This window comes from Urocampus carinirostris, chromosome 10, assembly GCF_059441175.1.
Source record: "Urocampus carinirostris isolate Australia breed hairy pipefish chromosome 10, RoL_Ucar_1.0, whole genome shotgun sequence".
NCBI lineage: Eukaryota > Metazoa > Chordata > Actinopteri > Syngnathiformes > Syngnathidae > Urocampus > Urocampus carinirostris.
Window position 1 is genome coordinate 3632750 of NC_142358.1, and position 288358 is coordinate 3921107.

The 288358-nt window shown below is 39.9% G+C and overlaps 3 protein-coding genes and 1 long non-coding RNA gene across 7 annotated transcripts in view; 3 read left to right on the plus strand and 1 right to left on the minus strand.

The window, feature by feature from the left end:
• The window catches only part of rwdd2b (RWD domain containing 2B), a 12472-nt gene extending 3191 nt beyond the window's left edge, over positions 1–9281 (plus strand). For 2 of the 4 annotated variants that reach the window (XM_088346395.1, XM_088346394.1), the window contains exons 3-6: positions 1–101; positions 4922–4989; positions 5224–5583; positions 8806–9281. The exon at positions 1–101 is cut by the window's left edge and continues 152 nt beyond it. In XM_088346395.1, the coding sequence (XP_088202521.1) occupies positions 1–101; positions 4922–4989; positions 5224–5583; positions 8806–9031 (755 nt within the window). In that variant the 3' untranslated portion in view covers positions 9032–9281. Of the gene's footprint in view, positions 102–4921; positions 4990–5223; positions 5584–8146; positions 8269–8805 lie in introns of all 4 variants that reach the window. The other 2 variants (XM_088346396.1, XM_088346397.1) reach the window with 2 other exon arrangements.
• A 2005-nt stretch (positions 9282–11286) lies between these two features.
• Positions 11287–16325, plus strand: LOC148357515 (uncharacterized). The gene is made up of 3 exons (XR_015851511.1): positions 11287–12877; positions 16120–16198; positions 16266–16325. It is a non-coding gene; the product is annotated as an uncharacterized LOC148357515 (long non-coding RNA).
• A 32519-nt stretch (positions 16326–48844) lies between these two features.
• Positions 48845–226221, minus strand: LOC148357516 (cell adhesion molecule 2-like). The gene is made up of 10 exons (XM_088345296.1): positions 225996–226221; positions 110269–110295; positions 83886–84035; positions 77648–77800; positions 77436–77573; positions 62100–62258; positions 61829–61919; positions 61193–61371; positions 54284–54406; positions 48845–53633 (listed from the first exon to the last, which is right to left on the minus strand). The coding sequence occupies exons 1-10, from the start codon at positions 226048–226050 to the stop codon at positions 53515–53517; spliced, it is 1194 nt and encodes a 397-aa protein (XP_088201422.1). The 5' UTR covers positions 226051–226221; the 3' UTR covers positions 48845–53514.
• A 40412-nt stretch (positions 226222–266633) lies between these two features.
• The window catches only part of LOC148357517 (1,4-alpha-glucan-branching enzyme-like), a 153100-nt gene continuing 131375 nt past the window's right edge, over positions 266634–288358 (plus strand). Inside the window, exons 1-2 of the mRNA XM_088345647.1 lie at positions 266634–266848; positions 288290–288358. The exon at positions 288290–288358 is cut by the window's right edge and continues 98 nt beyond it. Of these exons, the coding sequence (XP_088201773.1) occupies positions 266742–266848; positions 288290–288358 (176 nt within the window). The 5' untranslated portion in view covers positions 266634–266741. The remainder of the gene's footprint in view (positions 266849–288289) is intronic.

A 288358-nucleotide genomic window follows, 5' to 3' on the forward strand; every position in this document is an offset into this window, starting at 1 on the left:
CCGCCGGTAGATCACCTCCGGCACCACTACCGGGATTACCTCCGTCCTCCAGACCGCATTTCGTCATTAAACAAACGCTGCACTGTGACACGGGAGACTCAGTAAGGGTGAACGCAGTAAAAAGTTTTGCGGTTTGTCTTTGATAAAAAAATAGTATTTTGTTGTAAGATAAGTGCTATACAAAAACATTTTAAATGAATATTACATATATATATATATATATATATATATATATATATATATATATATATGGATCAGTGAATGAGCGAGTGAGTTGTCCGTCCCCGTGTGCCCTGCGATTGGCTGGCAACCAGTTCAGGGTGTCCCCTGCCCACTGCTTGCTGGGATGGGCTCCAGCACCCCCGCGACCCTACTGAGGATAAGCGGTGCAGCTAATGAGATATTTTACAGTGAATAGTCAAGTCAAGTCATTTTTATTTGTATAGCCCTTAATCACAATAAGTCTCTAAGGGCTTCACAGATTAGTACACTATGTTGCACAGACTATTTTTCAGCCGACAAGAAGAGTAGGTTATTATTCATATGCAATGGAGTAAAAGTGAGTTTTAAGTTTAGATTTAAACATTTCCACTGAGGTTGCAGATCGGATCTCAGGGGGAAGAGCATTCCACAGCACCGGTGCCCGGATGGAGAACGCTCTCGAACCAGCAGAACACTTCTTTGCTCTCGGGATCACCAGAAGACCGGCACTCTCAGATTGTAGGCTTCGGACCGGGACATAGGGGCAGATCAGATCTGAAAGATAAGAGGGAGCAAGTCCATGTATGATTTTGTACAATACGAAGAGAACCTTGAAGTCACATCTTTGGCTAACTGGGAGCCAGTGCAAGTTAGCCAAAATCGGTGTTATGTGATTGTACTTTTTTGTCCTAGTTAAAAGCCTCGCTGCGGCATTTTGTACTAGCTGAAGAGACTTGATTCTGGACTTCGGGAGACCGGAGAGTAGTGCATTACAGTAATCGAGACGGGAGGTAACAAATGCATGAATTATAGTTTCCGCATCAGACTGAGACAGTATTGAACGGATTTTGGCAATGTTACGAAGATGGAAGAAAGCGGTTCTAGTAATTTTCTTTACATGCATCTCAAAGGTTAGATCAGGGTCAAATATGACACCTAAATTTTTAACTGAGTCACTCTGTGTGATGTGACATTTGTCAATGTTCACAGCAGTTTTTGAGAATAAGTCACGGCATTTAGATGTAACAATGACTTACATTTCTGTCTTTTCAGAGTTAAGACGCAAGAAATTGAGTGACATGCACTCTTTTATCTCAGTGAGGCAGGCCTCCAAATTTCCACAGTTTAGTGTGGAAGATTCCTCCAACGGAAGATAGAGTTGAGTGTCGTCTGCGTAGCAGTGGAAGCTGATATTGTACTTGCGAATAATGTCACCTAATGGAAGCATGTAAATGTTGAAAAGAAGGGGGCCAAGTACTGAACCCTGCGGAACACCGCAGGTAACATTAAAGGGCTCAGATGTCATTTCACCATATTTAACACAGTGCGTCCTATCTGAGAGGTAGGATCTGAACCACGAGAGGACGGTTCCTGAGAGACCAATCCATTTTTCCAACCGTTCTAGTAGGATATTGTGGTGCACTGTGTCAAAAGCAGCACTAAGATCCAGCAGCAGCAAAAGTGATGAAGCGCCAGAATCCATTGACATTAGGAGATCATTTGTTACCTTGATCAGAACTGTCTCAGTAGAGTGGTTAGCCCTGAATCCTGATTGCATGGATTCAAAAAGGTTATTCTCGGATATGAAAGCATTCAGCTGCTGTGCCACTACTTTTTCGAGTACTTTAGAGAGGAAAGGTAGGTTTGACACAGGTCTGTAATTACTTAATATTTCTGGATCAAGGTTGGGTCGTTTCAGTGTGGGTTTAATAACGGCGGACTTAAAAGCTGCTGGAACTACACCTGAGGAGAGTGATATGTTTATAATATTTAGAACTGAAGGTCCAAGGACGCCAAAAAGACTTTTAATAAGTGAACCTGGGAGCGGGTCGAACTGGCAAGTTGTCGGTTTGGCCGCATTTACCACCTGTTTGAGATCATCAAGTGACAGTTCACTAAAACCGGTCATTTTCCCAGGGCAGCCACCCTGTCGTGCATCTGTAAATTTCAGTCCTTTAATATGTGTGGTATTAATAATTTCTTTAGCAATTTCTTCCTGTATGCATTGAATCTTCTTAGTAAAGAAGACCATTAAGTCCTGAGCAGAGTGTGTCGAACTATCTGCGATAGTCTGTTGCCTTGTAAGCGATGCTACAGTGTCAAAAAGGGCTTTGGGGTTGTTCTTTTGAGACGCAATCACCTTCGAAAGGTAGGCCGATTTTGCAGAGGCAAGGGCCGCTTTATACTTTAACAAGCTGTCACACCAGGTTTGATGGAAAACCTCAAGCTTGGTAGCGCGCCATTTTCTTTCCAATTTCCTGCATTCTTGTTTAAGGGTTCTAGTTTCATCAGTAAACCAAGGCGTGCGTCTTTTAGGACGTGATTTTAGTTTTATGGGCGCTATTGAATCCAGCACACTAGTCAGGGTGGTATTGAACTCATTCATGAGTGAGTCAATCGAGCCATTGTATGTAGGAAAGGACGCAACTGCTCCAGGAAGGAGTTCAAAGAGCTCAGAAACTGTGCCAGTGCTTATATTGCGTCCGCTAAATACTTCAGCTTTTTTAACACTACACTTAGCTAGCACCTCAAATGTAACTAAATAATGATCCGAGATAACGGTAGTACACGGTAATACCATAATGTTTGAGGTTAAAACTCCTCGAGTCAGAATCAAGTCTAGCGTGTTCCCATTTTTATGGGTTGGCAAATCAACCAGTTGATTAAAGCCAAATGCATCAATTAGAGACCTAAACGCAATAGAAAGTGAATTGAGTGGGGAGTTCATATGAATGTTAAAGTCTCCCATAATTATAATTTTGTCTGCATAGGTTACTAGTTCAGACAAAAGTTCAGCAAATTCGTCTAAGAAAGTTGTGTATGGCCCAGGTGCACGATAGATAGTTATTACATAAATTGACAATAGAAAGGACCGCATCACAAGAGCCTCAAACGCCTTGTAATTATTAGAGGTACGTGGATTAAATTTGAGCGATTTTTCAGAAATTATCGCAACACCACCACCCCTTTTCAACGTGCGTGCTATATGGCTACTCTCGTAGTCTGGGGGAGAAGCATAATTTAGCGCTAAGTACTCATCCGGGCGTAACCAAGTTTCACACAGACCCATACAATTAAGTTTATAATCACGAATAATGTTATCAACAAGTAAAGCTTTTGGAGCAAGCGATCTAATATTTAACAGACCAAATTTCAGCTTTGCTGAATCATTTGACTTAGCTGAACTCTTTGTAGTCTTTGTCGAAATCTTCAAAAGCTGCCGCTCTTGTGGCTTTTCGTGTGGGTTGTCCGGCGAGGGATGAATGGTGGAATTAGTTACATCCTCGCGTCCTTCCTCGCGTCCATCTTGCTTCTTAGACTTCGCACGCTTCACACATCTACCTGCACGGCAACCACGCTTCTGTTTTCTGTCCTTACGGCGACGTTGTCGTCGTTTATTAAGCGGAATAGCCGTCCACAAGGATGCCGGGTCTCTTTGAAGTTCGCTCGGTATATCATAGGCGGTATAAAAAGTGCCCGAATAGTCGAAATTTAGACGCCCACCCAACCGAATAAGTTCGTCCCTACTGTAAGTATTTTTGGCCACACATGTGTCCAAAAGTGAAAGCAAAAAAGACAAGAGAACGGCAATAAATAGAAGATTAGCTGGAGCTGGAGAGCAACGGGCCGCAAGCATGTATCCATGCGCCGCCATTATTTGTCGATAGATAGATCGATAGAATACAATTTTCATTTAACTTTGGACTTTAAAGCCCCCAGTGTGTATTATTTAGCAATCCCCAATGGTGTTAAAATACTCAATTCAACACAATAAACCAGTGTTGATTCAAATAACAAGCAAAAACACATGTACTGTTTCATAAACATGATTTTTAAAACAACTTAAAATACCATTTTTTATGCAACACAACTTGAAAAAGATGACATGTTTGGCGGCCACCTTAGGACTACAGAAGCCCGAATGACCATTCTGTAAAGTTAGCTTGTTCCAGTGGAGCTTTTAGCACTAAACGGCCACTTAACGCACATAGCTGAGCCCTGTATGTGATGGCTGCCTAGTCCTGTGATTTAAGACATCTTCTACTTTTTTCCTCTACTGTTTCCTTCTCTATTCACTCATGTTTACCAATAGGCTGCAGGTTATGACTCGCCCCAAGCCGCTTTTGTTATTATTAGCTGCTCCTGCTTCATCCTTCGGTATCACTCAGCTTCCACACCTGTTCATACAAGCGAATGTTGCAGAGTTCTGTTTTTCAGGCATCTGGCACTACCCCAAGCCTCTACCCACTCTTTCCTTCTCTAGCCATTCACATTAGTCACTTGGCTGCAGGCTACCTCTTGCTGCTAGCCACTGTTATTGTTAGCTGCTCATTGTAAATAAAGATTGCTTTGTTCTTTAGTGTCACTTGCCTTTTTAACAGCTTATTAGACAGGCTCTAAGCAAATCCAGCAACTGGATCTATTCAGCCACACACTGTCATGCTAAGAGCAAATGACTGTATTACATTAAACTTAAATTTCTTTGGCCACTGTTTACAAAAAGTAAATCATAAAAGATTTTGCATGTAGATATTGAACAGAATCAACAGCTAAAAAGAGAAATACAACTAATAGATCCATTTTTCAAAACCGTATAGTATATTGAAAAATGGAGTGATGAGTACAAAGATGTATTAAAGTTGACAAAAAGAGGAGAAGTGTGAGTTTCGGAGCTTGCATGAATTTTAGACTGCATTTATTTTTCAATTCATATTTTCAGGTTGATTTCATCTTCTCCTTTACATACCCACCTGAGTACCCGAGTTTGGTCCCAGAGTTGACAGTTCGGTGAGATGTTTTGATAATTTATAATTATTATTAGATAAAGTAAGAAAGAGCAGCATCAGGATGTTATTCATTAAAAACCAAAACATACAATTTAAACATGTATTTGTTGTTATAATTGTATGATAATTCACTATGACATAGTTGATCATGACATCTGTTTCTGAATGTACAAAAAAACCTGTGATACAACATCAATCTGTTTTAAGGTTTAAATCATGGGTTTGTTTTAATCAGCTGTTCCCGGCTGAGCCGTGCCCAGCAGACGCAACTCCACGCCAGACTCAATGCTTACCTGGCAGACACCTACGCTGGAGAAGTATGCATTCTTTCTGCGCTTGAATGGATCAAAGACAACTTGCCTACCTTTGTTGGCAAAAACTCCTCCGAACCACCATCTCAGAAGGACAATGGTTTGCCACTGGAATCGTTCAGTCGCCTGTGGATCTACAGCCACCACATCTACAACAGTACCAAGAGAAAGAACATCCTGGAGTGGGCCAAAGAGCTTCGACTGTCCGGTTTTAGCATGCCCGGCAAGCCTGGGATCGTTTGCGTGGAAGGGGCACAGGCAGCTTGTGGAGAGTTCTGGTCCAGGTAGCTTTTTTGTACATTTCCTGAAACTGTACATGATTCTTTAACTTGTTTTGGGTTTTATGGGATTTGTAAGTAAATTATTGAAATTGTAAATTATTCAAACGTACTCAAAATGACCAAAAAAGCTGAAAAGCCTCGGAATTAAGTCTGTGAGAGCGTTCTCCATCCGGGCACCGGTGCTGTGGAATGCTCTTCCCCCTGAGATTCGATCTGCAACCTCAGTGGAAATGTTTAAATCTAAACTTAAAACTCACTTCTACTCCATTGCATACGAATAACCTACTCCTCTTGTCGGTTGAAAATAGTTTGTGTAATATAGTGTAACAATCTGTGAAGCCCTTTGAGACTCTTCGTGATTTAGGGCTATACAAATAAAAATGACTTGACTTGACTTTTGCAGCATTTGGTGGACATATTTAAAATGCAGGTCGTATTTTTGACATGATGCATCGAATTTTTTTTAGCGCTGCTTCAATCTGTTGGTGGGTTTGGTCCAGCCTACAGATCTTATAATTAACATCCATGCATTAGTCAATTGAGAAAACAAAGTAATTCAGAGAAAGGAGCCAATCTCTTTTCCTTGGGCCTTTTTCATTCCAGAACCACAAAAACACGGACACCCAAACTCGAATTATGCATGCGGGAGGAGCAGCATCTCTTACTTACACTGTAGTCTGTTTCTCTTTTCCCACTAGCATTTATATTCAGATATATAGGCATCCAGGCCATTTTCCTTGGGTCTTGTTAATTCCAGAAAAACAAACAAAAAAACAACAGAAACTAATGTGCTGGGACACCAACCTCTCAAAGCACTTCATGACCACAGGCGTAAGTGCGAAAGGCCTGTAGTCATTGCGGCTTTCCACTGGTGACTTTTTGGGGATAGGAATGATGGTGGAGGTTTTGAAGCAGGGTAGGACGGTAGCCTGTGACAGGGACTGGTTGAAGATGGTGGTGAAGACCCCAACCAGCGGATTGGCACAGTCCCTGAATACCCTCCATGGTACTCCATCTGGGCCAGCTGCCTTCCTCGAGTTAACAGTTTTCAGCACACTCCTTACTTCATACTCCTGAAGTGTCAGTGTGTTGCTGCTGGTTGTTGGTGGGTGTGGTGTGACTGTTTGTGGCCTTCCAGCTTCAAAGCGGGCAAAGAACTGATTAAGGTCCGCAGCTAGTGAAGCATCAGCCCCAACATTTGCATTCTTGTTGCCTCTGAAGTTTGTGATGTGTTGTAGACCCTGCCACATCCTCTTCGAGTCATTTCAAGTGAAGAGGTGCTCGATCCTCCTTATGTAGGCTGCCTTTGCATCCTTAATGCCTCTCTTCCGGTCAGCCCTGGCCATAAAGCTGTAAAGAGCCTTGTCTTCAGACCTGAAGGCGGTGTTGCGGTGTTTGAGGAGGGTGCGCACCCCGCTGGACATCCAGGGTATGTTCAACAAACGTCCCCGTCCAGCCTCGCTGTTATTATCGGAAAGCAGTTTTCTTAATATCTCGACCATCACATTTAAGCAACGTCGCAAAACTGATAACATGTGTAATCCACAAAAAGCCATTGTCAGAAAACGGGAAGAGGCCAAACAAGATGATCGTTTCATTTGGTTTTAGCAATTTCTTAACCCTTTAACAATCCTGTAAAATACGCCTAACATTACAATCCAAGACGCACCCATAGTAAATTGAATGCTGGTCAACCGTTTGGAGAATCTTGACTTTTTTGGTTTGACACCTGTGCTCTAAACGCTTCCTATAGTCTCCAATGAGGGTCTGGATTCTGGTTGAAGGTATTTTTGACCATTCTTCTTTACAAAACATCTCCACTTCAGTCAGGTTTGATGGTTTCCAAGCATGGACACCCTGCTTTAAACCACACCACAGATTTTCAATAATATTTAGGTCTGGGGACTGAGATTGCCATTCCAGACCATTTACCAAGAATCTGCTAAAACTGACTGGAATCCATGCGACCTTCAACTTTAACAAGATTGCCAGTACCTGCACTGGCCACATAGCCCCACAGCATGATGGAACCACCAACAAATTTTACTGTGGGTAGCAAGTGTTTGTCTTGGAATGCTGTGTTCTTCTTCTGCAATGCATACCACCCCTTGTTATGTCCAAATAACTCAATTTTAGTTTCATTAGTCCACAGCACCTTATTCCAAAATGAAGCTGGCTTGTCCAAATGTGCTTTAGTACACCTCAAGCGACTGTTTGTGGCATGTGCGCAGAAAAGGCTTCTGCCGCATTACTCTCCCATACAGCATCTCCTTGTGCAAAGTGTGCTGTATAGTTGACTGATGCGCAGTGACACCATCTGCAGGAAGATCACATTGTAGGTCTTTGGAGCTGGTCTGTGGGTTAAGTTTGACTATTTTCACCATAATTCGCCTCTGCTTAACTTTGATTTATCCTAGCCTGCCACTCTGGGCCTTAACTAGAACTGTGCCTGAGACTCCCATTTACTCACTATGTTTCTCACAGTGAAAACTGACAGCTGAAATCTCTAAACTAGCTTTTTGTGTCCTTCCCCTTAACAATAATGTTGAACAATATTTGTTTTCAGGTCATTTGACAGTTGTTCTGAGGCTCCCATGTTGCCACTCTTTAGAGAAGATGCAAAGAGAAGCACAACTTGCAATAGGCTGCCTTAAATACCCTTTCTCGTGATTGGATTCACCTGTGTATGTAGGTCAAGTGTCAATGAGCTTACCAAACAAATTTTGTGTTCCAATAATTAGTGCTAAAGGTATTCAAATCAATAAAACAACAAGGGTGCCCAAATTCATGCACCTGCCTACTTTTGTTTAAGTAATTATTGCACACTTTCTGTAAATCCTATGTACTTTGTTTCACTTCTCAGATATCACTGTGTTTGTCTGCTATATGATACATTTAACTGAAATTGCTGATCCGAACAACCAATGATTTGTAAAGGAAATTTTCGAAATTTATCAGGGGTGCCCATACCTTTGCATATGACTGTATGTGGCATGACATATTTCAGTGATTGGTGAGGAACCTTAAGGGGTTTTAAACTATAGGGGCAACCAAACTGACAAGTAGAAATTGCTAGTCCAGGATCAGGCCAACTCTACTTTCGGGGTTTCATTCGCTAAAATTGTTATCTAGTCTTTGAGTACTGTGCTCACCAACACTAAACACCCATACCATCTACTAGTTTAATTGAGGTTGAACTGAACACTTAATGTTGGTGTCACGCAGAGTAAAGGCCCTGACCTGGAAGCGGATCACAGTCCGACACAGAGACGACGTCCAGCTCAAAGAATCGCAAAGTGTCGACTCCCTACGCAAGTTTTCCGGTTTCGAGGAAGCGGCTTTTGATCCCAGAGGCAACCACATGGACCTGGGCCTGCTCTACCAGTTTTTGCGGGAGAAAGACTGCTCTCACGTCTTCCAGATGTTCTTCGGGGTGGAAGGGAAGTGGTAGTCCTTCATTTGAAAATGATGATTCAAACTAAAGATGATTCAAACAAAAACTAAATAGTGTATTATAAATACTACTTACACGTGACATGTGTGGATATGATTAAAAAACATAATGAATCGATTTACATGTAAAGGTAAAATGAAACTTTATTTACTAAGGTGTGATGTGACTTTGCTGGTTTAGTGAGTAAATGGTGGAAGTAGAAGGGGGTGGAGATGGCGAAGTCAAATTAAAACCTGTTTTAAAACTTCCCCTTGTTGTTCCCTTAAAAGATTTCCTTACCTTAATCGCCTCCTTATTGTATAAGTAGTTCTAATCGTTGATTGGTTGCGGCCATATCAATGATCAGTGTGCCATCTTCGTATTTTTTTATATTTTCAAGCCTCCTTTTTGTCGTTATCATATTTTTGCTTCTTCGTTTAGCATCACTACAATCCTAGCGGCCACTGTTATTTTTGATGCTCTGTTGTGTAAGGTTAGCATACCTACTAAGACTGTACCCTTTAATGCTAACGAAGATTTACATAATTACTACATTTTCCATATTAAGAAATTCAAATCAATCATTTAAATTACAAAGGAATTATGAAAGAATTGTGAAAACTGGGCAGAAAATACAATATTGATAATTTACGAATTTGTTAAAAAAAAAGATAGCCCTGTAAAACTGCTTTCTTGACAGACACAATTTCATTTTTTGTGTAGAGCTGTTAAATGCTGCTTTTTTTCCAGATCGACACTTAAATTTTAAGTAGTCCCTGATACCCCTTACTGATACCACTACTAAATTTAATTTCATGTCCTTAACAAATAAATGATATTCTTAAAGCACATTTAGATCCTTGGCAAGCCGAATGAATAAATACAGTACCAAAAAATAGCCAGTCTTTATGAGATTTTGAACTGCAGAGAAAAGCATCATGGGAGGTTGTTCAGCATTTTCATGATGCCGTGATGAAAACAAATAGCAGCTCACTAATTAAAATGATGTTGACCAATAGCAGACAGGGATCTTGGAGACCTAAGCTGTCATACCCCATATTTGCCAAATAGGTCAAAATTTAGCTTGATAACCAGGAAAATATGTTGCTGGATAGCAAGCAAAAAAAATGTAAAAAGCTAGCTAGATAGCTATCAAGCTACATGTTTAGCTTTTTAACAAGCTATCTGCAAAGCTACAAGGGTAACAATATAAAAGGGAGCTGGATAGCTAGTTAAAAGAGTAAACAGCCATCTAAATAGCCTGATAGAAAGCTTAGAATCAACCTAGATAGCTAACTAGAAATGAATCCAACATTTAGCTTGGTAACTAGTAAAAATGTAAAATATTAGATATCATGCAAAAAATGTACAAAGCTTGCCAGATAGGTCTCTAGCTAATAAGGTAGGACGATAGCTAGCGAAAAAAAACTTTTTTGCTTATTCGCTTGATTGAAACTAGACATTGGAATATAATCTATTGTATTTCCTGTTAAATGAATAAATAAAACTGAATACATATATTTGTTTTGTAAACAAATAGATTCTCATTTTACCCCTAATTATTTTCTTAAAAATAATTATCAGTGCATAGATTATTTATTAAAAATAGGGTTAAATAGACTCAGTCAACTAATAGTCAAGTCATGTTTATTTGTATAGTCCTAAATCATTAAGAATGTCAAAGGGCTGCACAGACCACAGATTATTGCAGACCACAGACTATTATTACGCCATCCCCTGATCTAAAACCTACATGAGGGCAAGGAAAAACAAAAAAACCTCAGCATAAAGAAAATGAAGAAACCTTGAGAAGGGATTGCACATGAGATGACCAGGCAGCAATGGATGTTGCAATAACAAATAATACACAGATATTATCAACATAAAATATAGGTTATTCAAATGCTATGAAATAGAAGTGTGTTTTAAGCTTAGATTTAAACATTTCCACTGAGGTTGCAGATTCATACCTGTCAACCTCCACGGCTCAATGCCCTTACAAACTCGTCGTATTTTCCCTTACAAAATACAAAATAATCTTACACCATATTTTTTTTTTTTCAAACGTGTTTATTTATGTAGTTTGACATGTTAAATTGTACACGTGTTTTGTTACATCATATATATATATATATATATATATATATATATATATATATAAACACCAAAGTGCGTTGTTTTCCCAAGGACATGGTTTGTGACATGACGGACAGAGTTCTGAGTATTGTGGCAGCAAATCCAACTGTGGAACGCATTGTACTGCACACCGGAGCAAATTACATTGTGAAGCGGCAATCATAGACCCTCAAACAAGACTTCAATAATCTGCTAAACACAGTTAGCTCTGTGAAAGCAGAAGTGTTCATCAGCGGGCCTCTACCACCAGTCAGAAGAGGAGCTGAAAGATTTAGCAGGTTGCTGGCACTGAGCACATGGCTGTCTACAGCATGTGAAGTTCATTCAGTGCATTTTATTGACAATTTTAGCTTTTTTTGGGGACCGGAGACATCTTTTTAAGGCAGATGGGCTTAATTTGAACAAAGCAGGAGTTAATCTTTTCTCCTCAAATCTACATTTCTCCCTGCGTCACACTGCTCCCTCTGCCAAGGACACAAGACAAGAGAAGCCAAAACAAAGGGAAGGAACTTCAAAGCATGAAGACCCAACACCTCCTGGAGGCAAAGCGCCTCTCTAAACAGCTCCCATTGGTCATGAGGGTCCCCCCCCTCCAACACCCGAAACCCCGCCCACATCACCACTTTCTCTGGACGTCACATCGCAGTTCTCCCACCAGCTGGAGTTCACTGACCACATGAACCAGCTTGTCACGGCCGGCCTGCAACTTACTCCCCGCCCATCCCTCATCTCTTCTCCCAAAATCCCAGCCTGCCCCTCTCGACCGTTTCCACTTCAACGCCAACCTCCCCCGGTCCCTCTGCCCCCCAACCCCCCGGGGCAGCTTGACATCTGCAACTGATGTGTTTCGGGTCCAGGCTTCAAAGTGAATATTCCTGACTTTTCCAATCTGCCGGAAGCTTCATCGATTCATGTTTTGATCAGTAAAAGGAAAAGAACGTCCCGTCTTTCAAGAAACATATCAACATCAAATTTAGTATTCATTCCATGCCAGCCACAGCCTGCAACAACAACTAGTCCCACTAAAAGTAATCTGAAGCTTGCTGTGCTCAATGTCAGATCTTTAACAAACAAATCATTTATTTTCATTAATAATTTTATTTCAGCTCATAATCTTGATTTTATGTTTTTAACTGAGACATGGCTAGATAGTGGGACGGGTAAAGCAGTTCTGATTGAATCCACCCCAGTTAACTTTACATTCATATCAGAAATACGGGAAAGCAAAAGAGGTGGAGGGGTCTGTGCATTATTTAGAGATGATATAGTTACCCATAGGCTGCAGCTTGGGGTGTTTTCATCTTTTGAGTATGCATCTTTCAAAATGGAGCTCCTTCCATACTCTATGTGATCATATACAGCCCCAACAGTGTCAAAGTTTTATTGATGATTTTACTGAGATGCTTTCAGTTGTGTGCACAGAGTTTGACTGTATCATCATTACAGGTGATCTGAATGTACATGTGGATAATGTGTGTGACAGAAATGCAAAAGAACTCTGTGCTGTCCTTGAAACCTTTGGTTTGATCCAGCATGTGAATGAGCCCACACACAATAGAGGGCACATTCTGGACCTGCTCATGAATAAGGGGGTACATATTTCAAGTGTCAATGTGGTTGATGTAGCCTTATCTGATCATTTCTGTGTCTTCTTTGAACTGTCAGTAACTCCCAAACCAACAGCTGGACCTGCAGCGGTTCGGAGCAGACACATTAATGACAGCACAGGTATGCTGTTTATGGAAATGATTAGGTTTGAAAACGCCTCCTGTTCTAATGTTGATAATCTATTGAACTCATACTCTTATTGTATTCTAAATGTTCTGGATACCATTGCTCCTGTTAAGGTCAAAATTTTTGAAAATAGGCAGAAGACACCATGGAGAAATGATGACTCGGTCAGGGCACAGAAGATGGAGTGTCGGAAAGCCGAACGGAGATGGTGCAAGTCTAAGCTTCAGATTCATTATGAGATTTACAAAGAACAGTTGTGTGTGTTCAACCAGATTTTACGTAGAGCAAGAGAGAGGTATTTTTCAGAAATGATTGCAAAGTGCAGTCACAACTCCCGTGTCCTCTTTGCGACAGTTAACAGGTTAACAAACCCTCTTGTTCCATTGCCATCAGAACTAGTTTCCACATCTAAGTGCAATGAGTTTGCAATATTCTTTAATGACAAGATTCAGTCAAGTCAAGTCATTTTTATTTGTATAGCCCTTAATCACAAAGAGTCTCAAAGGGCTTCACAGGTTATTACACAAAAGCAGTTTAGGTTATTCATATGCTATAGAGTAGAAGTGAGTTTTAAGCTTAGATTTAAACATTTCCACTGAGGTTGCAGATCGGATCTCAGGGGGAAGAGCATTCCACAGCACCGGTGCCCGGATGGAGAACGCTCTCGAACCTGCGGAACACTTCTTGGCTCTTGGGATCACCAGATGACCGGCGCTCTCAGAACGAAGGCTTCGGGCCGGAACATAAGGGGAAATCAGATATGAGAAAGATATGAGGGGGAAAATCCATGTATGAATTCTAGTATGATATTATGGTCCACTGTGTCAAAAGCAGCACTAAGGTCCAGCAGCAGCAAAAGTGATGAAGCGCCAGAGTCCATTGCCCGTAGGAGATCATTGGTTACCTTAATCAGAGCTGCCTCAGTAGAGTGGTTAGCCCTGAATCCTGATTGCATTGATTCAAAAAGATTGTTCTCGGATATGAAATCATTCAGCTGCTGTGCCACTACTTTTTCAAGTACTTTATAAAGAAACGGTAGGTTTGACACAGGTCTATAATTACATAAGCTTTCTGGATCAAGGTTGGGTCGTTTCAGTGTGGGTTTAATAACGGCGGACTTAAAAGCCGCTGGAACTCCACCTGGGGAGAGTGATGTTTATAATAATTAGAACTGAAGGTGCAAGGACGCCAAAAAGACCTTTAATAAGTGAACCTGGAAGCGGGTCGAACTGGCAAGTCGTCGGTTTGGCCGTATTCACCATCTGTTTAAGATTATGGAGTGACAGTTCACTAAAACAGGACAAATTCCCTGGACAGCCACCATGGCTTGCATCTATAGATTTCAGCGCTTTAGTATGTGTTGTATTAATACTGTCTTTAGCAATTTCTTCCTGTATGCATTGAATCTTCTTAGTAAAGAAGACCATTAAGTCATGGGCTGAATGGGTGGAACTATCTGGGATAGTCTGTTGCCTTGTAAGCTATGCTACAGTGTCGAAAAGGACTTTGGGATTGTTCTTTTGTGACGCAATCACCTTCGAAAGGTAGGCTGATTTTGCAGAGGCAAGGGCCGCTTTATACTTCAACAGACTGTCACACCAGGTTTGGTGGAAAACCTCAAGCTTGGTAGTGCGCCATTTTCTTTCAGATTTCCTGCATTCTTGTTTAAGGGATCTAGTTTCATCATTAAACCAAGGCGTGCGTTTTTTAGGTCGTGATTTAAGCCATATGGGCGCTACTAAATCCAGGACACTAGCCAGGGTAGCATTAACCTCATTCATGAGTGAGTCGATAGAGCCTTTGTATGAAGGAAAGGACGCAACTGCTCCTGGAAGACGATCGGAGAGCTCAGAAAGTGTGCCAGTGCTTATATTGCTTCTACTAAATTCTTTAGCTTTTTTAGTACTACATTTAGCTAGTACCTCGAATGTAAACAAATAATGATCCGAGATAACTGTAGTACACGGTAACACCGTCATGTTTGAGGTTGAAACTCCTCGAGGCAGAACCAAATCTAGCGTGTTTCCATCATTATGAGTTGGCAAATCAACGAGTTTGTTAGAACCAAATGTATCAATTAGAGACCGAAACGCAACAGCGAGTGAATTGAGTGGGGAGTTCATATGAATGTTAAAGTCCCCCATGATTATAATTTTGTCTGCATAGGTTACTAGTTCAGACAAAAGTTCGGCGAATTCGTCCAAGAAAGCTGTGTATGGCACTGGTGCGCGATAAATAGTTACTACATAAATTGACAATAGAGAGGACCGCATAACAAGAGCCTCGAACGCCTCGTAATTATTAGAGGTACGAGGAGTAAATTTGAGCGTTTTTTTTTTTTTTTTTTTTCAGAAATTATCGCGACACCGCCACCCTTCTTCAACGTGCGTGCTACATGGCTACTCACGTAGTCTTGAGGGGAAGCGTGATTTAGCGGTAAAAACTCGTCCGGGCGTAACCAAGTTTCACAGAGACCGATACATTAAGTTTATAATCGCGAATAATATTATCAACAAGTAAAGCTTTAGGAGCGAGCTATCTAACATTTAAAAGACCAAATTTTAGCTTTGCTGAATCATTTAACTTAGCTGTAGTCTTTGTAGAGATCGTCACAAGATGGTGCCGTTCGGGTTCTATCTGCACTCTTCACTTTTACCTTTTTTTAATTCATTGATTTTATTATTGTTTTATCTGTGGCTTTAATGCATTTTAAAAACCACATTTAAAATTTTCAATGTCTTTTATTGTGTGTTTTTAACCTGTCTGCCATTTCTGTAAAGCACTTTGAATTGCCTTGTGTATGAATTATTATTCAGGGCATTAAACATTCAATAAATCCCACAACGCAGTTACCACTGCAGCCCTCCACACACCCAGAGCTGACACATTTCACACCTGTCACTGAAAAAACAGTTCAAGAGACTGTCTACAGTCTGAGTTCAGCCACATGTTGCCTCGATGAGTTGCCCACTAAATTTCTAAAATCTGTGCCGAGCAGTTTGTTACCACAACTCACTCATTTAGTGAACATTTCACTCCGATCTGGAACATTTTCAAGGGCCTTGAAAACTGCTGTCATTAGGCCTCTCTTAAAAAAGAGTAGTCTGGATGCCACAGTACTGAATAACTATCGGCCCATATCAAACCTGCTGTTTTTAGGAAAAGTCCTTGAGAAAGTTGTTTACCAACAGCTCAGTGATTTTCTTCTAATAAGCAACTGCTTTGATGATTTCCAGTCAGGCTTCAGGCCCCATCACAGCACTGAGACCGCTCTGATCAAGGTGACAAACGACATCCGTCTGAACACTGATGCAGGTAAAGTCTCAGTCTTAGTCCTGCTGGATCTGCATTTGACACAGTCGATCATGTGATCTTGTTGCAGAGGTTAGAGGACTGGATAGGCATCTCTGGTCCTGCCCTGAAATGGTTCCAGACTTACCTCGAGGACAGGAAGTATTTTGTTCCGATGGAAGACTATGTGTCGGACATATTGGCAGTGACCTGTGGGATCCCCCAGGGGTCCATCCTCTTCAATTTTTACATGCTGCCCCTGGGCCAGTTAATATCCAGTAATAACGTGTCGTACCATAACTATGCAGATGACACTCAGATTTACATCTCGCTGACAGCAAGAGAACATGGGCCCGTGAACTCACACTGTCACTGCCTCCAACAGATCACTGTGTGGATGCAAAACAACTCTCCAATAAACTCAGACAAGACTGAAGTCATTGTCTTTGGCCCACAAAAACCCAGAGAAAGTGTCATCAGTCATCTGGAATCACTTAGTTCAAAAGCTAAAAATCAAGTTAGAAATCTCGGGGTAATAATGGACTCAGACCTAAACAGCCACATTAAATCCATAACATCATCAGCCTTTTACCATCTCAAAAACATTGCCAGAATCAAAGGTTTACTGTCTAAACCAGACTTAGAGAAACGTATCCATGCATTTATCTCTAGCAGGTTAGACTACTGTAACGGCCTTCTGACTGGACTTTCTAAACAAGCTGTAAGACAGCTGCAGAACATCCAGAACGCTGCTGCTCGGGACCTGACTAGAACCAGGAAGTACGACCATATTAGTCCTGTGCTCAAGTCTCTGCACTGGCTTCCTGTCGCTCAGAGAATAGACTTTAAAACAGCTCTTCCAGATGTATAAGTCTCTTCATGGTCTAGCACCAAAGTACATCTGTGACATGTTCGTCCCATATGAACCATCTCGGACCCTGAGAACCTCAGGGACAGGCCTTCTGCTGGTGCTCAGAGTCAGGACTAAACAGGGTGAAGCTACGTTTTAGTTCCATGCAGCTAAACTCTGGAATAGTCTTCCTGATGATGTCAGACAGGCGTCTACTCTGACAATGTCAAGTTAGACAAAGTCCAGGCTGAAAACAGCTCTGTTCAACTGTGCATACAACTGAAAGGGTTCTATCTGCACTCTTCACTTTTACCTTTTTTTAATTCATTGATTTTATTATGTTTTATCTGTGGTTTTAATGCATTTTAAAAAACACATTTAAATTTTCAATGTCTTTTATTGTGTGTTTTTAACTTGTCTGCCATTTCTGTAAAACACTTTGAATTGCCTTGTGTATGAATTATTTATACAAATAAACTTGCCCTGCTTTGCCTATATATACCATTTTGTTGCGAGCTACTGAGTTGCTCGACATGAATCAGGTTTATTATGAAAAAAGTTCAAAAATTAAATAACTTGGACGTTCACTGTAGAAGGAAAAAATACATGCAAATATATTTAAGTACAATAAAACATTTTCTTATTCAAATTATTAATTCATTTTCTGCATTAAATTATTGTTGGTAATATACTGATTAAAGGGATAACCTTGTGTCTTTTTTCATTTTCTCCTTTTATACTTCCTTTTTTTCTCAACTTCTTTATACAACATAATAATTCGTAATATAATGCATCAATGTAAGTGAGCCGTTTTAGAGAGCCGGCTCTCTTTAATAAGTTGAGCCAAAAAAGCCGGTTCTCTAAAAAGAGATGGACTTCCTTTCACTACACAACTACGACATGAAATCCGAGGCGGCAGACGCATGCGCACAGTAGCATCAGACCGCTCGCTTCGTTTGCAACAGAAAAAAAGACAAGATACTGAGATAGAGGCTACCGCGGCGAACTGGTTTGACTTGATTGATTTGCTGTTTCGTGATAGTCGGTGTATACCGGATGGTACCCATAATTGACAAATTTGCGTTTTTTCCGTACAGATTTTCTTGTACGTCGTACACATGTTAAAATGCATAATAAACGTACAGGCTGACATGTATGCAGATTGAATCTCAAGGGGGAGAGCATTCCACAGCATCGGGGCCCGAATGGAGAACGCTCTCGAACCTGCGGATCTCTTCTTGGCTCTTGGGATTACTAGTAGACCAACATTTTCAGAGCAAAGGCTCCGGACCGGGACATAGGGGGAAATTAAATCAAAAAGATATGAGGGAGCAAGTCCATGCAATAAAATAAATCATTCAACTACTTTACCACGATGACCCAGCACTGTTTAGCTCTTTCAGAACAGGTTTGTGGGTGTCGTACGCCGTATCCCAGAGGTCTACTATAACCCTTCGCGTTTAAATGTTCTTAGGGTTTTCTTCAGAAAGTTGTCAAGATACTTTCTATTTTGACACTTTTAATAAGCTCCGCTGGAAGCAGCCGGAGCCACAAATGGCTCAATCGTGACTATCGATTTGATCTGAAGAATTACAGATAACAAAATCTCATTTTCCTTTAACAGGAAAAGGTAGATCAATCAGGGAACACACTCCAATTAAAAGTTGTGATTACTTAACATGGGTCTTTTCTTTACTTGGTCGCCAGATAAAATCTGAGATTAATTAGGAAACAGCCAAGAGATTAGAGGTTTTGATTATGTCAAAACAATTGGGTGGACTTTAAAAACCAATCATGGGTTTAGTCTGCTAATTAAGGTTTTATATCATGATATTGAATAAATTGGTGTGTTGATACTGTGCAAGCCCCCACTCATCTAAACATGGCATTCCCCTCTTTTATATCTAATTAATATATTTTATATGAAACCAACTTATTAATTACTTTTCATAACCACCAGGCTGTGATGCTATTTTCAATTGTAAACACAAATATACAAATGTATTGATGTTTGCTCAAGTTTACTCTTCGGTGTTTGTGTCACTCAAATGAAAATAAAGCTGTGGTTGGCCTGAGGTACTATAATGTCATCTTTGTGTGACGGCAACATTAATGATGGCCACCTCTATAATTAAACATTTGTAAAAAAATAAAATAAAAATGTTGCTATATTTTCACTTTTATACACTGGCATACAACCTAATTCTTATAATTCATTCTTTTCTCATGCATATGCTTACTGTTCTGCTTTTGTCCGAACTAAAAAAAATCAAGCGCTGATTGGTCTGAGCCACTTTAATGTCATCATTGCGTGACGGCAAAAATCAAAATGGCTACCCTAAAATGTTTTTTTAAGTTTTCTATTCAATGTTGTTCACCAGCATACACATTTTTGGTAAAACATTTTTTCGTTTGCTCAAGTATACTCATCTGTATTCTTTCATTTCAAATTTGAAAAAAACCTCCGATTGGCCAGAACCAATGAGAGATAATTTTGCAGGACTTTCAAAATGAAAAAACATTAACCCTAAGATTAACCTGTAAGATTTGTCTCCATTGTTCTTTTCTATGTTGAACATTAGTATGCAATTGCATTCTTATTTTTTTTATCGTTTGCTCGACTGTAATCTTTAGTAGCCTACTTGTTTAATTCAAATAAAACTATGATCGGTTTTAGACACTCTGAGGTCATATTTGTGCGACTCAAACTGCAGAATGGCCGCCCAATAACGATCAGCATTTGTAAGAAATGTATTTTTTTGAATGTTGTATACAAACGTATTCTTATTTGCTAATGATTTTCTAATCGCTTGCTCAAGTATGATCTTTTGTACCTGTTAAATTCAAATTCATTATCTGTTATCGGCCAGATCTAATCTTCATTTACTCTATCGTGCAACGGCATGTCTGCTAAATGGCCACCCAAAACAAATAAAACAGGTTGGTTTAAAAAAATGGACTTTTGTTGCTGTCCAAGTCATATTCCACTAATGTCATAATGAGCAGATTGTTTTTTGATGCAAATGTTATATGTTTGTTATGTTCACATTTAATATCGTATCAATCGTTTTAACTCCTAGTTTTAAAAGTACAGCATTGATTGATATATTTTATTGTTTTTCGGTGAGTGTCACAAAATGTTCTATTTATGTATTTTTTTATGTATTATGTATTTTTTTTTTTACAATAACTAGTTTTGGGGTTTAAAAAAAGATTCTGGTGACATTATATGGCTTCAAGACCGAATTAGGGTTTTAAATAATCCGAATGAACGCTTCAAAATAGATATTTAGAAAAGCAGCAGAAATTTAGATTTCTCAACCTCGCCACCAGATAGCAGTGTTGCACAAGCTCAATGCTCTCAATGAGGTTCATTGATCCGCTGCGTGCCCCTACTTGTTTTGGGCCTCATTAACAGCCCAGGTCGATACTGCAGCTTTGTGGGTCACCCATCAACAAATATGCTGTCTTGTTGTTGTTGTGACCTGGTTTGAAACCCCTGACCATTGATCCCGACCATTGTGCAATCAGATTTGGGACAAAATGAAATAAGCAAAACTTATTGAAGCCGCGTTTGCTTATTTAGATTTGATCAGCACAAAATGATTGTCATTATGAATAATCCCTTTATTACTAGATTACAAATACTGGTTGGGTGTCATCATCAACAAAGAACACAAAAGTGGAATAAGAAAGCTTGATGCGTTTGAGAAAATGGTCGGAACACTTTTTTTTGCCACTTTTTACCACAGAGGAGGATCTCTTGACGCGCAAGTCCCAAAAGTAAGTAAACCTCACTTTATCTATCTTTAAAGAGCATATTATTTTATTAAATGTTTATTTCTGAGTACTAAACAGTATAGGTTACTTATGCAAACCTTAAACATACTTTTATAAACCATAAACATACATTCCATACGAAATATAGCACTGAAGCAACTTACGAACAAATTCAACTTACGAACGATCGTCCGGAACCTTTTGTGCAAACATTTGTAAAACTCCACCTCGGGCTAACAAAAAAGAGCCTCTTTTGTTGTTATTGGCAATATTCCAAGCTACAACAACTTCTAGTGGTGAATTTGTTTGTTTAAGGTTTCAGATATGTTTAAACCTAATGTCAGGACTTTAAAATTGAGTTTACATTGTTTCAGACAATTACTATTCTTTTAAAAAGTCAGAACTACTTATTTTGTTTTTTAGATGATATGCAGCAGACAGTTTAGCTTTTCCAATTTTTTTATCATAATTTGAAAAAAAGTCTGCAAAGCAATTGAATGGGTGTTTTATTGGCCCGTGAAGTCTCATCTCATTAGCTGTACCGCTTATCCTCATTAGGGTCGCGGGGGGGTTGAAGCCCATCCCAGCCATCTCCGGGCAGTGGGCAGGGGACACCCTGAATTGGTTGCCAGCCAATCGCAGGGCACACGGGGACAGACAACTCACTCGCTCATTCACACCTAGGGAAAATTTGGACCGGCCAATTCACCTGAAATGCATGTTTTTGGAATGTGGGAGGAAACCGGAGTGCCCGGAGGAAACCCACGCAAGCACGGGGAGAACATACAAACTGGAAAAGTCTGGAGCTGGATTTGAACCAATGCAGGAGGTTCCCACGACATGAAGTGTGCCGCATATGCGCTAACGACTGGGCCGCCGTGCTGCCCGGCCCATGAAGTCATTTTCTCAAATATAAATGAGATGTTTTTGTGTGTGATTTCACTTTCAGTTTTAAGTTTTGGTTAGACAACAGTTGTTGTTGGGATGTGTTGGGATCCACCCGGCCACTATCCTCCAGAGGGCGCCAATAGTCAGACGAACTGGAGGACTCCACACCTGCAACTGATTTTAATTTAGGAACCTAGTATATAAAGACTGTGCTGACATCAAAAGCCATCTGATATTAATTTGACCTTGAGTTTATCCTGCCTGAGTATATCTGTTGTCGATCTATTCTGGACTTCCTAAACTTTGCCAGCCGTGACTGTTTTCCGTACTATGTTTGTTGTTACTCATTTTTTGTAATTCCCTCTGCCCACAAATTAAGTGTTGTCGTTCAGCCTGTGTGTCTGCGCTTGAGTCCTCCTCATCAAACAATAAGATGGGGTTATGACCTTAAGGGTTAGGATTTAAATTGGAGGTTGAGTTCTGGTTTGGATTTTTTACATCAGAGTTTGAAAAGAGAATTTTTTAAAAAGTAGCCTAGCAGTGGTTTAGTAGAAAATGCAGACTGTAGAATATGATGTTTGATGGTTGTGATCTACTTTTTATTTTTCGAACATATGAAATGAACTCCCGAAGCTATAATGATAAAAAAAATAAAATGAAGCAGGAGCATGCATGTAATAGCTTAAAAAGTTGAAAAGTGTCAGCGGTTGGCCAGATAGCGACAGAACCTCGGGGATTACTGTGGCCAGACAACTGATTAGATTCTCGCCAGAAGAGAGGAAACGTTTAATCCCGTCGCGTTTAGTATTCATGGCATAAGAGTTCACCTTGAGGGGTCATCTGGAGGAAGGGAAGGTCTGGAATCCCAAAGAACTGTCAGGGCCTGTTTTTTTAAATGGGTTTGGAAAAGATTGATGTTTTTTTTTTAAATTACATCTTCACTTGGTAGGACTTCAATGAGAATATTTACATGCAGGCAATAATCCAATTGGAAACAGAATACTGTAATACATCGCTACTTAGTGGCCTCAGTGCATTACTGGTTGAAAAGTATTCCGCAATACATTATCCTTGATCGCATATTGTTGCAAGCGGGGACTGTCAGAATGCATTCTTCTCAGGTCTGGTGGCTCTTTTGAGGCCGTCCTGTCCACCAAAAAGTGAACTGCACTTGTGCCGCCACAATCTGTTATACCTGTATAGGACCTTTTGTAAAAAACTTTTAATAGTATTCTATAATATCGCCATGTTTATATGTTTATTATATTTCGTAAGGCTGTTATTTTCTTTATTTAAAGCGGACATAAAATATGCTTTAATTTTGAAGGCTATACTTTTATTTTCAAGGTGTCTCGCCGAGAGCGTGCATTTCTGGTTTTATATTGGTAATTAAAAAAGGTCCGAGAACCAAACAAACACGGTTTAGCAAACCTTACAAAAGAAAAGTGAGTCTGTTAAGAAAGGACAAAAAAGTGTCATGAAATGAGAACCGTGCTGATAAGAGCACAAGGTATATGTTTACTGTTTGTCATTTGTTTGATCAAAGTTAATACATTCATTGAGTGTTGTCTATCTATCTATCTATCTATCTATCTATCTATCTATCTATCTATCTATCTATCTATCTATCTATCTATCTATCTATCTATCTATCTATCTATCTACCTTGATCATATCCCTCAAGAGGGGTGACCGACAGGAAGACAACACATATAATAACAAAGAAAATAAAAGGGAAAAAAATAGCAAAAAACATACTCAAACATTTTTGGACCTTTGCCAACCCAATTCCCCAAACACCGAAACAAGTTAGGCACCTCGGCACCTAAGTTGGTCATGCTTTCGTCCCTCCAGATGTCGGGTCAGGGTGACATAACAAACTCACTGGTTTACCCCTGCCGCATCATACGGGTGCCCAGCCCATCCTTAAGAACGCGTCCACAATCCCACTATCCTTTCACAACACCTCTCCACTCCTTTTTATCACCAACAAGAGCTCTAGCTTCCATTATATTTAGACCTCTTTCCTGCAGTGCACTCATAACACCATTCATCCACGTCAATCGCGGCCTTCGTCTTGGTTTCCTTCCATTGACTTCTGCCCTGTAGATCCTCTTCAACATTCGCTCCTCATCCATCCTCCATGTGTCCAAACAAACCGAGTACTCTCTTATCAACACGCTTGCTTGGTTCCATGACTACTCCAGTTCTGTCTCTCACAATTTCATTTCTCAATCTATCCAATCTTGTCACTCCTAACATAGTCCTCAAACACTTCATCTCAAAAACATTCAATTTCCTTCTTAAATCTGCGTTCAGGCTCCAAGTCTCTGCACCATACAACACAGTCGGCACAATCACACTCTCATACAGTCCCCTCTTAACATCCATACTCATACTCTTGTTGTTCATCACTCTCCTCAGAGCACCCAAAACCTTGCTTCCTTGATTCACTCTGTGAAATACCTCGCACTCCATTCCACCAACTGCAGCCACATCACAACCCAAGTACCTAAAGCTTTCAACTTCTTCCAGCACCTGTCCATGCAACCTGATTTCTAACGTCATGCCCACTCCATCACGTGAACACTTCATCACCTTACTCTTCCCAACATTGACACATAACTTACGCCTATCACATACTCTTCCAAACTCTGTTTCCAACCTTCTCAATGTTTCCTCAGAATCAGCCACAAGCGCTGTATCATCTGCAAACAACAACTGACTTACCTGCCACACTGTTCTACTGTTGTCCATCATCTCTACACCTCTGCCAAATACTCTTGCATTCACTTCTCTCACCACACCATCCATGTACACATTAAACAGCCATGGTGACATCACACACCCCTGTCTCACACCAGTCAACACAGGGAACCACTCACTTGTCTCACTCCCTACTCTTACACATGCTCTGCTGTTCATATAAAACTCTTCAATGCTTCCAACAACTTTCCACCCACTCCATACATCACCATCACTTGCCACAACACCTCTCTATCAACTCTGTCATACGCCTTTTCCAAGTCCATGAAAGCCAAATAAACATCCATACCTTTTGCAAAATATTTCTCACACACCTGTCGTACTGCCAACACCTGATCCACACATCCTCTTCCTTTTCTGAAACCCCTCTGCTCTTCCATCACCACCTCATTTATTCTTTCTCTCACTCTCTTAATCAAGACTCTTCCATACAGCTTACCCGGCACAGACAACTAACTGATACCTCTCGAATTGCTACATTCATACTTATCACCTTTACCCTTATACAATGGCACCACACATGCACTACACCAATCAACACGAACCACACCACTTAAAAAGCATACATTCAACAAGCGTACTAACCAGTCAATCATTGCTGTGCCACATTTTTTCAGACATTCAGCAGTACAACCATCCAACCCAGGTGCCTTCCTCCCTTTAATTTCTTGGACTGCCTCTTGCACCTCCCATGTTTCCACAAGCTTCACATTTAAATCACCCAACACGGGCATTCTCTCCATACCATCGATCGCCTCGACTCTCACTTCTCTCCCATCCTCCACATTTAGCAACTCCTCAAAATACTCTGCTCATCTCGTCCTGACTGCACTACCGCTAACCAGCATCTACCATCCTTATCTTTCACTTTCTCTTCCTTTCCAGACTCACTGTTTCTTACTCTTTTCACTTCTTTCCAGAACACTTTTCTCCTTTCCTCAAAGTTCAATCGTATCTTTCGACACCATTCATCATTTGCTTTCCTTTTCGCTGCTTCCACTGCCGCTTTTACCAACCTTTTCTTCACTTTATATCTTTCAAACATTTTCACCTCTTCGCTCACACTCTTCTTATAACGAGCCCTCCACGATCCATCTATTCTCAGTTTTCCTTCCACATAAAAATGATCAGACATACCACTCATTTTACCTCTGTAAACATGCACATCCAACAATGTACTTAACATCCCTTTCTTAACCACTACATAATCCATCAGTGCTCTGTCCACCATCTTGCCACTATCCACTCTGACAAAGGTATACTTATTCACGTCCCTCTTTTCAAACAATGTATTTCCAATCACCAACTCATTTTTCACACATAACTCAAATTTAATTTCTTCCCACTCTCATTTCTTCCTGGTACTCCATATCTACCAATCACATTTTCAACCGTTTCATCACCCACTCTAGAATTCAGGTCACCTAGTATTACCACTTTCCACCCTTCTTTCGCACTTGCCACACATTCGGACAAGTCCTTCCAGAACTCCTCTCTCTCCTCAGCGCTTCTTTCTGAACCACGTCCATATGCACTTATAAACATCCATACTTCTACACCCCACTTCAACCTCACCCACATCAATCTGGAAGATATCTCTTTCCACTCCACCAGTTTTTCCTTTGCTTTCTCACTTACAAGCACAGCCACTCCTTCTCTAGCATATCCACCCGTAACTCCAGACCTTCTACCATACATACCTCCAAGCTGTAATTCACCCTTTCCTTTCATCTTTGTTTCACTCAAGGCTAACACATCAACCTTCTTTTTAGTCATCATCCTTCCGATCTCCTATTTCTTCCACTCAGTCGCTTTACTTTCACATCCTCTCACATTTAGTAACCCTATAACTAGGGTTTGCGAGACCTTTCGGTCTCTCGCCCCCCCTTTCTTTGCCTTGCTGTCTCTTAGGGAGTAGAGACAATGAGGAGAGGATACCCAGTCCCCTCGCTCCCTCCACTTTAGTCGACTTTTATGACACACAGCGGACCATGGTGGGAGAATTCTCTTACCTCTCACAAGGAGAGGGCCCCTCACCACAGGGAAAATTGAGTGTTGTAACGTGTAAATTGTTACCATCATGAGTGCTAATTAGTGCTTATTAGGGACTTTCCGTTTCCGTCTAAAAAGGGAACAGTTAAAATGTTTATTTCTGCTAAATATAGTCATAATTAACTCCACGGGAGGTTTTTGTTCAGTCAGAATGCTCTTTTATTCATGTTTGTCTAAAACTTGTAACATTGTCAATAAGAAAGTTCCGCAGCTGTTATTTTGCGACATAGTAAAGGTAAAGGAAAAGATTGTTTAAATAAAACAATGTGAAGCATCAGTCTGAAGCTCGACCATCATTCAGCCGGGGACACTACAATCCCTGATCGCACAATGTTGATAGTGGGGCCCACCAGAGCACATTTTTGCAGGGCCTTGCGGCTCTTTTTTTTTGTTGCACTTTCAACCAAAAAGTGAACTGCACTTGTGTAGCAAAAAAACACTATCCCCGATCGCTTATTGTGGTGAGTAAGGAGTCGCCAAAGCTCATTTTAGTCAGACCTGGCTGCCCTTTTTTGCCGCACTGCCTACCAACAGTAACTGCACTTGTGTGGTGTCAATCCATTATCCCGATGCTTATATTGCTGCAAGCGAGGACCAGCAGAGCGCACTCGTTTTTGGAGACCTTATTTATTTTTTTATTTATTTTTTTGCCGCTCGGTCCACAAAAGGTTATCTGCATTCGTCCGACCATCTTCGATTATCCTCAATCCCTTATTGGTGCCAGCGGGTCCAGCAAAAGGCACTTTTTGGGGAGACATGCTGTTCTGACTGCATAAATAAACGCACGGTTGTCGCTGCGATTCGTCACCCCTGGTCAACTATGCTGAATTTCATCAAGGGTTATTTGTTCAAATCAGGGTCCCAAGGCAAGGTTAGCAAGTCGGTAGCATGCCAAGACTACGCCAAAACTTGAAGTCTGCAAACTTTGACTGCTCATTCTCCGAGTTTGCCAATGTTATTTACATTATCTTAGCTTAGCGCCGACCAAGAGCCCCGCTATAAAATCCTGGCGTCGAAATAGTGAAAGCGTACTAATTCAATTATATGCTTCAGTGCTCCAATACACCTTCAAAAGTACACTATTGTCTTCTGAAAACAAAGAAAAATAGCAGGAAATCTTGTAATAATGAAGTTGGGGAAAAAAAGGATTGTGTCTGAGAGGGGAGGACGCTTTCCCCCCTGTTGTTATTTGCTAAGCTATTTACCGTACCGTTTCGTTGAACAAAAACATCCTATTATCTATGCATCTTCAAAGGCGCCCCAAATGACTGTAATAGGGATATTTTTGGAAAACAACACGAAACAAACAATGGCAAGTTTGTGAGATAGTGCATGCGTTTTTTTGTTGTTTTATAATTACATTGTTCTCCCATGATACGGCATTCCCGCTTAAAATATTTTCACTTCATGGTGTGGAATAAGATGTTTTCTGCCCTCGTTATGGCATTTTCCCCACTATACATCAACAGCAAATTATTTTCTGTGACCAAAAATGTGAAACGTGTCATGATGCGTCTCTAAGATGCCTGTCTGTTATTGGTCAACATTATATATTGGTTTGCGTCACAGCATCATGAAAATACCGTTATGATATTGGCTGAACTAGCTCTCACAATGTTTTTCTCTATGATTTTTCAGTTCAGAATCTCTTGTACTTTGTCAAGACTTTGCATATCAGTAATACATTATAATATACAATAGTTAGTTTTACCCTTTTGTTAATTATTTGTTGCTTTTGTACTGTGTATAAATAGAAAAGCCAAGAATGAAGAAATTACAATTAAACAAACCAGGAGATGATAGCCATGGAAAATGAGCTGTCGATTATTAAGTTGCATAGCTGGAACCAATCATCAATGGGGATAATTATTTAGAATAACAATGCGATCAAAGCGAGGATATCTTTTAAGGCTATGATAGTCCTGGAAGCTCTAACCTCATTTTTAATCTGCCATCATCCCCTTCCTACACCCACCTGCTATTCCACTGTACCAACTAAAGTCAAAAGTTAAATACATTTTACTTTTCCATTTTGGTTAATTTTCTATCTACGATATACGGCGCTTTCATTTTGCAATTCCCGCCTCACAAGGGATGCCTTATTACACTTGTTCTTTTTTGAAGACTCTACTCTTTTTGGAAATCCAAATTCAACCAAATTTAATTTTTTTCGAGTACCTGAAAAAGTAATTTGAAACCTTATCGTTTTCTTCCAACCTCAACCATGCCTGTAATTTCAAATCCTGTTCCATGTTTATTATTGCTTGATGCCCTAATTTTAACCCTCAATTCGTACCAATAATTCATGATCAACTTTTTCTTTGCTCATCATCATAAAATTAAAATTAGAAACCTTGTCGTGACTTTAGTGTCGACATTTCCCCCCTTTTAAAAACACTTCCCAATCATGTCCGACACATTTAATTACAGCTAGCTACAAGCAAAATTATTAAACATGCTCACATTAATTAATTGATAACTGCAAATTAACAGTAATTACTGCTATAGTATTGAGTGGAGCTAATTATGCTAATGATTAGCTTATAGCCTTCCTTGTCTAATAGGATCCAGCACAAGACTTAAAGCGATTGTGATCAGTTTAATTTAAAAAAGACTTTTTAGATTGAAGAAAAAACCAAGAATGAAGCAATCAGCCAAATTATAATAAAAATAATGAAATACATTGTGAAGGAGCGCAGCGCAGTGGTTAGCGCATGTGTGGCACAGTTCTGAGGTCATGAGATTGAATCTTCCTGTGTGGAGTTTTCATGTTCTCCCCGTGCTTGCGTTGGTTTCCTTCGGGCACTCCCGTTTCCTCCCACACTCCAAAGATATGCGTGTCAGGTTAATTGGACAATCTAAATTGTCCCTAGGTGTGAATGATCGAGTGAGTTGTCTGTCTCTGTGTGCCTTGCAACTGGCTGGCAACCAGTTCAGGGTGTCCCCTGCCCACTGCCCGAAGATAGCTGGGATGGGCTACAGCACCCCCGTGACCCTACTGAAAATAAGCGGTGCAGATAATGGATGGATGGACATTTTGAACGTGTGACCTTGCAGTGCTGAACTGCAAGTTATGTTTAAAGTCGTAATATCACCAACGACCATTCGATGGTAGGCTCAAATTCATTATGCTTACACTGGGTTTAAAACTGCTATACCACAAGGCAGAGGCCTATTTTTTTTTTCCCTGATATGAAATTGTGTTGGGCAAAAACTATACAATAGGCCCCTAGGTTTTAATGTTGATATTTAGTTTATTTATTAAAATAAGTTTATATAAAGTATTTTCTATGTAGCAAATGATTTATTTATTTAAGAGGGAAAAATACTTAAAAACTAAGTGAAATAAGAAAAAAATATCTAGTAAAATGTTCTGCCATATGCACAAAATAATTTATTTGGTCTAAACGAGACACGATATAAATAACTAATGTTTTTAGTTTTTTTAAATCGACCAAGAGAAGTCAGGCATCTTAGAGATGTATGAGGCATATATCTTGCACAGTAATAGGATTGTCTGTTGGTTATAGCCTTGCATCATGGGAAGGGTGGCGATTTGTGTGCCTTCTTCAGAGTTTATGAGAACTGTAAGCTTTGTTTCCATAGTTATCATGCTTTTGCTTCTCCCCTTAGCATCACTGCGACTGTTGGGACCCATTGCGAAAAAAAAAAAAAAGATACAATATTTAATCACCGACTCGGAAAGTTTTTGTGAAGCACTCGAGATTGTGAATCAAATGAAGATCGACAAAAGACATTGTGGGAAGTAGTTCACCCAGGAGCATATCGGCATTTTCATGATGCAATAGCGCAAATCACTAGCAGACCAGCATTTTAGATGATATTGACCAATCCCCGACAGGCATTTTGGAGATATAACATGTCATGCACGAATACAGCATTGTTGAAATTTTGCAGTTTTGGGGCCATCCATCCATCCATCCATTATTTTCCGCTTATCCGGGGTCGGGTCGCGGGGGCAGCAGCCTTAAAAGGGAAGCCCCGACGTCCCTATCCCTAGCCACCTCCTCCAGCTCATCTGACGGGATCCCGAGGCGTTCCCAAGCCAGCCGAGAGACATAGTCTCTCCAGCGTGTCCTGGGTCGCCCCCGGGGCCTTCTGCCGGTGGGACATGCCCGGAACACCTCCCAAGGGAGGCGTCCAGGAGGCATCATATGCCCGAGCCACCTCAACTGGCTCCTCTCAATGCGGAGGAGCAGTGGCTCTACAGAGAGTCCCTCCCGGATGACTGAGCTTCTCACCTTATTTATAAGGGAAAACCCAGACACCCTGCGGAGGAAACTCATTTTGGCCACTTGTACCCGGGATCGTGTTCTTATGGTCATGACCCAAAGTTCATGACCATAGGTGAGGGTAGGAACGTAGATTAACCGGTAGATCGAGAGCTTTGCCTTTCGGCTCAGCTCCCTCTTCACCACGACTGACCAGTACAGGGTTCCGAATGACGGCAGACGTTGCACCGACCCGTCTGTAGATCACAGTTTTGGGGCACACAAAATAATTTGTTGTTGATGTCGTATGATGGGGAAAATGCTGTAACTACGGGCCCTTGTTCCAAACAATCGAGTGAAAATGTCATAGGGCGGGAACACTGTATCCCCGGATTCCTTGGGCCGCGTAAAAGATGGTTGTCGTCGATGTCATGTCGTGGAGAAAATTTATATCGAGGGGCCGAAAAAGCAAGCACCGTAACGTGAAAATATCGTCCGGTGGAGAAGTGGTTACCTGGGGTGTTCGGTGTATACTGCATATAAATACTAGTTCCCTAACAATAATGCATTGCTGCTGTCTCAATGGGTTTGCGATCTGGGGATAGATGTACAGTATGTAACTAAAATCTGAGTTTTTCCTTTCTTTTTATTCCCAAGTGTTTTTTTCCCTTCCTATGTGGCAGCATTGACCCCCAGTTGAGGTTTGCTTAAAAGTATCTTCATTAAAAACTTACTAATCCATTTAAAATCCAATTAGTTCTTAATTTAGCTTGTTGCCTGTGCTATCTGTACTCCCTTTCAATTCTACAAAAATGTTTTCATGCCACGTTTTGCGCTTTGTAAAGGAAACCGTTGATAGAAACACCATGAAAGAAAAGCACGAAATGACATACAGTGGAACCTCATTTTTCGAACGCCTCTCAGTTCGGACAAATCGGTGTTCGACCAAAAATTTCGAGAAATTCTTGCTTCGCTGTTCGGTCAAAAAAATCGGAGTTCGAACGCCGGTACGCTAGGGTGCGATGCTGAGCGGCGTACGGGTGTTTTAGCCCCTAGTTATGCCTCCGAAGAAAGCCGGTGCAAGCAGGACAGGTGAAAAAAGACAAGTTGTTCGTCCAACTATTGCCTTTAAGAAAGACATAATAGCTAAATATGAAAGAGGTGTACGAATTTCCGATCTTTAGTGAATACAGCATGGCTAAATCTACTATCAGTACGATAGTAAAGAAAAGGAGGCTGTGAAATCGAGTGATGCGGCTAAGGAAGTTAGCGCTATAAGCAAGCAACTGCCGCAAGTTTTGGAAGAGGTTGAAAAACTTTTGATGATTTTTCTCTCCCCACCGTCTACCACAAAGGTAAGAAATCCTATTCATAATCCTTTTATATTTATTTTTACACGTTCATGTTAGCGTAATCTTTCGTACGGAAGATTACGCTGACGCGAACGTAGGATTAGCCTGGGTTAGCTTCATGTTTACGTTCATGGTAAACATTCAGGGTGTTGGAACGGATTAAAACGATTTTACATTACTTTTAATGGGAAAAAACGATTTGGGTGATTGAACAAATTGGTTTTCGAACAGGGTTCTGGAACGGATTCTGTTCGAGAACCGAGGTTCCCCTGTATTAAAAAAAATACAACTCTGTTGTTCGTCTTTCAACGGGAATTAATCTCAATCAAACAGATGCTTTGATATGCCCAAGCTGTCATTCCATTGGAGGAATATCAGTCTCATGCTCGCTGATATTCCAACTTTAATTAAGTCTCCGGTGAATTCCGAGCTGAGGAGCCGTCCAAACAGATGGCACCTTATTTATTGCATACCTTATGCCACAGGTACTAGCCTACACCTTCTTTTTTGGGCTCATATGACTTCCCTAGGCAGGATTTCCCTTTATGTATTCTCCGGGGCGGGTGAGCGCACTTTCCGCATGTTTCCATAAAAGGGGGGGAGGTTTGTTTTAATTAGATCCCAAAATACAATACGGAATAAATCAAACAGTGGACGCTTTGTCCCCGGGTAGACTATTTAAAGAAGCGCTGCTGAGGATGAATAACTTTTGAATACGCCGAGTTGAAAAAAAAAAAAAGGGGGGGGGGGGGGGGCAATATCCATCCTCATGGTGGCAAAATTTGCTATATATTCCCCGCCCCCCGGAAAAAAAATCGAATAACCTCGGCAGCCCGAGAGGGCCAAAATATAATAGATAAAAACAACCTTGTGAGATGGCTATTAACTTTTAAATTAGGGTGTTATGAAATAGAGTAGACCCCAGGAAACAACATGGATCCGATCCCAAAGTGTAATTGCCGTAAAGAAACTTATGCTAACTAATGCGTTCTAAACCCACTGGTCTCAATTGACATGGATTTCTAAAATAAGATGCTATTACTAGGTGGTTACTATGCTATTACCAGGTTCTAACTATTAGAGGTTAAAATAGGCTCAGTCACCCACTAAAGATCATGCTAGTTAGAAATAAAATTTCCTGAAAAATCACAATGACCCATGATTAATTTCAGAACCAGTCCGAGCACTACTCATGTGATCTCATGTGTGGCTACTTGGTGCGGGAGACTCCTGGTATACGTTAAGTACTGCTTATGTGTGATATGTCTTCAAATGATTCTATATCATTCTAAATAATTATACAAAGAAAGGAAACATGACATTTAATTTACCTATGGTGTGACGTGACATAAGCTGGTCAAGTGGAGTAGCTGGTGGAGGCAAAGGGGGAAAGAGAGGGCAGATTTTGATCAACACAGATTTTAAAACTGATGCTTGTGAGGATTGTCATGCCGTTGAAGATTTCCTTTTTTTAATCGCCGTCGTATTTTAACAATTATGTAGATTGTCAATTATTTACGCCTATATTCTCTAGCGAGGCTAGGGGTGTGCTTTCATTGTATCAGCTACGTTTCTATGGTTATAATGTTTTTGCTTCTCCCTTTATCATCACTGCAAGCCTTGGGCCAATAGCACATAAATACAGTATATAAACTAGAATATAATACAAAAAAATAGAGTAACTTGCAAAGTCCTAATGAGATTCTGTAAAAAGAGAGAAAAAGGCGTTGTGGGAAAGAGTTCAGCCAATAGCATGCCGTCATTTTTATGATGCTGTGACGCAAACCAATAACAGACCACCTTCTTTTTTGACGTCAAACAATTGCACACAGGCATCATTGAGAAGTAATTAGTCAAATGCATGAACAAATCAAAATTTTTATTGTTGTTAAGTGGGAACATACCATAAGAGGAACCAAAATAACATCTTATTCCACACTGTGAATTTGGAACATCCTAGTAAACTAGTTGTTTTTGTACATAAACTTATATTGATTCATTTTCTGTGGTGAATTTCTGTGTCATTTTCAAAGACTAGAAACAATTCTAAACTTGTGCCACTCATATTGCAAAGCAATACACCTTTGTAATTATCGGAATCACTCTGAGAAATTTGGCAAGGCAAACAGTTCAACTCCTTTCTCACACGCTCCATTTCCAACACCGGAATTGAATAGGTACACAAAATAGGATTTTCATTTTCTACCTGCAGCTCAAGATTGTCTACGCTCAGTGATTTAAATATTGCACCAACAATGGAAAAGAGAGGGGAAAAAAACAAAAAGTACGCCTAGTCTGCATTGTTGCGTTGATCAACTTCATGTTGTGGAGTTGTCTACCTGAGCGTAGCTAATCTGCAATTAAAAACACATTCCGCCATCTTTTTTTCTGATCCTTTTTTGACTTTCTCTCGCCGGCGAATTACACAAGCCAATTGATGTGCTCGGCTGGTGAAAACAAGCGCAATTACTGTTATTGGAAAGAACCTCGTCCTGTGTAACGCGCCGCGCCACTCAGAGATTTTCTCATTGCTAATCTACTCGAGAACACCAGAAGAAAATGCTGCAGTGTCTCCAAAAACAAATCTGTCATGCAGGGACTTTTTGATTGGACAATTCCAGACGCAGTTTAATAGTAATAACAATGATGTTTGGAATCTGTTTAATCATTGAGGTTTGTTGAGTTATACTGTTGAATGAATTGTTTAAAATTGATTATTATTATTTTTTTTGCCTCATTCGCAGAAAAGTTTCCTTTTTTTCTTGTATTATGCCATAGTTTGAGGTAATTGGTATTGCAAAAATATCTTTAACAATACACAGAAATATATTTTATGCCTGTAACAGATTTTTTCTGTATTTAGGAATCCTATTTCTAAAGATTTTGCCTGTTTTATTCTAAAAATCTGCAAAAGACTGCACACATTTGTTTTGATTAAATACCAATACCATAGCAGCCCATGGTAGCCTAGTTGGAACAGATCTTTGACGTGTATAGCCGTTTATGGCAGTGAATGAAAAATACAAAAATACAAAATTTACTTATATATATATATATTTTTTTTTATATTATACTCTATTTATAAAGTGATGGACGTTGTGAAATAAAAATCTTTAAAGATATACAAAAATATCTTTTGTAGCTGATGGCAAATTATTTTTCTTACTTTTGATTTTTTTTGTTTACTAGTAAAAAACAATCATCAAATGTTTTAACCATCATTCAATTACGACAAAATGGACCATTTTTTGTTTTTTCTGAGAAGTCTATAATACCATTAAGATATATATATATATATATATATACGTTATATATACCGTAAATTACGGACTATAGAGCGCACCTGATTATTAGCCGCACCCACCACATTTCGGGAGGATAACCAATTTTGTACATACACAAGCCGCACCTGTATATTAGCTGCATGCGCCCACATTGAAAAAATGCAACACAAACACAAAATTTTGGGGTTTGAACAATTTTATTGACACTAGTAACATCAAATAAACATTGTGAGGTTTGAACAATTTTTCTCAACAATCTTAACAGCATTTAAGCATGTTCACAATTTCGTTATTCACCATTTCGTTATATCTGACAATTTAACAATTTTTTTAACAGCAGTTAAACCCGACACAGTCCATAAATCACAGCCGGCAAAGTGAACGGAAAATGATACCGGTACTTAACGTTTGATGCAGACCTGCAGAGTCCAGGTGCCCATTGAAAGTAATCCAAGGAAAAAAGTGTATATTTCCAAAGGTAAGGGTGGGAAAAATATATATCCACTATTGTCGGCCGCGTCCACAAACACGTCTCACCTTTACTCCATTTCCCGTCAGCCCGCGTTTGCCCCGCCCCTTCTTTCTCATTTGCTCGTGCAGAATAAGTTTCTAAAATAAATACAAAATATCCAGTTGCAAATACATATTATACATCGTTACACATATTTACAAAGAAAGACGATACACTGAGAGAGTTTTCAAAGCTTTAATAATAATATTATAACTTTCATCCCAAACCGTGCCTGTGAAGGGTAGCAAAACGCTACTAGGAACACGCTCGCAAAATAGTAAACAGGTCTGTTAAGAAATCATACCGTAAGAAATCATAAAGTCGTTTTGCCCAGTAGGGGAAAGAGACTTTGTCATATAGATGTCATGCCACGCCCCCTTAATCAATAACACGCTAACATCACGCTCGCTAAGTAAAATTTACGTGCAGTAGCTCTGTTTCCTTTTTTATCGGACTGCTCAAATGCATTTAGCTTGAAAGCTGCGTCATGTGCCTTTCTTTTTGCAATTTGCATGATGAGAGTATGATGTTGCAGTCTGCCTCGGCGTATATATTCCACCAGTCTAAATCTTACCCTAAGTACTCGAGCGCCGCTGGCGGCTGTTAGAGAAATTACATAAATTGGCCGCATCACTGAATAAGCCACAGGGTTGAACATTTGGGAAAAAAGTAGCGGTTTATAGTCCGTAATTTACGGTATATATAGCCGTCTTTGGCTGTGACTGAATACAAAAAAATCAAAATAATATGCCAAGTGGATATATGTATTTTTTATTGTTATGTCATGGGTGGAGGGCACTTCTCCCTCGGTCTTGAAAGTATTGCGACACATCCCATTTTCACGTGAATGCGCAAAACCGAGTGACTAGGGCAAATAGCGAGTTAAAGTGCGAAGAATGGGACGCAGCCTTAGTCTCGCTTCAAAATAAAGCAGCCGTAATATGAAATACTTATATCGAATTATGATTTTATTTGTTTAAATTGGGAAAAAAATGGTAGTTCTACTTCGTCCCTACCGATCGCCAGAAGCGGTGCTTCAAAGCACTGAATGTTCGAGAAATGCATCCCAAATTAGTTATTCTTGACATCTGTGGCCGAGGAATGGGTATACATTCCAGTCCTCCCAACAGAAACATAATCTTCTCGCGTAACACAAGGATGGAGGGTATTACAGGACTTTTGATTTTTACAAAGAAAATTGGTATCCACTTTTATAAGGGGAGAAAAGCGATAGTCCAACAAATAAAACGGTATTGATCCCAAGAGCCAAGAAGAGATCCGCGGGTTCAAGAGCGTTCTCCATTCGAGCCCCGGTGCTGTGGAGTGTTCTTCCCCCTCAGTTTTGGTCTGCAACCTCAGTGGAACTGTTTAAATCTAGGCTTAAAACACACTTCTTTCTATAGCATATGAATAATCTATATTTTATGTTGACAATATCTGTGTATTTGTTCTTGCAACATTCTTTGCAGCCTGGTCATCCTGGAAGGGGCATTACCTTATGTGCGGTCCCTTCTCAAGGTTTCTTCATTTTCCTCATGTTGAGGTTTTTCCTTGCATGTAGGTTTTAGATCAGGGGATGGTGTAATAATAGTCCATGGTTTGCAATGATCTGTGGTCTGTGCCGCCCTTTGAGACTCTTTGTGATTAAGTACTATACAAATAAACATGACTTGACTTGACTACTGTTTGTGAGTATGTGTGAAAAAAGTCATCAAAAACTCTAATTAAATTGACTGGACAGCATAAACTGGCCCCAAACAATACTTCCAAAAATCTATATGACATGTCTTACCGCCAGTGGCAGTTCTACACTCTGGGTGAAACTTAAGATACACCATCAGTGTTGACACCTGGGTTCACTGTGTGTTTCGGGTCTCACAACAGACACCCTCGCCCAGGGGACCCAGGTGGGGTTGATCAAGTCCCGTCTTGTGTCTTAAGAGCCTGTAACCACGTGTCGCCTGGCTTGATCCACAGCCATCGGAACGCCTTTGCTGCTGTGTCGGGGATGTTCCTGATGACTCTCCTGTTGAGCAGTCACTTCAATCCTAGCATGCTGAATATCCTAATGAAGGGACTGAACGGCAAATCCTCTGCACCCGACCTCTATGGAATTGCACCAGGTCTTCCATCCCCTGCTTTGGCGTTTGTTTGCCAGTTCTTCATACTTTGCTCTTTCTTTTAAACGCCTCCTTCATCCTGTCTTCTCAGGGAACAGTGAATTCTAGCAGGACCACTTGCCTTGTTGTTTCTGAAACGAGGACTATATCAGGCCTTAGTGTAGTCACTGCGATGTTCTCTGGGAACTTGAGCTGTTTCCCTAGGTCGACTTTCAATTGCCAGTCCTGTGCTGTTGCCAGAAGGCCACCTTCTCCACCATGGTGCTGCTATTGTTTCTTTGCAGCTCTGACTAAGGCGATGGACTTCCCTGCTGGCTGCTGGTGTTTGCTAGTGGAAATCCCTGTGCTGACTGTCACTTGCATCACTTGGTCATAACGCCAGCGGTAGCGTCCCTCTCCCAATGCTCGAGGGCAGCAACTCAGGATGTGCTCCAGTAATCCAACCCTTTGGCAGAGCGGCACAGTGGGTTCTCTGCTAGGCCCCAGCGGTGAAAGTTTAATGGGCTTGGTAAGACTTCATACACCAACTGGATGAGGATCAGTAAATGTCTTGAAAAGTGTTCCACATAAAGCTTTGAAACAAAAAGAAAAATATTAATGTGTAAAAAAACTATTTTTTCTTGAGGATACATACCTATTACATCCTCTGCATTCTGTTTTTTTTTTGTAGCATCTGACATGAAGCATATCAATTTAGCAAATGATAATTTAAGTGTCATTTTCTAGGCCGCCGTATTCTGCTGCCGTCCTAATTTCGAGCTTAACGGAGCGCTTGAGCTTTTTAATAAAGCGTTAGCAGTGCTGGTCTTGTTTGTTTTTTTGGCGACGAAGGGAGGCGAGATCGGGCAGATGGTTGGCGAGAGAATGTGTTGATAATGTTTCTCAGCTGGGAAGCAAAACATTAGCTCAAGGTCAATGCCGCCGCCTAATGACTGCAAATAGGGCCGCGCTCGATCGGCGCTGGCGACGCGTGACGCCGTTCAGGCGGCATTGAGAGAAGAAATACAGCGCCGTGAAAAAGTATTTGTCCCCATTCTGATTTCTGTTTTTTTGCTCACCAAGGTTCAGATCATCAAACCAATTTTAATATCACACAGAGACAACCCATAGAAATCTAAAATGCACTTTTGAAATGTTGATTCAATTTATTAAGACACAAAAAGAATCCACTCTGGCCCTATATGAAAAAGTAATTGCCCCCTGAACCTAGTAGCAAGTTAGGCCACTTTGGCAGTGATAACAGAAATCAAACGTTTACATTATATGGTAATGAGTCTTTCACAATGCTGTGGAGGAATTTTGACCAACTCTTCTTCTTCAATATTGTTTTAAATCTGACATATTAGAGGGTGGGCAGCACGGCGGCGCAGTGGTTAGCGCATGTGCGGCACAGTTCTAAGGTCTTGGGAACCTCCTGAGTGGGTTAAAATCCAGCTACCGGACGTACTGTGCGGAGTTTGTATGTTCTCCCCGTGCTTGCGTGGGTTTCCTCCGGCACTCCGGTTTCCTCCCAGATTCCAAAGACATGCATTTCAGGTGGATTGGCCGGTCCAAATTGTCCCCAGGCGTGAATGAGCGAACGAGTTGTCTGTCCCTGTGTGCCCTGCGATTGGCTGGCAACCGGTTCACGGTGTCCCCTGCCCACTGCCCGATGATTGCTGGGATGGGCTCCAGCACCCCCGCAACCCTACTGAGGATAAGCAGTGCAACTGATGAGATGAGATGAGATGAGATATTAGAGGGTTTTCTAGCATAAACTGCCTGTTTAATGTCACACTACAGCATCTTTATTGGATTTAGATCCAGATTTTGACTTGGCCACTCCAGAACCTTTATTTTGTTTTATTGTTTTAAACCATTTGAAGGTAGATTTGCTATGCGCATGAACTGAATGCAGCACATACTCCTTCAGGATCTTCTGGTAAACACCAGATTTCGTTATTCTGTCAACCACAGCAAGTTGTCCTGGTCCGGAGGCAGCAAAGCAGCACCATCACACTGCCACCACTATGCTTTACTGTTCGCATAATATTCGTTTTGTGAAAGTGCTGAATTTTTTACGCGAGATATAAGGAGCTGCACACTTTCACAAAAGTTTGATTTTTGATGTACAATACACAAGTTTTATTTGCAACAAAAATCTGGCTTGTTATAACCAGGAAAATCCAGTTAACGAACAGTCCCCAGAGGCTACCACTCGACAACACTCGAGTCAGCTCATTGCTCGTGACCTCCTCACTGCCAACTTTAGCTCAACAAGTTTGCACATTAAAACTACAATATGCAAAAAAATGTGCTGTAAATATTTGTGTCTGCGTTCAATTAAAATTACAATAACGTTATTTTTTAGTTTACAGTAAGTGCTTACGTATCATCAACAGTCGCAATCTGATATTTCTCAACCTCCCTAAAAGGCCCCCTTAAGTGATAATGAACCTTACAAACATGAGTAAACATGTGCCCCGGATTAGAGCCCAAACGGGGAGGACGAGAACAGTCTAAAAAGAAAGAAAAATCCCGTATAAAATTGTTATACGGAGTACACAATTTGAAATGTTAAAAAAAAGTATAAAATACGGGGCAAACGTAAGTTTACAGGTACACGATCTCTGTGACTCCGCCTCACACCTGCTCCTACACCCTTTTCCTCTGCAGAACACACACATTTGTTATGGCACTCATTCTAAACTCATTTTATTTCGTTAATATCATCATATTTATCTTATTACTATTTTTTTATGTTAAAAATTATTTTAATGTCTTTTAGTGACCAGGAGGCTTTGTTTTATAGCTTTTGATGCTTTTGGAGGCCTGGAATGGGACAATTCGTTTTTTAATTATTTCATATCGGGAATGTTCGCTCGTTACACAAGCAATTCGAACTTTGAGCACAATCATGAAATGATTTAAGCTTGTAAGAAGAGGAACCGAACTGAAAAAAGGAATCCAACTCTGTTCTGGCTACTGTTAATTTATTGCTCTTTTTGTACTGTTTTCCCCACTACATGGCACACCAGATTATAAGGCACACCTCCAAAAACTAGTCTTTGTTATATTGTTTTCATAGCTCAAGCACATGGAATTAAAACTACTGTGAGGGCTAGGGTGGCACAAACAAATGAATAATGCTGTGTTTGCACATTCATTAAACTGTCAGGATCCATTAATGATCACAATTGCATATCATCGGATGCAATGGGAAATCCACCCATATTGCGGCATAAACTAGGCTACATGCTATTCACTAGACCACTAGGGATATATATGACACATGAAATGGCATTATGTTCCATCTCACCATCACACTGTTATTTGTTACCAGCAGTGTTGGGTAGGGTTACTTTAACTGGATTACTTTCAATTACTTTTGGATTACTCCAATTCCAAATATGCTAATAAAAGACAAAATAAACTAAATATGAATACAATTATGACTCAGAACACGTGGTAAGCTTTCTCTCCTGGCTTTGATCTCTTTGATCTCCGACAAAACTAACATAAAATGCGACAGAAACGAAATGTAAATAAATCCAAACAGCTTGCCAACATCATTTTTGCCGTTCCATGTATTCCGTTACTCCCCAAGCCTGCACAAAATTTAGTAATTTTATTCATATTTAGTTTCTTTTTGTTGATGTTATCGTTGGGCAGGCCCCTGAAAATATTGTCAGACATTTAACCCATCTGTGGTAAAGCAGACTAGCAAAGTCTTTAAGAAGGGCATCAAACTCTGATCTGAATGACAACAAAGGCATTGTGGGAAGTAATGCGGTTGTTCTGAAATGAATGAAAATAACCGTATTGTGGGAAGTAATCAGGTTGTCCTGAAAGATATAAATAAATGCATGGCCCCACTTTTTCAATCTGTTTACAACTTACAATGCTTAGTTTGGGCTGAGAAAAAGTCAAACAACATTCTCTCTAACAAATCTGATAGTGTGACTAAAAGTAGTGTAATCATGAAATAAGACCTTTTTGTGGGTTGTAAGTATCCCTAGTGGTCTAGTGGATAGGATTCGTTGCTCTCCCTCCCCAATTCGGATTCGTGTCTCATTGGATATTGGATTCATTGTTATTATCTTTGGTTGAACTCCAACAATGCCTTTCTCTCTGTTCAGTTCAGAATCTCGTGTGTTTCATAAGTAATTCGGTGAAGTAATGTACTTGGGGATTTTTTTGCTGGCAGCGATGGTTTAAGAGAGAAGCAAAAATATGATAATCATGAAAACAAATTCTACAGTTATGAAGAAATCCAAAGAAGGCACACGCACCATTACCCGGGTTAAAGAATATGGCCATAACCGATCAACAATTGACATTGAAAAGGAAGAAGGCAGTTAAAGCAAATAAAATCTTCTACGAAGATAGAAGCTTTAAAATCAGTATCCTTTCCTCTCTCATCCACAAACTAACTCCATTGTACAAGCTTGAAGTGCATCACACCAAAGGTAAAGAAAATGGGATTTTTTTCTTTACATGTATATGTATTTAAAATGTAATTTAACCATATACTGTACACATTTTCACATAGGTAGTACTTAGCGAAAATGATTTTGTTATTTTAATGTTTATGTGTGGGGCACTGGTCATTTGTAACACATTTGCTAATTAGCATAGTATTTATTCTCTGCTATACACAATTTTCACCTAACAACCCAAACATTACAACGGATTTATGTCGTATCCAGTGTTTTTCTGGCCTTCACATTCTAATTGGCCTTTGTTTTCTCTGTTTTGTTGCTTTTATCTATTCTTCCCAGTCTGATGTCTCAGTGTGCGCAGCGCAGTCGCTAGCGCTTCTTTTTAATTACTTGGTTTTCCCCAGGTAGGATCAATAAAGCGCAATCATTTCACCTCCAATTAAAGCCCGGCAAACTTGACCGCCGTGTCAAATCGCAAAGTGCTTCATATCAGCTTTTACGGTGTTGGCTCCGGAGGGTAGGGGATAGGAAGTGCTTGGTTGGGGGAGCGCTTGGTAATCTGCAAACACACACAATTCTGAGATGAGTTAAACCCCTAAAAAGTGTAAATTGCCTTGTGTTGGAATTTGCCATTTTTCACAATTTTTCTTCCTGTTTTTTGTTTGAAGGTGTGTCATAATTCATCAATAGAGGTTGTTGTAGCCTGAGCCGGAGTGCGTGCATTCAAAGAAGCCAACTGAGAAAAACCGGAAGATACTTTAGGACAAAATTGCAAAGGTACTTTCATATTTTCTTGCATAAGTAAGGATATAACAAATAGCAACAAAAGAACGTGTGAGCTGGATACACCCAAAGCAACTAAAAAGAAACAGTAGCTGGAGTTGGTCAAAGCTGGTGAAAGTAACTAACTTAAGCAGCTTTTTACCAGGGGTGGGAAAATAAACGGATTTATTAATATATCAATTTTATTTTCGACGGTTTTGAAAATCCCCGCAATCGAATTTTGTGACATTATAATCGGTAAGTAAAAATGCAGGTAATCAATCCGTTTAATCGCAAATATTTTTCATTTTCGCAAATATTTTTCACGTTCGCGATTAACGTCTTTTTTTTTCTTTCCACCCCCCTTTGTGATCACCCATGACTGACTCTAACCCTATTACGCAAACAAATTGTATCACACGATACATTGCGACTAAAATGCTGCTATTTAATACGGTTGAAAAACCAGCGTTCAGAGACACACTGTACAAGTTTGATAAGCTGTACAAACCGACCAGGCAAAACAATTTTAAGTTCAAGTTCATATTTAAGAAAATAAATATGTGTCCGCTGCTGTTGGCTGCATTCACTTTAAATGTGTTGAAAACTTCTAACTTGAAGAGACGTAAAGAGATATTTATCTTCTCTGCTGCTATACCTAATTTGTGTGTGTGTGTGAGTTTGTGTTGAAATTAGAGTATTTTTTTTTTCTCACCTGTGCACCTCCCTTTTGCACTCAATTACCGTAAATTCCGGACTATCAGCCGCTACTTTTTTCCCAAACTTTCAACCCTGCGGCTTATTCAGTGATGTGGCCAATTTATGTAATCTTTCTAACGGCCGCCAGCGGCGCTCAATTACAAAAGGTAAGATTTAGACCGGTGGAATATATGCGCCATGGAAGACTGCAACTTCTTGGCTTGTGCATAAATTAAATTAGCGTAAACATACCCTCATCATGCAAAATGCAAAAAGAAAGGCACATAAAAAAATCCACCATCTCCAACGGGTTCCGAAAAACCGGTCTGCTGCGTGACGGAGAGGAGGGCACAGAATCAGGAGAGTTCCAGCGACAGTGACGGCGCGAGTGAGGCTGCGGGAGCGTGGGACGACGTCTAATATGACAAAGTTTCTTTCCGACACTGAGGAAGACGACTTTGATGGCTTCAGTTCTAAGGAGGAAGATGAGGACGGTATACCGTGATTTTTACAAGCACGGTATGTTTTTTTAACAGACCCATTTACTGTGTTGCGAGCGTGTTGCTAGCGTGTTGCTACCATTAACTGCCCTGTCACAGGCACCGTTTGGGATGAAAGTTATATTATTATTATTAAAGCTTTGAAAACTCTCTCGGTGTAGCGTCTTTCTTTGTAAATATGTGTAACCATGTATAATATGTATTTGCAACTGTATATTTTTGTAATGTATTTATTTGTATTTATTTTAAACACTTATTCTGATATGTTTTGCACGGGCGAATAAAAAAGAAGGGGCGTAACAAACGTGGGGTGACGGGAAGTGGGGTAAAGGTGAAACCTGTTTGTGGACGTGGCGGACAATAGTGGATATATATTTTTCCCACCCTCACCTTTAGAAATATACACTTTTTTCCTTGGATTACTTTCAACGGGACCCGGACTCTGCAGGTCTGCATCAAACCTTAAGTACCGGTATCATTTTCCTTTCATTTTGCCGACTGTGTACTTTAATGAAGGACATTCAGTTTCAATCGCGGGACTTAATTTTGGGTTAATTTTGTGCTTGTGTTACATTTTTTAATGTGGGCGCATGCGGCTTTTATACATGTGCGGCTTGTGTAAGTACAAAATCGGTTTTCATCTTAAAATGTGGTGGGTGCGGCTTATAATCAGGTGCGCTCTATAGTTCGCAATTTACGGTACTCAAAGGTTAAGTCAAAGACCCTACAAGCTGTTACCTCACCCTTGCAATGTTCCTCCAAATATTTTAACCTAACAGGCTGATATCATGCACTGTGGTATTTGTTTTACTAAGGGGAACAAGATAATACGTTAATTATGATTTCTTGATAAATTCTTGACTTGATTACTTGACCATTGGATTGCGCTTCTATAGTTAGGTGTTCAGTAATAATATGTTGATATCATAATAGCATATAATGCAGAGGCGATTTTATTTTTGACAACTTATTGAATTTTTGTGTGACGATTAATTATCTATAGAAATGTCTAATTCCGACAGCCTTAGAAAGCAAATGTTGGAAAATGCAGGTAAAATGTGTAAAATTAAACTACAAGCATCAATTTTATCGAATTGCAATACTTGTCTAATCACAATTATCAAGAAATGGCTTGAAATCGAATCAGCACCTTCGTATCGTGATATAATGGAATCGTGACCTAAGCATATCATCCCACCCTTACTTTTTACCAATATTGGATTTAATCGAAAATCTCTAATATTATCTCTGATATTGCCATTTTTATACAAGTACAGTAGTACATTCCAGATTCTGTTCCCCGTTTTTATATCCAGCCGTAAAAAGTAATGAGCTTCCTTGAATGAAGCCTTTCTCGCACTGTCAGTGGTTTGAAACCACACTCCAATTGTACCGCACTTTCTGTTGACATTGGCATACAGTTTTATAAGGGTCTGTACTAGTTACTGGCCCATGTTGTACTTCCGCATGGTGGCCCATACAGCAGCTTGCCATACTCTGTCGTGATAGAGGTTTCTCTGGTGTTGTTGAAACTTCTCACATAGGATCCATGGATTTAAAATCTATCTTGTGGTGATCCTTCCCTCCCCAAAACATGCCTGTTCTTCGGCTAGGATGTTATTTCAGTCTATACAGTAGGACCTTTAGCATAAGGTTACTTTTGCATGGCTGATGAGACATATGGTTTTGTAGTTGGTGCATAGTTGAAGGTTACCTTTTTTTTGGTAGCATAGTTACTTGCGATTTTGTACATGCAGATGGCCACTGTCCTATTTGCCAGATCTTTCTGCAAATCTTTGTCAAAATGTCTATAGTTTGCTCACCATTTTGTGTGAGTTCTGATGGGATGTTGTCGATTCCTGGAGATTTTCCGTTCTTCAGTGAGTTAATTGCTGCCTAACTCTTCTGTGAGGATAGGGAAGTCGTCATTTTCCCTTGGGACGAAATATAATAAATTATATATACATATAAAATAAATCCATTATCTACACCGCTTATCCTCAGTAGGGTCGCGGGGGTGCTGTAGCCCATTCCAGCTATCTTAAGGCAGTGGGCAGGGAACACCCTGTACTGGTTGCCAGCCAGTAGCAGGGCACACAGGGACAGACAATTTGCTCGCTCATTTACACGAAGAGACAATTTAGACCGGCTAATTAACCTAACATGCATGTTTTTGGAATGTGGAACGAAACCCACGCAAGCACGGGAGAACATGCAAACTCCACACAGGTGGTTCGATCGCATTACCTCAGAACTGTGCCGCACACGCGCTAACCACTGCGCCGCCGTCCTGCCTATATATATATATATATATATATATATATATATATATGTTTTATATAATTATTTTTTTGTCCGTAACTTCAACATATTCTACACTCTGATGCCACCTTCTGGCTGAACTCAGCATTGCAGCCTGTGTCAAGCTCCCTTTGATATACGTGCAAGTATGTGAAATTCTTAGAAGCGCTCGAATAAACTATTCCTTTGTTATTTTTTTCGGGGTTTGGGTTGACATTTGGACTGTATTCGAAACAGTCCTTTTTTTACTTTTACCATTTTCATCCTGTATTAAAAGACAACCGCAACCCGGAGCGTGACATCGCTCTCCTCCTTTCTCTCCCCCTGCTTCCTATTCTCTAGCGAAATGCACTCAGTGGCCGGAACAATGATGGTAAAAGTAAGATAAAAGCAGATAGGCGTGATGGAAACGAAATAATAAAGCTCTTTGAACTTTAAGTTGGGCATTGTTAACACATACTTAATAGAATCCCACATGCAATTAAGTCAATCTGTGTCAGCCGGTGTCAAGGGGCGGGACCAGCTGGGTGTAATGGCGACCATGCAGGACATGACAGAACCCCCCCTTCAAGGGACAGCTCCTGAGGTCCCAAAAGAAAATAAATACCTCGCACCCCAGAATGGGGGGTCGGACAAGTGATCAGCAGGGGGGGGGTCAGACAGGCGACCGGCAGGGGGGTCGGACAGGCGATCGGCAGGGGGGTCGGACAGGTGATCGGCAGGGGGGTCAGACAGGCGATCGGCAGGGGAGTCAGACAGGCGATCGGCAGGGGAGTCAGACAGGCAAGCAGGGGGTCGGACAGGCAAGCAGGAGAGTCAGACCGATAGACGGGAATAGAAGGTCGCCCGACAGGCGCGGCGTTGAGGCAGACAGGCGCGGCGTTGAGGCAGACAGGCGCGGTGTTGAGGCAGACAGGCGCCTCGGACAGCTCGGCGCCAAATCTTCCCAGGAACCCCATTCGAGGCACAGCAATGGCCACGACGGGCAGGGCCGTGTTTCGAGTGGGCAGGGAAGGTGACGTCGCGGCCAGAGAAGGAACCGCGGAAGGAGGGGGCTGTTGCCGATAGGAGCTCATTCAGCAGACGAGTCGGACCGGTGGGTAGAAGAATCCGACAGGCGGATGGTTGAATCAGGCAAGCAGGCGGAAACCACAGACATATCGGGCGTTGCAGGAGAGTCGAAGGGGTGAGTCGAAGATTTGGAAAGGCAGGCAGACAAGTCGAAGTGGGGAGCAGAAGAATCAGACGTGCGGACGGGTGAATCAGGCGGCAGACAGATCTCGAGACTGGTGGGAAGGCAGGCGGATGGGCGGACGTCGAGACAGGCGGAAGGACGGACCTCGAGATCGGTGGGAAGTCAGGCGGACGGACGGACAGGCTGGCGTTGATGTCGACGGGGACCTCGACAGCTCGGCGCCAAGTCTTTCCGGAAACCCCACTCGAGGCACAGCATATGCCACGACGGGCGGGCCGTGGTTCGAGTGGACAGGAAAGGCGACCTCACTGGGCGATTGCCAAACGGCGTCCTCCAGCTTTCCCCAAATTGGGTTGGGATCGTTCGCTGAGTTCACATGAGTGGCCATACCATTCTGTCACGGAACGGACCGAGAGGCAGGAAGGGTGAACTCATTTTTGGGTAGACGATCAGTCACTTTTATTTAGGAAATAAAAGTTGTCCAACACGCAGGGACCAAAGACAAAACAAAAACAGGCTTACAGGCAATCACTCAGAACAAACGGGCACGAACAGGTCTTCAAGAAAGAAAGGCAGTAACTCAGAACAAACGGGCATGAACGGGTTTTTCCTCGAGTCAAACAAAACAATGGTATGCCAACGGGCAGTCCCAAAACGAGCCCTTAAGAATCTCACACGCAATTAAGTCAATCTGTGTCAGCCGGTGTCAAGGGGCGGGACCAGCTGGGTGTCATGGCGACCATGCAGGACATGACAGAACAGGCTTTCTGTTGAATCACTGAAGGGGATTCTATTTGTGCAAAACAATTTCAAAGACACTTATTGCAAAGTCTTTCATACTTATTTGTTTCGTCACCGAATCATGTATAATGTATAGCTACTATATAGCATTATCTCAAGCTACACAATGCTAATGCTAATAGCAACCCTTTCCAAAAGAATGATGTCAGCAACACATTCAGTTTAAATTCATCTTTAATACACACTTTTTTCCTTTTTTTTTGCTCGTGTCTGTTTTACAGTGGCATAGTTGAAAAATGAATATTCAATATTAAGCTAAGGAAAAAAAAATCTTACATTCCCCCTCTCACACACACACACACACACACACACACACACACACACACACACACACACACACACACACACACACACACACACACACACACACACACACACACACACACACGTTTACCTTAGCCCCATAAAAAGCAAATTACTTACAGCAAATTGCAAATGTCTTTTTTTTTTTTGTGTAGTTTTTCTTACAAAAAGAGTTCTTTATGTCGACGAAAGGTGAGCGCCGGTGGTGAATTTCTTGTACAGTGATAGCTGACGTCAGTTTTGCAGCAAACTCAAAGGCCATAACGGTGATCCTTTTGTCCATAATGTCACAGAATTGGAGAAAAAAATTGATACTGTAATCCCTCGTTTAATGTGGTTAATAAGGACAATATCCCTCAACGATATACAAGATGTCGTGAAGTAGCCCACCCTTTTATAACATGTGCTTTGATGACCCCCACCTTTCACATTAATAACTGGGAATAGTGGATTACGGCTGCAGGGGTACTGTTCTTTTTAGGTGAAACGCCTTAAGAAAATACCAATAGATGACCGAAGATTAAAAATTGTGGCCAAAACAGTGCAGTCCATTTTAGGCGGCCTACAATGACACGCTTCAACGGCCTGAACTGAAAAAAAGGACTCTGACAGCCCCTGCTTTTAGCATTTGTCAACGGGGGATAATATAATGTGGCCAGAACCTTGTTTTCTGCCCACCCCTGCCCGCTGCAATAGTGAACAGGGGATATCAAATGTTAGCCACATGATTGCAGTTCATTTTAGGCGGAATTTTTTTTAAATAATGAGCCGCCACACAACGCAAATTTTTCTTATCAGTATAGTTCATTTTAGGTGGAAATGGTGTCAACAAAAGTGCACTCTGTTGGTCGCAGCAATGTGTATTCAGGTATAAAGGATCATAGATGCACAAGTGCCGTTCATGTTAGGCACAAATAATGGCAAAACAGAGGCGCTGGGTCTGACAAAAATGCACTCTAGCCGGCTCTTGTTCGCAGCAATATGCATTCAGGGATAATGGATTACAGACGCACAAGTGCAGTTCATTTTTTTGGCATAAATAACAGTGAAAAAAAGATCTGCCAGTCCCGACGAAAGCGCGCTCTGCAGGTCCCCTCTTGCAGTAATATGCGATTGGGAATACAGTTTCAGCCACACAAGTGCAGTTTGCTTTTTGGTGGACAGAACGGCAAAATAGAGCCGCCAGGCCTGACAAAAGCGCGCTATACCGGTCCTTGCAGTAATATACAATCAGGGATAACGGATAGTGGCTGCACAAAGTACTTAGTAGCGAGGGATTACAGTATTGTAGGACAAGTATTCGAGTAATAACATCTAGAATATCCGTATTATATAGTAAAAGTCTCATCACGATGATAAATACACACATAATCTCTTTTTTACTCCCTTCATACAATCCCTGTTTTTGAAAACTATAAAGGAGTGGGAGGAGCACACGGAAAAGGACAACATATTCACACATTTATTATAATTAGGGATGCACGATAACTGCCGGGTCTCATTAGAATGTATCTAGATTTTCTGTGGAAGAAGTAGCACAACTTGGTTGTTTCTCCTCTCTACTTTGTTGTAATTCGTGAGAGGCACTGGTGAGCTAGCCTTGGTGGAGAGATTCTAAGCATATATGTTCCTCGACATACAATATTTAATTTTTTTTATAGACGTAGTAGCATAGACTCAGTTGTATCTCTACAATATCTCTTCCAAATTTGAGCGAGGCACCGGAGATTGTAAGAGATTCTAAGTATTTATTTTATTCATTACATAATGTTTAGATTTTCAAGAGAAGTAGTGGCACAAACTAGGTCGCGCGAGGGACTGGAGAGCTTGGCCTGTCAAAAAGATACTAAGAATTTATGTTCGTCATTATATAATATTTATACATATATATTTTTTTTTATAGAGGTAGTAAAACAGCGTGATCGTGTCTCTACCTCTGCTTTTTGGTGCGAGTCACTGGTGAGCCTGGCTTTATTTCTGTATAAAAGTATTAGAATTGTAAACCGACCTAAAGACACACATCGAAACAATTGGTTTTTATTTTATTTTTTCTAAATAAATCATGCATCAAAAAAACAAAAAAAGTTATCGCTTATTGGCTTTGGTCCCCAGAAGCAGGATTTTATCTGGTAACGGCATTGGTATATATGTATATATAAAAAGAATCATATCGTGCATCCCTAGTATTTAACAGTTTCAAATTATTACACATACTTGATATAAGTTCAAAAACGGTGACATTTTCCTGATATTTCAAATCCATTTCCATTTTGAAAAGTTTTCTAAAAAAAGTTCAATTGTTTTATTACATTTGATGTTATAAAATGTCCCTATTTTGCCTTATAAGCTTGTTCTTCCTTATATTCTGTGTGCATCTCTTCCTCCTTCATAAAAGAAAACAGTTGTCCACAACACATTGGAAAATGCTATGCAAATCATGTTAGAATTATTCAAATTTCTTTACTAAAATTCAGTAATTACATGATATTTACATACTTTATGGACCACAAAATCATCCGTCGCTATCCAATGAAAAGCTCGTATCACCAAATAATCCACTAAACTAAATAATACCTAGGTTTTTTATGGGTTACTATATTACTTACTTTTCACACCAAATACTAACCATCATCGCGACCAACATTAAACTACTTTAGCGTACATTTATAGCTAGCAAAAGCGGTAAACGAGTTGTCACTGATAAGTTAGATAGAATCACTACATTATTAAATATTCAGTAGCTAAAATGCAAACATATTGAAATCAACTATTAAATAGAGGAAAGAGATTCATTCTGGCAGCACTAGTGGGCGCTTGGGAATCAGTCAATTACCACAGTGGTACCTCAATAGCCGAACGATTTGAATAATTTTCGCTTCGCTTCAAAGATAAATGTGTGGCTGAGTGAGTTGGCTACTCGTCTAGCATATTTTCATCAGTCCGACAAGTATTGGAATTATTCCTGATTCAGTGCGACTTATTGCCTACTTATTGAAAGTTAAAAAAAAATAAAAGAAAACTGACAAATTGACGAAGGAAATTTTGGCGAAATAGAATATATGGTTTATGAGTGTTTGCCACCGAAAACCGCTTCTTAAAGGTATAGCAAATCCTTTAAAGTAGTTTGCCATTGTGATCTTAACGATGTTTAATATTTATTTCCTACACTTTTAAATATGATAATTGATTAGTAATACGTTTTATTAATATTTTTGTTAGGATCCAGTATATCTTCATCCTCATAGGGCGCCAAGGTGGATACACTTGAGGAGGCCACTCCTGCTCTTCATCACCTGCATTTAACTTTAATCAGGAACCCGTTTTTCACAGACAGTTCAGGCAGCAAAATATAACTGCTTGTTGTTGACACAGAGGTTCCTGATCTTCTGCCTAAGTATACCCGTCAAGCGTCCACTAGAGGGCGCCACCAGGCAGACAAACTGGAAGACCCCACACTTGTTTTTCATCACCTGCGCATGACTATAATCAGAACCCGGTATTTTTAGGACTGTGCCAACAGCAAAAGCTGGGGGATCGTTGCTTGCCATTGATGTTCCTAAACTCCTGCCCGAATATACCTGTTGTCGATCTGTTCTGGACTTCCTGAACTCTGCCAGCCATAAGTGTTTCCTGAACTGTGTTTTTTCTTTCTCATTTTCTCCAAGCATCCCATGTTTACGCTTAGGTCTGCCTCACCAAAACATTAACAATTTTGGCTGTTATGGATGTTAGGTACACATTTCACTCATTTGCTCACTATATCGAAATATGTAAGCACGTATAACAATAAATACCATTACTTTGCACAGAAAAAATGTTTTGATATTCAAACAGTTCGTTGTTTGAACACCGATTACGAACACAGTATGCTCGAGTACCATTATCAAGGTACCACTGTACCTAGAGGGCGCTTGGGAATCTGTGAATAAATGTTCCACGTGCTTTTCATTGCAGAGCGTCGGTCCACGTTCAACAAACGGGCCCGAGAATCCACAATATTCTACACCAATATTCACGTTATAGCAAAGTATTTAACAGCGATATGCACACCTTGAGCATAGTTAGCCCCGGAAGCTAATAGGCACCAACCTGCCCGTTTTTTGCCTTGGAGGGGGCACGGTGGGAGGGCTAGACTCTTCTCTCGCTGATCCTGACACGAATCCTGAGGCAAGAACCAGTTGGCGTTAGGGTTCCTGGTTATTCAGCCTTTGCAAATTTGTGCTTTTTTAAATGCCAGCCTTGGGAAAGCAGAATACTGGGGAGGTGGGGGGATGATAACGCCTTTTATCGAAGATTGTGCTTCTAAATTTTTCCTTCCAGGGTCAACTTTGGGATCTTTATATGCGGGGGTTAAAAAAAATATTGTAAAATTTTGCCCTCTCCAACCATGAATGCAAAAAAACAAAAGAAGATCATTGTAAACGGATCAGGGAAAAGCAGGAAGTAACATGGAGGCAGCTTCAAATTACATGTCTGTATTTGAAAAAGTAAAAAAAAAAAGGGAATAAAAGGGAAGTAATAGCCTAAATGAAGTACTCCTTCTTCTCGTCGGCGTGCAGGTGGTTCCCTTCAGCATTAATGATAGCCGTGTCGGCGTCGGGGGCGTCCTCAGACCCTTTGGCCTCGTGCGTTAGGTACGTTCCTGGGCGCAGAACAAGAAAGTGCGTCATATTTACTGGCACGTGCAACCAAATATCGGATTTTGATTTCTTTACTCGACAGGGATCGACAGTGTGTTAAATTTCCTTTTTTTTTTTTTTTTTTTTTACAGGTTTTTGATCTCTTCATTTAACAGGAATAAATAGCGTGACCAATTTACCTGCAAATGTGACCACATTTTCAAATTTTGTTATCTTCATTTTACAGGGATGCACAGTGCTACATATTTGGTCACACCTGAGATTTTGGATTTCTTTATTCGAGCAATTTACTTGCACGTGCGACCAAATTTCGTATTTTGATTTCTTATTTAACAGGGATAGACAGTTTGACCAATTTACCCTTATATGCAACCAAATGCTGAATTTTGATGTATTCATTGAACAGGGATCCACAGTACAACCAAATTGGTTGCGCATACAACCGCATTTTGCGTTTTTTTCTTTGGCTGGGATCAACAGTGCACCAATTTTTCAAATTTTGAGGTCTATGAAATCTAATCGCATTCAGATTTCGGATGAATATTTATTTAACAGGGAACCACAGTGCAAACAATTAACATATTTTTTAGTCTAAAAATAGTTGTTGAAATTTATTACTGATAGCGATAGACATAGTTAGCACTGGTCTTACCTTTATGTCTTGCCAGGTATCGGCCCAGGACGATGATCAGACACAAGGTGATGAAGACCACCACTGCCACAACGCCGCCGATCAGGGCATGGTCAGGGCTGCGCTGACCAATGGCGTTGGGGTCTGAGCACAGAACCGGAGAAAGGTAATATCACACAACATGAGCTAGTACAATCACAACATAGTGACCCAGACGATTGATAAAGGCCGAACTCTCCGGTGCCTCGTGCATACTATGAAGAGGTTGAGGGGATACACGACTAAGTTGTGTTACTACTTGCAGAGCAAATCAAAATATTATTCGAATAAGAAACATACCATAATCCCTTGCTACATCATGCGTTGCCCTTCGCGGCCACAGTGCATCATGGGTAGAAAAATATTCCGGGATACATAATCCCTGATCACATATTATTGTGATTGGACGTTTTTGCTTGGCCTGGTGGCTGTTTTTTGCCGTTCTGTTCACCAAAGCAGGAATTGCACTTTTGAAGTTACTAACAATTATTCTCCATAGCAAATTGCTGCAAGTGGGGACCGGCAGAGCGAACCTTGTTCGGGAAGCATGCTGTTTTGGCCCGTCTAAAATAATTTGCACAATTATGGCTGTGATCCATTATCTCTGGTCAACTATTGCTGAGCAAATTTATGTCAGCCATTTGGGCTCTTTTTTTCTGTACTTTCTGGTGAAAATGAACTGCAACCGGGTGGCCACGGGCCATTATCCCTAATTGCATATCACTGCAAGTGGGGACCAGCAAAAGGCACTTTTGTCTAGAGGCATGCGGTTCGGGCCTGCCTAAAATGAAATGCATAGTTGACCCAGAGGTGAGTACTATTACACCGTGACATATCCTTGAGTACGTTTTGAGAAATTTTGTACCTCTAGGAGTATTATTAAATTTCTATACTTTTACTTTGACTTGGGAAAAAATGTGAAGAAAAAAAACAGTACTATAACTCTGCTACATGAGGCAACATTGAAGTCGTTACTTTGTTACTTAATAAATTCCCTCCACGTAAATATGCGTCTGTCTGTCTCCACTAAGGTGCATTTAGTTTGTTGCAGAACTCCGCTAGGCTCTACCATGTTTAACCAATCAGACGTAGCAGCCTCGTCACGTGACCATATTCAACTTCAGTGGGGGAAAAGTTGTTTACGGATGAAACAGATCGAAAATATCGCTTAGCAATACCAACTATGAAAACATAGAAGAGGAGGAGCACCCCTGGCCTCACATCAAAAGAATGTTCCCTTTAAAAGGGGTGTGAAACACTAGCAACAGTATGCAATGTCTCCTTTGTTCGATTTCATGGGCTAGCTTGTTGCTGAGTCTGTTAAGATAAGTGCTACTTGGTGCTACATGTGCTTAATTTATTTATTCGATGCATATTTTTATTGTATCTTTTGCTAAAGCACTTGAATTTATGTTGATTATTTCAATGTACTGTACTTTTAAATTAAATTGATTTTTTTGTTGATTGGACGGACTTTAAAAAATTGATCTGATTGGTTGTTTAAAAAGAAAATCAATGAAGACGACATTGCTACAGTTTCTCAGTAATTTTTTCTCAAGTAAGTATTTGGATGACTACTTTTACTTCTATTTGATTAATATTATTCTGAAGTAAAAGTACTTTTACTTGAGTAAATCTTTTGGCTACTCTACATACCTTTGAGTTGGCCGTGGTCTATTATCTCCAGTCAACAATTGCTGAGAGCAGGGTCTGGAAGAGGGCTTTTTCTAATTTGCGCTACTCAAGCGTGCCATTGTGGTCGCCTAAAATATACTGTACTGTTATGGCTGCAATGCATTATCCTGAGTCGACTATTGTTGATAGAGGGCTCCGAGAGCAAATTTGGTTCATGCATGGCAGCCCTTCTTTTCGTTGTTTCCGCTGAAAATTTAAATGCACCTGTGCAGCAGCAATCTATTATCCCTGGTCGACTATTGCTGTGAGCAGGTGCTGGTGTTTCTTTAAATATTTGGGCAGTTAATTCACAGATTTTTGCATATTGCTGGTTCTGGTCCCCATTAACAGCGATAAACGAAGGATTAAATTATGTGCTGATTGAATATTATAGCATGGCTTCAAGTGACTATCAGCTTCTTTTCTATTGAACTGATAACTGTGATGTCAGATTTGGTCGTTATCGCTTGAATGACTCTAGCCTGATAATTATCATGCATTCCTAATAGTAACGCAATAATAAACAACACAATTGCTTACTATCCGTAACATACTCCCACCATGTTTTTCGTCCGGCTACTACTCGATAAAAGCAGGCGACAAATAACACGATTTTCTAGCTCACAGCGTGCTTTGTTAGTTCATCCATCATCGGGCGCACGCTCCCTGTCACCTCGGCCCAGCCGACACGGAATGTGATTGCCTGATGCAGGAATGTCGCTCTGATTTTTTTTTTCGGGGGGACGCAATGTAGCGAAAAGCTCTCCGTGGGGAAGGCGCTCAAGACGAGGAAAATCAAACAGCAATTACTCGCGTGCGTGCTTTGTGTTGATTCTCTTACCTGACTGAGGGCAGGTGAAGCCGAAAAAACAAAATAACAAAAAAATAGTGTGTTGGTGGGTCGTTGTTTGTAAAGTATCAGACTATGACTGATAAAGAAATCAGACTATGACTGATAAAGGAGCTGATGGATTTAATCAGGATATAGTGCCTTTCTTAAAGCGGAAGTTAACTCAATATTTGAGATTTCAATCATTAAAAAGTGAGGAGTGTAGTGATTATCTGAATAATGGGTAATATACAGTAGATTCCCGGGATATGGAGACCCCGTCTTTTGACGTGTTCACTTATCTGAATATGAATCTGAAAATAAATCGTGGAATTGGAAAAATTACATTTAAATTATTATCTGGTATATTACTAATATATTTCCTAATGTAATTTATCTGGACTTTTTGCAGATTACATAACACTTAATTAGAATAATGCTTTCTTTGGCTTGTTTTATTTTCTTATTGGCTAATATTAGTTTCATAAATCGGATAAAATATTTAAATGATAATTTATTTATATTTAAATACCCAGGGGGAAAAAAATATTTGCGCTAGTCGGGGTATCGTATTTTCCGGACTATTAGTTACATTTTTTTTTCCATAGTTTGTCCAGGGTTGCGACCCATATTCCAGTGAGACTTGTATGTTAAATTATTAACACATTATTATATCATTGAGTGTCACATTTCTATTACCGGTACTGTAAATCACTTCAAATGTGATTGTCCACACTAAACCACTTTTATTTGAAATTGCCTTCCAAGATGACTTGTGTGTTTTTGTTGTTTTCAAATAAATGTCCCCCCAACATGTAACTTATACTCCGTGTGTGCCTTATAGGTGTTCTTTTTAATTATGCATGTTTTGTCTGGTGCGACATATATTCTACAGCAGGGGTGGCGAACAAGTTTGATACAAAGAGCGGAAATTTTTAACTGTGAGAGTCAAAGAGCCACACCACGCACTGACCTGCCATGACAGACAGATACACACAAACACACACGATTAAAAACATTATTTCCCATAACACACTCCTCTCCTTACAATACAACAAGTATTGTTCTTGTGTTGATTTCAAGGAAAGTGTCCATGCTCAATACACACAAAAAAAAAAACTAAACATGAAACAAGAGCCATAGTATATAGAAAATATGATGAGGCAAAGAGCCTCATTCTTATTGGCCAAGAGCCGCGTGTTCGCCACCCCTGTTATAGAGAGACTTATAGTCCAGAATATACGGGTGTTGACTGTATATGCTTTGATCTTATTTTTTTTAATGGATGGGTGATTGATTAGTATCTGTATCGGTGCTGATCCATATTTGACACGGGCCAATATCCCTATCGCGTCCCTCTTGTGGCTGTTTTAGAATCAGGAACTAAAAATTAAAAATGTTTAACAGACAACAAATGATTCTAGCCGCTAGGCAGTTTAATCGGCTTTAAATAGACGAACAGTTTTGAGTTTGTGACCCCTGACCTATCCATTAGTAGTTTACATATAAAACTTCTTCCACAACTATGTTTTTCTCAAATAAAAGGCTGATTGTTCGGGTTCTGTTAATTTTATTATATTTGTTCAATTTTATTTTTTTCAAAAAATGGTCATCTGCCTAAACTTTAACAAATCTCTATCTTTACGGCCTTAATTTTAGCCCCACCTCAATAACAATCAGTTATATTTGTATTCGCATCCAAACGTCAGTTCCACGTGACACCTGTAGAGGGAGCCTGCATGCAAAAAGTCATAAAACGTGGTTGTAGCCATTGCTCAAGTGTACTTAAGCGCGCCGCATCTGCCGCTGTCTCGCCAACATCTCCGAATAATTACGACACGGCGCGTTGCCTCGCTGGGCCTAATAAAGCATATTAGGGCGCGTAATGGCCGCCGCTGATGAATCAGGCCGCCGCCGCGACATTTATCGCCTCTTGGGTGCCCAAAACGAGTCCGCCGGGCTGAGGCCATCCAAGGAGACAATACATGGAGGAATTGTCGATTTCTGGTGTCATCAACTGTAAAACTTTTTCTACGGAATCTTAAACAACAGGACTAGGAAAGTCAAACTAGCGGGGAATACCTTATACTTGGGGTTACTAACCTTTTTGAGGCTTAGAGCTACTTTTTCTTTCTAATTGGCGCATACGGCTACTAGTTTGATATGTATTTCCAAAATGACAACTTATCATGTCATTACTATGAGGTTATGTTGTTATAATGTTATTACCAGGTTGTAATTATTGAAGGATGAAATAGGCTCAGCATCCTGCTGGTTGAAAAAATAAAACTTCCTATAAGATTAAAATATCCCATAATAAATTTTAAAAAACAGTCCACGGACTACTCAGGTGGCAGCACGCTGGAGACCACCTCATTATACAGTCACGAAGCCTGTGCTAAAAACGTCTTTTATTTGGTTTTTGTACAGTAGGCCGCTTGGTTTACTGCTTCCCCAGCTCACAATGTTTTTCCGTTACGATTTGGAATACGATGTTCTTTTTGCCCCAAGTTACAGCATTTTCCCCACTATACAACATCAACAACACATTATTTTCAGTGCAAAATGTAAACTTTGCGGTGTCTGTGCCTATGGCGAGTTATGCCTCTAAGATGCCTATGTCTGCTATTGGTCGACATCATATAAGATGCTGGTCTCCTTTTGGTTTACGGCACAGCATCTCGAAGATGCAGATATGCTATTGGCTGAACTTTTTCCCACAATGCCTTTCTCTCTCATCATGCAGTTCAATTTCTCTTGTAACATACTTAAATTTATTTAGCTATAGCAGGGGTGGGGAACAAGTTTGACACAAAGGGCCAAAATTTTTAACTGAGAGTCAAAGAGCCACACCACGCACTGACCCCTACGACAGACAGACACAAACAAACACACACAATTAAAAACATTATTTCCCATAACACACTCCTCGCCTTCTAATACAACAAGTATTGTTCTTGTGTTGATTTCAAAGAAAGTGTCCACCCTCAGTACACAAAAAAAAATAAACATGAAACAAGGCAAAGAGCCACAGTATATAGGAAATAAGATGAGGCAAAGAGCCGCATTCTTATTGGCCAAGAGCCGCATGCGGCTCTAGAGCTACGTGTTCGCCACCCCTGAGCTATAGGTTCCAAAACTTATAAGGATGCTAAAGGGAGAAGCAAAACATGATAACCGTGCAAACAAAGCTTAATACATATGAAGAAGGCACATAAATTACTGCTTTAACTTGATGAAATTAGAGTAATTAATCGATGATTGGGATGATAATTAAAGCTGATGTACGGAATTTTAAACTTTTAAACTGTTTCTTTCTGCCGCCATCTCTTGGCTTAATTGATGATTTCAGCCTCAGTCAGCTCATTCATCATGGGCACGCAAATACTTGTCTTAGACGCACTCAAGTAAACTTCTTTTTTTCATCCTTTTAGAGGTTTGAAACAGGCCTTTTATTACTTCTGCCATTTTCATGCTACTCTAACAAAAAACTGCAATGACAAGAATAAAGACACTCTCCAAACCCCCTTTCCTCCTGCTTAATGTACGTCACAAACAGCGTTGGTAAAGGTAAGATAAAAGATGATAGGCACTGTGGGAAAATTATATAAATGCGCATTAAACTCAGTAGGGCAGTGTTAACACATACTTGATAGAGTAAAAATGCTACTCTCAACTTTATAGGCACACTTCAAATGAAAGAAGCAATTAAAGCAACGCTGAGTTCAGAATCTCGTGTGCAATACAATACTATATTTTTTGTACAGTATTTTCTATAGGGCCAAGATTTGCAGTGACGCTAAAGCGAGAACAAAAAAAAAATCATGGAAATGAAACCTTTTTTATTATCAAGAAATACTAGAAAGCCACATGCATTGTTAGCTAAGGAATATGGCCAATCGATGATTCTGACAATTATCAGGAAGCGACTACTAAAACAAAATCATCTAAAAATCCTCGTTTTCAAATCAAATCAAATTTTAATCCGGCGTCTTCTTCCTTGTCTGCATCCACCTACTAACTCCACTGTACCGACTTAAGTCATGTCACACCAAAGTAAATAACATTTAATTTTTCCACTACATGTACAGTTGTTATTTGATCACATGTAATACATATAAGTAGTAATTAGATACTATTTTGCTATTTAAATGTTTTTATCTGGGATACTAAGGGTTCGCCATACGACAATCTCACCTTGCGAGCCCCAATTTAGAATCTATTAATATAGTATCCCGGAGTCTACTGTACAATCAATTAATTCATGTGTTAGATTTTCCATATAGGAAGAGCTAAAGAAAAAAAATTCCTTGGTTGTCAATGACATAAAATCAAGTTGAGTATGAAATGTAGCAAAAAAAAAAACTGATCAGAGCGATAACTCTCACCGTAAACAAAGAGTATATACTCTGCGCTGCTGGTCCCCAAGTGGTTGCTAGCCTCGCATCGGTACGTGCCGTTATCGGTTTTGTTGAGAGTAGTAATGGTGAGCTCTCGGCCCTCCACAATCATGCGCTCCACATCGGGAAGGTCTCCGCCGTCTTTCGTCCACAGGACCGGTTCTGGACTGGAAAAGGGCAACAAGATCCAAACCAGATGTTAGGCAAGTATTTTTATTTGTAAGTATGTCACACTTTTTTTTTCTTTGCATTTTTGCTGGACCTGAAATGTAAACTTACATTCTCCTAACCTTAATACCTGTTGTCACGTTACAATGGTCTTTAACTGTACGAATATCAGGTACATGGCCAAGGGGCTCGGTGAGGTTAATTGTTATTAAAGTTTTTACTTTGTTATATGAGAGCTTCATTATTTAGTTTATAATACGTTTCTTAATGGTAGAAGTTTTTAATCGAAACATAATGGAAGACTGCGGTGTCAGAGGTGTACTCTTATTTGTTTCATTGAATTGAATATATATATATATATATATATATATATATATATATATATATATATATATATATATAAAATGTGTGTGTGTATGTGTGTGAACGTAAGCTCCCACGCTGTACAGTACTCACATTGGGTTTCCTCTAGAAACGCACTCCAGTTTGAAGTATTGTCCCTCCTGTGGGATGATCTGCGAATGCTCGATCAGCAGACGGGGAGCGTCTGTAAATACGCACAAGAAAAAGCACCATTACCTCTCCTGGCGACGGCCATCGTGAAATCCACGCCTGCTCGTCCCTTACCTGCATGCTAATCCTTACTAATCCCAGCGGAATTGCGAAACTAAACCCGAAAATGTATGTAATATCAATTTGAGCTAATCTGTGTTTGTGTGGGACTCACAGTGGACCTCCAGAACTTCGGTGGTCATGTAGGGATTGGGCAGGGACACATGCTCAACCATACAAGTGTAGGCCACGCCGTCGTCGTCTCGGTCCACTTGGAAGTGAAGGATGCTCCTCACCGTGAACGATTTGCCCAAGGCGCTCACCTCCGGCGTGCCTGCAGGGGGCGACAGAACTGTTGGTAGCAAATTGCTGGTAGGTGATGGACCCCCTAGAGCAGGGGTCGGCAACCGACTGCTGGCACGCGAGGGGTTAACCAGTGGCACGCGAGCGCACGGCAAAATGATAATTATTATCTTTTAAAAATGTGCATTTTTACCTGAAATTTTGACATTTTCAGTTGCGCGCTGTGTTATTCAGAGGCTTTACATTAGCGCCCCTACTATGCTTCGTGTGTCAGTGTGTGTTTGTGCGACGCCTCGCAGAGGAGAGATCTGTGTTTTAACCCAGCCAACGAAACACACGCGCAATAAACGAAAGAATCATGACGGCTCCTCGAGCGAAAACATTTCGTTTTTTCCAGCCAGCGTGGACAGACTAATGAGGCTTTGTGCAAAAAATGACCGTGCTGTTTGTGCATTATGCCTCGAGAGCGTTGCACCTCGCACAGCAAGTGTTAAACGCCATTACGAGACGAAACATGAACATGAATTCAAGGACGAGTCTGGAAAGGCGGAGACATCAAAACGCGCTGTGTCCAGATACGGCAAACAAACACCACCACTGAAGCAATCTATCACATTGCTCACTGCATAGCAAAGCACGGTAAACCATTTATATCTGAGACCAAATCAGCTGTTATTTCTGTTGCACACTTTTTCAAGTAGCCTTCTGCCTTGCTGCTGTTATTTCAAGTTTTGATATTTTCTGTAATAAGATTTCATTGATGAACTGTATGGTAGCTGTCCATGGCACTTGTTTTTTGATTGTGGTTCATTGTTAATGAAGAATGGTTGATTCTGGTTAATTCTTGTGGCAAAAAGTTGAAGTCATGGATGGCAACAGGCCTTTCCACTTGTTATTCACATTCATTTTTTGGTTGATTGATTAAATTGGTCAGTTATACCAGTCTTTTTCAACCAGTGTGCCGCTGGAATTTGCCCAATTTCATCTTTCCACAAAATCAGGCCATTATGCAGCATTATTGCAATCTTCAGATGAGGAACTGTAATAGTCATCCATATCAGTAGGTGGCAGTAGATTTTGATATACTGATTATCTGCTCTTGAGGTAGCACAGTACATTTGATAACTTAATTTGTTTAAGATTGCACTGTAAAAAAACATAAAGCACATCATTCTTTTTTATTTTAAGTATTTTCTTCTTTTTATGTACTAATTATCTGCTTATGAGGTAGTACGGTGAGATATTTGACTTAACTTCCCTTTCAAACATTTTCAACGGACGGTGTGCCTCGGAACATTTTTATAAACAAAAGTGTACCTTGGTTCAAAAAGGGTTGAAAAATACTGAGTTATACAATTAAAATGTATATCCATGTTGAATATTTGGACTGGTGTAAAATGACAGCTCGGTTGGATATTAAAAACAAATTATGCGAGTGATGAATCTTGGTGTGGCACACTGACATTTTAAAGTGGCACTCCACACCGAAAAGGTTGCTGACCCCTGCCCTAGAGAATAGCAATAGGAGGATAAAATTGGAGAATTATTTATCTGAAATTCTGATGAAAGAGATGGCCAGGGAAGAGTCTTGTTTATTTGCAGAAAGCTAGTACCGTATTTAGTCAAGCGCGCACAAAATTTTGAATGAAATTCAGAATAAAATGTTCACTTTTTCTTAGCTCAAACTAAGCACTGTAGGTCACAAATGTTTTGAACTATAACAATGGGGTTCAAACCCAAATCACTGTGCTGAGAGTCACTAGACCACTAGGGTTATAGATAACATCAAGAAAAGTTATTATATTGTATCTCATCACCACAGTATTTTTATTTACGGTATCACATACGTCGGGCTGTGATTAAAATCGTTTATCAAACCTGAATCACACTTTAAAAGACGTTAAATAAGTACAATGTACATTTTATTTTGGTTATTGTGTTCATAGTTTACATTGTTAATGAATCATTCTACCCACATATTCAACCACTTGATACCATGAGTAAAATTGTGTGATGATGAGATAAAAGCTTAAGCCTTTACTTATGTCATCTATAACCCTAGTGGTCTAGTTGTTAAAAATCTGTCGCTTTCACCGCCCCGATCCGGGTTAGATTTTTATTGAATTGGATGTTGTGCAAATCTGTTCAATGATATTTTTTTGACTAATCATTGTTCAAGTATGGCTGTGTGCTACTGTAAAACCTAGTGTACAACAGGCACCAAAAATGAATTATTTTGGGGTACAAAGAAAAGTGCACGTTATACGGTAATACGGTTATACGGTAAACACAAAATCTGATTGTATAACAGTTTCAACACAATAAAATTCGAATCTAAGCACATCACAATTAGCTTCATTGGTTACACAATCATTCCATGATGTAAAATAATCATGCAGGTGTTTTCTTTGAAAGTTCATAACAAGGTTGGCTGTTTTTTCTCCAAAATATTAACGTTACCAGGTATCTTTATCAATAATGGTACATGCCCTTTTTGGGGGGTATCAGTACATTGGAACTGTCGTCTGCTCTCCAAACAACTGAGAATCATACTTTCTGAGATGTTGGTCATAATGGAATTATTGTAAAATTATTCAACCTGGTTTAATATCTGAGTAGCTTTGCTAAATCAAGCCTTTGGGAAATATTATTGATTATACTTTCATAATAATGATTACTAATAGCTGGAATATTTAGGGGAACATATCTGAGGCCTTAAAGGTGCTTTGTTGAAAATATCATTGCCGAGGTTACGGAATCAAGTTTACTAGCATAGTATGTGGCATCGGCGACAAGTTAAAATATCAGGTATTGGCCAGGAAAAATGTGTTATTAGACATCCCAAATCAAAACAGTAACATGTTGACCTGGAAGCAGTGGAATCTCTTTTTACATATCATTGCTCTATCATTTAAATATATGATCCTTTTTATTATCAATTACATTAATTTGCTATGTGTGCCAAGATTTGAGATGAACCTGGGGTTCGGAACAGGTTGAGTAATTGACCCTTTGCACGTAACGTCACACAGCACTGGCAGGCGTCAAGTATTGCAGGATTTTCAGGCAACATTTTTTTACAAGGTATGTTTGATGTATTTTCGAGCAATTTTATGCGTCAAAGACAGTCAATATACTGTAATTGGCCAGTATAACAACGGCAACAATATAACTAGCTAAGTTAATGTTTTACTCTGGAAATTAACTGCTTTTAGTGAGATTAACCAGCAAACAAAAACAATTATCTTCCAAATATCACATGTAGTGAAAACGGTTATGTGTTCTACGATGAAGCTTATTACCCGAGATGAACTGTCAAACTATCAAAAGTTAAAACGGGAAACAAAGTTCAGAAGATAAGGTGTAATTTCTTTAAAATACATATTTTAAACATACTCAAAAGTGAATTATATTCAATTTGCAAATGCCCCATGCTTTACTGTTCTATTACATTCCCCAAAAATGTAGATTCAAAGTAGTTTTAGCAACTTAGGCACGAGGGGGACATGTTACGCCGGGGATGAATATTTTGTAGTGTACCAGCTACAAATAACTTGTAAGATTCGGGATTCTTATTCACCTTTAGATCAGCACTGGTGTATGGGGATACTCAATTTACAATACAGTGGTACAGATTGTGTGAAATGAAGTCAGGACAATTTGGGGTTGGATGTGAATCTATGTCAGGAGGAAGAAGGAATAGGTAGATTCTCAGTTTCTCTAAATAGCGCTTTTTGTGCTTTCTGACAGCTGCACTATATTCGTTTGACTAGTCATTGCCAATGGCGTTGAAAAGTATAGCTTTTGTTGTTGTTTTCTTACTGTTTAGTGGCCTCGTCCACTGTTTACTGCCGTTCGTCGTGGTGTTGTCATTGTGTGTGCAACTGGCCATAGATTTTTTTCTCCCACTTTTTGGCAATTTGACTTTGCAATCCCCACCTTAGAACAATTCATGCTGTATCCCGGGATTCTATGTGTAAATAAAGTGAAAATGGAAATAGTAAATGGTAATAAAAAAACAAATCAAGGATCATATGATCACAAGCACTCGCTCTGCAGGAAACGCCAACACTTGTCACTGTTGTTTGCTTCCCGCACAGAAGCAGGAGAGCAAATATTAATGGAAGCTGCGTTGTTTGCAATTACCGAATTCTCGCATTTGTGCAAACAAACCCATCCACTTCAAGCTCACACCTGCAGCTTGGCAATAAAAAAAAGTCAGAGCATGAAATAAATGCGACATGCTGTTGCTATTACACCTGGCGTGAGAAAAAAAACAAAAAAACACCCACTCATTCACTCCCCCTCCAGCAATGAATTTGAGTGACAGCACGACATAGCGCTGCTAGTGCAAAAGATGTGCTTTAAAAGCACGCCTACAAAAGATTCACATCCTAGAGCGTTGATTGACGTGCTACCCCCTCCTCTCTCGCCTCTTTGACACTTTGACATGGAAATGAAGTTTTTAAGTCGAGCCCTCCATTGCCTCACTTTGTTCTGTTTAAGGTGACGAGGACGTGTTTGCCCCTGCCGACATGTGACACCTGGAAAAGTTAATTCAATACAGATTGGGTCAGACTTTATTTTTATGTACTGCAGTGGTGTTAAATTCATTTTAGTTCTAGGGCCACATTGTAGAAAAACATTCTTGAAAGAGTAAATTAATGACTTAAAAGTGTACCTTAGCTGGAGGGCCTAGGGGGTCGATTCAGAGGCTCACATTTACTGTATTTTCCAGATGAGGTGCACCTCAACACCCCATATTGGAGAGAAATTTGAAAGTTCACCTTATAACTTCCCTCCCACAGTTACTTAATATTGTTGAGGCTCATTTTGACCTTCATTTTTTTTCTCGTAAATATTCGTTTCAAAATAAGGTGCAAGCAGAATTCTTTAGTAAAAATGTTGAAAAAACTGCACACAAAAAGCTCACAGATGTATTTCCATCCAGCGCAGTGAATGGGTGTGAGAGAGAAGGGATTGTGCTATGGATACAAAAATCCAGTCATCCCTAATGTTTCATCATAAAATTGCTGTGTGCTTGTGTGTTTACAGTTGGTTCTGTGGGTTTTTATCATAAAGTGTCTCAACACCTAATATACATTATTTAATGAGCTGCCATAAAAAAGAATTCTTTAGCGACGTACAGCCAAAACGGGGTCTGTTGGTGTCCAAGTTCAGCTTTGGGCTCATCAGAATTGGAAAGGTCCAGAGGAAATTTGCTCAAGTAGGATATATCTCCGAGCCATATGTATTCATGAAAAGAGCCATATTTGGCTCGCAAGCCATGGGTTCCCAACACTTGCACTAGACCATTATCACTTTATATTTACTCACGGTTCCAGAAACCAATTTTAGAGAATGGAGAAAACACAAAGTGTCCTTAGGGATAAATAAATACAAAATCCAATTCATCGTCAGATACACCAGAGTCTTTTTCCTCGTCATGTTTTCTCGTTGTTTGTTCATAACTTTGTTTCTTTCCGTTTTCTCCATTCTCTAAACTTTGTTTTGCGCACCGTCAGTAAAAGTAGTGTGATAATGAGATACATTTGAATGCCTTTTCATAGGTCCACCAGTGGTACCACCAAAAAGAGGCACTCTTGTCCCTGCAACCCGGATTCGATTCCCATTGCTTCTAATGTGTTGCTATTGCTTTGTCTGCAAAATTTTACGTTAGTTATACACAAATAGATATGGTAGCTCTTACTGTGATTTTAATACCATGTGCCTTATTGTTCAGTGCGGCTTATACATGAAAATAAATATGACATAATACTATTTTTGGGGGGGGTGCCCCTCATAGTGTGGAAAATACGGTGAATTAGGATTCAGGAATGTCAGATTTGACGATTATTCAAGATTTTTTTCCTCAATATTTTTTTCCTTCACTAAGATTTTATTCCTTGTTGTGTTTATCAACTGTGCGTTTGTTAAATATATTTTTTAATTATTTTCCACTGCAGTTTATTTAACTCCGGTAAACTCTTGCAAACTGGAAAGTGGCAAAATGGCATACAAACACTAATGTAAAATGATTTACATTGTGATTTGAAAAATAATTGTATTATTTTTTTACGAAAACATTTACCCGATATAGGAACTTCATTTTTAGACAATTTATATATTATAAGAAGAAGTTAAAGTTTGTTGAAACTTCTGCAAAGACACCAAAGTGTTTTTTTCCTTTGATTTTGTATTTTTTGTATCACCTTAAACGGTGCGCCCATGACATTCATTTTAAGTCAAAAAACATTGAGTGTGTTTCCTCAATGTTTCCGTTGATAAATTGTAGTCAGCATATACAGTACTTTGCAAGTTGAGCTTGACTTTGGCGATATCAAGTGGACGTATTTAAAACTGCAAGTCATTGTTTGACGGGATGCAGCTCATTCTTTTGTGCTTCTCTCAGCATTGTCTCGCTGGCCACATGAAAATGTGGCTGACCATGAATTTGGAACACATGATCTAGTGGGGCAAGGAATGAGTTAGAGAGTTCATATTTCATATACATTAGACCCTCGGTTACGGCGTCCCTGCCTTAGGATGTTTTCATACCACTATACAGTGTTTCCCCCATTATTCAATATCAACAACAATTGATTTTGTGTACCCCAAAGTGTATAAAACTTTGCATTGTTTGTCAGAATGTAGAGTTTCTTCGCTAAGATGCCTATCTGCTATTGGTCTATGCATTATAATATGCCCTTTGTCTACATCATGAAGATGCTTTAATGCTATAGAGTGCTTCGAGGTCCTAAGATTACCCACAATGCATTGCTGGCGGCCATTTTGGAAGTCCACAAAGCTTTTCACTTCATTGTTATTGTTCAGTGAACCAGTTAGATTCTACATTGTAATGCCGAATACGTGCGTTATTGTTGGCTGTTGTAGCCGAGGGGAAAAGGGTGGGAAGGGCTTCTTTAGACTTCCGAAGTGTGTTTACAATCAGGGGATTGAAGCTCAGGAGAAAAGTGAACGGCGAAGACGAATGTGGCTGGCAGCTATCAACCGGTCGAATTTGCCAAAGCTTGACTGTGTTCGTGTTTGTTCTGACCACTTTCTGACAGGTAAATTGAATTATTTATGATGTAGAAATACATTTTAAAAAGGTTATGGGACATGTGTACTTCATGTACATCTGTCGACACCATTCAAGTATGGCTAGGTTAAATACCGTAGGTGTTGCTTCTTGAGTAACATTTCTGAAAAAATATTCTTAAAAGATCTAGATGTTGAACAAGTATATACCAAGAATACATAGTAAATGTGCATTTCATCCACTTTGATGAGATATTTCTTCTCTCTCAGTGGATAACATTATTAAATAACTACTTCACCATACACATGTATCAAACAAACATGAAGTATGCGCTGTTTGCAATTGTATTTATTTTCAATCTTTGTTTAGATGAAAGGCTCATAATTAACACCTTTAATTTACAATGGCTGAGGCGGGCGGGATGGCGTTTTGAGTTTCAGTGTAGTATCATCCAATGTTCGCAGGTTTTCGCCACATCACAAACCTTGACAAACACAGTAACAAATCTGTCGTAGGCTTCCATACTTTTGTAATTTTGAAAATCCTTCAGTTCACAAAAGGGACTTGGGTGGAAAATAAGATAGTTAACAAGTTCGATGTAAGTCACACACGGCAACAAATCGGGATCAGACTTCCAGTCATTGTTTTTAATTTTGTAGGGATCCAATTTTCCAATAAAATGCAACTTCGCAGCGTACCGCTCGCGTGCTTGCTTGTCTAAACTCTCCACGTAGTTTTCCATAGTGTTGATGGACAAAATACGTACACAAACGAAGCTAGTTGAGTAAATAAATAGACAAACTGAGTAAATATTTGCTCCTCTCGCTATCACCGCTTGTAATCGACAGACTTCCAAGATGCCGGCACGAAGCCGTGTTACTATTTTTAGCACAAAGCGCGGAGCCCTCTATTGGCCGAACTACATCCTACATTGCCTCACCCTTTTTGTTCGTATTAAAATTTCGTAACAATTTATTTGGTACAATATTAGAAGTATGATCGGGTCTAAAAAAAAATCCAGCCGGACCCGACCCGACAAAAGAGTGTAAAAAACTCGAGTGTGAAAAAGCCCAAGAGATTTAACTTGATTTGAGCGAACAAACTCCACAAAAACCCAAATTTTCACTTTTTATTTGTGGGAAGGAAAGCTGATTTTGGCCAACTATAACGAAATGGCCGGCACCTAGGTTCACATCATTCACACTTCCTTGACGACCTCATAAGGGTGATTTTTGCCATCTCCGACAACATACAGCCCAGCGTCGAAGTGTGCAGCATTATCGCTACATTGCAAAAGTGATTTTTTCCGTCTCTGACAACGGGCAGCTCGGTGCCAGGTGCGCACTTCGGCTCCAAAGTGCACATCATGCACGCTACCCTGACTACCTCCGACAACGAACATTCCGGTGCCACAGTGAACACTTCGGCTTTAGATATCAAAAACGTGAAATTTGCAGTTTCTGATAATAAGCGGCTTGACGGAGACGGAAAAAAAAATCACCCTACCTAAGTCTTCAGGGTAGAATGCATGCTATGCAGATCCTCTACCAAGAATAAGAAACATAAAACACATGAGGAGTAGATTATATACGAAAAAAAATCAGCTAGAGAGAGAGAGAGAGAGAGATAGAGAGAAGCCTGATATTCGGGTCCGGCCGGGCACAAGATCTATACAATTTCTCTCCGCAATCTCCACCTCAGATTGGATTAATGTTGAATCCATTGTACACCGTTGTCTGGGTCAGAAATATATTTTTATTGTCTGGCCACTAAGGGAACGAGACGTTAGCAAGGAGTTGAGATTTTATATTTAGGGATAAAACGTCATAAAGGAGGTACGCTCATTTTAGTTTCCTGGAGGTATTAAAATGACAAAGAAAATTGGAGGTTGGAGATGACACGGCATGAAAACAAGAAAAATCACATAAAAACAAGACAAAGACAAAATTGGTGGTTTCTATTTAAAGAAAAACAGAAATCTGGCCTTAAACTATTGCTGTGACTGGCTGGCAACCAGTTAGGGTGTCTTTTGCCCATTGCTTGAAGACAGCTGGTATGGGCTCCAACAGCCCCACGACCCTACTGAGTACGAGCGGTGCAGATAATGGATGGATGGATAAACCACTAAATAGGCTGCATTGTGCCTTAATGTAATGGCTGCTACCAATGAATAAATGTGGTGTGGAGGCTGCAGTGGGGTCGGGTGATGAGGACAGCAGAGAAAATCATCGGGACTTCTCTCCCCTCCATTCAGGACATTGGCCAGAAGCGCTGCCTATCCCGAGCCAAGAACATCATTAGGGACCCTTCTCACCCCCTCATGGACTGTTCACTCTGCTAGCCTCTGGGAAGAGGTACTACAGTGTGCGGTGCAGGACCACCAGGTTCTGCAACAGCTTTGTCCCCCTGGCCATTAGACTGTTAAATGGTCAATCACACACACATAGTAAGCCTACACAGCTGCTAATCTGTACATCTGTTTTTTTTTTTTTTTTTTTTTTGCACTACTGGCAGTTCTCTTATACCTAGCCACTCCTTTGCACATCTGTTCTACTCTGCACTATCGTACTCCAGTGTAATTGTTATTGTATAGTGACTTGTTTACCTGACTGCCCATTGCACATCTGGTTAGCTGCTCCTCTTGCACTCTTTGCACTACTGTATAATACTATACAGAACTATAATTATTTAGTATATTATTAGTACTTCAATTCTCCAATTTAATACATTATTTTATTTATATCTGTACATTCAAGGAAACTGTGCGGGTCAGATGTATCGACATTTCGTTCTGTATACACGTGTACAAGAATGACAATAAGATATATCTTAATCTGAATATGTGAGATGTAGTATGTCTTGGTCAGGTACAGCCTGGCAGTGCCCATCCCTCTCCTGACTGTTTTTTGGGGTTTGGTTTTGCCCCCTCCACTGGGTTCCAGTGATATTGAATATTTTGAACAGTGAAATCAAAGATCAGACTCATACAATCACTGGTTACATCAATCTTCCTCTAAACCTGTGAGACATGGACTCTCACAGAAAAACTGGAAAAGAAAATTCGACCCTTAGTGATGCGATGCTACAGAAGACTTCTAGGCTTCAGCTACTTAGCCCATGTGACAAACGAAACGGTGCGCAACACCATCAGAGGGCACATTGGACCCTACAAAGAATTCTTGTTCATTGTGCCAGATGAAAACTGCAGTGGTATGGTCCCGTTATAAGATCAATAGGACTGACCAAGATAATTCTACAGGGCACAAATCAAGGGGGCAGGAGGAGAGGAAGACTGTAAAAGAACTGGGCCCACAACATAATCTATTACCTGGGGTAGCGGGGGTTTGTAATGCATTAGCTAATTACCATGGATTTCTATAACCCGTCATACTACAATTTCATTTTATAATTTTCTCACCCCAGAACAGATTTATTTTGTATCCCAGGGATCTACTGTATATTTATATTGATCGGATCATGCAAACCTTCCTAATCAAGTGTCCCATTGTTTTTTTCGGAAACATTCCAATTTTTTCAAAAACAACTTTTGACAAAACGCTCAAAAACGAGCGATATATGTCCACCGACAGCCTCCATCAACCGTCCAACTTGACGGCAGTGCCAACAAAACTTTTTCAAGAGCAAAACTTAAATTAAGAGAAAGGGACGAACATCAAAATGTTGAAAGCAGGCGTCAAAATAGTCTTGACTTAATTTTGTTGTTCTTTTGCCTTTGTGATGAAGTGATAAAACCAGAAAAAAGCATGTGCTTATGTATGTACAATATGTGCTTTCCGTGTGATCACCACGCCATATGCTGCTCTGGAAAATTCCTTCATGTTTTTGCCTAATGTCACAACAGATTTCTTTTGTTTACCATCTGGGGACTTTTGACAATTTAAACTTGGAAATAGAAAAACTTTTTTTTTAAAAACAATCGACTCCATATTGCCTTTTGAAATAGTCGCATACAATGTTCCCTCTAAATTTCCACGGGTCTGAGCGTTCACACAAAGCCGGTGAGCAACACTTGAAACAACAGTGAGCAACCATAATCCCAAGTGTGGCAAGATAATTAATTATCAAACATGTCCAAAACTTGACATCAAGTTACATTGTGCTGAGTTTCCGGCAATGCAAAATTATTTTTCTCTTTTGAATGAATTGACTCATGTACTATTGCAAAGGTTGTACGGCCTACAAACGTCATTTGTTCTTACAATTCTTTCACAAGATATCCATTTCTTTTTATTTCCTGATATATTTTGTCGCATAGTATTAACATTTTTGGGGGCTTATTTAGTCGGTTGTAAGATACAGAACTGTACTTAATCACATGTTTTAGTGGAAGTACAATGTTGGCAACAAGATTCACTTGATATAATTGGAAATTATTTGAATGCAACACAAACTTTTTCTTCTTTTTTCCGTGTTTTTTTCTACTTTTTTAAAAATTCCTTAAAAAAATCTCATTGTGTTTATTTTTTCTGAGCTGTTACTTTTTTCTTTTTGTTCTCTATTTACTTTTTTCCTACATTTCTTTCTTTTCTTTTTTCTGTCTTTTTTCTAAATTTTTCCTTCTTTTTTCTGTTCCTTTTGTTTCTTTTTTTCTCAGCTTTTCACTACTTTTTCATCTTGGTATTTTTTTCGTTTTTGTTCTATTCCCCCCTTCCTTTAAGTCATTCTGTGCATAATTTTACATAATATTTGGTCATGTTGTGATTAAAGAAGCAAAAACAACCTGAAGAGCCGTGTAGGACCCGAAAGAGCCGGTTCCTTTTAGTAAGCCGAGCCGAAGAAGCCGGTTCTCGACAAACTCTACTAACTTTACTCAACTTTGTGCTATTTCGACTCGACTTCAAAATACCGCATTTAGGACACAACGTCAGGGGAACCCGTGTAGTTTTACCTTCATGCAATGTAACTTTGACTTAAGTCGCTTCTTTTAATTAGTAATTTTGAGCCCTCATTTTTGTGCGCTGGCTAGATTTTCTTGTGCGCTGAGAATGTGCAATTGCGCACGCGCGCAGTTTAGAGGGAACACTGGTCGCATATGTCCTTTTTAATGGTGAAGAAAATTTGAATCATGTTTTGTTAATTATTGCAATAATTTTTTAGAAGTCCATATAGTCACAATGGTGCCCTGAGCCACACCACCTGTGATGGGTAAGCTTTCTCTTGCCTTGTGCACATTGTTAGAATAGATATAATTAAAAAAAGAATACTCCAAAACAAATGCACTCGCTGAAGTTCAGAAGCCTGTAGATTCACAACACCCTGAGCCATGACATTGATCTTGGCTGAGCTCTCTGGTACCTTGTGCATATTATGAAGAGGTAGAGAGAAGACATGACCAAGTTCTGCAACTACTAAACTAAATAGCAACTATATATGTACTTAAAAACATGTACAATTAAAACAGCCTGAGCCATGAGAGAGATCATACCCGAGCTCCCGTGCGCCTCTCACATTACAAAGAGGTAGAGACACAATCAAGATGTGCGACAACTTCTATAGCAAATCAAAATATATTCTAATGAGGAACATAAAGACTTAAAATATTTTTCAAAGTGGCTGCTGATTGACTATTTTAGCGTGGTGTCAAGTTATTATCTTGTCCCTCTAGTGCCTAATGGGAAATACCATATTTGTCATGATTACTAACTCAGATCACCTGGAGCAATCATGTGGCGCCTGGGTGGGCTCCTTCTGATTGGCTGGCTCTTCTCTCTTAAGCGCGCTGCGTCCAGAGAGCAGTGTCAGACTGTACATTTTGTAACTCTGTGTGTTTCTCCTGATATCCCGTTCATTTAAGAACTCTGCTTACCCGTTTCTGCCCGCCTCCGATCCGACCTGTTTCCGTTCCACGCTTTGATCTCCTCTCCAGCCCAGGTAAACACGACCTGCCTGACTTCCACACTACGATTCCGGACTCGTTCCGAAGTTATCTCCCCGGCGCCGCTGCTGAAGTCTGACGGCCATCACGTCTCCAGCAAGCCCTGAACGCTTCCTTAATAAAAGACTTAAACGAATGCTCTGGGGTCCACTGGTCTGTTCTGGTTTCCTGATAATATTTGTGTGCTGTTTTTTTCCCTATAGGACCCAAGGCTTACAGTGATGCTAAAGGAAGAAGCGAAAATATGCTAACGATGGAAAATAATTTTGCGATCAGTACCAATGCAAAGAAGGCACAAATTTTTTTCCTCTTTCCTCTTGCTCGGGTGCATGGCCGTAAATAATTAACATTCAGGACTATTATTCAGAATAAAAGAGGCGATTAAAGTAAGGAAATCTAGGAGAATGACAACCCCAAATAGTAAAATTTTTTGAAATGTTTCAGTCTCTTCGCACCCTCTCTGCATCCATCTGCTTCTCCACTGGACCAACTCAAGCAATATCACACTAAACGTAAATACACTTTCATTTTTCCTTGCCATGCACTGTATATTACACATCAATAGTGTTTTTATCAGGGATGCTGGGGATTACGTGCTAATTAGCATAGGTTTCTATCCAGCACTATACGGCAACTTTGCGATCCCCTCTTCACAACAGATTCATTTTGTATCCCGGGGTTCTGCTCTATCTACATACCTAAGCCATATCCCCCTAGTGGTACGTGGCCAGAGTCATGAACACATTCAACAAAAATTAACTTCCTTCCTCTCTGCCCAACATGACATCGAACAATAAGCGCACAGCACAGCAAGGGGTGGTTTGCTGTGCCATGTAACCTTTCATCAGCAGAGAGGCCTGGGTGAATTCACTGGTTTTCCCCCTCTGCATCACATGCAACGAAATCAGACATTCTAAACTATCCTTCGCCATTCACATCTCTCCCTAGCAGACACTCTTGCATCCATAAAATTATTCGACCTCACATCTCCTTACTTCTTCATTCCTTCACCAATACGGTCATGTCACTCCACACTTAATATGCAGATATCTAATTTCAAAGACATTTAATCTATTACGCTCATTTACTCTCAAACCCCAAGACTTTGAGCCATACCGTCACTGATGGTACCACCACACCTTAATTCAATCCTCGCTTTGCATCCATTTGCAGATCTATACATTTTAACAATCAGGTCAGCACACCCATTCCCCTGCACCCTTTAGCGACCCCCTTCTTCACATCCTCCTCCAAACCACCACCCACCTGCTGCCACACACCAAACCCAAATACTTAAAACCATCTACCTCCTGCAACTTGACACCATTCGAAAACATCTCTAATTCACCTGCTTCACCACCTCTCGAACTTCTCATTACCTTAAGGCATGGTCACACAGCCTTTCACGGGCGTAACGCAGACGCGGTGGAAAATGTGCAAAATTGGCTAAACCCGCTGTTTACCTGTGGTATGCCCGCGAAACAGATGCCGGTGACTGTTCCGCGTCCTTATCGCGGATAACCGCGGCTGCATCGCGTTTGACCGTGCTTATACGCGTTACACACGCTATGCACGTGATAACACCGCGATACAGGCGCAGAACAAACGTGCTATGACTGTGCTCCACCCGCGATTACCTGCTAAAATTTCGCGTCCTACCCGCGTGTAACCATGTCTTGGCCGCGGCCATAGCGTCTGTACCGCGTCATTACCTCGTGTGTACCACGTGTGCCGCCCGCGGTTACCCGTGGTCTAAAGTTTTGAGCAGCGCAAAACTTTTTCGCGCGGCCAACGGCGTGTGAATTTCTTACCGTGTGTAAAGCACTACTGTATCTCGTCTGTATCGCGATCTCAAAGCGTCCAACAGCGTCTGCTTCACGGGCAGAAATTTCTGGCCGTGATTCAGCCTCGATACGCCCGTGAAAGGCTGTGTGACCATGCCTTTACTTTTGTCTGCATTTACCTTAAGCCTCCTTCTCTTATACACTCTTAAAAAAATTCATCTACCGAATAACTTAGTCCTGCTGCAGTGTCATCCGCCAAAGAAGTGCCATCTGCAAACATCAGCTGACTTACATGCAACTCACTCTCACACATTTGCTCTGCCTGCTCTTACATGCATCTCAAACAACACTCTTGTAACTAAAAATGTATCAGAGAGGTGTCATATGTGTGCACACACCCTAAAAACACTTAAAAATTGTGGTTGAATGACACAATTTTGTACAATATTTGTTATATTAACAACGAGACGAAGTTTTCTGGCCCACCTTGGACTTCTTTGTCGTTTCGGAACCAGCGGATGCGGGCAGCCGGCTTGCTGCCTGCCGTGGTGCAGGTCAGGGTTATGATTTCACCTTCCAGGGCGGGGCTGGTGATGCCCGTGATCTCGGGTCGCTCCGGCACTCCTGGACACAACCCAACGCACCAACATTAGGTATTATAAAAGCCCACCGGGTCTTTGTCACAGTTCTCAGCCAACCTAGGACAGTGAGAAATGCCTTGGTGGTCTTGACGGGCATTGTGAAGAGCGAGCATGTGTACTGGCCCTCATCGCTCAGGCTCACGTCGTTAATGCGAATGGTAAGCTCTTGCCATGATGCCCGCACCAGTTCAATACGGTTATCTCGTAGAGCTGCACAAAAGATAAAAACAAATTATATGAGAAACACAATTATGAGATTCAAATTTAGGATGCAAGATACCAATAACAGCCCAATATAATGTCAGTTATCGGCAGAATAGAAAAAAAGAGACCCTATAGTTAGTCAACCTGACGCCACTACTTATTTGAAAGATTTTAAGCATCTATGTTCATCACTATAATTTGATTTATAGAAGTGAAAGTTGGTCAAATCTCCTTTCTAACTCTTCGTAATGTAAGTGAGGTACTGGAGAGCTCGGCCATAATCGGTTGATATGACGTGTTTGAAAAAAATCTAGGTATTTATGTTCCTCATTAAAATACATTTTGATTTTCCATAGAAGTAGTTGAAAAGATTCTAAGCATTTATGTCCCTCATTATAATTTGGTTTATGGAGGTAGTAGCTCAACTTGGTCATGTTTCCTCTCTACCAATGTTGTCTCTATGGTGCAAGCGTGCTCAATTGCAATGGCAATTGGTGGTTCTGTAGGAGTCTCCGCTGTTGAACTGGTGGATGCACACACTTTGTACGTAACTTTCAGTAAGTTTCTGCCTTTGCACAGTGTGTAAAACGTGTTTCTTTCGGCTTGTCCATGGTTATAAAGCAACTTTTTTGCTTGTCTTGTCTGACTGTTGACAATTGCGTAAAAACATCTTGGGTTAAAGGTTGCTGAAAAATCTGGTGCTACATTCAAATAATTTGCAACTATATCAAGTCAATCTTTTTGTCAACACTACTTCCACTGAAGGAGTGTTTTTAAATGCAGTTCTGTATTGTGCAACCAACTAAATAAATCCACAGTTAGTATTGTGTAACAAAAGATACTTTTTTAAAAATGGAAATCTTATGTAAAAGTTATTGTAAAGTTATTGTTTTGGGCCGTGTAGCCAATTTATCATTGTGTGGATTTTTTTTTTACCATTGCCAGTAACCCAGCAAAATGAAACTTGATTTGATGTTAGGTTTTGAACATCTTCTATAATAATTTGGTTGCCACACTTGAGATTGATGTTGCTCACTGTTGTTCCAAGTGATGCTCACAGACTTTGTGTGATTGCTCAGAGACGTGGAAGCTAATAGGGCATATTGCTCTCTACTCCTTTTTAATCTGTGTTAGGCACTGGAAAGCTCTGCCACAATCTGTCAATTTGTTCGAAAATTTTTAAGCATTTATGTACCCTATTATCATTGGATTTATAGATGTGTAGCACATTTTGTTTACGTCTCCTCTCTACCTCTCCATAATGTGCGAAAGGCCATTATCATGCGGCACTTCTTGTTTAATAAGTTTTAAGCATGTTTGTTACTTATCATAATGCATTTTCATCTTCCATAGATTTTTTTATCTATCTACCCTTGTCATATCCCTCGACTGGGGTAACCGACAGCAAGACAAACACGTACACAAAAACAAAGAAAAGAAAAAAGTAGCAAAAAACTCACAAAAAAATAATACCCAAACAAGTTAAGCACCTCGTCACCCAAGTCGGTCATGCTTTCATCCCTCTAGATGAAACAGGACACAAGAAAGCGGCTATGTCACTCGGGTCAAGGTGACACAACACACTCTTCTGTTCAACAGCAGAGCCCGACAGCTTTCACTGGTTTTACCCCTTCTGCATCATAAAGGAGCCCTGCTCAGCTTTAAGAACATGTCTAAACATCCCTCTATCCTTTCACAACACCTGTCCACTAATTCCTATCGGAGCCTTTTCTAATACGGGTTTTAATTGATCTTTTTTATTTAGTTCTGATCTGTTTAACTTCTGACCTTTTACCATATCATACATTTTTTCACACTTTTTGTTTTGTTCTGCAGTTGTTTTTATTTCTATTTTTATATTTCAGTGTTTCCTCATTTGGGGGCATCACACTGTTAGGGAGTGGTTCAACGACTGAAAATTCTGAGACCATCTGCTGCCATCCCTATCCATAAGTGTGGATAAGCCTCCCTTCGGTCATTCTCCTCACAAGGTTAATCTGTGCCTTACCATAATCATATTTTATTTCCATTTCCATTACTATTTCTTTTGTTTTTATTGTATTTTAACCATTGCGTGTGTCTATGTATGATGTGTTTCGGGTTGTCGGGTGGGGAGGGCAACAGGGATTTTATTGTCTTGTTTTATACTGAATGCTTTTTTACAACACTTTGAGTGGCAATTTTGTTTGCCTTAAAAGAGCTTTACAAACTAATTTGACTTGATGTAATTATCTGTATTGACGTCTTAATGTACTCAGGAGCTTGTACAATCACAACAGCCTGAGCCACCTCTCTACCGCTTCATAAAGTGTGCTACAAATGAGTACAGCTAAGTAGTTGTTGACAAAGATGAAGATTATTGGTATTGTTGTCTAGAAGCGGAATTTCATTGCTTATTGGTAGAAAAAGACGGCTATTGTGCACCTGATACCAAAAGTTATGTGTCTTAAGTCTCCACCTCTATTTGATTCGTAAACAAAAAAACATTGTCATTTTTTCAATTTTCAAACGGATGGAAAAAGAAAATGGAAGTAATTGAAAGAAAAGCAGGACGATAGGCGAAACATTGGATAGGCCTATGTGCATTATATTTTTTTCCTTGCCAATTTATCGGGTTCAAAGTTGTATCGGCAAATTAAAAATCAAATCAATCATCCTTTTCCTCTGGCCCTCTCTGCTAATTTTTTCAAACCGAATGGTGCCCGCGCCCTAAAGGCCTATTACTCACTCAACGCCCATTCAAGATACCCCGCTATTAGCTTAGCGCTACATGCCACACGGAGATCGGTCACAATCAGAGGCGGACGTGACAAGGATTGTTTTAGCAAGCGCTTGAGGAAATCAATGCCATGAAAAAGGGGCTTGATTTCCCAACGGAAAGCTGACACTTGGACATCTGCCTGGGTGACCTTGAACCACGTTTTCAAGGATGAACTATAAAACCGACACGGCAATATCCGTCCTCGGGGGCGTAAGGGGTTTCTGTCCACAAGGTTTGTCTTGTTTTCCCCACGTTTTTTAGGGTAAATATTTATTTCCCCAAAATGTATTTTTGCATTCATTCCTGATAAGGTTTTCACACTGAGTGTGATAAAGACTGACCGAACATGCCAAGCCCTGCTTATTTCGCTAATGATAACGCATGTCTTTGATTTCACTATTTTATACTTCATTTTCATCACTGACTTTAAAACGCAATCTCATCATGTGTTACTTTAGTCACAAAGACAACGGGAAATTGATTTCCTGTTAAAAGCAGTCTATAACAGCCTAGTTTTAATGGATCTTTCATGCCTATACCTGCTATGTCAGCCCAGCTTAAATGCATCTTTGGCGTTTATAGAAGCCTGGAGCAGCCATGCTAAAACGGATCTTTGGCGTGTACTGTTTAGCTGTCAATAGCACCATAGCTTGGATGGATCTTTTACATCAGTAACAGTTTATGTCATCCTAGCCAAATGGATCTATGACGTCTGTAGCAGAAAAGGGAAACTTGCTAAAATGGATCTATGAGGTCTATACTCATCTATGGCAGCCTAGTTGGAATGGATCTTTTATGCCTATAGTGGCCTAACTTAAATTGACTTTGCTGTTTATAGTCTATAGCAGCCTAGACCTGAATTATCTTCTAAAAAGCCAAACTAGAATGGATCTGTGATGTCTAGCCTCGCTTAAACTGAACTTTGGCATTGATAGCCGTCTATAAAGCATCTTTGATGCCTAGGGCATCCTCACTAGAATGTATTTTTGCTATCTATGCTGTCCATAGCAGCCTAGTTTAAATTGATGTTTAATGTGTAGAGCAGTCTAGCTACAATGGATTTTTGGCATCTTAGCTGTCTATGGCAGTCAGCTTGAATGAATCTTTGACTTCTCAAGCAGCCTACCTTAAATGAAATTTTGACGTGTGTAGCAGCCTAGATGTTTTATGTCTAGAGCAGCCTAGCTAGAACGGATATTTTAAGTCTGAAGTGCTTAACTTAAATGGATATTTTACTTAAAGCAGTCTATGGAAACACAGCTTGAATTAATTTATGACATCTAAAGCCTTCTATCGCAGTCTAGTTAAAACAGACCTTTGACTTCTCTAGCTGCCTATGGCGGCCTAACATGAATGGATCTTCGATGTGTATAGCCGTCTATAGCAGCCTAACTTAAATGGATATATGACGTCTAGAGCGGCCTAGCTTAAATGGATCTTTGACATTTGTAGCATTATGTGTCAGCCTAGTTAGGCTGACGAGACGCAAAAGATAACTTAAATTACCTCTGAGTCTATAGAAACCTTGCCTAAATGGATTTTTGATATCCAGAGAAGCTTAGCTGAAACAAACTTGGACTTTGATAGCCATCTTTAGCATCTTTGACTTCTAGACCAGCTTAACTAAAACTGATCTTTGACATGTATAGCCGTTAATGGCAGCCTAGCTTAAATGTAACTTTGACGTGTATAGCCGTCTATTTCAGATAGCTGAAATAGTTCTTTGACCTCTATAGCAGCCTAACTTAAATGGATATTTGATGTCTATAGCAACCTAGCTCAAACCGATCTTGACATGTATTGCAGTCCATAGCAGCCTAGTTAAAGTGGAACATGGATGTCTATAACAGCAAATGAGTTAAGAATATATTTGTTCCCTTTTTTATCCCTTTTTTCTCCTAAATAATGCTAACCGCATGTTTTACATATTCCGGCGCCTGCTAGAAGAATTAAAAAGGAATAAAAAAGAGAGAGAGAGAGAGAGAGAGAGAAAGGCAGAGAGAGAGAGATGCATTTTTCATCCTTCCTCTTTTTTTTCTTTCATAGGGCCGAATCATCTATGGAGCTTTTTATCCTCATTTGTCAGAGCTGAATAAAAATGGAACAAATTATTCAAAGGCCAGAGATCAGATTTTGTCTTCGGCTCCAGCCAGACGTCGCTTATTAATACGCACAACTTTCGCCTTTTTTATTATTATTATTATTTTTAAGGTCATTTTAATATTCTCTTTTTTGCAAGTCTTTCATATCAAAAAACAAAAAAAAAGACACACCTTATCTGTAATACTTTGCTTCAGGCTGTTGGGAATTTTTTTAACATTTATGAAAACAAAGCAGATTGATGTTGTTTTTAAATTACTAGAGGCATTTTTGGTAGTGCTGTGTGAGTGAATAGAAAATGACTTGAATAACAGCGCTATAAGATCTACATGGAAAACAAGCTTTTTTTTCTACCCAGAAACTTAGTCTCGATTTTGTAATTTAAGCTAAAAATCAGCGTTGCCTATTTGTATTACTCCTAAAACTAGCATTGCCATTTCTTGGTAAAAAACGGGCTTCTTCTTGGGATTTTTTCCTTTGATGTTAAATCTGACTGTCTTTTTTTTCTACTCTGAAAGTTAGCTTTGCCATTTCTGCACCAAAACCGGGCCTCTGCTTCTATCCCGAAAATCTAGTAGTATTTCTTTTACCATTGATATTAGTGTCTTGTTCTTCTAAATTGAAAACTAACATTGTTAATTATGCGTAGAAACCTAGCCCTATCATGAAAAAGTCTCTTTTTTATTATAATTACAATAAGTGTCCTCGCCTACTTTTGAAACTAGCAATGTCATAGCTACTGGGAAAACTTGCTTCTACTTCTACCCCGGAAAGCAATTTAGTTTACTATGAGGCCAAAAATGAGCATCATCTTCTAGTTCTAATTTGAAAAGAAGCATTGTCAAACTAGCTTCTCCTTATACCCCAGAAATAATGACTTATAAAAAAAAAAAGATTTTATTTTATGCCTAAAATAAGTGTTGTCCTCATCCACTACGAAAACTAGCATCGTCATTTCCCCACTTAAAACTATATTTTTCTTCTACCCTGAATATTTGTGTCGTTTTTCTTTTATGATAAAAATAAGTGTTTTCTTCTTCTACTCTGAAAAACTAGCATTGTCCTAACTACTTAGAAAACTTGCTTCTTCTACTAAAAATTGGATAGGTCTCCAGGATTGGCCTCTTTTTTGTTAACCCAATGCAGCCTGCAACCCCTGCGTCACAAAGGTCAATAAAATGTTAGTTTTTCTTTATAATTTCCTTTTTCTTTTTTTTTGACGGTACCAACCTTTTTTATCCCCAAAGAAGAGTGTCTGCTGCGCGGGGTTTGACCACTGTAGCGAAGTGTTGTCGTTGAAGTCCACCCGGCAGGTCATGTTAGTAGCCGAGCCCTCCAATGCCGTCACATTCTCAGTCATAGGGAACTGACCTTGCCCACCTGGGGGGAGGAAACAGGGGGCGACATGCTTATGAGGTCACGCCCAGGAGAGGCAAACGAATCACTCGATACCTTGAACCTAATTTTCCAGCGATTGAATTCGTATGCTCTTTATTGCCACTTTGAGGGAAATTAATGTTGTGGGAGGTGAACATTGGAGAACGAAGCGCAAAAAATACAACACTGAAAAAAATGAAAGATCTTCTTCTCCTTCAACCAATTCACTGCTGTTAACAGTTATTCATTAAAAAAAGTGAATTACTATTATTGTTTTCTCTTTTATATATATTTCCCCTTCATTTTTAATCAAGATTGAAATTATTTAAAAAAATGGTATGAATATATTCATATATGTAGAAAATAAAAAATAATACTTAAAAAAGGCTGCTAAAAATAAAAAGTACTTAGATTTTAGTTATATTTTCAAAAGAAGTTTTCATATTCTACCTTATCTAATCCTAACTTGTTTATAGATCCCGTTTTGTGTGCGTGCGTGCAAAATGGCCTGCAGCGCCAAGCCATTATGCTTGTTTCATATATATATACATATTATATATATATATATATATATATATCTCATCTCATCTCATTATCTGCATCGCTTATCCTCATTAGGGTCGCGGGGGGGCTGGAGCCCATCCCAGCCATCTCCAGGCAGTGGGCAGGGGACACCCTGAACTGGTTGCCAGCCAATCACAGGGCACACAGGGACAGACAACTCATTCGCTCATTCACACCTAGGGACAATTTGGACCGGCCAATCCACCTGAAATGCATGTTTTTTTTGGAACGTGGGAGGAAACCAGAGTGCCCGGAGGAAACCCACGCAAGCACGGGGAGAACATACAAACTCCGCACAGGAAGTCTGGAGCTGGATTTGAACCCACGACAGGTTCCCATGACATGAACTGTGCCGCACAAGCGCTAACCACTGCGCCGCCGTGCTGCCCATATATATATATATATATTAATATTCATTTTAATATTTGATCAGATTTTCTTTTAAAAAATATACCTGGAAAACATTGAATACAAAAGCAATTGTATTAATTGAATAAAGAATTAAATGGTAAATGGTCCCAAATTTAACCCCAGCACCCCCAAAAATTATAGCATTTTAAAACTCTTTTCCTCAGCGATGGACAGGATATGCGTAAATATATACCAAAAAAATGCTAAATAAGACAAAATAAAAAGTAAAACAAAACAAAAATGTGAACAACTCAGCATTGGAAATACTCTAACCCTAACCTTTGAAATGGTTCAGTCCATTTGATTCCTAGCACCCCTCTCGTCCCCTTCCCCGATCCTCTTTTGCTCGCTTAGTGTCACTTGCGTCATAGCCGTGAAGTCCGTGGAGGTTCCAGTGTATTACAGTGAAAGTATGGTATAATACCACTGTAATTATATAGCGTTGGATAGAATCATTGTCTAATATGTTCCATGCTTCTTCTTCTTCTGTATGCGAATGTGTACTCTATCAGAAATCTATCTATCTATCTACCATGGTCATATCCCTCAAGAGGGGTCACCGACAGCAAGACGAACACATACAATAACAAAGAAAATAAAAGGGAAAAAAATAGCAAAAAATCACACACAAAATTTTTTGGACCATGGCCAACCCAATTGCCCAAACACCCAAACAAGTTAGGCACCTCGGCACCTAAGTTGGTCATGCTTTCGTCCCTCCAGATGAAACGGGACATCAGAAAGCGGCCATGTCACTCGGGTCAGGGTGACACAACACACAGGGCCCGACAGCTTTCACTGGTTTACCCCTGCTGCATCATACGGGTGCCCAGCCCATCCTTAGGAACGCGTCCACAATCCCACTATCCTTTCACAACACCTCTCCACTCCTCTTTATCACCGACAAGAGCTCTAGCTTCCATTATATTTAGACCTCTTTCCTGCAGTGCACTCATAACACCATCCATCCACGTCAACCGCGGCTTTCCTCTTGGTCTCCTTCCATTGACTTCTGCTCTGTAGATCCTGTTCAACATTCGCTCCTCATCCATCCTCTCCATGTGTCCAAACCAACCAAGTACTCTCTTATCAACACGCTTGCTCAGTTCCATGATTACTCCAGTTCTGTCTCTCACAATTCATTTCTCAATTTATCTAATCTTGTCACTCCTAACATAGTCCTCAAACACTTCATCTCAAAAACATTCAATTTCCTTCTTAAATCTGTGTTCAGGCTCCAAGTCTCTGCACCGTACACAGTCAGCACAATCACACTCTCATACAGTCCCCTCTTAACATCCATACTCATACTCTTGTTGTTCATCACTCTCCTCAGAGCACCCAAAACCTTGCTTCCTTGATTCACTCTGTGCAATACCTCGCACTCCATTCCACCAACTGCAGCCACATCACAACCCAAGTACCTAAAGCTTTCAACTTCTTCCAGCACTTGTCCCTGCAACCTGATTTTTAACGTCATGCCCACTCCATCACGTGAACACTTCATCACCTTACTCTTCCCAAAATTGACACATAACTTACGCCTATCACATACGCTTCCAAACTCCGTTACCAACCTTCTCAATGTTTCCTCAGAATCAGCCACAAGCACTGTGTCATCTGCAAACAATAACTGACTTACCTGCCACACTGTTCCACTGTTGTCCATCATCTCTACACCTCTGCCAAATACTCTTGCATTCACTTCTCTCACAACACCATCCATGTACACATTAAACAGCCATGGTGACATCACACACCCCTGACTCACACCAGTCAACACAGGGAACCACTCACTTGTCTTACTCCCACTTGTCTATCAGAAATAAATGAGTAAAAACTGGGCATGGTGTATGCAGTTTTTCTGCTGACCACAAAGTGTAGTGTGATGTTTACAAATAGGAAATGACACTCTTGAAGAGTGTTGAATGATCCTAAATCACTTTAAGTGAAAAAAAATAATAATAACCATCCAGTGACTCTGGGTGCTCAGCACCCCCAAAGATATGAACCTATAACAACTCATGTTTTATATTGTGGTGTTTTATCTTGTAAATGTTGTTGTCCCATCAATATGGTACTTTATAATTTTTTTGTACAAAATCATACATGGACTTTCCCCCTCATATCTTTTAGATCTAATTTCCCCCGATGTTCCGGCCCGAAGCCTTCGTTCTGAGAGTGCCTGTCTTCTGGTGATCCCAAGAGCCAAGAAGTGTTCCGCAGGTTTGAGAGCGTTCTCCACTCGGGCACCGGTGTTGTGGAATGCTCTTCCCTCTGAGATCCGATCTGCAACCTCAGTGGAAATGTTTAAATCTAAGCTTAAAACTCATTTCTACTCTAGAGCATATGAATAACCTATACTGCTTATGTGTAATAACCTGTGAAGCCCTTTGAGACGCTTTGTGATTAAGGGATATACAAATAAAAATGACTTGACTTGACTTGACTTGTGCATTTCACAATGAAAATAGATTCTATTCTATTCTGACAAGTGTCTGCGGTAGTTAGTGCTAATCATCCAAACTGTTGAAACATTTTCTTTTCTCCCCGGCGGTGACCTTGACCAGACCTCCTCCAGGTCCGGATGACGCTGGCCGGCCCAGGGAGCATCTGCCCGCCTCATTAGTTCGCAGAGTACCTGAGGGCCCCGCTATAAGAGCCCCTCAAAAGACACCTACCCCTCATAAAGATGGTCGGCCCTTCTTCGACCTCCATTGTCCTGACGGATGGCAATGGGCAGCTCAGGGACCGACTATTAATAGGAAGGGACGTTGTACAGGTATCCTCGCTCATTAAAACGTCCCACTCTGTCCTGGTTTCAATACATCAGTTTTAATAATTCTTCTGGCTGACAGGAAAGGGGAGGATCCTGGTTTAGTAGGCGGCATTATGCACCGCCGCAATGCAATAGTCGGAAGTTCAAATCGGAAAAACTATAATTGGGTAGTGGGCAAAGCGTGGCCCTTGGTTGGGCACTGACCACTCCATACCCTTGCACCTGACATGAGATGTTTAGCTGATAATTTAGATTGAGATGCCCAGTTCCCTAAGCTATGATCTGCGCTTATATTTCATTGAAAGCATATTTGAAAACTCAGATGTTTCAGTTGACTCATACTCCAGAATACAGTATAACCCCTGGATACAGCAACCCTGCCTTACGACATTTATACTTTAAAGTGTGGAATAATTTTTCAAATCCTTTTTACGGCATTTTGCTAATTATACAACAAAAAAATTATTTCTCATGCCAAAAAACATACTAAATTCTAACTTTGCAGTCTAAGTGCGTATAGAGAGTTAAGTCTCTGAGATTCCTGTCAGCCATTGGCCGATAACCTACAAGATGCCTGCTGGTTTCTAATGGTTTGTGTCATTACAATACATTAGCTCAGGAGGTAGACCGCTCGTCTTGGGATCAAGAGATCGCAGGTTCAATTCCAGGCTCAAAGTCCGCGAAGACACTGAATCCCTAATGCCCCTAATTAGCAGGTTGGATGATTCCCTATTGGTGTGTGAGAATGTGTGTGAATGGGTAAAGTGTGAAGCACATTGTACAGCGCTTTGGGAGTTCTTCATTGATTTCAAAAGCGGCATATAAATGCAGACCATTTTTCAATACAATATTTTTTGTATTGTATTAGCGATAGGGTCCTTAAGCTAGAAGTAATGCAAGCAAAAATGTAATAACCATGGAAAAACCTGCGATTATGAATAAATTCATTTTAAAATCCTTTTTTTTTTTTTTTTTTTTAAATTAATTTCGAATGATCTACTTTTGTTTCACATGATTTTGTGATTTATTTGAAGAATTATTCATATATTTTTGTACTTTTTCTACTTTATTTTTCTATGATTTTTTTTAATGATTTGCGAACATTTTTCCTTTGGTAGGTGTTTTTGCAATTAATTTAAGACTTTTCATTTTATTTTAATTATATATGATAGTTTTATCACTTTTATTTCTTTGATGGTCCGCTAATGAAAACGAAATATATATCTCATCTCATCTCATCTCATTAACTACACCGCTTACCCTCAGTAGGGTCGCGGGGGTGCTGGAGCCCATCCCAGCAATCATTATTATTTGTTTTTCATGTTTTTTTAAATATTATTTAATATTATTAACGATCTGCTTATGGGAATTTATGTTTTCTTCCCCCGGTGTGTCGGGAAATTCGTCAGTTTATTAGGCTAATGAAATTGAGATTTTGGGGAAAAAAACAAAACAATTTTCAAAAATGGTTAAAATGTTATTTTTTTAGGATATTTTTATTAATATAAATGTAAAATAATCACTATTAATTTAAGATTTTATTCATCAAAATAAATAATAAAAATATTTTTTCAACATGATCTGCTATCCTTCTACTTTGCTGTTAGGTAATTTCACGATTTATTAAAAGATTATTTTTTACTTTTATATTCTTTTAATGATTTTTTTAAAACGTATCTGCTCGTGGAACATTTTACTTAGAAAAAAATGCCCATCCTTACGTTGCTCCATTTTCCCATTTAGATTTTTCGATCCATAAAACAAGCAAGCTATAAACCAGGCTACAAAAATGGAACATACAGAATGATTTATCGAATGTTGACAAAAACTTGCGTCTTCTCTTTTTCCCTGCGTGAAACACGGACCCACGGGAAAACGCAAATTAATTACCGCTAATGCCGCGCCTCGACCAAATTGTAATTAATTGGCCGAGCGAGTCTAAACGGTGTGGCCTATTTGTTGGCAAAGAGCGAGAAGGCTCGACTCCTATTCCGTCTAAATATTCAGTTTAATTAAAATCTGCGGCGGGCCCCTGGTGGTGCTGATGAAGAAGCGATTTTTTCCGTTGTTTCCCCGGCGACTCCTGACAACAAGCGAGCGAATATTTTGCTCCCAACATCTTGATCTCCGACTGATTCACTGCAAACATTTCAAGGAAATCACGATAACGCGAGTCGAAGTGTGACGTTGAATATAAACGCTACCAGTTGCTTCAAGTTCTCACGAGGACCGACAGGATCAAAGTACGCTTTATGAAATATTTTGAGTTTTTGTCGGTTAGAATTTTCATCACCTTCGTAGATTACAGTAATCCCTCATCATATCGAGGGCCGACATTCTCGCACTCAGTGTTATCCCCGATTTTCTTCAATGAATCGGTTCACCTGTGGCATCCACCATATTTGGATGGATACAACTGTGAAATCCACCATATATGGATATTATGTACTTTGTGGGATTAAAAGCACTTTTACACGGAAACCAATTGAAGAACAGCCTTGTTTCCTGGCCTCTGATTGGAGTGATCCGAAATAATCGTTTTCAAAAGTAGTCACGATTGAATAACCTATTATACATGCTGTTTGCGAGTAATCAAATTACAATGATGAATCTTGTACGTGCTCACCAAAATTATGGATTTACGCTTCAAAAAAATTGATACAAATAGAACATCAATTAAATACAGATGGATATAACTGTGGTGTTACAGTACATATGGATGGACACAACATTAATATGCACAATATTTGATTAGATACAACTGGATTTACACTATATATGGATGGATACAACAGTGGCATCCATTATATCTGGATGGATACATCTGTGGACTTACACTAAATATGGATGGAGACTACTGTAATATGTCAGATCAAGTCAAGTCATGTTTATTTGTATAGCCCTTAATCACAAAGAGTCTCAAAGGGCTGCACAGACCACAGATTATTGCAAACCACCGACTATTACGACACCATCCCCTGATCTAAAACCTACATGAGGGCAAATAATGCACAGATATTGTCAATATAAAATATAGGTTATTCATATGCTATAGAATAGAAGTGTGTTTTAAGCTTAGATTTAAACATAATTTAAACATATCCACTATATATTAATTGATACAAATGTAGCATCCACTATACTGTACATGGATGTATACAACTGTGGGCTTACACATATTTTGGATGACTACAGTTGTTACATCTACTAGGTATGGATGGATACAACTTTAGAGATAACCTACATATGGATGAATACAACTGTGGCATCCATTATATATGAATTCATACAACTGAGGCCTTACTGGGCGGCCTTGGCTCAGGAGGCAAAGCGCTCATCTTGGGATCAAGAGATAGCAGGTTTAATTCCCGGTTCCCCGGTTATATGTCAAAGTGTCGCTAGGCAAGACACTGAATACGCAATGCCCCTGTTAGCAGGTAGTTGCCTTGCATGTTAGTTAGTGTGTAAAAGGAAAAAGTGTGAAGCACATTGTAAAGCGCTTTGGGAGGTCTTCATTGACTTGAAAAGCGCTATATAAATGCAGACCATTTACATTTACTCTACACATGAATGGTTACTACTGCAATATCCACTATTTATTCATAAGTACAACTGTGGCATCCACTATACTATAAATGAATCGATACAACTGTGTACTTACACTACATATGAATGAATACAAACTTCATATCCCCTAAATATGGATGGATAAAACTCTGGCCTTACTCGACATAGAAATAGATACTACTGTGATATCCAAGTCAAGTCAAGTCAAATTTATTTATATAGCCCTTAATCACAAAAATGTCTCAAAGGACTGCACAGGATTACAGTTACAAAATTACACAATTACCTGATCTTAAACCAGCATGCGGGCAAGGAAAACTCAAAAACCTCAGTGTGAGGAGAAAAGAGAAACCTTGAGAAAGGACCTCACATGTGGTAATCCCCCTTCCAGGATTGACCAGGGTGAATTACAATTAGCATTACTGTACACATAATAGTAAACATAAGGTAAGATGTTGAAAATGTCCGGAAAGTGCATGACATCAACGACGCCCCCAGCCTGCAAACCAGTCCAGAAAGTCTATGACGGCCACGACGCTGCCTCCCGTCTCTGCCAGCCGGTAAATGCAGGGGTTGACATGCTGCAGGTCAGACGCCGGTCCGCTGACCCATCCCAAATCATCCTTCTCCTTCGTATCAGCCAGGCAGGCGTCGGAAAAAGACAGGACAAAACAGAATATGAGGTAGGCATCAATCATATGCTTTGGAATAGAAGTGTGTCTTAAGCCTCGATTTAAAAACTTCCGTTGAGGTTGCAGATCCGAGCGCAGACTCCGTGCAGGAACATAGGGGGAAATCAAATCGGAGAGATAAGAGGGTGCAAGCCCATGCAAACATTTATATGTTAATAAGAGAACCTTAAAGTCACATCTTAAGTGGACTGGGAGCCAGTGCAAGTTGGCCAATACAGGAGTAATATGCTCAAACTTTTTGGTCTTAGTCAAAAGTCTAGCTGCCGCATTCTGAACCAGCTGCAAACTTTTAATGCTAGACATCGGGAGACCCGAGAGCAATATCCACTATATATTCGTAGATAACAACGGTGGCATCCACTATACGAAACCTGGATCAATAGAACTGTGGACTTATACTACATTTGGATGGATATGAATGTTGCAATAACTATGTGGACATTTTTCTCCTCTGGTGCAGAGAATAAAACTGACATTTTACGAGTCGCTCAGACTGTCCGTTGGACTGGGAATGGAACCCAGATGAGAGACTGACTAACGCCCCCAGTAGTCAGCAGAACTCTCTCCAAAATCCCGACAAAAACTGAGGGCCCCGGTCAGAGTTTTTTTCAGGGAGTAAGCTGTAGTTTAGTTTGTTTGCATCATATGTCTCTGTACTACAAGTCCCACAGTCCTTTGCAGCATGAAAATATCTTGAATGAGGGAAGTCAAGTCAAGTCATTTTTATTTGTATAGCCCTTAACCAAAGGGCTGCACAGACCAAGGGGGACAGAATGACCCCAGAGCATTCGTTTAAGTCTTTTAATTAAGGAAGCGTTCAGGGCTTGCAGGAGACGTGATGGCCGTCAGACGTCAGCAGCGGCGCCGGGGAGATAACTTCGGAACGAGTCGTCAACCGTAGTGCGGAAATCAGGCAGGTCGTGTTTACCGGGACTGAAGAATAGATCAAAACGTGGGACGGAAACAGGTCGGATCGGAGGCAGGCAAAATCAGGAAAGCAGAGTTCTAAACGAACGGGAAATCGGGAGAAACACACAAGAATGTACGCTTTGACACTTCTCTTTGGGCGCAGGGCGTTTAAGAGAGGAGTGCCAGCCAATCAGAAGGTGCCCACCCAGGCGCCACATGATTGCTCCAGGCGATTTGGGTTAGTAATCATGACAGAACCCCCCCCCTCAAGGGACGGCTCCAGAAGTCCCAAAAAAAACAAAAAAATGAATCCAAGGGCAGGTCAACAGGTATTCCAGGAAGTCACAGAGAACAGAAAAACAGAAAAAATGCAGGTACTCCAAGGGAAAAAGTCAGAAGCCAAAAGTTAATCCAAACAAGTACAAAAAGCATTCCAATACGTCACCGAAAACATCCAAGGCAAGTCACTTGATGTCCTTGGCAGTCTCAGAGTCCACAGACACGTCGCCAACAACCAAAAAAAAAGAATAAACAATCCAACGATCAATGACGAGAGACATGGCAACTGAAAAACAAAACAAAAACTGTGAGTCAGAAAAGTACAGTACCTAGAAATCCTCCGAATGGACAGAGGCCCCCTCATCAGCATCCGAAGGGGCGGCAGAGGATGGGTCCGGAGGTGAGCTTGTAGAAGGCCCTCGGGGATGACCACGGCGCGGCGCTGGTTGGTCCGGGTGTGATCGGTGGAACTCCTGCACAAGGGAACGGTCCAGGATCTGCTGGGTGGGAATCCATGACCTCTCCTCCGGGCCGTAGCCCTCCCAGTTGACCAGGTATTGAAGTCCTCGTCCTCTGCGTTGGGAGCGGAGCAGGCGACGAACCGTGTAGACCGGGTCCCCATCCAGTATGCGTGGGGCTAGAGGAGGAGGCGTCTCGGGTGCCAATGGGCTCTGGCGGACGGGCTTAATCCGGGAGACATGAAAGGTATGATGAACCCTCATGGAGCTCGGCAGGCGGAGGCGGACCGCTGAGGGGTTGATGATCCTCTCCACCCTGAATGGACCCAGGAATCGAGGCGCCAGCTTCTTGGATTCCACCCTCACCGGCAGGTCTGTGGAGGAGATCCAAACCCTTTGGCCCACCTGATAGTTCGGAGCGGGCATTCGTCGTCGGTTAGCCCCAGTCGAGTGGGACTTGCTCGCCCGAAGGAGTGCTGTCCTGGCTTGTGCCCAGATACACCGGCAGCGCCGGGCATTCGCTGTCGCAGACGGGCAAGAAGCCTCCCCCTCTTGGCTGGGGAACAGGGGAGGTTGGTAACCATACACGCACTGGAAGGGGGACATTCCCGTTGAGGAGCTGACCAGGGAGTTGTGAGCATACTCCACCCAAACCAAGTGCTTGGCCCGCGAGAGCAGTTCCCGAGACACCATGCAGCGCAGCGCTGTCTCCCAGTCCTGGTTCACTCGCTCAGACTGTCCGTTGGACTGGGAATGGAACCCAGATGAGAGACTGACTAACGCCCCCAGTAGTCAGCAGAACTCTCTCCAAAATCCCGACAAAAACTGAGGGCCCCGGTCAGAGACAATATTTTGTGGAATGCCATGGAGGCGAAACACGTTCTTTTGAACTGGCTGGGTGGTTTCTTTAGCGGAGCGGAGTTTGGGTAGAGCAACAAAATGTGCCATCTTACTGAACCGATCAACTATGGTCAGGACGATAGTCATACCTTCAGATCCGGGCAACCCTGTTACAAAGTCCATAGCTACAGTATATGCGACCATGGCCGATGAGGGACCGGTAGGGGATGTAGTAGACCGGCCGGACGCTGGTGAGAGGACCTATTCTGGGCGCAGACTTGACAAGCCAGGACATAGTCTTGTATGTCTCTTGCCATGGAAGGCCATCAAAAATGCAGAGACACAAAGCTTTGGGTTCGCGCTGCCCCCGGGTGGCAAGGCAGGTGGGAATCGTGCCCCCACTGAAGAACCTCTGAGCGTAATTGACCCTCGGACAGGAGCTGGGTCCGACTTGGTCTTGTAACGCTTTTATTACTCGCCTCTGCACGTCCCATGTAACGGTTGCAACCATGCGCGATGCTGGGAGAATGGTTGCCAGGCCTTGGGGTTGGTCGTCTGGTATCTGGAACTGCCTAGAGAGGGCGTCGGGTTCCACATTGCGGGAACCGGGTCTGTAGGACCGGGTGAAATTGAAACGGGCAAAAAAACAGAGACCAACGTGACTGTCGTGGGTTTTGGCGCTTGGCCGAACGGACGTATTCTAAATTCTTGTAAACGGCACCGTCACCCCCTCCAGCCAGTGCCGTCAGTCTTCAAGCGCTAGCTTAATGGCCAGCAACTCACGATCCCCCATATCGTAGTTGCGCTCGGCCGGGTATGACCACCGGGAAAAGAAGGCGCACGGGTGCCTCTTCTGGTCCTTCGAAGACCTCTGGGACAGGACGGCCCCAACTCCCACATCAGGCAGGTCTCCTTCCACCACGAGCTGCCGTGCGGGGTCTGGTCTCTGGAGAATAGGAGCTGTGGAAAATTAGGTTTTAAGTTTATGGAAGGCCTCATCAGCTGCAGGGGACCACCGGAAAGCGTCCTTGGGGCTAGTTAGGGCCGTGAGGGGAGCCGCCACCGAACTGTAATTACGGATGAACCTTCGGTAGAAATTGGCGAACCCAAGAAATTGCTGGAGCTTTTTACGATTCTCCGGAACGGGCCAAGAGGTGACGGCAGATAGTTTAGCCGGGTCCATCTGTAGCTTCCCTTCGGTTATATTGTAGCCCAAGAATGAAACGACTTTGGAGTGGAACTCACATACTTCGGCTTTAACAAACAGGGAGTTCTCCAGGAGGCGACGGAGGACGAGCTGAACGTGTTTCTGGTGTTCCTCTCGGGACTTGGAAAAGATCAGAATATCATCCAAATATCTCATCATCTGCACCGCTTATCCTCAGTAGGGTCGCGGCGATGCTGGAGCCCATCCCAGCAATCTTTGGGCAGTGGGCAGGGGACACCCTGGACTAGTTGCCAGCCAATCGCAGGACACACGGGGACAGACAACTCACTCGCTCAGTCACACCTAGGGACAATTTGGACCGGCCAATTCACCTGAAATGCATGTTTTTGGAATGTGGGAGGAAACCGGAGCACGGGGAGAACATACAAACTCCGCACAGTAAGGCCGGAAGCTGGATTTGAACCCACTCAGGAGGTTCCCACGACCTCAGAACTGTGCCGCACATACGCTAACCACTGCGCCACCGTGCTGCCCGTCATCCAAATATAAGAAGACAAAACGATTCAGCACATGTTATAAATAAGGGATTGGAAGACAGCGGGAGCGTTGGTTAACCCGAACGGCATTACCAGATATTCATAGTGGCCGGTGGGGGTGTTGAACGCCGTCTTCCATTCGTCTCCCTCCCGGATTTGGACCAAGTGATAGGCGTTACGGAGATCGAGTTTCGTGAATATCATGGCCCCCTGTAGTAACTCGAAGGCAGAAGCAAGCAATGGTAACGGGTAACGGTTCTTTACTGTAATATCGTTGAGTCCCCGGTAATCGATGCAGGGTCGGAGGGACCCGTCCTTCTTCCCAACAAAGAAGAACCCCGCTCCCGCTGGCAAGGAGGAGGATCGAATGATGCCAGCCGCCAGGGCATCCGATACATACTTGTCCGTAGCCTCCCTCTCGGGGGCCGACAGGGAATAGAGCAGACCCCGAAGGGGGGTGGACCCGGGCAGGAGATCAATAGCGCAATCATAAGGCCTATGGGGCGGCAGAGAATAGGGTTTTGCCTTGCTAAAAACCTCCCGTAAATGGTGGTAGCACTCCGGAACCCGGGACAGGTCGGGTGGTGCCTTCGGGGAAACGAAACTATCTGGTCGAGAGGCCGCGCGCAGGCAGGTTTGATGACAGTCCATACCCCACTCCAATATCGAGCCAGAAGGCCAAACAAGATGTGGGTTATGTTGGACCAACCAGGGCTGACCCAGAACTATAGGTTTACCCGGGGAGTGCAGCAGATGAAAACAAATTTTCTCTCTGTGGTTACCGGACAGCCTTAATTCGACGGGCAACGTTACTTGTGAAACGGTGCCCAGCAAGTGACCATCTAACGCTTGTGCCGAGATCGGACAAGGGGGGATTTTACAGGTATCCCGATCTTGCGGGCGAGGGACAGATCGAGGATGTTTACCTCGGCACCCGAGTCAATCAGGGCCGGAAATGTCTGAGCGGAATCGGAGAGGTAGAGAGCAGCCTGGATAACGAGTCTCACGTTCTTGGGAGCAGATACAAAGGCTGAGCTCAATCGGACGCCCCCTATGTCCGACGAGCGTTGGCTTTCACCGGGCAGGTGGCCACGCGATGTCCCTTGCCGCCGCAGTACAAGCATAATTGTTCGACATACCTTCGCTGGCGTTCCTCGGGGGAAAGGGAGACCCGGTCCACCTCCATTTTCTCTACGATGGGGGATGCCGGAACCCGGGGGTTCGGAACGTTACCCTCTTCTTGAGTCAGGCGGGTAACGACTCGGTTTGGACCTCCCCAGTTCCGTCGTCTCGCCTGAACCCGACAGTCGATCCGGGCAGTTAATTCTATCGCCTCATCCAGCGTAGCCGGGGAAGCGTGTGACACCAACTCATCTTTAAGATAGTCCGCCAAACTATGCAAATAGGCGTCGACCAGCGCCTCCTCATTCCAGTGACTTTGGGCCGCGAGAGTACGAAAGTCAATTGCATAGTCAGCTATTGTGCGTCTTCCCTGGCGAATGTTCAGAAGCGAACGGGAGGAATCGGCCGACGAAGAACTCGAAACAAATACCTTCGTCATCTCTTGGGCCAGAAGGTTGAATGAAGTAGGCAGGTCGTGTTTACCGGGACTGGAGAATAGATCAAAACATGGGACGGAAACAGGTCGGATCAGAGGCAGGCAAAATCAGGTAAGCAGAGTTCTTAACGAACGGGAAATCGGGAGAAACACACAGAGTTACAAGAATGTACGCTCTGACACATCTCTCTGGGCGCAGGGCGCTTAAAAGAGGAGTGCCAGCCAATCAAAAGGCGCCCACCCAGGCGCCACATGATTTCTCCAGGTGATCTGGGTTAGTAATCATGACATTTTTAAAAGTGCAATTTAATATTTTTAAACATAAGTACACAATTTTAGACAGTTTTAAATAATGTTTACCTTTTCTGCTTTAAAAAAAAAAAAACATTTTTTTTTTTGTTGTGACAAGAAAAATGACTTAAAACAAACAAAATCTTTTTATACCATATTTTTATACTATAATTACATTTTCCAGTAATATTTGAACAATCTCTTTAAAATATTCAATGAAAACATTTTTTTGTAGCGATATGCAGCATGTGAAGGTTGGGATTTCGTTTTCCTCAAAAGTTTAGAAGGAAAATATCAAGACGTGCAGAAAATCCTTGAAGGCCAAAGTGACCCGGGCGCTTCCCGTTCATCTTAATCAGCCCCGTTCATCAAAGACACGTCAAGGTGCTATTGATATCTTCTGCGGACTTTGAGGCGACCTTTTGATCCGCCGAGAGTTTTATGAGGGCACAGCGGGAAACGCCTCTTGGCCTTTTCATGATCTTCGGATGAAAAATGATGGGATTGGTCTGATTTAGGGATTGACAAACTGCAAAATGTCCCCAAGACCAGCTTTGGATGCCTCATCCATAGTCAAGAAATGTAAATACAGTAATCCCTCGCTAGAACGCAGTTTACCTTTCATCATGCACTTTGTTCTGATTGCAGTGTTTCCCTTACCAAAGTCTCTGGCAGACTGCCAGGGACTTAATTGGTCCAGCCACAGTGTCTCATTTACTTTTATTGTTAAAAAATATAATAATCTCTTCAAATATATATATATATATATATATATATATAAAAACTGGAATTTAATCAATATAACTTTATAATATCCAATTTAAAAATATCGCAAAGCCATGGTATCCTCCTTTGTTTGTCCTCAATCTACTTTTTGTTGATTGGTTAATAAGCCTGTGTTTGTTTGCTGAGCATAGGAGGGAGGGTTTGGGGTGAGGGGAATTCCGCCGCAGCAACAAAGTGAGCAGAGGAACGGTGCAAGACATAATCAAAATAAATAAAAAACATGAGCCAAAGCAGGAAAATTATCCTTATTTGGAATAATTTTAACTGTAATAATGGCTCAACATTGCAATTTCTATCACTGACAGTCACTCAAAGCTTAGCACTTTGTGTTCCTAAATGCCAATATTCAGGAGAGACTATGTTTTTGACTTAGTTATATACAGTTTATATTTTTGTGTGTTTTTCAGGGGTTTTGTGTTTCAGTCTACATTGGTAAGGAGTTCTTGTATTTAAAATGATTTTATGGCACTGAAGAGTTAATTTTTGTTGGTGTGTAGTTTGTTTTTCAGGGATTCTGTTTTGCATGAATCTAAAGTTGCCTAGTATAAAAAGTTTAAACTAGTTAAGTTCGCTGTCAACTGAAGAAGAGATGCACCACCCGTGCACGCCCCTGCATCCCCCCTAGACCAGGGGTCGGCAACTCATGGCACGCGTACCGAGGGGTTAACCAGTGACACGCGAGCGCACGGATAAATAACAATATTTTTTTTTTTCATGCACATTTTTAGGTGAAATTCAGACATTTTCAGGTGTGGGCTGTGTTTTTTAGAGGCTTTACGGTAACGCCCGCCTCCTCTACTTCCGAAGTGTATCTCTGCGCCGTGCCTCGCAAAGGAGGAAGGATCCGTGTTTTAACGCACCTACAGGAACACTGGTGCACGATAAATGAACGAATCACAACAGCTCACCCAGCGAATAAATATCGTTCTTTTCAGCCAGCGTGGACAGATGACCGAGGTTTCGTGCAAAAAATGACCACGCTGTTTGTGCATTATGCCTCGACAGCGTTGTACCTCGCACATCAAGTGTACACGTCATGAAAAGACGAACCATGAACATAAATTCAATGATGAGTCTGACATGGCAGAGACATTAAAACGCGTTGTGTCCAGATACGGCAAACAAACACAGACCCTGAAAACATTTGTCACTGCTACAAACGCCATCACTGAAGCAAGCCATGACATTGCTCACTGCATGGCAAAGCACGGAAAACCATTAACTGATGGCGAATATATTAAAGGTGTGTGTGTGTTTCAAGTTTTGATAGTTTCTAAAATAAGATTTTATTGATGAATGGTATGGTAGCTGTCCATATCCAGTGTTTGAAATAACGTCTGCCCGGACGCCCGGGGCATGCATCTTTTACGTCGGCCGATCAGAAGACATAGAATAACTTCGTGCTTCCAGACTTTCATGAGCGTTATAAGGCTGCACACTTGCATATAATTTTCCAAAGTTGTGAAGGATATGTCAGAGTGTGCAGTTTCCTTGTGCGTGAGAAGATAAGCAGGACATTGTGGTTCAGCCTTTAAGCATAATTATTCCTCAACAGCAAGCAAAACCAGAACACGGCTCCATTCAATACAACATGGCAATCAACAATAGCAGAACGAAATATGGTGCGTGCGTAATGACGTCACACAATGAAAAACGTCTTACCGCAATATCACGAGTAAGAGCACTATTAAACAGACAAATCTTAACAAAAGTAGACGCACAGAGAACACAAGAAAAATGGAGAAGTGGTTAGGAATCAAGCCAAAACCTCAGCCCCTGAATAAATATTCAAAGGAAACAAAATTTATGACGCTACAAAACGTACACATACATTAAAAGAATCGTGGAAAGAGGAGTTCACGTCGCTTGTAGCAAAGATTGCATTAATGAAGATGAGTAAACACAGATACATACTGATGGCAGATGGAAAACAGCGATGTCATATCCATGCAATGAATGTTATAAGTAGATTTATAATAAACTTAATTTTAATGTCACGAGACGTTGGTGGCGTGGAAGGGGACCGGACCAGAACGGAGGCAGGAGGCATGAAGGGAGAACTCAAATGCGTTGACGATCCATAGGTTTTATTTAATAAAATAAAAGTCGCCCAATACTCCGAGGCAAAACAGAACAATACAGAGTTCCTCCGGCACGAACTCAACAGGACAAGGCATAACAGACTAAAACAGGACAAGGCATAACAGACCGGGATTGTGAATAATGAGTATTAATGAACCCGCCACCGCAGAGCCCACAATGCAGCCTTAAATCAGACACACAATTAGTGGAAACTGCTTCAGCTGTTGCCCAGAGGGCGGGGCAGACTGGTCACCAAGGCGACCGTGACAGAGCCCCCCTCTTAAGGGACAGCTCCCGAGGTCCCAAAAAAGAAAAAATTACAACCTCACGCCCCGGAATGGTTCGACGCTCACGATTGGGGCAACCCCGCTCCCTCCTCCGAACACGCAGGAACGGGGAGAGACAGGTGCCATCTGCGTCGGGCGGATCGGAATCGGCGCTCGGCAGGGGGGGGTCCGGCGGGCAAGCTGGACAGGGGATAACAGACAGGCAGAACTGACGAGAACAGGACAGGGGATAACAGACAGGCAGAACTGACGAGAACAGGACAGGGGATAACAGACAGGCAGAACTGACGAGAACAGGACAGGCAAAATCAGAGCAGAATCAGAACGGGTAAACAGGACAGGCCTCTACAGAAGAGTCGCACTCAGGTCAGGCCTCTACAGAAGAGTCGCACTCAGGTCAGGCCTCTACAGAAGAGTCGCACTCAGGTCAGGCCGATGCAGAAGAGTCGCACTCAGGGGGTTATCAGATTCAGAAGAGTCGCACTCAGGGGGTTATCAGATTCAGAAGAGTCAGACTCAGGGGGTTATCAGATTCAGAAGAGTCAGACTCAGGGGGTTATCAGATTCAGAAGAGTCAGACTCAGGGGGGATCAGATTCAGAAGAGTCAGACTCAGGGGGGAACAGATTCAGAAGAGTCAGACTCAGGGGGGAACAGATTCAGAAGAGTCAGACTCAGGGGGGAACAGATTCAGAAGAGTCAGACTCAGGGGGGAACAGATTCAGAAGAGTCAGACTCAGGGGGGAACAGATTCAGAAGAGTCAGACTCAGGGGGGAACAGATTCAGAAGAGTCAGACTCAGGGGGGAACAGATTCAGAAGAGTCAGACTCAGGGGGAACAGATTCAGAAGAGTCAGACTCAGGGGGAACAGATTCAGAACAGACAAGACAGGACAGGAAAGACTGAACAAAATCAGTACAGGGAGACTCAAGGCAGGCATGGGAGTCGAGCAGGCAGGCATGAGAGTTGAACAGGCAGGCGTCAATTCTTCCCGGGACCCCATTCGAGGCACAGCAAGGACCACGACGGGCGGGGCCGTGGTTCGAACGGGCAGGGAAGGCCAACTCAATAGGCGCCTGCCGAACTGCGCTCTCCAGCTCTCCCCAAGTCGCGCTGGGATCGTTCGCCGAGTTCTATTTGAGGGCGGGTTCATTCTGTCACGAGACGTTGGTGGCGTGGAAGGGGACCGGACCAGAACGGAGGCAGGAGGCATGAAGGGAGAACTCAAATGCGTTGACGATCCATAGGTTTTATTTAATAAAATAAAAGTCGCCCAATACTCCGAGGCAAAACAGAACAATACAGAGTTCCTCCGGCACGAACTCAACAGGACAAGGCATAACAGACTAAAACAGGACAAGGCATAACAGACCGGGATTGTGAATAATGAGTATTAATGAACCCGCCACCGCAGAGCCCACAATGCAGCCTTAAATCAGACACACAATTAGTGGAAACTGCTTCAGCTGTTGCCCAGAGGGCGGGGCAGACTGGTCACCAAGGCGACCGTGACATTTAAAGTGTTGTTCTGTTATATATTCTGATTATCAATCCATAATACTTTGCAACAATGTTTTTTTTTTTTTTTGCGATTAGTGGTCTTATTGTGTTTCAAGTTGTGAAAAATGGGGCAGGCAACTTTTTGGCTGGGCAGGCAACTTTTCAGAGTTGTATGCCTGGGTGTCCGGTAACTTTTTGTCACCAGATTCAGACACTGCCATATCACTTGATTTTTATTGTAGTTCATTGTTGATGAAGAATAGTTTAAGTCATGGATGTCTACAGGCCTTTCCACATGTTGCTCACAGTAATTTTTTAGTTCGTTGATTAACAAGAATAGTGGAAGATAAATTGGTCAGTTATACAATTTCAATGTATATCCATGTTGTATATTCAGACTGGTATAAAATGACAGTTGTTGGATATAAAAAAAAAATGTTGTGCAAGTCATCAATCTTGGTGTGGCAAACTGATTTACATGAAAATTTGAATGTGGCACTCCACACCGAAAAGGTTGCTGACCCCCTGCTCTAGACCATAGGTGTCAAATTCACGGCCTGGGGCCCGCTTCCGGCCGGGCGTATAATTATGTATATATATATATATATATATATATATATATATATATATATATATATATATATATATATATATATATATATAAATATATGTATATATATATATATATATATATATATATATATATGTATATATATATATATATATATGTATATATATACATATCTCATCTCATCTCATCTCATTAGCTGCACCGCTTATCCTCAGTAGGGTCGCGGGGGTGCTGGAGCCCATCCCAGCAATCATCGGGCAGTGGGCAGGGGACACCCTGAACTGGTTGCCAACCAATCGCAGGGCACACAGGGACAGACAACTCGCTCGCTCATTCACACCTAGGGACAATTTGGACCCGCCAATTCACCTGAGATGCATGTTTTTGAAATGTGGGAGGAAACCGGAGTGCACGGAGGAAACCCACGCAAGCACGGGGAGAACATCCAAACTGCGCACAGGAAGTCTGGAGCTGGATTTGAACCCACGCAGGAGGTTTCCAAGACATGAACTGTGGCGCTAACCGCCGTGCTGCCCCGTATGTATGTATGTATATATATATATATATATATATATATATATATATATATCAGTATACGTATATGTGTTTAACATTTTAGACAATCATTAAAAATAATATATTTTAGATTTTAAAAAGATGACAAAGAAAAATACGACTTCAAACAATAAACACATATTTTTTTCTGAATGAATATACATTTGGAAAGCTCTGTGATATATTTATATATTGATATTTGTTTTAAAATAGATTAGTTTCTTTAAACTGTTTTTTAAACAGTTAAAGTGAGAATAATATATTTTTACCAATTTAATATTATTAGGTCCCTGTTTAAATCACTAAATTAGATTTTTAGTTTTATAATATTACTTTAGTTGTATTTTTATAGTCACACTTTTGCAGTATACTGCACTTCTATTTTGTAGTATTACTGTACTTTTATTTTTGTAGGATTCCTGCAGTAGTGTTTTTTTTAGTAATTATGTTGTATTTCTGGAACATCACTGTAGTTTTACTCTTGTAGTATTACTGTACCTTTTTGTAGTCATTCTGTAGTAATTTTGTTGTATTTCCATAGTAGATCTTTGTAGTATTTCTGTTGTATTTCTGTAACAATGCCATAGTTTTATTTTTGCAGTATCTCTGCAGTACTATTTTTGTTGTATTCCCATGTTAGAATCTTTGTAGTATATCTGTTGTATATTTGTTGTATGCTATTTCTGTATTAATATTTTTTTAGTATTGCTGATGTAATATTTCTGTAGTAGTATTTTTGTATTGTATTATTGTTGTAGTGGTATTTTTGTACTATTTCTGTTGAAGTATATTTTAAATAATTTTGTATTATTTTATTGGTATTTCAGTTGTTGTATTTTTGTAATATTTTGTAGTATTTCCTTTGTAGTATTTTTGTAGTCATATTTTTGTAGTATTTCTGATTAAATATTTCTGTAGTAGTATTTTTGTACTATAGTATTACTGTAGCAGCACGGCAGCGCAGCGGTTAACGGGTGTTCTGAGGTCATGAGATCGAACCTTCCTGTGTGGAGTTTGCATGTTCTCCCTTTGCTTGAGTGTGTTTCCTCCGGGCACTTCGTTTCCTCCCACATTCCAAAAACATGCGTTTCAGGTTAATTGATTAGTCCAAATTGTCCCTAGTTGTGAATGAGCGAGTGAGCTGTGAGTTGTCTCTGTGTGCCCTGCGACTGGCTACAACCAGTTCAGGGTGTCCCCTGCCCACTGCCTGAAGATAGCTGGGATGGGCTCCAGCACCCCTGCGACCCTACTGAGGATAAGCGGTGCAGATAATGGATGGATGGATATAGTATTACTGTAGTAAAATATTTATAGTATTTCTCATCTCATCTCATTAGCCGTACCGCTTATCCTCAGTAGGGTCGCGGGGGGGCTGGAGCCCATCCCAGCAATCATCGGGCAGTGGGCAGGGGACACCCTGAACTGGTTGCCAGCCAATCGCAGGGCACACAGGGACAGACAACTCATTCGCTCATTCACACCTAGGGACAATTTGGACCGGCCAATTCACCTGAAATGCATGTCTTTGAAATGTGGGAGGAAACCGGAGTGCCCGGAGGAAACCCACGCAAGCACGGGGAGAACATACAAACTCCGCACAGAAAGTCTGGAGCTGGATTTGAACCCACGACAGGTTCCAATGACATGAACTGTGCCGCACAAGCGCTAACCACTGCGCCGCCGTGCTGCCCTTTGTAGTATTTTAAAAGTATATTTTTCTTCTTAGCATAGAACAAAGCCCAACATTGGATCGTTCATTTTGTCGTATTATAATTTTTTTTTTTGTAGTACTTTATTTACTCTCATTACATTTTGACCATTTTTGTTTGAAGGCCCGGATAAAAAAATCCTCACGGGCCGCATGTGGTCCGCGGGCTGAAGTATGCCCACCCCTGGTCTAATATAACTGTACTGACAAAGGCGACAACGGCTTTGAGGAAATAAAACTCATATGAACGCTTTCAATCAAGCTCTCTTCTAATAAGCGCACGATGAAAGTCACGTCAAGTTGGAATGGCTTAACCTTGAGCAGCTTTTCATCAATTCTATCGGCGCTAGTCTGCAAATAAAGATATTCTTGCGCCTAAAATCAAATCTACTACTCCCCCACCGGCGATAACGACACCGAGAGTTTAACCGGCAAACACGGCCGCCCCAGGCAATTTTCAACGGCTAACAGCTTCCGTGTTTGAACACGGACGCCGTTATCATTCGCGGCGAGGTTCAGGAAAACCAGAAGACGGCTAATGCTACAAATTTGCAATTAAATGTAGCAAACGGGAGAGGGCGGGGGGCTCAAACACGACACGGGGGCGCTGAATTTGCACAGGGAGAACTACGTTAAATTATTCACTATTTTCAACCTTTAAGGCACTTAGTGTTGCAAAAAATGTAAAAATCATTAGATTTTGCCTGGATTTATGCTAGAGTAACCACTGGCTGTCTTAGCTATGGTGGCTATCTTCTCTTGGATGTTAATTCTAATTAGTTTGCCAGGTAATGTTCATACTAAAAAAAGCTAAACACTTGCCTTCTCATTTAGGACATGGCCCTAGCAGCCTAGCTGTTAAATTGATTTTATTTTTAATTAACCTTTAAGATACTATGTCAAAGATTTTGTGAACAAAATGGTGATATCAACGATCGGAAAAACAATAGTCAGCTTGGCTCAGAGGACTATTCCAATGTGTTCTGGATTTAGCACATATTTTCTCAAACACAAGCACTCGCCGCATTAGCTAATAACAATGCTAGCTTTGCTTTAGCAATTATATATTTGGCACCTAATAGTAGTCTTTTATATTGCTTACTACCCATCCTAGTATTGGGGATAGCCATTAATGCTAGTGGCTTTTTAATGAACCTTTAAGTCACACTGTTAGACTTTGGAAAAAATAATCTATTCGATTCTGTTATGGATTTAGCGACATTCCCAAATAATATTGCTATGATGGCAGGCTTTACTTTAGCAGTTAATGCTAATTAATTTGGCAGCTAATGCTTGTATAACAAACTTGCCGCTTGTCGGTAATGCCAATGTCTTTTCAATTAACTGTTTTTGTAACGGTTTTGAAGACAGTCGTCATCTCAGAAAATTGAAGGATAAATGTTAGTTTGGCTCAGATGCTTAGTCCAATCTGTTCTGGATTTAGCGCACATTTTCACTAATGCAACCAATATCCACATTAGCTGCAGTAGCTATCTTTAGCCGTTCATGCAAACTAATTTGGTAGCGATTGCTTATATAACAATCACTTACTACTAATCCTAACATTGAGTTTAGTGCATATTTGCTGGGACTTTTACACTTTGAGATTTTTCACGACAAGACAACAACATGTGTGCCTTATTTTCCCATCTATACTTTTGTTTGGTGCGTGTTTAACGTGTGAAAATGTGTGGTAATTATGGCCTAACGTGGCGTTAAAGCACATTCATCACGTGTGAAAATGACACTTTCATTAAGTGGAAAGCGTCGATAATAACGGGGCTCCAGACCGCCTCATAAAAAGCAGATAAGATTTCTTTTTTTCCAAAGGCAGCACAACATGCCGTGTCACCTTCACTCACCTTCCGTGCCAAACCAAAGAGGAATAATACGTATTACAGCTAAATTGTTGCAATAACCACATAAAGGTCATATCTCATCGCTCACGGTGACAGGAACGCTCTTAACGCGGGCAATAAAACCTCCTTGATTGGAAGGATTTAAGAAGTCTTTAGGAGGATAGCTAATTAGCACTAAATCTGGCTGGGATCCATTAGCGGCAGCTAATGGCTAAATGACCTGTCTAAAGTGAAGCACGCTTTCAAAGTTTGGAACGTGAAGGCGGCCGTCACGCTCTGGAACGGACCCAACGGGTTTTTTCTGATATCCTGCTGATTCGGTTGTGGGAAATCTATACACAATTATTCTAAAAGCCGAAGCGATGATTGCTTTGGCCACATTACAAATGGCCACCATCGTATCTAATTTGCTGCCAACTGGACGGACATAGTTATGAGGTTTTAGAATGGGCAACCTTTAAGGGATTTACGGTATTCGTGTTTTAATACGGGTGCACTTTCTTTTTGTTGCTTTAATCTATCCTGTTCACTTGACTGTTAATTTCATTTAATTACAATACAAGGTTCGGGAAACTTATTGACCCTAAGAGCCATAAAACTAAAAATATTTATATATTTTTATTTTGAGGGAGCCACTCCATATATTTTAAGACGTTCGACAAACTGCTATACCCGCTCTTCACACAAAAGCAAATTCTTCAGCACATTTTATTTCACCATGTGCCATTTGATGATTTGATCAAATATCTTAAATAATAATAATAATGCCAGAGCTCGTGTCCCACATCATCATAAATTTACCACTTAAAATGTGTCTCCCTCCCATAGTTACTTAAGATCGGTGAAGCTTATTTTAACCTCCGTTTTTTTCGTAAACAATGGCTTCAAAAAAAGGTGCAAGCAAAGTTCTTTTGTGAAAATGCCACAAAATGCAGCAAACCTTAAGGATATCATCGTATTTACCTGTGGTGCGGACGCCATTGAGCGAGAGAGAGCGCAGGGAGTGCTGTGTTCAGAGATACGAGCACCATTATTAATCACTCAATCAAATTACTCTGAGTGGTTTGCTGGCGTTTTGGGGTGTTTACAGTTTGTTTTGTAGGTTTTCCTCAAAAGGTATCTCAACAGAACATACATAGTTTAATGAGCTACCATTTAAAGTATTTTTTAGAGTTAAGAATGCACCCTATGGATACTGTACCTAGATGAACCAAGAGTTATGTGAGTGTTGTTCAGCTTGCTCATGTACCAAAATTGGGATCTGAACACCAGACCTACAAATACCAAAAAGAAATGTGCAACATATTAATTTGATCTCAGAGCCAGATATACTCATGAAAAGACCCATAGATAGCTCGCGAGCCATAGGTTCGTGATTTGCGCAGTTAATCCGTTCATAAACAACCGTATTAAGTGAATTTCTACAAAGTACAGATTTATAAGAGAACAGTAATAGTAATCCCTTGTTTATGTCAGTGATTCATGAACATTCATGAAGTAGCCCCCTACATTTTTAACATTTTTCCATCCCCCGCTTGCAGCAATAGTCGACTATACGATAATGGATCATGGGTGCTGTTCGTATTACACTTATTTGTTCTCTTGGCACCTGTTTTTGGCAACAGTCGACTGGGGATAATGTATAGAGGTCAAAACAGTGCAGTGCATTTTAGGTGAGACAAAAAGGGACACTCTAGTATTACTCTAGTTGTATTTATGTAGTATTTATGCTTTATTTTTGAACCACCACCCACCACATTCTATTAACAGAACAATGGTGACAAAATGGGCGTGGAGTTTAGTTGTAGTCTTTCGTCTGCGCGCTGGTCATTCTGGAGGGGTAAGAAAAGTCCTGGAACTTCTAGTGTTAATTCATGCTGCTCTGACTTGACTTTGGGCATTGATACATTAAAGTGGTGCCTCTACTTTAACTAATTAGGTTTTAACCCTACTTCAACACAACAATTGAAATCAGAAGGGATTTACCCCTAAGTTATTAAAACAAGAGTTGAACCGTCTCTATACACAAAACATTTAGGTTACAAAGTACCTGAACGGCAAAATATTGCCTGTGGTTACAAAGGCGTTTTAGGATACAAAGTTAAAAATACAGTACAGTATGTGCTGCAATTTGCCACTCCCAGTAAATCTGCCTCGCTTATTTCCGACAGATGGTCAAAAGCCAGCAAAAGCAGCAGTCATTGGATCAGATTTTCATTAAACGCAAGGCAAAAAACACTGCTTAGGACCAGTACACAATGGGGCCAGTTAAAAGGTAAATTATTATTTTTGTTATTTCCTTTACTCTTTTTTACAATATGTGCCTCTTGTTTTATGTTCTTTGTGCGGTAATCTAATTCAATTATGTATTTGTTATATTTTCCGATGCTCTTTTACGGTTTATTTAAAGAAAAATATCATACTTTTGCAAGGCTTGTAACGGATAGGCGCGTTTACATTGAAAAGGCGTCTCTACTAACAAATGTTTTAGGTTACAAAGCTACTCCCAAAACGAATTAAATTTGTGAGTAGAGGTACCACTGTAGCATGTTCTTTATTACACTCATGTGAAATGTCAAGGGAACACTGTAGTTGTATTTGAACGTGATTTTCCAGTGTTTTCGTATGAACAAGGGATTGCTATTTTACTAGTGTCGTTTCAAGGGGATTTAAGGGCGTCTTAATTGACTCAACTAATATTTAACCTGCACATGGGAGGGAAAAAACTAAACAAAAAATAGACAAGGCTTTGCTGGGGAAGCTGAGACACAAGCGCTTTATTGCTAGCGGTGCCCCTCATAAATCAGCTTGCAAGAAAATTGAGGTAATAACTCACCTTTGGGTTTGCTTTTTGTCCCTTCCACTGAGAGCATGAAGAAGGGGAGGAAACATCAGGTTAGATAGGAGAAAACAGCAATAATGAAATGCACATTCACAGTTAGTGCAGAGAGTGTTAGCCGGCTTTGTCGCTACGAACAATTCATTGTTTGCAAATACAGATTGAAAGGTTTTTATGGGTGGGTGTGAAATTGCACCTGCCTCAACCCTGTAATCAAAATCAAGATCCGAGTAAAGGCTTTAAACAATGAGCTACATAACTAAAAGCTTGAACTCAGATTTAGAGGTTTACACTTAAATATTAAAGTTAAAGCTTTGATTCAAAGTTGAATGTTTAATTGGTTAAGTTGAATCTGAAAGCCGTGAAAAATAATAGGAGTAAAAGCATATAAGCATAAGTTACAGTTTAAAGCTTTAAAAAGGGGTTAAAGCTTTAATTCAAAGTTGAACATTTAACTAATTAAGTTTTAACCCTACTTCAACACAACAATTGAAATCAGAAGGGATTTACCTCTAAATTATTAAAACAAGAGTTGAACCGTTAAATAATCTACACAGAGGTATTGCTTTAAAGCTTTAACTATGATTTGAACTGATTTACAGCTGTCAGGGGGCTTTAACTCCATGCTACAAGAGTTAAAGCTTTAATTAATTAACACTGAGTTTAAGCTTTGAATATTTAACTGCAAGTTAGTTATAAAGCTTTAAATTGAAATTCAAAGCTTTAGAACTGCATCAAAGCAGCACTAAAAACCAGGGGGATTTAACTCTAACTAAGTATTAAATCTTTAACTCTGATTTAAAGCCTTAAAGGTTTCTGGAACAGAAACGTTTTAATCACAGGGCTTTAACTCAGAGCAGTAGACGTGAATGTTAAAGCTTTAACTTAGTGTTAACGTTTAAAATCTTTAACTCTTTAGTACAGGAGTCCCCAATCTTTTTCCTGTGAGGGCCACATAACTTTTCCCTTCTCTGATGAGGGGCCGGGGTCAGTTTGTAACAAAAAAAGTGTGCTGTTTGCAGGAGTGCCTAAATGTAAAAATGTATTGTTTTCCAGAAAGCCACATTTAAAAAACCTTTTCTGGATTCTTCACATAATAAAAGTCAGAAAATAAATACCACTATTAATGAAATAAATAATAACCAAATAACCCTCTCTAGGCTCCTCACAGAAAAAAAGCCAGGAAATAAATAACACTATTTATGAAATAAACAATAACCAAATAACCCTCTCTGGGTTCATGTGTTTTATATATATATATATATATATATATATATATATATATATATATATTTTTTTTTTTTTTTGTTTTTGTTTTTGTTTTGTTTGTTTTGTTGTTTTGTTGTTTTTTTGTTTGTTTTTGTTTGTTCTTGTTGTTTTACCTGCAAAATGTCAGTCTTACACGACACCATTTACTTGTTGACATTAAGAGTGATTTATTGAACAAATCTCATTAAATTACGTGAGATCTCCTTTAACATATAAATACAATATGACATTGCCATCAATTGGTACTTTTCAAGAATCATTTAACAAAAACACCATAACTGTACCTTCCAAAACAACTCACTTTGTGTTTTATGGTAACCAAATATACATATTAACATCACAGTACACTCTTAACCCAGTCCCGCATAACGTAGCATACCTCACTCTGTTGCTTATGCTAACGGACGACTCACTCGTACTATTTTCACATATTATCCTCCTCACTGTAAATGTGTTACCAGTATAAACATCTCACCTGCAAAATAGATGGTAAATGACAGTCTCACACGTTACCATTTACTTGTTGACATTAAGAGTGATTTACTGAACAAGTCTCATTAAATCACGTGAGGTGCTGTGAGACTTGCCCCAAACACCCTTCTCTGACCTGTGAGACTATGCCATCTAGTGGTGATATACTGGTAATTCACTTTTTCTGCTTTACTAAGCATCACCAAAATCCCAAAATATAACATTTTAACTAGTCAACAACCCTTGTTGCGCCGTATAAAATAGTTACAAACTAATAGTTAATAATGAAAATAGTTCATAACTAAGGAACATTTTTTGCAAAAGTCCAACTTTATTATCAAATACAAATACACATATATGAAAAACAAAATCAAAATGCTTTCTGGTATTGTTCAGGGGGCCGGATCAAATGTGGAGGCAGGCCGTATCCGGCCCGCGAGCCGTAGTTTGGGGACCACTGCTTTAGTAGCTTGGGGTTAAAGCCCTGTAGTAGCTCTATATCAGTGTAGATTAAAATGAAAGCTTTACACTTTAACTCTGGGTTATTATTTTAACGCCCATAGTGAAAACTTTAACTTAGATTTATGCCGTGTTAAAGAAGGCTTCTAAACATAATCAGTTAAACATTAACTCTGAATTAAAAGCTTTATTACCTGCCAGAGGACTTAAACTCACAGCTTTTAAAGTTATTAAAAAGTTAGAGATGGAAATTGTTAACCCTGAGTTTGAGCCATAAATTTGTACTAATGAATCAAAGCTTAAAATCTTTAACCATTAGTTAAAATTTTAAAGCTTTAACTCTGATTCAAAGCTTTAAAACTGCTTCAGTAAAGCAATTAAATTATTACCACACAAGTCAAAATAGGAAAAACATCAATCCAGAGTTAAAGCTTTAACCCTGCTAATGGGCTCGGAGATTTTAACACGATTGGCTGATAACCAGTTCAGGGTGTCCCCTGCCCACTGCCCGATGATTGCTGGGATGGGCTCCAGCACCCCCGCGACCCTACTGAGGATAAAGCTGTGCAGCTAATGAGATGAGATGAATTAAAAACAAGAGGCATTATCCCTGAGTTTAAGCTCAAAGCTTTACAACAATGATATCAAGTTAAAGGTTTAGAGCTTTAACTGATTCAAAGCATTTAATGTGCTTCAAAACAGCAGTTTAAGTCACAGGGTTTTAACTTTGAGGTATCAACAATTGAGTTAAACCTTTGGATTTTCAACCTCAAGTTAATTATTTTCAGATATAAAAAAATTGTGAATATGCTTGATGGCTGTGTTTTGCTGCTGTTGGTGTCGGTGGATTTGTTCAGACCGAGGACAATCGACTTTGGCCTGGACGGATCTATTGACACTAACAAAGATGTTATATAATGAAATTGTGAATATGTTTGATTGCTAATAAGATTTTCGAGAAGGTTTGTTCAAACCTCACTTTGTGTTTGCTGTTAAAAACGTAATATTGGAATATAATATTGTGAATGTGCTTAATTGCTGTTGAGATTGTCATGATTGTTTTCTGTTTTTAGTGTCAATAAATTTGTTCAAACCAAAAAAAAAAAAAAAAAAAAAAAGTTAATCATTTTAATGTACCTTAACTCAAGAGGCAATGCTTTCCAACTTTAACCTCCTTTAACCTTCTACAACACCAGAATGGAAAAACAGTCAGCAACAACAACTCGAGGTCACTTCCCATCTCCAACAAGACTGAGGACACCAGCGCTAACGTCGCTAATGCTGCTCGCGTCATCGCTAGTGTCGTGGCCAAGGCAAACGTTCCCCACTTGTTATCTGCTCGGTGTCACACAAAATAACAACAACTTTTTATTTGACGCGATCAATGCGGAAACGACGACTTTCACTTTGCTGATATGCCAGAAGCGAGCACATCCATCATAACAACGCTGACACCGTTGCAGGGGGAGGCGGGACTTGATAACGATGTATTTGTGTGCGCCTTGCTTCCACAAATGCGGCGCTTTCACAAACGAGACCACAAAAGTCATTTGTTCTCATTAAAAACATTTTCAGGGAAAGTTCTTATGAAAAAAGCAGCATAAATGAATCTGCAGGGAGTAAAGCGAACTAAAAAGAGCACAGATACGAAAATAGAGTCTCTATTATGAGGATGGAGTAATGACATAGTCAACAAAAAGGAAACTAGTGATCTGACTTGTTTGCAGCGAGGAAATGAAGATTCTTACGCGAACAAAAATGCAACACAACAACCACTTTACATGAAGGTACTATCCATCCATTCACTATCCATGCCGCTTTTTCTCACTAGGGTCGCGGGGTGCTGGAGCCCATCCCAGCTAACCCCGGGCTGCAGGCAGGGGAAAACACCCTGAACCGGTTGCCAGCCAGTCGCAGGGCACACAGACAACTAACTCGCTCGTTCTAACCTGGGGACAATTTGGACCAGCCACGGCAGATGGGTGGTTAGCACCCAGCTCCACGGTGCGGAGGTTAAGGGTTCTAGTCCAGCTACTGCAGCTTCCCTGTTTGGAGCTTGCATGTTCTCCCTGTGCCTGCGTGGGTTTCCTCCAGGGACTCCGATTTCCTCCCCCATTCCAAAAACATGCATGTCAGGTTAATTGGACGGTCCAAATCGTCCCTAGGTGTGAATGAGCAATGAGTTGTCTGTCTGTGTGCCCTGCGACTGGTTGGCAACCAGTTCAGGGTGTCCCCTGCCCATTGCCGGAAGACAGCTGGGATGGGCTACAGCACCCCTGCGACCCTACTGAGGATAAGCAGTGCAGATAATGGATGGATGGATGGATAAAAATACACCTGCAAGATATGCATATTCAAACTTTTATATCGAGTTAACTCACATTCAAGCTGCTTTTACTCAACTTTGGTCAAGGTGTGTTCTTAATTTGGAAAAATATTCAGAACAAATATAAATTAGACCTAATATTAAATAAGCGGGGCAGCACGGCGGCGCAGTGGTTAGCGCATGTGCGGCACGGTTCATGTCTTGGGAACCTCCTGCGTGGGTTCAAATCCAGCTCCAGACTTCTTGTGCGGAGTTTGTATGTTCTCTCCGTGCTTGCGTGGGTTTCCTCCCACATTCCAAAAACATGCATTTCAGGTGAATTGGCCGGTTTAAATTGTCCCTAGGTGTGAATGAGCGAGTGAGTTGTCCGTCCCCGTGTGCCCTGCGATTGGCTGGCAACCAGTTCAGGGTGTCCCCTGCCCACTGCCCGATGATTGCTGGGATGGGCTCCAGCCCCCCCGCGACCCTACTGAGGATAAGCGGTGTAGCTAATGAGATGAGATGAGATTAAATAAGCGGGACAGCACGGCGCCGCAGTGGGTAGCACGTGTGCGGCACAGTTCTAAGGTCTTAATGTTCTTTAATATTAAAGATGAATATTAATTAAAAACTGACACCTAATATCAAATGAGCGCTCAAAACGTATTAACTTGGGTTAACTCGAGATAACTCATGTTCAAGTTGTTTTTGGCTTGGTTTTCAGCATAGATAAAAATGTAATTAATCAGGAAGATGAAGGGATAGGGAAAATAAGCGTCTGCTTCTTACTACCCCTTTTTCAACATATTATGTTGATATTGTTTTTGTTGTTTTTGCCCTGTTTTTATTTTCTAATGTTCGAAATAAAGTTTTCATAAGTTAATAAGATACGTTAAAGCTCTCAGGATGCATGCATTATGTTCCATAATATTTAGGATAAATAAACAAAAAAATACACCGCATACCAAATAAGCGCTTTCAAAGTATTAACTCACGTTAACTCAAGCTTTAGTTGTTTTTGACCTTACTTTGGCGTTAAATATGCTTTAAGTTAAATGGAGCTAAACATTTGTGCTGTTGCAATAAATAAAAATACATTTCATTGTCGCAGGTCTACAATTGAGCTACTTAAACAGCTATTAAAATAGTTACCCAAAATACGCCATTTTTAAATTTCAAATCGTGCCTTAGAATATATTTTTTTCACTTCCAAAAATCCGACTTTCCGCCTCTCTCAAATGCAGCATAGGGTATTTTTTGTTTGATATAGCGAAAATAATATTAACAAAATAAAATTACAATTTGTGCTTAACATGACACTTTTTTTTATTATAATGTGAATAGAAAAACATAATAGATGAGTGACAGTACACACGGTTCACTCTCTCCTAATATAAAATATGCAACTTTTTACGATTCTCATTATGCGTCTGGCGCACATCATCACATAATCCGTATCAGTACACTTTGCATTTTTCTGACTAGGTACTTAATCTTCTTATACAACCGCTCGTAAAATGCTAAATGAGTGAGAATGAATATTGAAAATACAAACGTAACTTGAGTCCCTTTCCACCAATTTAATTGAGTACACGGGCAAAAAGTAGCTTCTGTTAGCTCGTTAGCATAATACGATGGATGAAAATAGAGTTGCTTTTGATTAATATAACACAATTTAATACACATGCTGAATAATTTCAACATCAGTGGATGAGTGTAAAGGCTTGGTCAGTGTATGCTAAGTTAGCGGGTTCATTACAATTCTAGTATACCTGCTATTAGCAAGTGTAAAGCTTTTGATTAGAATGTATAAATCTATCAATAAATAAAAATGCTTAATGCAGATAGCACAATTAGTTTTTAATATACACATGATCTCTGTTCTCAAAAGTAGCACTGTGATTTTATGTTTTTGGCTACATTAGCATTAACTAGTAAAGTAACACAAAAAATATTTACATTCACTGTGGACATTGTAGAACTGAAAAATAAAGGAGATTAGGATTGTTTTAGGTAATTAGCATTAACTTGCTAGTTATCACAACGATTGTTCGTTTTTTTGTGTAAATACACTCATTCAAAAGATGACAAAAGCAACATTTGCTGTCACTAAAGACATTGTAAAACTGTACAATACCTTATGGTTACCGAGTGGTTCAGGCATCCCTGACTCGTTTTCCACTGTTTCCTTCACTAACCACGTATTTTAGCCACTTGGCTGTAGGCTATGGCTCGCCACTAACAGCTATTGTTCTTGTTAGCTGCTCCTGCTTTGTCTTTCAGTAACACTTGCCTTCCACAGCTGGTCATGGTAGCGAACATCACCAAGTCTAATAATTCAGGCATTCTGGACTTTTTTACCACTATTTCCATCTTCAGGCATTCATTTAAGTCACTTTGCTGCAGGCTATGTTTCATCGCTAGCCAGTATTGTTATTGTTGGTCACTCGGGTTCTGTCCTTCAGTGTCACCCACCTTCTACAGCTGCTCAGGCAAGTAATAGGTGCAGAGTCCCACAATTTGGGTATTTTGGACTTTTTTTTCCCACAGTTTTATTCTCTAGCCACTCATGTTAACAAGCTTGACTGCAGGCTATGGTTTCCTGTTAGCCGCTATTGGTATTCTTAGCTTCTTCTGCTTTGTCTTTCAGTGTCATTTGCCTTCCACAGATGGTCATGAAAGTCCCTTCAGTGTCACTCTCTTTCTACAGCTGCTTATGCAAGCAAACCTCACTGAGTTGCGTGAATTACACACCTAATGTTTTTTTTTTTTACCAATGTTTCCTTGTTTAGCCACCCATGTTAGTGAGTTCCATGATTTACTGTCGTAATGTCCATGCAATCTTTTAGGATCTTATTCTGCTAGCAGACAAACTAAGCCACTTAAACTTGCTCTGACCAACTCCAGCCATTGGCCCTTTTCAGCTGCTCCAAGTGTATGGAGTTTGGCCTTTTGGGGAAGTGGTATCTTTAGTGCTTCCATAGTCTGTATTCTTCAAACGTGCATGCTTTAGCTCTATTCTAAGCTACAACAACCTCTAGTGGTGAATCATTACACAGTCACTTTGAAAAAACTATTATGAGTCATCTCTTGTTGGCTAGCCATTGGATTGTATTCAAAATACTATTTTGTTTCCAAACTTACTGAAGAACATTTCAATGTCATTAGCATTAAATACATCTCCACTTTTTTTTTCTCCTTTGTTGTTCAGTTGTCATTGTCGACTGCGAGCTTTTCTTTTACAGCAACGTCCTTGCTTCACTAATAAAAGTTAGCTTTTTTTTTTTCAGTATGGCCCTTTTTAAAGGACAGGCCTATGAAAACACATTTATCGTATTGCATAAAATTGAGGTCGTGCGGCGGCCTGCTGTTATTTGTTCTGCCGGCGCAGGTATGAATCCTTCACGCTTGATTTATTGAAAATGTCTTATTAAGGTCCTTGTCAAAAAGGCCATTTTTGGAAAAAAAAAAAGACATTCTCTGAGACTGAACAAACCCCATAATTTTTAAGAGCGGCGGTAAAGTTCAAGGCAGTTGCGTGGTAACAGATATGGTCGGTTGTTGGTATTGTGGACAGCGGCTTCATCAAAGCATCAATCCCCTTGCAAAATGCAGACAGGCTTGTGATTAATGGCCGAGCTCCTTCGCTGGCCGACTCATGAATTAAACAAACTGTGTTTCTCACAACATGTTCAGATTCAAAATTCCATCACAACTTTTTCTCAATAATAGAATTTGGCTATGCTCGCTTATAGGACCAGCCATGGTAGGCGATTGACACTGAAGGATGAAGCAGGAGAAGCCAACACAAAAACAATAACAGCCAGCAATGAACCATAATGTGCAGTCAAGTGGCTAACATAAGTGGCGGGATAAGGAAACAGTGGAAAAAGTGGAGATGCCTAAATGACAGGACTCTACTCTAAGTGATTGACACTAAAGAATGAAAAAGAAGCAGCCATAACAATAACAATAGCATTGTAGGGGCAAGCCAGATTCAAGAACGAAACAGTGACAGGATAGTGGACGATGCCTATATCATTAGACTCAGCTGTGGAAGGCGAGTGACACTTGAGGACGGAGCAGGAGTTGCAAACCATTACAATAGCAGCTAGCAATAGCCTGGAGCCAAGTGGCTAAAATGAGTGGCTAGAGATGGAAATAGTGGGTAAAAAAAATCTCCAGAGGCCTTTTGGAAAGTCATTTAGCACCACAAGTGGCTAGCGCTTCATTGGAAAGGGGGCTCCGTTCCAACACCCTGAATTTTGGGCTCAAAATAAAATAATACATAACATGTATTATTTTAAATTGATATTACAAAAATGTACTTTCCTTAACTTTTACTCAAAATAACTAATGATAGTAGATAGTATTAATGATAATAAAAATATGTTTGTACAATTAAGATAATTCAAAAATCAAAATGATGCATCAATGTAACAGTTACTTATAGATTAATAAGTTCAATAATATTATAATTTGTTTTGGTCTTTTACCTAATGTTTTGCAGTGTTGAGGTAAGTTGAGGGCAAATCATTTTTCTAAGTATTCTAAAATGAGAAAAATGATACAGTGGAACCTCAGTTCGAACGCCTCTCAGTTCGAACAAATCGGTGTTCGACCAAAAATTTCGAGAAATTCTTGCTTCGCTGTTCAAAAATTTGGTCAAAAATTTGGAGTTCGAACGCTAGTAATGTGTGAGTGCGTACGCTAGAGTGCGATGCTGAGCGGCGTACGGGTGTAGACCGTGTAGAACGCCCCCACCCCTCGTGACCAACTGCTATCACGTGCGCACTTGCCTCTTTTTGCTTTCGCTTTTAATATCAGTGAACGGAGTGTTTTAGCCCCTAACTATGCCTCCGAAGAAGGTCGGTGCAAGCAGGACAGGTGAAAAAAGAAAAGTTGTTCGTACAACTATTGCCTTTAAGAAAGACATAATAGCTAAATATGAAAGAGGTGTGCGAGTTTCCGATCTTGCTAGGGAATACAGCATGTGCCTTCTGCTGACCACCACAAAGGTAAGAAATCCTCTTTATAATTCTTTTCTTTATCTTTTTTCTTTTTTTACACGTTTGTGTTAGCGTAATCTTTCGTACGGAAGATTACGATAACGCGAACGTACGATTAGCCTGGGTTAGCTCTATGATTACGTTGAACATTCAGGTAAACATTCAGGGTGTTGGAACGGAGCCCCCTTTCCAATGAAGCGCTAGCCACTTGTGGTGCTAAATGACTTGATTTTTTTTATTTTTACACGTTCATGTTAGCGTAATCTTTCGTACGGAAGATTACGATAACGCGATTGTACGATTAGCCTGGGTTAGCTTCATGTTTACGTTAAATATTCATGGTAAACATTCAGGGTGTTGGAACGGATTAAAACGATTTACATTATTTTTAATGGGAAAAATGATTTCGGTGATTGAACAAATCGGTTCTCGAACAGGGTTCTGGAATGGATTATGGTCGAGAACCGAGGTTCCACTGTACCTAAAATAAAAAAGCAATGATGTAATAATAAACCCCCCAAAATTATATTCATCTTTTGCATTTGTTTTGTCCAGGTAAAGTAAGGAAAATTAGATTTTTATTAAATTGTTAAAATAAGAAAAATAATACTTATAATAAGAACTTTTTTTGATAATGAAACCAGATGTTTATTTTGTATTTTTTTTCCTCACTTATTGTATTTTTTTAATGTCAAGCAAAATTTTGGAAAGTTGGATTGTTTTTTTTTTGTATGGTAAAATATGAAAAATAATACTAAAAATGAGAGCAGTTATGTAATAATAAAACTTGATATTTTTTTCTTTTTATAAGATAATTATTTTAGATTTTTCAATCCTTTCATTTTTTTAACTTGGCCTTTTTGCAATGTCAAGCTAAAATAACGAAATTGTTCTTAATAAGTAAAATAAAATAAAAAAAATACTTTAAATAACAACAATGATGTCATAATGAAACTTGATTATTTTCTATTTTTTTCAAATTTTCAGTTTTCCAGACAGACTTTTTGTACTATATATTTTTGTTTCTCTAACACAGCAAAACAAATTCAATATGTCCGCGTCTTTATTCACAGCCGACATATTTTTCCTATTCTCATGCAGGAGAAAATGAAGCAATTCAAAAAATAAACTTGCAAAAGCAGCGTAAATGGAAAGGCACTCAGGACTTGATTTGACCTAATGTGGTAAATCCCCTGATTTCCCCTAAGCAACTATTTGCATAAAATACTCCAGTTGTACCTGCTCAGCTGGGAAGCTAATATGCTCTTTGGTGGCAATTTTGCCAACGTACGTTTCCGGAGGACGAGAAATTGCTTTTCTCAGCTTGACACTTTGTATCCGTGCTTTGTAACCTGAGCTTAGAGTTATAGCGATGAAGAAAAAACATGATTACATGATTTCAAACAAGAGTTAGGTTATCCTTATTATTTTTTAAAGTGACAGTGTTTAATATGCTGAAAACACTAAAATCTGGAAACAAGTTTTAGGATAATAACCATAGCAAATGGCTAACATGAATGGCTAGAGAAGAAAACTGGAAATAATCACAGAATCACAGGACTTGGCGATGACACCCAGCTCAATCACGGCACTTAGGAATGAAGCGTGAGTAGCAAACAATGACAAAAGCAGCTAGTTGTGAGTCATGATCTGCAGGCAAGTGGTTGACATACGTGGCTAGACAAGCAGACTGTGGCAATAAAGTCGAAGATGACTTCATCACAGAATTTAGCGACGGCACTGAACTCAACAGCCAAGTTGTTAACATGAATGGCTTGAGACAGTGGAAAGAAAGAGTCCAAGGGGCCTGATTACGGGAACTCAGTTATAGATAGATAGATAGATAGATAGATACTTTATTCATCCCCGAAGGGAAATTCACTTTTCCAGCAGCATCCCTAAGCTGAGAACAATCGAAAATAACTGAGAACAATCGAAAATAACACGGGAGCTGCTGGAGTGGCTGCCATTCGTGACGGCGCCGGAGAAACGATTCAATTTGAATCATGTACAAACAAACAAACAATTGAATCATGTACAAGAAACGATTCAATCTGAATCATGTACAAACAAACAAACAATTGAATCATGTACAACAAACAAACAAAATATTTATGTTTCAATAAGTGGAGTGTTAATAAAATGGGGGGAAAATAATTTCTGATACTGATATAACCAGGTAAAACTAATTTTAAGTTACCTGACCTGTCCAAATGAATGTTGTGCCATCTCACCTTTCCCACTCTCTCTGCTCGCTCCTGAAACTTTATCAAATAGTCCAAAATTTTACCTCATCTTCTCCGCTCACCTCGTCGTCCTCTTCTCCTTCCACTTCGCACTACAGAGACTTTTTAGCTGAGCCGTCTCTTATGACACCATCCCCTGATCTAGACCAAACTGCAAATGGATGAGTTATGACACTAAAGGAGAAAACAAGAGCAGCTAATAACAAGAGTGACTAGTGGGCGACCCATTTCCTTTAGCCAAATGGTTAACCCAAGTAGCTAGAGGAAGAGACAGTGGAAAAGAAATTCCAAAATGCCTGAATCACAGGACTCAGTTCTGACACTGAAGGGCAAAACAAGGGCAGCTAGACAGTGTTAAGGTAACACTAATTGATGTAGACAATTACAGTATAGACACTTTTAGTGTACTACTGGCACTGTAAGATACTAAAATACACCCGTTAGTGTTAACTTAACACTCATCAGTGTAACCCAGCAAAACCCTGGTGTTAAATAACACAGACTGATGTGAACTACTACGAAGTACTAAGTGGACACATTTTAATGCAATAGTGTTTTGCTAGTGGTACACAAAAAAACAGGCACTGAAAACACAATAAGCGCTGCTAGACAGTGTCAAGGTTACGCTAATTGACGTAGACCAGTACAGTATAGACACTTTTACTGTACTTCAGTCACTGACAAATATGAAAACACACTTTCTAGTGATAAAATAACCCTCTTCTGTGTTACCCAGCATAATCACCACTATTAAATTAAACTAATTGATGTGAACAACCACATTATATTTAAAAGACCGACCAGCTTGCAATAACAAAAGTGGCTATCGGCGACCCATTCAGCCAAGTGGCTAACAAAAGTGGCTAGAGAAGGAAATTGTGAAAGAAAAAGTAGTCAATGCTTGAATGTTGGACTCATGGGTCCATCAATGAATTAGATTAAATTAATCCATACATGAACTGATCCAGATTAATCAAATTGTTTCCACTCTCGTCCTTTATTTTTGACTCTGTTGAATGGATGTTTTTTTTGCCGCTAAATAGGAAGTGCATTGATCTGCCGGGACCATTGTAACGCAGCCTCCGCGTTTTTTTCCTTCTTTCCGAACACAAAACACCAACGCTAAAGTTGCTAACGTCTCCCAAAATAGAAAACAGGGCTGATAAAACGATAGGAAAAATCCCGGGTGACCTCTCACTCTACACATGAATTGCCGCCTCTGCAAAGGCCTTAAACGCCGCGTCAGGTTTTTTTTTACGAGCGCCGCCAGTACAGGTAAGGACAAGCTAGCCGGTGGTTAGCGTCGTCATGGAGACCGTTCTCAAAATCCGATTCAACAGACAACAAACAGGAAGCGAGTGTGGAGACCTAAAGCATGCCTGGGGGGTGTTTAAGGTAAAAAAACAGGTTCTGAAAATATTAACACTCTATTCGTGTTAAATTAACACTGTTTGGTGTTACCCAACAAAATGGCCAGTGCTAAATTAACATTAATTGATGGAGTCAAGTATTGTATAGAAGCTTTTAATATTGTGTTAGTGTTTTTACACTTAAAAATACTAACAATTTGTAGTGTTTATTTAACACCCTTCAGTGTTAGGCAGCCAAATGGCAAGAGGTAAATTAACAGTAATTTCAGGATTTAAGATTGTAATTCATGTGTACAAGTACAGTATAGTCACATTTAGTTTTCTAGTGGTTTTCTAGTTGTTAACAAAAAGGATTAAAAAATACCAAAGCTCTTCATTTTTTGCAGCAAAACCGCTAGTGGTAAATTAACACAAGTTGATGAGGAAAAGTACAGTAACACTATTCAGTGTTACCCATCAAAATCACCAGTGTTGAATTAATACTTACTGATGTTGTCCATGTAGACACTTATTAGTGTAATAGTGTTTTGATTCTGGTAAATAAAAACAGTCATTGAAATACCAATATGTGTATACACACTTTCTAGTGTTATTCTATCACTCATTACCAGCTCAGTAGCCTAGATGGTAGTGTGCCCGCTTTGAGACTGGGAGGTCGCTGGTTCGCGCCTCGGCCGAGTCATACCTAATTGGTAAAATGGCGGCGCCCTCTGTTGGCTGCGGCTGCATCGGCTCGCTACAACGGGTCAGGTGTATCGACATTTCGTTCTGTGTACATTGTTACAAAGAATGACAATACAAAGGAAATTATTATTATTATTATTAGTGTTTTCCAGCAAAATGGCCAGCGTTATATTAATATTAATTGATGTGGACAAGTATTGTAAAAAGTACTTTTTAGTGTATTAATATTTTACTAGTGGTGAGAATAATAGGCACTGAAAAATAATACTTTCAGGAATAAAATAACACTGATTGATTTAGACAAGTTCTGTATACACTTTCTAACATCCTGACTAGTGGTAAACAAGAACAGGGATTGAAAAAAATGAACACTATCGAGTGTTATTTTTAACATTCGTTGGTGTTACCCAGCAAAAAAGCCAGTTTTAAATTAACACTAATTCTTATGGACAAATACAATATAAACTTTCTAGCATGCTACGGTTTTACTAGTGGTAAATTAAAACAGAACTTGAAAAATTGTTTTAGTCTTCTTTCAAAACTCTTCAGTGTTACCAGGCAAAAATCACCAGTGTTAAATAAATATTAACATTTGGACCAAGATGGTGTTGCTCCAATAATTGGTTGTATAAAATCTGTATTGTTGCATAGTAACACTCTAATATGCTAAATTACCACCCATGAGTGCTCAACAATGGTGTTTTTCCAATTCGCAATTTTAATAAATATACATTTTTACATGGAAATACTTTGAGTTAATTTACACTTAAAATGTTACTTTGATCGTGTTGCTCTAACACTTGATTTTATTAAATATGTACAGTATTGTTACATAAAAAGCTAACCCTCTTAAATGGTAAATTAACATCCATCCATAAGTGTGGATACATAACACTTTCCAGTGCCAATACTTGAGTGTTTTTTATTTCCTTTTCTTTCTTGTTTTCATAAAATTGTGTTTTTCCAACATTTTTTGTGTAAAATCTAAATAGTTACATGAAAAAACACTAACACTTTAAATAGTTGAATTATACCCATGGATGTGAATATGTATTAATATTTTCTAGTGTCTGTTTTTTACAAGTTCATTTAATGCTTTTAGTAGAGTTTTAATACAGCATTTAATTTCAAACCGATACAAATATTCACATCTTAAGTAGACCTTGAAACTAATACCACAAACTGATACCATGAGGAAATAATTTTTCTTTCCCTCTGCAAAAAAAATGAGTGATACTTTTGGATAAATATAAATACATTTCATTTAATTGTTAAATGGCTAGTAGAAATAAATCCGGTACTTGTATCATGATTACAGATACCTTTAATCATGGCTAATATCAGCACCTGTATCAATATTGGTGTCAGTACATGTTATCAGTATGCCTTGCTCGTAGACACTACACTCTGTAGTCCCCGTTTTATTTTCTCATTATGTTCGTGCAGACGAAATCAAACGGAAGGTCGGTGTTTGTCTTCAGGCAGAAAACAGACGCCCGAAAAGTCACAGCGAGGCCCCTGGGGGCCCCTGCAGAAGCCGTTTGCTCATCTGCGACTCGGGAACAGATGCCGTCGCTCTCATTATGTCGTCCTTGGCCACCTGGCCTGCACCTCGAATCTTATTCCGGCCATCACCAGACATCATCAAAGAGGCATTCTGAATGGGGGGCCTTTGAGGGGGGTTTTGAGAAGGGTCATTAACCAGCCGGCCAGTGACACCCGGCGGGTGACACGGCCATATCGGTGATGAGACTTCGCTTGTAAATAACAGATTGCATTCAAGGTGTAAGGTGCGGCCGTTCGCAGACGATACCAAGCTAAAAATCGGGGAAACGAGACAGGTCGTGCTCCAACATTCTGTTTGGATTAGGATAAATCCTAAAAACTGTTGCAAATTATTTGCTTTAACACTAAAAACATTGGAGGAAAAATTACCCAAATTGGGCACAAATATTATATAGGATTTGGCCGTATTCTTTTCATCATTTCAAAAAAAAAAAATCACAATTTATTTTCTTCTTACAGTTGTAAATTATGTCTTTCATTTATTTAAAATTGATATGTGTCATTTCAAGTGTCCTTAAAAAGTTTAAAATAAACATTCTCTCTGTTAGGGCCCGGTCACACAGCCGTTTGCGTCTGTATCGCGGGTAAAATTTTGGGATTTTTTTTGCCCGTGGTTGCCCGCGATGGAAAATGCGCGAAATTGGCCAACCCGCTGTTCATCGGTGGTATGCCCGCAAAACAGACGCCGGCGACTGTTCCGCTCCCTCATCACGTCATTTCCGCGTCATTTCCGCGTGTGAACCACGGGTATAAAAGCTGCCGAGCCGGTGTTATGCCGAGAAATGCATCCTTGCCGAGATTTGCATCCCCTCGCTACTACAACCACTTTTACCTCGTTTTATCTCACTTTTAGGGAATTTAATGGCGAACATACAGTATAACCAAAACCACTTCGTCTTGCATTTATTGGGAATGTAATACAACTTTAACCATTCCGTCTTTGTATTTGTTGTGAATGTAATCGAACGGTAATGCACGCAGTATACAAATCACTTTTGAGCAGGTAACATGTTTATTTTGCCTTTTTCTATTCAAGTTGCTCGTATTGAAACTGTTATGCACCCTACCATGAAGCTTATTTCTGCATAATAAGCTTTACGGTAGAGTGCATAACAGTTCTCAAAAGTGATTTATATACGGTGTGCATTACCGTTCGATTACATTCACAACAAAAACAAAGACGGAATGGTTTATGCTGTATTACATTCCCAACAAATGCAAGACGAAGTGGATTTGGTTATATGTTTGCAATTACATTCCCTAAAAGTGATATAAAAGTGAGATAAAACAAGGTAAAAGTGGTTGTAGTAGCGAGAGGATGCAAATCTCGGCAGGGATGCATTTCTCGGCATAACACCGGGCTGTAGAAATCATAACCACTCAAGACACAGTCCCGTGAAGATCAAGATTTCAAGCTATGGCACCGAAGAAGCCAATATGTTATTATTGTAATAGTTTTTCATTTTTATTTTATTATCTTGTTATGAAATGAAAAGAAATGTCAAGAAATAAAAATGGATTAAGACGAGGTCACTAAGGTGACGGGGATCCATGTTCACCCCTTGTTGTCTCGGGCACAACTGACGTGTGCTCAGCAAATTGCGCTGTATATACGCAGAGAAAAGCGTTTGACCGTCACACGCGTAACACGCTAATTTCACGTAATAACAGCACGATACAGGCGCAGAACATGCTATGACCGTGCTCCACCCACGATTACCCGCTGAAATTTCGCGTCCTACCCACGTGTAACCACGCCCTGGCCGCGGCCATAGCACGTCGTTCCGCATCATTTCCGCGTCATTGCCTTGTGTGTACCACTTGTGCCACCCGCGGTTAACACGTGGTCTAAAGTTTTGAGCAGCGCAAAACTTATTCGCGCGGCCAACGCGTGTGAATTTCCGACCGCATGTAAAGCACTGCTGTATCTCGTCTGTATGGCGATCTCAAAGCGTCCAACAGCGTCTGCTTCACAGGCAGAAATTTCTGGCCGTGATTCAGCCTCGATACAGACGCAAATGGATGTGTGACCGGGCCCTTAGGCAATGTATCTGTTAACAATCAGCCTTTATATTTTTTCCCACTCCGCTTATTTGCTTTTATCTTATTTTTACCCCCGGTGAAGGAAAGGTGGCAGGGGTGGGGGGTATAGGGTAGAGGATAGTGATTTCACGCGTATGCTTGCGATTTTCTTTTATTCCTGGATTAATTGGTGAAAGAAAAGGACAGTTTCATATACTGTCCAGATGTCAACCCAAACCCCCAAATATTTTCTTCTATTAAGTATGTGTTCACAATGCCCAACTGAGTTCAAGGAGACTTTATATGGTTTTTTTTTTACCACCGGGCGTACCTGCTTTTATTTACTTTTACCCTCGGATGGAGGAAAGGAGGTAAGGGGAGGGTCTTCAGAGAAGAGGAAAAGGATTTCACACATGTGCTTGTATTTTTTTTTATATATAGGATGAAAATAAGGAAAGTAAGAAAAGGACTGTGTCAAATACAGTCGAAATGCCAACCCTTCCCCCAAATAAAACATCCAAACAACTGACAACTTAACCAACAAACAGCCAAAAACCGCCAACCTAACCCAACTAACAAACCTACCTGTCTCACAACTCAACCAAACAACCAACTAACAAACCTACCAACCAACTGATAACTTAATCAACCAACCAACAAACAGCTCGTCAAACCAACTGAAAACCCCACCAACCGACAACCAAAAACCGACAACTCAACCAACTGAAGTAACATTTCACATACTTGCATGCACAACAAAGGGAGCCTCGATGATGATTTCAGCCAGAAGATGGCGTCAGCAAGTAAAAAGTTACAAGCACAACCTTTAAGTGAGTTAAAAGCTTGTAGGAAAAATGACCCGAATCGAGCACAAAAGGGATTCACTACTTGGATACATTTAAATTTTACTGATTTGAAAATTGTTGTTCTATAATGCCAAAATCTTAATTGCTTTTTAATTGTATTGGCTTTTTTAGAGATTTGGGGAAAATGACTCCAATTAGGCCCAAAAATGATTGACTACTTATTCGACTTTATTTGAAGTTGTTTCAGAAAAAATCGTTTTGTTGTTGGCATATAAAATGTGACAAAGAGGAATTTATTTATGTCAAGTCAAGTCAAGTCAGTTTATTTGTATAGCCCTTAATCACAAAGAGTCTCAAAGGGCTGCACAGACCAGAGATTATTGCAAACCACAGACTATTTTGATACCATCATCTGATCTAAAACCTACATGAGGGAAAATAATACACAGATATTGTCAACATAAAATATAGGTTATTCATGTGCCATAGAATAGAAGTGTGTTTTAAGCTTAGATTTAAACATTTCCACTGAGGTTGTAGATCGAATTTCAGGGGGAAGAGCATTCCACAGCACCGAGGCTCGAATGGAGAACACTCTTGAACTTGCGGATCTCTTCTTGGCTCTTGGGATCACTAGTAGACCAGCGTTTTCAGAGCGAAGGCTCCGGACCGGAACATAGGGGGAAATTAAATCTGAAAGATAAGAAAGAAGACAGAAGACCCACAGGTTACCGCAACTAGAGCTTCCGATGTTTTCAAGTTACGATGTGGAATGGGATATTTGTATTACTCCGAAAATGTATGTTTTTTTCATGTTTTTTCCGGTGCGGTGATTGTTTATACTAATTAGTATCACATGTCGGGTTTTTAGAAAACGGTTGAGCCCCAGGTTACCACGCCTTAGCTGTTTTTAAATTACGATGTGGAATAAGATGTTTTTAATACTCGTTCTTGGTCTTGGGATCACTAGTAGAGCAGCATTTTAAGAGCGAAGGCTACGGACTGGAACCTACGGGGAAATTAAATCTGAAAGATATGAAGTCCATGCATGATTTTGTATACTACCAACAGAACCTTAAAATCACATCTTAAGCTAACAGGGAGCCAATGCAGGTTAGCTAAAATTGAGGTAATGTGATCAAACTTTCTTGTCTTAGTTAAAAGCCTCACTGTAGCATTTTGTACCAGCTGAAGGCTCTTGATTTTGGACTTTGGGAGACCGAAGAGTAGTGCATTACAGTAATCGAGATGGGAGGTAACAAACGCATGAATTATAATCCTCGCATCCAACTGAGACAGCATACGGCGAATTTTAGCAATGTTGCGAAGATGGAAAAAAGCTGTTCTAGTAATATTCTTCACGTGTGCTTGAAAGAACAGATCGGGGTCAAATATGACACCTACCTTTTTGACTGAGTCACTCCGAGTGATATTACATTTGTCAATGTTCAGAGCCGTTTTGAGAACAAGTGACGGCATTTAGATGGACCAATAATTTGCATTTCGGTCTTTTCAGAGTTAAGGCAGAAGAAGTTGAGTGACATCCATTCTTTTATCTCAGTGAGGCAGGCCTCCAAATTTCCACAGTTGAGGGGCAGATTCCTCCATCGGAAGATATAGTTGAGTGTAATCTGCGTATGTAGTTTTTTTTAAATATCTAACAGGACAAACCTTGGAGAAAGAAGGACCCAAACTGGCCCCAAAAAAGGATTCACTGCTTAAATCGATTCATACTAGCTAAAGAAAATTCTTTTAATCCTTTCGGACAAAAATCACAATTTATTTTGTGTGTTACATACTTCGTTTGTTATTTAAGAGAGAGTAAAAACTTTGGAGAAAAATGACCTAGATCGGACACAAAAGGGATTAACTACCTGGATACATTTGAATCAAATTTCTTGACTTTCGGACAAATTTACAATTTTGTTGTTGTCAGTGTCTACAAAGTGACTAATACTTATCCACATGTATGTATTTCATTTAATAGACAGTAGAAACTATTGTGGAAAATGACCAATAATGGGGAAAAACGTAAACATTTCACTACTTTGATTAATTAAAATGAAATTGATCTGGCTTTATTTTTTTTTAGTTTTTTGAAACCAAATCACATTTTCACTTGTGATTTAAACAATGCAACAACTATTAATTACAAAGAAAACATACCACTAATATATACATGATTAATTTTTAATTATTTTGTAAATGTTGACCTGGGCAGCACGGCGGCGCAGTGGTTAGTGCGTGTGCGGCACAGTTCTAAGGTCTTGGGAACCTCCTGTGTAGGTTCAATTCCAGCTACCGGACTTACTGTGCAGAGTTTGTATGTTCTCCCAGTGCTTGCGTGGGTTTCCTCTGGGCACTCCGGTTTCCTCCCACATTCCAAAGACATGTATTTCAGGTGGATTGGCCGGTCCAAATTGTCCCTAGGTGTGAATGAGCGAACGGGTTGTCTGTCCCCTGCGATTGGCTGGCAACCAGTTCAGGGTGTCCCCTGCCCACTGCCCGATGATTGCTGGGATGGGCTCCAGCACCACAGCGACCCTACTGAGGATAAGCGGTGCAGCTAGTGAGATGAGATGAGATGTTAACCTCTGCGAAAGAAATGTATGTTGACTGGTTCTGAAATATCAATTTCATGTACAATTATTATATTTATATTTCATCCTCATATTCAATTTTAATGTTAAAACCATTTTTGCATTAAATCTATATTTTCATCCCAACATTAAATACAATATGGCGGCTTCCTGGACCTGAGGTATATCCGGCTTCCAACCACAATTCAAAGAATAACAGCACCCGTGTGGTCTCATTCCTTAATTCCGATTTCAAGCTCAGGGGAATTCCAAGTCGGCATTCGATTGTGCGTTTACGGCAGCAAGTGGCTAATGTCCAATTAGCATCCGCCAAATAGAGCGCAAATAAATCACGTTGCGTCACAAGCTGTCAGTGCTGGCGAGCAAATGGTGCTTGCTGAGCGTCTACTTCATTATTTCTTTTCTGCTGGGAACCAAAGTGCACTCCACGCACTATTTTTTTTCTGTGCTACGTACTTGCTAGGCTATTAATTCTGACACCGGCAGTTCGGCCTGACACAACAACTCTGACGCAAGCATGTGGGCCAGCGTCGGGGTGTTACGATGTGGGGAGAGAATAATCAAGGTCCCCACGCTGGGGAGACACCACAACACTGCTCCTGCTACATGTATAGAATAATAACACAAACGTTCCTGTGTTTTTCCTTAAAGTGACAGTGTGTTATAGTCAGTGTGGGGATTGACGCTTTATAAATAACACCGTTACAAATGACGCCGTTACGCAATGGCATTATTTTTTCAGTGACGGGGTAATCTAACTCTAATTTTTAGTTTTGTTTTTTTTTGCGTACGTTTTTGTGTGTTTACGCTTGATTTGTGTTTCTATGTAAGTTTTTGTGCGTGTTTATGTGAGTTCTTGTGGGTGTTCACATACATGTTGTGTGTTTATGTATGGTTTTGTGCATTTTTACGTAGTTTTTGTGTATGTCTATGTATGTTTTTTCTGCAAGTTTGTGTACAGGTCTTGTGTGTTTACGTACGTTTTGTGTGTGTTAACATACGTTTTTAAGTATGTTTACGTACATTTTTGTACACGTTTATGTATGTTTTTGTGCGTCTTTTTGTATGTTTGTCATGTTTACATACGTTTTTGTGTGTTTTTACGTACATGCCAATTGTTATTTTATGATATTGTTTACTGTTGAACGGCAGTACAGAGGATAAGTGCTTAGCGCGTCCAAGGCATAGTTCTGAGGTCATGGTTTCAAAGCCAGCTAACAGCCTTCCTTTGCGGGGTTTGCATGATCTCCCCGTGCTTCCGGGCGCTTTGGTTTCCACCCACATTCCAAAGACATGCATGCCAGGTTAATTGGCCGCCCTAAACTGTCCCTAGGTGTGAATGAGCAAGTGAGTTGTCTGTCTCTGTGTACCCTGCGACTGGCTGGCAACCAGTTCAGGATGTCCCTTGCCCACTGCCTGAAGATAGCTGGGATGGGCTCCAGCAACCCCACGACCCTACTGAGGATAGGCGGTGCAGATAATGGATGGATGGTTTACTTTTTATTTTTGTTGCACATCAAGAGTTGGATAAACCTGTTGTTGGTGAGCTGCAATAAATATTACAAGGTTCTATAACACAACTACCTTTCGGATATTCCCTGTTCAAATGACTTACAATCTGCTCAAAAAATTTCTAATTCTTTGAAATACAACAACTTTTTTTAAAGTAACGGAAATAGTTACTTTTCCTCGTAGCTAGTTACTTTCACTATATCAGTAACTTTTTAGCAGAAGTATAATGAATAACTTTTTTGAAGTGACGTCCCCAACAATGAAATTATTCAGCACCAGAGGTTGTTGAAGCTTAGCAAGGACATGAAGCATGTACATTGAAAAAATAGACACTACGGAAGCCCAAAATCGTAAGTAACAATCACCTGGGAAAAAAACCCCGCAGAAGAGCAAATTAATAGTGTTGTTTAGAGCTGGTAAAAGTGGCTAACCACTTCCAGATATTCTGGGTGGTTCAAGGATAACTTTTCATCTAGCAACACAGCGTAAAAGCTGGTCAATTTTTTTTCTTGTTTTTAAAGATGAGCCCCCACCTGAAACACGGGTATCTTTTAGTTCTGGGACCTCCCTGTGGTGGTTCGACACTCAATGAGGTCGAGCATAAGGGTCATTGAGCCTGGAGGCTACCTGGAGGCGGGGTTAGCGTCTGCTCAAGGGCGTCGTCAGCCCACCATGGCAGCTCATTAGACATCCACGTTACAACGACCATTTGCTAATAACGGGCTCGTGGCCAAGGGGCTTGGCAAGGATACTTGTTATTAGAGCAACCTGGATTAGTCAAACCTCACCTGGCTTCCGCGAGATCTTCCCAAGAGATTCCCCAGCCGTGAAAGGAGAACAAGGACAGCCAGATTTTTACTGTAGCCGTAATTAAAGTGAATTTTGAGAGAGGTGCCTGGTCCCTGGGCGCCCTGATTGGTGGACACTTGTGATGAAACAGCGCTAAGCCTGAGGCTAGCCGCAATGTACACGAACCTCCTCCGATATAAATACAATTTAGAGAATATACTATTATTTTTAAATATTGTGAGCGCGATGGTCTATCTTAACTATGTCCGATGTTTTTTGATGATTTTCTGCTAGGCTCGCTAAAATGGATCTTTGACATCTATAGACTTCTATGGCAGCCCATCAAGAATGATTCTTTGATTTCTTTAACAGTCCATGGCATCCTGCCTAAAATTGATTTATTATGTGGCAGGAGGAGGAGTACAGGAAATTGATTCAGGACTTTGTCCGATGGAGCGACGCAAACCACCTGCACCTAAACACCACCAAGACCAGAGAGATGGTGGTGGACTTCAGGAGAACCAGAACTCACCCGGTTCCTGTAACTACAAAACTCAATTCCAATGAAGTTGGGAAAGTGTGTTAATTGCAAATAAAAATTGATCCAAGTAAATTGCAAATTCTTTTCAACCCATATTTAAATGAATGCACAGCAAAGACAACATATTTATTGTCTTCACTCATAAACTTTATTGTTTTGGGAGAAAATCATCAACTCTGTAATTTGATGACAGCAACACGTGCCAAAATAGTTGGGACAGGTGTCAATAACTACTCAGAAAGTGGATGAATGGAAATCAACCAACTATTTGCAGGTGAACAGATGAATTAGCAACAGGTGAGAGTTGTTACTGGGTATAAAAAAGGGAGACCCGAACAAGCTAAGTCATTCACATGCAAGGATGGGGCGAGGTTCACCTCTTTGTGAACAACTGCGTGAGCAAATTGTTGAACAGTTTAAAAACAACATTCCTCAAAGTACAATTGCAAGGAATTTAGGGATATCATCATCTACAGTCCATAATATTGTGAAAAGGTTCAGGGAATCTGGAGAAATCACTGTGCGTAAACGGCATGGCCGTAAACCATTATTGAATGCCCGTGACCTCCGAGCCCTCAAGCGGTACTGCATTAAGAACCGACATCAATGTGTAAAGGACATCACCACATGGGCTCAGGAACACTTTGGAAAACCACTGTCAGTCAATACAGTTCGACGCTATATCCGTAAGTGTGGGTTAAAACTTTATGTTGCAAAGCGTAAGCCATTCATCAACAACATCCAGAAACGCCGCAGGGTTCTCTGGGCCCGAGCCCATCTAAAATGGACTGATACAAAGTGGAAAAGTGTTCTGTGGTCTGATGAGTCAGTTTTCCAAATTGTGTTTGGAAATTGTGGACGTCGTGTCCTCCGGTCCAAAGAAGAACAGAACCACCCAGACTGTTATGCACGCAAAGTGCAAAAGCCAGCATCTGTGATGGTATGGGGGTGCATGAGTGGCCAAGGAATGGGTAACCTGCACATCTGTGAAGGCACCATTAATGCAGAAAAGTACATTCAGGTTTTGGAACAAAGTATGTTGCCATCCAAACAGAATCTTTACCATGGGCGCCCTTGCTTCTTCCAGCAGGATAATGCCAAGCCACACACTGCACGTCTCACGACAGCGTGGCTTCGTAGTAAGAGGGTGCGGGTGCTTGACTGGCCTGCCTGCAGTCCTGACCTGGCTCCCATTGAAAATGTGTGGCGCATTATAAAGCGCAGAATAAGACAAAGGAGACCCCGGACTGTTGAACAGCTGAAGCTGTACATAAAGCAAGAATGGGAAAGGATTCCACTATCAACGATTCAACAACTAGTCTCCTCACTTCCTAAACGTTTATTGAGTGTTATTAAAAGGAAAGGTGATGTAACACAATGGTGAAGAAGCCCCTTTCCCAACTACTTTGGCACTTGTTGCAATTATAAAATTCTAAGTTTATCATTATTTGCTTATGGAAATAAAGTTTATGAGTTTGAACATGGATAATCTTGTCTTTGTGGTGTATTCATTTAAATATGGGTTAGAAAAGGTTTGCAAGTCATTCTATTCTAATTTTACTGACATTTTAAACTTTTTCCCAACTTCAATGGAATTGACTTTTGTATCAAGGGAGAATGTGTAGAATTTGTCCAGACCTACAAATACCTGGGTGTGCAGCTGGACAACAAACTGGACTGGACTGCCAACACAGAAGCTCTATGTAGGAAAGGGCAAAGCCGACTTTACTTCCTCAGAAGGCTGGCCTCCTTCAACATCTGCAAAAAGCTCCTGAAAATATTCTATGAGACAATAGTGGCAAGCACCCTCTTCTATGCGGCAGCGTGTTGGGGAGGCAGCGTCAAGAAGAAGGATGCCTCTCGTCTCAATAAACTGGCTAGGAAAGCGAGCTCTGTTGTGGGCAAAGAGCTGGACAGCCTAACAACAGTAGCTGAGAGACGAGCACTGAAAAAGCTGAGGTCAATCATGGACAATCCATCGCATCCACTACACAGCATTATCTCCAGACAGAAGAGCAGTTTCAGCGACAGACTGCTGTCACTGTCTTGTACTACGGACAGACTGAAAAGATCTTTTCTTCCTCATGCCATGAGGCTCTTTAACTCCACCCGGCAGAGTAAAGGCCCACATTAAACCACACCACCTACATTGGATATTACCGAATCTTACTGCAATATGTATTCTGTGTAGCACTATTTAGTTACTCTATATAACACGATAACACGCTACAGTGGGCATTTGCACGTCACACTGGGTATTTGTATATTGTATTCTTTTGGCTTTATTATTGTACTGTTCTCAGCTCAGGGATGCTGCTGGAAATGTGAATTTCCCTTAGGGGATGAATAAAGTATCTATCTATCTATCTATCTATCTATCTATCTATCTATCTATCTATCTATCTATCTATCTATCTATCTATCTATCTATCTATCTATCTATCTATCTATCTATCTATCTATCTATCTATCTATCTATCTATCTATCTATCTATCCATCCATCCATCCATCCATCCATCCATCCATCCATCCATCCATCCATCCATCCATCCATCCATCCATCCATCCATCCATCCATCCATCCATCCATCTATCTATCTATCTATCTATCTATCTATCTATCTATCTATCTATCTATCTATCTATCTATCTATCTATCTATCTATCTATCTATCTATCTATCTATCTATCTATCTATCTATCTATCTATCTATCTATCTATCTATCTATCTATCTATCTATCTATCTATCTATCTATAGCAGTCAAAGCAACCTAGCTAAAATGGATCTTTGATGTCTATACCTGTCTATAGTATCCCAGCTAAAAGGGATCTAAGATGTCTATAGCTGTCAAAGCAGCATAGCTGGAATGGATCTTTGACGTTTATAGCCACCCCTATCAACCTATCTGGAATGATATATTTTACTTATATAGCAGTCAAGGCACCCTGGCTAGAAATGATCGTTGACGTTCATCGCTGAAATGGATCTGTGCATCTATAGCAGTCAAGGCGACCTAGCTAGTATGGGCGTTTAGGGCAGCGTTGCTGGAATTGATCTTATGACATTTTTAGCCATTCTCTGGCAGACAAATTAAAATGGATCTTTGAAGTTGATAGCTGTCCATGGCAGCCTAGGTAAAATTGAACTTTAACATATATAGCTGTCTATTGATTCCCGGCTAAAACTGATCTATCAGCAGGCAAGGAAGCCTAGCAATATGTTTTTGATGGCCATATCAGTCTATGGCAGCCTAGCTAAAATTAATTTATGATATCTATAGTAGTGCAGCCTAGCTACAACCAATCTTTCACCTCCGTAGCCGTCTATGGATATTTGACGTATATTACAGCTAATAAAGCTTAAGTAGAATAGATATTTGACATATATAGCAGTCTATGGCAGACTTGCTAGAATGGATGTTTGACAACAATAGGAGTCAAGGGAGCCTAGCTGTAAATGATCTTTAATGTCCATGCCAGCGTATCTTGGATTTATATTTGACATCCATACCCGTCTAAGTCCGCCTAGCTAGAATAGATTTTGATATCTATAGCAGTCTATGGCAGCCTAGCCAGAATTGATATTCTATATCAAGCTATAATAGATTTATGACATCTTAGGAAGTTTATTGCCTAAATGAGTTAAAGTACATTTTTGTTTTTTTACCCGCAAAACAAGTTAAAAAAATAAAAAAATAAAAAAATTGCTACTTTTTAAAATTAAATCCCAAATATACATAACAAAAAGCTACCAATTATTGTTAGAATTGTTATTCTTGAATTACATTTATAACATCTAGAAAAAATAAATAAAATACAAGCATATTTCTAAAACACTTGAATTAGCTGTACTTAATCTTTTCTTAGTGATTTTTTTTTTAAGACTTTGAACGACTCACCTAGGATTTTTCCAGCACACAGACGGCAAAACCTTAGAGACTTATTTTTTTCACTTTATGTGGCTATGCAAATGTGACACAGTTCCGGAGGACGTCTTCATGAAAAATAAGATCACAGCCTCTTAGGGGAAAGTACGCCAGGCGGGCGGGGAAGGAGAAAAGAAATTCGATTGTGAGTGCTTGAAAGGCAGAATGCAAATAAAAGTGTGTTTGGCCATCTTGTGATTTATGGCCGCGTAGAGCGCTCCAGTGTATCGACTCTCCTTCGGTATTAGAGAAGGAGAAAAAGGGAAAAAAAAAGGGAATCCTCAACAAAGTGGCAGAAAAATAGAGGCCGACAGATGTGTGGCCTTCTGAGCTCCTTCTTCAGGGCCTGGAGGGGAATATATCTATTTTGTGAGACGATCGTCACCAAGGAGTAAAATTATATATTTATATAGAGTTGACCCCAGGATAAAACATGTATTCATTCTGAGGTGAAGAATCTAATTTGAAGGCACAGTCTGACATTTCCTGTGATAGTGAATAATACAATTCATCATTTTTAACCTTGACTGCCAACTCAGCTCACTGCACATTTCACACTCCGGAAAAAATCACTCAAAAAAATATGGTGAATAACTGCTTATTGATGTCAACTGAACAATTGACCGACCAACCAATTGACGACTCGGCATATCGACTAATTGATAACGAAACCAACCAACAACCTACACATTGACAAATCAACTAATAACTCCACCAACCAACCAACCGACAAACGGACAACTACAATGGACAACAAATCAACCAGCTGATAACTCAAGCAACCAAGCACTCAACTAAGCCACTGCTCAATTACTCAACCAACAACCCAACCAAGCGTTCACTGAACCAACAACTCAGCCCAACAAACCAACGACCCAACTGCCCAATCATTCAGACAACAACTCAGCTAAAACTTGACCAATTGTGCAACTATCCAACAACAACTTACCAAATCAACTAACCAACTGACCAACCTACCTATCTCACAACTCAACCAAACAACTAACTAATAAACCAATCAACCAACTGATAACTCAACAAACTAACCAACCAACCACCAAACCAACAATCTGATAACTCAACCCACCAACAAACAACTCAACAAACCAACCAAAACCTCAAACAACCAACAACCAACAAATCAACCAACTGACAAAACATCCAACCAATCGACAACTTAACCAACAAACAACCAAAAACCGCCAACCTAACTCAACCAACAAACCTACTTGTCTCACAACTCAACAAAACAACAAACTAACAAACCTACTAACCAACTGATAACTCAACCAACCAACCAACAAACAGTTTGACAAACCAACTGAAAACCCCACCAACCGACAACCAAAAACCGACAACTCAACCAACTGACATAACATCCAACCAACCGACAACTCAACCAACCAACCAACCAACCAACCAACAAACCAACCAACCAACCACCCAAACCTTTTTCATCCTAACACAACATATCCCCGCAAATGAACATAATCTTTGTAACTGTGGCTTTTTAAAATGCAAAATGAAAGACATAGTTTTCCTGATGACGGTGGATAAAGAAAGCCTGGTAAGTTCTGGAAAAGGTCATACAGAAATAATAAATAACGAGAAATGTCTTGATTGTCAAAGTCAACTACGGAAACTTCTATCCTTCCAAAGACATTCAAGTTTTTTTCATCCTCATTCTGCCACAACGGAAAAGAAGAAATGTCTCAATGACTAATTAGAGTGGCAACTTTTGACGCGCCCTCCAGATATTCCCGATTGAGGTCACTTTATACCTGGGGAAATACGCAAATCGGACTTATTCTACCTTTGCTACTCTTAAAATAGGAACTCAGAATGAGGAAAATCACAAACGCCCTTGACTGGAAACAGAGCAACCAAACTTCACTACCTCGTTCCGGAGATTAGAACCGATAATCCTCAAAACCTCATCTAGGAAAACGAGCGGAGGAGGAACGACATCTCTCAGAGGTGTGCTCCCTTTTTATAAAGTCTTTAACGGCTTGACGGACGCATAAAAACGTCATTAAGGACGCTTATTAGCGTTTAGTGGCGCTAGGAGGGAAGCGATGTCCCGTAAAAAAAAGAAAAATGAGAAAAGGAATTCATCTTTATAATCAACACTGACGTGGAGGCGATATATAAACAGCATGCTGGGAGGAATGAGTAAAGGAGATATTGAAATGCAGTCTCTTGGCAAGCCAAGAATGTGATGCCAGCTTCGTAAAATACATGGAACTAACTGACTAAATATAAATAGAGAGTATTGATAGAAGGGGGAGTAATAAGTAAAAAGATTTAATTTGGTCCCTTGGCAAGTTTAGCATGCAAAACTAATTCGATGTGAATAGTTATTAGAAGGGGGATAATGTGTAACCGCGTTGTACGTGTCCCACCAAAGATCCACATTCACGCTGGACTGGATGATGAGGTTTTTATTATTACAGTTCTGCAAATGGATGAGTCACAACATTAGCTTTTTCTGCTGGGTTTGATCTCTTTGATCTCTTTGTAGTACTCTGGTTAAACTGACAAAACCCCGCCTCCTGGTCACATGTTAGAAGCCAAAACCAAACCCCACCCCATACCAGCAGATGGCACTGTTGGACTCAGCATTGCAGGACATTTACCAAAAACTATACACATATTTTAGCAGGAATTTCAATAAAATAAAAGTTATTATTACACCCGTTACATACACCCCCCTGAAATTCTGCTAAATATGGGAGTGCTACACTAAAAAGAAAAAAAATCACATGCCAAAAAGGCAAATACTGATGAAAAAGAGGACACGAAAACTGGTACAGTATTACAAGGAACAAACTGAAGTGCATGTCAGTTCTAAAACTCTCCCAAAAAGGAGTGTGAAAAGAAAGGAGGCGAGCAAACTCCTAACTAAGCACAGACTCAAAGATGCCTGTTACATCTCTGAAATATCAAACATTGTTCCTGTAGTTGTAAGTGCTCACATAGGCACAATTCTTGTTTCTTACTCAAGCTTTGTTACTCAAACTGAAAGTGCATCTCTACTGAACTTAAACTAGGAACTTGCAGATATTGCGGACAGATGATTGTCACCTACCACATGGTCATTCATCTGACAAATAAGACGACTAGGAGGCCTGATGGACTGGCGGACCCTAAGACCATAACGGTTAGGTTGAGCACAAATAACCTGAGCCTGAAGGTCTGGGGCAGTCAAGTCTAAACAGTCAGTATCAGGGGAGTCTGCGTCCAGATGGTCAGTGTTCAATGGGGTCTGGTCTGGAAGACCCATACCCAAAGGGATCATGTTTTCAGAGCACTGTGATGGGCTTTCCGTATTGTCACTTGAAGTATGGTCAACATCTTGTTCGGGGATGTGCTGACTTCCTCGGCTGGATGTATCAACACTGCGAGAGTCTGACTGGGCATCAGATCTGCTGTCTAGTGAGTTATCCTCTACCTCTGGATGAACTTGCTCTTCACCTGCCTGTATCACCCAGTTTACTGTACGGACATCACTGTCTTCAACCGCGTCAGGTAAATCAGGGCATACATCACTTCCATGCATAGCAGCGTCAGACTCTGAGTGTTCAGATTCGCTGGCCAGATCATCCTCACAGGGCAAGAAGCTAACAGAGAGCAGCAAATTCCTGTGAACTACCTTCTCTTTGCCCGTCAGACAATCCTTGACTCTGTAGACATTGAGATCAGGCTTGACTGATATGACTTCATACGGGGTTGACTCCCACTTGTCTGCAACTTTGCGTTTCCCCGGGACACCTCTGTTGGCGATCAACACCCGGTCTCCCACGACAAGAGGTGATCCTTTGGCCCTACGGTTGTACAGCTTGGCATGACGAGTCTGTTCTCTGAGAGTATTCCTCTGTACAATCTGAGCAGCTTCATGTAGATCTTTCTTCAGATGGCGTACAAAGTCAGAGTAGCTGACAACAGCATCATTGGTATTAGCATGTTGAAACATGACATCGACAGGGAGACGAGGGATCCTACCAAACACTAGGTAAAACGGTGCAAACCCTGTTGTCTCATGCTCTGTGCAGTTATAGCAGAATGTGAGCTGCTGCAGCATTTGTGGCCACTTTGCTTTGGGCTGAGGGGGAAGGGTTCTGATCATATCTCCCAATGTTCGGTTGAATCGTTCTGCGATGCCATTTCCCATGGGGTGGTACGGAGTGGTATGGGATTTCTGCACCCCTGCCATCTCTAGAAGCTCTTTGATCAGTTTGCTCTCAAAATTAGCTCCCTGATCAGAGTGGATACGCCGTGGGAAACCATAGACAAGGAAGAAATCCTGCCACAGACGGCGAGCAACTTGTTTGGCGGTTTGATTTCTGCAAGGGAAGGCGTGCGCCATCTTGGAGAAATGATCAGTTACGACCAGGACATCTACAGACTTGTTCTCTTGCTCAGCAGTCCAAAAGTCTATACAGACCAACTCCATAGGCTCAGAGGTGACTATGTTCTTGAGTGGTGCACGGTTGTGTGGTTCCGGTGTTTTCCCTACTACACAGCGCTGACAGGATTTGACATAATTCACAACATCACGTTCCATGCCATTCCAGAAGAATCGTTGCCGCACCAGAGACAAAGTACGGTTCTGGCCTTGGTGACCTGCTGAGTCATGTAAACCTTGAAGGACTTTCTGTTTCAATGAATCAGGCACCACAAACTGGAAGATTTTCTTGGCCATGTGAGGATCTTTCCTTATTTTGTAGAGCATGCCATTCTGTATGGTGAGTCGGCTCCAATGCTTCAGTAGTTTCATCACACTAGGCGACTCGACAGCTCTCTCACGCCTGGTAGGTCTCTTGTGTCTATGCACAAAGTACATGGTCCTGCTTATTGTGTTGTCCTGTTCTTGTAAACCAACAAGCTGACTCTGTGGGAGTGCCGTTGACTGATCTCCCTTCTGCAGAAGATTGAAGTTGGCGTCTGTTCCCATCACTTGACCCACGCCACCAGTGGACTGAGCACTGAAGACAGCAGCAACCTCTTCTGATGTCACAGAACCATTGGAGCCTGATGGAATTGCCCTTTTTACTGACTCGTCTGATGTCCCAGCACTCTCGTCTACAACAGCGTGACAATTGTTGGATACTCTGAACACCTCTTGCACAGTACTGTTGTTCACCCTGTTGACTTGGTCCAAGAGCGAAGTATAGGGCTCGGTAACAAGGCGATGACCCACACATGACCGTACAAATGGCTCACGGCTCAGAGCGTCGGCTACGATGTTCTTTGGTCCGGGAATGTACTTCAGGTCAAAATTGTATGCAGCTAGCTTCGCTACCCACCGCTGTTCACACGCATCAAGTCTTGGTTTGGTCAAAATGTATGTAAGTGGGTTATTGTCGGTCCACGTGGTAAAGTGTCTTCCTTTCAACCAATGGCTGAATTTATCACATACCGCCCATTTCAAGGCAAGAAATTCGAGCCTGTGTGCAGGGTAGTTGAGCTGGGAGCGAGAGAGCGTCTTACTTGCAAAGGCGACTGGTCTGGCTACTTTTCCACCAGGTGGCAGCTGTGACAGGACTGCTCCAATCCCATCAAAGGATGCGTCGACAGCCAGAATAAACGGCGCATCAAAATCTGGGTGGGCCAGAGTGACACCTGTCACGAGGTCGTGCTTCAGTGTTTCAAAGGCGTTCTGGCATGCATCGGACCAATCTGCAGGCGTCAGCTTCACTTGACCTTTCTTGCGGGCTCTCTTGCGCTTATGCTTGTCACCAGATTCAGATGTGAGCCTGAACAGAGGTTTTGCCTTCGCCGAACATGCTTCAATGAAGCTTTGGAAATACATCACCATGCCTAGAAAAGATCTGATTTTACTAGGGCATGGCGTCTTGCCATCCGACTCCATTAGATCAGTGACTTGTACGTCATTTATCGCTCTCACTTTCTCGGGGTCAGTCCGAATTCCATCCTCACTGATGACATGCCCAAGAAATTTCACAGTCCGTCTGAGGAAAAAACACTTTTTGGGTGCGAGCTTGAGGTTGTGTTCCTTAAGGCGAGTAAACACCATCTGTAGGCGTTGGAGTGCAACTTCCTCTGTGGGGGCAAACACCATCAGATCGTCGAGGTAACATAATAGGCTCATGAAATTCTGATCACCAAATATTGACATCATCATCCTCATAAATGTTGCTGGGCTGTTGCAAAGTCCCTGAGGGAGCCGGTTGTACTCGTGAAGGCCGAATGGTGAGGAGAATGCCGTGTACTTTTTGTCGTCAGGGTGCAAGGGGACATTGTAGTAGCCTGACGTCAGATCCATTGTGGAGAAAAAGGCATTTCCCCCAAGTGCGGCCAAAGCATCAGCTTGATGCGGTAGTGGGTAGGCATCCTTTATGGTTCTCGCATTAAGCCTTCTGAAATCAGTACATACCCTTAGTTCTCCATTCCGCTTCCATATGAGAACAAGCGCAGATGCATAGTCGCTAGTCGACTTCTGAATAATTCCTTTCTCTTCCATCTCGTTCAGAGTCGTCCTCAGTTTTTCATACTGACTTGGTGGTATACGTCTGTAGGGTAGACGGAACGGCTTATCATCAACAAGGTGGATACGATGTACAAACTCTTTGGCCTCTCCACAGTCCATCTTATGGCGAGAAAAGATTGACTCGAATTGTTCGATGATATGAAGGAGCTTGTCTTTACACTGCAGCGAAACCTCACATGACTTCAGGTCAATGTCTTGCAGTCCCAGAGCTTCCAATGCACGCATCATGTCCTCTTCTGACCTGGGTCGGACCTCTTTGCTCTGTACACTCTGCACGTTGCACTTGACCTCCTCTGCATTGGGCAGGTCTTCCGCTGCGATACAAGGAGACACATCTGCAATTTTCCTGTTTCTTCTCAGCACCACAACTCTGTCCGTGGGATTAAAGACTTTAACAGGCACCCATCCATCTCCCCAGAGTGGAGTAACAACTCGTCCGACAAGGACTTGTCTGGGCGCAGCCTTAGATTGGGTTGGCTCAACGACCACTGTGCTGCCCGCTGATGCCCCGGCCAACTCAGGTAACTTGCCCCAAATAACGTACTCGGTCCGTGGATTCAGCGTCACGCAACTCTTGATCTTTACTGTCCCTACCTTGTCTGGAATGCAATCACCTCTCCATCTCTCTGTGTTGGAAAGCATTGACAGGAATTGACTGTGGTTATCGGACAGACCGTTGTCAGGAGTGGAAACTAATCTCCAATAGCCATCAGTACTTTTCAATTGAGTCAAAATATATTTGATGGCATTGCTGCCAAGGATCATCTGTTCTGTCTGGCCTGGCACCACCATTACTGGTATTATCATTTGGCACCCGTAAACTGTGACGTGAATGTCGTACATATCTCTGGGAGAAACTTGGTGTCCACCGCAGCCTACAATGACATAATCATCGGCCGTGTAACTCATCATATCAGGGAATTGCTGCAGGAGGTACTTAGCTGTGTCCTCACTTACTGTACAAGCCATCGACCCGCTGTCCAACAGCGCTCTGAAAGTGGGGCCTTCTTGCACAAGTACAGGTGTGTAAAACAGTTCGTCAGTCTCCGCTATTCTCTGAAAGATCAGCTTCTTCGATGGAGGTATCTTGTTGCTATACAACTCATAAATTGATTTATTGTCTTGCATGTCAGGCTTCACATTAGTGGTGGGAGGTATACTCAGTTGATCTGCACTGTTCTCCCCTAAGCGCAGATCAGTTAGTTTCCCTGAGGCAGCGGGACAACTTTCGTCACTGGACAATCACGTCGAGAATGCCCTGGGGCATGGCAGTGAAAGCAAAGGTTTTTGTCTCGGCAATGAGAGAGAGCACTGTGTTCGACTTCTTTGCAAATGATACATGGCTTGGCAGTGAAACCATTTATTCTGGCTCCAGGTCGCCTGGTTGGAGCTCCCCCTCTCTCTTGAAACTGGTTCGAGGTAACACGTATCAGAACTTTCTCCAACATACTAATAACGTCCGTTAGAGAGACATACTGTGGGCTCGAAGTCTGAGGTGGCTGGTGCACGAGGGTTGGACCATGGTTCACCTCAGCTTTGTGTACGGCAATTTCCGCTCTATTCGCAGGTTGTTGTAGGGAATCTGCTTTGTAGCTCTTCTCAGCGTGGTATTCATTCAGCACCTCTAGTACCTCACATGCTGACCACTTTTCGATGGTTTTTGATCTGTAAGTGAGTGCCAGTTCCTTGCATGGGCAGTTCCTAATAAATATGCGAGTAACCTCTATTTCAGGGTTGTCAAATGTTTTGCCCTGCTCTCTCAAGCACTCAGAGGCAAGGTCAGCTGCTCTGTTTAGTCTCAGCCAGTAGTCATAGGGGTCTTCCTGGTCTTTGGGCAAAGTTGAATAAAAGTCAGCTAAAGGGACAGCAGAGTACTTGGTACAGCTAAAGTATTTCCTGAGAAGACTATAAATCATGTCAGGGCGGGTATAGACGTCTATATTACTGTTTCTAATGCTAAACCTAACTACATCTTTAGCTTTTCCTCTCAAATGTATAAGGATTTCCTCTGCTTGCTCTTCAAGTTTCACATCACTCCTTTTTATAAATGTCCTCATTAGATCTTCCCACTCATGTATTGTTATTGAGTCTGAGCCATCCCCAATAAATGACGGCGGTTCCTTAACCTTTCTCTGCGTTACCACCTGACTCAATCTGTTTGCTTCATCTTGTGTGGCAGCAGCGTTAGGAGCTACTATATTATGTGACTGTATATTTGAGAATATGCTATCAGCCAATTTATGTCCTATCTCCTGAATAATATTTGTCATGTGATCAGCTAAACCCTCAGAAATTTCACTCGCGGAATTTGGCGTAGATGTGGGTCTGACCTGAGGTGAAGGTAGGCTAGCATGTTGGTCAGCTGCATTATGGGTGCTCACACTGGAACTTGCCTCTACTCTATGTGTAGCACCACCTGGGGTAGAACTATTATCAGAGGGGATGGGGGTAAACATGCCCCTGCCCCTGCCAAAGTGAATAGGTGTGTCAAATTGTGGAGCTAACACATTGCTCTGATTAAACATGTTTCAAAGATTAACAGAAAAAAATGTAAATAAGTCAAAATCACAAAATAAATCAGCAGCCTTCGTATCACTGTGACACTGCACTGTAATGAGCTAAACAATATCGCTCATGTAACTAAAATTTCAAATACTGTGAGCTCATGTGGCAGGTAGGACAGTCCTCGGTTCGGCGAGTTTGATAGAAGTCACGGGTCACGGCACCAATGTAACCGCGTTGTACGTGTCCCACCAAAGATCCACATTCACGCTGGACTGGATGATGAGGTTTTTATTATTACAGTTCTGCAAATGGATGAGTCACAACATTAGCTTTTTCTGCTGGGTTTGATCTCTTTGATCTCTTTGTAGTACTCTGGTTAAACTGACAAAACCCCGCCTCCTGGTCACATGTTAGAAGCCAAAACCAAACCCCACCCCATACCAGCAGATGGCACTGTTGGACTCAGCATTGCAGGACATTTACCAAAAACTATACACATATTTTAGCAGGAATTTCAATAAAATAAAAGTTATTATTACACCCGTTACAAATGAATACGGAAAACATTCAAATGTAATATATTTCAAGCCTAGCATGCTAAGCTAACTTGCTAAGAATACACAATATTGATTAAATGGTGAAGTAATGAATGCATGGGACATTAACATTTAGTCTCTTGGCAAGATTAGCATGCCAAGCTCACTTAATATGAATACACAGCATTGATTAAGTGGGAGGGAATTTATTAATAGCATATCTGCATCTTTATAATGTCGTGATGCATACCAAAAGCAGACCAGCATTTTGTAAAACATCGAACAATAGCAGACAGGCATCTTATAGACATGACTCGCCATATGCAGGAACACCCTTTTTAATTTTGTATTTTCTTGAAGTGCAGAATAATGTGTTGTTGATCTCGGCCGAGCAGTGGTTAGCGCGTGTGTGGCACAGTTTTGAGGTCATGAGATCAAACCTCCTGTGTGGAGTTTGCATGTTCTCCCCATGCTTGCGTGGGTTTCCTCAGGGCACTCCGGTTTCCTTCCACATTCCAAAAATATGCATGTCAGGTCAATTGGCTGTTCCAAATTGTCCTTAGGTGTGAATGAGCGAGCGAGTTGTTTGTCCCTGTGTGCCCTTTGATTGGCTGGCAACCAGTTCAGGGTGTCCCCTGCCCACTGCCCAGAGATAGTTGGGATGGGCTCCAGCACCCCCGCGACCCTACTGAGGATAAGCGATGCAGATAATGGATGGATGGATGATCTCATATGAGGTGGAAAATGGAGTAACGTGGGGGGTGAAAAAACATCGAAGTCCACATTTTAAACTAAAAGCATCATAAACTAGGGATGCTGTAACCTTGGGGTCTTATGTCTGCTAAAAACCTGACATATGATCTCATTAAGTTTGCACGACCACTGCACAGAAAAAATAAAATAAAAAACGTATGTTTCACGAGTATTAAAAACATCTTATTCCACATCGTAATTTAAAAACCGCTAAGGCGTTGTAACCTGGGGCTCAACCGTTTTCAAAAAAACCCGACATGTGATACTAATCAGTATAAACAATCACCGCACCGGAAAAAAACATGAAAAAAAACATACATTTTGTGAGTAATACAACTATCCTATTCCACATCGTAACTTGAAAACATCGGAAGCTCTAGTAGCGGTAACCTGTGGGTCTTCTGTCTTCTTTCATATCTTTCAGATTTAATTTCCCCCTATGTTCCGGTCCGGAGCCTTCGTTCTGAAAACGCTGGTCTACTAGTGATCCCAAGAGCCAAGAAGAGATCCGCAGGTTCAAGAATGTTCTCCATCCGGGCCCCGTTGCTGTGAAATGCTCTTCCCCCTGAGATACGAGCTGCAACCTCAGTGGAAATGGTTAAAACTAAGCTTAAAACACACTTCTACCCTATAGCATATGAATAACCTATACTTTATGTTGATAATATGTGTATCGTTTTAGATGCGGGGATGGTGTCATAATAGTCTGTAATAATAGTTTGCAATAGTCTTTCGTAACTTGAAAACATCGGAAGCTAGGGACCCAATACCTTGCATCTCTACTATATTATAAAAACATGAAGGCTAATTTCAATAAATTTACACTACCATTGCACGTAATTAAACTGTTAAAAAAAGCAATTACACATCATTAACAGTTCACAAGTAACACAAACATCCCTCTTATCTGTTATTTCCGATAAATTGCTCCTTGAACAACAACTTCCAAAAATATTCAAAAAAGACAAAGACGGCAATTCGATTAACGTCACAGTACCTCTGGGCAATAGTCCGAGCAATAAGCACCACTATGCACTGCGGGGAAAAACGACAACGAAAAATTAGCAAGAGCAGCGAATAAAGGCTTTTTAGCTAAGGATTACATCTTATCAATGGTGGTAAATAAACGAGATTCTGATTTTCTGTCCTCTCTTGGTAAAACCGACGTGATTCGACTCCATTAAATCCTGACATAAAGGATTCTTGTTATGCCCGTGAAACATGACGTTAGCCTCACCTTTAAGAAATGTGCCGATGGCGACGGAGAGGGAGAAACGAGTAAGAAACTCTAACACGCAGTGATGGGGATTGGGGAATTCTTTTTTAAAAATGGAGTAAAGAAAAAAAAATTATCATTGGAAGATATTTTGAAATATTATTTGCTTACTTTAGTAAAATGAAAACAAAATCTTCAATTTTTTGATGGATACATCAACATAAATTATAATAAATGCTCCCCGTGACCCGACTGAGGATAAGCGGTGCAGATAATGGATGGATGGATGTTTAAAATGAAATAATTTTTACATTAAGACCTTTTTAAATTTCATTTAATTTTATTTTAATGAATAATGATAAACCTTTTATAAAACTGAATAACATTTCACAATCACAATTTAGAATTTTAATATCTATTTTTATTTTTTATCTAATTTATATTTCTAAAATTGTTCTATAAAAATAAATCAACATAAGTTCTTGAATATCTATCCATTATCTGCACCGCCTATCCTCAGTAGGGTCGAGGGGTTAGACATTTTTTCCCCCTTTTTGCTTAGCAGTAATATAAATAAGAACCACAAAATGTTTTTGATATTATAAATAATAACATATTGTCATAACAATATTTATTAAAATGTACAAAAACAAAGTAACATTGCTTTGATTTATTTAGAAAAATAATACAAATAAATCCTCACTTTTCAGGGGTATTTATTTTTACATAAAGTATAATGATTGCAAATTATTATTATATTACTATAATTCTCATAATCAAATTAAGACAAAAAGAATAAATATAAAATAAAACATTTATTAACAATGATCACTAAATTTTACTAAAATGAAATTTCAGATTCTATTTTACCTGTAATCATTAAAAACATTTCAAAATAAAATCTCACTTTTTCAGTAATATATTCTTTTTTTCTAAACATTGTAATTATTATGAATGATTCAATTATTATTATTCTAATGGTAGAATTAAGCCCTCATCCTCAATCAGTTTTTTAAAAAAGATAAAGAAATTGTAACAACAATATAAATTAAAATTTCCTACATGAAATAACATCTTACGATTTTTTTGCCATGTATTTTTCATGCAAAAAAAAACAAAATTGGAATTGTCTCTACAATCGTATCAGTGTTCTTGTTTGCCCGTGTCGCTGCGTCCTAGATGCATTATTTTTGTTGGGGACGCATAGTGTCAAATCAACGTGCGTCCCCGGGACGCAACTTTTTTGACACGAAATTGTCCTTATTACCCGATTACTTTTTTTTAAAACAAAGATTTACCGCACTCCAAACTTTTCGTCAGGCAGATCCACCATTGTTGTTTTGGTCTCGTGGTTCGAGTTTTCGTCTGCATGCCGATCTCGGCAAACTAGATCTCGTTGTTTCGAGATTACATCATTGTTGTGGTGGTTGTCGTTGAGTGAAGGTTAAGTATGCAAACCTGTCAACCTGTAGGTTTTTGCCGTACAAAGTACGTTCATTATGCATTTTAAGATGTGTCGACGTACAAGAAAATCTGTACGGAAAAACGCAAATTTGTCAATCATGAGTACCATCCGGTATACACCGACTATCACGAAACGGCAAATCAATCAAGTCAAACGAGTTCGAGATGTGAGGTGAAAGTCCCTCTCTTTTTAGAGAACCGGCTTTTTCGGCTCAACTCATTAAAGAGAGCCAGCTCTCAAAGGGCTCACTTGCTTTGATGCTTTATATTACAAATTATTATGTTGTATAAAGAAGTTAAGAAAAAAAGGAAGTATAAAAGGAGAAAATAAAAAAAGACAGGTTTGTGGTTATCCCTTTAATCAGTACATTACCAACAATAATTTAATGCAGAAAATAAATTAATAATTTTAATAAGAAAATGTATTATTCTACTTAGTTATCTTTCCATGTATTTTTTCCTTCTACAGTGAACGTCCAAGCTACTTAATTTTTGAACTTTTTTTTATAACAAATCTCATTCATGTTGAGCAACTCAGTGTCTCACAACAAAATGTTCATTAACAATAAATATATATATAAGGAAACACATATAACATGTTAAACTACATAAATAAACACGTTTGAAAAGAAAAAAGATTTTTTTTTGTATTTTGTAAGGGAAAATATGACAGTTTGTAAGGGCATGGAGCCGGGGAGGTTGACAGGTATGAGTATTCCTCCGAAAAAACAGTTAGTATTTGGTGAAAATCAACACAAAATTGGTCATTTCTTCAGTGTCAGTAATAAGTCAGATTCAGATTCAGATTCAGTCAAAACATAATGCAGAAAGTGATAACAACGGCAATAATTCCGGCACGAAAAAAAAAGGCGGAGAAATTCTTTGGAAGATCGCGGAGGCAAGGAAAACACATGTGTTGAAGCGTTCGATTTGACGAAAGAAAATAAACAAAAGAATACTCCTAGCAAGAAAAGGGCTTTTCTGCCAAAACGGACTAAACTATATTCCTGGTGACGCTATGAGGAGGATGATAATGCTTGGACCTTGAGAAGGCATTACAACTGTGGCGGGACAGCAAACCACGAAGAAATATGAACTGAAAAATCTGAAGTGATAACTGCTTTGTATTACCAATTAACTGTGATGATTAAAAGTGCATGAATATATAGACTAAAATTTCAGCAATATTATTTTGTATAATGTACAATATTTTTGTGAACTGAAAAATCTGAAGTGATAACTGCTTTGTATTACAAATTAACTGTGATGATTAAAACTGAATGAAAACAAAGATTAATATAATTATTTCAGCAATATTATTTTGTATAATGTAAAATATTGTTGTGAACTGAAAAATCTTGAAGTTATAACTGATTTGTATTACCAATAAACTGTGATGATTAAAACTGAATAAATATATAGATTTATATTATATATTTCTCGCAGATTTACAATTTCAACCTCGATAACACTAAATTTTGGGGATCCATAGATCTCTGTTGGGACCCAAAGATTTTTGAGCATGCGAGTCCCCGGGACCCATCACTTTTCAGAGGTAAAATTAACACTGTCGTATGATTATTTTATGGACCATCATTAGGAGGTAGAGCGCTCATCTTGGGATCAAGAGGATGCAGGTTTTATTCCCGGCTCTCTGTGTTATATGCCGAAGTGTCCATCAACAAAACATTGAATCCTTGATGCACCCAATAAGCAGGTAGGCGCCTTGCATGGCTGACTCCCTATTGATGTGTGTGTGTCTGTGTGAATGGGTAAGTGTGCTTCGTGAGGTCTTCAGTGACATGAAAAGCCATTATTTTTTGGGTAATTGTAATTATTAATGTAAGACCACAAACAATTTTAAGTAAAAAAGGAATGTCTTAATAACATTTTACAACTGTATTTTAACATGTTTTTTTTAAATCCATCAATAAAATCAAATTTTCCCAAGTAATGTTTATTTCCTTTTTGGATAATTAAAACTATTGCTTGTCATCATACTATTATAATTCAAATTAAAACCAATAACCTTTCTTAAATACAAAATCAAATATTTTACTGGCAAAATAATCATCCTAAAAACAAAAATAATTTAATAAATATAATAACCTTATAAAACTTTATCTGAGAAATTATTTCGAGAATTTTTTTTCTCACTTTTCAGCAATTCCTTTTTTGGGGCTCTGAATTTGTTGTTGTTGTTATCTTTAGTTTTTTTTTCTACTGGAATTTAGAAAAAAATATCTTTTTATAAAAATAACAACAAATTAATGTATTTTAATAAAAAAAAAATCATCAGTTCATTTGTGTACATTACTAAGAGTATATTGATTGACTTGTGCGCATATGAAGTTTGCCATCATCTGGGATTGTCTGATGTCGCAAAGCACTATGGGACTTGCAGTAGAGACAAATGATCCATGAAACCTCCAGCTTACTCACTAAACAAGCCTTATGTATATTTGTGGAATTTTAGGACACTTCTGATTTATCTTTGGCCACCACGATAAAATTACTTTTTGTAGTGTAGCTGCAAGAGTTGTATGCATCCATTTATAGTGTAAGTCCATTCTTCTCACAAACCACATCTGAGAACACCCTTTGAACACGTTTGAGTAATCCTAGTAACTTGTGCTGATTTCTACTGGACAATTCCATTTTATTTTCTGCCCCCAATGTAATAAATTCCACAGCCCAGAGGTAAGATCTTGGGCCCGGGCCCGACCAGAACCCGGACTTCTCTCTCAACGTTTTTTTGCTCCCTTCGTGGAGGATTGATTTACTTTTACTCAAGTAATTATTTTTTATTTCCCTCCTCTGTGTTGGGGTTAAAGACACCCAACCCCCCCCTCCCCCATCCACCTCCCTCACGTCAGATGTCAATTCTGCTTTTTGCCAATAGCTTACAAGCTTTACAAATTATCTTTCTGCTTTTTGGCCAAATCTTTTACTATTTGCAGCTGGAATCTGCATAATTTGATTCTCTTTTCAGTGGTATTTTGTTCAGTTTCACTTTCGTTCGCTGCATGTCACTGAGTTGTGCACTTCCACACCAAACCGTTGATTTAGGCCCCAAGTTATCCCACAAACTGCGCAGTTCAGCTGAAACATGCAGCCGGAAAAAAGCTTCGTGTTTACTTTGGTGACAAGTTGAAGCATCGGGTTTATTTCGGGCTCGTTAATCAAATCAAGTTAATTCGTCGGGTTCGGGTTTATATACCCGCGACTCGGGTCGGGTCAGGCTGAATTCGTTCAAGCCTGATCTTACCTCTAGTCCACATATAGTAAATGCAACATTGTATCCATCCTTATATAGTGCAAGTCCATTCTTTTCGTAAGCATATGAGCACATATTTCATATGCATTTGAATAATCCCATAGCCTTCACAGCAAAACGCCACAGCGTGTAGATGATGCAAGAACATTTGTATGCGTTGTATGAGTGTAAATACATTCTGTCTCAAGAGTCACATACGAGCATACTTTTTAGACCCATCCGAGTAATATGATAAGATTGTGCTGATTTCACTCTGACATTTCAGTTTTATTTTCTGCCGCCACAGCTAAAATTCCACCGTCTATATATAGTGGTCGCAACAGTTGTATTCATCTAAATATAGTGTAATTCCATTCTTCTCGCAAGTCACATACAAACACACCTCTTAAACCTATTTGAGTAATACAATAGCCCCTACTGATTGTGTTCATTTCCATATTATTTTCTGCTCCCACGGTGATTATTCCACAGTCTATATGTAGTAGAGGCAACAGTTATATCCAACCATATTTAGCATAATGCCATTCACATAGGAGCACACTTTTTAAACCCATTCAAGGAATATGATTTTTCAGTTTTATTTTCTCCTACAGTGAAAAGTACATATATAGTGGATGCAACAGTTGTATCAATCCAGTTATAGTGTAAGTCTATTCTTCTCGCAAGTCTCATAGAAACACACTTTTTAACCTTCCCCTAAACACTTTTAAACCTATTTGAGTAGCATGATGGTTCCAGATAATCATGCTCACATCCATTGTTTTCTTCCCCCAAGGCTTGTATTCAACAGTCCATTAAGAGTGGATGCAAAAGTTTCATCCAACCATATATAGCATAAGGCCATGCTTCTGGAACACTGTATATCGCGAAAATTAAACTCACGCCAGAAAATCTGAGGACAGACACAACCGATTCGTCAAGATGCCAAATGAACAATTCGGTTGCGCCGACAAGCCGTGCAAGAAAGCCTGACGGTCCAGAAAATCCCGCTGAGCGCTAGAAACAAGCATCTGTCACAACAAATACATTTGATATTTAGAAGGAGAGGATTCGATTTCGGGGATTGTAATCTGCGCTGATTTTCTGGTAAGCATTAATGAGCAGGCTAATCACATGATTTTGATCATTTTTTACTGGAAGCCACAAAGATGTCCTCCTTATTAGCAAATTGCGATCCTATCGCCGAATGCTAAATTGCGTCCAGGAGTATGAAAAAAAAGATTGGCAGGTGTAGACGAATTAAATTGCATAATAAAAAATGTATGCTATACTTAATGTTTTTATGTACTTTAGATTGCTGCATTTTAAAAATATTGTTAAAATATTCTACTTCATAAATTAAATAAATAGAGCTATGAAATGAAATGATCTGCATTTATATAGCGCTTTTCAAGTCTGTAAAGCGCTTTACAGTGTGCTTCACATTTCCCAATAGCGGCCGTGCAGCCATGTAAGGCTGCTAACCTGCTTATTGGGGGTGTTAGGGGTTCAGTGTCTTACCCAAGGACACTTCGACATGTAACACGGAGGAGCCGGGATTCGAACTGCGATCTCTTGATCCCAAGACGAGCGCTCTACCTCCTGAGCCACAGGTGATTCAATTTTATTTTTGACCTTTTTTTAATACATTTGTAGAAGTATTTTTGGTAGTCTGTCAGAACATGGTGCACCAAATGCCACATCCCTTTTAAAATAAAACAAATAAACTAATTGAATTGATAGTAAAATAGATAATATCAATTCAATATTGATGATGAAATGAAATCAAATGAAATGAAAAATGAAATGAAAAATGAAATGAAATGAAATGCAATGAAATGATCTGCATTTATATAGCGCTTTTCAAGTCAATGACTCCTCAAAGCGCTTTACAATGTGCTCCACATTTCCCAATAGCGGCCTTGCAGCCATGTAAGGCGCTAACCTGCTTATTGGGGGTATTAGGGGTTCAGTGTCTTACCCAAGGACACTTCGACATGTAACACGGACGAGCCGGGATTTGAACTGGGATCCCTTGATCCCAAGACGAGCGCTCTACCTCCTGAGCTACTGCCGATAAATAAACATAAAGCAATACTTTAAATTAAATATTTAGATAAATAAGTAACATTGACAAATAACGTAGAAAAATGAATTAAATGATAAGGAAAGTAAAATGGGTAAACAGAAAAATATATAAGTACATTAATGAATAAATAATACAAACTGATTAATTTTACACAATAAATTTTAAAAATAGGCAAATAAATTAAAAATATACATAAATAAATATAGCTAAATACTTTAAATAAATACATGTAATAAATACACATTTTATATAAACGAATTACTGACAAGAACGGATCAATAATTGATAAACATTAAAAATAAATAAAATAAATAAATAATGTCAGTAAATGATTTAGAAAAGTACAATAAACAATAAATACAACCAAGGGAATAAACAAAATAATTAATAAATATTAATAATTTAAAAAAATATTAATGATAGTGAACAGATAACACACAAATAATTGAAATGTGTAAATAAATTGAATACCAATAAATTAAATTAAATAAATATATTCAGATAAATAAATCATACAATATAAATAAATATTGTAAAACAATTAGCTCAATGAGTAATAAACAAAAATTAATATAAGCAAAAATGTTATTCAGACAAACCCATAAGACAGCTTGGATGGGCTCCAGCACCCCCGCGACCCGACTGAGGATAGGCGGTGCAGATGATAGATGGATGAGCAATAAATTATCAGAAAATGTAAAAAAAAAAAATCTTATTTATATTACATACCATTATATACATAAATACATACATACGAAAAAGATCATATATACAATAAATCATATATTATCATTACCTATAATAATTTATTTAAAAATCATCTTATTTCTTGCATTTATTTTAAATGAAAAATGTATTGATTGTCATTGATAACAACGAAGTGAAGATTGTTTACAACAAGATTAGATGTGGCACTTAAAAGAGAATTATGAGATATAAACAAAAATGATATATCCCTTTAAACTTTTTGAATGAGTCACATACAGTTCCACCAAAGGGCCCGGTCACACAGCCGTTTGCGTCTGTATTGCGGCTGAATAACGACCAGAAATTTCTGCCCGTGAAGCAGACGCTGTTGCCCGCGTTGAGATTGCGATACAGACGAGCTACAGCCGTGCTTTACACGCGGCAAGAAATTCACACGCGGCTGGCCGCGCGAAAAAGTTTTGCGCTGCGCGAAAAAGTTTAGACCACGGGTAACCGCAGGCGACACACGTGGTACACACGCAGATATGACGCGGTACAGACGCGGAACGACGTGCTACGGCTGCGGCCAGGGCGCGGTTACACGCGGATAGGACGCGGTATTTTAGCGGGTAATCGCAGGTGGAGCACGATCATAGCACGTTTGTTCTGCGTCTTAATCGCGGCTGAATCACGTGAATTAGCGTGTATAACGCGTGTGACGGTCAAATGCCTTTCTCCGCGTATATTCAGCGAGATTTGCCGAGCACACGTCAGTTGTGTTCGAGACGTCAAGGGGTGAACATGCATCCCCGTCACCATAGTGACCTCGTCTTAATCCATTTTTATTTCTTGACATTTCTTTTCATTTCATAACAAGATAATAAAATAAAAATGAAAAACTATTACAATAATAACATATTGGCTTCTTCTTCGGTGCCATAGCTTGAAATCTTGATCCTTACGGGACTGTGTCTTGAGCGGTTATGATTTCTACAGCCCGACTCGGCAGCTTTTATACCCGTAGTCCACACGCGGAAAGGACGTGGAACTGACGCGATGAGGAAGCAGAACAGCCGCCGGCGTCTGTTTCGCGGGCATACCACGGACGAACAGCGGGTTGGCCAATTTTGCGCATTTTCCACCGCGGGCAACAGCGTCTGCTTCACGGGCAGAGATTTCTAGCCGTGATTCAGCCGCGATACAGACGCAAACGGCTGTGTGACCGGGCCCAAAAGTATCTCAAAAAAGTACAGTCCATCTTCAAATTCATTTCTCCAACTTTACCTTTCCAATGTGTTTCATGAATACAAATCCACTCATGGTGCCTCAGTCAACGAACCACATGCTGCTTCATCAAATCTATGATAACAATCTCACATACAGTTCCGTGAAAAGTATTTGCCTCCTTCCTGTGTTTTTTTTTTTTACATATTTATCAGTCACAAAGGCTTCAGATCATCAATTCTAATAATACACAGAAACAACCCAAGAAAATACAAATTTCACTTTTGAAATGTTAATTCCATTTATCAAGGCACTAAAAAAATCTGTCCCTGTGTGAAAAAGTAATTGCCCCCTAAACCTTCTAGTGAGTTGGGCCACGTTTGGCAGAAACATAACAGAAAGTTTACGATAACTGATAACGAATCTTTCACAACGCTCTGGGTGAATTTCGGACCACTCTTCTTTGCAAAGTTGTTTTAATTATGTTATATTGGTGGGTTTTCTAGCATGAATTGCCCATTTAAGGTGACACTACAGCATCTCAATTTTATTTAAATCCAGACCTTGACTTGCCACTCCAGGACCTTCGTGTTGTTTTTGTTTGAGCCATTCAGAGGTGGACTTGCTGGAGTGATTCTGATCATTGTCCTGTTGCATGATCCAAGAGCACTTGAGTTTAAGGATCGTCTGTAAATAACAGAATTTAATATTCCATCGACCACAGCAGGTTGTCCTGGTCCTGAGGTAGCAAAGCAGCCCCAGACCATTGTACTGCCACCACTATGCTTCACTGTTGGCGTCATGTTCTCTTGGGCCAGGTGTAACTGGCTTCATCTCTTCCAATAAGATACATTTTTGACTCATATGTGTTTTTCCAAAAGTCTTGAGGATAATCATGCTGCTTTTGGGCAAATGTGAGACAACTCTTTTTTTTGTGACAATCGTTTTTGCCAAGGAACTCTCCCATGGATGCCTTTCTTATAATGTAGTCATGAACACTAACCTCAACTGAAGCCAGTGAGGCCCGCATTTTCTCGGATCGGTTTCGAGGTTCCTTTGTAACCTCCTGGATGATCCATCATCACACTCAATGGAGTAATTTTAGCTGGTCGACCACTCCTGTTACAAGATTTCTCCATTTGTGGATAATGGCTCTGACAGTCGTTTGCTGGAGCCCTACAGCCTTAAAATTGACTTATAACCTTTTCCAGACTGATGGATTTCAATCACCTTTTTTCTAAATTGTGATCTTCAGATTTTGTAGCGTACTGCCCTTTTTTAACAGATTCAATTTAAGTGATTTCTTGATTCAACACAAGCGGTGGCACTAGATTTAGGGTGTGACCTACGGAATTGAACTCCCAAAACTGTCGTTTGTAATTTAACAAGGGGGGATTTTTTTTTCCACATAGGCCCAGAGAGGCCTACATACTTTTCGTGTCTTAATATATGGAATCAGTATTTCAAAACTGCATTTTGTATTTCTTTAGGTTGTGTCTGTGTGATATTGAAATCCGTTTGTGAGTAATAAATATGCAAAAAAACATTGAATTCGGGAAAGGGAAAAGTATTTGTTCACGGCACTGTAAGTGTTCTGTCTTCAAATTCATTCCACAAATTTCACTTTCAAATACTTGAACACAATTTCCTCCTTGTTACCACAGTCAGCAAGCGTCATGCTGCTTCACCCAAAATACCACTACCAAGGTGACATGCTTCCTTCACCGGACATGATAACGTCTGTCAGAAATGACTTTTCCGCTTGATTTCCTCTCGTAAAGTGACGAATTTTTTTTGTCAGTGAACCACATGCTGCTATACGCAAGCATAGAGCGAGTCACATCCGATCGCAAGTGTGAGCAATGATGCGCTCGTGGGGCAATTAAGTGCGGGGCCATCCATTCTGTTTCTCCGCACGGCCCCTGAATAACAATCGGGGGCCCATCAATTATTTATTTCAGATTCTCAACGGCTTCCTAAGATTGAAGCTGCCTTACGCAGGGACCGGAGTGTTGTCGAGGCGCTCCATCATCGTGCGTCTCTCGTTCCTTATCCGTTAGCTCAGGGGTGGGCAAACTACAGCCCATGAGCAGGCTTTGGAATCTGGCTCTCGAAACAAAACTAGTCAAAACGGTAGTAAATAAAATGTTACAGTAGAGTTAAAGCGCTCGTGATGGGACCAAAGAGGTCACAGGTTCGATTCCCGGCTTTCCCGAGTTAAGTGAAGCCTTGATAAGGAGGGAGGCGCCTTGCATGGCTGACTCCACCATTGGTGTGTGGGTGTCTGTTTGTGTGAGAACGGGTAGAGTGCATGGGTGAATGGGTTAAGTGCTACAGTATATATATATATATATATATATATATATATATATATATATATATATATATATATATATATATATATATATATATATATATATATATATATATATATATATATATATATATATACATATATATACATATATATATATATATATATATATATATATATATATATATATATATATATATACACTGGACTGTCTCAGAAAATTAGAATATTGTAATAAACCTATTTATTTTCTGTAATGCAATTAAAAAAACAAAAATGTCATACATTCTGGATTCATTACACATCAACTGAACTATTTCAAGCCTTTTGTTATTTTAATTTTGCTGAATTTGGCTTACAGCTTAAGAAAACTCAAAAATCCTATTTCAAAATATTAGAATATCATGAAAAAGTATACAAGTAGGCTATTCAACTAATCACCTGAATCATCTAATTAACTCGAAACACCTTGCGAGGGTTTCCTGAGCCTTAAAAACACTCAGCTTGGTTCAGTAAACTAAATCACTGCTGATCTGACTGCTGTCCAGAGGACCATCATTGATACCCTCCATCAGGAGGGTAAGACACAAAAAGAAATTTCTCAAAGAGCAGGCTGAGTGCAGTTTCAAAGCATATCCACAAAAAGTCTGTTGGAAGGGAAAAATGTGGCCGGAAACGCTGCACAACCAAGAGAGATGACCGCAGCCTTAACAAAATTGTGAAGAAGAGCCGCTTCTAGAATTTGAGGGAGCTTCAAAGACAGTGGGCTGAAGCTGGAGTCCAGGTATCAAAAGCCACAGTTCACAGACGTGTCCGGAAAATGGGCTACAATAGCCGTATTCCCATGGTCAAGCCACTTCTGAACTCAAGACAACGGAAGAAGCGTCTGACTTGGGCTATAGAGAAGAAGCACTGGACAGTTGCAGAGTGGTCCAAAGTCCTCTTTTCAGACGAAAGCAAGTTTTGCATTTCATTTGGAAGTCAAGGCGCCAGAGTCTGGAGAAAGGCTGGAGAGGAGCAAAATCCAAGTTGCTTGAAATCCAGTGTGAAGTTCCCACAGTCAGCAATGGTTTGGGGAGCCATGTCAACTGCTGGTGTTGGTCCACTGTGTTTCATCAAGTCCAGAGTAAATGCAACTGTGTACCAAGAGATTTTAGAGCACTACATGCTTCCATCTGCTGAAAAGCTCTATGGAGATGAGGATTTCATTTTCCAGCATGATCTGGCACCTGCCCACAGTGCCAAAACCACCAGTAACTGGTGCACTGACCATGGCATCACTGTCCTTGATTGGCCTGCTAATTCCCCTGACCCGAACCCCATCGAGAATTTGTGGGGTATAGTTAAGAAGAAGATGAAAGACACCAGACCTACAAATGCAAATGAGCTGAAGGCCGCTATCGAAGCATCCTGGGCATCAATAACACCTCAGCAATGCCACAGGCTGATTGCCTCCATGCCACGCCGGATTGATGCAGTAATCCGTGCAAAAGGATTCCCAACCAAGTACTGAGTGCATCAATGGACATTTTCAAATGTTTGATTTAGTTTTGCTGTTATAAAATTATTTTTTTTACTTGGTCTGAGGAAGTATTCTAATATTTTGAGGTAGAATTTTTGAGTTTTTTTCAGCTGTAAGCCAAAATCAGCAATATTCAAATAATAAAAGGCTTAAAATAGTTCAGTTGATGTGTAATGAATCCAGAATGTACATATATTTATATATACATATATATATATATATATATATATATATATATATATATATATATATATATATATATATATATATATATATATATATATATATATATATATATATATATATATATATATATATATATATATATATATATGCTGTCCTTTTACAATTTAATACAAACATGTTATTTGTGTGTCTACAAAAAAAATACAACGACAAAATGTTTACAAAACTGAACATCAAATTTTGTGCTTGGAAATAGTAACCTGGCCTATCATTTTGATTTCATTTTGGAAAAAGAAATACAATTCAAATACTGCAAAAATACCAATTTAAAGAGACTAATCTATTTCAAAAGAAATATAACATGTAGATGTCTACATGTATGCTTTTTTGATAAATGAAAAATATGGATAGGTGTCCAGGATGGGCCCCTTGGCCAAATTGTTGCCCCTGACTCCAAATAGTTGCCCACCCGTGCACAAACTCTTATTTATAGCTTACATTTGTGACATTTGACATGTCGTTTTGCTGACTTTAATCTTTTTGATTTATTTTATAGTATTTTTAGAATCTTTGTTTTTCTTTAATGAATATGTTACTGAGTTTAGAATGCAAAACAAGGCTAAAAGAGATGTAAGTTCATTAAGAAGCGTTCTACATAAATGTGTTGTGTTTATTTGGGATTTATTTTGAGCAGTGTAGTTAAATGATGCTACTTCCAGGTTTCTCGTGTCACTTCCTCCAGCCCAACATTAACAAAGACTCAGACATCAACTGACAAGACTTTCCTGTCTGCTGCTGATTTTTTTGAACAGGGGACAAAACCTCAGTGTGCTACCTTTGAAAAAAAGACCAAAACCGTCCATATTCTCCGGATCAAGAACAGTATTCAATTTACTTTGGGTACGTCTTGGATTAGGAGTTTATGTGTTATTAAGGAACGTTAAGGGGTTAAAGAGGGAAGTAATGGGTAAAGGGGACATAACGGCGTTATGTCATACAGCCAATCAAAACAATTTTTTTGTTGTTGTTGTCGCTCTTAGTGATCCACCACTGATGGAAGTTTTACCCTTCAAACATATGTTTGGTTCATTACTTCCTGAGTCAACAAAAACAAAAAACGATGTCGGTCAATAAAGCAAACGATCCCCGAAACACACGCCCAGATGACAACCCGCTTTATGGAGCGCAGATTAGTTTTGTTATATGTCCCTTTGCCACAAAGCAACGCCATTGACCGTCATCGCCGCTCATTTGCGCTAGACGTGTTGCGGCGCTAATGAGGACATTTGCCTGCGCTAAAAGACATCATAGACGAAGGCCCATCTGCTTAACGGCCTTTCGTCTCCCGTTAAAAGATCCGGCACGCCGGACAAAGAAATATATCCTTGCTCCTTTTATTGTCCTAATCCAATTATTCAACATCGGGTGACAATCGGCCATCTTCTTAATTGAACGCCCGACCGACAGAAGGTTTCGCCCACTATCGCCGCGGCGATGGATATTTCGGTGGTCGTAATTGGCCCCTGAAAAGATCGTAATGAAAATGAACATCCGACTATCGTGTAATGCAGCAGTATTTTTCTAGCAGTGTCCCGCAGGAATTTGTCCAGTTTTATCCTGCAAAAAAGCATGCCATTGTTCAGTATCTTTGCTTTCTTCTGGTGAGTAAACGTAACATTCATCCATGTCAATAGATGGCATATATATATATATATATATATATATATATATATATATATATATATATATATATATATATATAAATATATATATATATATATATATATATATATATATATATATAGAGAGAGAGAGAGAGAGAGAGAGAGAGAGAGAGAGAGAGAGAGAGAGAGAGAGAGAGAGAGAGAGAGAGAGAGAGAGAGAGAGAGAGAGAGAGAGATAGGGAGAGGGATTAGGCCGTTTATTATTGCAAGGCAAAAACTGATCAAATAAATCAAATTAAGTACACATTATTTTGCCCATTTCAATTGTTTTTATTAATATTTTTGGTCATTTATCTAGCGAATAATTATCTACTCGGGTGGTCTAGTATATTTAATAATGTGTATTCATATAGATGAAACTGTTTAGGGTTGCACTGCAAAATTTAATATAACAAATTGAATTAAGTAAAAACTGGGGACAGTATTTTGTCGATTTTAATAATTTTGTTTTTATTTTACCAAACTACAAAAAAACTGAACAGTTAAGACATAGTAAAGCGTTTTTAGTTCCACTGACAGATATTTTTTGATCACTTAAGCTATCATTTTCTATTCTATTTCCATTTTTTTCTGGAAGAAAAGAATAAAGATATAATAAAAGTATTTTTCTCATTATTTTTTGTCATTGCATCATCCTTTTGCTACTTTGGCCTTTGTCTTGGAAAGCAATGTTATGATTTAGAAAAAAAAGGTGTCCACGAATAACCTCGAAGTAACGTGCAAAAGTGCATCTGGAGTTGGAGAGATAACAGCTCCAAGATTTATCTCGACGACAGTTTCTGGACATCAGCGGCATACGGAAGAAAAAAAAACAAAACGGCAGGAATCGGAGAGGGTTATGAACTCGCCGTTTATTTACTTGGTGATAAGAAATTAATTACATGTTTGTACTGCCGATTTGGGAGGAAATGTCACTGAGCTAATTAGAGCTAATTACAAGAGGAGTGTCTTATACTATAATCTCTCGTTAATCGCGTAATGGAGACCTGAACCCGTCACCATATGTTAAAATCCGCAAAGTAACAAATCCTCACCCATTTTTACCATGTGCTTTGTTGGCCTCTGCTTGTAGCAATAGTCGACCGGGGATAATAGATCGCAACTAAAACAGTATGGCTCATTTTAGGTGGAAAGAATTGGGGGAAAAAAGAGTCACCACATGCAACAAAAACTTGCTCTCTTTGCTTCCTTTCTCAGTAATAGTCCAAAGGGGATAATGTAACATGGCCAAAATAGTGCAGTTCATTTTAGGAGGAAAGAACGGAAAGAAAGAACAGCCATGCATGAAACAAATTGGCTCTATCAGTCCATGCTCTAAGCCAGTGATTTTCAACCACTGTGCCGCGGCACAATAGTGTGCCGTGACATATCGTCAGGTGTGCCGTTAGAAATTATCCAATGTAACTTTTTAAAATTCAAAATTTTATAAAACATTTATGAATCCTTTTCTGCAAATATTATGTCATTATTGAGTGTCTGTGCTGTAAAAACTGGGGGGATTATAAATTATGTTGTAATTAAACATACTCTTCAGTGTCATTTTATAATATTTTTGGTTAGTGGTGTGGCGCGAAAATTTTCCAATGTAAAAAAATTTGCCCTGGCTCAAAAAAGGTTGAAAAACACTGCTGTAAGCAATAGTCAATGAGGGATAATACATCACAGACAAAATAGTGCAGTATATTGTAGGCAGGCCACACGTTTCAGCGTCCCCAATGCCCCCAACACACAAAACAACAACTAAAAACGGCTATAGCGGCTCCTGCTATAGGCAATATGCATCAAGGGGAAATTGATTGTGGCCACAACCATGCATTTCATTTTTAGTGGGCAATGCATTTTATTAGTGCCTCAATACAAAATCGTCTTCTGCGAGATGGAATTGGGCATGATGGATCACGGCCAGGGCAGCACGGCGGGACAGTGGTTGGTGCGTGTGTGGCACAGTTCTAAAGTCGCGAGATAAAACCTTCCTGTGTGGGGTTTGACTGTTTTCCCCGTGTTTGCTAGGTTTTCCTCCGGGCACTCCGGTTTCTTCCCACATTACAAAAACATGCATGTCAGGTTGATTGGCCGGTCTAAAGTGTCCCTTGGTGTGAATGAGTAAGTGAGTTGTCTGTCTCAGTGTGCCCTGCGACTGGCTGGCATTTGGTTCAGGGTGTGCCCTGCCCACTGTCCGAATGGGCCCCAGCACCCCCGCGACCCTACTGAGGATAAGCGGTGCAGATAATGGATGGATGGATCCCGGCCAAATTAAAGCAGTTCATTTTAGGCAGAAATGTAATAGTGGCAAAAAAGAGCTGCCAGAAACTACAAAAGTGCGCAAAGGCGTCCTTTGTTTGCAGCAAGATGGATCACGGGCGCCCTGGTGTAGTTGACTTTTCGGTGGACGGCATGGAAAAAAAGCTACCAGGCCCGCCAAAAGTGCAGCAATATGCGCTTTTCTATTTTATTGATATTTTTTATCCTGTGATACACTGACCAGCAAAGTGAGAAGGATGAAGTAGTAAGGGTTTACAGGATTTTTGTTCTACAATACAAAATAGAATCTGAAATCAACAGACACACATTAACTATTATTTGATTCCCAAATACATTAATTTTACTTTGTTCAATAAAAAATGCTTCAAGTCATTTCTTGTCAAATGTGTTTAAAGTAAAAAAAAAAACCACACATTTATTTGTTCTTCAACTTTTACACCGGTTCCGGGTTATCGAGTGGCGGGAGTTTTTGTGTTGCTCGAGATCGATTTTGATTCCTACTATAGCAGAATTCTGGACTGAGATTTTTTTATCTCGAATAGTCGAAAAGTTTCAGGTAAGTATTTCGGACGATTGGCGTAAGGTAAGTGCCGCGCACAATTTTTCTTTACAGTCACGCTGCTGCCGATCGCTGGTGAAGGGCAACCCCTCCCACGGCTGCTAAAACGCTGTTTGGCTTCCGACTGCTCACAAATGAGTATGGGTTGTTGTAAAGGTTGCTCCCGCTTCCGTAGGCAAGTAGCCCTTCTAGAGGGACGTGTCCGTGAGCTAGAGCAGTTTAAAATGTTGGAAAATGTTAGGTGCCGCGCACACCAATGCTAGCGTGGGTTGTAGCGAACCTGCTAGTCCGGTTAGCACTAGCCATAAACGGCATGCTAATCGCGGTGAGCCAATTCAGACACATAATAAGTTCAGCCCCCTAGCTAGTCCCACTCCACCCGGTCTACTGGCTCCCGCACCCTAGTTATAGGCAGGGTTGGGTAGGGTTACTTTAACTGGATTACTTTCAATTACTTTTGGATTACTCCAATACCAAATATGCAAATAAAAGACAAAAAAAAAACTAAATATGAATAAAATTATTAAATTTTGTGCAGGCTTGGGGAGTAACGGAACACATGGAACGGCAAAAATGATGTTGGCAAGTTGTTTGGATTTATTTTCATTTTGTTTCTGTCACATTTTATGTTAGTTTTGCCGGAGATCAAAACAGGAGAGAAAGCTTACCTTGTGTTGTGAGTTATAATTGTATCCGTATTTAGTTTCTTTTGTATTTTATTAGCATATTTGGTATTGGAGTAATCCAAAAGTAATTGAAAGTAATCAAGTTAAAGTAACCCTACCCAACCCTGGTTATAGGTGATTCCATCACCCGTAACATAAAGCTTAGCACCCCAGGCACGGTTATGTGTATTTCTGGGGCCAGCGCACCCGACATTGAGGCTAATTTGAGGGAGCTGGCATGCAAATCTAGACACCAGGATAGGGCTAGCTACACTGATATAGTCATCCACGTCGGCTCTAATGATACTAAAATGAGGCAATCTGAGATTACAAAGAAAAATATTGCTAGGACCTGTAATCTTGCCAGCAAGATGAGTCGGCATCGAGTAATTGTCTCTGGCCCTTTGTCTGTGCGAGGCAATGATAAGAGGTTTAGGAGACTAGTCTCGCTAAACCGGTGGCTGGCAAGTTTCTGTAGTCAGCAGGGATTTAGGTATGTGGATAACTGGCCTGCTTTCTGGGGCCGACCTGACCTGCTGAGGAGAGATGGCCTTCACCCTAACTGGGAAGGTGCTCTCACTCTTTCTAAAAATATAGATTACTGTTTAAGCCTTCCATGACAGGGTACACCAGTGCAGGCCAGGTCCCAGGTGATTAGTGAACCTGTAACCACGGGTTTGGAGTCTGTAATGCTAGAGCTAACTAGGGCTATGCTAGATTCATGCAATTAGCATTGTAGTTTAGAGTGTTCCATTGCCTGCACCACACACACCCTGATCTGTACTCTTCTATAGCATCTTCTTCTGTGCTTCTTACCTCTGATTCTCCCTTGTTAGGTGAAGAGGAAGAAGAAATAACATTATTTTCTACCACTAGTCATCCTGCTACTCCACCTGTCAACAATATTCCTGTGGTATGGAATTCGGGCCGCATCTGCCGTCATGCAAGGCACAAGACCCGGGACTGGCAGTATAATCCTGTGGAGGTTACCACTAAGGTTGCCATTAAGGTTCAAAACTCGGGAAAGGGTTCAGCTCAGTCCACAGTGCTGAAGCTTGGCCTTCTGAATATTAGATCACTAGCCTTCTTTATTTGTCAATGTCTTTAATGTCAACACCAATTTATGTAGTTTTTGTGTATCGGCCACCTGGACCATACTCAATTTTTTTGGATGAATTTTTGGAACTGTTAACAGACTTAGTAACTTATGCGGACAATGTTGTAATTATTGGTGATTTTAATGTTCACATAAACTCCCCATTAAATTCACTTGCAATTACTTTTAAGTCACTGATTGATACATTTGGTTTTCAATCAAATAGTTGATGTGCCCACTCATAAAGATAGGAAGACTCTAGATCTTGTTCTGACCCGTGGCGTAGTAGCCTCAAATGTTAGTGTTACCATATCCTAATGCCATCTCTGATCACTATCTTGTTAAGTGTGAGGTGCTGTTTAATGTTTACTGTAATAAGGAAAATTTAGGCTTCAGCAGTCGCAATATCTGCCCTACAACGGCATTAGCTTTTAAAGAACTATTACCTATGGTAACTGCAGCCTTCTCTTTGTACATTGGGTCTGTTGACTCACTTACAAACAACTTTAATACTGCTTTGGTTGATGTTCTTGATTCTGTGGCACCCCTAAGGCATAAATTTCGACCTAAGAAGCATACACCTTGGTTTACTGAAGAAACCAGGTTACTCAAACAAGGTTGCAGAAAACTTGAACGAAAATGGCGCACTACAAAGCTGGAGGTCTTCTGACTGGCCTGGTGTGACAGCTTGCTGAAATATAAAGTAGCTCTTGCCTCAGCTAAAGCATCGTTTTTCTGTAAGATTATTGTAAAACATAAGAATAATCCAAAATTTTTGTTTGACACAATGGCGAAATTTACCAGACAACAACTTTACCCAAATAGTTCTACTTATTCTGCTAATGACATTATGGATTTTTTCAATAAAAAGATTCAACTAATCAGGAATGAAATTATAAAAGAACGCTCTGTAACCTCCTCCTATCTCAAAGATGTGGAGGTGTAAGGTAAGGACCGTGTCGACGGTTGTTCAGAAACATTCTCCAGTTTCAAAGATTTGTCCCTTGATAGTCTAACACAGATGGTCAGTATGGCCAAACAAACTACTTGCCTGCTTGATCCGTTTCCAGCTTTACTGATGAAGGATCTGTTTGAGATCTTAGGACCATCAGTTTTAAATATTATTGATATATCGCTATCCTCGGGTATTGTTCCTGTAGCCTTCAAGTCTGCCGTCATTAAACCCACGCTTAAGCGACCTAACCTTGACCCAGAAAGCCTAGGTAATTATAGGCCAGTGTCAAATCTGCCATTTTTTTGCAAAATTACTTGAAAAGGTCGCTGCCCAGCAGTTAAATGACTTAATGTCAGAAAATAACCTCTTTGAAACTGTCCAGTCAGCATTTAGGGCAAATCACTCTAGTGAGAAAGCCCTGGCTAAAGTAACCAATGATCTCCTTTTAGCAATAGATTCCTCATCAATGTTACTGCTGCTGGATCTCAGTGCTACTTTTGATACTGTCGACCACAACATATTACTTGTTCATCTGGAATGCATTGGTATCTCAGGAACTGTACTCTCATGGTTTAGGTCCTACTTGTCAGACAGGATGCAATGTGTTAACTATGGCAATCTGACCTCTAAATAATCTAATGTCCCCTGTGGTGTTCCACAGGGCTCTGTACTTGGCCCCCTTCTTTTTAGTATTTATATGATCCCGCTTCGTGACATTATCTGCAAGTATAATATTATGAAATGAAATGAAATGGTATAATATTAGTTTCCATTGCTATGCAGATGACACTCAACTGTATGTGCCACTGGAAAAAACTGGACATTCAAGTTGTAGAAATCTGGAGGCTTGCCTTACTGAGATTCAAAGACGGATGTCACTTAATTTTTTGCGCCCTAACCCAGAAAAAAACTGAAATGTTGATTATTGGTCCAGCTCACTGTTGTGAGTTGTTTTCAAACACTACCCTGAACCTAGACAAATGTAATATCACCCATAGTGACTCGGTCAAAAATCTAGGTGTTATATATGTAATTCACTCTGGTGAAATGAAATGAAATGATCTGCATTTATATAGCGCTTTTCAAGTGAATGACTTCCCAAAGCGCTTTACATTGTGCTTCACATTTCCCAATAGCGGCCGTGATCTGTGCAGCCATGTAAGGTGCTAACCTGCTTATTGGGGGTAATTGGGGGTTCAAGGTCTTACCCAAGGACACTTCGACATGTAACACGGACAAGCCGGGATTCGAACTGGGATCCCTTAATCCTAAACGATCGCTCTACCTCCTGAGCTACTGCCGCCCCGAGCGAAGGAGTATCCCCCTGGTCATCCTGAAAGGGGGGATTACCACTTGTGAGGTCCTCTCTCAAGGTTTCTCTTTTCTCCTCACACTGAGGTTTTGAGTTGTTCCTTGCCCGCATGTTGGTTTGAGATTAGGTAATTGTGTCATTGTAATCCTGTGCAGTCCTTTGAGACATTTTTGTGATTAAGGGCTATGTAAATAAATTTGACTTGACTTGACTTGACTTGACTTACACATAAATTTATTTATTTACATATATATATTGCAACGTGAAAAAATGTCCAATTCTTAATTATTGTTTCTTTATTGTACATTAAAATCTTTCATATTTTCCTTCTAAAAAGGTTTTAAGGTCAACAGACACACACTCACTTGTTCCTGCGCCATTTACTCACAGGTATAAAACAAAACAAAAACAATACAAACAATAAAAGGGTGAGCCTCATCGCTTTTGGATACTTTGAGACCTTCAAACAAATTGGGGTGATGTCCCCTAACGGCCACATTTGTTGTCCTTATTTATTTTGCCTGTAGTCCTCGTACAGTAATCGATGGTGATGAACGAGCAAGCGGCCCTCTTTTATTCCGATACAAACTTTCCATTATCTCTCCCGATGTGTTCGCTCTATCAAAGTGACAGGGGTTAGACCGGCCGGCCCCCGCCTCCCCCTCCCTTATCCCTTCCCCTTTGAACGCCGCCAGAAAAAGAATTAGTGAAAATGCCGGGGAGGAACAAGTAACGCAGACGCGACAAAATCTATAAGCGCGTCAGTGTCATCCGTCAAAATTGGAAGGATGGCATTTCAAAATAATAAGAAAAAAAAAACAATTTAAAAAAAAATCTAGTGAAGGATACTTTTACTTTGAAGCAGATTTGTCAATTTACGGATACTTTTATTTTAAAGGAAACATTTACTTCACCACAAAAAAAATATCTTCTGAAGTATTATTTTCCTTTTTTTGCTGAATGAGTAAAACAATTATTTTGTGATTTTTTTTTTAATCATTGTTTAAATATATTTTATTATTTTACCAGATAAACATATTTAAAGATTAAAATCAAATCATATAACAATTACATGATGATGAAATTAAGTCTAACCTAATATATTTCATAAGTAACTTCAGGTTAATTAATTACTTTCAGATCATTTCACATTACTGTAACATAAATATTCCCCGGACACCCAAAATGACCAAATTACTTTACTTATAACCTCATATTTAAAATAAACTCAATTTCTTTTTTGGATGGTGATAAGAGCAACTGTACTTGGGTAGTTTGTTAGTTAAGCAATTGAAAATTATAATAAGAAAAATAAGAAGAACAAGAAGAGAAAAAGAACACTAAAAACAATAACAAAATAAAAATGACAACAAGGAAAGGAAGAAGAGCAAGAAGAAGAACATGAATAAGAACCGGAAAAAAAAGAAGAACACAAAGAAAAAGAAGAAACAAAAGAAAAACAAGAACAGAAAAAGAAAACGAGGAAAAACGGGAAGGGCACGAATAAGTTAACAAGAAGAGAAAAAAAATAACATGAATAAGAATAACAATAAAAAGAAAAAAGACAAAAAGAACAGGAAGAACAAGAAGAAAAAATAAGAGAGAGAATGGGAACAAGAAGAATACCAGGAAAATAAAAAGGATGAAAAGCAAGAAGAAGATGAACAATAACATGAAGAACAGGATGAAGGAGACAGAAGAGAAACAGAAGAACACAAAGAAAAAAAAGAATCAAAAGAAGAAGAAGAGGAAGAAGAACAAGAACAGGAAAAGAAAAACAGGAAAAACAGGAAGAAGTAGTTTTAAAAAGAGATAAAAAAAAGAAAAATAACAGGAATAAGAAGAATGATAACAAAAACAACAACAAGATGAACAATAACAAGAAGAAAAGAAGAGGAACAATAAGAAAAACGGAAAGAAGAAAAAGAACCAGAAGAAGATGAACAATAACAAGAACAGGAAGAAAAGGAAGAAGAAGAGAAAAATAGAGAAAAGAAAAAAAGGAACAGGAGGAGTAACTAGAAAAATAAAAAGAAGAAATACAACGAAAAGAACAGGAAGAAGAACAGAAGGAACAAGAACAGCAAAATAGAAAAAAGGAAGAAAAGAACATGAAGAAGAAAAACAAGAAAAACAATAACAAGAGGCAGAAGAACAGGAGGAGCAATAAAAGAAAAAGTGTAACAGGTAAAACGATTACAGGAAAAAAAGATCAGGAAGAAGAACAAGAAGAAGAAAAAAAAATAACACCAAAAAGAGAAAAATAAAAAGAACAAGAAGAGGAAGAAATAATCAGAATTACAAATATTCCTGCTCCAATTTCCTAGTTAGCGCTTCCTGCTTTTTAACCTTTTAACCTTACTGTCATCAGAATACACTAAAAACATAAAAGTCCTATAGTTTTAAAGAAACGGGGATCTAATTAAACGTCTCTCTCAAATTCGACACAGATCCATGGAAAAGGCTGCGAGTGATGCCGACGTGCATCCAGATGCTCGTCGTAGCAAAACAAAACAAAAAAAACCTCTTCCATGAGGTTGATTGAAAAACAGATCAAGAGGCAAAAAACCCGAGTAAAACGTCTCAAGAGGATGTTGACCTCATTCCAGAAAAGAGTTGACTAAATTAGAAATATTAAAGGGCCACCGTGTCGTAATTGACATCTAGATGTTGCTGTATCGTGTAGTACAGCCGAAAATGAGTGTTAAAAAACTACAAGGAAAAATACAAACTATGGCGACTAATGATGACTGGTTTTTGTCTCATTATTTTGCCCAGCTTTTCACAAGGGTGTTGGTCATTTGTGGGACCCGTAGCAGCGAGATGATGGACAATCATGTCAGCTCCTTCTAGTTTGGAGGGAAGCAACAATCGGCTTTTTGGCGCATCCTAGTGACACCCTGGCGCTTTTTCCAATATGATTGATAATGGAAAAGTATATAGTCTCTGTGGGAGGACAAAACAGGACACATTTTCAATGTTTTCCAATGGGAAAAAATATATATACATAATATATATATATATATATATATATATATATATATATATATATATATATATATATATATATATATATATATATACATATACAGTGGGACCTCGCTACTTCGCGGTTCGACGTTCGCGGCTTCAGAGCTTCGCGGTCTGTAATGGTTAAAAAAAAAAAAAAATTTTTTTTTGAAGGGGCGTCGCTGCTCCGCAGATTTTCACTTTTTGTGGGTTTTTTCGGCAGAACGTCAGCGGACGCGGGATAAGGCGGCCGGCTGGATGGGACGGGACAGGGGGAGGGGCCTCGGCGGGGGTCACTCCTGGGCCGCGCGACGGAGCGAGTTCGGCGGACGCGGCGTCACACGGCGCGACGCGAGAAAAGGCAGCGGGCGTGATCGGGCTACCCCCCTGTAACTGGGGGGAGCCCGCTCGTCTGACGACCCCAGTAGCGTGGCGCGACGACAGGCGGCCGTCCGCGCGCAGCGGGCGAAAGGCGGCGGGCGTGCGCGGGACCCCCATAACTGTGTCGGTGTCGTGCGTATCGCGCCCGAAAGTACCCGCGCCGCGGGTTAGGGGCTCGCTCGCGGGAGGGACCGAACGGCACCCACGGTGCGGCGCAAGTACAAAACCCTGTCGTGAATTTGTCTCCGATCGTCCCGGGCGGACGTAAAATCGTCCAGCTGTACGACTCTTAGCGGTGGATCACTCGGCTCGTGCGTCGATGAAGAACGAAGCGAGCTGCGAGAACTAATGTGATTTGCAGCTGCGATTGGCTGGCAACCAGTTCAGGGTGTCCCCTGCCCACTGCCTGGAGATGGCTGGGATGGGCTCCAGCCCCCCCGCGACCCTAATAAGGATAAGCGGTGCAGATAATGAGATGTGATGAGATTTTTTTTTTTTTTTTTGAAGGTGCGCCGCTACTTGGCGGATTTTCACTTATTGTGGGTGGTTTAGGTCCCCATTAAACGCGATAACCGAGGTCTTACTGTATATATATATATATATATATATATATATATATATATATATATATATATATATATATATACTGTATATATGGTTGCCTAGCCCTGTTGGACGTGAACTATTTGTTTTGTAAACCACATTAAAATTTCTCATTCTATAATTATTATAAAATGCAAGTTTATATGATAGTTCATGTATATATTTCTCGTTATTCAAATGAATATTATATTTATGAAGAGTATTACGTTTTTTACCAATAGGTAGTAATTCAGTTCATTTATAGTTTTTGTTTTGTAAAATTTAGTCTTAATCAAATATAAAATAAGTTCAAACATAAACTAGTTTACAAATTTAGTAATCATGGAAATTAAAGATTGAGACAAAACAAATGCAATTCAGTATAAATCATACAAATAAAATTATGGAGTTAAAATGAAAGAAAAAATGAAAAATGGGCTGGTAAAGAAAATCGTATTAAAAATGTGAAAATTGAAATAAACGATACATTCTTATACCGACTGCTTTAGGAAACAATTTCTCTTTAACCTATTTATGTATAGTATTATTGTATTGTTCAGCTGTTTCTTTTGTTTTGCAATAATATTTTGTTTTTCATGTATTCATATTTTCATTAATTCATCCATTTAACAAACAACTGGACCATTTCTATAACAAACAAAATAAAACGAGTTGCATAGTTTTTTTTTCATGGCGCGTCAAAATATAAAGTATCATTTATAGAATTTAAATAGAATTCAAAACATTTAATAATGACAAAACCTAATAAAGAGTGACAATTAGCTAAATTGTATCCAAGTTCATGTACTTAATAGGCAAACAGAGCACAATATTTTATAAGTGAAACCACACACAGACACACTCAAAGACACACACAAAGACAAACAGGCGTGTGTTGAGGTGTCCTTCCTTTCCCGGAGATGACCTCCTGCCGGCTCACGAAGCTTCAATAAAAGTCTCATAAAAGTTGAAATAAGACCTAAGAGTTGCCTTGACATTTGTGAGGCAGGCGAGGCCTTTGCCTCCCTTCGCTCGTTCCTTATCTCCGACCCTGTCAAAGCTTCCCAATAACGTTTCTCTTCCGCCAACGCTCCAAATGAAAGAGAATTCATTTTTTTAGAACGTAGGAAAATCCCGATATCCCTTGCTACTTCGATCCATTCTCCCTAATCGAGTACTGCTGCACGCCTGGGCCAGCATTTTTGTCTGGCCTGGTGGCGCTTCTGTCATAAAGCTAACTGCACTCATGGGGCCAAAATCCATGATATTGTTAAGCGTGAAGCCTGGATTTGTGCACTTTTATCAGGCTTGATGGTCCCATTTTTTGCCGTTACTGTATTTATGTTTAAAATGAACTGCACTAATGCGGCTGCTATCCATTGTCTTCAAACCCCTATTGCTTTTAGCGGGGACTGACTTTGAACATTTTTGTCAGGCCTGGAAGGTATTTTTCTGTCTACCAAAAAGTGAACTGTCCTTGTGCGGCAATGATCCATAATTCAGATTCAGATTCAGATCTACTTTATTGTCATTCTAGTACACGTGTATACAGAACGAAATGTCGATACATCTGACCCGCACAGTTTCCTTGAATGTACAGATATAAATAAAATGTTGTATTGAGTTGGAGTATTGAGTACTAATAATATACTAAATAATTATGGCTATGTATAGTATTTTACAGTAGCGCAAATAGTGCAAGAGGAGCAGCTAACCAGATGTGCAAAATGGGCAGTCAGGTAAACAAGTCAGGTAAACAGTAACAATAACACTGTAACAATAACACTGTAAGTACAATAGTAGATGTCATAGTTTTTTTGCCGTGATTGTACCCTCACCTAAAATAAAAGGCACAAATCTGGCTGCTATCCGTTATCTCTAATCCCCTACTGCTGCGAGCGGGGACAGACAGACGGCACTTTTGTATGAAGGCATGACGTTCTGGCCTGAAAATAAATACACGGTTGTGGTTGCGGTCCTCAATTGCTGTTGGAAAGCAGAAACCTGCTTCTGTTTGGGCGGCTCAAGGAATGCCTTTGTGGTCCACCTAAAATCAACTGTGCTGTTTTGGCCACAGTCAACTATTGCTGAGAGCGGTACAAAAAAGCAAATTTGTGTTACTTGCAGCAGCTCTTTTTTCTGTTCTTTCCACCTAAAATAAACAGCACCCATATGGCCGCAATCTATTATTCCTGGTACACTATTGCTGAGAGCAGAGGCCGGCACAACGGGTTATTTGTTTCGGTGCGGGCTACTGTAGTGTGAAATTGTAGCCTGCCTAAAATGGGCAGCACTGTTTTGTCATGCGTGTGGCTGTTTTTTTCTCCATTGTTTCCGCCTAAAATGAACAGCACATGTGCATAAGCGATCCATTATCCCCAGTTAACGAGTGCTCAGAGCAGGGACTTGGAGATCGCTACTTTTTCACCCTCTGAAACCTGCAATTGGGGCTCCCCTAAAACAAATTGCAGTTTTAGCCATGATTCATTGACCCCAGTCAACTATTGCTGAGAGCGGGGCAGAGAGAGCAAATGTTTAGAGCATGGTTGCTATTTTTCCTCCATTCTTTGCCCCTGAAATGAAAAGCACACATATGGACACAATCGATTATCTCCAGTTGACTATTCCTGTGACCAGGGGCCAGCAGAGTGTGTTGAAAATGGGGGTGGGAGCTACATCCCAAATATCCGCATATCGTGAGGAGTGCTAGTTCCTATTTGGTGTTCTAAACGAGGGATTACATTTTAAAAAATGGCGTCTTTTGAATGCTACGTCTCATTGACACCTCCTACCATATGCGCCGTTGCTTCGTTTTTTTCGCTGCTGGCCAATTAGAGCACGGAGGCGGCGTGGCGCAATCAGCGGCTCAGCAATTTCACGCACTTTCATGAGGAAACTCCAGCGAGGCCAGTTTCCGTCTGCTTTCAATATTGACACCACCAGAAATTACGCTCTTGTTCCGCTCACCTTGCAGACCCCCTCCCATCTCGCGTTATCAGCTCACTCTAGACCAGGAGTGTCAAACTTATTTTAGCTTGGGAGCCACATGTAAGAAAAAACACTCACGGGGCCGGACAACTAGATTAAAGAGAAAGAACCAAGGAGAGAAATGTAGAGAAAGAGATACAGAAAGAGAGAGAAAATAAAGAGAGAAAGTGATAGAAAGAAATTAAGAAAGAATAAGTAAGAAAGAAAGTAAGAAAGAGAGAAAGAGCGAGAGAAAGAAAAGGAGTAGGGAGAAAGAGAGGGGCAATAAGAGAAAGAGAAAGACAGAAAAAGGAGATAGTAAGATAGAGAGAGAGAAGAGAAAGAGATAAGAGACAGATAGAAAGAAAAAAGAGAGATAAAGACGGAAAAAGAGATGGGTTGTGAGAGGAAGAAAGAGAGAAGGGAAAGATAGATGAGAAAGAGAGAAAAAAGAAAGAGACACATTGAGAGAAAAATAGAGGGACAAAGAGAAAAAAAAGAAAGAAAGTAGAAGAAGTCCAGCTGCAGTTGCTTTGAGGGTGGCATCTGGCTTTGTCGACATCAAGAGCACACATTTAAAATTGTACCTCATTTTTCTCTTGCGCTTCTCTCAGTATTGTCTCGCGGGCGCTATCAAAAACCATGGTGGGCCTGATCTGACCTGTGCTCTAAACCGAACGCTTACAGACTTCTTTCTTACACAAAACAGCAGATCAATAATTATTTTATAAAATCTATTCCATGATTAATGCAATTTTAGCCCTAGTACAACAGCCTTACATACCGGTGCCAATACCGGCTATTTTTTTGCAGCCCTCTGTGAGCTGTTTTGCAAATAGGAACTGAAATTACTGTAATGGTATTGTCGAGAATTTAAGCAGTTTAAAGGAAAATATTACTTTTTTGGATGATTTTTGGATGTCGAATAATGATAGTAAGATAATAAGATAACAAGGAAAAGTAGAAGAACAATAAGAACCCAAAGAAGAACAGTAAGAAGAAGGGCACAAGAAAAGTAAAAAAAAAGAGGAAGAGGAATGACAAGAGTATGATGAGGAAAAAGAAGAATAACAACACCAACAAACAGAAGAATAATAAGAACAATTAGAGTAGGAAGAGGGCAGCACGGCGGGGCAGTGGTTAGCGCGTGTGCGGCACAGTTCTAAGGTCTTGGGAACCTCCCGTGTGGGTTCAAATCCAGCTACCGGGGTTACTGTGCAGAGTTTGTATGTTCTCCCCGTGCTTGCGTGGGTTTCCTCCGGGCACTCCGGTTTCCTTCCACATTCCAAAGACATGCATTTCAGGTGGATTGGCCAGTCCAAATTGTCCCTAGGTGTGAATGAGGGAGTTGTCTGTCCCTGTGTGCCCTGCGATTGGCTGGCAACCAGTTCAGGGTGTCCCCTGCCCACTGCCCGATGATTGCTGGGAAGGGCTCCAGCTCCCCCGCGACCCTACTGAGGATAAGCGGTGCAGCTAATGAGATGAGATGAGAGTAGGAAGAAAGAATAATCAAAATAATTAATTGCTGTTCCGATTTTCCAGTAGGCTATTTCTGCTTTTTTAATCTTGCAACATAAACCAGATCGTTTTGCATTAAGATGGTTAAAATGTTCATTTATATTACTTGGGATCATTTGATGGAAATTGAGTTGTTTTCAGATTACGTTACCTTTTTTTTAATATGATACATTTTATCGTAAAAACGTGTACGCCTTTATTACGCAATTACGTAACTGAGAGAAATGTAGATTTTATTCACCCTCCATAAATTATATTTTTATAGCTTGACATGTGTCCCTCTCATAAATAATTGTTGAAGTCTTATTTAATGCTAAGAAACAATACAAATAGTTCTTTAAAAAACATTTTAAAAAGCGGACATAAATCGGGTGCTGTTCCCAAAGGCCGATCAAACACCGAACACGGGTGGCCGCTGTTGGGAAGGGCAATAAAAAAAGGGGGAAGAGCATCTGCCACCAAAAACCTTGCCAAACAAACCACCTGCTGCGCCTGATCCTCACCGGGTAGCAATCTCGCCAAACGCTAATTAAAAACCGTGCTAGAAACCCCCCAAAAAATTAATTTACAAAGACAGTTCGCAAAATAATAATCTCACATCGTGGCCCAAAACTTAAAATAATCATTAAACAAATTGCGCGAAAGTAAAGTGTCATGGTTAAAGGCTTTGAAATGTGAATGACGGAAGAGGTTATCTAAAACAAAACTTGTTAGATTTACTCTGGGGACTATTTTTATTCTATTCTGGCAGTCTCTGAACTGGATAGGCCTCATTTTGTTGTTGTTGAAGCAACCAATAGCTGCATTAGCAAGTAGAATCCGTTTTGAGGCTAGCTTGTCTTTAGCGGCTAGATTCAATTGAGTCATCTATGCGTAAGAATTTTGCAGTTGATAATCAGTTTTACGGATCTTAGCTATGATACTAATCCGAGCATTGGGGATAGGGCTGATAGTTACTATTGCTAGTGTTTGCAATCCAAATTCAAGTAGCATCGGTTTGGTGGCTAGCTTAGCTTTATCCGCTAGAATCATTTTAAACATCAATGCCAAACTATTTAGCAATTGATAAGCAGTTTTAAGGATCTTAACTACGATATCCTAATCTTAGCATTGGGGATAAGGCTGCTAGCCGTTATTGCTGGAGTTAAACTATGTGGCTGGCTTATCTTAAGCCGCTAGTATCAAATTAGTAGTTAATGTTAAATAATCTAACAATTAATGTCAGTTTCACAGATCTTGATATACGCTAATGCTAACATTAGTGTTAAATCATCTACATCATATCTTTGAAATTTATTCTGTGGGCAATAATTGTGCGTTTGCAAAACAATATGTTATGGAGATGACAACGACGATAACAACAAAATAATAGGAACAAAAATAAAAACAAAACCTTGGGCTAAATACATCCCGAGCCGTCATTTTTGTCAGCTTTAATTTGAAACTTTTGGCGTTTTGACAGCCAATCAGGCAGAAAATAATTATCCGTGTGCGTGTTTGTCACGAGAATGTGCCGAGACACCTGCTGCAAACATTATTTGTCAAAACACTTTGTCGGGATTTATTTGCTAATAAGATTGCGATAAACAAAAAGAAAACAACGTATCTTCCTGGATTGGCAACAGACATTGAAATTGAATGAAAATAACAAAATACGCCTTCGAAATTATTATGGGGGGGAGGAATAGAATATCAGTTGGTAAATATCTGACATGCGCTATAATGGAAATTGATGACAGTGATTAAAAAAAACGTTTTTGCTAGCTTTAGTGCTGAAACAAGGATAGGCTGCGACAAAAAGAAGAATCGTTCAGTGACTAATTAAGCAAGAATCATTTTTAAGGATGATAAAGAATGTGTGCATTTGAGTACTGTCGTAGAACAGATGTTGCCCTATCCGGACATTGCTGTAAGTTAGATTTTGTATGATGTGCACTTTTTTCAGAGTACAGGACAATCGTAGTCCTTTTTTTCCGCCGCTACTGGCGTGTGGCACTGTGAGACGCCGACCAGCATCCACCCGGAAAAGAAAAAATCTGCTTCCTCTTCCTAGTTTGTGTGTAAACATTCTATATTGTATCTCTAGCGTGCTAAGAACTTTGACAATTTTATTGTTTCATATCTCGTGCATCCATTCTATATGGTTGTTATATAGTGTAAAAAAGAGGCGAGACGTTTCATTTGAAATGAAAGTGGAATAAGAAAGCTTGATGCGGTTGAAAAACTGGTTGGATTGCTTTTTTTCGGGCCGCTTTTTACCACGGTGTCACAATCACCCGGATCTGGAACACCTGTGCTCAGGATTTGGCACCAACAGCCAGGACAGCTGATTGGCGCACCCTGTCCATTTAAATCCTCAGCTTCCGGAAACAAGCTGTCTGATTGTACTATGCTACCTGTTGCCATCTGCTCAGAAAGCCCGTACCTCCGACTCTTTGCCTGCCTCCTGTTTTTCTACTTGATCCTCGTTGCCGACCCGTTTCCGAATTTGCCTACGACCTGCCCTGCCCGTCTGATTCCTGATCACAATTCCGAACACGACGATGCCCTTCTTCTCCAGCCCCGACCAACAACACGACGATTCCACCTGCCCGTGACCATTCCGCCAAGCCTTCGCCCGCCTGTCGAGATTCGTCAAACAACGGATCGAAGAATCACGTCTTGTCATTCCTTCCTTCCAATAAAAAACAAGAAACGAGTGCAAGTGATCTCAGTTTTCCTTCCGTCCTGCCTGACACACGGAGGAGGAAGTCGCCTAACCCCTGAAGCTCATCATCCAAAAATAAGTTAGACTTAACTTTATTTATCTTAATAGAGCATATTATTTTATGAATTTTTTTTTTTTTTTTTTTTAGAACAAAACAGTAGAGGTTTCTTAATGCAAGCCTTAAACGTACTTAAATAAACCTTAAACATACATTCCATTTGAAATATAGCACTGAAGCAACTTATGAACAAATCCAACTTACGAACGATCGTCCAGAACCTAAGATCTCGTTCGTAAGTAGGGTAATGTCTATATTGCATGCTTCTGTACTAATTATATAAAAATATATAGGTAGCTAATATTCTTATTAATACGGTAATTCTTTGCTAATACTGTCAGCGGGGGCCAGCAGACCACATTTTTGTCAGACCTGGTGTTTCTTTTTGCTGTTATTTCCACCTAAAATCAACTGCACTTGTCCAACTGCGATCCATTATCCCCACTCACATATTGCTATAAGTAGGGACTGTCAGAACGCACTTTTGGCAGGCCTGGCAGCTGTTTATTTGCCGTTAATGAGCTTGAGCCTTGCAGACGCAATCCATTAGCCACGATCCCATATTGCTGCAAGCACGAGGTGAGCCATTCTCACATGCCTAAATTAAAAAATTGTTGTGGCTGAGATCTAGTATTTCTGGTCGACTATTTCTTGAAGGAGTGGCAAAAGAACAACTAGAAAAAAAGAACAAAAGAACAGCAAAAACAAAAAAAAAAGAACAAGAAGAGGATGAACAAAAGGAGGAAGAAGAGTAACAAAACCAATGAAACTAACAATACAAAGAACAGGTAGAAGAAAGAGAAAAACAAGAGGAAGTGCAAAAACAAATAGAATAACAAGAACAATAAAAATACAAAAATGAACTGGAAAACAAGAAGAGCAACAACAATAGAAGAACAAGAAAAATAAAAATACAAAAATGAACTGGAAAACAAGAAGAAGAATAATAACAAAAATAAGCACTTTAATAATGAGATGAACAAAAATGAAAAGAACAACAAAAATTACACAACTAACAATACAAAGAGCAAGAAAAAGAACAACAAGAAGAAAAAGAACACAGATTAAAAAACGAGAAAAATAACAAAAGGAAGAACAGGGAAAAAACGAGAAGAACAAGAACAACACAAGTAACAATAAGAAAAGCAAGAAGAGCAACAAGAAGAAAAGGAAGAAAAACAAGAAGAAATGGGACAAGAACATCAAGGAAAAAAAACAGTAAGAGAAAGAACAAGAAAAATAAAAATAAAAGAAGAAGAGAAAGAAGATCAAGAATATGAAAAAGAAGAAGAAAAATCAAAACAACAAGAGCAAGAAAATAAAGAACAAGAATAAAAATAAAAGAACAAAAAAAGAAAACAAACTATAAGAATAAGAACCATAGGGACAAAAAACTAACAATAATAGAGCAAGAAGAAGAAGAAGAAAAACAAGAAGGACAAGATGAATAACAGAAAGAAGAACAAAAACAAAAGAAAAAGAACAATAACGAAGCAATCGGTTCGTTATACTTTTTCGGAAAAAGGACACTAAATCAAAAGACTCCTTATAGATTTTAAACAAGACCTTGTTGTTTATCTCGCTTAACGAACAGTGCTAGCATCATGGACAAACAGATGGGGCAAGGATAGGCGCGGACATCCCGGTGGCGCAAGCTAGCTCACGTGGTTTTGGCCCGACAACAAAGCGGGCCCTCCGCTGAGCCGTCATCTGACATTTTGGCCCCCGGGCTGTTGGGCCCCTGGCGCGGCGTGACATACGCCGCCGCGCATTTCATTTGCACGTCTCCGGGCAGGGAGCCAAACATGCTAACGCTAACAAAACGCCGCGCTGATGTGTCACTTTAGACTTCACACCTTGTTGACCGCGACATGAACATGCCAGGCCGCCACTAGGAGGTACAACTGCAGTTAAAAGATGCAGGGTAAATTGTGAGAAGTGCAGTAGACCACACAGTACAGTATCCCAAACATGTTTTCACACTAACGAGTTAGCCCTTTGTTACAACATTTTCCCCACCACACAACATCAATCATAAACTATTTTGCATTTCCAAAAAGTGTGAATTAAAACAATGGTGAGCGTGTTTATATCTACCCACAAAGCACAACTAAATAAAATTATGATGGCACCTTCTCAAGCACAGAATATGATTGCCCTGAATGGAGATATTCTCCCTACAGTATATACTTGCATCCGGGCCAGATGTACAACTATAAAATAAAATTCTTTAATCAGTGGGTCAGCTTAAATGCACATATTTAGTTTTGGGTCACCAGTAGCAAATGGTAGGCAGTGTGTGGGGAAGGGGGCGAGGTTTATGCAGGAACAACAAACTAACGGAAAACCAATGAGGCAAGCCAATAAATATTCTATTTCTCTGAGTATGAGGCGTTTTAGGGGGTCAACTTCTAATTAACTAGACACGGTAATTTGTAACAAGTGATTTATTGAGTAACCACTTCTTATTGGTATCAGTAATCTGAGGGGGTTAGGGCTAGAATTTAAATGATGTAGCTAATAACAGTAACTTTTTACTATTTTTCAGTAACGCGGCCAGGACTTCTCCCAACCCTTTATGTTTTCATGTTACGATGTGGAATACGATGTGAAATACAACAGGTTTTTTTTTTGCCCTTCATTTGACACAGAGTATTTTGGCTTATTGTTCAACTTAATATTGTTGTTTTATGTATCAAGCTTGTTTAATCACTAGACAGCGCTAAATAATACACAATTCTTTAATACACAATTAAAGAATGTAGATTTCATCAATTTTAGTAGTTTCTTACAAATACATCAGTCATATCATTAGATTTAAAAAAAAACAAGAAAAAGATGACTAAATGTAAACTAAATAAATGCAACTATACCTCTACCTATGTGCTGCTCAAGATACAAGAAACTCGATATACGATATGTCAAAAATCTATTGTTCTACTACATTTTAACAGCATACATTTTCTTACTCTACATTGAACTTTAACTCATTTAAACTTTGAACCTTTTAATCCTAAGCAAATTTGTTTATACCTTTATTGTCATTGTTACAAAATGGGTTAACATATTGTGACAACGAAATTGGGCATGACACTCCAGTTTCACACATTCACAGTGAGGTTAAAAGCCAAGAAGATATTCTATTCTATTCTATTCTCTAATGTCAGTACATTCTGCTCATGCTGAGGTTTTTGAATTTTTCCTTGCCCACATATAGGTTTTAGATCAGGGGAGGGTATATTAATAGTCTGTAGTTTGTACAGCCCTTGGAGACCTCTTGTGATTTAGGGTGTCACCAATAAACATGACTTGACTTAACCAAGTTTATTACGTCTCCTTTAGATAACGTCAATCTGATGAATAGAACTGTTGAACTACATTGAGATACGTATTATTGCGTCTTTTTGTGTCACTGAAGGTAAAAGGACACTTTTGATATCCAGTTCATTTATATGGTTTAAAAATTAAAACCCGAAAATTGAATTCTGAGTAAAACCCTTTCTCATGAAAACTATTTTGATTTTAATTACAGATACCATATGACTTACCGCTGGGATCATTAATCGATTACAATGCCAAAACCACTATCTAGTTACCTCGCGTAGTGGCGAATGCCGAAACTGTCATGCGCATTACTGGGCTACTTACTACATGCTACAGTACCCAACATTAAATTTAAAACAAATGAGTATCTCCTTGAAAATAATTAGCATTTGTTGGAACATTATGTGGATCTGCTAGGAAAAAAAAATATCCTCTATTGGAAAAAATTAGCATATATTGTTAAATAATAAACATCCACAGGAAAAGAGGAGAATCTCGCGGAAGATAATTAGAATCTCCTGGCTATGGTTGTAATTATAGATGGAAATAAATAAGCAGAACAAGTCAGATGATAAATGTAAATTAAATAAAATCTATAAGAATAATGTTAATATTGTAGTTTTAATCACATTATCATTAGAAATAAAGCATCCTTAAAATTGCGATTTTCTTTAATACCAAATAATTTTAGACCTAAATATATTTCATCTATTTGTCAAAAAAAGAATATGAAGTCATTTTCAATCAAGCTTATTTCTTTTAATATTTAGAATACAAAATCATACAATCATAAAAAAATACAACTACAACTAAACGATAGAACGTTTATATATTTTACCAGGTTGTTGTTTCCTATCTCTGTTTGTCACGAATAATTCAACAAGGATAATAATTCAAAAAGATCAATGAACAAACAAAACCATATTTCTTTTTTTAGAAATATAGACTATGTGATTTTCATTAATTTCAGCGGAACAATTATGTATTTTTGTACAGTATTTAGGTGCCGTTGGTCCTAAGGCTTTCGGGGATGATAAAGGGAGAAGCAAAAATATGATAAACTAAAATATGATAAAAAAGTGATTATCCAAAATACAAAGCAAGCACACGTTATCCCCGCTAAGATGTATTGCCCTAATCAAGCGATGATCAGGACAAATATTGAGAAAAGGATTAAAGCAAATAATTGTAAATTTAATTTCATATATGTTACACTTGTTTTCTTTTGATTCTTAAGACAGATTGTTCCATAAACAGATTTCCATTAGAAAAACATCACCTTCCTTTGTTTTTGTTTTTTCTCACATTTTTTGGAAAAATCATTTCATTTTAGGTTATACTCACTTCCTTTCTTTAAACCTTTTCACAAATATAGCTAATTTGAACAAAATGAATAACCGCCAGACCAATTAGGGCATAATTGCTCATCTAATGAATGTACCGCCCATCGCCAAATTCATAGTTTGTTAATTTTGAGAAACTCTTCACAAGGATATTTTGAAAAAAAAGAAATGATTTTCTCTTTCTGCAAAACATCCAATTCAATCAAGCACCCAAAAGAGAAAAAAAACACACGCAAGAGCATGAAATAGATGACGCAAGTGCCTTGACGAGCCATTTTCAGACGCCTGGAGACGACGTTTACTCGGGGCGTGTGCCATCTGCCGTCGCCGCCTTCCACATCCGTTTTTACCGCCACTGAAAATCAACTTTTGCAGAGAAAAAATTGCTCCTGTGGGGGCCAGAATAAGAAGCCTGTATAGGAGGCATGTTGTTCTCGCCTGCATAAAACAAAATGCACAGTTGCGGCTGCGATCCATTGTACCGACTAATGCTGAGAGTGTGGGCTAATAAAAAAAGAAGAAAAAGAAAAACAAGAACAAGAAGAACATGTAGAAGAACAATGAAGGAAGCAAAAAACAAGGACAAAACAAAAAGACCAAGAAAAAACAAAAAGAAGAACAAGAAAAAGAACAATAATAATACAATCATGAAAACAAATAAAAGAACAAGAAGAACAAGACGAAAAAAGAAAAACAAGAGAAAGAACAGGGAAAAAAACAAGAAGAAAAAGAAGTTAAAAAATAGATAAGAAGTACAAGAAGAAAAACAAGAAGAAGAATAACGAAAAGAAGAAATAGCAGAACATAAACAATGAGAAAAACAAGAAGAAGAATAACGAAAAGAAGAAATAGAAGAACATAAACAATGAGAAAAACAAGAAGAACAAGAAAAATAGGTATAACAATAAAACTAACACTAGGAAAAGGAAGAAGAAGAACACAAAAAAAGGGTGAACACCAAGAAGAACAGAGAGAACATAAGCAACAATAATACTAAAAAGAACAATAGAAATAACAATAATAAGAAAATGAAGAAGAACAAGAAGAACAAGAAAATAACAGTAAGAAGAAGTAGGGCAAATACAAGAAGAAAAATAAAAATGAAAAGAAGAACAGGAAGGCAAAAAGAACAAAAAGAAGAATATAACCAATAAGAAGAGCAAGAAGAACAAGGAGAACAGGCAGAAGAAGAATAAAAAGATAAAGAAGAAGAACAACAAGAAAAAAATAGAACAAACAAAAAAAGAAATTTAAATCTGTTGTTACAACCACCAAGAAACAACTTTTGGCATGAAAAAAGAGGGTAAATGATTCAATTTATTAAGAAACAACCTTTAAAAGTTACAGACTCTAATTTGCTTTCATGTGCCCTGAATGCTTTCCGTCAATGCCGAGCGTTTCCATGCTAAATAATGATACGTTTCATCGTATTATGGCGCATATTCAGCTGCAAAAAAAAAAAAGAATCTCTTTTCAAATAAGCGGCAAGGCAGAAAATGTTCCTTCTGCGATAAGCTCTTTGAAATTTCGCCGTGACGGATATTCCGATGTGAGACGGCGATCGGCCTGTAGCACAATCGGGAATCCGAGACTTTTTGGGAAATGGGTCACGACGTGAAACTGCTGAAAAACGAAAAAAAAAAACACGAAACGTTTTTACGCTAAGCTAAAATATGTTTATTTGGTTTCTCTGCTAAGTTCAGAGAAAAACTGTCCATAGTAGACCCCCGGGGTTACAAGCTCCCTAGATTATGATATTTTCACGTTACGATGTGGAATATGATATTTTGGGCCCTTCGTCACAGCTTACCAAAAGGTAAATAACATTTATTTTTATTTACACAGACATTAGTAACACAGGCTTGACTACATGTCCCTGCTACAACATTTTAAAACACTTCCTATTTCTAACTGAGCAAAACATGAATGTAAACACCCAGGATATTCTGGAACACAAACTACTTCTAACTGAACAGAACATAAAAATTGAGGGACGCAGGACATATATGCATGGATCGAACAACGACATTATTCTCCAACACCAACCAACTCTAATAAAACATGAAAAGTACAGCACAATAAAACTTCCAGAAAAACACAACCAGATTGCCATGATGACAACATCAAATATAATGCTGGAACGCTAACTGGCTGTAACTGAAGAAAACATGAATGGAAGACAACACAGAATATGTTGGACCACTAAATAGTTGTAACTAAACAAACATGAAAAGAAGACGACACAAGAAACTTTCCCTCATAGGTACACAACAACTACCATGATGACAACACCATGAAATTAATGCTGGGACGTTAACTAGCTTTATATGAACAAAATTGCTAGAAAATATGTATCAATTCTTGAATATGTGTATTTGTCTAAAGCCCATGAACTAGAATGTATTTATTTGTACTTCTAAAATCATAACTTATCATGTTATTACTATGTTAAGACCAGGTTTATTAAATCAATTATTCAGTCATCCAAAAAACTAAATAATAATTTCATGAGAAATTCACAATGACCTAGCACCGGTGAGCTATTTTCAAAACAGGCCCTTAGGGGGTACTTCGGTGACTGGGGGCACCATGTTGAAGACCCCTGCCATAAACAAATAATGTTGGAAAACTAACCGTCTCCAACTGAAAAAAAATTGAAAGGGAGACAACACTATTTTAGAACACTAACTGACAGCTAAATCAGGGGTCTCAAACTCAATCAAATTGGGGGCCGCTGAACATATGGTCTGGGCGAGGTTGGGCCATATGGGGTTTTCCACAAAAACAGCGCTCATAAAAGCATTCTGCTGTTCGTAAAGGGACAGTGTTTTATATTTGTCCACTAGATGTCACTGTCATGTTTAGTGCAACCAAAAATGAGTCCTAGGAAAACTACTAACTACAGAGACTGAATGTGAGCAAAAACACTCTTTTCTTCATATTTTTACCCAGAATTTATCAAAGAAAGACAAAAAGAAGGGAAAAATATATATATACAGTGAACCTTGGTTCTCGACCATAATCCGTTCCATTTCTTTGTACGAAAACCGATTTGTCCGATCACCGAAGTCGTTTTTTCCCGTTAAATGTAATGTGAAATTGTTTTAATCCGTTCCAACACCCTAAATGTTTACCACGAAAGTAAACATGAAGCTAACGCAGGCTAATCGTACGTTCGCGTTAGCGTAATCTTCAGAACAAAAGATTACGCTAACATGAACATGTAAAAATAAAAAAATCAGGTCATTTACGTGTCATTTAGCACCCGGGTCTCCACAACAAGTGGTGAGCAGTTAAAGGATAAAGAAAACAATTATGAGTAGGATTTCTTACCTTGGCGGTTGTCTGCAGAAGCCATGCTGTATTCCTGAAAGAAGGGAAACTCGCACACCTTCTTCATATTTTGCTATTATTTCTTTCTTAAATGCAATAGTTGTACGCACTACTCCTCTTTTTTGACCTGTAGCAACTTTGCTGCTTGCACCAACCTTCTTCCGAGGCATAATTAGGAGTTAAAACACTCCCTTCACCGCTTTTGAAAAACGAAAGCAGAGAAGGAGTGCGCGTTGCCGTGACAACAGTTCTTCACGAGGGGTGGGGGCAATCTACACTCGTACGCCGCTCAGCATCGCCCCTAGCGTACCGGCGATCGAACTCCGATTTTTTTGAACGAAAAGCGAGGCAAGAATTTCTCTACATTTTTGGTCGAGAACCGATTTGTTCGAACTGAGAGGCGTTCGAAAACCGAGGTTCCACTGTATTTTTAAGAAGGAATACAGACATCGGAACAAAAAACAAGTCAAAAAGGCAAAAAAGGAAAACGGAAAGAAAAAAGAAAAAAGGAAAGAAAGACTAAAAATTAATTTGAGAAAAAAAAGAAAAGAAAAGTGCAATTTACTCTCTGTTTTTCCCTTTCGATTTTTTATTTTGTTCCTTTTTTCTTTTTCTTTTTATTGAGTTTTACTTTTTGTCTTATTTCTTCTTTTTTTTTCATTTTTCTCTTATCTCTTCGTCACTTTTCTTGTTTCTTTTCAAAAGTAACGTGGTGCTTTCTGGTCACTTTGAGTCTCAGTATTCTGTCTTCTTCTGTTGTGCTTTTAGCACTCGTTTTCAGTGGCACGACAGAATACAGCAAATTCTAGTGGGAAAATAATACACACTTTCATTTCAAGACGAGGTCATTAAACTAGCTTCCTGGGGGCTACAATCGGTCCCTGGGCCGCGAGTTTGAGACCTCTGCTCTAAACGAACAAAACATGAAAGTAAGACAACCGAGGGAACAAGCTGATATGTGGATAGAAACAAATACAAAGTGTTCCAACACCACTAACATACCATGAAATTCATTCAATAATTCATTCATTATCTGCATCGCTTATCCTCAGTAGGGTCACGGGGGTGCTGGAGCCCATCCCAGCTATCTTTGGGCAGTGGGCACCCTGAACTGGTTGCCAGCCAGTCGCAGGGCACACAGGGAAAGACAATTGACTCGCTCATTCACAACGAGGGACAGTTTGGACCGACCAATTAACCTAAAAACATGTTTTGGGAATGTGGGAGGAAAGTGGAGTGCCCGGAGGAGACCCATTCAAGCACGGATAACATGAAATACAAAAAATGTGGGCAAAACTATACGTATTGTCCCATAATTCATAGTGTCCTTTTGCTTATTTGATTCAGTTTATTCTGGTGATGTTGCCATTTACGTTGAACTTAATTGGTACGAGTCGCCGCGTTCACAAACGAATCAGGAAACCGATCAATGACCTACTTTTATCTTCTTGCCATTTACTTTTTGAATGTCAGCCATGATAAAAAAAACAAACGATGGTGATGATGATAACCTCCCGGAGGCTTTCCAAACTAGCCCAAAAATTTAACTAATTGAGAGGATGACATTTCTCACTAAAGTTGTTCAACGTGAACAAACAACAACAACAATTTGATGAGGCAAAGAGCAGATCTGCTTTTTTAGTTCTTGCCTTTTTTAGAATTATAACTTTTGTGACAATTTTTACGAGTTGTCAACAGGGGTTGTACACCTTTTTCATGACCAAATTTAAGCACTTTTCAAGCACTCTCTTCCATTTTTTCAATCTTTCCAGTACCTTCAAAGGAAGAAACCAAGCGCCGAGCAAACGTTTTTGTTCTTGTTTTTTTTAACTTTGATGACTAAAATAAAGTCTCTATCTTGCTGTTAGCACATACTTTGTGCTACATTGAGCTGTTCCTATCGATGATCTAGGATCCTTTTGTGTCAATGGGCTCCTATAAACTGACATGAATTATGCCATTCTGCTTCAACAATAAATGAAATGAAATGAAATGATCTGCATTTTATATAGCGCTTTTCAAGTCAATGACTTCTCAAAGCGCTTTACAATGTGCTCCACATTTCCCAATAGCGGCCTTGCAGCCATGTAAGGCGCTAACCTGCTTATTGGGGGTATTAGGGGTTCAGTGTCTTACCCAAGGACACTTCGACATGTAACACAGACGAGCCGGGATTCGAACTGGGATCCCTTGATCCCAAGACGAGCGCTCTACCTCCTGGGCTACTGCCGCCCCTCAAGTTATAATTTCCCTCTTTCCGAGTGAATAATTTTTGTATGTTTTCTGGCACTATGTTTTTGTTGACCTTATATAACAGTTGTGAAGTGAAAACATTTATTAAATCATCCAATTTCAATAATTTGGACTGCATGAATAAAATATTGGTATGATCCTGATATGGTTCTTATTGCACGTTTTTGAAGGATAAAAAGGGGCTGTAGTGAACTTTTGTAATTATTGCCCCAAATCTTGATTTGCCTTACGATTACCAAAGAATATTACTTTGGTTTTATTTAAAATTTAAGATAATTTATTTATATCCATCCATACTTTTAGGTTAATTAGTTTGCGATTAATACAGGTTACCAAATCAATATAGTTATCATTTGAATAGAAAATGTGTCGTCTGCAAATATTACTATTTTCAATAGTTTTGAAACATTAAAAATATCGTTAATATATAAATTAAATAGCTTTGGTCCCAGGATAGAACTCTGTGGTACTCCACAACAGATGTCCAAATATTCAGATGAAAACTCCCATTTTTACATATCGCTTCCTCCCCGTCAAATAACTTTGAATCCATTGCAAAGCCACTCCCCTTATGCCATATCTTTCCAGTTTTTTTAATAGTATATTAATGTATTAATGCATTATTTATGTGATAACCAATAAGTTATGCTAACTGTTTTAACGCGACCCTCCTGTCTTTAGAATATGAACTTGTTTTTGGGTATATTATGTATTTTCTTTGGATTCACGTGTGTGAAAACTAAACAAAGAATAAAATGATGTCAAATTATTGTGAGAGCTACATTTCAGACTAAAGTAGTTGAATGTGAACAAACAACAATAACAATCTGATTAGGCAAAGAGCAAATTTGCTTCTTTGGTTCTTTTTATGACTGGTTACAATAAAAAAAAGTCCCAAAAGTTTGATATCTTATTTTTTAACAGGTCTGGAATGATTGTCGAAATAATGGATAAGAATTGTCTCTTTTCTTTTTCGAACTATGCAATGAACACAAAAATTGTAAATTGAAAAATACATACTTTGATTTATTTGCCGAAACTCGGTAAGTTTGATCGTTCCTGTTCGTGTCCTGCCAATTAGGCAATATTATCAGCAAAATGGAGGTTAGTGATGTTGTGTCCCCCAATATTTGAGTGTAGCTTCATGTTTCTCCAGAGCTTCGGACAGATCCTCTCTAGGAAGATTCAGATTCAGATTCAGATTCAGATATACTTTATTGTCATTCTTGTACACGTGTATACAGAACGAAATGTCGATACATCTGACCCGCACAGTTTCCTTGAATGTACAGATATAAATAAAATGTTGTATTGAGTTGGAGTATTGAAGTACTAATAATATACTAAATAATTATAGCTATGTATAATATTATACAGTAGTGCAAAGAGTGCAAGAGGAGCAGCTAACCAGATGTGCAAAATGGGCAGTCGGTAAACAAGTCACTATACAATAACAATAACACTGGAGTACGATAGTGCAGAGGAGAACAGATGTGCAAAGGGGTGGCTAGGTATAAGAGAACTGCTAGTGGTGCAAAAAACAAACAAACAGATGTACAGATTAGCAGCTGTGTAGGCTTACTGTGTGTGTGATTGACCATTTCACAGTCTAATGTCCAGGGGGACAAAGCTGTTGCAGAACCTGGTGGTCTTGCACCGCACACTGCAGTACCTCTTCCCAGAGGCTAGCAGAGTGAACAGTCCATGATGGGGGTGAGAGGGGTCCCTAATGATGTTCTTGGCTCGGAATAGGCAGCGCTTCTGGCCAATGTGCTGAATGGAGGGAGAGAAGTCCCGATGAGTTTCTCTGCTGTCTTCATCACCCTCCTCACACTACCCCAGTTGGAGGCACTGCAGTCTCCACACCACACAGAGATACAGCTAGTCAGGAGGCTCTCTATGGTGCCCCTGTAGAATGTGATAAGGGTGGGTGGGGGCAGGTGGGCTCTCCTCATCCTCCGCGGGAAGTACAGGCGCTGCTGTGCCCTCTTCACCAGTGATGCAGTGTTCACGGACCAGGTGAGTTTGTCTGTGATGTGCACCCCTAGGAACTTGGTGCTGCTGACAACCTCCACAGCCTTGTTGTTGATGAGAAGTGGGGCACGGTCAGGCTGGTTTTTCCTCAAGTCGATAATGATCTCTTTAGTTTTGTCAACATTCAGGACCAGGCTGTTGACTCTGCACCAGCCCACCAACTGCTACACCTCCTCTCTGTAGGCCAGGTCGTTGTTGTCCCTGATGAGGCCCACCACTGTTGTGTCGTCCGCAAACTTCACGATGTGGTTTGTGGCTGACCTAGGGACGCAGTCGTGTGTCATTAGGGTGAACAGCTGGGGGCTCAGGACACTGCCTTGGGGGGAGCCCGTGCTGAGGGTGATGACATCGGAGATGTTCTGTCCAAGCCGCACTGACTGGGGTCTGTCAGTGAGGAAGTCCAGCAGCCAGATGTTGAATAAAGTTGAACAGAGAATACAGCCTTGGTTTGAAACCATGCTCCAATGGCACCGTTGATCAGTACCGCATTGTTGGCATTGGCATACATTGTTCAATGGTCTGAACTAGTTTCTGGCCCATAGAGCGGCTTGCCATAATCTGTCAAATGCCTTCTTGAAATCAACAAAAATGTGATATAGGTTTCTCTGGTGTTGTTGAAACCTATCACATAGGATGCGCGGATTAAAAATCCTTCTTTCCTTCCTGAAACCTGCCTGTTCTTTGACAAGGATATTTTCAGCTTGTGGTTTAAGTCTGTTTAGTCAGACCTTTAGCATAATTTTACTTGCATGGCTGATGAGACTGATGGTTCTGTAGTTGGAGCATAGTTGAAGGTTTCCTTCCTTTGGTAGCATAATAACTAGTGATTTTGTCCGTGCAGATGGCCACTGTCCTGTTTTGCAAATCTTTGTCAAGATGTCTATAGTTTGTTCACCACCATTTGTAATAATTTCTGATGGTATGTTGTCAATTGCTGGAGACTTTCCGTTCTTCAGTGAGTTAATTTCTGCCTCGACGTCTTATGAGGATAGGGAAGTCGTCACTTTCCCATGGACCTCAGGGTTTCCCTGTGTCAGGTGGTTGTAGAGTTTGGAGCAATATTCTGTCCATCTATTTATGACTTGTTTTTCTTTAGATAGTGTGTTCCCTGCCTCATCCTGCATGCATTTGCCTGTTTTGTATTTGAGAGGTATTTTACAATATGAAAGGCTTTCTTTGAATTGTTCTTGTTGAGGCACTGTTCTAACTCCGAGCATATAGGTCTTTGATCAATTTCTCCTTTGCTTCTCTCAAGCTTTTTCAAATATTCTTGTTGGCTGCTCTGTTTCTTCTCTTCTTTAGGGCCCGGACACACAGCCGTTTGCGTCTGTATCGAGGCTGAATCACGGCCAGAAATTTCTGCCTGTGAAGCAGACGCTGTTGGACGCTTTGAGATCGCCATACAGACGAGATACAGCAGTGCTTTACACGCGGTCGGAAATTCACACGCGGTTGGCAGCGCGAAAAAAGTTTTGCGCTGCTCAAAACTTTAGGGCCCGGTCACACAGCCTTTCACGGGCGTATCGAGGCTGAATCACGGCCAGAAATTTCTGCCCGTGAACCAGACGCTGTTGGACGCTTTGAGATCGCCATACAGACAAGATACAGCAGTGCTTTACACGCGGTCGGAAATTCACGCGCGGTTGGCCGGGCGAAAAAGTTTTGCGCTGCTCCAAACTTTAGACCATGTGTTAACCGCCGGCGGCACACGTGGTACACACGAGGTAATGACGCGGAAATGACGCGGAACGACGTGCTATAGCCTCGGCCAGGGCGTGGTGACACGTGGGTAGGACGCGAAATTTCAGCGGGTAATCGTGGGTGGAGCACGGTCATAGCATGTTCTGCGCCTGTATCGCGGTGTTATTACGTGAAATTAGCGTGTTACGCGTGTGACGGTCAAACGCCTTTCTCCGCGTGTATACAGCGCAATTTGCCGAGCACACGTCAGTTGTGCTCGAGACGTCAAGGGGTGAACATGGATCCCCGTCACCGTAGTGACCTCGTCTTAATCCATTTTTATTTCTTGACATTTCTTTTCATTTCATAACAAGATAATAAAATAAAAATGAAACACTATTACAATAATAACATATTGGCTTCTTCGGTGCCATAGCTTGAAATCTTGATCTTCACGGGACTGTGTCTTGAGCGGTTATGATTTCTACAGCCCGGTGTTATGCCGAGAAATGCATCCCTGCCGAGATTTGCATCCCCTCGCTACTACAACCACTTTTACCTCGTTTTATCTCACTTTTATATCACTTTTAGGGAATGTAATGGCGAACATATAACCAAATCCACTTCGTCTTGCATTTGTTGGGAATGTAATACAACTTAAACCATTCCGTCTTTGTTTTTGCTGTGAACGTAATCGAACGGTAATACACACTGTATATAAATCACTTTTGAGAACTGTTATGCACTCTACCGTAAAGCTTATTATGCAGAAATAAGCTTTATGGTAGAGTGCATAACAGTTTCAATACGAGCGATTTGAATAGAAAAAGGCAAAATAAACATGTTACCTGCTCAAAAGTGATTTGTATACGGCGTGCATTACCGTTCGATTACATTCACAACAAATACAAAGACGGAATGGTTTAAGTTGTATTACATTCCCAACAAATGCAAGACGAAGTGGTTTTGGTTATATGTTCGCCATTAAATTCCCTAAAAGTGATATAAAAGTGAGATAAAACGAGGTAAAAGCGGTTGTAGTAGCGAGGGGATGCAAATCTCGGCAAGGATGCATTTCTCGGCATAACACCGGCTCGGCAGCTTTTATACCCGTGGTCCACACGCGGAAATGACGCAGAAATGACGCAATGAGGAAGCGGAACAGTCGCCGGCGTTTGTTTTGCGGGCATACCACCGATGAACAGCGGGTTGGCCAATTTTGCGCATTTTCCATCGCGGGCAACCACGGGCAAAAAAAAAATCGCAAAATTTTACCCGCGATACAGACGCAAACGGCTGTGTGACCGGGCCCTTAGTTCTCACCTCGTGTCACACTGTTGGAGAATTTTGTTCGTAACCCACAGCTTTATCTTCTTCTGGTGTTTTCCTCCAATGTATTTTGCTGCTTCATTCATTGCCTCTGAAAACTTGGTGGTCTGGGTTTTGACATCTTCGTCCATGGTAAGCACTCGACCACCAGTGGGTCTTCCAACTGCTCAAGGTCAAACTTGATCAGTGGGTTCCGTGACTTCTTGAACTTCTGGAGGCGAGTGCGAATGTTCATAATGACCAGTTTGAGATCGCTTCCTACATCGTCTCCTAGATAGCCTCATGTTTGCTGTCCTGAATCTACGTTTGAAACATTGTGGAATTATGATGTAGTCAACCTGACTGAGGTGGATTTTATCCTGGTGGGGCCATGTCCATTTTTTGGAGTTCTTTTGGTTGCCAAGAGTGTAGGCCAACACCAAGTTGTTGTAGTTAGCTAGTTCAAGAAGCCGTAGTTCTCTATCATGGTTTGGAGGTCAGAGCTTGTTCCACATGTTTTCTTCTAGTCTTATGAGCATTCACACCAATTTGGGCATTTGAATTGCCTAGCAGGAAGATGATATATTTTTTGGTGCTTTGTCTGTTATGTCTTGAACCTGGGCATAAAAGTCCTCAGTATCCTCGTCACTGTGTTTTTAGGTTGTGCTTGAGATTGGGCAACATGCTAATACAGAGGCCTTGATGTTTTTGTGTACCAATGATCCCACACCATACATGTGCTTGTCCACTAAAGTATAAAACATAGCCCTCATCAATTTTCACCTCTGCAAAGTTTTTCCATCTGGTCTCAAATAGACCCAAAATGTCCGAAGAGTATCTTTCCATCTCATAGATAAGTTATTTAAACTTCCCTTGTTGATTCAAGGTTGGGATGTTGTCATGATTACTGTTCTGGGGCACCTGCGGCTGCCCCGATGGCGCCAACAGCCCTGGTCGCTGATTGGCTCCTTGCCACTTTTTAAACTCTCCGGCTCCGTTACCGGCGTCCGATCGTTGCAAACCTTCAGCTCCCGCTAAGGTAACCCTTCCGAACCTGACTCCCTGTTTTTTGACTCCCGTACGTTTCCCGGCTCCGTTTGATCACGTCTCTGCTCCTGCGCCTCGGTAACCTGACTTGCTTTTCCCTCTTCGACACCACTATCGCTCACCAGAGAAGTGCCACTTCCGCGTCCCGAGCGACCTGATCCCCACAATCAACAATCACTGGATCGTGGGTGCCAGCTTACATCTCCTTTCTCAATAAAACCAAGAAACTAACACAATTGGGTTCCCGTCTCCGTTCCTGGTTCCTGACAGATGTTCCATGTGGCAGTGGTCAAGATGTTCCCACCACACAAACTAGGTTCCTCTAATAAAAATTAAAAACTCAATCGTATAATAATGTGTTAATAATTGTACATATAAGTTTCACTGGAGTATGAGTTGCACCCCTGGACAAAGTATGAAAAAAACTGCAACATATTAGTCCGGACAATATAGTACATATTGTCCCCAAGATTTTCCTCAAACTCCTAATTATAAAAACTCAACAAACAATAAAATGACGTAAAACTAAACCTCCAAAATAGAAGTTTCGAAAGAGTTTCCTAAAAAGTAAGCGTCCTTCATGTGTCGGTGTTATTTCAGAAATTGGGGAATGACTTCAAATGAGTCATCAGTCGACAAAAGTCCCGAGTGACAGTTGATTGGTTAAAAAAAAAATCAAAAGCAGAAACAAAACGGAAAAGAGAGTGAATCTTCTTTTTGAGTCGCTGATACAGAAGCGAGGAAGCGTGATCACCTGCCAAGAGATTAGGATAACAAATCCTGTCTGTCACTTTTGCTTCCATCTCCGTGCACAAGAGGAACAGTGCACGATGCCGTCAGATGTCGGTTACAAAAAACAGGAGGTGACGGACGGATTTATCCACTTGACGCTTGTTAACGCTTGCTAAATTCTCACATCCTTTTTGTTCTAGTCTAGAAGATTATAACCTCATTACCAGGAAAATCTCTTATTTTAAAGTGACAACTTGTATTAATTCAAACCATCAGAGGTCGTTGCAGCTTATAAAGAGGCCTACTTCCGAGTAAAGATGAATTTCAGCCAGTGAAAGGCCATGAAATGTCGCTGAGAACCAATAGCTGGAATAGATGGATAGATAGATAGATAGATAGATAGATAGATAGATAGATAGATAGATAGATAGATAGATAGATAGATAGATAGATAGATAGATAGATAGATAGATAGATAGATAGATAGATAGATAGATAGATAGATAGATAGATAGATAGATAGATAGATAGATAGATAGATAGATAGATAGATAGATAGATAGATAGATAGATAGATAGATAGATAGATAGATAGATAGATAGATAGATAGATAGATAGATAGATAGATAGATAGATAGATAGATAGATAGATAGATAGATAGATAGATAGATAGATAGATAGATAGATAGATAGATAGATAGATAGATAGATAGATAGATAGATAGATAGATAGATAGATAGATAGATAGATTGATAGATAGATACTTTATTCATCCCCGCAGGGAAATTCACATTTGCAGCAGCATCCCTGCGCTGAGAACAATACAATAATAAAGCAAAAAGAATACAATATATCTGCTGCTATATATCACTCAGAATAGTTCAGTGTGTAAGTGTTAAGTGGCCAGTAAAAGAGTGCAAAAGCAGATACGATTTTTTCAGGCATTGAGACATTATGTGAGTGGTTAGAGAAGGAAACAAGTCAAATAACAAGGAATAGGTGCCAGATGCGAGAATAACAGAACTCTGTAATGTTCATTTCCATTAGCTGCTGTGGAAGGCGGGTGACACTGAATTATGAAGCATGAGTATCTAACAGTATTAATTGCGGCAAGCCACAACCTGCAGCTAAGTAACTAACACGGATACCCGGAGAAGGGAAGACTTTAATAGGTTTCAAAAGTTTCAGTCACAGATGTCAGCAATGTTTGTTTGCACGAGCAGCTGTCGAAGGCAAGTGACACTAAAGGATAAAGCAGGAAAATTACAATAGCAACTAGCGGCGGGCAATAGCCTGCAGCCAAGTGCCTAACATTAGTTGCTAGAGAGGGAAAGAGTAGAGAAAAGTGGGAGATGCCTGATTTATATTGTTTGTTGGTTTATTTTTGTAATCTTTTCGATCATTTTTTTTCTTGATTCTGTCATCAAATCAGGATCAAAACATTGCAAAACTGTCCTTAAAATTAGCTATGTTTATTGTATAATTTTTATATCTATGTTAATTTTGGTGTGAAAATGTCTATATTACAAATTAAAAATGATCCATGCAAGTGAGACTGAAGGTCAAAGCAGACTTTATTTACATAGAGCAGCTAACAATAACAGCGAACCATAACCTACAGTCAAAAGGCTAACATAATTGGTTAGAAAAGGAAACAGTGGGTAAAAAAGTTACATTGAAGGACAAAGCAAAAGCAGCCAACAGTAACAATAGTGGCTAGCCAAAGCCTACAGTCAAGTGGCTATAATGAGTGTCTAGAGAAAGAAAAAGTAGGAATTAGACTGTTAAATGGTCAATCTAACATATAGTTAACCTAAATCTAAACGGCTGCTAATCTGACTTTTTGCACTACTGGCAGTTCTTTATAGCTTGCCACTCCTTGCACATTTGCTCTCTGCACTATTGTACTTACAGCGTTATTGTTACAGTGTTAATGTTACTGTTTACCTGACTTGTTAACCTGACTGCCCATTTTGCACATCTGGTTAGCTACTCCTCTTGCACTATCGGCACTATGGTAAAATACTATACGTAGCCATAATACAATACAACTTTTACTTATATCTGTACATTCAAGGAAACTGTGCGGGTCAGATGTATCGACATTTCGTTCTGTATACACGTGTACTAGAATGACAATAAAGTAGATCTGAATCTGAATCTGAATCTGAATCACAAAATCCAGTGATCTTCACCTGTTGGAGGTGGGTGACATTAAATCACAAAGCATGAAAGGCTAACAACCATCACAGCTTGTGGCGAGCCATAACATGCAGCCAAGTAGCTAACATGAGAGGCAAGGGGAGGAAACAGTTGGAAAAAAGCAAAAGATGCCTAAACCACGGAATTCAGCTATGTTTATCTGAAAAGGGCGAGTGAGGCTGAAGCAGGAGCAGCTAACAATCGCAATGCCGGCTAGTGGCAAGCCACAGCCTGCAGCCAAGTGGCTAAACTGAGGGGCAAGAGGGGGAAAAAGAAGCCTGAATAACGGAACTTAGCAACATTCAATTGCATGAGCAGCTGTGTAAGGCAAGTGACACTGAAGTATGAAGCAGGAGCAGCTAAGAATAACAAGCCAAGTGGCTAACATAAGTGGCTAGAGAAGTAAACAGTGGAAAAACGCAGAAAATGATGTGATTCAGTGACCATCACTTGCAGGACTCAACTGCTCAACTATTTTTTTTGATTGAACAATGTTTTGAATAGATTAATTCACAATCAAATCACCCAATCAATTATCTCGCTCAAATGTTGGCCCCAATTTGACATAAAACTTAAAAAAAATGTTTTAATGCAAAGTTACAATAACACCGCAATCATTAAATCTCTCTTTCTCTCTCTCGCTCTCTCTCTCGTTCTCTTTTATATATATATATATATATATATATATATATATATATATATATATATATATATATATATATATATACCGTATTTTCTGCACTATAAGGCGCACCGTGTTATAAGGCGCACCTTCAATGAATGATATATTTTAAAACTTTTTCCATACATTAGGCGCACCGCATTATAAGGCGCTATAAGTGCATGCTGGTTTAAGATCAGGTAATTGTGCAATTTTGTAATTGTAATCCTGTGCAGTCATTCGAGACAATTTTGTGATTAAGGGCTATATAAATAAATTCTCGACTTGACTTGGCAACAGTAGAGGCTGTAGTTACATTATGCAAGCATTAGATGGTGCCGCGCTAAAGGGAATGTCAAAAAAACAGTCAGATAGGTCAGTCAAACTTTATCAATAGATAACAAACAAGCTTTCCACAACTCCATTCACTCCCAAAATGAATAAACAGCTGTTTTATTATTTTCTTTGAGGTAAAGCATTTTCGTGACACATCTTTGACATCTTTGAACATCAGCAAGGCATAACATTTTAATTTTCCTCCATTTAGTCAACACGCAAAAAAAACGTGATACTGTTATGGTAAATTAAACGTTAGTGCAATCACAATATAGTGACACTTGTAATGTGCAAAAACAACAAGTGCAAAACAATAACAATGAAGCAATAACATAATAACTGTAAAATGTAAAACGTAAACACACAAAAGAAAAACACAAAGCTCACTCTCACTCCACCTCTGAATTCATTGATGTTAAGTTCCCGTGCCAGCGCTGCCTTCATTTGAATAGTGATTGTACTGACACTTCTACTTGCTGCTCTTTGTTCAACAACCCACTGTTGAAGTGTTTCCTCTAACTGTGGCCATCTCGCTTTATTGCCACGGAAACTTTGTTTAGTCTTCCTTACTTGGCACAGCTTATCCTCATGCTTCCTCCACTTCCGCACCATCGATTCATTAATGTTGAACTCTCTCGCTGCTGCTCTATTTCCGTGTTCTACTGCGTGACTGATCGCCTTGAGTTTAAACTCTGCGCTGTAAGCGTGTCTCTTAATAGGAGCCATTTCAGGTTCTTTATACAAACGCACAAATAAAAGAGAATCGTTGTTTAATACTTCCCAGTATGCACAGCGCACTTCTTCTTCTACGCGAAAAATTGAGTCGTGGCTGTTTCTCTTAGTTGCGAGACCATGCAATTCAATATTGATCCATATATAAGGCGCACCGGATTATAAGGCGCACCGGATTATAAGGCGCACAGTCAGCTTTTTAAAAAAAAATCTGATTTTATGTGCGCCTTATAGTGTGGAAAATACGGTATATATATATATATATATATATACAATATCTACTATGCTTCTGGAAATGCAGGAGAAAATACAGAGCCAATTAAGGGGATACATAGCATGAGCTTTTTGACACAGTGGATGTTTCCATGGTTACCAACAATTCGGCTTAATAATAACGACAACAATGAGCAGAAACAGAAAAGTTTCCGAAGTGACACATGTCACATCATTAGCGGGCAAGATCCGAGTACTTGCTAGTAGGGAGCTGCGAGCGCTAATAATTATCATTAGCACATTGGGCCAAAACAGAAAAAAAACTTTGAATATAACCCATGCTAGAATACTACTGGCCCTGTGATTGGCTGGCAACTAGTTCAGGGTGTCCCCTGCCCACTGCCCGATGATTGCTGGGATGGGCTCCAGCACCCCCGCGACCCTACTGAGGATAAGCGGTGTGGCTAATGAGATGAGATGAGAATACTACTGAAAAAAATCTAGACAACAGTTTCAGTATAATAATTCTAGATTATGATGCCAGACTGTTGCTATGCTACGCAATTCTTGCATTAAGATAGCCAATGTTGCTTGCTGTTTTTTTTTATGCCGTCTTTTGCACATTACTATACCAATGTTACTTCTTAAGTTGTGCTACTTTACAATATGCTACGACATAGACTCTTTGCTCTCAGGTGCCTCGCACACATTATGGAGAGCTACAGAGGAGACAAGACCCAATTATACTACTTCTAAAAAAACAAAACTTAATATACTGGCTGAAGCTTAAAAGCCTGTACACATGTGAATGAATATAGCCACGCACTCCAGTGCTTTTGCGCACATTATGGAGCGGTAAAGAGGAGACACGACCAAATTGTCCTACAACAAAACAAAACAAAATTCAGTGTACCTGCTGAAGTTCAGAAGCCCGGACAGAAAATTGGTGAGCTCACTTGTGCCTTGTGCACATCATTAAGAGGTATAGATGAGACAAGACCAAGTTGCAGTATTAAAGAACAAAACTCAACATACTTGACTTCAGAAACCTCAAAATCACAAAATCCTGAGCCATGCAACTGATAATGTTCAAGCTTTCCGGTGGCTCGCACACATTACAGAGAGCTAGAGAAGAAACACAACCAAGTGGTTCTTTAACTAAACTAAACTCAATAAACACGCTGAAGTTTAGAAGCCAGTACAATCACAACACCTTGAGCCATTTGACTGAATATGGCCAAGCTTGAAAAAAACAAAACAAAACTCAACATACTCTCTTGCAGCCATGCGAATGATTATAATCAAGCTCTTTGGTGCCTTGTGCACATTATGGAGAGCTACTTCTACTAAACAAAACAAAACAAAACTCAATGTACTCACTCAAGTTCAGCAGCCCAGTCACGATACTCGATAACAATGTGGGAGGAAAAGAAAAGCTAATAATTAGCATTAACACATTAAGGCGAAAATGAAAAAAAAAAAAAAAAACTCGGAATATAACAGATGCAAAAAAATACTAAAATAATATCGAAAACAATTAAAGTATAACAATGCAAGATTATTATGCTAGACTATTGCTATGATACGTGGTTCGTATATTATGTGAGCTAATGTTGCTTGCTATTTACATTCTTTTTCATATTATTATTTGTTTATGTCTTAAGTTGTGCTATTTTACAATATGCTACAAATTATATATATATACGGAGAGTTACAGAGGAGACAGGCCCTAGTTGTGCTACTACTAAACAATAGAAAACAAAACTCAATGGCAAGTTTACAAGCTTGTCCAATCACAACACTTAAAGACGAGCGACAGATTATGGCTGAGCTCTCTCGTGCCTCGCACACATTATGTAGAGCTAGAGAGAAGACAAGACAAGGTTGAACTACTAGTTAACAAAATAAAACTCAATGTACATGTTTATACATGCAAGTCAGAAGCCTGCACAATCACAAACCCCTGAGCCATGTGATCGGTTATGTTCAAGTGCTCTGGTGCTTCGTGCACTATGTGAGGAGGTTAAGAGGCAACATAAGCAAGTATTAAGCAAAACAAAACTCAATGTACACGCTTAAGATGAGGAGCCTGTAAATCACAAAAACCTGGGCCATGTGACTGATAATGTTAAAGCTCACCAGTGCCTCGTGCACAGTACAGAGATTTAAATAGAAAACATGACCAGGTTGTGCTAATACGTGTATAGAAAACCGCAATACATTCTAATGAGGAGCATAAATGCTTCAACGTTCAAGTTGACTTGAGATAGGGCGAGCTCTCCATCGCCTCACAAACATTAAGGAGAGCTACAGAGAAGACATGACCAAGTTTTTACTATACTAAAACTATAGAAAATAAACATATAATCTAACAAAAAACATAAATGTTTTGATTTTTTTCCAACAAATAGTGTCTACTGATTGAATAACATAGTGTAGCATCAAATTAATAATAATAGTATATCTCCGGTGCCTCACACACATTATGAAGCGGTAGAGAGGAGACACGACCAAGTTGTGCTACTACTTCTATAGAAACAAAATATAATTTAATGAGAAACATAAATGCCACAAATCTTCCTTTTACAGCCTAGCATCAAGTGACTATAAGACGTAGGAAACACAACCAAGTGGCGCTACCAGTTCTATAGGAAATCAAAATATATTCTAATGGGGAAGCGAAATGCGATGAATCTTTCTATTATAGCCTAGCGTCAAGTGATTAATTATAGTGTTTCTCCGGTGCCTCATGGATATTATGTAGAGGTAAAAAGATGACAAGACCAAATGGTTCTACTACTATTTACTATTTATGTACTATTTAAGAACATAAATGCTCCAATCTGTCAAACAAGTAGTGTTTACTGATTTTGAAGCGTCAAATGAAATATTTTAGTATCTCTGGATGGTAACTGTGATGTCATATTTAGCCATTATTTCTTTCCTCACTATCGTGTTATATGTTTTTTTTTTCATTTTAGGGTCCCCAAAGTCACTGCAAACTCCAAGTGAGGCTACCATGTGTCCATCGAGACCAAAAAGCACCCACTTTGTGCCAACCCGCTGCTTTTTTTGTTTTTTTACTAGCCAAGCGGAGATAATTACGCATTCAGCCGTGGAGTACGCCGACATCTGCTGTGCTGCAGGTGACCTTAACCACCAGAGCCACGGCGGCCCCCGCGTAATGACCACTCTCAACCTCAGGGGCCGCCATTATCACCCCATAAATACACAGTGCCACTGCGGGAAGCCGCCGGCTTTTTACAAATGGACGAGCCATTCTCGCCCAAGCTTTTGTGGCAGTGGCAGCGGGAGGAAAAGGGACTATGAAAAGCTAAATCATCAGGTGGCCCTTTTTTGATGTACTTTCCACCAAGAAGTGAACTGCACTCATGCTGACACGATCCATTATACCCGGTCGCATATTGTTGTGAGTGATGACTGCCAGTGAAAACCTTTGTTGGGGTTCACAGTTGTCCTTTTGCCATTATTTCCACATAAAATTAACTGCACTTGTTTAGACACAATCTGCTATCTCTAATCATATGTTTCTGCGAGCAGAGAATAACAGAGCACAATTTTATCAAGTCTTGTGCCTCTTTTTGCCGTTCAGTCCAGCAAAAAGTGAACTGCACTTGTGCTGACATGATCCAGCATCCCCAGTCACATATTGTTGCAAGCGAGAACTGTCGGTACACAATTTTGTTGGGCTTTAGAGTTTTCTTTCTGCCGTTATTTCTGCCTAAAATCAAGTGCACTCAAGAGAGAGAGGACTGGCAGAACGCACTTTTTTTATCTTGGCGGGTCTCTTTTTGCTGTTATTTTCTCTTAAAATGTTCTCCACTTGTGTGGCCATGATCCATTATCCCTAGACCCATAATGCTGCAAGTGGGGCCCGGCAGAGCGCATTTTTGTCTTCCCTCGTGGCTATTTTGTTCCATTATGTCCTCCCAAAAAATGAACTGCAACTTTGCTGCCATGATCCATTATCCCTGATTGCATATCACTGCGAGCGAGGACCGGCACAGTGCAATTTCGTCAGGCTTCATGGCTCTCTTTTTGACATTATTTTTGCCTGTAATCAACATCACTTGTGTGGCCATGATCCGTTATCCCTAATCTAAATGGCTGTGACTGGGGAGTGGCAGGAGGCATTATTGTCAGGAGGCACTACACCTAGAGCTGCTGAAAAGAGCCCATACCTGGAGTTAGCTAGAGTGGGTGTAAGTGGCTAACGGTAACGGCTAGCGGGAGAAGCTTCTAATGGGCCAGGTAAATATTGCTTTGTTCCTGCGCTCGGAAAATGCTGGTCTACTTGTGACTCTGAGAGCCAAGAAGTCTGCAGGCTTGAGAGGGTTCTCCATCCGGGCCCCGATGCTATGGAATGCCCTGCCTCCGGAGATAAGATCTGCAACCTCAATGGACATTTTTAAATCAAGGCTTAAGACACACTTCTATTCCAAAGCTTATGATTGATGACCACCTCATATTCTGTATTCTCCTGTCTTTTTCCGACTGCCTGCCTGATGGTGATACAAAGGAGAAGGACGATTTGAGATGAGTCAGCGGACCAGCGTTTGACCTGAAGCATGTGAACGCCTGTATGGACCAGCTGGCAGGGATGGGAAGCTGCGTCGTTGCCGTCATAGACTTTCTGGACTAGTTTACAGGCTGGGGGCGTCGCTGCTGTCATGCACTTTCCGGTCTGTTTTCAACATGTTACCTAGTGTTTACTATGTTTGTGTACTGTAATGCTAAATGTAATTCACCCTGGTCATCCTGGAAGGAGGATACCACTTGTGAGGTCCCTTCTCAAGGTTTCTCTTTTTCCTAACGCTGAGGTTTTGAGTTGTTCCTTGCCCGCATGTTGGGTTAAGATCAGGTAATTGTGTAATTGTAATCCTGTGCAGTCCTTTGAGACATTTTTGTGATTAAGGGCTATATAAATAAATTTGACTTGACTTTACTTGTTTACATGAGGCAGCTAACTATAATAGTAGCACCTAGCCATAGCCTGCAGCCAAGTGACTAGCAGGAGAGGCTAGAGAAGGGAACAGTCAAAAAAGCGCCAAATGCCTCAATTAAAAAAAAAAACATACGTTTACAGAAGGAGATGTAGAAAGTGAGTCATAGTTAGAAAAAGTAGGAACATCTAACAATAACAGCAGCCAGTAGCTTAGTGGCTAACATGAGTGGTTAGAGAAGAAAACAATTAAAAGTTGAAGATACTTGAATTATATTATTTATTTATTATATATTATTTTTGTAATATCAAATAATTATATATTATTTTTGTAATATTTTCTTATATTTTCAAGATTTTAAAAATATTGTTTCTGTCATTTAACAATATTTTATAAAAGCCAAATTGTATTTAAAAGCAGGGTGATAATTTTATATAATATTATGTTCTTGTGGAGACTGTATGGCAACCGGTTCAGGGTGTTCCCTGCCCACTGCAGAAGATAGCTGGGATGGGCTCCAGCACCCCCGCAACCAGTGTACCCTCTAAACTGCGCGTGTGCGCAATTGCGCACTGGTTGCACATTCTCAGCGCACAAGAAAATCTAGCCAGCGCACAAAAATGAGGGCTCAAAATTACTAATTAAGAAGCGACTTAAGTCAAAGTTACAGTGCATGAAGGTAAAAATACAAAAAAAAATAGAGTTTGTTGAGAACCGGCTTCTTCGGCTCGGCTTACTAAACGGAACCTTCTCTTTCGTGTCCTAAACGGCTCTTCAAGTTGTTTTTGCTTGTTTAATCCTAACATGACCAAATATTATGTAAAACTATGCACAAAATGACTTAAAAGAAGGGGGGAATAGAAAAAAAAGAAAAAAATACCAAAATAAAAAAGTAGTGAAAAGCTGAGAAAAAAAGAAACAAAAGGAAGAGAAAAAAAGGACAAATTTAGAAAAAAGCCAGAAAAAAAGAAAAGTAAGAAACGTAGGAAAAAAGTAAATAGAGAACAAAAAAAGGAACAGCTCAGAAAAAATAAACACAATGAGACATTTTTTAAAAGATTTTTTTAAAAAGTAGAAAAAAAACACAGAAAAAAGAACAAAAAGTTTGTTTTGCATTCAAATAATTTCCAATTATATCGAGTGAATCTTGTTGCCAACATTGTACTTCCACTATAAAATGTGAATAAGTACAGTTCTGTATCTGTACAACCGACTAAATAAGCCCCCAAAAATGTTAATATTATGCGACAAAATATATCAGGAAAAAAAAAGAAATGGATATCTTGTGAAAGGATTGTAAGAACAAATGACGTTTGTAGGCCATACAACCTTTGTAATAGTATATGAGTCAATTCATTCAAAAGAGAAAAATAATTTTGCATCGCTGGAAACTCAGCAAAATGTCAAGTTTTGGACATCTTTGATAATTAGTTATCTTGCCACACTTGGGATTATGTATGCTCACTGTTGTTTCAAGCGTTGCTCACCGACTTTGTGTGAACGCTCAGACCCGTGGAAAATTAGAGGGAACACTGTCCGCGACCCTACTGAGGATAAGCGGTCCAGATAATGGATGGATGGATAGATGTTCTTGTAGATATTCAATTTGGCACATTTTTGCCAGGTCTAGTGGCTCTTTTTTCCATTCTGGCCACTAAAAGAGTTACTGCTCCGGGCTGACATGAGCTGTGTTGTGAGCGGGGACTGATGAAGCACAATTTTGTTAGGCTTGGAGGCTTTTTTAGCTGTTATTTCCACCTAAAATGAACTGCACTTGTGTGGCCATGATGCGTTATCCCTAACCGCATATTACTGCAAGCAGGGGCCGGGAAAGGGCATACAGTATTTTGTCAAGCACGGTTGTCTTTTTTACCATTTGTCCACTTAAAAAGTGAACGACACACGTGATAATGCCATTCATCATTCCTGGTCGCATATTTGCTGCGAACATAGGGCGGCAAAAGGTACTTTTGTCAGGAGGCTTGCTGTTCAAGCCAGCCTAAAATTAAATGCACGGTTGTGGCCGTGAGCCGTTATCCCCAATCTGCTATTGCTGAAAGCAGGGGCCGGCAGAGCACAGTTTATGTCTGTTTCTAGCTTCTGAAAAGCACTATTGTGGCCTGCCTAAAATGGACCTTACTGTTTTAATTGAGATCCATTGTTCACAGTCGAGTATTGCTAAGAGCGGGGTCCAAGAAAGCAGATATTTTTAGGCTCTGTTTTTCTCTCTTCTTTCTGCCTAAAATGAACAGCACACATGTGGCTGTGACCCGTTATCTCCAGTTCTTTATTGCTGCAAGGTAGGACCGGTAGAGTGCACCATTATTGGTCTTTGTGCCTCTCTTCTTAACACAGGTCATGCTCGCCCAAGCCTTTGTGGCGACAGCTGCGGGAGAAAAATAAACTATAAAAAACGGAATCATCCGAAAGCATCTTCGACTATCTCTTTTTTTCTATTTTTTGCTGTTCATTTGCAGCGTCCAGGTGCCAAAATGTCTTCCAAGCAATTTCTCAAAGTCCTGACCTTAAAAAAGAATCCACGAAAGCTCAGTGTCGGTGTTGTCGAAGATTGAAAACGGGTCAAAGGGAGACCAATGACGGGTTAATGACAATTTTCCGCCACAGCTGCTCGTCGTCGCACGATGTTTCCGATAAAATGAGTAAATTTCAAGGTTGCTTTTCAAGAAAAATCCGTATTAGCCAAGGCATGTGGGCCATTTGGTATTAAAGCACTACAATTGGCGTATTTTCCCATCATGAGTACAACATAATCATCTGCACTGACTGCAATACATCATATGATTTCATCAAACACTCGAAAATGTTGCTAGTACCAGAAAGGTACCAAAATGCCGTGGTTGGAGAAACGTTTGCCTGATGTAGTTTCCCCATTTTTATATGTATTTTTTTATACCGACTTATGTGTTCAGCTGAGATAATGCCACGCTATAAAAATAAGTTATATATTTTTTGTGGCATGTGTGCCATTCAGTATTGGAGCATTTATAATTTTTAGAAATTAAATATTCCTACATCATGAACACACCCATTATCATATTCATGATGAATAAATAAATTAAACAAAAAAAAAAACATGGAGACAGAATTATGTTTTATTGTTCTTAAAAAAGTAGGAAATGCAAAAAATGAGAAAAAAAAATCACAATTGAAGTATACAGGAAATATGATAAATATAGAAAAACAATTACAAAAATGAATGCATTTATAAAAGGAGTAAAATCAAAACTCACAAAAATAACAAACAAAAACAAAACATATTTTTACTTTATAGTCTAGTGTATATTTTTTTGTCTTGTTGCAACCTGCCGATTGCCTTTATTCCATTCATCAATCTATTATCTGCACCGTTTATCCTCAGTAGCGTCGCAGGTGTGCTGGAGCCCATCCACACAGACAGACAACTCACTTGCTAATTCACACGTAGGGACAATTTGGACCAGCCATCCATTATCTGCACTGCTTATCCTCAGTAGGGTCGTGGGGGCGCTGGAGCCCATCTCGGCTGTCTTCGGGCAGTGGGCAGGGGACACCCTGAACTGGTTGCCAGCCAGTCCCAGGGCACAGAGGGACAGACAATTCACTCGCTCATTCACTCCCAAGGACAACTTGGACTGGCCAATTAACCTGACGTGTTTTTGGAATGTGGGAGGAAACCGGAGTGCCCGGAGGAAACCCACGCAAGCAAGGGGAGAACATGCAAACTCCACACAGGAGGTTCGATCTCATGACCTGAGAACTGTGCCGCACACGTGCTAAACAATGTGCCGCCGTGCTGCTTGGACCGGCCAATTAACCTGAAATCCATGTTTTTGGAATGCCCGGAAAAAACCCACGCAAGCTCGGGAAGAACACGCAAACTCCGCACAGGAAGGCTGGTAGTTGGATTTGAACCTGAGACTTCAGAACTGTGCCGCGAACGCGCTAACCACTCAACTTCCGTCTTTATTATTACAGCATATATTTTAAAATATATGCATATACCCCCAAAAGTAAATAATATTCATAAAAATAAAACAACAAGAAAAAAAATAAAGATAATACTTCTTAAAACAATATTACGAATAATAAATAAAGTAAAATAATTGTTTTAATGGCAAATCAACCTTGTGAATTTCCCTTCGGGGATGAATAAAGTATCTATCTATCTATCTATCTATCTATCTATCAAAGCATAATGTAAAAAAGAAAAAGAAAAACCCCCCAAACAAAAAACAGAAACAAATAAGGTGTTCAAAAGAAATGAGCAAAAACTATGTGAAAGTACTTTAAAAGTAAAAACAAAACACTCAATGAATAAATACTGTATACTCAATGGCAAATACTGTATAACTTAAAAATGCAACCCATCTATGCCTTTATAACAAAAGCATACTATTTAAACACGTAAAAAGAACCTTTCCCCCTCTGAAATAAAACTAAACAAAAAAACATTTAAACAACTGTACAAGAAATCATTAAAATATATAATGAATACACAGATTTAATGGCAAAGTAAACGTAAAACTTCAAAATAAAAATGACATTATGGATAAGAAATAAATGATTAAATAATTGACTAAATAAACTTATATAAAAGGCATAGATAGATTTAGTGTAAATGAGCATTTCAGTAGATTGTATTTTATAAGCATAACAAAAACCCAAAACAAAATAAAACATTTTGCTTTTAGCACTTTCGCTGATAAATATTCTGGAATCTCGTTGTCGAGTTTCCAACGATGTATTTCTTTTCTGCAAGAAGAATTCTCCTTACCTCATTTTTCTTCTCTGTTTAGAGATTTTATGTTGTTGTTTTTTTCGAACGCCCCTTTTTGATTCCGCCTGAGAGGCTCTCCCTTTCTCCCCATCGGTATGCAACCGGCGTGCAGACCAGGGCTGATCCCCTCTTTACGAGGACAGGCCATTCGGGGCTTTTATCTCCCACCTTGCCGTGCAAAACACATGCGCCTCGCCTTTGCTATCTTAACTTTCATCTGCATCCAACATGGCGAGCCTTAAAAGAAGAACAAGTCAAATGGGAATTCCTCTTTGTTAATATCAAGCAGCCACGTAAGCGTTTTTCTTTTGTCTTTTGACGGCGCAATTTGATGAAAAGATACTCAATGGCACCACCTAGAAAGGGGAATAATCTCCCACAAGCAGGAGTCATCAATGTGGTGGATCTGTTCTGAAAATAGCTCAGCTGTGATAGGTCATTGTGACTTTCCAGGAAATTTGAGAACGTTGAAAATAGAAAATGTATGGATGGAACGCGTTTTGAATCGGACGTCACATTTTTTAACTGTAATAAGAAATTACTTACATGATTGTTAAAAAACTACCCAAATGGGGCCAATGGAGCTTTAGATAAATGATCATTTAAAATAATAGATAAAAAATAATATATTGTAATCCCAGATTTTGCAGGCTCAGTGAATCATGAATTGAAAAATATTACATGATCCATTATTCCTAATCGCAAATTGCTGCAAGCGAGGGCCAGAAGAAGGCACTTTTTTGAGACGTGGCAATAGCTTTGTTTTGTTCTGTCCACCAAAAAGTAAACTGTACTCTTGTGTCTCTGATCAATTAGCCCCTTGTTTGCCATTCTGTCCACCAAATAGTAATCTGTTGTCGTACAGGGCCAAATCCATTATCCCCAATCACATATCCTGCAAGCGAGGACCAGCAGAGTGGATTTTTGCAGGGCCTGGCGGCTCTTTTGAGCTGTTCTGTTCAATAAAAAGGTCAACTGTACTTTTGCTGCCATGATTCATTATCCTTAATTGCATATTACTGTGAGCTGGCGCTTGCAAAAGGCGCTTTTTTTCAGGAGGCATGCCGTTCTGGCCCATCTATGTATCAAAATGCATGGTAGTGACTGTGATGCATTATTCACAGTTGACTTTTGCAGAAAACAAGGATCTGCAGAGTAGATTTTGTGTGGGTTCGGAATGCTGAAGTGTGCCATTGTGCTCCAGCCAAAAGGAACTGCACTATTTTGACCATGATCCATTATCCCCAGTCGACCATTGCTGTAAATGGGGGCCAAGAGAGCAAATTTGTGTCATCCGTAGTGGCTCTTTTTTGCTGTTATTACTGCCTAAAATTAATCGCACCCTTGTGGCCACAATCCATTATCAATAGTCGATTATTGCAGAGAGCAGGGCCCGGCAGAGCGTTTTCTTTTTTCGGTTCCGGCCACTGAGGCATGGCATTGAAGCCAGACTAAGATGAATTGCACTTGTTTGACGATATCCATTATGCCCGAGCAACTATTGCCATGATCGGGAAAGAGGGAGAAAGTTTGTGTGATGCGTGGTGTCTTTTTTCTGTTATTTCTGCCTGAAATGAACAGCACTCATGCAGTCAAGATCTTTTATCGCCCGGTCGACTATTGTTTGCCAGCGGGAGGCGGCAGAGCATATGTTAAAATCGGAAGGAGACTACCGCAAATATCGGACTATAAGCCGCGACTTTTGTCACAAGCTTTCAACCCTGCGGCTTATGCCATGATGCAGCTAATTTATGCATATTTCCTAGATTCTATGGATTGTTCTTGATGTAACGAAGCCATTTTCACAGACATTCAAAGAAGATGAAGATGACCAGAGGACATAATGGTGAGTTATATTGGCTCTATACTTTTTGGGAAGCTTGTTTCAGATTGATCGTGATGTTTCTCTGTTGTATATATTTTGACATGTTCATATATGTAATCCCAAGAGTTTAAGATTTCCAATGATATGTGGCATGACGTATTATAGTGACTGGTGGCATCGTACGGACACATATTTGTTTATCAAAAGTCCAGGGGCCCGCCAGCAGACCGTCAGAACGTTAAAGGGGTAAGGTAACGTATCATGTTAAAACACTTTACGTGTACCGTCTTTCTTTGTAATTATCTGATGTTTCAATGTTGGCACATGCGGCTTATAGTCAGGTGTGGCTTATGTAAGTACAGAATGTTTTTTCCTTTAAAAATGTACTGGGTGCGGCTTATAATCAGGTGCATATCATCATCCGAATATTTACGTGCTTCTCTGATTTTTTATTATCACGGGGGGTTCTGGTCCCATCAGTCTTTCTATTTCTATTTTGATTAATTTAAGCGACTTATGCCAATTGAGAAGAATGAGTGTTGTGTTTCTTTTAACCAAGACAGGTGTAACATTAAGTGTCAAAGCACTTACATAATGTTAAGGAGTAAGTCATTTCAAATGATCAATACCCCCACAACCATTTTCACATTCTGTAACATCTATAGTTAATTATTTTTTCATTTTTCATACATTTTTGGAATGCTTTCTTGGCATTCGATGTTGTGACTACTGCGACACTTTTTTTGTTAATGCTGTTTGCGGCGTTGACCTTTCCCAGTCAGTCTCTCTCGGCAGTCTCTCAATGATGAGCATCCAAATTTAAATTTGGCCAAGATGATCAGGAGCTGACTTTTCCCCCCTTTCAACACAAATGTTTGATTATTTTCAGGATGTTAAAGAAAAAAAAACTTTTAAAAAACGACCATAAAGGCAGGGGTCGGGAACCTATGGCTCGCGAGCCATATATGGCTCTTTCTACGAGTATCTGTGGCTCAGAGACAGATTTGATTGCATGCAAAATTTCTCCATCTTGTCCAAAACTTAGTTCGTCTATCCTGTTAAGTTACATGCAAAGCCAAACCGAAACTTACTGGTGAACGATTACTTCGCAGTATATATATGGCACGTTTTTCACTACAATATACAGTCAAGGTGTCACACAAAAAAATGGGAAAAAAAAAACTTGTTTTAGCTGTACAACGCTAAAGAATCCTTTATTTAAAAGTTCACTATGTAATCTGTGTTCAGTGTTCAGATACTTTTTGATGAATCCACAGAACTGTAAATACGCCAAAACACCGGAAGAGAACTTAGTCATTTGATTGGGTGAGTGGGAGGGATGGGTGGAGCTATGCAAAAAGTACAAGCATTCCCTCCCATCTCTCGCCAAAGGTAAGCACATAAGGCTCCCTATTCTCAGAATGTTGTGACGTTTTTACAAAATAAATGCTTGCATCTGGTTTTGAAACCAATATGTATGATAAAAAAGGGTCAAAAGGAATTTAACCGATCTTGAGTCATTGCAAGAAAGAGACAAGTTTAAAGTGGTATGTTTGTTGATTTTGGGACAGGGGCTCTGGCATTATTCTCTTTTCATAATTTTTATCAAATCATCAAAAATAAATGTGCTGAAGACTAAGCTTTTGTCTGGGGCGCGGGTTTAGCAATTTAGTAAATTTGTCTCATAATATATGGTGTGGCTCTTTCCCAAAATAAAATTAATATTTTTTGCTTTTATGGCTCTTTGAGTCAAAAAGGTTCCCGACCCCTGATAAAGGGGACAAAATCGTTTTTGAGCCAATACTTCCATATATATTTATGTTTGTAATAAGCAAACAATGTTGGGGTTTTCAAATAGTCCTGACGTAGTCTCCTGATTCTCTTTGGGGTAAGGAAATGCTAAAATCTCATAACGTTCTCATTTGACAGCATCATAATAAAAGCTTGGCGCGATAGCTTCCCCCATCTGTTTCGGAAAGCCTCTCTCAATTGGTTTGGAATTGGCCCAAATTAGAACTTCAAAATGGAAGACTTTTCATTGGGACTTTTTCATGGATCCTTATATGACTTATTCCAATTTTTGCAGCTGAGAGCTACTTCTTTTTCCCTTATTAGGGCAAAAAGCTACCAGTTTGATATGCATTTCTGAAAGAAAAACTATTATTTTGTGAATTATGTTATTACTGTGTTGTTACTATTGTATTACTGTCGCCGTTCGCAGCAAAATGGGATTAGGGAGAATGGATCGTGGCCACAGAGTGTAGTAAATTTGAAAGCGGAAATAACAGCAAAAAAAAAAACAGCCGGCGAGCCCGACAAAAGTGTAATCTGACGTTCCTCGCTCGCAGCAATATGCAACCGTAAATAATGGATCATGGCCTCATGCGTGCTGTTCATGGTAGGCGTACAGAATGGGTAAAAGAGCTTCCTTGCATGACACAAATTTGCTCTTTGGGCCTCTATCTCAGTAATACTTGACTGGGGAGAATGGATTGCAGGCAAAACTGCTCTATGCCAGTTCCAGCTCTCAGCAATAGTCAACCGCAGATTATAGATGGCAGCAAAAACCGTGCATTTCTTCTTAGGCAGGCCAGAAAGGCACACCTCCTTAAAAAGTGCCTTCTGCTGGTGGGGTTAATGAATTGTGGTTGCATGAGTAAAGTACACTTTTTGGAAATGGGCGCAAAAAAAGCTTCGAGGCCCAACAAAAATGCGCTCTGCTGGTTCTTGCCTGCAGCAATATGAGATCGGGATAATGGATCACTGTTGCATGAGTGCAGTTCACTTTTTTTGTGAGCAGAGAGGCACAAAAGAGCTCTGCCGGCCTCTGCTCGCACCAATATGGGATCGGGAATAATGGTTCTCAAAATATTTTTCAACAGCTGATGCACTTCACAGCCAAAGTATGAAGCGCAAAGCAGCAGAGGATTACAGTATAGCATGGGGGCAAGTGACTGATTATTGGGTCTATTTATTTCGTTCCGATAACTGTGACCTCAAATTTAGCCATTATCGCTTGGATAACAATCGGACAGATAATTGTCATGCATCCCTTGCACAATGAAAAAGTGCAATTCAAGAATAAGGATGCACTTCAGTCCAATTTAAGTGTGAGTGTGTGCAGCTTTCTGTGTGACAGCTCGCTTTGCCTGCCTTTGCCTTAAAGTTCATTTGACAGATATTTTCTCTAAGACACACAAACTCGTTCTCGCAAGATGAAACACAAGTGCATTTTCTCAGCTATCAAGTGGCGTTGAAAAGTGCCACCCTGCTGTATACGCTCCCGGTGAGCGGGAAAAAAAAATAGGCGTAGGTGGCGAGACAATACTGAAAATGTAGAAGGAGGAATTTTTAAGCCGGAACAGCACACAGGGGAGCAAAAAAACCACCTCGATTTTGGTTTTGGAGTGGGGGTAGACAGTTTCCACGTTAACCAATGGACCGTAAAAAAACAAGAAGCCTCATCAACAAAAATAAAAGGTTTAATTCCAATACACTGTATATAATTTGAATAATACAGAAATGGGATGTCAAGGCCTGCAAGGGGCTTCTTTGCTGGCATAAAAATATCTGAATCATGTGGTGTAATTATATTTTGCGTATTACTTATCAAATAATTCTAAATTGTCCGTCAGCTTCCTTTCATTGCTTCCCCCCCTGGTTGTGCTTCTTCCATATGTGTGTTTTCATATTCAAGCATTTAAGCAATCATGCTTAAGCCATTACGTGATGCCAGGATCAGAAATCTACCCGGAGGCCTTCACAAAGAGTACTGAAGGCAGGGGGAGAGAAATAAAGAGAGATAAATGAGTAAAAGAGGGAGAAATTGAATGAGAGATGGGGAGGAAGGGACAAAAAGAGAAACAGAGAAAAAAGAGAACAGAGAGAGGGAGATGAGAAATAGAGAGAAAAAAAGAGAAAAATAAAGATATAGAGAACAAAAAAGAGAGAGAGGGCAAGAGAGAGAGAGAGCGCGAGAAAGAGAGGAAAAGAGAGGAGAGAAAAAGACAGAGTGAGAAAGAGAGAGAAAGAGAGAAAGTGATACAAAGAGAAAAATGGAAAATGGGAGATAGAGAAAGAGTGAAAGAAAGGAAATAAGATTGCATTTTTTAATCATTTTGTACTATGATTTTTTCACTATTTACCTTCACTATTCTTTTAATATATTAATTTTTTTGTTTCTCTGTATTTTTATATTTTCTTTTCTGCATTTTTTTGTACCTATTTTATTTTCTTTTTTTTAATGTATTTTGTTTTATTTTTCTAAATTATCAGTTAATAATAAATTCAACTATCATAAAATATATATTTTTTATACTAAACTGAGCTCATTTTTCAATTATATGTTTCTATTTTTGTTTTTTTCATATTTTTGAATGGGTCAATTTATCTACTTGATTTAGTTACAATTATTATTTTATTTTTGTTTTATTTGTATTTTTAAATGTCTCTATTATGCCTGTTTTATTTATATTTATATATAACCTTTCTATTCATTTATTTCTTATATTCTTATTTTTGTTTTATGCATTTGTTTTTTTATCTATTTGCAATATTTTCATATACTGTATGAGTAATTTACATTTGATTAGGTTCAACTCTCACAAAAGTGATTTATTGAATACTAAACTTACTTTATTTGATTGGTTTACTTCTATTTTTTAAATAATTTTTATTATTTATTATGTTCTTAAATTTTTTTATCCATGTATTTTAATTATGTGTTATACATTTATTTTGGTTACATTGTGGTCACAGCAAAGCCGCTAGTTGGTTAGCAAGCAGCCCCACGGTTTGGAGGTCCAGGGTTCAATTCCGGCTACCTGCAGCCTCCCCGTGAGGAGTTTGCATGTTCTGCCTGTTCCTGCGTGGGTGTTTTGGTTTTCTCCCACATTCCAAAAACATGCATGTCAGGTTAATTGGCAAATTGTCCCTAGGTGTGACTGAATGTGTTAAGGGTTGTATTCCCTGCGACTGGCTGGCAGGCGGTTCAGGGGTTCCCCTGCCCACTGCCTGAAGATAGCTGGGATGGGCATCAGCACCCCCTGCCACCCTAGTGAGGTTAAGTGGTGCAGATGATGGATGGATGGATGGAAAGTTTTTGGTATTATTTATATATATTTTATTTTTGCATTATTATTTTTAGATTTTTTTATATCTATTCAACTTAACTATTTATTTGTTTATGTTTATTTTTAATTATCTTTATTTAGATTTTCCTAAATGTTTTTTTTGTTTTTTTGATTGCTTCAACGTTTTGTATTTATTTCGTTTTAGTATAGTGGGGCCTCTACTTACTAATGTCTCTTCATACAAAAGTTTCAGCTTAAAAAGTACCAGGATGGAAAAATATTGGCACTAGTTAAGAAAGCGTTTCAGGTTACGAAGGCAAAAATACAGGACAGTATGCGCTGCTAATAGCCACTCCCAGAGTTTCCCCAACCGTAAACAAAATGGCTATTGCTTAAAATCTGCCGGGCAACCTAGTGCGGATGTGTTATCCCAGCATGCTTCGTTTTACTCTCACATGTCAGAGTTTAAAGGCGACGAGGAGGAGTTCTGGTGGTGAATAGCACGCAGGCCTAATTAAAATTAAAGACATTTTATTAAAATTCCATGAAGTCTCTAAATTTGTGGAAAGGAATCACCCGGAAAAAGTGTTGACAAGATGGTGTTCCGACGGATTGTCAAAAGCCATTAAAAGCAGACTTTGGACAGTTTTTCAAGAAATGTGAGGCAAAAGGGTAAATGAATATTAGTAATTTTTCCATAATTACTTTTTTTAAAATGATGTGCGCTCATCTAATTTCAACATGTATTTGTTTCAGGTTGTAATGCTCTTTTATGAATTATTAAAAAATATATACTGTACTTTTGCGGGCCTTGTATTGGATCAGTGTATTTACATTCAGAATGTGTCTGTACTTACAAAGTTTTCAGGTTACGAAGCTACTTCCAGAACAAATAAAATTCACAAGTAGCGGTACCACTGTATGTTTCTTTCTTTCTTTTCTTTTTTTTTTTTTTTTTTTTTGTCGTACTTTTAAATATAAGTTCTGGACATTTGAAAAAGTTAAACTGTTGTAAAAGTGATTTATTTGAATACCAAGCTGACTTTATTTGATTGGTTTTTATTACTTTTATTTTTTGAATTATTGTTATTATTGATTATATTGTTAATTTGTTTAATTTATTGATTTTGATTATGTATTCGTATACATCTATCCATCCGTCCATTATCCGCACCGCTTATCCTCAGTAGGGTCGCGGGGGTGCTGGGGCCCATCCCAGCTATCTCCGGGCAGTGGGCATGGGACACCCTGAACTGGTTGCCAGCCAGTCACAGGGCAGTATTTGTATACATTTATTTTGATTAGTTTTTGGTCTTTGGATTAGCTTTTGCATTATTATTTTTAGACTTCTATACATCTATTCAACATTACCATTTATTTATATATGTTTATTTTTTATTGTTATTTTTGGTCGTTATTTTTCTATTTGTTTGCTTTCATTTTTGCCTTTAGTTATTTCAGTATGATTTTTTTTTTTCAAATCTATTCTCCATTTATAGTTTTATTTAATTTTTCCAATTGCTCAAGTCTGACTAATGTCATAACCCCCCCAAAAAACAAATATAATGAAAGGACTAAAGGACCATTCTTCCTCTGAGATAATGGTTCCACCTTGACCTGTAATTTCATGTTTGCGGTTGGGAGATACAAGACACCCGCACATTATCCACCACGCAAGAATACTTAATGATGCAAACAAAGCCGTAATCGATAAAACGTGTGCAACTTAAAGGCTTCTGCCGGACACCGTGACATGTTCATAAAAGATGCCATATATGCCGGTGATCCATTACGACAAGAATAAAACTCGGCCCGCGGGAAGATAAGGCACACCAAAGGTTTAAATCTTTTGTATCAGTCGTTCTTTCTTTCCTCCTCTTTCATTCCTTTTTTTCTTTCCTCTTTTTTATTCATTTCTTTCTCTCTTCTCTTTTATTCCTTTGTGACTTTCTTTTCCTCCTCCTTTTTATTCCTTTCTTTCTCTCTTCCCTCATTTTTATTCCCCTCTCTCTTTTCTCTTATTATTCCTTTTTTTCTTACCTCCTTTTTTTATTCATTTCTTTCTTTCCTTTTTGTATTTCTGCCTTTCAACCTTTTTGATTATTTTCTTTCTCTCTTTTTGTATTAGAATTCGGCGGATGGGAAGTGGAGTAAAGGTGAGACGTGTTTGTGGACGCAGCGGACAATAGTGAATATATATTTTTCCCACCCTTACCTTTGGAAATATACATTTTTTTCCCTTGGATTATTTTCAACGGGACCCGGACTCTGCAGGTTTGCATCAAACCTTAAGTACCGGTATCAATTTCCGTTTAATTTGCCAGCAGTGGATTTTGGATTGTGTACTATATATTCAGTTACAATCGCGGGTCGGGTTTGGGTTAATTGTGTGATTGTGTTATATGTTTTAATGTGGGCGCATGCGGCTTATGTACAGGTGCGGCTTGTGTAAGTACAAAAGCGGTTATCCTCTTAAAATGTGGTGGGTGCGGCTTATAATCAGGTGCGCTCTATAGTCCGGATTTTACGGTACATATATACATATATACATATATTGTTGGCCTGGAGCGGGATGGGGCTAACAGGCTGTACTTCCCCAAGACACACCACAGGAAATGGTGCCCCGACGACCCTAGTTGTTAAGGGATACCCATTCATTAATATACACGTATATACCTGTTGTATAAATATGTTAACTGCCATTTAATGACTTGTACAGTGTGTAACACTTTTTTGCCCCCCAAAAAAAGAAAAAATGGGCACAATGGTGTAGTTTGGACACCCCTGCTCTACGTTACCTAATTCATTGCAAATTTTCTGTTTGGTTTAATGTTGCATACACTTCCAAAACTCCCCAAAATGTCATTTGACTCAAAAATCTGCTGCCAACAGCACAACAAACTGTCTTTCAAAGATCAATATTTACTTGAATCCCTCCTGTACGCGGTTTCGGAAGTCAGAACAAAAACCAAAAAACTGGTTGAAGTTAAGCTCAAACATGCTACAGTATTTATTTTTTTAATTTGGTTTGGCAACTATTGGGAAACAATGGGCTCATTTTTATGTTATAAAGACATGGGCGCGGCCATTCTGCTCTTGGATACAGTAAAATAGAAATGCTTATAACAGTTTCCCGTTCGGAAAATACAGAGAAAAAAAAACAAAAAGTATAGATTATGAAAAAAATATGTTTTCAGTCTGGCTAACATTAGCAAAGACATACACGAAATGAATTGTTCCAAAGACCGTTAGCCATGACCAAATGTTAACATCAACCTAAAAAAAAGAATAGAAACGTTTTAAAGTAGTTTCTCAACAGAATTTTTTTTTTTTAGAAATCTCAATTTTGACTGTAAAGGACTAATACGTCAACAAGCAGACACAAAATAACATATATATTGCTAAAAATCTAGCTTGCTAGTTTTATTAGACATGTTATTTGTATAGCCCCTGATCACAATAAGTCTCTAAGGGCTACAGACCACAGACTATTACAGACTACAGGACATTATTACACTATCCGCTGATCTAATACCTACAATGAGGGCAAGGAAAAATTCAAAACCTTGTCGTGAGGAAAATGGAGAAACTTTGAAAAGGGACAGCACAAGAGGTAATCCCTCTTCCAGGATGACCAGGCCAAAAAGGATGTTGCAACACACAGACATTGTCAAAAGCAATGGAATGGGTATGTTTTAATTCTAGATTCAAACAGTGGTTAAGGTCCCGACAAATACAAATTTTTATAATAAGGATATAATAATCTGTATAACACCACTCAAATGTATGTCAACAGCACTAAAAGTATAAGAAAATAAAATGAAAAATAGTAAATAATAAGAATAGGTACATATAATTATAAAGTATATTATAGAAATATGAAATAAATATGATATAGTCTTAATTTTATAATGATAACATAATATAATATAATGCAATTTTTAAATAATGTAACAAAAATAACAAATTAATTAACACATAAAAAAATACTAATTCAATGGTCAGAAAAATATTTCATAAACACTATTTTAAATAAACAATACATTTCAAAATAATTTCAAGAAAATGCAATAAAATCTATGCAATATGTTTTTAACTGATGGTCAGAAAAATAAATAATGTATGACAAACAACAATAAAAGTACTAACACTACCTAATATACAAAAATAAATGTATGAAATAATAAATAATACATATAACAAAATAATACAAAAGATTAATATTAATCATATATTTTACCTTATTATTATTATAACATATGTAACGTAATAACATCATAAAAAATAATAAAACACGGAAATAATAAAAACCAAAAGAGTACATAAAAATAATCCATCCATCCATCCATTATCTGCACCGCTAATCCTCAGTAGGGTCGCGGGGGTGCTGGAGCCCATCCCAGCAATCATCGGGCAGTGGGCAGGGTACACCCTGAACTGGTTGCCAGCCAGTCGCAGGGCACACAGGGACAGACAATTCACTCACTCATTCACACCTATGGACAATTTAGGCTGGCCAATCAACCTGACATGCATGTTTTTGGAATGTGGGACGAAACCTGAGTGCCCGGAGAAAACCCACGCAAGCACGGGGAGAACAAGCAAACTCCACAAAGGAAGGCCGTTAGCTGGATTCATACCCATGACCTCAGAACTGTGCCGCACACGCGCTAAACACCGCGCCGCCGTGCTGCCCCATAAAAATAATGATTATTCTAATTATTCATTACAAATATTTTAGTCCATTTAGATTATGAAATCTAATTTCTGCAATAACAATTTTTTTTAAGTGATTATAGTAAGAAATTACACATTATTTATATACACACATCATATATATAGATTATATATATATATATATATATATATATATATATATATATATATATATATATATATATTACAGTCCACCATAAATTAAAATTAGAGTGCCAAGATAATCAAATATATGAAAATTAAAAATAAAAATCACAAAATATAACTCAGACAAATGAATATCGAAAATAATTGTCATGTTTATTTGTATAGCCCTTAATCACAAAGAATCTCAAGGGGCTGCACAGATCAAAGACTATTGCAAACTACAGACAATTATGGCACCATCCCCTCATCTAAAACCAACATGAGGGCAAATAATACACATATTATCAAATAAAAATAATATAAAGAAATAAATTGAATTTTATATTGTGGATAAAAATATGATATTAGAATATAAATTACTAGAAAATATGAGACAAAGAAATAATAAGACATTAATAAAAAGCTTAAAAGTCCTTCTCATCTCATCTCATTAGCTACACCGCTAATCCTCAGTAGGGTCGCGGGGGTGCTGGAGCCCATCCAAGCAATCATCGGGCAGTGGGCAGGGGACACCCTGAACTGGTTGCCAGCCAATTGCAGGACACACGGGGACAGACAACTCACTCACTCAATCACACTTAGGGACAATTTGGACCGGCCAATTCACCTGACATGCATGTTTTTGGAATGTGGGAGGAAACCGGAGTGCCCGGAGGAAACCCACGCAAGCACAGGGAGAACATACAAACTCCGCACAGGATGTTCCCAAGACATGAACTGTGCCGCACATGCGCTAACCACTGCGCCGCCGTGCTGCCATCTTAAAAGTCCTTATATAATCAAATTAAATTACACATTAGAAAAAATACAAAATATCATTTGAATTCATATGTAACTGACATCATTCATTACTGTGAAAAAATAAGGGGAGGGGGTGATCATAACAATGATGCGTGTAAAAGGTATGACATGACAACTTTTTTTCCAATTTCGAGGGAGGGGGTACTTTATAAATGCCATACAGGGGTGGTGGCTGTGAGTAGAGCACCGAGGTTTAAGGTATAAGGGGGGCAAGTTTGTTTATAAATATAATTGATGGGGAATGCCGGGTGGGGGTGTGCATGATTAGAGACTTAATACAAAAAAAAAAAAACTCAAATTTTCCAAGGTGACTGCTGCATCCACAATAACACTTGCACGGCGACACGCACCAACACACAACTTGTGCCCCTCCCACCCCCCTCACCGCCGCACAAACTTGTGTCGCCGCATTGTTTCCCTTGCGCACGCGCACCCCAACTTCCGCACATTCCTCAGCATGGACAGTCAAAAAGGATGGATTTCTTCTTCTTTTGGGGATGGGGGTTATTTCATCAACACATACACCACGCCCCGGTCTTGCAGCATCCATCGCCCCCTGCCCCCACCCCCCACGCAGACACTTACCTCCGAAAATGCTGGCGGAGAGGAAGAAGAGCAGGTGCTGCTGGATTGTCCTCATCTTCACTTCCCGAGTGTGTTAGGATGCTTCGTCAAGGAGAAAAAAAATGGGGGTGGGGTGTATAAAGGGGCAGGGGGGTTGTCGATCTCACTTATCCAGAAGGGCTCGCATGCATGCATGCACCGACTTTGCACGAATGAAGTCTGAGGATGAGAATCCTCGAGACGAAGAGGAGGAGGCAGGAAGTGGGGGACCAGGGAGGGTGTGGGAGTCCGCCTGTAATTTTGATGTGGGGGTGGGGGGGGGGGGTTTTTTTTGGGTTTTTTTTCGTGGATCTCACTTATCCAGAGGGGCTCACATACACACGACGACTTTGCACGGAGGATGCTGAGGATGGGGATGCTGGAGACAAAAAAGAGGATGCAGGGGGGATGACGAGGGAGGGGGGATCCGCCGGTGCTCTTGCGGAGCAGGACGACGCTGACTGCCGGTCGGCGGCGTGCATGTGCAGCCGGAGGCTTCAGTGCCGATTTCCATTGGACGAACAGACGAATCCCCGCCCACTCCGGTACTGCAAGTCGTGAACTGGGGGTCACGAAATATTTGAGGAGTCCAAACTACAGCTTGGGGACCATTTGTGGCCAAACAAAATCTAAAAATCTATTTTAAAAATATGATTTTGTTTTATGTAAAAACATTCATCCATCCATCCATTATCTGCACCGCTTATGCTCAGTAGGGCCGCGGGGGTGCTGGAGACCATCCCAGCTATTTTTGGGCTGTGTGAACTGGTTGACAGCCAATCGCAGGGCACACAGGGACAGAAAATTCGCTCGCTCATTCACACCTAGGGACAATTTGTACCGGCCAATTAACCTGACATGCATGTTTAAGGGATGTGGGAGTAAACCATAGTGCCCGGAGGAAATCCACGCAAGCACGGGGAGAACATGCAAACTCCACGCAGGAGGTTCGATCTCATGACCTCAGCACTGTGCCGCACAAGCGCTAACCATTGCGGCCCTATGTTAAAACAATTGTATTGAATTAACTCTTACAAATTTGTCGATAAAATCTATATAAAATACATTTCGTAATGAACAATAGGTTGATTCCTTTAAAATAATTGAAGAGTCGGAAAATACAATTTGAAAGTAACATTTCCCTGTATTAAGATTTTAAAATAAATCAAATGGATAAATCCAAACTATGGATTTGGGGCTATTTGTGGCCCATAGATTTTTTTCTGCAGTATATTAAAAATTATGATTATTTTACAGCAAAATTGACTTTAAGTGACATTACTCTTTATCAAATAGATTAGTTTTGTGAAACACATATATCTTTGCTTTTTATTAAAACCAACACAAAATAAATGGCATTGAAGAACTATAATACATCTACAGGATTTGCAACTGGGTCCATACTACGACTTCATTTGTTTTTTGGTTTGAACAATTTTATTCACACTTTAACAGCAAATAAACAATGTGAGGTTTGAACAATTTTCTCAACAATTTTAACACCAATTAAGCATATTCACAATTTCGTTTTATCTGACAATATGACGTTTTAACAATTTTTTCCGACATTTTTAACAGCAATTAAACACACAATTTCATTTTATCATATCCCAACAATATAAGTTTTTATCGACACTTTTAAAAGCAATTAAATACATTCACAATTTCATTATATCATATTCTGACAATATGAGGTTTGAACAATTTTTATTGACACTTTTAACAGCAGTTAACCAATGTGTAGAGGGCAATACTATTGTGCAAAGGCATAGCTCTGTCTTCTCAAGTGGGATTCCATCCCACCCTCCCAAGCAGCATCCTCCAGTCCTCTGCCCGGGATGCTCAGATGGGTCCTCTCCCTTCTTGCTTCTACCTTCCACAACCACCCGAATAACCAGGCCGTTCCTGCCGGGACCCCACAGTGGAGCTCCGGTTCCCTCCTCCGGGTGGGTGGAGACGATTCTTCTTTATGGCTGCGTCCTAGGCTTGCCGCTCGCAGATTGTATGGTATCTGCAGCCATTCTACGACTTCATTTGTGACTCCACTAAAACATTTTCAGCAGCCCACAAGCGATATTAAAAATCAGACTTGGTCCAAAAATAACATTGCATACTATGTATAAAGGTAAAGATTTACATTTTAAATTGATTATTTTTATTTAACTCAATAGTAAGCTTAAACATTTTTTTTCAATTTTAAAACAACACAGGGGTTAGGTTCCGAATTGAACCTGTGATAAGTGAAATCACTGAGCTAGAAATCTCTTTTTTACCCACAATTCTTATACGATTAAGCACTCTATTGTACATTGAAAACCAAGAACAGACCCGTTTAACAGTCCAAACTATTTGTTCAAATAATAAAATAACTTTATAAACGTTTATTTATTTGTTCCTCTTTTTCATAACTACTGCACTGTCAAAAAAATAATAAGCAGGGAGACTGCATAGCCAATCAGGACGCAGAACACAAAACACGATGCATATCTGTAAAGTAGTGAAACCGTGAAGATTATACAGTTTTAGCTAGAGATGACCCTACTTTATGAAATAAATACAATAACCTAATTTTCATAATTACTAAATCTTTTTTTTGTACAAAAAAGCATAAATTTGAAAAAACAAAATATCTCAAAAACAATGTTTTACAACGTCTCGGCTGTTCGTTAGCTACATAACACTCATCGAGTCATCTAATGAAGTGATGAAGAATGGCCCTCAGGGGCTGCAGGGATTCAATCTGTACCGTGGTGACTGCCGTGAATGGTAAGTGAATTATACGAGGGGCTTGCGCATCATTCGCTATATAGCGCCGGCCGGGTTCAACGGCTAAACTGTACTGAAAGCCTTGATGCCTCCGGAGGGAGCTTGGGGTTAAAAGGCTGGAATGGGACAACATGCCAAAGATAGATAGATAGATAGATACTTTATTCATCCCCGAAGGGAAATTCACATTTCCAGCAGCATCCCTGAGCTGAGAACAGTACAATAATAAAGCCAAAAGAATACAATATACAAATACCCAGTGTGACGTGCAAATGCCCACTGTAGCGTGTTATATAGAGTAACTAAATAGTGCTACACAGAATACATATTGCAGTAAGATTCGGTAATATCCAATGTAGGTGGTGTGGTTTAATGTGGGCCTTTACTCTGCCGGGTGGAGTTAAAGAGCCTCATGGCATGAGGAAGAAAAGATCTCTTCAGTCTGTCCGTAGTACAAGACAGTGACAGCAGTCTGTCGCTGAAACTGCTCTTCTGTCTGGAGATAATGCTGTGTAGTGGATGCGATGGATTGTCCATGATTGACCTCAGCTTTTTCAGTGCTCGTCTCTCAGCTACTGTTGTTAGGCTGTCCAGCTCTTTGCTCACAACAGAGCTCGCTTTCCTAGCCAGTTTATTGAGACGAGAGGCATCCTTCTTCTTGACGCTGCCTCCCCAACACGCTGCCGCATAGAAGAGGGCGCTTGCCACTACTGTCTCATAGAATATTTTCAGGAGCTTTTTGCAGATGTTGAAGGAGGCCAGCCTTCTGAGGAAGTAAAGTCGGCTTTGCCCTTTCCTACATAGAGCTTCTGTGTTGGCAGTCCAGTCCAGTTTGTTGTCCAGCTGCACACCCAGGTATTTGTAGGTCTGGACAAATTCTACACATTCTCCCTTGATGGTTACAGGAACCGGGTGAGTTCTGGTTCTCCTGAAGTCCACCACCATCTCTCTGGTCTTGGTGGTGTTTAGGTGCAGGTGGTTTGCGTCGCTCCATCGGACAAAGTCCTGAATCAATTTCCTGTACTCCTCCTCCTGCCCGTTTCTGATACATCCCACGATCGCAGTGTCGTCGGCAAACTTTTGCACATGGCAGGACTCAGAGTTGTACTTAAAGTCCGATGTATATAGAGTGAATAGGAACGGAGAGAGAACGGTCCCCTGCGGAGATCCTGTGCTGCTAACCACAGTGTCCGATGTACAGCCCCCCTGTTTCACATACTGGGGTCTGCCTGTCAGGTAGTCAGTAATCCATTCTACAAGGTGTGAGCTAACTCCCATCTCTGACAGTTTCCTACTCAGTAGCAGAGGCTGTATGGTATTGAAGGCACTGGAGAAGTCCAAAAATGTAATTCTCACAGCCCCCTTCGCCCTATCCAGGTGAGAGAGGGATCGGTGTAACATGTATACTATAGCATCCTCCACTCCCACCTTCTCCTGGTAAGCAAATTGCAGTGGGTCGATGGTGTGACGGACCTGTAGCCTCAGGTGGTGCAGCAGCAGCCGCTCCATGGTCTTCATCACATGTGATGTCAGGGCGACCGGCCTGAAGTCGTTGAGTTCCTCAGGTCTTGATTTCTTTGGGACTGGGATGATGCAGGATGTTTTCCACAGCTGAGGGACCCTCCCCTGTTCAAGGCTCAGGTTGAAGATGCGCTGTAGAGGGTCTCCCAGCTCAGACGCACAGGCTTTCAGCAGTCGGGGGGATACTCCATCCGGACCAGCTGCCTTGCTGGTTCGTAGCCTTCTCAGCTCTCCACACACCTGGGCTGAAGTTATTTGTAGTGGGGGGATGTCTTCCATGCTAGTGTCCAGAGGGGGAGGGGGAAGGACAGCTGCATTACTCAGGGGTGAGGATGAGGCGGAGTGGTCAAACCTGTTGAAAAAGTTGTTCAACTGGTTGACTCGCCCCAAATCTATATCCACAGCCACACCCTGCTTGGTGCTGCAGCTAGTAATTGTTTTCATCCCTTCCCACACCTCCTTCATGTTGTTGTTCTGCAGCTTTTTCTCCAACTTCCTCCTGTACTGCTCCTTCCCTTTCCGGAGCTGGACTTTGAGCTCCTTCTGTACTCGTTTTAGCTCCTGATGATCACCATTTTTAAAGGCCCTCTTCTTTTGGTTCAGAAGGCACTTGATGTCGCTCGTGATCCAGGGCTTGTTGTTGGCATAGCAGCGTACAGTCTTTATAGGAACAACATTGTCCATGCAGAACTTAATGTAGTCAGTAGTGCAGTTTGCCATCTCCTCAATGTCCCCACTGCTGGACCCTAGCAGGACATCCCAGTCCGTACATCCAAAGCAGTCACTCAGAGCCTGCTCTGCCTCGGTGGACCATTTTATATATATATATATATATATATATATATATATATATATAAATATATATACGTAACCGCGGTGTACCTGTCCCACCAAAGATCCACATTCACGCGAACTGGATGATGAGGTTTTTATTACAGTTTCTGCAAATGAAATGAGTCACAACACATGATTAGCTTCTCTGCTGGCTTTGATCTCTTTGATCTCGTTGGCAGCTCGCTCAGTAGACCGCCCGAAGCATATCAAAGAGCTTTCTTTTCAATTTACATAAAATACATTTTAGAATATCACAATACATTTTTAGATCCATTTTAACAAGATACTTTTAACAAGAGATTGTAGAGTGTTTTTTTTTTAACGTTTACAATGAATTCAACATATTTTTCTTTAGTCTGAATTTTAACCAACATCATCCTTTTTATATATATGAGAAAATATAAATAAGATAATAATGAGTATAAAAACGGGTACCATTTACCTGCAAATGAAATGAGTCACAACACGTGATTAGCTTCTCTGCTGGCTTTGATCTCTTTGATCTCTACAAGGGGAATTAACATTTTAGCACAACAGAAACAAAACGAAAATAAATCCAAACAGCTTGACAACATCAATCACATTACTGTGCATTTTGAGAGATTTATCAGCTATGGTTATAATGTTTGAAATTAACTTTTTTGTGGAGCACCAAAAGATGTGTCTTACCGTTGGCAGCTCGCTCTGTAGACTGCCAAAAAAAAACACACCTTCCGGTCACATGTCAAAAGCCAAAACAAACCCTACCCCATACCAGCAGGTGGCACTGTTGGACTCATCATTGCAGGACACTTACTAAAAACTATACACATATTTCAGGAGGAATTTCAATAAAACAAAAGTTATTATTACACCCGTTACATATATATATATATATATATATATATATATATATATATATTTATATATATATATATATATATATATATATATGTATATATATATATATATATATATATGGGCAGCAGGTTCAAATCCAGCTACCAACCTCCTATGTGGAGTTTGCATGTTCTCCCTGTGCTTGCGTGGGTTTCCTCCAGGCACTCCGGTTTCCTCCCACATTCCAAAAAACACCATGCACGTCAGGTGAATTGGCCGGTCCGAATTGTCCCTAGGTCTGAATGAGCGAGCGAATTATCTGTCCCTGTGTGCCCTGCGACTGGCTGGCAACCAGTTCTGGGTGTCCCCTGCCCACTACCCGGAGATGGTTGGGATGGGCTCCAGCACCCCCCATGATCCTACTGAGGATAAGCGGTACAGATAATGGATGGATGTATATATATATATACATATATATATATATATATGGGCGGCAGTAGCTCAGGAGGTAGAGCGCTCGTCTTGGGATCAAGGGATCCCAGTTCGAATCCCGGCTGTGTTACATGTCGAAGTGTCCTTGGGTAAGACATTGAACCCCTATTACCCCCAATAAGCAGGTTAGCGCCTTAAATGGCTGCAAGGCCGTTATTGGGAAATGTGGAGCACATTGTAAAGTGCTTTGGGAAGTCATTGACTTGAAAAGCGCTATATAAAAAAAAAAAATGCAGATGCAGACATATATATATATATATATACATACACAGTCGTATGCAAAGGTTTGGGCACGCCTGATCATTTTCAAGATTTTCCTTTATGAATCATTGATTGTTCGGATCAGCAATTACAGTTAAATATATCATATAGCAGACAAACACAGTGATATTTGAGAAGTGAAACGAAGTTCATAGGATTTAGGGAAAGTGTGCAATAATTATAGCATTTGTCCTGCATGAAGACTGCAGGCAGATTGGGTGATGAACGCAAGTAAGTACCATGTGCTGTTGAAGGTAGTTCTGATACACATTTGCATTCAACCGGCCATGTCGCTGTACAAAAGGCCCAACTCCTGCTGCAGTCAACATCCCTCAAATTATTACGCCTTCTTCACCTTTCACCAACTTTTTTACACACTTTGGGTTCAGTCTTTCACCAGTGTGTTGCCGGACATAATGCTTTCCATCAGGTTTACAGTCACTTTACAATGGCCCATCATCTTACAAAGTCAGTGAACCATCAGACCCAAATACATCAAATTTGTTTTCATCACTGAAGTGAACTCTGTCCACAAAACATGCTTTTCGATTTTGTTTGCTAACGAGAGGTTCGGTCACTGCAGCTTGGGTCTTTAGGCTACATGATCTTAAATGGTGAGACGCATCCTTAACATGTTCACCACTGAACTGGCGAGCAATACCAGCTGCAGTGTGGAAATGATTACCCATTGACATCCTCCGCAGTGACCTGTCCACTCTTCCATGTCGTTCATGGGTGACCAGCCTTCTTGGGCTATTTGAATGAGTTTGTAGTTTTGTAAAGATAATAAATAATATTCTTGAAATCACAGATTTGGAACGATCGACTTGTCCTGCTATGGTTCGATAGATCCCTTTAGTTTTCATCTTGACAACCTGCTGCCGGAGGTTTACAGTCACTTTACATTGGCCCATCATCTTGCAAAGTCAGTGAAACTGGCAGTTAGAATGCCAGTTAAATAGGGGTTGACAGATTATCAAAAAATTAGCACCATGTGCTAGATTAGATCCATTAAGTGGGAGGCATATTAAAGTTTTTTCCAATTTAGATCCGTGTATTTTTAACAAAATACAGTTTGTGTTGAAATGCCTTATCCATTTTGTGAAAAAGTTTGTGGTAGCCTGGTATGGATACAACAAAATGTCCTTAAACTGTTGAGCAGTGAAAATGGCATTTTTTCAGAATTATTCAAATATTTTAAAAGTTGTCCTCTAATTTTGATCTCCAGTATATATATATATATATATATATATATATATATATATATATATATATATATATATATATATATATATATATATATATATATATATATATATATATATATATAGACAAGAAAATTAAATTTAAACCTTAAATCACTTATACAGTATTTATTATTTTGCTGTAAATAAAAATATCTTGTTAAATTATACAACTTAGATCTTAACTTCAACAACTTAACATTAAAATAACATTCAACTTGTGGTACCTTTGTAGGTGAGAAAACGTAGTTGCTATTTAAAATGAAACAGACCTCTGGGATACGGCGTCCGAGTCATATGACATTTTGACTTTACAATATGGAATTTGATGCATCGTCATGTGAAAGGCTAGTCTGCTATTGGTTTGTGTCATGACATCTTGAACATGCTCAAAGCTATTTCCTGAACTCCCTCCCACAATGCTTCTCCCTTCATCCGTAAAGACTTTGCCCGTTACGATACGATTACGTATTTTTTGTACTTTATTTATACGCTATTGTTTCAAACGATTGCAGTGATCCTAAAGGGAAAAGCAAAAACATAATAACCATGGGAATGAAATTGTGATTATCAAGACATTTACAGAACGCATATTAACTGCTTCTCTTGCTAAGTTGCATGGCCACAACCAATCAACAATTCAGACAATAATCAAGAATGATAAGGCGATTTACGCAAGGAAAGGTTTTTAATAAACCAACTGAACAAAAAGTATTTCAAATAAAACTTGTTTTTTTAGGGTGCAATTCTTGTCCCCAGTTTTCCTTTGTCAATTTTAAGATGATCTACCATATTTACTGGACGGTAACCGACTATTAAAAACAAAAAAAGGATACAAGCCACACTGGACAAATAGTAGCATAAATCGACATTGAAAAATTAGATATTTATATGAACATTTGAAAATAATTACCAGTTGTTCGTTATTCATAATTTATTATTCTAACGCAAAAGGCAGGCAATCTACTGCCAGTGGGCCACAGAAAAGTACAAAATAAAATAAAAAATAGCACCCAAGTGTCTTTGCAGAGGTTTAAAGAAGTTTTAGCTCGTTTTTATAATGAGATATGAAATCTAAGATTGAAGTTCACATCTTCAGATATACCTTTTTATAAATACTTATATAAATCATTTAAATGGGTGTTTGTTAGCTATTTTCATCACTTTCCAGTCCGTACAAAATTCCCTGGGTTAAATAAACTGTAGTGGAAATAAATTCAGTTGATGTTTTTTTTTTGTTTTTTTTACAAATGTTCATCTGATAAACACAATAGATTTACTCTTTGTGAAGGAAAAAATATTAGGGATAGTATACCCTGAATAATTATTCTATAGTCAAATCTTACTTCCTTGAATCATAACTTAGTTGTGAGCCTCCAAAAAGGCCCCCAAGCCCTCCATCTAAGGCAGGGGTCGGGAACCTATGGCTCGCGAGCCATATATGGCTCTTTCTATGAGTATCTGTGGCTCAGAGACCAATTTGATTGCATGCAAAATTTCTCCATCTTGTTCAAAACCGGAATTTGCAATCCTATTCAGGTACACGTAAAGCCAAACAAAGCTAAATGCAAAAGTAACACTTCGCAGTATATATAGGGCACGTTTTTCACTACAATTTACAGTCAAGGTGTCACACAAAAAAGGGGGGGAAAAAAACTCGTTTTGGCTGTACAACGCTAAAGAATCCTTTATTTAAAAGTTCACTATATAATCTGTGTTCAGTGTTCAGATACTTTATGATGAATCCACAGAACTGTAAATGCGGAAGAGAACTTAGTCATTTGATTGGGTGAGTGGGAGGGATGGGTGGAGCTATGCAAAAAGTACAAGCATTCCCTCCCATCTCTCGCCAAAGGTAAGCACATAAGGCTCCCTATTCTCAGAATGTTGTGACGTTTTTACAAAATAAATGCTTGCATCTGGTTTTGAAACCAATATGTATGAAAAAAAGGGTCAAAAGGAGTTTAACCGATCTTGAGTAATTGCAAGAAAGAGACAAGTTTAAAGTGGTCTGTTTGTTAAATTTGGGACAGGGGCTCTGGCATTATTCTCTTTTCATAATTTTGATCAAATCATCAAAAATAAATGTGCTGAAGACTAAGCTTTTGTCTGGGGCGCCGGTTTAGCAATTTAGTAAATTTGTCTCATAATATATGGTGTGGCTCTTTCCCAAAATAAAATTAATATTTTTTGCTTTTATGGCTCTTTGAGTCAAAAAGGTTCCCGACCCCTGATCTAAGGCATACTTTTAAAGCCATTAATTTAATAGTCCGGCCCCCGTGATAGTGTTTTTTCTACCATGTGGTCTGAGCTTAAATGAGTCTGACACCAAGGTCCTTAATAATTAAACATTTTCTTTTGTCTTACGCCGATTCAATTACACCACAGTACGATTTTAAAAATGACTAAGTATGCATGGGAAAAAATCTGCATTGCATTTCTCCCGCAGTTTCTTCCACCTGGCGTATGACTCGAAAGGTGTCGGTGGACACCTCGTGACAAAATGTCTCCCTGTCAGATTGCACTAGCACCCGTTTTGCTTTTGGCGTGTTTGTGTAAAAGATGTCAAGAAGGAGGAGGAGGGAAGGAAGCGAGCGATGAAGTCGCCAAAGAGAGCAGATGGTCAGGAGGAGCCAAGAAACGTGACCAGAGTTTTGCAGAGGAGGTGCCGAAGAGTTGTGACAGCTCCGTTATGCCGGCCTGTTAGCACCGCCTTTCTTTTAGCACCAGGCGCTAAGCACGCTAAAATAGTTTCTACATTTTGGTGGGCGACAAATGAGCTTCTGAAAAATCCCAATTTTGAGCCCGATAAAATCAGGGGTCAAAAACCAAACAATTCGAAAGAGCCATAACGAACCCAAAAACATAGTAAAAATACCCTAAATTTCCAGACTGGAGTCTTGCTGTATTGCGGTTTCACGACTTCACGGCTTTCAATACTGCATTGGTGGTCTTGTCAAGTCACATTTATTTGTACAGCCCGGAATCACAAAATGTCTCAAATAACTGCAGAGGTCACAATTACACCATCCCAATCTGAAACAGGCATGCAGGCAAGGAAAAACTCGATGATTGGCCCTTGTCCCCCTGGGACCATGGGGACAAAGAAGCCCGGGATCCAGAGCAGACCCCTCAGCGAGGAAGCCTTCTGCATGCCAATGAGAGATTTGAATAGCCCATGGATTGGCCCTTCCCTGTCGAGCCATCATAAAATCCACCGTATCAGTCTCCAAAAAGGAAAGAAAGTTTCGGCTTTCTCGATGGACAATGCGGCCTTTCTTGTCCACCGCATGATGCTTTGTCCGACCCAAAGGTACACATGAAAGAATAACGCAACACACTGTTTTCAGTGCTGGGTATGAATATCATTCTGACACACAAATAAATAATTCCTGATTATTTAAATTACCGGTAATTGATACCCTTAAAAAACTTATTCCTGCTACAGAATTTCTCCCTTTCCCCTATTCCACACATTTTTCTTTTTTAAGAGTGCCTTTTTTATCTTTCTTTGGATTTCATTTTCCTTGCCATGTAGGGTACACAGAGACAGACAACTCACTCACTCATTTACACCTAGGGACAACTTGGACCGGCTAATTAACCTGACATGCATGTTTTTAGAATGTGTGAGGAAACCAAGTTGCCCAGAGCAAACCCACGCAAGCACGGGGAGAACATGCAAACTCCAAACAGGATGGCCGGTAGCTGGACAATATCATTATAAATGAAATGCAAAATCAATAATTTAAAGCTAAAATACAATATGTTTAGGTCTCGCAAACCCTAGTTATAGGGTCACTAAATGTGAGAGGATGTGGAAGTAAAGCGACTGAGTGGAAAAAAGAGGAAATCGGAAGGATGATGACTAAAAGGAAGGTTAATGTGTTAGCCTTGAGTGAAATAAAGATGAAAGGAAAGGGTGAATTACAGCTTGGAGGTATGTATGGTAGAAAGTCTGGAGTTACAGGTGGACATGCTAGTAAAGGGCGTGACTGTGCTTGTGAGTTAGAAAGTAAAGGAAAAACTGGTGGAGAGTCAAGAGATATCTTCCAGATTGATGTGGGTGAGGTTAAAGTGGTGTGTAGAAGTATAGATTTTTATAAGTGCATATGGACCTGGTTTTAGAAAGAAGTGCTGATGAGAGAGAGGAGTTCTGGAAGGATTTGTCCGAATGTGTGGCAAGTGCGAAAGAACGGTGGAAAGTGGTAATACTAGGTGACCGGAATGCTAGAGTGGGTGATGGAACGGTTGAAAATATGATTGGTAGATATGGAGAACCAGGTAGAAATGAGAGTGGGAAGAAATTGTGTGAAAAATGAGTTGATGATTGCAAATACATTGTTTAAAAAGAGGGACGTGAATAAGTATACCTATGTCAGAGTGGATGGTGGTGAGATGTGGACAGAGCACTGATGGATAATGTAGTGGTTAGGAAAGGGATTTTAAGTAGATTGTTTGATGTGCATATTTACAGAGGTGAAATGAGTGGTATGTCTGATCATTTTTATGTGGAAGAAAAACTGAGAATAGATGGATCGTGGAGCGCTAGTTATAAGAAGAGTGTGAGGGAAGAGGTGAAAATGTCAGAGTTGAATAAGGCAGAAAAGGAAAGAGAGTTTAAAGAGAGGATAGGGGAAGAGTACGAACGGATTAGTAGAATAGAAGTGGAGGGTGTGGAAATGGAATGGAGTTGGTTTAAAGAGGAGTGCAAAAGAAGTGTGTGGAATGAGAAAAGTTGGTCGAGGTATTAGGAAAGGAAGTGAATGGTGGAATGATGAGGTATCAGAGGCTGTGACAGAAAAGAGACGTGCCTTTGAGGAGTGGCTGCAAGATAAGAGAGGTGATGCGTATGAAAGTTATAAAGTGAAGAAAAGTTTGGTAGAAGCCGTAGTGGAAGCAGCAAAAAGGAAAGCAAATGATGAATGTGTCGAAAGATAGGAGTGAATTTTGAGGAAAGAAGAAAAGTGTTCTGGAAAGAAGTGAAAAGAGGAAGAAAGAGCAAGTCTGGAAAGGAAGAGAAAGTGAAAGATAAGGATGGTTGATTGCTGGTTGGCGGTAGTGCAGTCAGGATGAGATGGGCAGAGTGTTTTGAAGAGTTGCTGAATGTGGAGGATGGGTGAGAAGTGAGAGTCAAGGCGATCGGTGGTATGGGGAGAATGCCCGTGTTGGGTGATTAAATGTGAAGCCTGTGGAAACATGGGAGGTGCAAGAGGCGGTGAAATAATTGAAAGGGAGGAGGGTGCCTAGATTGGATGGTTGTACTGCTGAATGTTTGAAAAAAGGTGGCACAGCTATGATTGACTGGTTAACATGCTTGTTGAATGTATGCTTTTTAAGTTGTGTGGTTCCTTGTTGATTGGTGTAGTGCATGTGTGGTGCCATTGTATAAGGGTAAAGATGATAAGTATGAATGTAACAATTCGAAAGATATCAGTTTGTTGTCTGTGCCAGGTAAGCTGTATGGAACAGTCTTGATTAAGAGAGTGAGAGGAAGAACAGATGAGGTGGTGATGGAAGATCAGAGTGGGTTTTTGCATGTTTTGTATGTACACTTCCTCTATGTGTGGATCAGGTGTTTGCAGTACGACAGGTGTGTGAAGAATATTTTGCAAAAGGTAGGGATGTTTATTTGGCTTTCATGGACTTGGAAAAGGCATATGACAGAGTTGATAGAAAGGTGTTGTGGCAGGTGATGGTAATGTATGAAGTGGGTGGAAAGTGGTTGGAAGCATTGAAGAGGTTTTTATGTGAACAGCAGAGCATGTGTAAGAGTAGGGATTGAGACAAGTGAGTGGTTCCCTGTGTTGACTTGTGTGATACAGGGGTGTGTAATGTCAACATGGCTGTTTAATGTGCACATTTTCAGATTCATTCAGATTCAGATTCAGATTCAGATCTACTTTATTGTCATTCTAGTACACGTGTATACAGAACGAAATGTCTGACCCGCACAGTTTCCTTGAATGTACAGATATAAATAAAATGTTGTATTGAGTTGTAGTATTGAGTGCTTATAATATACTAAATAATTATGGCTATGTATAGTATTTTACAGTAGCGCAAATAGTGCAAGAGGAGTAGCCAACCAGATGTGCAAAATGGGCAGTCAGGTAAACAAGTCAGGTAAACAGAACAATAACACTGTAACAATAACGCTGTAAGTACAATAGTGCAGAGAAACAGATGTGCAAGGAGTGGCTAGCTATAAAGAACTGCCAGTAGTGCAAAAAGTCAAACAGAACCCACAGATGTACCGATTAGCAGCAGTTTAGATTTACTATGTGTTTGAGTGACCATTTAACATGGATAATGTGTTGGGAGAGGTGAATGCGTGAGTATTTGGCAGAGGTGTAGAGATGATGAATAACAGTGGAACGGTGTGGTAGGTAAGTCAGTTGTTGTTTGCAGATGACACAGCACTTTTGGCTGATTCTGAGGAAACATTGAGAAGGTTGGTAATGGAGTTTGGAAGAGTGTGTGATAGGCGTAAGTTATGTGTGATTGTTGGGAAGAGTAAGGTGATGAAGTGTTCACGTGATGGAGTGGGCATGGCATTAGAAATAAGGTTGCATGGACAGGTGCTGGAAGAAGTTGAAAGCTTTAGGTATTTGGGTTGTGATGTGGCTGCAGTTGGTGGAATGGAGTGCGGGGTATTGCACGTAGTGAATCAAGGAAGCAAGGTTTTGGGTGCTCTCAAGAGAGTGATGAGCAACAAGAGTATGAATATGGATGTTAAGAGAGGACTGTATGAGAGTGTGATTGTGCCAACTGTGTTTTATGGTGCAGAGACATGGAGCCTAAAGGCAGATTTGAGAAGGACATTAAATGTTTTTGAGATGAAGTGTTTGAGGAGTATGTTAGGAGTGACAAGATTGGATTGATTGAGAAATTAAATTGTGAGAGACAGAACTGGAGTAGTAGTGGAACTGAGCAAGCGTGTGGATAAGAGAGTACTCGGTTGGTTTGGACACATGGAGAGGATGGATGAGGAGCGAATGTTGAAGAGGATCTACAGAGCAGAAGTAAATGGAAGCAGACCAAGAGGAAGGCTGCAATTGTCGTGGATGGATGGTGCTATGAGTGCACTGCAAGAAAGTGGTCTAATATAGTGGAAGCTAGAGCTCTTGTTGGTGATAGGATTGAGTGGAGAGGTTTTGTAAAAGGATAGAGGGATGTTTTGACGTGGTCTAAGGGATGGGCAGGGGTAAACCAGTGAAAGCTGTCGTGCCCTGCTGTTGAACAGAAAAGTGTGTTGTGTCACCCTGACCCGAGTGACACGGCCGCTTTCTCGTGTCTCGTTTCATCTGGAGGGACAAAAGCATGACCGACTTGGGTGCCGAGGTGCTTAACTTATTTATCGACTTTTGAGTACATTACAAAATTGCATGATGCTATGATAGTTCATTGACTTTTCCTTACTATTTAATCAATATTGATTTTGTTAATTGTAAAGTTTTTTTTTACCATTAACAAGTACTAAATAATACACACTGTCCCTTTAAGAATTATTTCCTTCTTACTTTTTTGTAAAAAATAAAATGTACAACATCCTAAAATTTTACTTGTGATATGGAAAACTTTCTTTCAATGGGGTAAGAATTTATTTGCTGCAGTTCAACACGGCAGGGTCAAGTTATTCCCACTTTCGCAAGTACTCAATTCAAACCGCTTATTTTGTGTTCACAATTTTCGACACAAGTTGTCGACTCGCCGTTGTTTTTCCCAAACTCGTTTTTCCCTCCTGAGGCTTATGGCCGCCCTCCACTTTCAGCGTATTAAGACGTCCGCTCGCACCGGCTCTTCCGATGAATAATGATTCCAATGCACTTTGCAAACCGCTAAAAGACGGCCGTTAAAAAAAAAAAAGATGAAAAAACACTGGTCAAACAACAACTCTTTCCACAAAAACTCCCATTAGCTGTCTTTTATGTTTGACTTAAAGGCAAAAGTTTGGCAAAGAATTACAAGACTTGTTTTTTTTCAAAGATTTTGTTTGTGAAATAAATGGTCTTAAGTTCACTATGCAGCAATGATGCATTATTCAAGCAGGGGATTAAATTTTGATCAAGGAAAGATGATGACGAGCACAAAGTGAACTAAAAGTAATATAAATAAGTTATGCTATGTAAGGAAGCACGAGGAAAACCTCCATTACGATCTGGAGGCTTGCCGTATAATTACGTGCCGGATAGAACTTAGCATTAAGAAAATCCTGGCCGTCCTCCATGGGCACGAGAAGTTTCGAGGGCAGGAAAAGTCGATAAAGTTGGAGTTAGGTTTTCTTAATTCTTTTGAGAATAAATAAAACAAAACAAAAAATCAATACTGTTGGATTATTATTCTTTTACGGAGTGAAAAAGCATTCATGACAAGAAACATAGTTATCATTAAGTTGTATTTTAGGATCAGAACAGGGGCATTTTTAGGTTCAGTGCTTTAGGGGTATTGAGCAACCACAGTGCCTGGCTGATTAATTTTTTTCCCCTTTCACTTGAAGTGATTTAGGATCATTCAACATTGTTTAGGAGTGTCACTTCCCATTTGTGAACATCACATTACACTTCGCGGTTAGCAGAAACACTGTGGTGTCATTGATATAACACTGAGCTAAACCATAAAAGAAGGACCATGACCATAGTGGACTTGCAACAGTAGCTTTAATTCCTTCTCAATAAAATGCATTGAGACCATGTGCAAATATGTTAAAAAAAAATAAACTTAAACTTTACATCCGTATGAATTATTGCAAGACATAGTTGTTTGTACATCAAAACAACACTTTTTAGAAATGTACGACATTGCCTTGTTAATCATTCGACATGGATGTAGACAGATTAGAACATGCACTCGTTCTGTAAACCTGTGTGTAGCAACTGATGACAACCAGATCAAAGAACAGGAAGTAAAAAAGGAAACCTGGAAGTGGTATTATCAAATCGTAGTATCATTTCATTATATGCGGTGCAAGGAATTAAATGGGCTGAACCATTTTAAGGCAGTGGAATATTTACAACGCTCCGTTGATCACATTCTTATTTTGTTTTGCTTTTTTCATCATATTTTACCCTTTTTAAGTAAAATAGTTTTATAAATGCTGCCTTGGGTTGAATTTGGGGGTGCTTCAGCACCTTTTTAGGATGAGCCAACTTCCTCTACCTGCAAAAATAAAACATGACATGAGTGGACACAGAAGAAAAAAGTGGGAAAAAAGTATAAAATGCCTGTATCACAGAACACAGTAAAGTTTGTGTGAATGACAAGCCTGCGAAAGTGTGTTTAACTGAAGGACAGCGAAAGCTTTATTGACACAGAGCAGCTAACAACACACATGACAGGCTAGCAGTAAACTAGATTTTGCAGCCAAGTGGTTAACATGATTGGCTAGGGAAGGAAACAGTGGAAAAAGTGGAAGATGCCTGAATCATGGAACTAAGCGATTTTTGTTTAGATGACCAGCTGTAAAGGCCAAGTAACACAGAGAAACAAAGCAAGAGAAACCAACAGTAACAATAAGTGGCAATCCATAGCCTGTAGCCAAGTGGCTGTCATGAGTGGTTGGAGAAGAAAACAATAAAAAGTAGAAGATACCTGAAACTTGGAAGCAGCTATGGAGGTCAAGTGACATTTAAGGACGAGGCAGGAACAGCCAACAATAGCGGCAATTGCAATAATGAGTAGCTAAAGAAGAAAACATGGGTGAAAACAATAAAATGTTATTCAGTTTAAGTGTACTTTTTCATATTTTAAGGTATGTGATCTCAGTTGTTAAACAAAATCATCTGCAAAATAATACCTAAAGCATTTCGATATAATATTCAAATAATGTTTTTTTAATTTTGGTATAATTTTCTGTAATCCTTTCTTATGTTATAATATTTTATCATATGTCATTAAATTATACTTTAGAAAAAGAAATATTATACTTTATTTTAAATTTGTGTTTGCTAGGCATTTGTATCTGGTTTCTCAATGAAAAATAAAAAAACATCCAGGGGAGTGACACTGAAGGACGACACAAGCTTTATTTACACGGAGCAGCTAACAATGGCTGATGGTGGATAGCGGCTGGTGGCGAGCTATGTTCTTCAGCCGAGTGTTTAATTTTAATGGCAAGAGAATGAAACAGTGGAAAAAGTCAAAGATGCATGAATTACTGTATTAACCCCAGCAATAGTTGTTCAAATGACCAGCCGTCGACGTCAAGTGACACTCAAGGACGAATAAAACTTGATTGAACCTGGGCAGCTAATAATAACAGCTAGCAGCCAGCCATGGTCCTCCAGCAGAGCGGCTAACACGAGAGGCTAGAGAAGGAAACAGTGAAAAAAATTAAAACATGTCTGAATTACGGGGCTAAGCGAAGGTGGAGGAGTGACAATGAAAGAAGAAGAGAGCTTTGGTTACATGAGTGGCGAGTTAAGGAAATAGAGGGGGGAAAAAATCAAAACGCCTATATCCTGGGACTCAGCGACCATCACATGCAGGGTTCAACTGTGTAGTGTAAGTAGGATCCCCACGTTATTTTGGTAGGGCATTTTGCACGTCTCTTGAAACCTCGAGCTATTTCAACTGGAGCCTCACACTCCTGGCATTGTGCCCTGGTTGCCCATACATCAAAGGCCCTGCAAAATCCTCCTTAGTAGCCATAACTGCATGCACCAGAATGGGAATGATGATCAACTCAAATAAAACAGTATTCTGTCAGTCCAGTGCTGGCCTCCCACCAAACTCAATAACCCTCAAAGCAGCATGGCAACAGCTGCTCATGGTGCACACCTTTAAATATCTGGGGCATAATGTCTGACACCTGCTCAGTGAATAAAGAGATCCAGAACCTCCTCTAGCAAGCATCAGCATATTTTGGTCGGCTAAAGAGAAGTGTTTTCCAAAACAGCAACCTCAGGCTTCACAAAAAATTCTGGTCCACAGAGCAGTATGTATTACTACATTGGTCAAGTCCTGTTTTTTTGTACAACCCCTATGAGTGTGAGGCATTGACAATTTACAAGCGCCACTTGAGAAGCATGGAGCCTTCCATGTAAGACGTCTCCAGAAGATCCTTGGCATCACATGGAGGGACCATGTGCCATACACAGAGATGTTGGAGAGGGCAGACAGCTGCAGCGTTGAGTCCATCATTACACAACACCAATTTAGGTGGCTGGGGCATGTCCTTCGATAGCCCAGCCACATGCCCTGTCTGTAGCCACACCTGTTGATACAGGATTGGACATTTTCAAAACTAGCAGACTCATAAATTAAAAAAATATATATCATAATGGGGGTTGATGGACAACAAACAGATAGAGCGCGTTAAGTGCTAAAGCTAGCTTCACAAAATGGTCATTGAGGCTTCCATGGTGTAATATGGCGGCTAAATGTGGGATAGTACATGTGCATTTGCTCATTATTTAAAAGCTACAATAGGGCTTTAAGTATTGAAACGCTTTATTCCGGGCTACGCTTGAGCATTTTCTATTGTTCTTATTGTTTTGCAAGGGACAGCAAACGCGCACAGGTGTTCCATTAGCGTTTGCCTTCTCTTTTCCATTTGAAGTAGAAAAAAACATATGTTTAGAGGTGAATACGCCTTTGGAGCTAATGGCTACTTCACCTCCAGGATCTATTAGCACGGGGCGCTGGCTACCTGCTGGGTCTCATGTGGTGCGGCTAATTTTAGAACGCGCTATTCTTTGTGAGACTAACGAGGTGAAGCACAAAAGAAAGCAATTGTACAAACCTTGAAATGTATTTTCCACTTTGTATTGTTCCCATGACTATTAATTTGTATTGGTAAAGTTGTATTGGAGTGATGTTGTTTTCTTCTCTGGAAGCCCAAGAGTGCCAAAATGAAAAGAGCGATTATGCTAAATAACAGGCAATTATGTAATGTGCCTATTCTTGTATCATTCTGAAGTATACACTTAGTAGTTTTGAATTACTTTGTTAAAACGGTCATCATATTTTTATTCAAGAAAACAATTTTATAATGCCTTAATCCATCCATTATCTGCACCGTTTATCCTCAGTAGGGTCGCAGGGGTGCTGGAGCCCATCCAAGCCATCTTCAGGCTGTGGGCATGGGACAACCTGAACTGGTTGCCAGCCAGTTTCAGGGCTAAATTTAATTTCAACTGTTTTTATTTCTTTGATATTTAATCATCTTTATATTTAGGAACAAAAATGTATAATATTGAGTTTTAAACAAATGTTCTGTTATTTTTTTACTATACAATTTACTATTGTCTGTTTATTCAATTTTGACAATTCTAATTAGAATAAAAACGTTTTTTACTCAGACAACTTGTATTCCAAAATCAATCAAAGAACAGTAGGCAGAGCTACAGATTACGACTGTCCAGGAAAAGCAATAAATCGTAAAGATCAAGCACAAGACAAACCCACAGAGTATTTAAAAAAATAGAAAAACATCAAAAAATAAACAAGGAAACAAAATTACAAGACATTCTTATGAAAAGTAGATAAAACCCTGGAATTAAATTAAAATACAATATTATGCAAAGTAGAATGTTGTTATATGTAAAATAAAGAATATTTAATTATGATTAAAAAATGATAAATAGATGTAAAATTTTAATTTAATTTCCATGTTTTTATTTTTGAAGAGCTTTTATTGTCACAGTGCCCTGCTGTCAACCTAACGACAGGAAGCGGAGCTAAAGGACAGACATGACCAAGTTCCAGGAACAGCAATTGATCTGGAGGGTTGAGGACAAGCCCAATTCACAGAGCATTAAAAGACTTACGTGCGAGATGGATTCCATTTTCTCAACAGCATTAAGCTTCCATATTCCACTTTCATTTCAAATGAAATGGAATGCTTCTTTACACTTTACACCAACAATATTGAATGGATGCACGAGATAACAATACAAATGTCAAAGCTCTTAGAGTGCTGGAGATACAGTATAGAATGTTTACACACAAACTAGGAAGAGGGAGCGGATTTCTTCTTTGGGGTGGATGCTGGGTGACCTCTCACAGCGCCACACCCCGGCAGCGGCGAAAAGAAGCGCTACAGTACTATCCTGTACTCAGAAAAACGTGCACACAATACAAAATCCAACTTACAGCAATGTCCGAATATGGTCGTAAGTAGGGGAGTGTCTGTAAATAAAATTATGTTAAAATAAACCGACAACAGGAGTCTACAGCAGAAGTTTTAAAATAATTATGGAAAAAACACTATAGCTATCAGAAAACACAGTATTATTTAAAATGTATAATTAAACAAATATTGAATCATTATTAAGAAAAAATAATGTTTAGATTTGAAGAGAATAGCCTTATTACAAAATTCTATGTTATTTAGCTTAACATTTTTATAACAAAAGGTTGTTTTTATGTATTGATTTATTTTGGAAACATTATTTTGTGACACTTTATAAGTGTTTTTTCCCCCTCCAGAAAACTCTCACATATTGTAATTTAGCTTTGAATTGACAAACAAATAATTAAAATTTCAAAGCTTTTCAAGAAAATATTTAAACAATTTTCCACAGGTGTAAAGATAATAAATCATATTCATCAATCTGTTGTGCATAATTTCTTCCCTTGCCACACGTTTGCTGTTGTTTGCAGCAATTACATGCAGAGAGCCATCAACACCTCCAAATTTTCAAAACGTTTGACTGCAATGCCAGCGGGAAACCTTGGAGCCGTTCTTTCCAGTTGAATCTGCAGGCGACGATTAAATAAATAAATAAAAAAAATCATGTTTTTTTATTTGTGCGCAGTTAATGTCCTACATGCGTGTTTTTTTCACCTGTTTTTGTGATAGAGATACGTTTTATCCTTAACCTAATCTAAACAGCACTACTTAAATTGAATTCTATGAATACATTTTCCTCAATTGATTATTATACTGCACTATATCTCAACCTTTTTGAGCCAAGGCCTTATTTTCATTTAAATCTCGAGGCACAATGTCTATGAGAAATGTACTGTATCAGGGTAATACCCATGTTGCCTAAATTGACAACACAATGTTTTTCCTACTATTTTGAGGTCACTGGGCTCGGGAGGTACCATAAATCCCAGACACTATATATATATATATATATATATATATATATATATATATATATATATATATATATATATATATATATATATATATATATATATATATATATATATATATATATATATATATATATATATATATATATATATATATATATATATATTTAAATTGATTGATTGATTTATGTACATACTGCCCAAAGTCAGCTGGATTAAGGACTCCGTTGTGCTCTTAAAATTTCAAGATAATTTTTTTAACCTCACTTTGAAAGTTACTTGTAATCAGGAAAAAGAGAAGAATCCACCAAATAAACAGAAAAAATATGGTGCCTTTTGAAGTTTGTTTTTCCTTCAGGGACCCTGCAAGGAAACAACATACAGTAATCCCTCGTTTTGCCCTGGGGTGGTATACGTGCCAAGCTTTTCACATTGAAAAGCGGTACATTTTATTGCATACTCGATTTTTAATTGCGAAACACAATCAGTCTCCAGAATATAAAAATATAAAGATATGCTTGATTAAAACCAGCCGTGGCAAAGGTTTACCCTAACAAACATCTAATGCGTTCGTTGGAGTGGTTAATTTACGCCAAAAGACTTGAAAATAAGGCGAAAGTAGACTAAAACTCTAGTCTCAAGATTGTTGGTTGTTTAAATACTCGGTAAGCGTTTTAAAAGGGAAAAAAAGCACTACTGTAAGACATAAAATAGGCAGTGTTGGCGAGTATGTTATCATCATTGACAGGGAAAAAACATTTGTTTTCCATCCCTAATTCATGTGTTATTTTTTACCTTTTTTTTTTTTCCAAAACATCCTGCCCAAAGTCACCTGGTATTAGCATTTGGAAAATGAAGAAATAAATCTATTGTGCCCTTAATGTTTGGGAGAATGTATTTACCTCACTTTGAAAGTTATTAGTAACCACGAACAAAAGAACAATCCAAACAATAAATAGAAGAAGTCAAGCAAAACCTTTTGAAAAGTTTGTTTTCTTCCAGGGACCCTGCAAAAAAACAATATAAAAAACAAAAGGCAAGGAAGGAAGCAGCCGATATCCCTCGAATCGAGATCGACCAAGTGCAAAAAACTTACAAACGGTATCTATCCGTTTAGAATGCGATCTCATGTATAACGTGAACCGGTCGTTCTTCGATTAGAAATCGTTATAAAGTTTAGTTTCATTTTCCTCAGTTCAAATCAACCATTGTAATAGACAAAGTTTGTTGAATACATACGGCCATAATTGTCAGAGTTTATAAAGATATAAACTCGTTGCTGGCGGAATTATTCAGATAAAAGCACTTATTGAGTTTTGATCTCCTTCGTGGATGAAGGGAGCATGGCCCAGTCGCCATCTTGCCAGGCTGCCCGGGCCGAACTGCCTACATCCGGTCAGTAGGCGAGGTTTATTGAGAAGTCGCCCATAAACAGGAAATGGAGTCACACATGAGTGTCATATTACATTACAATGAAATTAGACTGAAAACGTAGAAATAGACTGATCTTTGAAACCTGACTATGTGTGTGTGTGATGATTACTTTATAGCACAGGTGTCAAACAGGCGGCCCGCGGGCCAAATCAGGCCCGCTAAGGGATTGAATCCGGCCCGCGAGACAACACTCAGAGAAGCGCAAGAGAAAAACAAGCTGCAGGTTGAATTATGTGAACTTGATGTTGCCAAAGCCAGGTGTCTCGAACAAAGACCCTGTACTAGTATTTCTTTCTCTCTCTCTCACTCTCTCTCGCTCTCACTCTCTTTTCTACCCCTTTTCTCCCACTCTCTGTCTATTTCACTCTTTGTGTCTCTCTTTTTCTCTTCCTTTGTTGCTCTTTGTCTCTTTCTCTCTGTGTGTCTTTTTAACTTATTTTGCTTTAACTTCCTTTTCTCCCTTTTCTCTCGCTCTCTTCCTACCCTTTGCGCTTTTCTCTTTTCTCTCCTTCTGTCTTTCTATTTCTCTTTGGATTTCTTTCTTCCTCTCCCTTTCTTTTCCCCCTCTCTCACGACTGTTTATCTCTTTTGTTTTTCCCTCTCTCTTTTTATTTCTTTGTCCCGCCCTCTCTCCTTTTCCCTTCTTTCTTTATCTTTCTTTCTCTTTAATCTACTAGTCCGGCCCCCGACATAATGTTTGTTCTATTGTGTGGCCCCGAGTTAAAATGAGTTTGACACCCTTGCTTTATAGGAATATAAACAAGCTAATTTCATAGCATGGGAGTCTGAGAAATACACACTTAAAAATAGCTAACTTTACAATAATAATTAATTGATAATGTAAATTATGAACACAATACCAACATAAAATTCACAATGTATTTATTTAATGTCCTTCAAAGTCATATATATCATCGGATTGCTGTGGTTTTTTCATGGACCCAAATGCAGGAAGCATGGCATTAATAAAGTCATTAGCAAATGGTCAAAACAAAAACAATAAAACTGTCTGAAACAGAAAACAAAAACCAAACCTCAGAAACCAGGAAGGAACTGAAAAAGGTGATTGTATTGAGGGTATAAAGTGGATGATAAAAAAATAAAAAACAACCGACACTAGGCACTATCCAGAATGCCCTTATGAAGGGTGAGGCAAATTAGGGACAAATGTGGAGTAATTGGACACACCTGTCAAAATTACGAACGTAATGGTGGATGAAGGTGTGCCAGAAGACAAATATACCAAAGAGTTTTCCCCTTGTCAAGCTTTTTTTGGTTTTATTTATATCTTTCAGGAGTTTTCTGTTTTCTCCATTCTGTAACAGTTGTCTCTGGTACTGTGAATAAAAAAAGTGTGATGAGATACAATCTGATTTTTTATATGCCATCCCTAAAACTGGTGGTCAAGTGTTTATGATTGGTCCTTTCACCGCTGCGACCAGGGCTCGATTCTTGTTGCATCCAATGTTTTGGGATTGTGGTCAGCGAATTCTTTTGGAGTGATTGATCAAAATACAGTACTGCACCGTCTAGAAATGGTTCAGTCAATTTGATTCCTACCACCACTCTTGTTCCTCTTTCACTTAGCTAGTGTCATTTGTGGCATAGTGGCAGAGTCTGTGGAGGGTCTTCAATAAAGTGCCATAATTCAATTTAAAAAGAGGAACATTTGGTTAATAAAAACGGCCTTAAAATGAACATTCAATTGATAAAAACGGCCGTTGAGAATAAAAAGCTGTTCTCAAAATGTTTTAATTAAAATGTTATCATAATTGAATTTTACATGTTGTATTACTGGGGCAGCACGGCGGCGCAGTGGTTAGCGCTTGTGCGGCACAGTTCATGTCATGGGAACCTCTCGTGGGTTCAAATCCAGCTCCAGACTTCCTGTGCGGAGTTTGTATGTTCTCCCCGTGCTTGCGTGGGTTTCCTCCGGGCACTCCGGTTTCCTCCCACATTCCAAAAACATGCATGTCAGGTGAATTGTCCGGTCCAAATTGTCCCTAAGTGTGAATGAGCGAATGAGTTGTCTGTCCCCGTGTGCCCTGTGATTGGCTGGCAACCAGTTCAGGGTGTCCCCTGCCCACTGCCTGGAGATGGCTGGGATGGGCTCCAGCCCTCCCGCGACCCTAATGAGGATAAGCGGTACGGCTAATGAGATGAGATGTTGTATTACTAGGCAGATTGTAGCCGAGTGCTTAGCACATCCGTGGCACAGTTCTGAGGTGAAATCCAGCTACCAGCCTTCCTGTGCGGAGTTTGCATGTTCTCCCTGTGCTTCCGTAGGTTTCCTATGGGCACTCAATTTTTCTTGAACATTCCAAAAACATGCATGTAAGGTTAATTGGCCAGTCCAAATTGTCCCTAGGAGTTAATAAGCGAGTGGTTGTGTGTCTTTGTGTGCCCTGCGACTGGCTGTAAAGCAGTTCAGGGTGTCCCCTGCAGACTGCCTGAAGAAGGCTGGGATGAGCCCCAGCACCCGCGCGACCCTACTGAGATGATGGATAGATGGATGGATGGATGGATGTTGTATCACTTCAGGTGAAATGCAAAAAAAAACAAAAAACGTTTTAAACCAGTGGGACAAAGTTCTCAACCTAAAATCGCCCCTGCCTATGCACAGTAAGTCATTTAAAATGTATTTTTTGTCCACTAGATGTCACTTATTGTGTAGTGCAACAAGAAACAATTGCTGAGAATCACAAGTAAGAATACATTCTACAAAGACTAAGTGAATATAAAAGGACCATTTTCCTTCTATTTTTTAACAGGACTTTCTTCAGGTTTTTTTTTTTCATTTAATAAAAGACAATATGTTATCTCCCTCTAGGTGTGACTCATTAGTGTAAAATAAAAATGTCTTGACCTATTACTATTTAAAAAAATGCACATTTATATGATACTCCATGCATTTTTGCTAATTATTGTTCAATATTCTCTTTGACAGGATTTTTTTTACCACTTAAAGGTATTGAATAATGCACACTGTACCCTTAAGTCCAGCTCTAGCAGGTTATGAGTTAATGTGTTTACTGATTGACTGATTTATTTTAATATTGATTCAAAATATTTTTATTTGTTGATCCTTATTTTGTGTAGGGAATTTAAAAATAAAGTATTTAAGTCAAGTCATGTTTATTTGTGACGCCCTTCCATCAGGGCAAGGACAAACTCAAAAACTTCAGCATGGGCAGAATGAAGAAACGTTTTGAAGGGGCCACACATACAGTGTAATGTTTTTTATCAATTTTTTTGTGGAAAAAACGATTTGGCCCAACCTTACTCAGACCCCAGGTCTGTCGGCTCCCAATTAAATTGAGTTTAAGACCCCTGGTCTATAGACATGATCATTTCCTTTTCGGTGTACATCAGCATGAAGGACTCCAAAAGTTCAGGAAACAGTAAGATTCTCAGTCCAGTTTTCACATATGTTAGAGCAGAGAGTCTCCGGTCACCAGAGTACAGGAAAGGCTCAACAGGAATGTATATGCATCGTAGGTATCTGTAAGAAGCTTATTTTGTGAGAGGACCTGCTTTTTTTTTTATTCTTCATCATTTGTTTTGTTTGTGTTGTTATTTTTTCCCCAAACTTTTCTTCTTCTCTGTTTTCACACAGTTTCCCTCTTTTTTACCCTGCTTTTGTCCTTCCTTTTTCTCATTTCCTATGTATTGTTTTGATTCTTCTAGCCTTTTACTTATTTTTTCTTCATTTTTTTGTTCATTTTTCCCTTTTTGCGTCCATATTTTGTTTCTTTGTTGTTGTCTTTTTTAGCTCTATTTGTACCCCAAAAATAAATGTGCGGAAAATGATACATAATGATGTTCAATAAAGGGATAAAAGCAACAAAAACAATCTGAAGAGGCTTTTTTCAGAGCCAAAAAAGCCGGCTCTTTTTAATGAGCCAAGCCAAAAGAGCCACTTATCGGTGAAGAGACGGAATTCCCATCACTACGAGCTTATTTGAGTGAGAGGAGCTACCCAACTGCTAAATTCTCCAACCATGTAGCACAAAACGAAACCAGAGACACACTGATCGCAGATGAGTGAAATGAATGACAACAGTCCTTCTTTTAATACGTTTTTTATTTCTTTCCTGGCTTTTAAGGGTCCAACAAGCACTTTTCTGCCCTCCATTATACCTGACTCGTTGTTCGCTGTTCTGTGTTTATTTTACCACAACAGAAAGGAAGAATGGTGTTAGGCAAAACCAACTTCAAATTTGGGAGGGGAGAATTTTCCTGGATGGTAAAATTCACCTCATCTGCTGCGCTGAATGTGGCCAAATAGCTGACTAAAAAAAATAGCACAAGTAAAATTACATGGTGCAAGTGAAAGAAACAGGTTCAAATGATTTTTCTCACTTAGCGAGCACAGTATAGACCTTTACATGAGCCAGCTTATCTGTAAATCTCAAGTTTTTCCCGGTTAGTCACTCCGGCATTGCTCATGAGTAAGGTTCACTTAAACTTACAGTTCTTTGTTAGGTGAAAGGAATGCGCGTTTTACACAAACTAACATACTACCTAATTTTAAAAGGTATTCGTAATCACAAACAAAAGATCAATCCGCATAATGAATAGAAAAGTTGCCGTAATTCCTCCTGAAAAGTTTGTTTTCTCCTCTTGACCCTGCAAGGAAACAATACAAAAAACACAACTCGAAAAAACAACATGCCGATATTGCCCAAATAGGAGTCGATCGAGTGCAAATAACAGGCTTATTTACTAAACGGCTCGCGCATAAAGTCACCCGAGTGATGTTTGACTCCTTCTAAAAGTCAAGCTTCTTCTCTTTCGTGAAAACTGGGAATGGAAATATATGTTAATCGAATTAGGCCCACCCGGTCGGACGCAGACACAATACAGGCGGCTTCCTCCTCGCCGGGATCAAATTGGATGTCAGGGATCAGTGTGCTGAAATATTAGCAGTCATAATTCACGTGAAAGAGAGCGCCGACGCCGCTAAGTGAAAAGGTTAACGCCGTGCGAGACGGCGGATGATGCTAATGAGAGATGATGAGTTCGCTTGCAGTCTTCAATTTCAAGGATGGAGGAGTCTCAGGGGGGAAAATGGGAGACCGAAGCCCGAGCGAGGAGACAACGAGTGATTTCGGGGACGTTAAACCGGTGGGATAGTTGGACGGGGATAAAAAAAGATTCCGTATGCGACTCGTTATGCCTGAGAGTCACCCAGAAGAAGTGCAGTATATATACACACACAGGACTGTTCAATGCACTTATGTTAATATGCACTATTTCTCATTTCAAAGTTACTACGAAATAAATTGCAATTACTGTATTCATCCGTGTATAACATACTCAAGTCTGGGTATGTGATATACACGAGGTTTTACTGTACTATCTTACCCTATTTGTGCAATGATTGATTAGTCGAAAAATATTGCTGAGCACAATTACCAAACATTGGAATTAAACCCGGGTTGCGGTGGTAAGAGCAACGAATCCTAACCACAAGGCCACTACTGATTAAGATGACATACAAAAATGCTTCACATTTTATCGCATTGTTGCACTGGTTTTAACCGTACCTGAGACAAATGTGAAAGAGTAGGGTAAATAGAAATTCGTCCTGAAAGATATAAACGCAAAAATGTACGACGAGGTTAAATACTAATGTAAATATAAATAAAATTACTAACTTTTGTGCAGGCTTGGGGAGTAACGGAATACATGGAACGGCAAAAATGATGTTGGCAAGCTGTTTGGATTTATTTTCATTTTGTTTCTGTCGCATTTTATGTTAGTTTTGCCGGAGATCAAAGCCAGGAGAGAAAGCTTACCACGTGTTGTGAGTCATAATTGTATTCATATTTTTCTTTTGTCTTTTTTATCATATTTGGTATCGGAGTAATCCAAAAGTAATTGAAAGTAATCAAGTTAAAGTAACCCTACCCAACCCTGTATACATATACATATACATATATATACATATACATATATATATACATATACATATATATATATATATATATGTATACACACAGTAATCCCTCGGTTATCGCAGTTAATGGGGACCAAAACCACCCACGAAAAGTTAAAATCCGCGAAGTAGCGATGCCCTTCAAAAATGCTTTTAAAAAAAAAAGTTTTTTTTCTAAATTATTTTATTATTATTTTTTTTTAGACCTGCGAAGCTCTGAACCCGCAAACGTGGAACCACGAAGTAGCGACGCCCCTTCAAAAATGCTTTAAAAAAAAAAAATATATATATATATATATATATATATATATATATATATAGTATAGATATATATATTTTTTTAATTATTTTATTTTATTATTATTATTTTTTAGACCTGCGAAGCTCTGAACCCGCGAACGTGGAACCGCAAAGTAGCAAGGTCCCACTGTATATGCACATACAGACGCTCCACGACTTACGAAGGAGGTTGGTTCCAGACCATCGTTCCTAAATTGAATTTGTCCATAAGATGGTTCAGTGCTATATTTTTTATGTTTAAGGTTTGTATAAGTATGTTTATGGCTTGTTTAAGTAACCTGTATTGTTTTATTTACTAAAAAAAAACATTTTATAAAATAATATGCTCTATAAAGATAAATAAAGTTATGTTTAACTTACTTTTGGAAGATGTGCTTCAAGAAGTCCTCCTCCGTGGTAGAGAGTGGACAAACAAAAAGCAATCCAACCATTTTTCCAACCGCATCAATCTTTCCTATTCCACTTTCATTTCGCCTCTTCTTTACACTTTACACCAACCATTTTGAATGGATGCACAAGATATTAAACAATAAAAATGTCAAAGTAAGTATAGACATAGCATAGACAGTATAGAATGTTTAAACACGAACTAGGAAGAGGAAGTGGATTTTTTTTCTTGTGGGTGGATGCTGGGAGACCTCTCACAGCGCCACATGCCGGTAGCAGCGGAAAGAAGCACTACAGTACTGTCTTCTATTCGGAAATAGGTGCACACAATACAAAATGTAACTTACAGCAATGTCCAGATATTTTTCGATATCCCCAAAAAAATGATCGTATCTACCGTTTTTTCATAAGTCAAATGGAAAGTTGGGGAGCGTCTGTATATAAGTAATATGTAGATGAGTTCCAGTCAGTTAAAGGATATTCGATCTGGTGTTAATCCTCTAGTGACAAAAATAGAGGGAGCAAGATGGATACAACCAGAGCAGCTAATCTGATCAAATAGCTGGAGTTGGTCAGAGCTAGTGTAAGTAGCTAAGTTGAATGAATGAATGAAAACTTTATTTCGAACATTAAAATAAAAACAGGACAAAAACAATGACTCAACAACAAAATAATGTTACATAACGGGTTCGAAAAGGGGTACTAAGAAGCAGATGATTATTTTCCCTACCCATTCATCTTCCCTATTAAATGCATTTTACAGATCCTCTTCTCCTCTTGTGTCTAATATAACATAGTCCCATGGATATACATATTAAATAAGTCAGATATCAATAAATATAATAATAACAATAGTCACATATTTTATACACTAATCTTCGTAGTACCCATCCCTCAACGTCATAATGCCAATAGTCACCAAACATCACTGCGGCACCAATGATAATAACAACAATAGCAATAATATTAATAATAAGTCAAGTCAAGTCAAGTCATTTTTATTTGTATAGCCCTTAATCACAATTAGTCTCTAAGGGCTTCACAAGTTATTACATATAAGATTAGGTTACTCGTATGCTATAGAGTAGAAGTGAGTTTTAAGCCTAGATTTAAACATTTCCACCGAGGTTGCAGATCGGATCTCAGGGGGAAGAGCATTCCACAACACCGGTGCCCGGATGGAGAACGCTCTCGAACCAGCGGAACACTTCTTGGCTTTTGGGATCACTAGGAGACCGGCGCTCTCGGAACGAAGGCTTCGGGCCGGGACATAGGGGGAGATCAGATCTGAAAGATATGAGGGGGAAAGTCCATGTATGATTTTGTATAGTAGTAGGAGAACCTTAAAATCGCATCTTAGGCTAACAGGGAGCCATTGCAGGTTAGCCAAAATTGGGGTGATGTGATCGTACTTTTTTGTCCTTGTTAAAAGCCTCGCTGCAGCATTTTGTACCAGCTGAAGACTCTTGAGTCTGGTCATCGGAAGACCGGAAAGTAGTGCATTACAGTAGTCGAGACGGGAGGTAACAAACGCATGAATTATGATTTCCGCATCCGACTGAGAAAGTATAGGACGAATTTTAGCAATGTTACGGAGATGGAAGAAAGCGGTTCTAGTAATTTTCTTCACATGTGTTTGAAAGGACAGATCAGGGTCGAAAATGACACCTAAATTTTTAAGTGAGTCACTCTGTGTGATGTGGCAATTGTCCAAGTTCACTGCGGTTTTAGAGAATAAGTCACGGGACTTAGAAGGACCAATAACTAACATTTCAGTCTTTTCAGGGTTAAGACGCAGGAAATTGAGTGACATCCACTCTTTTATCTCAGTGAGGCAGGCCTCCAAAGTTCCACAGTTTAGTGTGGCAGATTCCTCCATCGGGAGATAGAGTTGAGTGTCATCTGCGTAGCAATGGAAACTGATATTATACTTACGAATAATATCACCTAGTGGAAGCATATAAATGCTGAAGAGAAGGGGGCCAAGCACTGAACCCTGCGGAACACCACAAGTAACACTAAATGGCTCAGATGTCAATTCGCCATATTTAACGCAGTGTGTCCTATCTGAGAGGTAGGATCTGAACCATAATAGGACGCTTCCTGAGAGACCAATCCATTTTTCCAACCGTTCTAGCAAGATAATATGGTCCACTGTGTCAAATGCAGCACTAAGGTCCAGCAGCAGCAAAAGTGATGATGCGCCCGAGTCCATTGCCCGTAGGAGATCATTGGTTACCTTAATCAGAGCTGTCTCAGTAGAGTGGTTAGCCCTGAATCCTGATTGCATTGATTCAAAGAGATTGTTCTCGGACATGAAATCATTCAGCTGCTGTGCCACTACTTTTTCAAGTATTTTAGAAAGAAACGGTAGGTTTGACACAGGTCTATAATTACATAAGTTTTCTGGATCTAGGTTGGGTCGTTTCAGTGTGGATTTAATGACAGCGGACTTAAAAGCAGCTGGAACTACACCTGAGGCGAGTGATATGTTTAAAATATTTAGAACTGAAGGTGCAAGAACGCCAAAGAGACCTTTGATAAGTGAACCTGGAAGTGGGTCGAACTGGCAATTTGTCGGTTTGGCCGTATTCACCATCTGTTTAAGATTTTCGAGTGACAGTTAAACAGCTAAAACGGGACAAAATACCTAGACAGCCACCATGTCGTGCATCTAGAGATTTGAGTGCTTTAGTATGTGTTGAATTAATACTGTCTTTAGCAATTTCTTCCTGTATGCTTTGGATCTTCTTAGTAAAGAAGACCATTATGTCGTGGGCAGAATGGGTGGAGCTATCTGGGATAGTCTGTTGCCTTGTTAGCGATGCTACAGTGTCGAAAAGGACCTTGGGATTGTTCTTTTGTGACGCAATCACTTTCGAAAGGTAGGCTGATTTTGCAGAGGCCAGGGCCGCTTTATACTTCAACAAACTATCACACCAGATTTGATGGAAAACTTCAAGCTTGGTAGCGCGCCATTTTCTTTCAGATTTCCTGCATTCTCGTTTAAGGGATCTAGTTTCATCATTAAACCAAGGTGTGCGTCTTTTAGGTCGTGATTTATGCCGGATGGGCGCTACTGAATCCAGGGCATTGGCCAGGGTAGCGTTAAATTCATTTAGGAGTGGTTCGATGGAGCCTATGTAGGAAGGAAAGGACGCAACTGCTCCTGGAAGAATATCGGAGAGCTCAGAAACTGTGCCCGTGCTTATATTGCGTCCGGTGAATCCTTCAGTTTTTTTGGTACTACATTTAGCTAGCACCTCAAATGTAACTAAATAATGATCCGAGATAACTGTAGTACACGATAGCACCGCCATGTTTGAGGTTGAAACTCCTCGAGTCAGAACCAAGTCGAGCGTGTTTCCATCTTTATGGGTTGGCAAATCAACCAGTTGATTAAAACCAAAAGCATCAATTATAGACTGAAACGCAACAGTGAGTGAACTGAGTGGGGAGTTCATATGAATGTTAAAGTCCCCCATAATTATAATTTTGTCTGCGTAGGTTACTAGTTCAGACAAAAGTTCAGCAAATTCGTCTAAGAAAGTTGTGTATGGTCCTGGTGCGCGATAGATAGTTATCACATAGATTGACAATGGAGAGGACCTCATAACAAGAGCCTCGAACGACTTGTGATTATTAGAGGTACGAGGAGTAAATTTGAGCGTTTTTTCAGAAATGAGCGCGACACCGCCACCCTTTTTCAACGTGCGTGCTAAATGGCTGCTCTCCTAATCTGGGGGAGAAGCATAATTTAGAGCTAAATACTCATCCGGGCGTAACCACGTTTCACAGAGACCAATACAGTTAAGTTTATAATCGCGAATAATATTATCTACAAGTAAAGCTTTAGGAGCGAGTGATCTAACATTCAAAAGACCAAATTTTAGCTTTGAATCATTTGACTTAGCTGTAGCCTTTGTGGAGATCATCACGAGATGCCGGTTGTGTGCGTTGGGCTTCGGGTGTCGGTTGACTCGCAGAATCGACGAAGAAATGATGGTTGGATTAGACAGATCTTCATGTCGTTGCTCCATCAACTTCACACGCTTCCCTGCACGACATCCTCGCTTCTGTTTTCTATCTTTTCGCCGTCTTCGTCTCCGATTTTTCTTCTTTTTCTTCGGTGGAGCGGGAAAGCAGGGCGAACCCGAGTCCCTTTGGAGCTCATTTGGGATGTCGTGGGTGGTATAGAAAGTGCCCGAAAAGTCGAAATTTAGACACCCACCTAATCGGATGAGCTCCTCCCGACTGTAGGTCTTATTGGCCACGCATGTATCCAAAAAGGAAAGCAGGAGGACAGTGGTAAATAGTAGGATAGCCGGATAACAATCAGCCGCAACGAAAACACGCGCCGCCATGTTGGAAACCGGAACCTCTGTGTTATGATGTAACAAGAGCAACAATAACAACAAAGTTAACCATAGTTGTAAACGCACTATTCCAAATCTCTCGTATCACTCGCTCTCATCTCTCTCCTTAGCCGTACCGCTTATCCTCACTAGGGTCGCGGGGGGGCTGGAACCCATCCCAGCCATCTCCGGGCAGTGGGCAGGGGACACCCTGAACTGGTTGCCAGCCAATCGCAGGGCACACGGGGACAGACAACTCACTCGCCCATTCACACCTAGGGACAATTTGGACCGACCAATTCACCTGAAATGCATGTTTTTGGAATGTGGGAGGAAACCGGAGTGCCCGGAGGAAACCCACGCAAGCACGGGGAGAACATACAAACTCTGCACAGGAAGTCTGGAGCTGGATTTGAACCCACGCAGGAGGTTCCCATGACATGAACTGTGCCGCACAAGCGCTAACCACTGCGTCGCCGTGCTGCTCTCGTATCACTCATACCCCATTTTTTTCATCTCTGTATTCCGTCAGTAATGCTTTTTTGTATTCAAATTTGAACAAGTGAATAGTTGGACATTGTTTGATCTCGTATTGTAAATTGTTCCAAAGTTTGACTCCACACACAGACACACACATACTTTTTCTGGTTGTTCTCACATTTGGGATTATGAATTTACTACAACCCCTTAAATTATAATTTCCCTCTTTCCGATTGAGTAATTTTTGGATGTTTCTGGCATTATGTTTTTGTTGACCTTAAATAGCAGTTGTGAAGTGAAAAAATTTACTAAATCATCCAATTTTAATAATTTGGACTGCAGGAATAAAACATTAGTATGATCTCGATATCCTACCCTGTCTTGTGTATGGTTCCAATTGCACGTTTTTGGAGGATAAAAAAAGGCTGTAGTGAACTTTTGTAATTATTGCCCCAGACTTCTGCACAATATGTTAAGTATGGCAGAACTAGAAAACAATATAATAAGTTTAGTACGTAACGAAAGCTTTATTTACATAGAGCAGCTAAAAATTCAATATGGCTAGCAGTGAGCCAGAGGCTGCAGCCAAGTGGCTGTTGTGAGGGGCTCAAGATGGGAAAAAACTGGAAGGTACCGGAATTACCAGACCTGGAGATTTTCGCCTGCATGTGCAGCTGTGGACAGTGTCAAGACCAATGCAGTTACTTTTCTTGGAAACAAGTACTGCATTATAAATAAAACTTTGTAACTCTAATGTCTACTACATGGTGCGTTACTGTGTTATTCACTACTCATTAAATGCAAATGATGTATTACAATGTCCTCCAAATGCGAACCACACCTGCATCAATCACTGTCACATACAACCCATGGTCCGTTAGCAACTTCATTTGAAGGGTGTGCGTGTTTATATTTACATACATAGTACAACTGAATACAGTTTGTCACGGGGATTACCAGAACAGAGCAGGGGACCCCAGAGCGTTCGTTACAAGTCTTTTATTTGGGGAAGCGTAAGGGTTAGCGGGAGACGTGATCAATCGTAGCGTGGGACGAAGGCAGGTCGAGTTTACCAGGACTGAAGAGAAGATCGTAGCGTGGGACGAAAGCAGGTCGAATCAGAGGCAGGTCGGATCGGAGGCAGGCAGGCAGGCAGGCAGGCAGGCAGGCAGAATCAGGTAAACAAGAAGGCACATGTAATCGGGAGAGTCTTACGGGGTACAGAGGTAATCCTCCGACGAGGAGTTCTCCGCGTAACGCGTTTAAAAGGGGAGCATTGACCAATCAGGAAGCACATTCCAGCGCGCCACATGATTACCCCAGGTGACTCCACTTGGGTAATCATGACAGAACCCCCCCCTCAAGGAACGGCTCCAGACGTTCCCCAGGAAAAAAAATAAAAATAAAATAAAAGTAAACCCACGACACATCACAGAGTAACACAGGAAAATCAGGAGAGTCAACTCAGGACAGGAAGAATCAGACAGGGGGGGTCGGATTCAGAAGAGTCCAGACTCAGGGGGGGTCGGATTCAGAAGAGTCCAGACTCAGGGGGGGTCGGATTCAGAAGAGTCCAGACTCAGGGGGGGTCGGATTCAGAAGAGTCCAGACTCAGGGGGGGTCGGATTCAGAAGAGTCCAGACTCAGGGGGGTCAGATTCAGAAGAGTCCAGACTCAGGGGGGTCAGATTCAGAAGAGTCCAGACTCAGGGGGGTCAGATTCAGAAGAGTCCAGACTCAGGGGGGTCAGATTCAGAAGAGTCGGACTCCGGGGAGCGGAAAGGGAACAGACAAGACAGGAGAGGAAAGACGGGACAAAATCAGTACAGGCAGACTCAGGGCAGGCATGGGAGTCGAACAGGCAGGCTTGGGAGTCGAACAGGAGGGCTTGGGAGTCGAACAGGCAGGCTTGGGAGTCGAACAGGCAGGCTTGGGAGTCGAACAGGCAGGCTTGGGAGTCGAACAGGCAGGCTTGGGAGTCGAACAGGCAGGCATGGGAGTCATTGCGCAGTCATACGGCCGGAGGTGCCTCAGCCAATTTCGCCATGTCGGAAAGGACTTGCCGAACTGCGCATTCTGAAGGTGAATTGCGCTGCTGATTCAGGCTTTGATAGTGGTCAGGGGGCAAATGTATGAACGCGGGGTCCATTCTGGTCGGAGGATTCTGTCACGTGGATTACCAGAACAGAGCAGGGGACCCCAGAGCGTTCGTTACAAGTCTTTTATTTGGGGAAGCGTAAGGGTTAGCGGGAGACGTGATCAATCGTAGCGTGGGACGAAGGCAGGTCGAGTTTACCAGGACTGAAGAGAAGATCGTAGCGTGGGACGAAAGCAGGTCGAATCAGAGGCAGGTCGGATCGGAGGCAGGCAGGCAGGCAGGCAGGCAGGCAGGCAGGCAGGCAGAATCAGGTAAACAAGAAGGCACATGTAATCGGGAGAGTCTTACGGGGTACAGAGGTAATCCTCCGACGAGGAGTTCTCCGCGTAACGCGTTTAAAAGGGGAGCATTGACCAATCAGGAAGCACATTCCAGCGCGCCACATGATTACCCCAGGTGACTCCACTTGGGTAATCATGACACAGTTATCTTAAGTAAAGAGTATGAAGACATAGACTTTTTCGTCATGGAGATATTCTTCCAACCGTATATACTCATATCCAAGTCAAATTTACAACTATAAAATAAAATTCTCAAATCAGGAGGTCAGCTTATATGCACATATTTGCTTGTTTATCACAAGTAGCGAATGGTAGGCAGCGCATAGGGAAGGCTGGTTGGCTTATACAGGGTAAAAAAAAAAAAAAACATCAATGAGGCAAACCTAAGCAGGGAATTTACGGTAAACGTGTGTTGAATTTGTGTTTTTATTTGTAAAATTATTTTTTGTAATATACCATGCCTGAAGAAAAAAAAATGTCTCGGAAAGTACTCAGACTTTGATTGGTTTGAAGTATAGAGATATATTGGATATGGAGTTTCTCGGCTAAGTGATTGTTTAAAAGCTCTCAGGATTCGCACAGACAATTTATGAAGGCGTCACTGATTCTACTAGTTGGTGTGCATGTTTTATTATTTATTGTATTTATTTTATTAAATGGGTATTTCAAAGCAGTTTTAGCGGGTCGGCTTCTATGCGAGTATATAAGGTTATTTGTAATTAGAAAATAATTTTTGGCGTAACGTGGTAGTTTTTGGTGTCAGTAATGTGGGGGTAACTGAGTTACTTATAGTTACTAGTTACTTTATTCAATAACTAATTACTATTTTTTAGTAATGCGCCTAACACTGGCTGTGAAAGGTGACACTAAAGGACAAAGCAAGAGCAGTTTATAATATCAGTTGTGGCTAGCAGTGAGCCATAGCCTGCAACCAAGTGGCTAATATAAGTCGCTAGAGAACGCAACACTAGAATAAAAAGTGAATGATGACTGAATGGCGGGACTTGGCGACAATCACATGCAGTGCCCAGCTGTTTGCGGTAAGTGCCCGATTAATATTTAAAATTTTTATTTAATTGTTTTGCATTTTCAGGGTTTTTGTGTTGTCGACTTTAAATCTGTTCAGTGTGTGACAAATTAAGATTGTTTTGGATTTTACAAAAAAACAAATTGTAGATGTGACTTTTTAAATTTATATTTCATGTTTTTTTCATGGATCTTCTGCAAAACATATGCCATTTATAATTACTAAATAATAATTGGTGCATAATGTTTAATTATTGCTGCTAATCATGTAAAATCTGAGGAGCTGTTCGGGAGCCAAAAGAGCCAGCTCTTCGCAGTAAGCCGAGCCAAAAGACCCAGTTTCCTAAATAGAGCTGTCCTCTTGGGTGCGACCAGTAGGGCGCGGTGACGCTTCACCTGACATTACATAGTAACAAACTCACAAGAGCTGGCGTTTCGGCGTCACTTTCACGCAATTTTTTACATTTTTTCTTCATTTACTGCGTGGTCTATAGAGTCAAACTGCCAAGAAGCATTTCAATGGCAAGCACTTTACCCAAAATTCTAGCATTTTCCTGACCTTGAAAATCAAACATTAGCATTTAAGCAATTTCAAGGATTTCAAGCCCCATACGAACCCTGAATAGTGTTTCATCTAAATGAATGCTGTACACATTGGGGCTTGAAACAAAAACTGACTTTGAGTGCTATTTTGTTCCCTCTTTTCCGCCCTTGCAAAGGTGATGTTATTTCGCAGAGCACAACACAGGTGACATCTATTGACGTAACCTTCAGGGGCAGACGTTGCGTTTGTGTGTGCGTTCCAAACAGATGCTTCCTTCCTAACGACACTCGCATTGCCCTGCAGCGGTGAAAAACTTTTATCCAATGACAAGGACGACACTTTTACTTCGTTCCTTGTTTCAGACATTTCATTCGCTTGATTGCAAGGTTACACACCTTCCATTTTCCTCGGCCATAAGTCCATTAAGTGAGCTACGCCACTTAGGTGAGGTAAAGCCTATCAGACCATCAGCAAGGTGCGGAAAAAGAAACGACCTTGAGAAAACCGTTCTGTTTTCTACACAATAAAGCTTAAGTCAATCCTAAAATCGTCACGGCATTCTTATCGATGTTGTGTTTGTGATTCTGACCTTCTAGGTGTTATATTCTGCACACCTCGTGTTCTGAACTTGTCAAGTTTGCAACGTTATCTGTCCAGGGATTAAAACAGAAAGTAGTTACTACTCAACTTTATTTACTTTTTTAACGCAATTACCTATATATTATTTTCTTTCATGACTATAATATTAAAAATAATACAAACATTTGCATATGTGTTATAGTTGTCAGATACTTTATTTATTTATTTACTTAGTTTTATTCATAAATAATCGTATCTGGCTAGCATAATCTTAAAATCTTAACTACTTAAGTTGTTGTTCTAGTAAAATGAAAAATAATATAAATAAATGCATTTTTCCTCATATCCAAGTATTTAAAACCCCATCTAAACTCATAAAAGTAGGCGAACCAAATGCTTGTTGCATCATATTCCATTTTCACTTGTAATCCAATATGTCGGCTACTTAAACAGTCATGTGACTGTTAGAAGTAAACCAGTGGTGAGCCAACTGTCCTGTGGGACACATGCCACCTGCCAGGCTTCTGTATCAGGCCTGCCAAATGTTACAAATAAAATAATATGTGTAAAATGTTAAAAAAAAAAAAAAAACTATCCAAATGTGTTGATTTAAATAGCAAGTGAAATGGAAAAAATAACAATATTAATAAACCAACCACCCAGATACTATGGGTCGTCAGCACCCCCAAAAGCGCTGTAACTAAAATCCCCTCTGGCCTACATGACCCCTTTCCCTTGCATGTTACGGAGTTTTGTGATTTATGACTGTGTTTGTCAGAATAAAAAAATAAAATCAATACTTTTTCAAAGGAATGTGGCCCGCAACTCATTAAGTTTGCCCATACAATGAAAATCGTATGCTCTCCAACAAAAGAAATATTCAAACAAAAATTGGGAAGTCCCCTACTCCACAGCCTGCAGCCATGTTAAAATACCACATTGAACTATACCAATAATTAACAGTGTGAAATACATGATATTTACTCTTTGGAAAACTCTACAATTTAAAAAGGCACCTACAGCTAACGCGGTAGCATCTTGTCAGTTTGGCAGGCATTGCAGTTGCTCTCGGCCGTGATCGATTGAACGTGGCTCCTCCTGCAGGTAAACAAATAGGGATAGGTGGGCGGGCTTGGTTTATTACCAGTCACAGCTACCCCCTTAACAGTCTCCTGCCGAGTGAACTCCCGTTCTTTGTTCCCACACTTACAACCATTCGGGGAAAGAGCGCAGCTCGACATTCGATTGCTTCGATCTGTGCATGGACACCATGGCGGAACAGAAGGATAATGTTACCATTCCTGAGTTCGACACTCTCCTCAGAATGGACCCGTACCTTAAACCTTACGCCAAGGACTTCGAGCGGAGGTAAATGCTTCCCGAGTGGCGTGTTTGTGCAGGAATATGAAAAAATAATAATCTGCTGTCAATGTCACGCGCCGAGGTCAATGTTTTGCTGTCATGTGTACCTTTGGACCCCATGAATACACAAACCCACTAAAAGCCAGGTTTGCGACACTTCAAAGTTCCCGTTTGCCGTGTGCTTTTGCACCTGCTTAATGTGTGACTTATACAATGACACTCGCCATTCGGTTATTTATCTTGAGGATGTAGTGCTCGCCTCCGTCACCACTTTCCAAACTCGCTTCGCGCTGTTTTGACTTAGGACTTCTGTGTGCGCGGGCCTGTCAAATTTAATCAGTGACGTAATCTACGTCATCAAAAAACGCAATACAAAAAGGCAGTACAGTAGTCCACTACAATCGCCGACATCAAATTTAGAAAGGTTTTCTCCCATAATGTTTGTGAGACTTAAGTGCTGAACATGAGCTTAACTAGCCCGTTTTTGAAGGGGTTCAAGCACCCCCCTTTCCCACCAATGAACCCCCAGAAATGAAAGCATTTTGAAATTCTCTCTTCCTTTGTAAAAGACGAAAAAAGCTGAAAAATAATTAAAAACGCTGGCTAAATCGTAAAAAAAAAAGAAAAGAAAGAAGTCAAGTCATGTCATGTTTATTTGTATAGCCCTCAATCACAAACAGTCTCAAAGGGATGCACAGGCCACAGATTATTGCAAACCACAGACGATTATTACACCACCCCCTGATCTAAAACCTACATGAGGGCAAGGAAAAACTCAAAAACCTCAACATGAGGAAAATGAAGAAACCTTGAGAAGGGACCGCACATTAGGTAATCCCTCTTCCAGGATGACCAAGCTGCAATGGATGTTCCAAAAACAAATAATACACAGATATTGTCAACATAAAATATAGGTTACTCATATGCTATAGAATAGAAGTGTGTTTTAAGCCTAGATTTAAACATTTCCACTGAGAGTTCGAATCTCAGGGGGAAAAGCATTCTACAGGACTGGGTCCCGAATGGAGAATGCTCTCGAACCTGCGGATCTCTTCTTGGCTCTAGGGATCACTAGTAGACCGGCATTTTCAGAGTGAAGGTTCCGGGCCGAAACATAGGGCTTAATTAAATCTGAAAGATATGAGGGAGCAAGTCCATGCATGATTTTGTATACAAAACAAAATTTGAACGCAGTGTTGTGAAGAACTCTACTGCCTTGAAATGGTTCAGCCCTTATGATTTCTAGCACAGCTCTTCGCTAGGCTTGTGTCACTTGTGGCATAGCGGCGGAGTCTGTGGAGGCCCTGGTGTATTACGGTGAGAGTGTGTTATTAAAGAAGCCCAAGAGTGCCACAATTCAATTCCAAAAATAAACATTACATTAAAATAAACGACCTCAAACAAACATTCAATTGATAAAAATGGCCTTTTAGAATAAAAAGCCACTCTGGGTGCTGAGCACCTCCAAAGCCCTGAACCTAATATCGCCCCTGGTACTGACCATACATCATCAACCAACGCAATACAACATGGCTGTTGTAGTACATTACAAATAATTCAAGTAATAGAAAGAAATAAAGTAAAACAACATGTTTTTCCCCTCAATGCCAATCATACATGAGTGGTGCTGAGGTTTTCAAACAGCACGACTCAAATTGAACGTTGTAGTCTTCCACAGCTGCCCCCATAAGATTGACAATTCAGATTTTATGAAATGTATTAAAAGAAAAAAACAACCTAAATATAATTTCTTCCATAATGCCTGTGAGACTAAAGTCATGATATGGCACTTAAAAGTGAGAATTCATGTTCAATGCCAACTTTGCCATAGCTCAGGCCAGGAACTATCAACAGTGGAGAAAGCTGTCCAGCGTGGTGCCCTGACAACCCAGGCAGTTAAGGGATCGGTGAATGAGAATCTTTTGAAAGAGCTGCATTAAATGAAAAATTTACACTGAACAACATAGTTCTCTCCCATAAGTCCTTTTAGGTGTCTTTGTTCGATTTTTAATGTTATCAATTTTCTGTTGTTTTATGTTTACAGTATTTCATTTGGCCCAAGAAAATATATATTTTGTCATTTTTTGATGGAATTAACCTGGCCTGGATTTAACTCACATCATGTCATGAAAAGCGCTAATTAATTATTAATCATGTTATTTTATGTTTGCGTACGCAGCTGTTCGCTGCATGGCTTTGATGGCTAGCTTTGCTTGAGCATCACTTCAGTAGATAATGTTTTTTCCCCCCTGTTTCTTTATCTAGCCACTCATTTTAGCCGCTTGGATTCCAATTCACGGCCCTAAAGCTTGACATTTTCTGCTTTGCCCTTGCAAACCTTTATTGGAATTTTTATTAGCGTCTCCTGCTTGCCACTAAAATTAGCCTCTTACACCAGCTCTGACCAACACCAGCTTTTCGATGTGTTCAGCTGCACCGGTTGTATGCGGTTCTCTGAGGCTTTTATTGTTGCCAGTGGGGATTAAAATTGGCTTTAGTGCTGGCTGAAATTCATCCTTGCACTTGAGAAATTATGAAATTCGGCTCCCGAATTTTGCAGGCTATGGCTCACCGCACCGATTGTTAGTTTTAGCTGTTTTCTATAAAACGAGCTTGCTTTGGCCTTCAGTGTCTCTTGCCTGGATAATTTTATTTTATAAAAGTTGTTAAGTGATATACCCATTCACCAATATTTATAAAACATTTTACAAAAATATATATTTCCACAAAAAAATCTTGAACTTAAAATGATCGTCATAACATAACAACAAAGTATAATTTTGCTAAATTTTAGGCTTTATTTAATGACAAACTAGAAAATGTAAAATTAAAAAAAAAAAAAAAGTTGAAATAAAAAAAAAGTTCTTACAAAAACAGAAACAATGGAAATCAGGTTGTAAACGCTTTTCTAGTTTTCCTTCCCAGTAAATGTAAATGGTCTGCATTTATATAGAGCTTTTCAAGTCAATGAAGACCTCCCAAAGAGCTTTACAATGTGCTTCACATTTTCCTTTTTACACAAACTAACTAACCAATAGCAGCGTCAGCCATGCAAGGAAACTATCTGCTCATCAGGGGCATTAGGGATTCAGTGTCTTGCCCAAGCACACTTAGCTTTATTTGTACACATATATAACGAAAGAATCGAACCTGCGACCTCTCGATCTCAAGATTAGCACTTTATCTCCTCAGCTACTTGGCTGCAGTCTATAGCTTGTCACTAGGTGCTGTTGTTTTGTCAGCTGCTCGGGGTAGATATAGCCTGATTTGTCCTTTAGTGTCACTTACTTGATTTTTGTTCGAGAAAGAAGTTCATACATAGAAAAAATTGTCCAAAAATATCCAATTATTAAAATAAATATTGTATAGTGAAAACATAAAAAAGTACAAGTTAGCTGATTTAATGATGGAAACATGAAAAAAAATTAAAATAAAAAAAATATGGCGCAATTGTTGCAAAGAATATGTAAAATTAAATTTATAATTCAGTCATTTTGTATTTTTCCCCTTTTTTCCTTCTTTAGCAACTCACATGAGCTAAATGGTTGCAGGCTATTGATCGCCACTAGCCGTTATTGTTAGCTGTTCCGTGGAAGAACATATGTCATCCTTCTGTTTCACTTGCCTTTTAATAGCTTCTCCAGCTAGCTGCTTAAGTTAGCATCTTAGTCAAGCTGTTGGCTCTTATCTTCATATGCACACGCTAAATTCAAGTCAAGTCACATTTATCTATATAGCCCTTAATCACAAAAATACAGAGCCTTGAGGAACACCATAGGGGACATTAGATTGTTTAGAGGTCAGATTGCCATAGTTAACACATTGCATCCTGTCTGACAGGTAGGACCTAAACCACGAGAGTACAGTTCCTGAGATACCAATGCGTTCTAGACGAACCAATAATATGTTGTGGTCGACAGTATCAAAAGCAGCGCTGAGATCCAGCTGCAGTAACATTGATGAGGCACCGGAATGTATTGTTAAAAGGAGATCATTGGTTACTTTAGCCAGGGCTGTCTCAGTAGAGTGATTTGCCCTAAATGCTGACTGGACAGTTTCAAAGAGGTTATTTTCTGACATGAAGTCATTTAGCTGCTGTGCAACGACCTTTTCAAGTAATTTTGCAAAAAATGGCAGATTTGACAATGGCCTATAATTACCTAAGCTTTCTGGGTCAAGGTTAGGTCGCTTAAGCGTGGGTTTAATGACGGCAGACTTAAAGGCTACAGGAACAATACCCGAGGATAGCGATATATTCTCATCTCATCTCATTAGCTACACCGCTTATCCTCAGTAGGGTCGCGGGGGTGCTGGAGCCCATCCCAGCAATCATCGGGCAGTGGGCAGGGGACACCCTGAATTGGTTGCCAGCCAATCGCAGGGCACACGGGGACAGACAACTCACTCGCTCATTCGCACCTAGGGACAATTTGGACCGGCCAATTCACCTGAAATGCATGTTTTTGGATTGTGGGAGGAAACCGGAGTGCCCGGAGGAACCCCACGCAAGCACGGGGAGAACATACAAACTCCGCACAGGAAGTCTGGAGCTGGATTTGAACCCACGCAGGAGGTTCCCAAGACATGAACTGTGCCGCACATGCGCTAACCACTGCGCCACCGTGCTGCCTTAGCGATATATTGATAATATTTAAAACTGATGGTCCTAAGATCCCAAACAGATCCTTCACAAGTGAAGCTAGAAACGGATCAAGCAGGCACGTAGTTTGTTTGGCCCTACTGACCATCTGTGTTAGATTATCAAGAAACAAATCATTTAAACTGGAGAATGTTTCTGAACAACCGCCGACACGGTCCATACCTAACACCTCCACATCTTTGATATAGGAGGAGGATACAGAGTGTTCTTTTAAAATTTCATTCCTGATTAGTTGAATCTTTTTATTAAAAAATTCCCTAATGTCGTTAGCAGAATAAGTGCAACCATTTGGGTTAAGTTGTTGTCTGGTAAGTTTCGCCACTGTGTCAAACAAAAATTTTGGATTATTCTTATGTTTAACAATAATCTTGGAGAAAAACGAAGCTTTTGCTGAGGCAAGAGCTACTTTATATTTCAGCAAACTGTCACACCAGGCCAGTCGGAAAACCTCCAGGTTAGTAGTGCGCCATTTTCGTTCTATTTTTCTGCAACTTTGTTTGAGTAACCTAGTTTCTTCAGTAAACCAAGGTGTATTCTTTTTGGGTCGGAATTTATGTCTAAGGGCCCGGTCACACAGCCGTTTGCGTCTGTATCGCGGCTGAATCACGACCAGAAATTTCTGCCCGTGAAGCAGACGCTGTTGCCCGCGTTGAGATCGCGATACAGACGAGATACAGCCGTGCTTTACACGCGGAAAGAAATTCACACGCGGTTGGCCGCGCGAAAAAGTTTTGCGCTGCTCAAAACTTTAGACCACGGGTAACCGCGGGCGGCACACGTGGTACACACGCGGATATGACGCGGTACAGACGCGGAACGACGTGCTACGGCCGCGGCCAGGGCGTGGTTACACGCGGGTAGGACGCGGAATTTTAGCGGCGTTATCACGTGAATTAGCGTGTGTAACGCGTGTGACGGTCAAACGCCTTTCTCCGCGTATATTCAGCGCGATTTGCCGAGCACACGTCAGTTGTGCTCGAGACGTCAAGGGGTGAACATGGATCCCCGTCTCCGTAGTGACCTCGTCTTAATCCATTTTTATTTCTTGACATTTCTTTTCATTTCATAACAAGATAATAAAATAAAAATTAAAAACTATTACAATAATAACATATTGGCTTCTTCTTCGGTGCCATAGCTTGAAATCTTGATCTTCACGGGACTGTGTCTTGAGTTCTACAGCCCGGCTCGGCAGCTTTTATACCCGTGGTCCACACGCGCAAAGGACGTGGAACTGACGCGATGAGGAAGCGGAACAGCCGCCGGCGTCTGTTTCGCGGGCATACCACGGATGAACAGCGGGTTGGCCAATTTTGCGCATTTTCCACCGCGGGCAACAGCGTCTGCTTCACGAGCAGAAATTTCTGGCCGTGATTCAGCCGCGATACAGACGCAAACGGCTGTGTGACCGGGCCCTTAGGGGCGCCACAGAATCAAGAACATTAACCAAAGCAGTATTGAAGGGAAGGCTGCAGTTACCGTAGGTAATAATTCTTTTAAGGCTAATACCGTTTTAGGGCGGATATTGCGACTGCTAAAGCCTAAATTTTCCTTATCACAGTAAACATTAAACAGCACCTCACATTTAACAAGATAATGATCAGAGATGGCATTAGGATACGGTAACACTGTAACATTTGAGGCTACTACGCCACGGGTCAGGATGAGATCTAGAGTGTTCCCATCTTTATGAGTGGGCATATCGACTATTTGATTGAAACCAAATGTATCAATCAGTGACTCAAATGCAATTGCAAGTGAATTTGATGGGGAGGTTATGTGAACAACAAAATCACCAATAATTACAACATTGTCCGCATAAGTTACTAAGTCTTTTGACAGTTCCGAAAATTCTTCCAAAAAATTTGAGTATGGTCCAGGTGGGCGATACACAACAACTAAATAAATTGGTGTTGACATTAAGGACCTCATAACAAGTGCTTCAATCGTTTTAAAACTAGTAGGGGTATTAGGAGTAAATTTCAACTTATCTTCCGATATCAGAGCAACACCGCCACCTTTTTTGCATGGTCGTGCCAAGTGCGAAATTCTGAGTTACAGCGACTTCTAGGGGTAAAATACTCACATTCTCTCTTTATATCAGTTTAAACTCAAGAGTAATAGAGGATTGAAGCTTTGGGCAAAACGTATTATGACTTTCATGAAGTAAATGTGTTGCCCTCAAATCCTCTTAAAATTGCCACACGTTTACCTATCAGTCTCCATTTTGCGCTTATGTGCTGAAGATTGTTCTGTTCTGTCCCCGTTTTTGTTATGATTGCAGTAAATTCAACTACGCTTTTATACATTAAACAAAAGGTCCGCATGGAGATTTTCGGCTTGCACCTCTTCTTAAACCGCATGCATTTTGTATTTAAAGCAAATGTCCATCCGGTGTAGTCAACAACCTGTTTTTATGCACAGCAGGGTGACCTTTAACCTAGACAGTTGAGCAGTAGTTTGGGCTGGAAGACCTGATGCAATGCAACTGATCTTGCATATATATATATATATATATATATATATATATATATATATATATATATATATATATATATATATACACACGTTTATGTATATATATACGTATATATATATATATACACGTATATGTATATATATACGTATATATATATATATATATATATATATATATATACACACGTTTATGTATATATATACGTATATATATATATATACGTATATATATATATATATATATATACACGTATATGTATATATATACGTATATATATGTATACGTATATATATATGTATACGTATATATCTCATCTCATTAGCCGTACCGCTTATCCTCATTAGGGTCGCGGGTGGGCTGGAGCCCATCCCAGCCATCTTCGGGCAGTGGGCAGGGGACACCCTGAACTGGTTGCCAGCCGATCGCAGGGCACACAGTGACAGACAACTCACTCGCGCATTCACACCTAGGGACAATTTGGACCGGCCAATTCACCTGAAATGTATGTTTTTGGAATGTGGGAGGAAACCGGAGTGCCCGGAGGAAACCCACGCAAGCACGGGGAGAACATACAAACTCTGCACAGGAAGTCTGGAGCTGGATTTGAACCCACGCAGGAGGTTCCCATGACATGAACTGTGCCGCACAAGCGCTAACCACTGCGCCGCCGTGCTGCCCTATACGTATATATATATGTATATATATACGTGTATATATATATATATATATATATATGTATATATATATATATATATATATATATATATATATATATATATATATATATCTAAAACGGGAATCGCAAAAGAATGGGTGGGGGGGTTTATGGCTGAGGTTGTTGGTCTGACAAGCACGTGGTTTTCCAATGATTTGACAAATGAGTTTCCTTCACCAGATGTTGTTTCACTAAGGTCAGTGCCTATCTTTGGAAGAAAATTGAAATGAAATGAAATGATCTGCATTTATATAGCGCTTTTCAAGTCAAGACTTCCCAAAGCGCTTTACATTGTGCTTCACATTTCCCAATAGCGGCCGTACAGCCATGTAAGGCGCTAACCTGCTTATTGGGGGCATTAGGGGTTCAGTGTCTTACCCAAGGACACTTCGACATATTACAGGGAGGAGCCGGGATTCGAACTGCGATCTCTTGTTCCCAAGACGAGTGCTCTACCTCCTGAGCCACTGCTGAATCAATGACTATTAAATTAGCACAGGCAAATTGTTAGCCACAAAAACCATAACACTGGTGGCTATTCTAATCAGCATCACATAAAATGTAGTTTCTCAACTACCACAACACGCCGAATCTCCTCATCTGGCAGCGTGCCAAGAATTGAGACGGATTATCAGAAAAAAGACCTTTGACCGCACAGACGGACCCTTCAGATCGCAGCACCGTATCGTGGCCGGGGGCGGCGCACGTCTGTTGAACTTTGCCCCCCCGCTGACTCCGGCCGGCACAAGCCCCCGGCTTCGAGCTTCATCACAACTTGGCTGGCCGCGTTGATGATTGCGAGAAGCGGGCATTAATGCAAGGCGTAGGTTATGGCACCGTCGGGCCTTGCTCTGTTGACACGCTTCATTATTTACCCGTCTGCTTGCACAAGACAGCAGGAAATCTTACCGCTGCCGGCACTTTTGAGCACTCCGAAGAGGATGATGCTTATTAATACACTGATACTCTATTTACAGTAGGTTGAGAAGTGTTTACTCAACTACCAAAAGTTCTACCACTTACAAATATGGGTCCCACAATTGTCATTAAACTGCAAATGTACCTCAACCACTGCGATTTGTCAAAATCTACAATGTTTTTCTTCTCTTTTTTTAACATGCGCTCTGCCCGCCCCCATTCCCGCAGCTGGGAAGTCGGGATAATAGATAGTCACCAGAAAGGCAGTGTTAATTTTAGGTGGCAAGAATGGGGAAAAAAGAGCTGGCACACATTCACTCTCTCTGTCCCCAGATTCAGCAATAGTCGACAATGGATTGCAGCCAAAACAGTGCAGTTCATTTTAGATGGAAATAATGGAAAAAAAGAGTCAGCACGCTTGACACAAATTTGCTCTCTTGGCCCCCACCCTAAGTAATAGAAAAAAACAGGAAAACATTGTGTTCTGTTGGCCCCGCTTACAACAATAGCGTAAGCGGTAATGTATAACGGCCACACAGGCTCTATTCATTTTACTCCAAAAATAAGGGAAAAAAAGCCATTTATGACACAAATTTGCCCTCTCGTACATGGATCTCAGCAACAGTCGACTGGGAATAATGGACTGCAGCCGCATATATGCTGTTTTTTTTAGGGAGAAAAAGTAAGAAATAAGAGTGTTTATGCATGACACAAATTTGCCCTCTCTGCTCCCGCTAGCCAACAGTAGTTGACCAGGTGAGCAGATGCTGTTCATTTTAGGCAGGCAACAATGGCACACTTCAGTGGCTAGAACCAAAAAATAAATGTGCTGTCTCGTTCCCTGCTCTAAGCAATATTGAACTAGCGATAATGGATTGCGGCTGCATGATCCGCTGTTTATTTTAGGCAGAAAGAATGGGGGAAAAAATCCACAAGACAGTAGCTCAACGGGTTATTTCTCAACTCCAAAATTTTAACATACCAATAAGTGATGCCCTTGTTGATTTCTAATATCAGCTTCAATCAAGAATAAATACACCATCATTTGTTTTGCCACGGGTTTCCAACCCATTGGAGAAGTGTAATATTTTGAAGCAAGGTGCTATATTAAAGTGCCAAAGACTCTACATCAAGGAAAATCTCACAAAAATAAATGCTGAAATCACTTGGAAGGCAGGTCAAATGGAAAAGAACAGTCTGATAGACAGCACCTGGATGACAAATTGTAAAGTTTTTGATAACCTGATCTGAGAGACTTCCTATTGTTTTAATACACTGCTGATCGAGAGGGTTGAAGACCTGGACAGACTTGTACAGAACTGAACACATGTCATGTTGGATAATGAATTTTTGCTTTCTCTTTTTTTCACCTTTTTAAATGTTTGGGGTTCCGTTCCATTTGTGTTTTTCTACTTTAAAAAAATATATATATACTTTCTGATTATTCCCTCTTCTCTAGGCATGATTAAACAGCATAACACCTTATTAGGAGGACAAGAGGGGAAAAAAATTGAAATTTTTTTTTTTTATATATATAGACTTTTTTTAATGTGATTTTTTTGTTTGCTTGTTGTTTTGGGGTGAGGTTGAAATGTGACACTGAGTGTGAGTGCTGGACTTCTAGAAGGCTTTGCTGAGCGTGAACTGGGCTCCCAAGAATATACAATACTGATGTCCAACTTAACCCTGACCTATAAATACACTATGCTCATTGGAGTAACATTGGTGTGTGCAACACCGGGATGGCATTCGGTGTGCGTAAGCACCGAACAGACGACACTGGAGAATACCCTTGATCAGGCTGATGTCATCTGAGCTTCAAAAAGGTGGGACTGGGACTTTTACCTGTTCTGGTCAAGATTTTATGGCTCACTCTTGTTGCACGTCCAATCCTACTTTAAACTTTAAAAATTTCACAAGAAAATGTGTGTTTGTTACAGGTTTTCCACATTATATTTTTATTAGCGAGTGAGGAGGAAAATTATGTGAAAATAATAATTTCTCAGAAACCGTAAAATACGGTATATCTTCTCATCTCATCTCATCAGCCGTACCGCTTATCCTCATCAGGGTCGCGGGGGGGCTGGAGCCCATCCCAGCCATCTCCGGGCAGTGGGCAGGGGACACCCTGAACTGGTTGCCAGCCAATCGCAGGGCACACAGGGACAGACAACTCATTCGCTCATTCACACCTAGGGACAATTTGGACCGGCCAATTCACCTGAAATGCATGTTTTTGGAACGTGGGAGGAAACCGGAGTGCCCGGAGGAAACCCACGCAAGCACGGGGAGAACATACAAACTCCGCACAGGAAGTCTGGAGCTGGATTTGAACCCACAACAGGTTCCCATGACATTAACTGTGCCACACAAGCGCTAACCACTGCGCCGCCGTGCTACGGTATATCTTGTCATTCAATAATGTGGTCGTTTTTTAATGGATTCACAAATGATTGTTATAAGACGTAAGATTGCTTGAAGAAGTGTCCAAAGTTATTTTGGGGTTCAGGTCACTTATAAGCCTTTGGCTTCAACCTGTCATCCCTTTTTTTCTTTTCGGCTGATTTGTTCATTCTTTGATATGATGTTGGTTGCAACATGACTGAAAAGGAAAAATAAACGAGAAAAAATACCAAAAGAAATACAAAGTACTTTGTGCTTATCGCCTGTTTAGAGGCTTAATGGAAACAAAACACTCTGCTATTGAGAACTCTGCTCCCAAGTGTTGTGAAGGTTCAATTGGTCTTTATTTTGAACAAAGAAGAAAAAATTCTTCTAAGTCAAACGCACCCCTGGACAGAGCTTCGCACCCATCCAGGGGGCATCACCCTACTGTTTGAGAACCACTGGATTAGGGCTGCGCTAGTGCAGCTCGCTATTTGGAGGGCAGAACACAAAGAAGAGCTGCTAGGCTCGACAGAATTTTCTTCAACCAGGGCTGCACGAAAGCCTTGAAGCGTGAAGTAGTGAGGGATTGCAGAACAGTCTTTAGGCTAAAGGCACAGACCATGTTAAGAATGTCGAGTTCTGCACGAGCTGAATCATATCAATTCCAAAACGGCGCTGGTTATTTAGAGCGAGACCGACATTGACGCAGTGACTCCAGACTGACTGTTAGAAAATACCATTAAATATCATTAACTGCGAAGAGCGTGAGCTGTGGCGGAATCTTCACTTCCATCCTTCAAGCACACCGCTGATGTCCGTCTCTCAGTTTAGCCTCATTAGCGCACTTAGCGCTGTAAAGTGACATTATGCACCACCTTCCTGACGTCCTCGAACAAACGCTGTTGCTTACATCAGCCAAGCAGAAGATACTGTAGACCAGGTGTTCAGAACCTATGGCTCTTTTCATGAATACATAAGGCTTGGAGATAAAATTCTGACCATGCACAATTCATCTGTAGCATTCCAAATCTCAGAGCTGAGTTTGGTGAATGCATAGGACATGTGATGCCAGCATCATGTGCGGTTAAATCCTGTATAAAGGGCACAGTCCCAACAACAGTTTATAGCCAAGGTGTCACACCAACAGACCCTGTTTTGGCTGTAAAACACTAAAGAAATCTTCATATGGAAGCTCATTAAACAATGTATGTTCAGTTTTGAGACACTTTTTGATGATTACCTACAGAACAAATATTTAACACCCAGAAACTCTAGCCAAGCACACAGAGCTGTTTGATTGGGTGAGTAGTATGGATGGTCGGAGCTATACACACAGTGCAAGTACTCACTTCTCTCTGCTCAGCTCTGTCTGCATTTAAGGTAAAAACGTTAGTAGCCTCGTTTGCAGTATTTTGTGCCAAGAACTCTGCTTGCACCTTGTTTCGAAAACATTATCTATAAAAAAAAAATTAAGGTCAAAATGACCCTCAGCAATCTTAAGTATCTGCGGGAGGAAGACCAGTTTTAAGTGGTATACAGTATTTATTGATTGGAGACGCAGGCGCTGCCATTATTCTTATTTCGTGAATTAGATCAAATCATCTAACGTCACAGAGTGAAATAAATGTATGTCTCTAAGATGCATGTCTGCTATTGGTCAATCTCATATAAAATGCTGGTCTGCTATTTGCGTGTAATGGCTGAAGGTGCTGATATGCTACTTGTTGAATTTCCACAAAACAATGCTCCTTTTTTCCTCTCTGATCAATAGAGAATCGTGTTTAACAAACATGAATTTGTTTAGCTATAGGTCTCAAGACTTGCAGTGATGCTAAATGGAGAAGCAATGAGATTATAAGAATGGAAATGAAACTTGAGATAAAGATATATGAAGAAGCCACACAAATCACTTCGGTGAGTTTAGGGGGTTTCTTGACCATAACTTTGTCATCAAGAACTTTCTGTAGGTTCTCTATTGGGTTGAGATCAGGACTCTCTGCAGGTCATGCCATTAATTCAATGTTTTCACCTTCAAGGAAATTCTTTATCTATTTTAAAAACATGTTTTGTTGAAATTTCTAATCAATTTTGTGAACATTGTTTTGGTAGCATGGTATAGGCACAACAAATGGTCCTTAACCAGTGAAGATGTTATTTTTTTCAAAACTATTTAATTTTTTACAAGTTGTAAATTTTGACCTACAGTGTATAAGCACTACTTACTAAGTGCTAATTTGTTATTTTAATGTTTTTATCTGGAGTACCACGGGTCTGGAACTCGTTAGCTGAATAATCATAGGTTCCTATCCCCCTCCATAAAGCAATTTAACCTTACAATCCACACCTTAGAACGGATTCATGTTGTATCCCGGGGTTCTATTGTATAACACGTCAAACGATGTCTCAATATCCGTCGTCCTCCTTTTTTGAATTAAATAGGTTACTCGTTTTTAGCAGCTTCTTTGGAGCGTCTGAGAAGGCAGGTCGTGAACTTGACAGAAGATTATGAGCCGAGATCGGGAGATAGCGATTTCATTTGGAAACAAAAGCGCAAGGTACATTTACTCTCGGACCCCTCAGGCATCGCAGATCAGATGGCAATAAAATCCCTTCTCACCGAGTGGAGAATATTTAAAGGAGACAGACTAAACCTTGCTCAAATAGTGGAAGCTTAGTAATTCACTTCAGGGTTTTTTTCCTCTTTTTTTGTAATTGCGAATCGACCAGAAAAGATAGAACAAAATGTTAGTGTACTTTCAAATGGATGTTATGTTACCTCTTAAAGTAAATGTGTATATACTATGTCTTATTTTGTTCTTTGTTGTTTTCATTGTACTTGTTTTTTTCCTCCATATCCTTTTCTTTCTCCCTTTTTTGCGCCCACTTGTTTTTCTTCTCCCTCTCCCTCTCCTCCTTCTCCTTTTATTCTTTTCCTTTTTTTCCTTCACACCCTATCATTCTCATTCCATTCTTTTACTCAAACGTATTATTCTTTTCCACCTTTTTCTGCCTATTTTTTCCTCCTTCCTCTTCTTTCTCATCCTTCTCATTACTCACTTTATCCTTTTTGTTCTTCTCTTTCTGCTTTTTCTCATTCATTTTCTCCTCATTTACCATTGCATTTCCCTTTTTTCGTCCTTTTTATTTCATCTCATCTCATCTCATCAGCCGTACCGCTTATCCTCATTAGGGTCGCGGGGGGGCTGGAGCCCATCCCAGCCATCTCCGGGCAGTGGGCAGGGGACACCCTGAACTGTTTGCCAGCCAGTCGCAGGGCACACAGGGACAGACAACTAATTCGCTCATTCACACCTAGGGACAATTTGGACCGGCCAAATCACCTGAAATGCATGTTTTTGGAACGTGGGAGGAAACCGGAGTGCCCGGAGGAAACCCACGCAAGCACAGGGAGAACATACAAACTCCGCACAGGAAGTCTGGAGCTGGATTTGAACCCACGACAGGTTGCCATGACATGAACTGTGCCGCACAAGCGCTAACCACTGCTGTTCCTTTTTCAGTTTCTCCTCCTTATCCTTTTTTTCTTCTCTACCTTTATAATTAATTAAACATTTATTTTCCATTTGTTAATCTGATTGAAAAATTAACTGCGGTCCACAGACCTACTCAAACAAAGCGTAAATTCCGGACTATAAGCCGCTAAGTTTTTCCCAAACGTTCAACCCTGCGGCTTATTCAGTGATGCGGCCAATTTATGTAATTTTTCTAACAGCCGCCTGCGGCGCTCGAGTATAAAAGGTAAGATTTAGACCGGTGGAATATATGCGCCGAGGAAGACTGCAACTTCTTAGCTTGTTCACAATTTAAATTAGCGTAGACATATCCTCACCATGTAAATTGCAATAAGAAAGGCACATGACGCAGCTTTCAAGCTAAAAGCAATCGAGCAGTCTGATAAAGAAGGAAACAGAGCTACTGCACGTAAACTTGCGACTACATTGCGAGTGTGATGCTAGCGTGTTTTTTAATAAGGGAGCGTGGGCCGACGTCTTTATGACAAAGTCTCTTTCCCATACTGGGGAAGAAGACTTTGATGACGTCAGTTATAAGGAGGAAGATGAGGACGGTTTACCGTGATTTCTACAAGTACCGTATATTTTTTTTTAACAGACCCGTTTACTGTGTTGCGAGAGTGTTGCTAGTAGCGTTTTGCTACCCTTCACAGGCACGGTTTGGGATGAAAGTTATAATATTATTATTAAAGCTTTGAAAACTCTCTTGGTGTAACGTTTTTCTTTGTAAATATGTGTAACCATGTAAAATATGTATTTGCACCTGTATATTTTAGTAATGTATTTATTTGAGACGCTTATTCTGATATGTTTTGCGAATTAAAAAAGAGGGGCGGAGCAAACGCGGGCTGACGGGAAGTGGGGTAAAGGTGAGTGAGACCTGTTGTCGCGGCGGACAATAGTGGATATATATTTTTCCCACCCTTACCTTTAGAAATATAGACTTTTTTTCCTTGGATTAGTTTCAACAGGTACCCGGACTCTGCAGGTCTGCATCAAACCTTAAGTATCGATATAATTTTCCGTTCATTTTGCCGGCTGTACTTTCTGGACTGTGTACTTTATATTCAGTTACAATCGCGGGACTCAAAGTCGGGTTTGGGTTAATTTCATGATTTTGTTACATGTTTTAATGTTGGCGCATGCGGCTTATGTACGGGTGCGGCTTGTGTAAGTACAAAAGCGGTTATCCTCTTAAAATGTGGTGGGTGCGGCTTATAATCAGGTGCGCTCTATAGTCCAGAATTTACGGTAGTTGATCTTACTAATCGCTGTTTCTGTCTTCCAATCGGTTTAGCATTGTTAGTATTTAGTCTGTTAAGCTCTTGTGTGACTGGTCGCCTTCTGCTCCTTCAGTTTTCTGTTTGCACTCTGAATAAAACTTGGCAACCTAATTGGAAAAAAACCCACCCCGCTCTTTTTGCAAGCAGCAGCTGAGAAACTGCGGTTAAGTCCGTCCGCTGATCATTCCTTTGCCCAAGGGCACCGAGGAGGCCAGTGGAAAGCTTGGCACGAACGCTACGTGGAAGCAAGTGCACTTAACTCAGTTGGCTGAAATGCGCTTATAGTGATGGAGGCGAGTAGGAGTCGGTGAAGGCTAGGGGGTTCTGTTATGGACACCAGCTGGCTGAGGGAAGCTAAGTGAGATAAATGACAAAGTAGTACGCATATCCTTCCCGAAAGGTGAAAAGACCGAGCTTCGGGATGAATTGAGGCCCAGGCGCATCAAAAGATTTTAAGGATTTCCAGTATGGGGAGTTGGGAACGACTGATAGAGAAATATAATCAGGATTTTGGAGTCTAGATGTGGCAATCCTCAAGTAATTTTTAAATCTCCTTAAACCTTGTTTCCGGAAGAAGAAGTCTATTTGGTAAAAAAAAGAAAAGAAAAATTGAGTTGGAATGTTTGATTTTCAGTAGTGAATTGGTTCCTTGATAATTGAAGGTATCAGATATACAGTAATCCCTCGGTTATCGCGGTTAATGGGGACCAAAACCACCCGCGAAAAGTAGCGACGCCCCTTCAAAAATGCTTAAAACATTTTTTTTATTTTTATTTATTTATTTATTTTTAATTATTTTATTTTATTATTATTATTTTTTTGGACCTGCGAAGCTCTGAACCCGCGAACGTGGAACCACGAAGTAGTGACGCCCCTTCAAAAATGCTTTAAAAAAAAAAAAAAATATATATATATATATATATATTTATTATTATTATTATTTTTTTTAATTATTTTAATTAATTATTGTTATTTTTTAGCGAAGTAGCGAGGTCCCACTGTAGTAGACCCCCAGGACATGAATCTATATTAAGGTGGAAATTGCGGAGTAAAATTGCGGTAAAATGGGTGATAGAAAGCTATGCTAATTAGCTGTTTTGCTCCTAACCAAGATAAAGAGAATACATTCAAATATAGGCATATAGTAAGTACTACTCATATGTACTTATACATGCTTTAAACCAACTCATCATTTTAAAGAGTATAGCACCCATGGTTGAGAATTATACAAGTGTTTTGGGACTCCAAGTTAAACATGGGTGCGAAACATTTGGTTTATTCTGTAAACATCCCCTCCATTAGTGAGATAAGGCTTGTTGGTGATATGTGGCATCAAATATCATATAATTTAATATGTTGTAAAAATTTGCAGTGCAGATGTCTATTGGAAAAGGATCATGAATAAATCGATGAACGTATGATAGATAGATAGATAGATAGATACTTTATTCATCCCCTAAGGGAAATTCACATTTCCAGCAGCATCCCTGAGCTGAGAACAGTACAATAATAAAGCCAAAAGAATACAATATACAAATACCCAGTGTGACGTGCAAATGCCCACTGTAGCGTGTTATATAGAGTAACTAAATAGTGCTACACAGAATACATATTGCAGTAAGATTCGGTAATATGCAATGTAGGTGGTGTGGTTTAATGTGGGCCTTTACTCTGCCGGGTGGAGTTAAAGTCAGTGAAGAAGGAAGGACTTTTCTTTTTGTTTACATCCGGGTTATGAGCACTGGAGTTGTGATAAGCAGTTTTTTCAAAGTTATATTATCCAAGAAGGTTCCGGGTACAAATGAGCTACAAAGACAATTACTTCTAGGCTTTACGAATGCGCAGTCAAGGACAATTACTTTTATACTGGGAAAGCAGTCTCAAGGACTGTGACTAGGAGACTGGAGTTTTCCACTGGAAAGGGGCATCATCTGGTTATAACAGGAACTGATATGACGTGCCCAAGCCTTGTCTGTCTAAAAAAAAACACAAAAGAAAAAGCCATAAAGAAATTAATTATTATTAAATCAATGAATACGTTAAAAATGACTAAAACAATAATTTTATGATGAAGAAATTACACAATTATTTCTGTTTGCTCTGACACACTTAAAATATTGAGACAGGATCAACTAACTCAGGCATGTAAAACTCAGTTTGTCTCGGGGGCCAAATCCAGACTTTCTGTTTTCACGTCAACTGGGTCAATTAAAACAACGTATTGTAAAAACATTTACCTTCGTTTGTCAGTACTATTCTTTATCATTCAGCCTACTTTTGTATGGTACCTTACAAATTATTTTCAAAATATTTTCCAAGCAAAACAAAAGAAAAATTATTTTTATGTTTGGAATTGAATGTTTCACAGCCCTAATTGTGATTTTTCCTAGGTTACCCTCCAATTTTATTGGTAGTGCCAATATAGAAAGGGTGCGTTGACCGATAACTTGTTTTGTAGTGGCAATTGGTGAAGGAGGTTTGACAGTTTTCTTTTTCAGTTAGACACATCACTTTGCAAATGCTTATTTACTGTTATTAACTCGTGTCAATGCTGAACGTTGCACATCAGCTCTTTTACAACGTTACTGCCCTCTAGCAACGGGAAGGAGCATTTGGTTTGTATCTATGAAAAAACAAAAAAAAGAAAAAACATTTTTGATAGCAATGAGTTAGAGCAGGGTTTGGAAACCTTTACTCAAAAAGCCATTAAAGCAAAATATTTTGATTGGTCTTTTTTTTTTTTTTTTTTTTTTTTAGAGACGACTGCACCATATACACACATACAACAAAATTCAACAAAACTACCAAACCTGCTCTTCTGACAAAGTTAATTCTTCAGTGCAATTGATTTCCTTGTGTGAAGTTTGATTTCATAAAATTTATGAAAGAATAATAATGCCAGACCCTGTGTCCCACATTAATATAAATTTACCACTTAAAATTGCCGTAAATTCCGGACTATAAGCCGCTACTTTTTCCCCAAATGTTCAGCCCTGCGGCTTATTCAGTGAAGCGGCTAATTTATGGAATTTTTCTAACGGCCACCAGCGGCGCAGGAATTTAAAAGGTAAGATTAAGAACAGTTGAATATGAGCGCCAAGAAAGACTGCAATCTCTAAGTTTTAGCATGTTTGTTCTGTGAAGTCAAGGTATGTCCCGATACTGAGAAAGATGCCCTTGATGGCGGCAGTTGTAAGAAGGAATTTCAAGATGATTTACCGTGAGGGGGGGGGATTTTTTAATGGTTATTGTTCTATCTTCTCTATTCATTTTTCATTATCCGTTACCGGTCAGTTCATAATACGCTACAAAGCCTAGGAGCCGGGACTCTTACTCTCAGCCAAAAGTCCAAGCCAAGGTCCTAGCCTTCAAGCCTTGCTGCGATCAATGCAAATGCACCATTCCCGGAGGTACTGCGATACCGGGCCGGTGTGTGGACCGTGATTTTCACATTCACGGGGTGCCTTAGATTCACAGGTATGTTTGATACATAGCAAGCGTGATCCTACTAGCATGTTGGTACCTTTCAAAGGCACGGTTTGGGATGAAAGTTATATTATTATTATTAAAACTTTGAAAACTCTCTAAGTGTACCGTCTTTCTTCGTAAATATGTGTAACCATGTATAATATGTATTTGCAACTGTATATTTTTGTAATGTATTTATTTTAGAGATTTATTCTGTTATGTGTTGTACGGACGAATCAAAAATAAGGGGCGGAGAAAACGCGGCCTGATGGGAAATATGGTAAAGCTGAGTTACCGGTAGATCTGTCTGTTGTCGCAGCGGACAATAGTGGATATATATTTTTCCCACCCTTAACTTTGGAAATATACATTTTGTTTCCTTGGATTACTTTCAACGGGACCCTGACTTTAGATGTCTACATCATACCTTAATTACGGATATCATTTGCTATTTGTGATGTTGACCGTGATTCTGAACTTGTATACTGTTGTGGGTAAGAGCTTGCTCTGTCCACTCCACGCATCGGCCCGGTATTGCAGTACCTCCGGGAACGGTGCATTCGCAATGATTGCAACAAGGCTTTGGGGCTAGGACCTTAGCTTAGCCTATTGGCTGAGAGTAAGTGTCCCGGCTCCTAGGCTTTGTAGCATATAATGAACTGACCGATAACGGATAATGGATAATGAATAACGAAGATAGATCAATAACCCTTAAAAACCCCCTCAACTGTAGTTCTGGTCTAGTGTACTAATTGTGAAGCCGAACAGACCGATAACGGATAATGGACAATGAATAACGAAGATAGAACAATAACCCTTAAAAACCCTTTTGAACTCTCATGAGGTTGTAGACCATGACTGAATGCCTCTGAGATGGGATTTGTGAATTCTGTGTGAATATTTAGTTCCAATTGATCTTTGCAATCGGTAGATGGAATAAGAGCTTCCTCTGTGCACTCCACTCATCGGTCCGGTATTGCAGTACCTCTGGGAACGGTGCATTCACACTGATCGCTGCTTGGCTCTGTAGCTAGGACCTTGACTCAGCCACTTGGCTGAGAGCAAGTGTCTCGGCCCCTTGGCTTTGTAGCGTATTAAGATTTGACCGATAATGGATAATTGATAAAGAATATAGACCAATAAATCTTACAAAATCCCCCATCCCCCATGAAATTACGATTGTGGAATTTACAGCGTGGCCTGGAATAAACTTTTGGCTGTGTCGCAAGATTAACTGCGGGCGCCTGCGGCTTATACATGGGCGCGGCTTGTATAACTACAAAAGTGCCAAAGCACTCGAAAAGTGGTGGGTGTGGCTTATAGTCAGGTGCGCTCTATAGTCCGGAATTTACGGTAGTCTTCCTCCCGCAGTTATTTTTGAGTGTCAAGGCTCATTTTGACTGTCATTTTTGTCACAAATAATGGTTTCAATTTCACTTAATCCTCCAAAACAGGATACCGACGTGTTTACCATTGGAGCAGACCGCACTAAGGGAATGCGTGTGTTCTTTGCAACACTGCGCCCATCCCTACTCCCCCCACCCAATCAAATACTTTCGGTGATTTTGTCTTACAGTTTGTTTTGTGGATTTTCCTCATAAGGTGTCTCATAGATTATTTAATGAGCTTCCATATTAAGGATTTGTTAGCAATATACAGCCAAAACAGGGTTTATTTGGACCTTACCACGAGAGATTTCAGCGTTGTTTAGGCATTGTGTGCATCAAAATAGTCTTTGCTCACGTTAAGAATGTAACGACATAGAGAACATTTGCATGGTCAGAATTTTTTCTTAGAGACGGATGCACTCATGAAAAAAGGCTCACGAGCAATGGGTTCCTGACATATGAGCTAAGTAATTGTTTATATTTTGACATACGGGCCCGACTAAATCATCTTACAGGCTGTATCCGGCCAACAGGCCATATGTTTGTCAGAACATAACGACCCTCAAACTAAACAAGAAAATCCAATTGTATTTGTACTTTCTTGTCATTGTTCAGGTATGAGCTTTTCCAGAAAACACTTTTCCAGCTGGAAGAAGCAGAGGGTGGTTTCGAACAATTCACGCG

What these genes read in the sequence shown, in the direction of transcription:
- LOC148357516 (XM_088345296.1), bottom strand. Translation starts at nt 226,050, where the DNA reads ATGAGGACAATCCAGCAGCACCTGCTCTTCTTCCTCTCCGCCAGCATT. An exon ending in GACAAAAAGCAAACCCAAAG is followed by an intron (nt 84,036 to 110,268) that starts GTGAGTTATTAC and finishes TCCTCCCCCCAG; the next exon opens with GTGGGCAAGGTCAGTTCCCT. An exon ending in GGCATTTCTCACTGTCCTAG is followed by an intron (nt 77,574 to 77,647) that starts GTTGGCTGAGAA and finishes GGTTGTGTCCAG; the next exon opens with GAGTGCCGGAGCGACCCGAG.